General features: G+C 39.7%; 5 protein-coding genes and 2 long non-coding RNA genes across 18 annotated transcripts; 3 read left to right on the top strand and 4 right to left on the bottom strand.

Annotated features, from left to right (window-relative positions):
• Positions 1 to 246: 246 nt before the first annotated feature.
• On the bottom strand, positions 247 to 42,878 carry LOC128151787 (uncharacterized). The gene is made up of 3 exons (XR_008238463.1): positions 41,835 to 42,878; positions 32,333 to 32,453; positions 247 to 1,657 (listed from the first exon to the last, which is right to left on the bottom strand). It is a non-coding gene; the product is annotated as an uncharacterized LOC128151787 (long non-coding RNA).
• Positions 41,023 to 133,825, top strand: ASAP2 (ArfGAP with SH3 domain, ankyrin repeat and PH domain 2). Of its 4 annotated transcripts, none has more exons than XM_052809431.1 (28): positions 41,023 to 41,895; positions 64,915 to 64,987; positions 68,966 to 69,111; positions 78,050 to 78,124; positions 79,717 to 79,766; positions 89,826 to 89,955; positions 92,101 to 92,186; positions 93,559 to 93,634; positions 94,137 to 94,223; positions 100,029 to 100,132; positions 100,256 to 100,325; positions 105,763 to 105,850; positions 107,746 to 107,794; positions 107,904 to 108,070; positions 109,436 to 109,569; positions 110,313 to 110,407; positions 112,097 to 112,286; positions 112,716 to 112,801; positions 112,998 to 113,113; positions 113,599 to 113,666; positions 115,516 to 115,629; positions 118,769 to 119,024; positions 121,482 to 121,643; positions 122,541 to 122,709; positions 124,420 to 124,487; positions 126,161 to 126,270; positions 130,108 to 130,230; positions 131,174 to 133,825. In XM_052809431.1, exons 1-28 carry the CDS (start codon positions 41,770 to 41,772, stop codon positions 131,246 to 131,248), a joined length of 3,093 nt encoding a protein of 1,030 aa, XP_052665391.1. In that variant the 5' UTR covers positions 41,023 to 41,769; the 3' UTR covers positions 131,249 to 133,825. The 4 variants fall into 4 exon arrangements, with proteins under 4 accessions (XP_052665391.1, XP_052665393.1, XP_052665389.1 ...); XM_052809429.1 differs by having other exon boundaries at positions 41,025 to 41,895; positions 126,158 to 126,270; XM_052809432.1 differs by lacking the exon at positions 41,023 to 41,895 and adding an exon at positions 52,861 to 52,950 and having other exon boundaries at positions 126,158 to 126,270.
• A 280-nt stretch (positions 133,826 to 134,105) lies between these two features.
• On the bottom strand, positions 134,106 to 143,020 carry ITGB1BP1 (integrin subunit beta 1 binding protein 1). 7 transcript variants are annotated; one of them, XM_052809439.1, is made up of 7 exons: positions 142,956 to 143,020; positions 141,407 to 141,507; positions 140,453 to 140,531; positions 139,584 to 139,720; positions 138,298 to 138,390; positions 135,228 to 135,377; positions 134,106 to 134,496 (listed from the first exon to the last, which is right to left on the bottom strand). In XM_052809439.1, the coding sequence occupies exons 2-7, from the start codon at positions 141,476 to 141,478 to the stop codon at positions 134,425 to 134,427; spliced, it is 603 nt and encodes a 200-aa protein (XP_052665399.1). In that variant the 5' UTR covers positions 141,479 to 141,507; positions 142,956 to 143,020; the 3' UTR covers positions 134,106 to 134,424. The 7 variants fall into 7 exon arrangements, with proteins under 7 accessions (XP_052665399.1, XP_052665400.1, XP_052665402.1 ...); XM_052809440.1 differs by lacking the exon at positions 142,956 to 143,020 and adding an exon at positions 142,295 to 142,317; XM_052809442.1 differs by lacking the exon at positions 142,956 to 143,020 and adding an exon at positions 140,826 to 140,981.
• An 11-nt stretch (positions 143,021 to 143,031) lies between these two features.
• CPSF3 (cleavage and polyadenylation specific factor 3) lies at positions 143,032 to 166,929 on the top strand. 2 transcript variants are annotated; one of them, XM_052809436.1, is made up of 18 exons: positions 143,032 to 143,175; positions 144,039 to 144,102; positions 144,779 to 144,876; positions 146,409 to 146,537; positions 147,509 to 147,686; positions 150,095 to 150,184; positions 151,263 to 151,413; positions 153,707 to 153,882; positions 154,264 to 154,422; positions 155,194 to 155,340; positions 156,357 to 156,509; positions 157,511 to 157,619; positions 158,378 to 158,476; positions 160,151 to 160,245; positions 160,817 to 160,904; positions 164,151 to 164,220; positions 164,826 to 164,922; positions 166,612 to 166,929. In XM_052809436.1, exons 1-18 carry the CDS (start codon positions 143,105 to 143,107, stop codon positions 166,711 to 166,713), a joined length of 2,076 nt encoding a protein of 691 aa, XP_052665396.1. In that variant the 5' UTR covers positions 143,032 to 143,104; the 3' UTR covers positions 166,714 to 166,929. The 2 variants fall into 2 exon arrangements, with proteins under 2 accessions (XP_052665396.1, XP_052665397.1); XM_052809437.1 differs by lacking the exons at positions 143,032 to 143,175; positions 144,039 to 144,102; positions 144,779 to 144,876 and having other exon boundaries at positions 146,486 to 146,537; positions 147,637 to 147,686.
• Positions 166,289 to 168,032, bottom strand: LOC128151786 (uncharacterized). The gene is made up of 2 exons (XR_008238462.1): positions 167,890 to 168,032; positions 166,289 to 166,726 (listed from the first exon to the last, which is right to left on the bottom strand). It is a non-coding gene; the product is annotated as an uncharacterized LOC128151786 (long non-coding RNA).
• Positions 168,033 to 168,062: 30 nt separating this feature from the next.
• Positions 168,063 to 175,961, top strand: IAH1 (isoamyl acetate hydrolyzing esterase 1 (putative)). Its single transcript, XM_052809438.1, has 6 exons — positions 168,063 to 168,163; positions 169,755 to 169,807; positions 170,269 to 170,417; positions 171,275 to 171,436; positions 174,766 to 174,884; positions 175,619 to 175,961. Exons 1-6 carry the CDS (start codon positions 168,083 to 168,085, stop codon positions 175,784 to 175,786), a joined length of 732 nt encoding a protein of 243 aa, XP_052665398.1. The 5' UTR covers positions 168,063 to 168,082; the 3' UTR covers positions 175,787 to 175,961.
• Positions 175,962 to 177,622: 1,661 nt separating this feature from the next.
• ADAM17 (ADAM metallopeptidase domain 17) lies at positions 177,623 to 214,951 on the bottom strand. Of its 2 annotated transcripts, none has more exons than XM_052809434.1 (19): positions 214,703 to 214,951; positions 202,022 to 202,154; positions 200,440 to 200,573; positions 199,399 to 199,487; positions 197,187 to 197,355; positions 196,225 to 196,355; positions 194,361 to 194,450; positions 193,148 to 193,261; positions 192,467 to 192,611; positions 191,847 to 191,935; positions 189,497 to 189,649; positions 188,450 to 188,649; positions 187,301 to 187,404; positions 186,487 to 186,621; positions 184,738 to 184,868; positions 183,597 to 183,675; positions 182,329 to 182,417; positions 181,602 to 181,658; positions 177,623 to 179,671 (listed from the first exon to the last, which is right to left on the bottom strand). In XM_052809434.1, exons 1-19 carry the CDS (start codon positions 214,797 to 214,799, stop codon positions 179,321 to 179,323), a joined length of 2,490 nt encoding a protein of 829 aa, XP_052665394.1. In that variant the 5' UTR covers positions 214,800 to 214,951; the 3' UTR covers positions 177,623 to 179,320. The 2 variants fall into 2 exon arrangements, with proteins under 2 accessions (XP_052665394.1, XP_052665395.1); XM_052809435.1 differs by lacking the exon at positions 214,703 to 214,951 and adding an exon at positions 212,081 to 212,099.
• Between the last annotated feature and the right edge of the window lie 13,804 nt (positions 214,952 to 228,755).

Below are 228,755 nucleotides of genomic sequence, written 5' to 3'. Positions count from 1 at the left end.
GATTTTTTTCTTCAAATGATTACACTCATGAACTGAAGCAAGAAAAGTAGAATATAGACCAGTACAGAGACAAAAGCAGCAGCTTATTACACAATATGGAAAGCTGCAGATCTGTTTTATGCTTTCTCAGAATATTCAGGAAATATTTTGTTATACTTGGTATTCACACCTTCTTAATTCAAAGAGACTCTAATGTAATCAAATCAATATTGTAGCACTGAAAATCCTTATATCAAGCACGAGAAGTTTTGTGGTAAAACGAGAAACACAAAAAGCTGTCCAGAACATTATATGTCATTTAACTAACTTGTTAGAGCTGATTTATTAATGAGAAGGTCTACCTATACAGGCTGTTATTTGTCCTAATTTTAGTAAGGATCTTAAATACATGTAAAGTCCACCCAAATGCTGAATATTCTCTTTCTGATCCTGAAGCCCCTCTCGCTACCAAACAACAGCTCCAGCTTGTTAAGAGAATCCCCTGTGCTATGACCACAGTGGGCAGAGAGTCTGATGTGACCACCATGGAAGACAGTAAACTTGTGTTTTTTCTAGGTTTGGACACCTCTCCCACAGGTAAACTGAATTATTAGTTTCAATGCTCAGGTTTTGTTTCCTTGAGCTCTTAAAAGCACTTGACCTGCATCATTCTTGTTCTAGTACTAACAATCTCATTAATGATGTACCTACAAAGATTTTTTTATGATGTGACCCTCTTTTGTTCTTTCTTTGCTCATTTCAAACTTAGCCACAATCCCAAACAAAGCCATACAGCCATAAGCAAGCTCGGAACAATATTTAGCAAATGTTGTGATTTGTGTGGATATCCATTTTCATTTCAAATTGTGCCTTGTTTTGCAATCATATGGGTGCACTATTTGTAATTCACCAATGTTCTGTTATTCACCACATTATGCAGTTTATTGCTGAACATTTTACTATTTCTTAGTTTATTTTTAATCAGTTTACTGTTAAACAGTTAAGCAAGGACATACATACGTGGACATTGAGAGAAGACTGACTCTGGGCTGTAAAAAGGAGCCAACATTTTCAACCACATGGTCAGTTTACTACTTCTGCCCTCTAGCAGAAAGGTAGCATCCAGACTCCCAAATAAGATACTAACATTTTATTGCTAATGCTGGGCTGGCTATGGATAATAGATTTATACTGTTATAGTCCTAATGAGTTCACCACAGCAACTTAATTAAGCAATTGAACATGACAGGCATTGTAGGGGGATTATTGCATACCTTTAATAAAACATAAAATAAAAAGGGAGGCATTTCAGCTACCAAGAAACCTCTGAAAACAAATCTCCTGTCCACCTTATTGAAACAAAAGAAACTAATGGAATTTTAAGAAAGCAGAAAAGAAAATACGTCAGTCTTGCATTTAGCAGTCTGAGGATTTTTCCACCACTTGGAAAAATCTGTCCAGAACACTGTATTTATTTCTCATAATACTTTGTATGGTGATTTTTACCCTGGAATCAAAAAACAATTCAAGCAATGGTTTAATGTTAGGATCCTTCTCCGTGTATTCTGACAAAGAGCATGAATCATTCGGGAACTGACCTCAAGGTGTCCTTCTGAGGAGTGAGCAGAGATGCAGACAATCTCCTTTCACGGAGGTTTATTTCCTTTTCTGGAGACAACTGCAGAGGCAGTGGAAAGAAATAGTGTTAACAGCTAGGAGTTGGTGGGATGGAGCCTAGTTTACTTAAGCCAAGCCCTATATTATTGTCAGAACTTTGCCAGACCAAAGTGACAATATGAATTGCAGCAGCCAAATTTGTATTGACTAATGACTTGGGTCTAGATCCGGTTATATAATACAGAAACACCCAAATCACTTATTTCACTAAAATTATGAGGAGAGCTGAAATTCTGCCATGCTAATAAAAAGAATTTTATCTGCGTAAGCCAGGTACTTATCACAAGCACTCTACTGACAGGGGCTACCAGCATAGTTGTACTGTAATGCCTCCCACGGCCTTACCTTCAGTCTTTCTTACCTAAATGTAATATGTCAGAGAGGGAATTAAAAGATTAGGCCAGTCAGAGCCAAACCAGGAGGATATGAATCTACTCTCCTTTTCAGAATTTTTGAGATTAGTATGCTGCAGACTGCATGGAGAAATAATAAAGACTTTGATTAAATCTGTTTCAACTTGGAGCCATGAAACAAACAGTAACATGGAGGGTATTATGTTTAAGCCTGCATTTGCAAAAGGGTTTGGCTTTCTTTTGATCCATGCTTTTCTATTTGAGCTCTACTATGAGGTCTCACTGGGCTATATTCAGTCTTCAGTATCTGAAGGGCACTGATTGTCCCCGTTGGATACCTGATCAGTGTCCTGTGTAGGCAGTAGCTACATATTCATTTAACACAGACTCTCTACTGTATCGATACTGTATTGTATTCTGAAGGCTATTCAAAAACCAAACCATAAACTTCAGCTTTCTCCCCACATAGTCCTTGAACTTACCACTAGTATCAAATATCCCCCTCCGATCTTATATCTGATGTCAGTGATAAACTGTCTTTACAGCAGCATGTGCTGTCCATTGAAGAGCAGCAGATCAAAAGATGAAGTTGTTCAACTTATCCTGGAGTTAGCAAGTAGTCAAAATGAAGAAGATGCCTTTTCTATTTAGTTGACTGACACCTGAACAACCACTGATACATGAGTCCATGCTGGTGAAGGAGAAAGAGCTGTGAAGGTGCCTGATGCACTCCTCATCGCAGTCCTCATCTAAATGCCATGGAGGCATTTCTGCCACTCCAGCACCAGAGCGAGGGCTGACATTCCCTTTGTTTCCCTTTCCTGTTATTTCTCTGCTGTGCTCTCTTCCTTGAGCTGAGGATAATCATATTAGGGACATACTGTGCTTTCTATGTTTAGATCTCTAATTAGTTTACTCAATAGGGTAAGTATAATTATCCTCATTTTGAACCATCATAAGAAGATCAAACTATTTGCTTAGCATCTCACCCCAAATCATTTCTGCATATGCTTTTGTATCTATGAAAATCCTACTAATGTATTTCTTTTAGTAATATCTTGTTGCAGTTAGTTCCACATGCTAACTGTGCCCCACATCTCACTTTCAAGCATTTATTTCCAAGTAAACTCCATACTAGACTTCCGCCCACCAGCCAACCCACTGCAGAGGGTAAGAGGCACAGCTGCACAGCAACAGCAGCGAAGCAGACTGCCCCGCAGGGCCCCTTATCCTCTGCAAGGTAAGTAATGAAAACTTTGAAATTTTCCCCATTTACTCTGATAAACCAGGAAAAAAAAACCCCAGTAGATGTATGTTGACATTCAATTTCTCCCAGCCACTTATTGGTAAGCACACCACTTCTCAGAGCAAATATAAAGTGATGCACGTAGAAGTTAAGTAATTTAAAAAAGAGTCTGTGGTTGATGAATCCCAACCTACTTTTCTGTCCAGTTACCACTCCTTTTTATAATGAAGGACTGAAAAGTTGCACCCGTAAGCCACAGTCATTCAGAAAGTTCATTTTTTTTTTCCCCCAGCTCTATTTTATGTGATTTTTTTAAAGAAGAGACAGTTTAAAAGAACCTTAAAAAAAGTTTTTGGCCATTACCTCCACAGTGGCACATGTATTCTGTTCAGCACAGTCATTACATTGGAGCATACAAAACCCCAGCTTTCATTTGTCGAGACTGACTTTTAAGAAGCTTTTTCACCAGTGCATACAATTTGGTCTGTGTGTCCTCTTTGTAGCCATTATTAACTCACAGTGTGGGCTATAAACCCAGGCTTCCTCAGCTGGTGCCAACTGGCATCTGTCACCACTCTCTCCTTATCTGCTACCTCTGCCAGTTCCCAGTGTTAAATGAGGCCAGACCATGCTATCGTCGGGATTAGACCTAATGCACTGAGTTCTGTCTGCCCTGTTTATTTTTACCAACTTATTTAGATTTCCAGTCTGGGCATCTGAGCTCCAGAAATGCTGATGTTTTAATGAGCAGTAAATCCACACAGATGCAAAGCCTGACTATTTTCTCTCACATTTGGCTGTGTGTTCTTAGACAGCATGGAGGAGATGCAAAATCCTACAGCACAGGAAGCTCTACAAAAGTTACTTCCCTACCACTGCCGTGTGTGTGTCCAGGGGCTGGAAGGACCGGGGGACACAAGGAAGGACAATTGCCTGCCTGTGATGAGAGGCACTTGGAGGAGATTGAGCTAATGCTCTGCAGCTATTGACCAGAGAATTGTACTCCTACTATTTCCTAAACTAGCTGTATCTTTATTAGATACTGGGAGATAAAATGGACGAGCAAATAAATGGATTTACAACTTCCTCCTCTAACATGTAATGATGATTAGATAAAAACATTGTATGATCCATTTATAACCCTGATCTGGAACTGATGGAGCAAAATCCAAACTAGGTCAGATGGCAAAGCACAAAGAGCAGTGACACAAACATGAGATATACAGTTTGGTTCCCACATATGGAAGAACATAAAGGAACTCACTGCAGAGAGGCAATGCATCTAGTAGCTATTTAATGCCAATGCAGAAGTATCCTCACCCACCCTTTCCTAAGGGTTCTGGTCCAGTCGATTTTTAGACACAACCAATCTCTTACTAGATATTTCAGACAGGAATACATTGCACTGTTGGAAAATATTTTCCTTCACAGTCAAAACAGAGTTCTCCTCAGTTTCCTCCCTTCATATCTTTTCTTATTACTGCACAAAATTTTTCAGCATCATGGGTGTTTACACCTTCTCTAATATTTATTTGCTTATTTGCTCTTTACCTTCCTTAAATTCCACACCATAACTTTTTGATTTATCAACTCACTACTCAGAAAGTAATAAAAACATCAGGCTTACAATTAAGAAAATAAGGCTAGTAAGGTTAAGAAATGGAAATTAAGCAAGCCTCCAAAGGAAAAAACTGTGGAACACTTCCAGAGGATGTTATAGATAGTAAAATTTTATACATGTCCAGGAAGCAATTAGATCCATGGAAGAAAAACACTTCAAGTGCTGTGAAACAGAAAGATGTGACCTCTCAGCAAGTCAGTTAGTTGCAGATCACTGAAGGATGGGTGGTGAACTGGGGAAGAGTCACCACATGCTTTCCTTGCTCGTCCACTGCTTCCCAAGCATCTTGTGTCAGCCACTTTCAAGGAAAGACTAATGAACTAGATGGACCTCTGCCCTGATTCAATACCTCAGTTCCTACGGTTTTTTATTATCCATTTGGGATGGGTGGATTGCTTGTTTGATTGATTTATCTACTGTATCACACAGAAACTGTGCCAAGAAAACAAATTGCTATATTCATCATAATGTTGCTGGGACGGAGGTCAACAGTGCAAAGCAGCACTTCTGGACTGATAAAGGTATAGCTTGACAGCCTCGGAAAGCAGTTTCAGAAACAGGTGCTCAAGGTGTGTGCTTGTGCAAGTAAGAGATAAAGAGGGGGCAAATGCACAAAAGCAGAAGTGTCACTCGGATTTTGCTCTTCAAGCATCTCGCGTAAGCAAAACTCTCGTGACAGATGATAAGATATATCTTTGTGTAGCTTCAGCGAGAAGCTGTGTAAAATAGGAAATCAAGTGGCACTGCATTTATGGGGGCCCAAGTGAGGCCTGGTGACAATGAGGCGCTGCCCGCAGGGCTGTGAGGTGGCGCTGGCAAGGAGCTGGAAGCATAATTCAGCTCCATCAGTGCCTGTGCTAGCAGGACGCCCTGCTCACCAAAGCCCAGGACAGTGCTCCTTACGAGCAAAACATCAGCACCCTGCAGTGCAACACTGCTTTAAGATGCAGAGGAGTCATGTTTTCCCTGCGTGAAGTTCGTCAGGATGAGCTCCAGGTCATTGGCTGAGGTTTCACTAACTGAAACTTGCACTTTCAGGCCATTACAATGTCACAATCATATTTTCCTGTGCACAGATTCCCCTTTCCTTACTTTCTTCTTTTTCTGTTTCACTCAACGGTGATGCTTGGCTTGTATCATTCTTGGCACAAGGTAATTGAGGGTTAAGTGCCCTGAGTTTAGTGACTGTACTTGGGTCAGAAGAAGGTGAAAGTTGATGGAGACTCATGGACACAAACCAGAATGGGTTTCAGATCTCTGTTTTCTTATTACTTCACAGAAACTACATTTATTTAGTCCAAGGAAGTGAAATTCAATATTGGAATTAATATTTTTTATTTTCCTCAGAAATTAAAAAAATCAGACTACTGAAGTTTCAAAAAGAAATAACATTTTACAACACTTGATTGTTCCTGTAAGCTTAAATGCAGCTATTTATTTAGAAATATTAAGCCCAAACACTTGATGTATATCACTTGCTACTGGGAGAAATAGTCCAAACCAGTCAACTTTCAGCTTGATTCATTACCACCTGGCAGAATGGACCTCTGTCACAAGCAAGGCATTGCAATTTACAGTCCTTACCAGTCAGATGTAGCCCCTGACTATATTTCTCCATGAGCAGATCTAGAAATTGCAGCCCAAATAATTATTACATTCTTGGAGTTTATTAGTTTTTCTTTTAGATCATTTTTATCTATCTGTCTACCAACATAACAAAAGTAGGATTCATAGATCAATTACTTACTGTTTTCTTGATCATTTAATGTATTCTGTGATTGCCTAACTTGGGCTAAGATGGTGACAAGCATCTGTGTTTTTTCATTCAGTTCAGGCTATTTTTTGTATTTGGGGAAGGGAGAAAAGTATTGCCTCTGTTTCTATCAGTGTCAGTGCTCTGATGCACTTCACTCCTGGTTTTCTGTACTTCACTTCCCTTTCCAAGCTATAAAATACTTGGACCAGGTACTACACTCTAAACTGATTCATACATGCTGGGGACAGTTTTCAAGAGCTCGTGAATAGAAGAACGTATTCAATTGTATTATAATCATCTTAGTACATGTGTCTGCAGTAGTCAGCAACTTACAAACATATGCTTATATGAATAGCTTTATGCTTGAGATACTTACAGTGGGTTTGGAGGTTATTCAAGTATCAACATCCTCGTGTACTTGTATATGCAGGATCAGGGTCACAGCTTTCTGGGAAGTCATTTCTAGGCAGGAACATGATATGCTATGTTTCACACTGTGACAGATCTTGTAGTAATACTCAAATATTCAAGAAAGATTCTCACAAGAGTGTGACTCAAACCGGCCTCGACTGTCAGCATGAGTAAGGGATCAAATGCTCAGAAAAGAAAGAAGTATCAAAGCAAGAAGCCAAAGCAGTGTAACTATTCTCTGGTACAGAAAGCTGCTGACAAGCAAAATGCAGCTGCAACCTGGCTGACATAAACACGGTGGTTGCCAATTAAAAGGAAAAATAAAGATAATTAAGAATGTTAGATGGAAGACTAGTTAAGAGTTTACATAACCTGACTTTGCCTTAAACTCAAATGATCAGAGATAAACTAATAAACCAGAATAACTCATGAAGAACATATCTGATGGGTTCAACCTTTGCAGACATCAGAAAAGCCTCATTTGAGGTTTGGTGTTTCTACTACAAGAGCGTAGCTGTGATTTGTGGGGTAATATCCACATCAAATAATTTTCATGCTAAAAACTGTTGAAAAGTAAGTATTTTCACAAAGCAGGACTTTCTTAAAACATTTTAAAGTTTTTAATCAATACTTTTAATTTTCTGTTTTCAATCCCAACTCTAGAATTATTTACCAAACTCTGCATTCCACTTTTTTTTTTGTTAACGTAGCAGGTTTTCTACATTATTTTGACCTGATGATTGAAAATTCTGTTTCTCTCTGCGGTGTCACGTGCTGCCTTATTTGTTGTTGTATTAGATAAATGAAAAATATTTTTAGTTGAATCAGTGCAGCCATATGAAGTCACAAGCTCCTTATGACTGAGCAATATGTTATCGATGTACTTGCATAGTTACATATATTAAATGTATATTTTTCTACAGAAAACTCAAACAGAAGTTGATCTGAAATTGGACAAAAGTTGGTCTGTGTGTATGCTGTAACCTTGGGGATGTGCTGGTCTTCCTGTTTAAGTGTGTTATGGCTGGCCATCACATGAACTGTGTGCCTGATGTGTTGCTGTGAGGATGTGTGCTTGATGACGTTGTTGTGTACCTACTGTGTCGTCTCAGTGACCACAGCGGATTTATTTCACATGCACTTTATAGCCATGTACCTATGCTCTGTGGATATGCCTAGGATTTCATGTGATATTAATTCTGTCTCTTTCCCACTGAATTTACCTTTTTATCTGTTGTTCACTAGGTCTCTCCTCAGTCTCCTCCCACCAGATGACACAAGTGCAGCTCCCTTAACCCTTCCTTGCAGGCCACATGCTGTAGGCCCCTAACAATCCTGGCATGCTCCCCTCCATCTTCTCAGCATCCATCCTAACTGGACCACCCCCCCCCCCCCAAAGCAGTATTTCAGATGGAGTCTAACCAACACTGAGCAGAGAGAGACAACACAGAGCAACTGGAATTGTGAAACCATGCATATAAACTTGCTAAAGACCTGGATGGTTCCATTTAGGTGTAAAGTGTCTTTAGACAGCTCTAAAAAAAATGCAGCAGGTTAAGATCACCCTTGCCCTGGGCAGGAGCACAGCATCAGGGCATAGCTCCTTGGTGGATGCATAGCAGGGCTTAGTGCTTTCTCCTTCATGTTCATTTTCTTCAGTGTTTTTAGCTGATAAACTTTCACGAGTGCTCATTTAATGACCGGGTATGAACACTGCACCAGCTGAGGACTGCTGCCACAGAGCAGTCAGGGCAGGCAATACTTCTTGGTTCACTTACCAGCTGATTCTGGTGGCAAGGGTTGGAAAGGGACGCTCAGTCAGGTCCAGTAGCTATTCCAGCCCCAAAGGACAAATACAGTGACACACACACCTTACTGGTGGCCATACTGAACAACTACCAGATAGATTAAATTAACTCTTTGTCTACTACATCTACCATTAAGTGCAATTTGATCAGCTCTTACCCATCTCTAAGGGAGTCTGAGGCTCTTTGGTTCTGGTACTGCTCCTTGATATAGAAGTTGTCGGTCATGTTTATTGTCATCCTTGAGAATGTTTGGTCAGGACCATCTTTTCTGATGTTTTCTGCTTGCCATAATTTCTGAGGTGTTATGCAGAACTATGGTTCTGCTCAGTCAGGGGCTTCATCACACCTGCCATGGGAAGCCAACCCTCCTCAGCATCCCCTCCTACTTGTGGTCTTCAAACTGCTGCAATTTATGCCATTGCTAAGCCAGCTTAGTGCAAGTAACATTCTGGAAAAGACACAGTTGTTTACCAGTGCTCACCCCAGGGGAATGGCATCTCAAAAACACTGTTATAACATTTTTTCATTTAAATAGGTATAACCACATTCTGGTGAATTTAACTCCCTGAATCCAAAACACATCCATTTCTGGCTTTGCCAGGGATTTGCTTCTGGTTTGCACCATCTCGTAGCGACCACAGCTGTTCCTCCATGTCTCTGTACACCACTTTGAGCTATGTAAAGAATTGCTAACACTCAGTAAGGCCTACATTGCTCGCCTGATAATTCAATATTGCTTTCTCATGTAATGAACAATGACTGGACCTAATGAAGGGTTTGCCAGATGACTGGGCTTATGAGGTCTGTGAACTCTGGTTACAGCTTTTCCCATGACTGGAGGGATTAGGGTCTTTTTTCCAGTTCAGATTCTCTCTCACCACCGATTACAGGTGAACTCATGCTGCAGCTGCTCCTTCAGCCACGGTATTTACAGCTTCCCTCTCTGCACCCTGGCCATCTAGTTTCATGAAACTTTCAGGAATTCAGGGTGGAATTAAGGAGCTGCATTTAGGCACTCGGGTTTAGATGGGCAGGATCTCCCTCTGGAGGCCTTCAGCAGCAACTGCTTCTCTCCCTTGGTTTCACAGAGACCTGTGGGAGAAGAGCTTTGGTAGAGCCAAAATGCTGCTGCAAATCAGATCTCTCACCCTGGACTGGATGTCCTTGTTTTCTGATTTGCCTTACAAACCCAAACCTTCTGCCAAATGTGGCTGCAATTCGCCAGCAGCTTCAAAAGCTCATGGACAGACACCTCTTCCTCCTCCACCCCAAACAGAAAAGCAGGGAGAAGAGATGAGGCTGTTTCTGTGCACTGGACATCGGGCCAGGTGTTGCCAAGCAAGCAGTGCCCAGCGGCAGTGGGGATTCCTTCCTTGATTTTGCTCAGAAGGACACAACCCCAGCTTATCTGACAAGTAGCACCAATGTTAGCATGGGAATAAAGTAGTCTGACAGAAAATGAGTCTCACAAAGAAGATAAGGAACCAGAGGAAACTCTAAACCAACCCATAATAAAGCTTCTAATGCAAATGTTTGAAAAGCATAAAAGAAAGCCAGAATTAACTACTTAGGTCTTTAGACATGTTCAAGGATTAGTGCCACATGTATTACAGAATTATATACTTACTTCATTATCATAGTCCCCCATCTGACCTGTTGAATCACTTTTTTTTTTTTCCCCCAGGTATACTTGGCATCCAATGAAGTATTTCTAGGCATAGGAAGAAAGATAGATAGGCTACCAGTTTTTCCCAACAAAATATTCTGGATGTTATAAAAGGTTTACAGTTGTGAGTTTAAAAATAATAAACATGCCTTTTTTCTGTCAACTGGCATAATCTGTGTTGAGAACTTAGAATCAACCTTTATTGTAGAGAACATGTTGGATTAAATGAGTTTCACTTAGTACTTCCCACTCTTCTTGTACTCCTTTTTTTTTAACTTTCATGAATCTTTTGAAGTCATGTTGATCAGGTATCCCGCTAACAAGCTGGCCTCCATTACACTTTTAAAGGATGTCATCAGACTTAAACCCAGTAAGTTGCAAAACTTGTTTGAAAATTTATACTGTAATATCAATACCTGTGTATAAATAAAAGGCTTCTGTTGAATTTCAGTCAGTTTAGCTGTTATAAAATTCCTGACTAAAGAATTCAGACCGCAATCTCTTTTGAAATTCCAATGGTTAGCAATTGAACATCTCATAATCAAAAAGCATCTTTAGTACATTTAAGATGAATTTTTTAAAAAATAACAGCTAATAGATTTTTCTCAGATTTTAAAAGTATATCTAAGCTAAAAAAATATGATAAATGTCAACCCATGATCTGAAGGGGAGATTGTAGTGCATGTCCATGCATAACCATAAATGTAAGAAGAACTATGGCTTGAATAGTAAGAATAATTCTCAGATATGAGTTACTGGAAGTTAAAATGTTTGTCTGCTGTGTTAGTGACTTTGGAACCAAGTAAAAGGTAAGGCAAGCAAAAATATTTCTGCTCCTATACCAACTAAACGCAGAATTTACTTCTACCGCTAAGAGGCGCTGCTGCATAAGGTCCATGGGCTACTCTTGCTCACCACACTGTGAGATGTAGCCACGAGTAAAATACCTGCAATACACAGATTTTTTTTTATGCTGGACGGTGTATATATTATCAACATATATATGTCTGAATTAATATTGTTCTTTCAACAAAAAAAATCTTTCAGCTTAAAAAATACATTTTACTGAGTGGCTGCTGTATCTTTCTTCAGAAATGTCCTTTATTTTCATTCAGTTATGGAAGGTTTTGTGCTGGACTTGCAATCTCAGAAATCATTCTGAAAGTTATGATGATATGGACAGCAAATTATTTGTGTCTGAGGCTAAGTCCTCAAGATGGTAATTTCTATTAAAAGGAATTTTAGACCTATAGAGTCAACTCCATTTTCTTGAGAGGGTCTGAGGATAGGCTCACAGTGCTTTTACACTATGACACACAGAGCATGTTAAGCAGTATTTTACTCTGCCATTTGTAAAGATGGAGTTTCAGAAGGGTGCTTAGCTAAGCCAGAAAAACACATAAATATTGTTAAAATTGTTTACACAGTTAAGGTGACTGTACCAGCTGGTACAACTTGTTCTAATTTGGCAAGGAGTTTTCTCAGCAGAGTTCACAGCAAGCTGGATGTGGACTGGGATGGAGCAGGGTAGGAATCTTGGGAAGGATTTGCAGGTGAGGAGGGTGAATGCACCTGTAAAACTCATTATCAGTACAAGACTAACATGACCACAGCTCCAGAGTGCAGCTGACCATGCATCATCTAGAAACTACAGGTTGGACTTAGTACGTTTGATTTGGTTTTGCTCTTTCCGTGCTTGCTGTGGAGAGTCTGGAAATCCGAGAGATAAAAATATTAGATTATAAGATGATAAGTGGTCCTTATGGCTCTTCCAAGATGGTTTTTAAGAAGAGGAAGGGAAACAGAAACAGTACTTCACTCCTTGAAGAACTGCAGAGAAGATTTTATGGCTGCAAGTACTGATTAAGCAAGAAACTATCTATCTCTTCAAAAAAGTGTGACATGTAAAAATATGACAATCCGAATTAAATTGATTTAAAGTTTGTCACAATTGCTCTATATACCATTCTCCTGTTAAAAGCTAACTTAACAGCTGTGTCTTTTGAAACTGTTTTTGTTGAATTATTCAAAAAAAAGCACAAACCATAAGGAAAAAAAGGGAGATAAAATGCATTTGTAAAGGCTCTTGTAGCTATAGGCTCTTCGCATCATTTGCTTCATGAAGAAATAAAGCAGACTAACATAGGAGAAAGCAGTAGTTACAACCACAACAATGTTTACTGCTTCCCACTCCTTGCAGATTATTTAACAATTAGAGGAGGGATGTTCTTTTGTGATCGGTGATGTTGGAACTACAAAGCAAAACACTTTCTAAAGAAGTGACTTTAAGGATATGGTTTTAAACACAGCAAAGCTGTTCCAATGGTAAGCTGCTGCTAAAATGCAGTCCCCCTCACCCTTGGCCTTAGCCCTTGGGCTGATGCTTGCCTGATCCTATCACAGGCCAGAGAAAAAAATCTAAACTAACAGAAAACACGCTACCAATTAAAAAAACAGAAGTCAATACATTTTTTGCTAGTGCAACTCCTTTAGCTCATGCACTAGGTGGTCAGACAAGCGCCAGTGCAAGGCAGGGCATGGAACAGGCAGCTGTAGCATGGAGATGGGATCAAGCAGGGGTGTCTGTTTTGGCAGCAGTTGTTGCCTCAGCTTACGTGGATCATCAAATTGAAATCTATCCCTTTCTGCCTTCTATTTCCCATTTGTGACTGATTTTTGTATAGCCTTTCTCTTGCGGGTGAAGAGTCTTTTAAGTTTTGTCTCTATGATTAAGGTCCTCTTCAGACGTTAACTATTATAACATCTAGCTATACTTAGCTGTCTTCAATTGGAAGATTAGTGTTGTTTCCAATGCAATTTTTGCTAGTTAACTTGAAGAAAAAATCAGTTCCAATCAAAGGACTTTGAGAATTTTCATATATATATCTTCTTCCTGCTTCTTTTGCTACATCAGCATCCCACAAATGATCAAGGGACTGTTGAGACTTCCAAGTTACTCTCTCCATCTGCTCTTCAGACTTGTAAAGCAGATTTCAAAGACGTGCCACCAAGACACCTGTCCTACCTCCTAGTGCCACTGCTGGAGACGGTGCTGCACAGAGAGGGGCCTGCTCCAGCAAGCCATGCCCAGGTCCTCATGAAAGGCTCACTGTCCTCTGGCAAACATTCTGCTTTCCAAAAGGAGCAGAGTTATGAAAGATGCAGAAGGCATCATGACCAGAGGTCAAGAAGACACAAGGTATGACTTTAACATGGTAATGATACAGCAGTGTGTGATAACAAGGGGTTGAAAAGCACTTCAGCATATTGCATGCTCTATAGGTGTTCAGGACATGAAAGTAAAATTCAGGGTGATTTATATCCTCTTAGCATTCACATCCCATGCCCGTGAAAGCTCCAAATATCCCTGTGAGAACAAGGGTTTGTTTTCCTTTTAAAATCCTGCTGGTCTTTTGGCCTCAGGTGGCTGAAAGTTCCTGATGTTATTTAACATTGTACAAAAAAGTCTTTTGTCAGTTTAAGAGTGATAGCTCCATTGTGACAGTTTGTAAGTAGAAGACAGTGGCAGAATCAAGACACAAAATTCAGTAGATATAGAGAACAGCTGAGCAGGAAAATGGCTCAGCCTCCTCAAGTAGAGTAGGATTTATAACTGTCAACATATAGAGTAGGAACATAATAAAAATATTCAGTGGAACGTTACCTTTTTAAAATTTCAACAGCATTTTGGTTACAAAAATACTGAAGGTGTTTGTTGGAAATTCTGCCTAATATCCAGCATATCCTTGTATAACTGTTTGCCACTGTAGCAAATTATCAAGACATCATCAAAACAGACCAAATGTAAGACTTTTCTGTATCTCTGTCTTCAGCAGTTGTAATAAAGCTGCATATTCCTTCAGAAGGGTAAGGGTATACCAACAGGGATGGCTTCAGAATTTGTTTCCATTTATCAGCATTCAGCATTAAGAATTTGGTGGAAAACATTCTGAATAATAATTAATTGATGATATAATGATTGTATTTGTGCGAGTACTTTGCTTTCCCATGAGCTCTGTCTTTAACTGCATCCCAGCATAGCATTAGCAGCATCTGTCTTTTGCTTTATTGTTCAAGTTCAGTCATTCTTTCCATTTCTAGAGCCATCACAGAATTCATAATTGAACAACTCCATGTAAAGGAAAAGTGCCTTCTGCCATTATTAAACACTTTGTGCTACAAACATCATAATAAATCAATCAGCATGCCGAAATTTGTTCAAATTACTATAATTCTTGTATCTCAAACTCTGATAATGGTCCTTTAAATTCAAAGCCCATAAACAATGCTTAAATAAGAAATAATCTAAAGGAATGGTAAAGGGACGAAAAAGATAATTTCTCTGGAAACATAGTGACCTTATTGTATTCCATCCAAAATGTCTAGCAACAGCAAGGCAGTGACTGAATGTTAACCACTGAGCAAACCACATAGCATTTCTCTTTCACCTTCCCCTGGTATAAAATTTGGAATAATAATCTTGCTACATGTTGCAGCTTCTACTTAACTTCCATTGGTGTTTTTAACTGTGTAAGGATCTAAAACACATAAGCTCTTCTGCTAGTGCCCAGCTTTAAAAAAAAATCAAGTGATGAGCAGCAGAAATACTGTAGAAACTCTAGGTTGATCTTCATTGTGTTTAAAATTTAACCTTTAACTAAAATGATATCCAAGATTCCTCCTCTATCACCTCTAGAACTGGGCCTTAAGAAGACAAACAATGGTCCTAAGACTTGTGATAAAAATCAGCAGAATTAGCACAACACAGAAATGTAGCATATTAGGAATATTATGCAGTGAAGATGGAAAACTACAGTGCAAGAGGTAAAAGTAATTCCACACACAGTATGGCAGTCACTTCAAGATTTAACATTTTTTGGGTCACAGGCATTCTTGTGTGTGCTGATCCATCCACACATCACGTTATGTCTGATTCTTTTTTCCCAATTAAATAAAATGCAATCTTATTATCTGATTGTTTTTCTGGCAAGGACACTGTGTTTTCCTCTCATGCTTCTTAAAAAGAGATGCAGATTCTTAAACAGCTGGGCATCCAAGAGAAATTATCTCATTCTTTAAGTCTGTAGCGTCAAAACAAGACAGAAATAACCTTTGAGTGCAATGAATATTTTTGACAAGATTAAGGTCCCACGCAGGAAATGGGACACAGAATTGTTTTTAAAATCTTTAATATGCATCTCTCAGAAGAAAGCTGAATTGACTTTTGGAAAGGAAGGATGAAGTGGACTTAGAATTTTCTCGTGGTTGTACCATAATTAAAGTTACTGTTGCCAGACTAATTCATACTCACTAAAAGCCTCTGCTTTCCCCTTTGACTGCATGAGGAATTTGACTGCAGGATGGAGTAAGTTTTTCCAGTAGCCTGGGTAATCCCCACTCTTCCTACCCATTCTTTACATTAGTGTGGTTTTCAGCTGCACTTCAGATCTGAAAGAAGAATTCTTAACAGTTACTGAAATAAATTCCAAAATATTGTGACTAATGCTACAGACAGAGCTATAAATCATCATGCCAATAAAGGGTAAGGTCTAAAAAAAAATTATCTTTGTATTCCTAAGAAACTAGAATTTTAATATAAACCCTGAAGTATCAGGGTTTTTCAGGGCTCTTTGTGGCTCCATGAGTGCTGGAGTCCTCAGGAAGCAATGGAAGCAGAGACCAGGTATGTGTGCAACTTCCTGAAAAGTCCTCAGCTCCTGCTTCCTGCACACCACCACTTAATACCAAAGCATTAGGTGATTTTTGGAAGTGAGATGAATAACCCGGTTTGCTTCCCTGAGGAGTTTTGGGGGGTTTTTGGTGGTGGTTGGTTTTTTTTTTTTTGCTGGCTCAGGAGTTTGAGTAAATTTTCTGGGTAAGCTGGAACAGACTAAACCTCCAAGAAGGAGAGGAACAGCTGTGAATGGAAGAAACATTCCTGCTCAGAAAGGGCTGTCTTTCTCACATTTACTTGAAAAGTATTTATACTTCTATACATATGCCTGTGTAGTCTAGAATATAATTTATTGTAATAACAGGATACTGTGATCTCTGGGAAGAGCTGCAAGGGGCTTTAGAGCAGTAGTGTGGAAAGAGCTACATCCTTCCTGCAGCAGCCAGCCTAGCGTAAAGTGGAACCTACAGTCAGTGGTTAATCTCCATCTAAGTCCGCCCGGAATCCCTGCAGCAAGGAGTATTTGACAAACTCCTGTGATGGATCTGCCACGAAGGCTACTTATTACCTGACTTTCTGCCTCAAGCTGCCGCTTTTCCCAGCATCCTGGCAGTTACCCAGGCTATCAAACGGCAACTAAGCGCCTTTGCTTTTTTTTGGGGGGGGGGGAGATTTAGGAGGCAGGAATTTCAAGGCCGATAGCTGTGCGAAGAGGACCACTGTCATGTGGGTGGCAGGGAACGATATCCAGCAAATTGTGTTTTCAATATCCCATGATCTCAAGTGTCAGAATACAGTGCTCCAGATGGACAACAAACCAGTCATCCTGCATAAGCGTTTCAGGGCCAGGCTGTCTTGTGTGCTGCTGTCACAGGCTCAAGACAACTTGGAACTGAGCTCTATAAATATATAGCTCTTGTGCCCTCCTCACTCATTTCGCAGTTTCCTCAAAGAGCTGACAAAATTGCTTGAAAATAAAGCAGCTTTGCCCGTATGTAGATGCTGATAATGTCATAAATAATTAGAGCTGGTCAGAAACAAACACAGATACTTTTTTAGTATTTTGCCCTAAATCAGGACAAAAAAGTAGCATTTTTTTCTAAAATATTTTAATTGTAAGTATAAATATAAAAGTTATAAAAAGGCATGGTAACACAGAAGTGAAACATTTCCTTCCTTAACACATTAACCTTTTAAGGAGGTAGAACAAAACAATATTCACTTGAATATATGTTTTTAAACTTTTCCACTGAAAATTTTTTTTTGTTTTTTTAACCTAACGTTACTCCATTTTAGAGACAGGGTATTGAAACAGAGCAATCTGCTTCAAACACCATCACCACGCAGCTACCACACTGGGCTCTTATCAGGCACCTTGTATTGCTGTGGTCTACACCTGCACAAACAGATATGTCCCACCCTGAGCTACCATGACAGAAAATCACACCCTTTTTGTCGATCAAGAATGGGTCATACAGATATGAAATGGGCAGAGCTGTGACCAAGCTGAAAGGACTTTGCTGGATGAGGTTAAACAGCCTCACACTCTCACTCAAAATGCTCTATGAATGGAGATACACCAAACCTTTTGTCACGAGAAAAGCTGTGCATATGATTTGCATATTCCAATTTTTTGTGGTTTTCTATGAACCAATGCCTTGGTTCTTGGATGGAAAATGTATGGTTTTTCACGTAACCTCTTCTGTCAGGAATTCTCTGAAGAATTAAATGTAAACGTGAGAAAACCTCAAGTGCTGTAGGATGCTGCCTCAGTTCCAGTAGATTATTCCACATTTTTTACATATTTTCCGGAATTGTTCTTTCTCAGCATGAGAGCCTGAGCCACTACTTTGTACCATAGCCCACCTGTCCTCGTTAAATGGTGACTGGCTTCATGAGCAGCTTCTCACTGACCCAAAGCTCCCACAGGGACATCTTTGGTGGACTACAAATCCCACTTGGACACAAAACTACCATGAACTCTACAATCAGAAGCAGCTTGCTGCAACACAGAAAAGTGTTTTTGCAAGCCAGCACTTGAACATATTCTTAGATTTTAGAGACAGGAAGGCCTTATGTGTGCTCTTCTGACTACCTATCCATCACAAACTTTTAAACAGAAAAGCAAAGTTAACATAGTTTCTGAGAGTCCCTTCTGCTCAACAGTTCAGAAGTCAAGCCCCTCCTGCAGGACCTTCAGTCTGGTCCCTGCTCCAACCTCCCTTTTTAAATTTCAAGCTGCATCCAAATACATCTGAGCTGATCCCTCCACCGCTGTCCTGGGCTCAGAAGAAGAAGAAGGAAGGAAGGAGAAGTTTCTTGCCCAAGCTATTATGAAAAGGGATGTTTTGGCTGTTGTTCTCTATTGTGTTTCCAAAGTAAATCTTCTCATCCCATGATTGTCTGTTCCTCTGCACCCTGGCAGGTCTACCTGACTGACACCATCTGTTACTCCTGTGCTTGGGGAAAGAAATTAGTCTCTTCTGTCTCTGTAGGGAACCATATAAAAACAAATACTGAAAACCTAGTTGCTGTCTCTAATATACTGCAAAGGCTGAAACCAGTGATATTTATATCTTGAGTTGCATTAAATTTAGGCTGTGGGCAAATGCCCAAATCTTTTTGCAAGTTGTTGCAAACATTTGCTGACAATCAATGTGACATGAGTATCCAGGATGTCTATGAGGAAGAGGTGTTAAAACAACATTTCTGCAGACAACTGTTTATAATATATCCTTGGAAACTTGTAGCTGAAGTGTGTTTGCTACCTTGACATAATCTGTAGATTTATTATATTAAGGCCTGAACTTTATGGAAAAAAAGTCTTTTTGAAAAAAAAGAATGCCTTCAATGTTTAAACAAATAGAATAAGAATTGGTTGCAGGGGGTGGGGGGAAACTACGACTGTGAAAATTCCCCCCTTATAGGAATCCTTCTCTACACTTTGTCTTTTCATCTGGGATGCATCATTGCTTTATTGTGATGCTTTGGGTCAATTAGATTTTTATCTGAACTGATAAAGAAGGGTAAATTCTTAAGGAAAAAAAGAGTATTAGTTAATGATACCAGAATTAACTAGCAGGATTTCATGAGGAAACTTGCTGAGAAGCTTCAAAGGGTATTTAATAAAATGGGTACTGTAGTTCCTGGGAGCTAAAAAAAATTAATGAGTGCTTAAAGCTTGAAATGTTAGTTCTTATTCATAAGAAGTCTGGAGGGTGGTAACCTACAATAGCAGTTACTAATATTCCTACTTCCTTTGCTTTAAGGAGAAAAATCTCCATAGCTGTGAAATCGGCAGCTTAGAAAATTCTTAAATTACATGCTATGTAGCTCTATTGGCTGCTTTATTCAAGCAAGAGTTGGCTGACACTGTCATAGTAGTGTCAGAAGCTGTTTGCTTCATAAAACATCTCTCTGATTAGACTGTGGGCAGATATCTTGGTATTAAAGCTATTAGACTGTGGTGGATTTCACTGAGTTTAGGAATACATTTTTCTTAAGCATTATATTTCTTCTTTCAGACAGTAAAATTAGAATTAAACACATACTCATCTTTCTTTCATCAAAGCATATTGTGAAGGACCTCCCACACAGCTCTTTTTGTTACTGTGATCTTTTTCCTGCTTGCAGGGGACATTAACCCAATGCTTCTCCAGTAGCCATCCCCTTGAAAGAGACCTTGAGCCTTTTTCTGAAAGATCTGTTCCTATTTGGTGCTGTCAGATTAAGTTTCTCTATGTCAAGATAGCAGTCTTCTGTGGGTGACTGGGGCTTTCCTGCCTTTCCTGTTATATTTTTCCTACCACTTCCAAGTAGTGGGACAGGATCAACATCTTTCTGGAAGTTCTCTGGCAGCTTCTGAAAGTGCTAAGTCACAATTAGACATGCAATACCACACACTACAGATTTTCTGCCAGCCATAGGGGAAGATACGGACTTAATGTCTTTCTGCCTGAAGATGTTTTCATCACTGCCCTGAATCAGGTACTAATTTATATCCCAGAAAGTGAGTATCAAATAGTAAATATCAGAGCGGTATCATATTTACCTTGAATTTATAGCAATATGCATTACCTAGCAAGGTGCAGGGCAAAGGGAATTCATGTCCCCTGTACTGTATAGACATAGTAACATTGTGCTAAGTGATGTCCAGATGTAACATCTAAACGTAATGCAATTTTGAAGGTCATTATCATGGTCTGCTACAATGGTGGTAGATGCCACACAGTCTTAAAAAAAAAAACCACAACAAGATACCAACAGACACTACGTTATCGCTAGTAAGCAGTTTGGCTAAGAGATTTGTGTGAAGACTAAAAATGGTAAGTACTCTCTAGTCATAATTAACTCCAGTACTGTGGACAGTAAAGGTCAAAACTGAAATATCTGGCAGACTCAGAGACTGACTGCGTGTTGCCATGACCTAATTCTATCCAACTTACTACAAAGACTTCTTTATCACAACCAGCAAAATTATTCACTTAGAAGAGAAAAAAACCTGGTAATTTCTACAATTTCTCTCTTGTATGAGAAGAGAGAAAATAACATCTCCGAGCTGACTACCATCACCACAGTGAACTTGTATCACCATACAAATGCTATCCAGTGGCAGAAAACATTTCCTCACTCACGTTAAAGTGATTGTGGTAAGCTAACTAAGTATTTTATACTCTGTTAGATGATTGCTTATGTGTAAAGGAGATTTCATGTCTTCAAGGTTGGCAGCATACATGTGCGCACTTCAAACAGTACCTTCTCACTAAGCAAACCCAAAGATGCCTCTAGACATAAACCTACTGCAGCCAGACTGCAAGCATTGGCCTCCAGGCAAAAATGGAGGTGGCAACTGGTTTATGTATGGAATTGAATTGTATTGGTCTTAAGACTTCAGTTAAGCTTTCCTCTGCAAATTGCTGAGGGAAAGATTGAGTGGCCTTTTCCCTTTCTTTAGCTATTATTAATTGACATTATTTCTCTAGTTCCACTGCCATGTACCTTTTTCCTTGTCTTTCAGTTTACCACTGAAAGGAATGGCTAAACAGAGAGTACCCATGAGGCAGGGATTACCTGCCATCTCCTTCACATTAGTGACAATTATGTGCAGCAAGTAGGGAACTGTAAAACAGTGAGAGAAAAGAACAAACCTAGTATTTTAAAGAACAACACTGAAGATGCTATATCATAGCATGTAGATATAAAGGCTTACTTTGGGAGCAGCTTGGTTTGCAGCCCCAACTGCTTATCAATGTGCGCAAGGAGCTATTGTTTTAAACAATGTGTGAGCTTTACTGCCATGGGGACACCACATACATGTTCCACTTCCACCAAGAAAAGCACAAACGGCCTTGCTGGTTACAAAACTACGGAGAACAGTCACCACTAATGAGGCTTTGCTTTTTTTGCTTTTCTGTGAAAAAAGTCAGCAGATCTTTTTCATTCACAGGCATGAAAGAAAGGGTAGGGGAAGATGCTGACTTCTAGACTCTGCAAATGCTAACAGAAAATATACTCCAGTGACAGGCAATTTATTTATTGTCATTCTGTTGTGAAATCACCATATTAATTTCCCACCATTGTGGGGGGATTAGATACTATGTGTTCAAGTGGCCTTAAGTGTAGAAATAAGCTGCCTTCAGAGGTCAATTAAACTGTGCCTGAAAGTGCCCATCATCTTGGTATATGAGAACACATTAATACAGTGAAGGTGGGATGCAGCTGGGAGGGATGAATTTTAGAAGACATTTAGTTGAAACAAATGGAAGGTAGGTACAAAACCTAACTGGATAACAATATGCTAAGCAGACCACTGTTAAAATTGAGGGATCAATCAAGCACCATTTTTCTCTCAAGCTTGGGGCTATAGGAATCTGGCCCAGGTCCAGTTTCATTCAAAGTTTCATTTGCAACCTGGATGATGGACTAGAGAACATTTCTATTAAATTTGCAGACAACATGAAACCGCAGGGGACTGAAAGGCTATTGGCTGACAGGATTAGAATTCAAATGATTTTGACATATAAAACATATTCACATTCTGAAAAATATTCAGAAGATAGGAGAGGGAATTCAGAGGAAGTGATGCAAAGCTGTACGTTTAGGCCATGTTTCCACAATCCTAAGTGTGAGATCTAGGCCATGTTTCCACAGTCATAAGTGGGAGATCTGTGCATTGCTCAATCACCTACCACTACCACGTAGCGCAGTAGCAGATAAAATGTTTAACATCGCCGTTTGTAACCTATTACTGCATGAGCAACACACCACTTTCACCTCTATCTCGAGCAGCAGGCTGGATATCTACCTGGAAGTGGTCAGAGAGCTGTGTGAAGAGGCATGGACCCATTCAAAGTAAATCACACACATCAAGGTGAGTACAGGCAGAAAGGGCCAGTGCAATTGTATGGCAGTCAATGGTACTAAATCTGGGCTGCTGTAGTCCTGCCACCTGCAGGACTTCCCAACTACATTTCCATCCATTTCTTTTTGCTAGCACTGCTTCTAATGCAACCACACACTGAGACAGTTCAAGGGGCTGACAGCTGGCTCCACCAAGAAAGTGATTATTTCTCAGCCAGAGCAGCTTCCAGAGCCAGCTCACCACATAATTATACGAGCTTGTGCAATGCAAGGGATAGGAACAGGCATCTGGGGTTGAGAGGGACAGCAGGACCAGAGCAGCCCAGATGTGATCAGTTTCAGGTACTGTAGCACTGTGCAAAGAGAGAGGACTCAACTAAGACTTCTCTGTGAAGAACTCACTCTAGCCATGAAGATAGAGGGACTTCCCCTCCAAAACCATCTTGTCCCATGAGAAAAGAGATGTCTCATGGCTATGACAAGAGCTCCAAATATGGGGGAATTGGCTGTAGAAAATGTGCTTGATCACCTGAGGGCCACAGGAATAGCCCTTAAAAGGAAGAGAGTCAGATCTCAGACTAACCTTAACAGGATTCCGCTTCTCTGCTGTCTCCTCCATGGTATTTGCAAGAGCAAAGAGGAGCAGATGGCAAAAGGCAGAGAGTGAGAAGCCCAAATGGAGCCACGGTCACCACCTGTGCCTGCCACAGCTCGTTCACTCACCCAGGATAAATGGGAGGGGCAAATTGTGCAAAATGCCCTGACTGACTATTTTATGCAAAATCCCTGACTGCTGCTTGCTGTGCTGTGAAATTATGCATATGCTGGAGTGAAAGCAATAAATAATTGTTTTCTGCAAATCTTGCTCCCGGTCTTTTTTTAATGGTGCTTGCCCTGCTCTGCATCCTAGACCCCCAGCCTACGCCAGACCAGGCTCTTATTTCATTGATTATTCCCAACACTGTCTTAACAGCCCCCAAAATTATTATTGCAACTTTTCTGCTTGGCAAAAGACAAGTGCAAACACAACCCAAATCTGGTAAAGTGTAACAGAATTTGTTAAAACGTAACAAAGGGCTGAGCTACACAAAGACAACGGCAGCTCTGAAAGACAGGGTGTATGGGCAACTGCAATGATTTAAATCCCAGACTTGGCGTGCTGCATCATGTGTCCTGCTGCATCCATCCCATCTAGTGACCTTACAATCTGCTGTTCCTCAGTAGAAGGTATTTTTCAGCACTAGAAGGCATCTTGATCTTCTGGGAAAATACAGCAACTGCCACACTTAGGGCACAAAAGCTGAGGGTCATGTGGTGGAGGAAGCTGCAGATACGCAGAATGTGGCAGACCATGCAGTGGTCTCTTGGCCACCGGCACTAACTCTCCATCATCTGCTCTCACTCCAACAAAACCACAGAAGACATGATCACCTGGACAGAATCCATAAGGGAGCAATAAGAGCAATTGGAGGTCTAGAACCGTAAGGAAAGATTAGAAGAATAAGGGCTATTTATTCGGTGGAGGAAAGACGAAGGAAGGCCTCATAACAGTCTTCAAAACTTTCTAATGGTGAGAAGTACAGCACTGGAATAATCTGTTTGCAGTGATTACACTTACTCTAAGCCTTTAGGAGCTGCTCACACAAGGCCCCGTGAGGAACACGTTGGTACAATCTTGGGACGAATTCGTGTGCTGTGCCACGTCTGCCTAAATTTTTATGATTTTATAGTTAATACACATCATTGCATTTGCATCCTAGAGCAGACAAAGCCATAAAGAGATTCATTAGATATGGAAGAGGATTACAGGGATTTAGTTAAGAATATTGCTGTAATCAGAGTCCCCTCTTATTACACTGAAAGGATTCTTGCTCAGAAATCAGAGGCCCAGACAACTCTGCAAGCCATACTACTGATGCCATTCCTCTTAAGTCTTCAAGTTATTATTCAATTGCTCTTTTAATTACCCTTATTACAATCTGTTTTAATTAATTTTACTCAAAGAAAAAAGAATTGCTCGTATTTATCAAAACCAGAAGTATTTTATAACTTGGATTTGTATAAATAGAATATGTTGCCACCTATTTGGGCAATGGTATTTGCAGGAGCAAATGCAAATACCATTTGGGCACCATTCTGTGGATTTAATACTGCTAAACCACATTAAGTTCTTCATCCAGCTCTTCTTAAGTCCTTCAGTGTATTGCACTAACAAGTAGCTCTGGAAAAATGCTTCTGCAATCACCTCCTGTCTTTTAAGATAGCATCAGAATGGTTCCAGTAATTATTCTATCAAACCCATTTTACTGAACTACCTGCAAGATCTGATTTGACTATGCAAAGTAATGATAAAAATGAAATAGAAGACTAGCACAGGAACTGCTTCAACAGTCCCCAACTCCTCACTTAAATCCCTCTATGGAATGTTCATTTTGCTAAGCTTCTCCTGTTTTTGCTGGTCCTTTTAGCAGATATCTGGCCCTTTTACTGGTGCGCTTGTGTACCTGAATCTCATTGCTTGTTTCATTTCAACTGTCTGGGTGTGCTCACACAGTGCTACAAGGAGGAGGAAGCCCAGAAGCAGGCCAGGTTGCCTCCAAAAGGACAGGCTGACATGTTGTTTAGTGCTTTGCTATTGCTTATACTCCAGTGCTGAATGACAATGTAGAATATGTTATGACCATCCAATTCCAGATTTTGTGGTGGTAAAATGAATCCTGGGAGAACAGACATTCTGGAACACCTATTAATATTTCCCATCTCCTGCTTCAACACACACACTCTTACTGCCTTTTGATCCAAAAGGTTAGCTAGTTTTCTGGGTTCTGGGTGGTCATTCCAGGGAGAAGGGGGAGCTTATGTTGGGGAAATTACTGTGTTTCTTTCCTTTATTTACAAACAGGTTCTCTTTCTCTAAATACATGCAAAATAAAAATAATAGTACATAATCCTACAGCTCCCATCCCCAAATCTCTCCCATCCAAAACCTGATCAAAAATCTCTTTTTCTTTCTCAGCTTTTTCTCAGGTCACAGTACCAGACTTCTGTGGGTGTGCCCTGTTCTGTATTTATTTATCCGAGTGATGTTTTGGCCTTCTTTTGTAAAGACAAGCAAAAAAGAACAAAGCAATACCCAACACATTCCTCTGCTGATATATGCTTTCTTTTGGGTGGAGCCTGCTGTCGTTTCAGCTGCTTTTTTCCATTAAAGTGTTTAGTAACTTCTTGGAGTTATTCTCAAATGAGGAATCCTATAATGCTCTATACATACCAACATATTCACCCTTGCTGATAAATCCTTATTTTTTACTGTAGTATAAGACTTCAGGCCAAGTCGAGAAGAATATCATAAAGCAATCCTTTCATTTTTCATCTGAATTTTGCAGAGGTTTCGAATATACTTAAATTAGCTTTGTAGACTGTACTTCCCTTGGTCTTTGTCTTCTCTTCTGTTTATTTATACTATTTTAGCCCCTCCAGCAAGACTCAATAAATAATAATTTCCTTTCTGTTAACATCTACCATTGTATAATGTTTATTCCAATGCATGTTTACTACTGTTATAGCTGAGAATCACCATCACCACCAGCCTGAGGAAGCTTAATTCAAGAAGTTGTTAGTGCAGGCTAGCAATTAAGAATTTAACTCACAGAAATTAGGAAAATGAAAGCAAAAGCGGCTACAGATCAGCTATGTAGTATACACAATCCTGCATGAAGTGAAAGTCAAAGAATTTATTATTTATATTGCACACTGCATACAGAATCAAAATGCTCTTAATGTAATAGCATTTTTGATAAGTGTATGCCAGAAGGAGCCAACAGAAGTGTATTTCCTATTGATACTGAGTCAGTAAGTCTGATTCAGCTCAAGGCTCATTTCCAGTTTGCAGACTCAATAGACTTCCAGTTCTAGTGGAAGAAAGGCTAACTGCATGTTTTTCCAACAGAAGACTCCTCAGAAAGAAGAGACAGGATCTCAGGATTTTTGCACTGAGAGATCTTATACTAGAATGACTGTGGCATGCAACATTTCTGCAAGAGCAGCTTAGAAGATGAGCTTCCAGCTAGATATTCAGTCTTGCTATAGTCCACCTTTAAAGCGCTACTCATGCAGGCAGGCATCCATCCATCAATGCAGTGTTACTACTGCCTCCCCATAGTCATACCAGTAAGTACATTTTTTTCCTTTGAGACAACACACTTTGCTGTATGTACATGTCTCATTTGAAAAGCTTTAAATCATCCTGGGACCTCCCTAACAAGACAGACCCTAACACGTAGTCTTTCTTTAAACCTTTGTTGGCAAGTTCCTCATGAGACATACAGTAAATTCACTCAAATGAAAAAGCAGGTCATCCCACTGTACCTTGCCACTGAATCATTGCATACCTCCCATTCCTGTGCTTCAGATGCAAGTACTGTGTTTTGCCACTCCATTACATTTTAGCTATTTTCCTTTTATAAAGTGAGTCCAAAGCATCACTAAATCAAAGTTCTCTGCTTGTTCTGATGATAGGTTTTATAACTTCTTGGCATAAATGAAAATTTTGTTATAAAATGAGTTCAATAAAGAACTTCTATATTAGGTCACTGAAGAGCTCATACAGTGCCTGTTACACAATGTCAACTAGTAAAAGTGAGCTACCAGTAACAAACCATGACAATGGCAACAGTAATGATAATGATGCCTAGCTACCTCACAGTTGTTTGGAGTTTTCCACAAAAACAGCACTTTACATGCAAATAGGAAGTCAGAATCTGCTAATAATAACTTAGGAAAATGACATACTGTTTTGCAACTAACAAGCATTATGTTAATGCACAAAGTCTAAACACTCTTTTGGACTAGATAATTATCCCCACTGTACTTCTGGAAAGCCAGAATTGTACAAAGGAAAACTGCACGAGCTCAGACACATGGTCAAATAGTGGCACAACTGAGACCTGAGTGCTTGTGGGTACGTTTTGTTACTGCTGTAAAATGATAATTTGTGGTAACATGAGACAGAACCCTTATTCTGCAAGCTCCTATAACATTGCTTTCATTCTAATTCCCCGAGTTTTCCAGACAGTGATTGTAGTCTATAGCAGAGCTGAGCTAGCATCACACAGCACCAGGGAAAAACAGAGGATTATAACAAATAATGCACATAGACTGTCACAGTGAACTTAGAATGAGGATAGAGAGAGGTTAAGCACCAGCAAGAGGTCATTTTATGTAAACAGAAGTGGAGAGCACTGAATTTAGTCAGATGATTATTTATCTCGTATTAAATTTTGCTTGAACATTTGGCTGTGGGATACAAAAACGCTAATGTGACTCTGTGGATATTCTTGAAAGCATAATAAATTTGAAGAGTAGATGGATAATCTCATAGAAATAAATACTTTGGACCATGCTAAAATGGCACTCATGACAATACCACTTAGACATTAGAGATATTACAATAATTGGTTTCATGTAAAACAGATAGCTAAAGACATTGGATTAGTTCCCAGGAGTGCCCTAGAATACATCATTGAAGATAGGTTCTTTAATTGAATGTATATAAGAATAGATATAACAGCTTAAGCCATACACAGTATGTCACAAACCTTAACAACTATGGTTATATTTCATTTTGCACACCATCCCATCCCCATAAAATAGCTTGTTTCAAATTAAAGGTACAGAATCCAATCTATTTGCTTAAGTGGAGTTTTATATTCTTTGAGGAAGGAAACACATCATCCTGCTTTTTATTGAAAAGAACCTAGTACAGTCCTGGAGCAATATAAATAATAAATCTCTCTCTTACGCATTTATAAAGAATCCATCAGTATGATACATATTTAACATACATGCACTTTAAATTTCATTATATATGTATGTGAAAATTAACTCCACTTTCTGGGTTTCCATAAATTGTCCTGTAAAACTGGTTTATAAATATGGGCTAAGTATTTTTGTCTTAATTTTCCCTTTTTTTAGTACATTTATAGAAGCTGAAAAACTGTCTGCAGCTACATTTACCCTTTTCCTACTTGGGAAAAGTGGTATCTCTCCATTTTTTAAAAGGAGCTGCCAATATCTAGACTGGTTTTTTGATTAAGTGCAGGAAATGAATAATTTTCTTTGGTAGAGTGTAGCTACCCTGCTGATTTTGCAGTTGTACATGTAGAAAAGTAAATAGAGAGCTACTCAAGCCGTGATGACCACAGACCACTCTGATCAAATAATCAGACATCCTGCATTAATGAACTTCCTCTACATATACTTTTTTTTTCCAAAGAGATAGGTATCATAAAGCGAATCATCTCTACCTTCAGCCAAAAACAACTGTGCACTGTAATGGTTCTCTTATGAGAGTTATCATAAGACAATAGCTTTGGAAATAAAGTGCTGTGTTGCCTGTTAGTGTAAAGATAATGAAAATATGTGAATGGAAATCATGTGACTTCCTTGGAATGTTATATTAAATCTCTTGATTGAATCTCATAAATTGCTTTCAAATTACTGCACTAATTCTTTTCCCTTGGTTAGAGATGAAACAATGTAGTATTTACTCAACAAGTTTTCAAACACTTAACAAATGCTTCAGAAAAAGTCTGAGCTGCTTTCAAAATGGCATAAGTGCTTTGAAGCATATAGGGGAATTCATTAGAAGTTTTTGCAGAATCTATTACTCTCTTACAGGACAAAATTAGATTGTAAAGCCATAAATGTCAATTAGGTTGCTTGCAGTTTGCACCAGAGTAGCCTCATTTCAGAGGTGTTCAGAAACCACACGCTCCATTTACAACTGTGGAAACTGTGGTGCCTCTGTTTTTCTGAAAAGAATTTCAGACTGTGTTACATTATTTATAGATACTGTTAACCTAAACCTAAATGAATCATACAGAAATAATGATCAAATCCTGCTTTTTTAATTCATTATGATAATCTAATTCAGATGAATGAGGCTGGTCATGTGGATAACAAAGCAAGAAGGATTTAGATTTGGATCTGTAAGTTTAATAAAAATATTGTTCATATATTTTTAATTTAGGCTAGGAAAAGCTAACAGTCAATTAATAAGCTGAGCTCAGAGAGCCTGAATCTCCTGGGCAGCCCCCCTGTTGGTCCCAGGAGGGAGTGGATCACATCAACTCTCAATCCAGTGAAGATACTTTCCATGACATGCCATTCATGCACATGGCAATTATGGGGCAAATTCTCATGCTCAGCTTACTCTGACCCATATGGACAGTCCAGTTCTGTGGAGCCAGATCTTCTTCATGTACCACTACTTGGGATGTTAATGCAGAGCAATTAAGGGGCTGCTTTAGGCTCCTTACATGCATCACAGTAAGCAACTGCAATGCATATAAGCACTAGTGCATTTGAATTCTTAATGGCAAGTCAGTTGTAATTATTTTTTTATTTTCTTCATACTATACTGTAAATGTTAATGTTAACATAAATGAAGGATTTTTTAAATTATTATTTTTAATCAGATAAACTTACTAGCTACTACACAGCAAGCAACATGCTGGCATGTGATTTGTTTCTCTTCATTGATAATACACTCATAGCTTTTTGTGCCAAGGCATGAAAAGTTCATTACTTACAGCACAGGGTATTACATCTCCTTGGATTCTAAACGTCAGTATTCTTGACGGACTATTTAAACCATTTTTTGACGCAGCAATCTCTCTTTTTGTTACTTTAAGGCACATCATGATTGTGTCCCTTTTTCTTCTTATCTAGACTTTAACAATGGATTGTTTTCTCTTTTTCCTCTGGGTGCTGATGATACATTCTTTTAGCCACTGAGAACTGTGTACTCATTACCACTTGTCACTACCTTTTAGTCATTAGTGACACCAAAACAAAGACTGGCAGATACCTTAAGAGAGTTAGTGCAACTCTGCTCAAACACAAATAAAGCTGATGTAAAGGGACTGAACCTTGTGGCATCCGCAAGTCTGTACATTTCTACTGAGGTTCGTCATTGTCTGCCACTAATCCTACAAAGCTTGGTAGGGATCAGCTGCTGATAACACCAATGAAAGAGGGTCTTTGTTATAACACTCTTGGGTTTTTGTACATATTGAAGACCTTGTATGCCTCATTCAGATTGTCTGTTACTTAGCAAACATTAACAGTGTATATAATTCAGTGCTTCAGACAAATCTGTATTTTTCTCTTTGTTTTTTCCTGGTATTTCCATTAACCACCAATGTTTTTATTTACAATTCATGCTTATGATTTAATTCTCTATCCACAATAAATGCCTCATAAATAAACATTTGATTTTTTTGGCCTTCTCTTCAGTGGCCAAATAATGATTGCATTGACAAAGTTCAAAGCTAGAGTGTTTTGCCTGTAGTGGATTTATTATTACCATTATAAATGTTATCTTCAAAGAGTTAAAGATAGTTACTTATCCCAATCCTCCCTGTTTAATGAAATTATTTTGTTTCCTTAAACTGTGTTTAATAAGTAATAAGCGAAACTGGAAAATTAATATACATCTTGCCATATTGATTTAGTTTTAGTTCATTCTGTTTTCTCTCTGAAGTCTGTAAGCCTTCAGGTCCTATCTAATCTATTAATTTCTGACATGCGCATCTTTCTACCGCCTAAGTGCCTCTGCTCTTCTTGAAACAGCCTCAGAGATTATTTAAATCCTTATGTTTTGCTTTTTCAGCTATTTACCATTTCCCACATAATTTTATTATGTACTTAAAAACATTATAATTGTACTCTAAGAAACTCCATTATCATACCAAGTCTAATTTAACACTGAACAGCATTATCCAACTATAGTCCCTGCATCCACTGTCCTGCAACTGCAGGAACACTGCCAGACCCTCCCATGAATTCTAAAAGTGCCTGGCAGCAATTCCATACTTAGGACTGCATTTTAAAATGGATAGCTACTAGGGTTGGAGGGTAATGACTCAGTAATAGGTTGTGCATAAATAGGTAAGATGCAAGCAAAGTTAAGACTGTAGTGCTATGATAAGTGCAATGAGAGCAGACTGCATTATTATTTAGATGACAGCATAGGAAATACAATGGTGTGCTTAAAACCCACAAAATGCTACATTCAAACCTACAGAGTACAGGGCCACTGTGACTGAAGCAGCTAGATTTAGCGAAGTGAGGTGACAGCTGTAGCATTAGTTAACATATTTAGGATGAGCCCGACAGTTTGGGAGAGATCCACGTTCAAAAACAGGCTCCTAAACATGATGCCAAGAGGGAAAGAATGAAGAACCAATCTCATATATATATATCAGTCTCTCCCCTTTATGGGTATCAGACATAAAGAGATGGGTAAGCATATCAGCAGTTAAACTGAACTACATGAGAAGAGGGATTGTATTAACCAAAGTACTTTTTGTTTCACTTTTCTCAAAGGAAATTAAAAATGTTTTCTTAGATTAATTTTGTTTTTAAATTGGAATCAGAATGTTTCACTTTCAGAACCTAAATACCAAGAAAGCAAGGTTAGACTCATAGAACTAGTGCAGAAGACATGACTGTTTTTAAAGTCCAATGATTACAACATTCTTATAGTCATCCTCAAACTCGTTGTCTGTCTTAAGGGATTTTAAAACACAGGGTACATTTAGTAATGTATATTAGTGTACATTAGTACACTGTCCTATCTCCCAAAGTGTGCTTACACATCTTCTGGAAGACTTCAAGAATTCAAAATTCTTATTATGACAGGGACTGTTCTAGCAACTTAGTAATATGGCTGATTGCACTCCAGGACCCATGCTGCATTTTTGTACTTTTAACTTACCACTGCAGATGTGAAAAGCTGCCCCTCCCAATGGAGATGCACCATGCTCTGTTTTTCAGTGGGGCTGTTCTCAGTCTTGCCTGCTGATTATGTTCAGTTGCATCAATTTCTTAAACATCTTCTGAAAAAGAGGGACAATGTCTCAAGTCTAGAAGGCAGAGAACTCACCTAAGCCATAGATTTGAATTGTTGACTTCTGTATCTCAAGACAAAGTCCCTGATGTAAAAGAAAAAAATCCAAACTCTCTAGATGTTGACTGGCTATTAATGGAAACTTTAGACAGACATATTCACAATTCTAAATACACTGCCCACCAGTCTGGAAACACCTCCTATTTGATAACTCCATAAAATCAGACCCACAATTGAATCAAAGCTTTGTAACTAAAATCCTGATACACAAAGCACAGTCTGAAATGGCAGACAGAATGGCTGCACCAATCCTACCCTGTAAAATCATCCTCAGAGACAGCATCAAGGTCAAATCAACCAACTCTGATTAAGCCAGTGAGAAAATACCCCTACGTTAAATGTCAGACACCTACACCCACACTCATCTCAGCCCAAGGTTGCTAGCCACTCAAAACCTGCCTTCTATACTACGTGCTTTTGAGAAGCCTGTCTGTTGCGATGTGCTGCCTCAATTCCCTTTCCCCAGGCAGAAGCAACTGAGATAGGCAATGATCATACTCTTGAATAATCACTACTTCTGCCTGTGGCCAGCGTGCAAGAACACAAGAGCACACAAATAAAAATATGACATTAATTCAAGATTTAACATTCTCTGTACTGCAAGGGGAATGCACTGCATGGTCTAGAGCCTATTTGCATTCTGAGTCTTCTCCAGTCTGCCACCCTCCAGCACAGAGATGGACTGGCAATATACTGTAGAGATGAGATGAAGTTTTCCTTTGCTCTTCCAAGAGCTGCCAAAGTCTATGGACAGCTCAGCTCTAAGTTTTAAGCAGATGTTGCAAATACAGTTCATCACGTGGTCCTGCACTACCATGACTCATCCTGTACAATGGACAAGACAGGATACACTACTCCTTCATCTTCACTCTCTATCCTTATTACTTCCTCTTCCCCTTCCAAAAGACCACTTCCTTGCTATCACACCATTCAATGCTACTGGCTATTAACCCTCAAACTCTCATACAAGTTCTGTGAGGTCCTTCAGATCACACAAGTCCATTTCCAAGAACGAGCTGAGCAGTCAGGCTGGAACTCCATGTGGGAGCCTGAGGCTTGGGCTGCTGTGTGACCCTTGGGAAATTGGCCAAGGCAGAGGAGGCAGATTTGCCTCAGGTTGATGTCTCACACTCCACAATCTCATGGTATCATGGTATAATAAACCAGCTGTCATCGCCATTCTGACACTGTGGTGCCTGGTAAAGCATCTCCTTGCAGGGATGCCTTAGAAGCACAGACAGTAGGCCATATCTGCAACAGTGCAGACAGCACTAATCCATAAGGACAACCTAATCCTAATTTTTGTCCACTCCCAGCCTTCACTCTCAGTTCCCCTTTCTCCAGCAATTAACTCTTGGGCTGAAATTTGTAGGCCATTAAGACACCTCATACTGACTTATTCCACATTTCAGTATGCCAAGTACTAGAAAATAAAATTAAGAAGAAAAAAAAAAGGATGGAAATTTATTAAAAGTATGAGTAACCTCAAAAGATAGCCAAAAAAGATTTGTGGCAATTAGATTCAGAAGTGAGAATTGGGGCTTTCCATTGACAAAGGTCAGCAGTCAATTCGACTGTGCGTAACAGCAGACATCTGCGTTATGTAGCTTTCCTATGATAACTTGCCTAGATAAGACAGCTATTTCCTTACTGACCATAAAAGGAAGAGCTCTGCTCTGAGACAGGGTTCTTCTTGCACTGGACTCATACCCCACAAAAGTTTTCACCTACAGCTGTCCTAATATTTTTTACAAATTTGTGAAAACTATGTAAGAGTTCCTCCCTAATATTCTGGGCATATCTTAGCGATCTCCACGAAAAATGTAGAGTTTTTTACTATAAACTTTTTTCTCTGTCATTATTCATATCCATTGAGTCTGCTCTTGACAGCAGGCTAAATATGAGTCAGCAGTGTGCCCTGGCAGCCAAGAGGGCAGACCACATCCTGGGGGGCATCAAACACAGCATAACCAGCCGGTCAAAAGAGGCGATTATCCTGCTGTATTCAGGCATGGGTTGGGCCAAGTTGTACAGATTCTGTAGGCTCTTTCCTTACTACTCAAAGCTGCTATAAGCATTTCCCCAGGAGGATGCAGGCCTTTTCTAGGTCTGGAATGCCAAACTAGCCCAGTACAAGTGTTAGAAGCACCTGCAGAGCAGGACCTTGCTCAGGTAGAATTCAAGAGCAGAACCATGACCTCTGAAGGGAGTTCCTTTCTGCACTGCCTAGCGCCTGCCATACCCCCATCACCAAGCAGTTGTCCTGCAGAGTAATCTAACATTTGCTACCACTTTCCATGAATTCCAGATCATCAGCTGCAGACAAGCAACCAATGCAGCAAAGGATGGCCCCTGAAAGGCATCCAAGGCAGCTAGTTCATCACTACCAGATATTCCCATTCAAGACACGTGATCTGGCATTAAGTTTGAATAGGTGAGGTGAGGACTTTACCATACAAGGATAGGAGACTTCAGGTTAGAAGACTTATTTTTGTTTCTAAATGTATTCTCCACTTTAAAGGTCATCATATTTTATTTAACAGACATTCATGAAGTACATTATCACATATGCTTCACTCTTGATTGGAAGCCTGACTCTGGGCGAGAAAATAGTTATGCTCTTTTGTTAAATTCCACTTTGTTTTGAGCCACGCTTCATTACAATGGGGAAACTTTGAATTTCTATGCCTATTTTCCATGTTAAAGCCAGGTGAACGTCAGTCTTACTTCCCTTTTTTGACAGTCTTTCTTTCTCTATCCCGCTCAGGCCCTAGTCAGATGAAACTGCATTTAATTTCTTAGGGTTTCATAGTATTCTAATTTGTCTTTTTGAAGAGAGACCACTTTCTAGTTTCCAAATTCCAGTGGGGCAACGGAGCAGTGTTGTTTTCTGAACTGACTTTCAGGAGTCTGTCCTTGACAGCAAATTTATGAGAGAAATGAAGGTGCTTTGTGTTTGACAACAATACAGGTTGGGGTTTTTTTTCTCTTTCCAAAAATTTTTGAGTCCGAGAACATTCCTCTTGTCTCTTCACTTTGTGCCCATGGGAACTAATGCCTCTTCACTTCTAAACATGATTCAGTTGTCTTCCATGTAAGTCCTGTCACCTGAAACTTTTCTGATTCTGGGACCGAATTGTAATTCTGTAATTTCTCAGAAAAGAAATCACCTTATCCCAAGTTATACATCAGGGAGCTGATGCAACAGAGTGCAGTGTGCTGAATACGGTCTGGTGAGTGTAAAAGTGGCTCACAGACTGCTGATCTTGACTATTTTCACTGGTGATCTGGAGCTGTAGGATCAGAGTAAGATCAAAAAGGCATGTCTATGGAAAGGCAGTCTACCTCCATTGTGTTATCTTCTTTGGGCACAGCTGAACTGCCAACAGGAATGATGTGGTTCCAGGTGACATGAGGTTTCAGAAGTGACCCTTCATGATGTGCTTGTTCTTGTGAATATTTGCGATGGCAGTGGTATTTACAATTGCCTAGAAAGACTAGAAAGACTGAGTTTCCCTCTCTGATGTTACTCTCCTCCCCTTCTGCGAGCAGGCTGGTTTACGAGAGCAGTGCAGAGACTGAAAGGTTGTGGTAGTTAGAGATAATGACAAAGGGTGAGGAAGCAAGCCACCCGGGGGAAAAACAATCTGTACAGCATGAATATTAGAAGAATCTTTCTGGGACTGTAGCAAGGTAACTCTTCAGCAGTCAGTATCCCTGAGGGCTTCCCATCTGATGTGCGCTCTAGAGATGGCCCAGGGGCCTGCAGCTTGATCCACACAACACAATCCAGCCTGAGGCAACATGAGAGGGGCAGCACTTGAGGGCATCCTGAGAGAGCAGTGCGGACTTATCCAGTCTGATCCACTGAAAAGAACACTGGATTCCAAAAACCTGAAACATTCTTATATAACACATGGGAGTACACACATTCACCTAGGACATACCTTACAAATACTGTGACCATAAGATATTATTACCAAATTCAAATTTAAAACTATGGTGCAGTTTTGCCAAACTCTCATTATGCTGAAAGGTGTACAGACTCAGTCCTGTCCAGTTTCACCCTTTAAGTGGCATACGCCCCTGCTACTGGTTAAAATAATATCTTTTGGGAGTTTTGAGGGCAACAGCACAAAATACCAACACTCTTCTCTGTGTTTTCTTTCTTGCCTTTGTCTACATGCTACCACTTCAGTTGCAGGTGTTGTTGTTACTATGAATACTAGGAAAAACACATCTTTGTAAATTCTCCACAGAAGTCTAAGAGCAATGCAAGGGAACACGATTACATAGTAAGAGTACGAAAAGCATACAATCCCATGTGCTTGAAACAGAGGTCCCCAAGTAGGCACTTCCAAATACAAAAAGACCTGAGAAAAATATACTTTCCTGAAATAACTTTTTAAATTTGCAGAATTTGCACTTATTTGTAGAAATATATCTCTAGAAACATACCTATGAGAGCAAGTATATTTTCAGATAGGAAGTATTTTCAACAGAATAACGCCACGAGTTCATTCGTTAAAGAGCAGACACATTTGCTATTCTAAAGCTGCTACATGCTGTAATCGGTATCATGAAAACATGAGTTAGACCTCTAAAATCATAGCAGAAACTTAAAAATAAACAAACATCTGCTCTTTTGGGGATTTGTACCTTTAGAAATCACAAGAAGCCTTTCTCCAAAACTGTTGGAACTAATTTTCAAAAGTGGAATCTGTTTTGAAAGTGTTTAACTGAACACCAGGGATTGATATCTCAAGAAAAAAATGTTAAGACTTGGTATAAAATGACAGTAACAAGGCTTATCACACAGTGTTTTACTTATCTGCTGTGACTCATGTGTACTACACAAATTTCTGAGTTTAACATCTACCTGCCTGAAAATTGTCACCCAGTAATTAGCAGCTGACAGACAACATTTATTTGCATGCTTATTTTTTAAGTTCAAAGATAAGCAATGAGGATAATGAGATTTCCTATGAACCACCTTCTTGTGTTCCCTCAAACCACCTTTAACAGAATTAACAATACACCTCAGAATCCTTGTAAATACTGAGTATGTACAAAGGCCAAGAAAAAATATCTGAAGCTATCAAAGAAAGAAATTCTGTGAAAAAACACTGATATCAAAGAAAGATAGACAGAGCAAATACTGTGAAACAATCTGTTATTGAGCTAGTCAGTGAAGGGCAATAATGACACAACTGCTGTGGAAAAAAAAAAACTCTTACACATTTTGAGTCCTATCCCAGGCAGCTGCTTGAAGGATCATCGCATATGCTAACCAGCTCATCATGTTCCCTCCCTGCTATTCTCACAACTCTTTTAGCATGTCCTCTCATTAAACAGACATTAACTTTTGCCTCTGTTTGATCCATGTTAACATCCAACTCCAAACTGTTAAATTTCAAGGACACAAGGTCTTGTGCACTTTTTCTCACCCTGACCCTCATTCTTGTAGTAATTCCCCCTTAAACATCCCAGTCTATCTCGTAATCCTTCTTGAAAACCCTACTTAAAATGTCTTGAGAAACATTCGTGCAATAGTGTGCAAAGATCACAGACTGTCATACAGACCAATAATGGTCCAGTATTTCCTTATATTCACTCAATTGCCTTTCCATTAGCTAATTTTAGATGCTTAGATCTCCAGAGGCTGCCTTATTGTTCTGTGTTTGTATAGCACCTGGTCCTTGGTTTGGGTTCTTACTGGCAGTGATGCAAATAAATATTTTGACATACAGATAAGATTTCTAAAGGCTCAAAAACCAAAAAGAGAAGAAAATTAGTTATTTTTAAATCTACCTCATGATTTTGAAGGTCTGTCGTTTTAACAACACTGACTGATAAAACCATTAATGCTGGTTTGAAGTCAGGGTAGGAGGAAATGTTTGTACAAAGCAAGTATTCTGATTTTCTTATCTTCTGCAAGGGAAAGAGACCTAAACCGTGATATTTCACACCGCTTTACAGAGTTGTAGTCTATGCATATCCACAAGACTAGAAGCTTTTCAGGAACGTGCAGAGCTTGGATTGTTGGAAAGTGTTTTTGTTATTTATTTCTCTTTAGTAGAAGACCTCTAACTGCATGACTGTGTCAAAGAAGACAGTGACATTTTGTCTAGTAAAGAAAGAAAGAAAGATAGAAAGAAAGAAAGAAAGAAAGAAGTGTCCAAAGCCAGTGTAGAGAAGCAATGGTGAGCAAGCAAGCAGGAAAAACGTAGAGACAAAATAGTAGTACCAGATCCCCCATAAGCAAGCCTCGTTCACAGCTGTCTCATTATCGAGCCATTCCACTGCAACACTTATTCACAGATTGAAAGAATGGGGCTGGATGCTGAAATTAAGTGTCGCTCATAAATACCTAGAGGCCAGAGTGGACATGTAGATGAGCCAATATGATACGGGGACCAGAAAGTCTAATGATACTCTTGAATGTAACAGTGAGGGAGTAGAGAACCAGGATAATAGTTTACTGAGGTGTTAGCACTATAAAAATGATGGAAGGACTGAGAAAATATCCTTTCAGTGAGATGCAGGACTCGCACACACTAGTAAGTGTTACTGCAGAGTAACGAGTTGCCACATGTCAGTTGACCCACAGTCACCATCTGTGTACTCAATCTTGGTTTGTGGCCAATGCAAAGCAATTCAAATTAGCTCAGCCCTCTTTAAAAGAGAGGAGTTGATCAGCTTGGTTTATCAAGAAACAAAACTGAGAAATTATTTCATTACAGTGTACAAGAACACTCACAGGGAGAAAAGTCTGAGTACTGAATAGCTCCTTAACCTACTGAAAAAATTGTAATAACAAGCAATAGCTGGAAGACACAGTAATCATGACCAGTGACTGTCATAAAACAGTAACAGAAGCAGCGGATTCTCCAAGCTGTTGAGTTTTGATATCAAGACTGGACATCTTCTAGAAGGTTCACCCAAGCACAAATCTTTAGGTTCAGAAAAAGGAGAGCTAAGTCAAATGCACAGTCTGTCAAGCAAAAAGGCCTCACAGTTTCATTAGGATGGCAAATTTTTTGATCTATTAAATTAAAGATCAGAAGATATCACTGCAATCATCTCACCTAACCTGCTGTGTAAATACAGTCTATAAAATTTAAAGATTCATTGCATGACGATACTGTCTTAGTTGTATATATTCCAATATCAAACTGAAAATGCAACCACTAGAGACTGCATTGATATGCTGCAGATTCGGACTATACCTGATAAAAGAGCTGTTGTAAAAAGTTAAAATCTAGTATTATTTGCCTTCAGACCCCAAGTTTTTCATCCCCTTCAAAATTTCTAAATAAATATACCACATTGGAAAGTAGGATAGACAGTTTAAGAATGCTAGTGTTTACTAAGTTTGGATAACAGTGTGATAAGTATTGCTCTAAAGGTATCACCATCAGCTGATACAAAAATGGAGATGCAAGATCACACGTATTTTTAGCAAGAATGAATATTTATACTCAACCTAGTCACAAATATACTCATTTATTATGTGACATACAAATACAGACAGGAAGTTTAATGCATTAGCATCAGAACAATTTATACCTGTACATGCCCCATTAACTGTAACATGCAGAAGTCTTAACAAGGAGAGGGGTTTATAATACAAAGTTATATGGAGACAGAAGTTAAAAGCAAAACAACGGTGGCAATTTTTATGAGAGAAAATTAGGAACAATTAGAATGGAGAAACTAGTAAGAGTTAAAAAAGGAAAGAACATGCATATAGTCACTGTTCATTCATCTGCTTTGCTACAACCAGTAAAATAAATATGGTTGACAAGCTTAATCATTTATGTTAAAGGAGAACTTCTCATAACACTAGCAAGGATTACAAAGGGCAGTAACATCTCGGTAGGCCTGCAGTTATTTATTTGGACATTTTACAAACTGCAGCAAAAGAGAACCTGCTTACTCATCTGAATTCCCTGGAGAGTTTTAAATCACAGTAATAAAGAATCACTTATAGAAAGCTAATAACTCTATCACCAGAGGGGAGTGAAAGAGCCACAGGAGAGTTTCTGGGCCAAAATGCAGACTTCCAAAGCTTTCTGCACTAACAGGCTGGAAGTCCTGAAGGCTTTGAGGCCAAGAGAAACCACCAGCGTGGATCCCATCCCCGGATTCCCAATGCAAACAAGCACCATGCCCACTCGGTGACACCTTGCCAATCTCCCTTCTGCCGCGTCAGTCATGAATGCCACTGCTGGGGCTGAGTTTTGCCCATTCTGCCTCAATTAATCCTTGTGGCTTTATATTAAAGAACAAAGCGTCTCCTCCTCTGATAACAATGCTTCCTCTTCCGAGTACAGAAAAAGCTTTCTAAGAATCTCGATATAAACGTTACTTAGCCCAAAAGTATTTTCACACAGACCTCTCAGGAACTACAGCATTTCTCAACTTTAGCTCCCTTGAAACTAGGCAGTGAACTCGTCAAACAGACTAAACTGTCGAAATATAGATTATGAACTGTGAAGGAAGCGACAGTCCCTGCCACCTCCGGGCAGCCACAGAGGGGACAGCGCGGAGACCAGTCCTGTGGGCTTCCACCCGCCCCTCCTCGCATCAGGTAGGCATCGCGCCTCACCTTCCCCTGCCCTTGGGTTTTTGTTGTTGTTAAACACGGCCTTAATTACACGGCTGGATTTGTCCTGCCTATCCCTGGGATTACCCAGCCGGTGCCTGCCGTTAGAGCCGCGCTGTTCCCCCCCCACCTCAGCCCGCTCCCCTCTCCCCGGCGGGGGTCGGGAAGGAGGGCGGGAGCCGCCATCTTCTCAGGGCGGGCGCCGGGGGGCGAGTGCCTGGCGGCAGGTCTCCGCCGGGTGTGTGGAGACTGAAGGGCGGGGGGCGTCATGCGGCCGCGCCTCGGCCTGCCTCCGCCCTTGTGTGTGTGTGAGGGAGAAAGCGAGGGGGAGGGCGGGGTGTGGAGGCAGCTCCCGCCACCGCCTCCCCCCGGCTCGCCGATGGGCGTGTGCCCGGCCCCCGGTGCTGCGTGACCGCGCGGGGAGGAGGAGGAGGGAGTGTGGGTGCGGGGAATTTCCTTGTGTGGCGGCGGAGGAACAACACCGCTCTAGACGGCGGGGCTGCGAGGAGGGCGCTGCCGCCGCCCGTTGCCGAGCGATGTGAGGGGGGAGCCCCCCCTGGGCCCTCCCCTCCCCCCGGAGCCGCCTGCTTTCCCCCCCCCTCCCCTCTCCCCTCCCCTCACTCATCCCCGCCCCGCCATGCCGGACCAGATCTCCGTGTCGGAATTCGTGTCCGAGACCAATGAGGATTACAAGTCACCTACCGCCTCCAACTTCACCACCCGGATGGCCCAGTGCAGGAACACGGTGGCGGCCATCGAGGAGGTGAGCCCCGGGAGGGGAGGCGCGGCGGGGCGGGGAGCGGGCTGCGCAGCCCCCTCCGGCCTGGCTGCCCGCCGCGGCGGCAGCAGCAGCAGCAGAGAACAAGGCGCTACCGGCGCTGGCTCCTGCCGCTCCCTCTCCCCGCCCGGCCCCAAGGAGCGCCCTCGGCTGCCGCTGAGAGGAAATGGGGCTCGCCCGGGTGGAGAGGGGAAAGAAAAGGAGAGGGGGGAAGGGCTGAGGCGCTGCTGCCCCCCGGCCCGCGGGGCTCGCGCTCCGCCCGCCTCCCCGCTCTGAGCTCGCCCCTCAGCGCACGGCGGGGCAGGGGCTCCGGCCGCCCCCCGCCCCCGCGTCTCTCAGCCTGGGGGCAGAGGAGCCCGAGCGCTCGTTTCTCTCTCCTCCTGGCGTCCGAGGAGCCCCGAGACGGTCGCTTCCGCCCGTCTGCCTTCTTACCTGGAGGGAGACTTGAACTCTCCAGCCTCCCCGCTCTGCCCCTTGCTTCACAGCGACACCTGAACCGCCTCGGCCCCGCCGCGCCTCCTTCCCGCCCCGCCAGCTGCCGTGTAGGGGCTTGGGCCCTGGCAGCCCCGGCGGTCCGGGGGGTTGGAGTGTCCTTTCCCCCGTGTGTGTTCGTCTGCCTGCCTGCCTCCTGGCACAGGTGGGATTTAATTTTCTTTCCAGTCCCCGCATATAGAAATTTAAACCTCCCCCTCCTCGGGCATATGCTTTAAGGCAGCCTTCCCTCAGGAACCGCTCCTCCAGGCTCGTGAGGGGATGCCTGCCCTTCCCGGGGAGGCGAGAACACGCCGACCCCAAAGCGGCGCCGGTTCAGCCTCCCCTCGGTGCGCGGGAGCCTGAGCCCCCTCTTTTTTTGCCTCCTCTTGGACAGCCTGGGCTGCGGATACTTCGTGTGAGCCGCTTTTGTCTCGCAGAGACCTGTTTGTTTTTCTTTCTTTAAAGATACTTGAAACGTGCCGTTGAACCTGACGGCAAGAGCCCTCCGTACCGCGGAGGGTGGCTGCCAGCACTGGGGGGGGGGGGGGGGGGTGGTGGTGAGAGAGACTCTTTTCCCTCCTGTTTTAAATCAGAGGGAAATCTGGGACAGGTCTGAACACAGTGAGAGCACATTCCACATCCCAGTCATACACGCACAATGAAATGAGAAGCGTCTGTGTATCTTGATTCCCCTAGCAGCTTCTCTGAAGTAACTTGTGGGAGGGGGAGAATCTTACTTGTGATGCAGATTAATTTGCTCCATCTACCTGTTACATCAGTTCTTACAGTGTGTGTTTAGTTGATTTGTTTTGCAGTAAGCATATATTTTAAAAAGAGCCTCTTCAGCAAAAAGAATCTTGTCAGTAGTTGATGTCCCTTCTTACAAAAGAACTGCCACTAGCAATGGATTATTAACGTGTCTTAAGTGAACAAAACCCAGGTTAGGTGTTTAAACACCCTCTTCAAGATTTTCCTGTTTTGCCAGTTCCCAAAACCACTAAAGCAAGGAGTTGAATTCAAAATAATCTGCACAGAAGGAATTACTGTTTTGTTCCTGAGGTAATTTTCTTCCCTGCAAGCTTGCACTTAAATGCCTGGATTTAATTATACCTTATTAGCCTGATAGACTTAAGATAACAATTCTGTATCAAAGACAACTTTTTCTTAAAGAATATTTATAATAGTGAATGATTTTAGTTGTAAGGTAGAGCTGCTTAATAATTGATTAACACAAAATCAAAGTTAGTGTAAGCGTTTGGGTCAAAAGCAGTTTTGCTAGATTTAGAGATTTTTATTACAGGTTTCACAAAAATTGGTCTTTCTCTAACCCTCAATTTGTAAAGCTGTATGGTTGCAAAAATGTGATATTTCTCAGAAAAAACATGCAAAGAAGCTTTTGTTTTTCATTTTCATGTCTGATGATACAAAATTTATATATGATGCCATGAAATTTGTAACATACGTATCTTAAGGTCTTTTAAAGATTTAACTCAGTAAGTTGCGTCTTGAAAACCTTTTTTTTCACATTAAGAGAATGATATTCATTTAAAAATTTGAATATGGTGGATTCCTAATCTGCTTGGCATTTGTTTTCGTGTCATCTCTGATAAGCTGCTGTTTGATTTTTAAAGAAACTCAATCAGTATGTTACATCTTTGTATCTCTGCATATTTCAGATATTAGACACTGTCTGCTAGCTTAGGTACAAAAATTATCTTTTATGATAATGATGATAAAGAATGTGCCTAGTGTCTTACAGATCTAATTAAAGTTTGCAAGGCAAGAGATGAGAGATTGCACTGGCTATAACTGCTTTTAATAGTATTGATCTATCTAGCACTTCTGGCGAAATATCAGCAGTTGCTGCCTGTTTGTGCTGCTGTCCTAAAGCATGTGTTGAAATGACTACTGAAGTTTTTTCTTTGTGATTTATCGAGAGCAACAAACAAATTTTCATGGTTTCAAAACTGTGAAATCTTTTTTCAGACTTAGACTTCCTTGGTTCGGAAATACTCAGGTCCTTTAGCATGACGTGCCTGGTTTTTCAGGTTAAATGTGATGCTTTGATAAAAAGCTGTCTATAAATTGTGTAATAGAGAAGTCAGTGCTCAGCACCTTTTTTCCAAAAGGCTAGGCAAGAATTAGTTCATCAGCTTGTTATGAACTAAGATTTAATAAAGAATGTGTCTAAAAATGTACAGGTAGTACAAAGAATTGTGTATTTCCAGTGTCACAAGTACTGTGAAGCATCAGTTTCCAGTGCGCGCTGCTCTGTTGCAGTAGACAGTACAGTTCTGAAAACTAGGAAGTCTGGCTGTGTATGATTTAGGGAATGTGTTCTTCAAAACTGTTAATAGGTAAATTGAATCCGTGCTGACTGCTGGCTTTGTGTATGCATTGATTTTAACAAGTGACTGTAAGAGCTAGTTTATTAACAGAAGACAGTTTTCATTTTCCAGGATATTGTATACATGTATTAAATCAACAGATTAACTGGTTAATACTCATACTTTGAGGATGTCTCTTAACTGCTTTTCCCAGCAAATCTGGTTCTGGAATGGACTGTGCAACTGCCTGCATGAAGCCAGCTTGAGTCTCCCAAGCCTTGCACTCCCTTGGGAGCAGAGGCAGAGGGGGAGGCAGTGCAAAAGCACAGGACGTGGGGGCTAGTGTGACTTATTAGCCTGAGCTCAGCTCTGTGCAAACACAGATAGCTGTTTCCACATCCCAATGGGAAGTCTTTTGCACTTATCATTAACACTGCTGGCTACCAGTTTTGTAATTCTGTCTTAGTTAATTAGCAGGTATCTAATCGTGTCTTAAAAGTTTAGTTAGTGAGGCCTTGCTTTCAGTGATGGAGTGGAAAAGGCTTGTTAAGTGAGGAAATCAATAAGATATTGGACAATTATAAGTGTATAATTTACCGATATGTCTCTGTGGGCAATGGTATTGCCTTAAATGAGTGTTTTCTGAACTTGGATTAACTGACCTCTGTCAGTTGCAGAATATGATTGATTTTTAGTATCAGTTGAAAATACTTTGAGTTTTACTGTTTTACATGATTGTATAGACTGATTACAGACCCAGGATCATGGCCTTGAGATCACCAGAAGCACCTGCATTGCAGTTTGGGAACTGGTGCCTATTCAAACACTTGGAGAAAGAGGATCTGATCCTTTGCTCTCAGTTGTGGAAAAGGGATTAGGAAGGGCATCCTCGTGGAACACAACGTGATTTCAAAGGAAAAGGAATCATATAATTTCTGCATTGTTCACAGATTAGGATGTTGCTTAGCAAAATGGTGGGAATCTTTAGCTTCTGCTAAAACAAAATTACAAGTGAGCAGTATACATCACAGGCCGTTACAGGTTACTGTTTAATCTTTGCGTGTATGATAGTGACTAAGATTAAACACGTTTTAATTGATAGAGCACAGGGCATAGTCACATGCGTGGGGGAGGGGTTGCTTGAAATCAGTAATTGAGTCTGACAAATGCAGTCTTTTTAGTTGACTGTTTCTATTAAAGGCCCCAGGATCTAAAAATGTGTGGTGACCATTCTTAAGCTATGAACGCTTAAAAATCTGATTTTAGTACTGCTATTACTTAGAACATACACTTCTCTCTTTTATGTGCTATAAGTTAAATAAAATAGTCCCTAAACTGTAACAGAGCCTGCAAAGTGGTCCTAATAGCTGTGATCATTAAAGATCTTTAGAAATTATTTTATAGAGTGATTTAATGACTAGAATCCAAGTGTCCCACTTTTTTTTGAAGCATGGGTTAAGTTTTACAATAAAGGCTGGAACTGAAGCCCATAAAAATCCTACCCATTTATTCTACCTGTTTATCATGGTCCAGTGCTTGTGGACCAAGAAAGAAGGGTGGGGGGCTGTTGTGCAGGCTGCTATGTAAACAGAGTAGCAGACAGTTCATGTGCTGAAGACATTTCCAAGTCAGAACTTGAGATGCAAAGTTTACCACACCTGCTTAAAACTTCACTGCATGCGCAGATTTCCCTATAGAGAGAGGAGAATGGAAACATTGGGAGAAGTTTAATAGGTTACTGGAACACCCTCCGTGGCATAGTAGCGCTTGCTACTGGGATGAATGTGTTGTAAGAAGTAGACAGGATGAATGTGGTGGAAAGATTTAAAACATACAACCAAAAGAAACAGTATAGTGTTACCAAAGACGGTCTTAATTCTCTGGATAGAAATAGATTTTAATTGTCTGGGGTCCATTTAAAAGCCGCTCTCCAAGAATTTCTGTAAAATCTGTGAAATTAACATTAAAGCCATAACTTGTAATTTCAGTTCTCTACTTGCCTTTGTTCTATAGGTCCTATTCCATGATTATTGCACCTCAATGATTCTGTTATTTACAATTTAAAAGGGGGTTTTTTGTTGGGTTGGTTTTTTTTTTGTAATTTCCACTCCTAGGAATGCAGCATGTCATTTCAGTATCAAATCCTTTTCTTCCTCACTGTCACTTATAATGCAGGTTTTTGTATCAGAAATGGTAACGACTTCTTGCCACCTAAGGCAATCCCACAGTTTTCAGCTGGCTTGGAGAGGCGTAAGGGATCGATGCTTATTGAATTTCATTCTCTTGTACATTAAAATTCTGTAATTCTCTCTGCTCCATTTTGGTTCTGCAGAGCTAACAGGTGAGAGGTGATAACAGCTTGGTAGGATGAGTGAGTGTGAGACTGGATACATGTATACACATGTGTGTTTTTAAAATTTATACTTTCCCCATCATGTATTTTTTGCTTGTTAGGTCTTTAGGACTGGAGTTCTGTCTTCCCATACTATGTGATTGTGACTTGCTTTTGAAAGCTATGTGATGGAGGTGTTTTCGTATACTTTGAGAAGCAGTAGGAAATGTCATATATTGTGGTGCGTTTTGGGAAATTTACTACTATTGTTTGTATATTTCCTTTTAATAAAATATATCTTTGTGCCCACTATAACCTGCTCTTTGGTAGAGCATATTTGCATACTTTTCTTACCTCATTACTAAATACAGTTCCATAAATACGTGTTGTTTAAAACTTTTCTTGTGTTCCACTTCTGCTTCCTTCCCGGAATCGTGATTCTCTGTCATCAGCATCCAAAGAGGTTTCTGGGAGAGTCATTATGACACAAGTGGCATGATGATTTCAAAAGGAGTGTGGGAATTTTTTTCTTTTTGAGAGGAATATAGAGGATGGAAGTTGCAGAAATACAGGAGCTAAACTGTAGGTCTTCAGCTGGAGCTTTGTGCATATTTTACAATACAGAATTTAAATCTTAAAACCTTTAAAGTACAGACACTGTGCAGTTGGTTAAAACAATTTCAAATCATATAAGTAGATTGCTGTGCACCTTACCTTGGTGCATCCGATGATGCATTTGCTTCCTATTACCAAATGTCCATTCCCTGTAGGAGGATCAATGGGAAATATGTAAATTTCTGAAGTATTTTACTAACTGTGGCTTTTGTCTTTTGATTTTTTCCTAGTGCTGCTGCATTTCTCAGAACCATGTTATCTGGATTTAGTGTACTTCATGCTGATGCTAAAAGAGAGTAGATGTGGAAAGTGGCTAATTCTGCTCAGGTTTAACCCACCTTCGCTTCCTTTTCTCATCTTCATGTTGTTCTCTGTGTACCATAATATACAGCAATGCTGGGTAAAGGTGAGGCCTTCGTTCTGAAAGGCAAAGTCACAGGACAAAAGCCTAATCCCTGCTCCAAAGCACTTACAGTCCACATGTCAAATGGACATTGCTGATGAATACATGTGGAGGAATCCAAGAAAACTTGGTGCACCTGACTAGTGTACTGTGTTTGTACCTGAACCACTGTGAAATGGTTTCTTTTTATTCATATGCATTAGAGTAGTGGTTCTCAAACATTTTAGTTCAACTCTTAAATCTTCTATTTTTTTTATAATTTGCACCTTCCGCATGCGTGTATGTAAGTATATGTATTATGTACAACCATTCCCTGTCTAAAATCCTGTTCCCCAGCTTCTGAGCCTCACTCTTAACCCACACTATCTGTCTGCCCCGTTTCCCCAGAAACAACCTTTGCACCTGAAGCTCCAGAAAAGTTGGGCTTAGCCCAATTTAGGTTAGCTCTTCCCTCTATCGTCTTGGGTATCAAGCTTCTCGATACTTTCTCGATGTTTTCAGTCTCCTTATCTCTCTTCATTTCTTGAAACTCCTTTGCTACAGAGGTTATTGGTGCTTTGCCCTACCTCATGGAACTCCCTAGCCTTGCCCCCTCCGCAGCAGCCTTGGCCCAGCCCTGTCCATGGTACTAGAGCCATGGCTGGGGCTCAGATGGGCGTCACGCTAAGCTGGACTGTCTCTGAAGGATGGGCTAGCAGCAAGAGTCTTCACTTGCCCTCCATCCTCACTGGCTCTAAATAAATGTTATATTCTTCATGAAGTTGCTAGAGAGGGAAGAAGAGGTGTTCTCTGAGTGAAATCTTTCTGCAGCTTCTCCAGCTGCGGGGATATCTTCCACTGTTGCTCCCCTTCCCAGTCTATGTTTAATGATCTGTAGAGCTCAGAAGAGTTTGTGGATGTTATAAAATGTAATTATTGGTAAGATAAGTACCAACTAAGCATTGGCAGGAAAACATGAAGGGGTGATTCTAAAAAAACAAATGGGTGTTTGTGGCTGGAGTTAGTCTGATCAGAGGGAGGGGGAGTCATGAGTGAACAGGAGATGATTGGTGTTGCCTACTAATAAGAATTAGAATCAAAGACCACTGTCTTACATTTAATGCAAAGGAGAGTGCTGTTACAAGTATGGAGAGGGATTCATTGTATAGAAGACAAACTGAAAGGTTTAGTATCATGAGTGGATGTGACTGAGGAAGACTGTATTTGTCAAAGCCAGAATGTTGAAATAATCAAATTAAGTTACGAGATCATGGGTAGAAACCTTAGCTTAGAGTGAAAGGCTATATTTTAGAGATACTATGCAGAAGGGGTGTACATGGTTGATGATAAACAGGTTTCAGTTTAAGAGAACCCGTTGGTTATGGTCTGGTAAAGTGGGCTGTCTGCTAACACTGCAAGCATGGAGGAATAGTGCAAGAGGAATAAATAAGAGCTGTATTTCAGACACATTATGGTCAGGCATCTGTGATGACAAGCCAAGATGCTGACTTTTACGGAAGGAAACAGACAGAAGCAGGAGAAGCTAACGTGAGAATCACTGATTTAAAGGCAGGAATTAAGTGGATGTTGTTGATCAGACTGGAAACAAGTGAAGTGTTTGTTGAATAGTTGGGGCTCGATTAATTGTGTACTAAAAGCAAAACAAAGAAATTAAAAGCGAAAACAAGGCAAAACGAGAAAAAATTGTATTTAGAGAAAAAGTCATTAAACTGAGAGCTGGTGAGGTCAGCAGAACTGAAGAGTTTATGTAATAAAGCATGAAGAATGTTCATGAAGTATCCCAAGAAAGGGGAAAATTATGGGAAAAACTACAGACTTGAACCACCCCAAGAAGAATGTCACAAATGAGCAGAGCCTGTCAAAAATGGGAATAAAAAGCCAGGTAGTCAGAAGAAAGTTTTTCATTAAAGAGTATGTGTAAAGGTAAAAGACAAATTTGCAAAAGTCAAGTTTCTTTAGGAATGACAGCAGGCAGTAAAGAAAACAAAAACACTCTTCAAGCACATAGCATTGTGAGGAGAAAAAGAAAGGATAATACACAGTTAGAATGTAGTAGTATTAAAGATAATGTAGGTACTGCCAAAACTAAATGAGTGCTCTGCTGCAGTTTTTGAGCTCAAAGTATGGGAGAAGGTAGAATGGGTAGTAAGAATAGAGATGCAAGTAACCAAAGCAACAAACAAAACCGTGAGCTGAAAGCACTCAGTTTGTTGGGGCTGGTTAACTTATTTTCCAGGATTTGGAAAGAACTAGGATGATGACTAGCAAATACTGCTAACAAATCCTGTAAAGAATAGGATGATACGTGATTAAAGCACAGAGGGTTAAAAAAGCAGGGATGGAGAGAAAAGGAGAAGTATTTACAGCTAGTAAAAATGATTGCAATGGATGCAGAAATGCAGACCATGACTGTTAAATCAAGGAGGAGATATGTTCTACTCAAAGATTGCAAGTATCCCTGGATGAGTGGCAGGCTAGCAAAGTAACCAGTTCCCATTCCTGCTTCCAGAAATGCTTGAAAAATACTGTAAACAAGTATTTACAGCAACTGTCACTGCTATGCAGGAAGATGGTACTTTCCCATTTGCTTTCATTTTTTAAGTTGTAGCATAGTCAGATGTGCAAGAACTTCACATCAGGAGAGTTTATGTGGCTCCTTGTTTACTCTTGCATCAGTGCTGGCAATTTCTTATGGAAAAACAGAATTACTGAGAATCACGCTTGTAAAGCTGTAGAGGGTGATTACACCCGGGTTTCATGTAAAGTTAAAATCTCTGCTTTGGTCCATTTTAATGGAGACAGATTCTGCCCCCCCCCCCCCCCCCCCAACCCAGCTAGAAAATGTATATCAAGTTATGGGACAAACAGAAGTTTGGTGCTCGTAACTATTGATTTTATTGCAAGCTGATGGTAGGATTGTTTCTCTTTTTTTCCTGGCCTTTTCCCCACACAGTCTCATGTTTGTTAGCACAAAGCTCCAGCTCTTCTGTATGCAAAATGCTTACTGTATGCAGTTGTTCTTTTATTTGGACTAAATCCAGACTTCTTTCATGAAGTTTACATCAGTGTAGGGATTAAGTGGAGGAGTAAATTTGGCTAGGAAACAACAAAAAATGGGAACACAAGAAAAAGTAAGACTCGGAAAGTAATAGACAGTTGAAGTGTCTTAAGAGGTAATACGAGGATCAGTCAAAAGTGAAGAGCAAGAAAATGGAATCTGAATTAAAGACAAATTGGGAGTTGCGAGAGTCATCCAGAGGCAGAAGTACTGTGATAGCATATGAGGAGTGGAGGGTCAGGAATTGGCAAGTAGGCAGAAGCATTAAGGAGGGGATAAGGAAATGCATCAAAAGTCTAAGGAAGTTCAGAGGAATCAGAATTGACAGGAACTGCAAAGGAAGGGGGAGTGCGGCAGTGTTTATGCAGGAAGTAGGATGAAAACGCCAGGCGGAGAATGTGCAGGGAGGGCTAATGTGAAAAGGATCAGTACAGTAAGGAGGCAGGCAGGGATATAGGGAAGGGATAGTGATGGAGGAAAGTGGATAATGGTAGTGTCATAGCTACACCCTACCCTTAGGAGAGTGGAAGAAGAGTTCCGCATGTTATGTATCTAGAAAATGGGACATAGTACTAAGTATTATGCAGACTTTATTAGCTGTTATATATATCTCAATTTTATTTGGAAAGAGAGAATAATTTACCTTATGGGGGAGAATTTATTGATGGAGGAGCTGAGATACAGCACTGTAACTGAATAGCTTTTTTCTTGTGAGCAATGCTGCTTTGCAGGAAATACGCTTGGGTAGTGTGATTCAGTACTTCTCATCTAGAGTAGTAGGCTTTGTTTTCAAGTGAGTAGGTGTTGGACAGAATTTGAAAAATTTGCTTCTTTGTATGTGGGAACTCTGTTTCACAGAAATATTTACTATGGAAGTGACATTGTGCAATGAAGTGTGTTTCTTTGGAGTATATTCTTTAAGAGGTGGCTGTAAAAGTTAACATGAAAGAACCTGCAGTATAAATTCTAGCATCTGACTTGTTAAACCAAGAGGAAATAGAGAATTGAGAGGGAAGGCTGAAACTCTGCTCCTCATTGTCTTGGAGCAGTATGCTATATAGAACCATCTGCTGTTTGTGGACCCCTCAGCTATCCCTGATTAAAGATCAGATTATCAATGTAGTTCTAGTCTGAAATCTATAATTCTGTCTAGGCATTATGCTAAGTATGTGTGTAGATACATCAAAACAGCTGAAGTGATTAGAGCCGAACAAATTACTTTTATGTTCCTGAAAGCTTTGTTCTACATTTAGAAGGCATATAGGAAGGGAAAAAAGGAGTGGAGTGATGTGAACATTCATACGGATTATTTTCTCATGGTTTATGGTTTCTGTTCTTTGTTAGTGAAAGATTTCTTTCCTAGGATATGCAATTTCATGGAAACTTAGACTGTATTCTAGAAGTCAACTTAGAAATAAATGCATTTACTAATCATTTTAAGCCCCTTCAATCAAACAGGATTACTGTTTGGCTATAGCAATAGGAGTGGAAATTTCCTTAGCACATGCAAAAACAGAGCCCCTGCTCTGTTGTCACATGCAAAACATGCAGTATAGAGTCTTGCAAGGCACATGTTTTTAATCATTTGTTTGTTTTCCAGACCTGTAGGTGTATGTTACACAACAACAGAAAAAAAACCCAGCAGAGTCCTCCTACACTTTGAGCTCCATGTAGACTAGATGCTAGCGGCGCTGAAGAGAGTAGCATTGAAGAAGCAATGAAGTAGTAAATCTTTTGTAAGCTGCTTTTTGTTTGGTTTCATTCATTCTTTTGCTTAGTTCATTCTCTTCTGTTGCTTAACTGCTCTGGTTGTGGATGACAAGCTTTTCATGTAAGTATCTTCAGTCAGTCTTCTCTGTGCTAGGGTTGGAGTAGTAGGGTTTGCCACTGCCTTCCCCTGTCCCCCAAGCCATATGGATGTGGTGATTGTGCAAGAACATGTGGTGCTTGGTTACATATAGATTCAGGCATTTGTCTCTTCAGTTTCAGTCAGTTGATTCAGTAGCTCTTTCCTATTTCTTTTAAGAACACAACAAAAGTGCTCATAGGCCTGGACCTGCTTCTCTGCTCTAAACTGCTTCAATTTTAAATACAGAAGTTGTTCAGTGTTTTGTCTTAGGTAGCAGCTGTGTACAAATTTACCTTCCTAATGCTCAGTGGTATAGGGAAGTACTGTTTACTCCATTTTGTAGGTATCTTCTATGTGCATGAACTCCCTAATTACTTTGGCAAAGGTCACCCTGGGGGGAAAGCTTTTAGTTTTACATCAAATATGATGTAAATGGGTATTTTATATCTGCTGTTTGGTACACTAATAATTGTGTGACTTAAGATTCACTTACACTTCTAGGAAGCTGACCTTCGTGACAGGAGTGCCTGAACTGTAAATTTCAGTTATACTCTAAGCTGTTGAAATTCCAGCAGAATTTAAGATCATTGTTTTCAAGACTGTAATAGTGTCTTGAGATTTCTCTAGTTGGGCACCTAAAATGAATGACAATATATGACAGTTTGGATGCATTCTTTCATTTAAAAATTCCCAAATGGAAATTAATAGAATATTATGTTTATGCATTTATACAAGAACTCAAGCTCTTTACCAATAGCTACAGCATGACAAAGCATCAACAAAATGAAATTAGTGCGATTTCTTTTTTCCATTTAACCACAAGAGGAGGATACATTATCAAATGTTTGATGGCCATAAGTTGGTTAATCTTATATTTGCATTAGCTGCTGTTAATTATGCTGTCATGCAGTTACTTTAATGGGGAAAAAAGTTTTAATGCTGAGAGACCATGCAGAGATTTTTTTGAACATGGTATTCTGAATTATAGAGAGGTTGGAGTGAAAATCACAGTCTGGAAGCTGCTATAGAATACAAATAATTTTACAGTGTTTCAAGAGAAAATGAGTTTTATCATTTGACAGTGGGCTTTCATGTAAGAACTGGCTAATGAAACAGAACGGTTAACTATACAAAATGTATTAAATTGTAAAAGGAAACAACTCTCCACTGAAGAAAACTAAGCTGTAGTAATGAATATGCCACCAGTGTTACAGATTGATGCCTTTCATAAACTTCTACCCTGATAATAGAGAGGTGATGTCTGATGTATTGCTTTACCTCTGCTTATCCTAATTTTGACAGCTGGTTCAGTGTTTCCCTAGGAATACTTGGTACATTTGAGGTGATTTGTCTTTGTCTCTTCTGGAGTCCCTCTAGTTACCTGCCATTCTTTGTTGTGGGAGTATGGTGTCCTAAAAGTTCCAGGTGTATCATGAACTAGATAAAAGTTTGTGTGCCTTTTATTCCCTTTCAGAATGGCCCCCTCATATATATCTCTGCCAAAGATGTTTGTAATACAGATTTTATTATTTATTTCTGTTAAGAAGTTCTCAGAGGCCTGTTAAGACTGAGGTTTGATTGTGCTACATTGCTGTAGACTCTTTTCTTTTCTTGGTTAATTTCTGGTCCCTAGAATTATTGGATAAATAAAGCAGATAAATGAAGAAAAAGTTAAAGGAGTGCTGGATGGGGAGGGATAGGTCAGTTTATGGCATCCAGTTGATATGTGCACACACCACAAAGCTTTTCATTTTTAGGGTAAAGTAAGTGCATCATATATAGGGAAAACTTACTATTTAGTTTTTCTTCATTTTGTAGGGATTGCAACTGGGATATCTGCCCATTTCAAGTACAGGGTTTCAAGACTACTAAAACCAAATTAGACTATTGATCATCTGGAAAGTGTTTTGCTTGTGGAGTACTCCCATAAATAACAAAATTCTCTAGTTAAAAAGCTTGTCATATGCAGAATAAAAGGGCATTATGTTCTGCAAAGATTAATTCTCGTTGGCTCTGGTGATGTATAAAAGGACTTAATACTAGGGAGAAGAGTACTGAATTGAGAAATCTGCAAAAGGAAAATCCCATCAGGCTAGCTCATCGTAAATGCTGTTGAGTGGTGCAGCGTGAGGATCAGCCTCTTCCAACAGCTGGGCTCCAAACCATGAAGGGCTCTGATGGATGCTGACAGCAGACAGAAGTGCAAAAACGTGAAGCTAGAGAAAAGTCTCTTGCAGGCTGAGGACCAGAGAATTTTGACACGGGTAAAGGGGTGGTAAAGTTTACCTAGCTGTTCAAGACAGTCCTCACTGGAACTTTATCTTGTTATCTATGTTACTTTGTTTTACATAGTGATATATCTTAGCATGTTGAAGCATGTAATACTAAATACATGGATATGGATATCAGGAATTGGCAACTGAAAAATTAAACAACAATTAAATAATAAATAAGGGAGTTTTATTTAAACACCTTTTGTTTAAAAATGAGCCACTGTAAAGAGGAAGTGCATCAAGTCTATTATGTTGCTTATGAGATCTGTATGTGAAGTCCAGTCATCTTGTCTTTGAAAGCAGATAGCTGCAATGTTGGTGGTGAAATTATGAAAAGAGAAGGAAAATATATTTCTCAGTATAAAAGTTGGTTAATGCAGGAGGTGGATGTGTTCTGGAGAAATAGTTAACATAAGTGGCCTCTGTTCTTTTCTCTTAGGCAAGAGGTTTTATTATACAAAAATGCTTGGTGTCTGCCCCCCCCCCCCCCCCCCTTAGGTATCTGTTGCATTTCCAACTTAATGTAGGGAGGGAAGTGTGTGGAAATTGAATGATTAATACACAAATACAGCACCTTTTTTGTTCAGTGTGCAACAGTACCATGTAGTGACATGTATTAATGATGTAAGATTTTGTACGTTCTGAACCTCTTGATTTGGGGTTTCTCTTTGTTGATAGAAGTGGTTTGTTAAAGAATTCTGAGTTTTAGGCATCACTTCTTTGTTTTAATAAAAAATGAAGTCATTGTACAAAGTCGTCATGCTCAATTGTGGTTTTTGTAGACAACATTGAGGAGTGTCAATTTTCCCATCTTTTACCTTTGCAACAGAATTGCCTTTTACTTACAAGTATTAATTTCCCGAAGCAGCTGTATTACCTCTTTCCACTACGCATACCCTTAGCTGTATGCACGATAGTTTAGAGCCAAAATGTTTACTACGTTTTTCTGCCAGATAGACCAGTGCTTGTTCAAACAGATTGCCTTGGCATTGGGCCCACAAGAACAACAAACCCAGATGCTGGAGAAATAATGCTTTTGAGGAAAGGGACTTTGCAGAGACAATTCTGCCATAAACCCTATCCTTTTTATCGCATGTCTGTCTCTGTACCTTCACAGTCTCTTTAAGTAGACAAGTCTTATGCCTAAGAGCTTATTTATACAAATTAACTGTCATAGCTACTATATAATATAATGTTCTGGAACATTTCTTCACATGCACACTCCAAATAAAGTAATTACCCAAAGCTAAAGTTTTAAAAACTATTATTCTTCTAGAATACGTTCAGAGGCTGGAATGCCTTGCCCCAAACTACGCCTGTGAAGGTTTTTTCTACCCTTTGTATCAGTCCCTCCCTGAATGTTCCAGGTGATCAGTGGAAGGAAACTGGAGAGGATTTAGAAAAGAAACTAATACATGGAGGGAGGAAATGACATAACAGTAGGAGTATGGAAAGAGGGTTTTGGAGGGGAATAACATAATGTAGGAAGCTTTTTACCACCTTCTGTAACAGAAAGGTGGATTGAGGCCAGCAGTGTAGACAGTTCATTTCTAATAGAAAAATAACAAACTGAGATAGAATGTCTGTGGATATCTCTGATCTTTTGAGTCACAGAGGATTAATTACAGCATCAGATTGCCTGTAAAGATACACCAGAAAAGCCAAATGATTGTGCTTGCTGGGTAAGACTTCAAAACTTGATACTGCTACTTTTTAAACAAGACCAGTCCAGTAATGCACAAGAGCTGGTTCTTGCTCTGCTGTCTCTACAGTAGTTACTTGATCACTTCTCTTTTCCTTACTAACTGACCAAGGTTCTTTGTGCATCCTTTTATTTTTGGGAAGGACATTCCTATTTGTGTTCAGCATCTGCAGCAGCCTCTGGCATTATTACTTACTCTGAAATACTGGAATGGGTGAAGTACGGAAGGATTTATGGCTGTTGAGTAGCCCGATATGTTAATACAAATTGCTAAAATTGAGAGTGAGATTAGATTTTTGTTTTAAAGATATAATGGTTAAGGTAATTGTTTATATTGGATCTAAAGTCAGTATGTTAATATTTTATTTGTATCTTTGTCAGTTAGATGTGCAGTATGGGGAAGAACACATAGTTTCCTGTCTCCAAGATTATTTTTCAAATTACTTGACAATTTATTTCCCAAAATTTTGTAACTGCTTTAGCAGTACTTCCAAGCATTTTTTGTTGTTGTTGTTGTTGTTGTTCCAGTGGACTCTTTATTTTTTAAAAAAAAAGAAAAAAAAAAAAGGTTACCATACACTTTTCACAAATTCAGATCCAATTCTATGAATACTTTCAGCAAAACCCCCATCTAAATAACCCAAAATGTGAAACAGTTAATTTTAGCGTTTCTAAAATGAAGCTGCTGCAGATAAGAAAGGAATGTATTAGAGACTTTCAACTGTTTTAAATAAAAAATGGAACAAAGATGATGGCTGACTCCTTCCCCTTCCTCCCTCATTACTTCCCACAGTAGTCTGTCACACTCATACGGAGCTGCGAGAAGTCAAGTTTAGGTTTTTTTTCTTTCCCTTGTCTGGAGTTAGAAAACTTGGGCTTCTTGTTTCTCTTGAGAATAGCCTGTTGGGCTATATAGTGTTTCTGGTTGAGAATGTCTCAGCCTTTTCTTTTTAAACTGATTGCTGGAAACTGGGAGATGGATGTGTATGTGCTTTTCTTTGCTTGCTGCCCTAAACATCTGCTGTTGGCCACTACTGATAGAGGATATCAGGTTAAATGGAGTGTTGATCTGACCCAGTATGGCTATTTTTCTGTTCCTCTACAGATAAATAATTATTTTCTGGGCCACAAAGAAATAAGGCACTGGTGTAAGGACACTTACATAAGATAAAGACACAGAATTCTGCTGTAAGTTTGACAGAAAGTATGCTTAATGAACATCTAACCACTAGAGTCTGGGGACTCTATTTATGCTGCTACTGCCCTGTTTTTCCCCATACCCTTTGTTTCTGTAAAAGGTGCCAAAATCATCTTTGGGATGTTCAATTACTCAGTTTCTGCCTTCCTTCTTTTTTTCCCTCCCCCAATTAAATATGATAAAAATAGAACAGTTTGTTTTCCCCCCACTCCACTGAAAAGAGCAAATAACACATTCATTTTTTGTGCCGACCTGAAATGTATTAAATGTATTTATTAATTTGAGCCAATACCCCTTCCAGAAGAAGGAAGCCTATATATTGCACAAATCCATTTAGACTATATAGATTTTTGGATTGATGCTAGTTTTGAGTTGGTTTTTTTTGGGGGGGGAAGCAGCAATGAAATGCTTGAATGTTGTATTTCCCAGTGGGCTTAAATCTTTCTAGGCAATGTGAAACAGACTTGGAACAGCTTTGTTGTTATTATTTTAAAGTGTCAGGGCAGATTGTGGCATATGAAGTAGGATGTAGAATAACATTTCAGGAAGTTTCAGTAACCTCGGACTGATTTCGTCCTGGTAAGATGGGTCTGGTTCTAATTAGTTGGCACATTTTATTGTTCAGAGTAGAAAGCTTTGAAGCAGTTAAAATGGAAATTGGCCTTTGGCAAGTGAAACTGGACATTGTTCCTACATAAGGAAAAAAGCTTTACTACTGATCACTGGTAGTTGACTCCTTCTTTCTCTAGTGTTCATCTTAAAAGCTGTGTTTTCTTCTGTTTATTTTGATATGCTTGTTGCTCTCCCTGTTATACTTATTGCAGGCATGTTTGTTGCTAAATTCTCCTGAGGCATATAGAACTTTAAAATACGTTGTGTAATGATTTGAATTGTTGCTTCTACACTCTATATGGGCCTCAGAAATACATTTACTTCATTATCGGAATTTTGAAATTTTCAGCCTGTGGCACCCCAAATACCTAATGCTTGTATTACTGAATACCCTGTGAAAAATACATTAGCAGTGTGTCCAAAGCGTATCTGTGGTGGTTGACAAAATGTTAGCCTCAGCTTGCTAGGAAAAAACCAACATGAATTACAATTTTTAAAAAATTTGCATATTGCAGGTAATTTTAGGGTTGGGGTTTTTGTGGGGTATATGATCATGTGTGGTAACTGCACAGTGATAAACTAGTTGAAACTACAGCAAGAAAAATGAAAAATTACAGCTTTTTCAAGCGTGGCAAATGAACTTAGACGTCTTTTGTAATTGTTTTCACTGTGTGGCCTTAGGTTGTAAAGTAAAAGTTTTCAAACTGAATCGTGTTTCTATCCCATTTTAAGAGAGATTAGCTATGCATTTTGAAGGAGAGTACTGATGTGAGCACTGAGTTTGATGATAAATTTCCTAATATTCATGTATTTTAATGCAATATTGCCATTTATTTAGAAGCCTTGAAATTCACATCAGGAGAACAAGATCAATACCAGGCCGATCATAACATATTGTTTTAGGCTTGTCAAACAAGTGATCACTATGATCTCTGGATATGCTACAGCAACACCACATAGATTCTGATATAAAAAGTAATTCACCTTAAAAATGGTTTCAGAAGATTAACATTAGAAGTCACATAAAAATAAATGAACAGAAGACATAAATACTGCATTCAGAAAAATATTGCAATGAAAAGGGCACAGTCAGGAAGGTCACTTTTGAGTTTGTTTCAGTTCACGCTGCATAGAACCACTTCTACAATAAAGTAGCTTCTTTTCTAATGTACTGTATAGAATGTGGTGGTTTTTTCCCTAAATCAAAGGTCAATTTACTGTTTTTAACAAGAGGGAAGTTGAGTGCTCATCAGTAGAGTGGGACTATGAAAATTATTTATATGGCCTCTTTGACTACATTGCACTGAAATAAACAGATGCCAAAATAAACAGTCTTGCAATAGAGTTTTCTGAGTCAAAACTAGCAGCATTACATGAGAGGACAAAACGATCCCACTATCTGAATTACATGGTCACTTATTTTCTGGTTCAGAGGTTTACTGGGCATTTTAAGTGGGTAAAAAGAAATGCTAGAATATGCAATGTCAGAAGCCATTTTAAATTTCACTGCTTCTAAAACTATTAAAGTACACAAAGCAGTTGAATTAGGGGAGGGTAGCATTTTGGAGTGTGTGTGCATTGGTGTGGTGTGTGTATATTTATGAAATAAATACAGGATCAAAAATTCAAAGTATAATAAAGCTACAGCTGTATTTAAACTGATTTCTAAGTGCTAAGATTTGGACAAAGAAAAGGATGAGAAAATAGGAAGAATGGTACTAAAGAGCTAACATTTTCAAATTTTATGCTGAAATGACTCCTTTGAAACACTAGTTGTGAATAGGTGCCAATGTCTTTCATTTAAACAAAGGCAAAGTCCCCCTCCCCATTTTTTGGTCTATAAGCAAGACTAAAATACAGTATTAAAGATACAAAGTTTTTCAGTATTTTGTCCATTAATCTGTAGGCATACATAGCCGCTCTTAAATGCAGCATTATCAAAAGATTTTGCAAAGGAATGGAGGACTAGAAGAAACCTCCTACAGGAGCAAGTCTTAATTTCTTACCACAATAGGAAACAACATAATAATCTTTCATAAATTTATTCAGGTCCCTCTTGAAATGGCTAGGCATCTGTTACCCTATATCCTCTGTTTGGAAAGCTTTCCAGAATTGGATTTGTTTTTCCCAATTTCAAGTCACAGTTTGTTCAGGTACAGCTTTTACTCAGCTGTTCTTATACTAACATTAGTTTTTAGCTTAAATATTTCTTTTTCTTCTTTGTTACCACCAGTCAGGAATTTAGGTAGGACCCTTTCCATTCAGGAGAGAGGAGGCTACCTACAGCCTATCTGTCAGGGTAACTGAACAAGCACAAGGTATAGGCAATCAGTGCCATATTATCCAAACAAAATCCTATTGATCATTAGTTCCCTAGATGATAGCCCAAACACCTTGAGTGACTAGGGATCATTTCGGGAAGGCAGCCTGTTCTTCCTACATTTCGTGCTTTTTAATTTTTTAAAATTATTTATTTATTTAAGCATGTTGTGATTTTTTTTTGTTTATTTAATAAGTACATTCCAATTCCCTCTAGCTATCTGCTTGACCTAGCCGATTTTAAGTTTACTACAGCTTATTCCCAGTAATGTAATTATAAAACCAAACCAGTTCAAGAAAGACTTTTTGTTCCATTCTATGCTTCACATACTAGCGGATGAAAGCAACACCTACATTGCCTCCCATTTTGTCTGGGTAATTTCTCCGTAAGTGTTTATCAGAGTCAAAAATCCAGTGGTTGAGAGAGACATGTAAGCTGTCAAGACCAACATTTTGGACCTTTTTTGCATTTCAGAGAGTATGTAGTATTCAGTGAGGTGGGGTTTGGGATTTTGTTTGTTTTGTTTGTTTCCTTGTCTTTGGGGGAAGATGATCTCCTGTATCTTCATGGTTTTGTTTTTCATGGCTATATCACTTTGGCACCCTGCAGTGATACTGCAAACATCTGGTAAGCCAGATCCCTTTATTCTCCTTATTTTTTTCTGACTGATCTCCCAGTTCATATATGTATTTTTACCTTGGATACACAACTTTGCAGACTTTACTGTTGAATTTCTTCCCATTCTCATTTATCACATCAATGAATTGAATCAACAGTAAAACGCTCATATTTTTAAAGAGTGAAACATAGTTTATTTTTGTGACAGTTTGTTCATTTTGCTAATTACAGTATACTTTTAGGTTTTATATGCAAATGAAATTGCATGGAGTACTGACTGTCACAAATTACTTCAATTCCTCACTTTTTTTGGTTGGGTTTTTTTTTGACTGGGAGAGGGAAGAAATAACCAGTTGAGTCTATGTTGCTTTGATACAAAGGTAGGATAGTTTGCTACTGGGATAATTTTTCTCTGTTTGTTATGGCTTTTGGAGTGGATCATCTACCTCAACAGAAGCTGAGCTGAGTCCTCAGCTAGCAAAGTCAGTGTTAGTCAAGGTGGTGTTTAGCCTGCTCCAGTCATATTGGTTCCCTGGATGTTTCAGCATCGTTATACAGACTCGGTGTCTGTTATCCCCATAAAAATGTGGTAGCAGTTCCCAGACAGACACAAAGCCTGTTCTATTGTGGTGAATGAATATGTGGAGAAATGTTGAGACTAATGTAATGCTAAAGGTTAAAAAAGATGTAGCTGGTAAAGATAACAGCATAGTAAAAGTGCTTGCCACACTCATGCAGCTACTGAATTCTTGTTCAGAAATGTCCCTGGAGGATTCTTCAGCAGGAGCACCTGGATATGTTGGTCCTCCTACTCATTCCTGTTTTTCCCGTTGTCTTTTCTGTTGGGTTGTATCAAGGGACTGCCTGTTAGCCAGGTTTGGAAAGTTGACCCAACTGAAAAATAACTTTTTTCTTTTTCCCCTTTGCATCATTTTAAACATGGATCACTTCTCTTCTGCAGTTTATGACAAATCCCTGCAAGCACTTGCACTGGCACAGCTGAAAAGGCAAGCAGGGGAAGAAGGGAGGACCCTAGGAAGCCTGACTTGGCAGTCCTGTACATTTTCACCACACTAGGGCTTTAGGTTTTGCTCATTCTGGTGACCTCAGTACTGTCTGTGGGGCTTTTTTTTCCTGTCATCCTTGTTTTGAATTTTTACGTGGACCGGCTGGCTGATAGAGCTAGATGCTAGAATTGTCATCACTGGTATGTTAGGGACATTAGCTATCATTCCTCTTGGACCCTGGCTATGCTGTGCCTTACAGGTTTGCTCTTCTGCTACCTAATGCCAGTGAAAGCGGGACTTGGTTGAGAGAAGTTGCAAACCAAAATGATGACTTTGGTTGAGGAAGAGGACTTGAAGTTTTTCCCTCACCCAGAGTCTGTGCTTCCTGACTGAGGCAGTCATGGGCCAGAAGATTTTATGAATCCATAGGCCTGTCTGGATCCCTGACCACAGTAGTACAAGTGGTTCATAATTCATGCAATGCATGTATCTTTCCAACACTTCTCTTTTTTAAGAAGTACCGTCTTCTTTTTTTTCTTCTCTCCCTCCCCCAAACTAAGGTGCGGAGGTCAAATAATTTATCAACTGCACATGCAAATCTGACACTTAGCTGGAAACTGAATCTGTAACTTCTCAGTCTCTGGCCATCAGGCTTCTCTTTGGACTGTTACTTGTAATACTTGTAGTTGGAGACATTCTTTTTGCTTTGTCTCCAAGAGGGTAGTTGCCTTTGATGCAGTCATCGATGAAATTATCATTCCTCTGTAGTCAGCTGATCAGATGGTGCTTTTCTGAGATTATTTTTAGAAATCACCAAATACACAATGAGGGAGTTTAGTTCGTGTACTCCCATCCAGACAGGTGACTAATCTAACCTTTGAGATCGCACTGTTTACAGGTTTGTTATAGTGGATGCAATTCAGATTGCTGAAGAGGGTGAATAGATCTGTGTGTGACTTTTATGGGCTTTCTTAGGGCTTTTTTTCCCCTTCCTCTGTTCTTCAGAATTCCAGGTGAAAAGGCCTCTGCATTTCTTCTGCTAATGTTTCAGATGTGAACTGTAAAGATGCTGGAGGTAAAACTTCCAATGGATATATCTGTACCATGACACTATAACGTTAATGTTAGGGCAACATCTAAAACTGTTGGTTTCCATGGAATGCTGCAGAGATTTTGCCCAGCTATTTGTGGTCTGAATGGATTCAGTTTAAGAATACTCCCGTAAATATGAGGGATAATATTTCTTTTTACATTCAGTTTAAAATAATTGGATAGGGTCCTAGGGACTGACTTTTCCACGTCATTTCTCTTACACAAATTATTAACAATAAAACAACAGTAGGTCAGATGTGTAGCTGCTGTGATTCGCTGAAATATTTTGAATGAAAACTGGAATGAATTTGGTGCTTTTTGTTTGTTTTTTAAGCATCCATCATGTTAAACAGCTCTTGGCATAATACAATTTGTAGTGTTTGGTATTGTTCTTCAGTGGGGTCTAAAGACATGACCATCTCTGGAACTCATACTTAAATTTTCTTGCAGTTTCACAAAGGTTGGTGTTTGGTTTTTGGGTTTTTTTTTAGTAACTTGTGTAACCATAATTCTGCATCTCTGTTCCGGAACAATTGTACATTTTTGGGTCTGCCCATATTTCACTTCAGTAAGCAAAATGATTGCCTGCTTCCACTTCTTTCTTTGAAAAAGCTTTGCCTAGTGATAAAATGTGTGAAGGATATTTGAGACATATGCAATTTATTTTTTTCAGCACAGCAGTGAGAAGGTTCATATGGTTGGGAGTGCAATTAATGAACTAAATTATTCAGGAAAACTGAAATTAAATTCCATTTTTAATATTCTGCCTGGGGAAGTGATATTGCTTGTTTCTTCAGTGTCAGAACATACAATAGGTTGAAACTGTTTTAAGCTTCTTTAATAATTTAACATAGGAAGAAGATATTGTGTAAATAGTTTCATTTCAGATGCTGCTGGGTATACGTGATGCTGGTCATCAGCAAAAGAGGGAGGATGTATTTCTGTGGACAAGGGGACAGAATAGGTTCTATGGATGGTGATGGGAGCAACTGGCAAGTAATTTATTAATTACAGAAATAAAATTAACTAACATAATAGTGTTATAATTACAGAAGGTTTCCAGGGCACAGGTTTACCAGGGGACAATCCGATATTTTACATTTAATTTTTCTCTTTTGTTTTAGGCTCTGGATGTTGACCGAACTGTTCTCTATAAAATGAAGAAATCTGTCAAAGCCATAAACATATCTGGTCTGGGTAAGTACATAATAATTCCTGCTAGTTTATATTGGTGAAATTGGAGGATTTAAACAGTCAGTCATCTTACTGAATCAGAAAGAGTTATATGGGTAACTCTGAGAAGAGAAAAATTTACATTTTAAATAGCAGTCTTGAACTAGCTGCTTGATGATGAGCTTAGTAAGCATGAAATTTTTTGAGGTAGCTGAAGCTATCTAGCTGGCATACTGCTACCAAGTGGGGAAGCCATGCTCTCCTCTTTCTATCAGGTCTGGGCTACCTGCTTCTTCTGCCACCCTGGTGCTTGGCAGATCCCTTGATGAGATTTTTAGCTCATAAAGCTGCATAGGCAGTGAAATCAACTGGGATTAGATGAGCACCTGAAATGGTAAGACACATGTATCATCGAGAGCTGAGGGCATGGGAGTGGTGAAATTACTCTGTTTGGCAGCAGTAAGAACCTACATTGGCTCTACTGCTTTGTGAAACCTCACCCTTCTGGTGGCTTCCAGTTATGTATGTTGAGAACTTCATGACAAGAGAGAGCTGATGAGCTGCAAAGTCAGATATTTCTCTTACAACACTGATAAAAATACAAAGAACTATTGCTGCATGCATTTTTATGTGTGCCAATCTCATGGAGTTTTGTGTGTTTATCTTCTTTGAAAAAATAACTGAAGCTTTTGATTTTGTGGATCAGCAGCATTTTGTAAATAAGCAGCAGCATTTGTTTTTGTGGATAAGAAACAGCATTTTGTTGGCTTTGTTCTTGCTTTGCAGTTCATAGCAATTACAGCTAACAAAACCTATATTATATGCAAAATAGATAGGCCTGGCAACCTTGGAGAGCCACCAATATCTGACAGAACTTGTGGGCCTGTTGGTGTTCCGATACAAGGTTATAACAGGAACTGCTGTTACGGTGTAATTCTTATCGGCTAATTGAAAAGGAAGTTCCTTCTTGCCTAATGTAATGAAGCTGTTATCTTTGGATTGTGGAGGGTCCAGTTTAAGATTCATCTGGAGCTGTGTCATCTGTTACATACTTATTTGGCACCCTTTCTTCGGTTTGGTGGGTTTTTTTGTTTGGTTTTTTTTTTAATTTTTAAGTGCTTGACTATGCCTCACAATCAATGTACTTGTTACAGCATTGTAGCAAATCACTACAGTTTTTGCATAAAATCAGTACCTTGCCTAGTTTTTAAATTCATGGTGCCCAATCTTGACAATAAAGGTTTGGAGGTATTTCTCTTCCACCAGTAGAAATATCACTAACCCAGCCACTTGCCAGCCCTTGGGGTTTCTTTAGACAAAACAAAAACTGTGGCCCTGCACTCATAAAAACACAGTTACTGGATTTTAAATATAGGTTCCCTGAATATTAAGTATACATGTTTTGGCTTTTTTTTTTAATGTGTGAATTTAGAAACTTTTATGGAGGATTACGTAGTGACTCCAATTTATACATAATTTAGTTTCTTACTTAAAAAAGCCTCTAAACCCTCAAACAAACCTGGCTCGGATTTCTTTTTTTTGATAGATTCCAAGCCTTTTGTTTGTAGAGAAACTTTTAAAATCCATCAGGAAGAAAACACAGGGCAGGGAGAGTATTTTGGAGGGTTCCATGACAAAATACAATTTTGTGTTCTTCAGAAGCACATGTGGAGTACTAGCTCAGCTGATAGTATTGCTGCAATAACTACCATCGGCATTTTGGGGAATGTCTCAGAATTGCTGTTGAGCTGCTGGTTTGTTGGCTTTCTTTAATCTGACACATAGACCCAGAAGAACAGTCCCTAGGATGCTGGGGAATAGAAAACTCTTGGGGATGCTGTATGGAATACAAAGCTCTTGTTTCCTAAGGTGAAAAGTCAGCATGGTTCAGCTGCTGATTGCACATCTAACTACAACAATTAATGGTAGCAGCCTTTTCACCTTGTTTTAGGGCAGTGGCAGCCTTCTCTTTTTGCTGTATGAGTTGTGCTCTGACCTCTACCCTCACCTGGGTTCAAATACACCAAGCTGGATGCAGGAAGCAGTAAAAATACAGAAAGCAATATGGAAATAATTCACCTTACTGGATAGCTGTGTGAACTAGAGGAGTTGTGACCTGCCACATCCGGTCTTTTGCTGTCTGTACCAGTTCGTTCAAAGCTTGTTCAGGTGTGTGTACATCACACAATAGTATTAGTTGAATATCCTTACTTCATCCTACAGCTCAGGTAGCAAAAGGTTTGGTAGGTGTGCAGCCCCTGCTGTGGATGCTGATGAAAACTAAGTACAGTTCAGTGCTAGGGCTTAGTTTTTAAATTGAATGGCTATATGCAAACTATCTTTTACAGGCTGCAAATTCAAGTGCTTAAGATAGAAACTTGTAGAATTAATGCCGTTTGTGTAACTTCAAATATGCATGCACATTATAACAGTCTTTAATTACGTGATATTATACTACTACTCCACAAGGTTTTAGTTTCATGTATTGGAAATTAAAGAAAATTTGTAACTACTTGAGAAATAAAGTTCTTGAATGGCTGTCCAAATAGGAATATGAACAGACAGGCTTGATTTTAAGTTGGAGCGTGCTAGGTTTATTGAACGGGTTGTATAACTAATTCATAGAAATTTGGAGAAAGGGCATTGCATCAAGAATCCTTTGGATATTAAATGTGTTGACATGTACAAATGGGCTTGAAATGAAACCAGATCATTGCTTGTTTGAACAGATTAATCCTCTCCAAATAATCTTCGGGGTTTATGCTGGTCTCGTGATGACCAAGAAAGGGTCTTTGTTCTTATTAATGCATAACTTGTTTTCTAGGATATGGGTTTCTTTTCCTGACTTCCTCTGAAGTGTTAGAAATTGGCCACAGCTAGAATAAGAACTAGGCAACATTAACTTTCTTAGGTGCCAACTTGGTGTGCTTTGTCCATGTGCTCAAGCTTGACATGGTCACTAAGCTTGGGTTCAAAAACACTTTTTGTTTTATTCCATAGATCAATTTGACAGGGACTTCTTATGTGTGTCTACAGAAGCAAGTAATCTGGTGTCCTAGGAGTAAATCAGTAGGTCAAAGTAGTTAAGTCTGAGGCCCCTCAGATTTCCTTTGTATTTGAGTCAGGGGAACTTGCTTTAGGCCTAGATTTCATCTGATTCCCTGGGCTGAATAACCCCCCAATATGTGCAGCTCAAAGCTTTCTGAAGGGCAGAAGCATTAGCTGTGTGCTAGATGACTTGCATTGGTGCAGCCCATACAGTGATTCAGAACCCGCTGTCTCTGTTAAGCACTGGACCACTTCTGGGGCAGAGCCTCTGGTTTCATTGTCTCAGAAAGGAATCTAGTTGTTGTGAACCAAAACTGCTTTGAGAACTGAACTGGTCTGTGGTAAATGCAGACTGCTAGGATTTGCTTCTGATTCCCACTGCTGCTCTGAATCGGAGAGTTAACATAGATAGGGGTTTTGTCCTCATCTGTAATGTAGTTTGTAGTCCAATTTCCTAAGATGACTTGAGAGTCTTATTTGATCTATTGCCTTCTATTGTAGAGATCCAGAACTCTGCCAACACACTTGATCCCCTCTGTTTCTTTGTTCAGCACACAGTTAAACATAACAGCACGCAGTTAAAATTTGAGACCATTAATAAAAGACTCTAGAAGTTCATTATAGGAGTTGGTAATTGTTATGCGATCTTAGGTATGGTGCAGAAATATTGTGGGTCTTTCTAGAGTGGATTCCTGTCAGATGGTTGCCTTGTCTTGATGACACATTGTCCTTTGTACAGCATGTGGATAGATACACGTAAACCAGAATTAGTGAGAAACGTCATACTTCTGGCATATCAGCGTTAAAATATGAATAATAAATGTTTATTGTATCAAGTCAACATTTTTAGCGAGAAATCTTCTGAAAAGTTATTTTTTTTAAAAAAACCCTCAGTTGTAATTTCAATAACCTTTTATCTACTGATGATATTTTCATGTTTTGCTCTTTTTGAAGCTCACGTGGAAAATGAAGAACAGTATACACAAGCACTGGAGAAATTCGGAGGCAACTGTGTTTGCAGGGATGACCCAGATTTGGGAACAGCGTTTTTAAAATTTTCTGTGTTTACAAAGGAATTAACTGCACTCTTCAAAAATTTGGTAAGAATTACTTAAGAAAAACATGTTGAAATTTTTTTAAGGCCATTACAAAGGCTGTATTTGTGAATTATAACAGCTCTTCATGTTGAAGACAATTTGTGTTTTAGCAACCACTGTTCTTAAAAAATTCTTGGCTTAGGAAGATGTCTCATGGCCTAGCCTTTCGCCTTACAAAATTAAAAACTAAAAAAAAAACCCAAACCAACCAAAAAAACACAAAACACCACAAACCCCCCAAACAAAAACCAAATTACCACAAAAACCAAATAAACCCAACAAAAAATCCTCTTCCAACAATTCTCACGCCTAAAAGCTTCCCACAATAAAGTAGTTATAACATGTATTATAAAATGCATGTATCAATTTGCTTTGAAATTGTGAAACCAGCAAAACCCAACTTGGTTTACTCTGTGTTCATGTTGCTTTTACTTCACTTTTTCATGCTTTCTGCTTGTATTTATAAAGGGAGATTTTAGTGTCCCTGGAAGAGAGAGTCTCTTGCTTCTCAGGAAAACAAAATCAAGCATAATGCTACAACGACAGTAGTGTCCACTGGGGACCAATCTTGCAAATGAAGCCAGTAAGGCTTAAAAGCACTCTTCAGTGAGCCAAACAGGATGGGGCCAAATGGAAGAACTGGAGTTTTAATTATGAATGGAAAATTTTCAGCCTCGATTTCACATTAATCAGAGGGCACAAAAAGAGCAGATTCTGACTACATCCTACTAGCTAGAGGTTTCCCATGTCTAAGTCAGTCCCAAGTTTACTTGAAACCACAGAACTCTTAAAGCAGGGGCTATGAAGGGGAGATGACCCAGATTCCTACAAGTATTTAAAAGTCTGTGCCTGCTGAAATCAGTGGGATGGAGACACATCAAATGTTTTTGTGAGTCTAGACCAAATGTCTGTAGTTTGCAGCCAGCTGGTCATAATCAGTTCTTTGGGGAATGTTTCCAGCTGATGGGATTTAGGGTAGTCCCATTCAGTCCCTGATGCGGTCCTCTCTTTTTACCCAGTTGTGATATTGATGAGAGAGAATCTAGCCCCAAATGTATTTATCAACAGTGAAATGTATTTCATATTCGTCATATTGATTTCAATATTTCTGGATGTACAATATTACCTGAGAATAACGTATCAGAAGAGGTATCCTTATTGAGTGTGAGTCAGTCCATTATCCTGAGTCTCCCATACAGAGGTAGACTGCTCATATGGAAGGGGAAATAGAATGGGTCTTCTAATTGATACCTTCTGTTGACTAAAAACCCCTCTGTATCATAAATTAATTGCAATATGGTGACTTCATTAGGCAAATGGATCTGGGAAATGTGATGCTTAGGTGGTTTTAAAAAGCAATCTACTAAAAGCTGCACCCCCTCCCCAGAAAAACCTTTTAATGTATTGCATTTCAAGATGACTTTTAAAAGCTAAAAAAAGTTGCTGTTTTACCAAATATCTTAGCTATTTGTTCTCTTAAAACCAGTAATTACTAGCTTTGCAAAATGTTTCTGACAAGAATAACTTTTTCCCCCCAAACTGGAAAGGAAAATAAAAACAAAATAAATATCTATAGGAAGTGGGATGCATATTTTTATTGCTTTTCTTATCCATGTAAGCATTTTGTGTGTCTTCTCCAAGGAATATTTCTAAATCTTTTTTGCTGTGTAATGCTTTTTCACTAGCAACTATGTATTTTTGCTTCAGCTTGTATGTATAAGAGGATATGTCATGAGATAGTAGCTAAGTCCTTAGTTTTTCTCAGTTTGTTATTCTGATTTTCTCCATTTTTGAAGCAAATAATAATTTTGCATGTATGTGAATGTAATTTTTTTTTTTTTTTTTTTTTTACATTGCAATATCACAGGCACCTTCTGTCTTCTTTAATACTGTCTGGTGAAGGACAGGTCTCTCTAAGGTTCTGCTCTTTCCTAATATGCTTCATATTGTTGAGGTTTGAAGTTTTTTGTTTTCTCCTGATTAGCAAAGGAAAACTGAAGAAGTAGAGGAACCTAATGGTCCTTGAATTTGGTGTCTCTGTAGGAAAATAGTTTCCTCCAGAAAGAAGTACGTATGAAAAAAAGATGTAAACTTCATTATTGCTTGAAAATACCATATTTATAAACAAGAATTATAGAATTATAAAAGAATTATAAAACGAAACTATAGTTTTATGTAACTTTGCTTATTAGAAGTTAATACCACTAGAATAAATTTTTGGTAACTGGTCACTTTGAAAATCTGTTCATAAGTTGGAGGTCTAGTTTTCTAAGAGGTTACAAGAGTATTGACCAGTGTAAAAAGTCCTATACAGTAGTTGGAAATAATTTGGGGTGCTGTTTTTTTATAGTCGTAGCCATATGTGAAACACGCCCTACGTATTCTGACTGTGGTAAAGTATCCAACTCCGAACGCTTTAAGCATGTTGGCAGTAAAAACTTCCCTCTCCTCTAGTGATTCCTTGTAGCACCTGACATATTTTGGTTGTAAATAGTTTCATCAAACATGTAGCCACGGCCTTACAACCTGCTGCTGTTAAAAAGATATTCCGAAAGGTACTCTTTTTAAATAGACCTATCCCTGGAGTTTCATAGGGCGCTGAACTTCCACAGATTTTAGCTGAAATGAGTGGGAAATGTGCAAGGAAGTGAGAGGACATGTTCAGACTGGAACAGATGCCAAAGCTATTAACACTGGCAAAGCTTTAAGGCTACTGTCAAGTTTTGCTTTGTCATATATTTTGTTTTTCTTTCTAGAAGCTGATGTGTTCTGTCAGCTCTTGGCCTGGGTGGCATTTAGAGCTGTAGCTCTAAAGTGCTTCTGCAGAAAAAATTTCCTTAAACTTGTCTTTAGTAAGGTAAAAGAAAGCCATTATAAAGTTGTTCTACTTTAATAGGGGATTTAGGTTCTTGTTTTATGTAATATTTTTAAAGGTTTCCCAGAATACTTTGATGTTTTCGTGGTCTTATCAGGGCATCAATGTTTTAAAATACTTCATTAACAGCTGAAGGTTTTTTTTCCTGGAATCCAATTATTCAACTGTAACCTATTCAAGTTAAAGTTCAGGTCTTGGGTGTTTTATATGTGTTTTGCTATGCTTCTTTTATGTGTGCACTTTTAAATAGTGCGTAAAACTCAAAAAAAACTTTGAAGAACTTTGGTTCTTCACATTTGAAGTGATTCATAAAACACATCTTTAAGAGAAGAAATAAATTGACATTTACAGTATATCAGGTCCTTGTAACTACTAACTTCAGCCTTTCTAACACATCGTTTGGATCAGTTTATGATATGCTGTGCATTTTTTTTTCTCTTGCCATAGCTCCAATATCAAGCTACAAATTTTTCTTCAACTTCTTTTGGATTAGAAATGTTTTTAAGAAGATTGAGCAATCAGTATGTCTTTTTTGGTAGCAAACTATCAGAAAATACTAGAGGCATTTTCAGAGGTAACATGGTACCTTTTGTGGCATGTGCAGTATTGCTTCTTGATGGTACCCTCGCTGCTAATTCCTGATAGAATGGTAGCACCCACAGTTCCCTGATAGGTTAGGTCTGTATGGCACTTTCTTATAGTGTAAATTGCTCTGTCTTCCTAGTAAATTTAGTGCCAAGTGATAATGGTGTGAGTCTTAATATGAAAAATGTCAGGACAAGGAAAGGCTCATTGCAACATGTTTGCACTTCAAATATTTTTTCCTTTAAATCCTATTCTTAGATTGCTACACCAAGAAGAAATAAAATCTGTAGTTGCCTGTCATCTCTGTCAGCACTCCTTGAAAAGGGATTTGATCTGTGAGGACGAAGTACCTATTTAACAAATTCCATTTTCTCTGTTTGTTGTTCTTCTATATATTCTTGTCCTTTCTTTTTCATTTATTTAAATTTAAAGCTAATGAAACATGCTGGATTGGGAGGATGGGAATCTGATATTTCCACTCTGTGGAAGGTAGCTGGGAGGAAGAGATTCCATGTGAGAAGTTTTTCTATTAATAATCCTTGGATTTTTAGCCAGTAGAAATGGAAGAACAGTGATAATATTTTTCTGACCATATGTTCCCATTTTACTTCATTTTTTAAATGTAAGAAGAAGATTTGCTTAAATGTAAAAGGTAACAAATAACAAAACTGAAGGAAATATCTTTTTTGTATTGTATAATGAACTTAAGAAATTTAAGCCCAGAATTTTCTTTCCAGGGTAATAGTTCAGACTAAGGTTTTAAAAGAGTATTTGGTGCCTGAACCTTCAGAAGCATATTTTATTTAGAAGGACTCATCTTAGTTGAGCATAAAAAACAGCTACAGGTATACATATTTGAGGTTGGAGTATTATATGTGAAGCTTAATGATTTAAGTTGTGGTGTTTCTGTTTTTCACTGGTACACTTGAGGAAATATTGGCTTAATGGTGAGAGGAAAAAAAATAAGAGTACTGTTTGATTTACGCTTGTAAAGACATAAACCAAGATGTAGTAATTCCTCCTTAGTGGCATGGGTTTAGCTACACCTGGAATCTTGTCTTTATTTCTTTGCCAAAAAGATACTGATCCAACTGGAAGAAATTCAGAGGACAGTAACAAAAAATGATCAGGGCTTGAAAAGGTTGATTTATGAGGAAAGCTTAGAAGAATTGGAAACGTATGGTTGCCTCACAGATAACTGTGATTGTGGAAGAGGAAAATAATAAATTGCATATAAATGGGATCTCACTGTGAAAATATTAGATGAGGTGTCCCAGAGAAAGCAATAGATGCTTACCACTTAGGTGTTTTAACCTAGGTTAGAAAATGTGCAATTGGGAATTCTCCACCGGCAAGGAAGATGGGCTGGAATAACGTCAAGTCTCTTTCTTCCTTTGCTTTTAAAATTCTTCACTTTATGCTTTTAAGAATACCTTTAAAAATGTATTTCCGGTCATTTTGCGCTTGCACTTCCTAATGGAGATGTTCCCAGCCTGTAGTTTGTGTATCAGTGATAGTACAGGGGCTGTTCCCCAGTAGTACATGGTGGCAACACTCAGCATCTTGTGCGAAGGCATTTTTCTAGGTAGCTCAGGCAGCTGAGCCAGCAGCTCCATGTGGGCACTTAGTGGTGTTCAGCTCCTGCTTTGCTGGAGTCAGTTTTCTTACAGCATAGATGGGTGGTGGGTGATGTCCCACCTCAGCCACCGGCCTGGTGGGATGCAGTTTGTGCTACGGGACATGCCAGTGCGCTGCAGGTGGGGCAGGGGGTGAGGACAGCAGAAAGGCAGTGTTTTGTCCTTGCGTGCGAGAGGGAGGCATGGTGCAAAGATGAAAGTTTGTGCTACAAGTCTTTGTTACATGATTTTCTGAAGTCTTGGGGTTAGATGCTAAGAGGTTAAAGTTCAGACAAACAAACTGCGTCTCATCTATAGCAGATTTCCACTTGCTCCCTGCTCTGCTGATTGGCCTTGTCCTACTAATGCTCACATCACTGGGAAAACTCTTGGAAAGTATTAAATCCAATAGTACTTGCCATAAAAAAATGAAAATAACTTAAACAATGATTTGTCAGCAGGCAGTACTACTGTCGCTTTCGCACACCCAAGTTCATTGGTGGGTGAGAAGCCCACAGCCATGTACATGGACTGCATCTAGAATTCAGTAATGGCAATAGGAGTCATATCATACACTGTTCAACTGCCTGAATTTTAATTTAAATTGAAAATGTTTTAAGGTCCGCTCTGTTTATCTGCACGGTAAGAAAAGTATTTAACTTCTGAAATAGTGAAAAGGCGCTTTTTTTTTCTTTTTTTTTTTTTATTTAGAAAACAAAACCTGTTGAAGTACTGCAGGCACCAGTATCCAAAGCTGTTCTGGAAAAGGCTCATTAGAGTAATCAGGAGGGCTGGCAAAAGAAGAACTTCAGTGTTTAGCCATAGGCTCTGAATCCACTTGAAAATCTTCTTTCCCCTTTGCAAATGTTGGCTTGGCTGTTGCCTCTACCATCACTTCTGGCAGCTACATGTTTGTTTATTTTTATGTTCTCCCTCCTGCCATTTCTTCTTCTCCTCCTCTGAGCCTTCTCCAACTTGGGAAGTTTTAATTTATTACCCTGTCTCTGTCATCTTACCTTGTTGAAGCTGTCAGGGGAAAACTGTGAGTCTGCCAAAGCAGCAGTGTTAGAAGCGGAAACCAGGTCAACTATTTTTTTTTTCTTTTTCTTTTTTTTTTTTTTAAACATGTGGAACTGGCTAGTGTTCCTCTGACACAGGATGACTTTAATGTCTGTGAAGCTTTCCTGCACCTTTGTGCATGTTTCTTTTTAAAGAATATTTTAAAACATAAAATAGTCAAAATGTGGAGGCAGTTGTATACATTTTAGCTCCCTGTATACACACAGAGTAGGAACTGCAGCATATTAATGCTTCTCTGCATGCCAAAAATGGGTCTATATTTTTAGGTAGTTCAGTTTAAGCTTCTCAAGAAAGAGGGAAAAAACATGTAAGATCTTTCTTCTGTATATTGCTTGGTGATTTATAAATACGAGCAAGTATGATTCATCTAACTGGGTTAATAATGACAAATGCATGCATTATGTATGTTTACATTTGTTGCAAATAAAATAGGAGCATAGGGAATACAATAGACTGATAGCACACAGAAGGAATTAATTTGAATAGGCAAATATTCTCCAAACTTTTAAAAAGAATGTTGGGGTTTTTCTCCTATTCTTTTTTCTAAAGTTGCTTTGGACTTCCAGGCCCCATGACTTGAAATTCTAGGAAACCTCCAGAACTGTTTTGGAGGCTGATTAATGTTTACATGAATATGTCTGGGATAATCCTTCAGGGTCTGACATTTTTTCTTTCCTGACTTAAGGAAAGAACAGTTGTCTTGAGTCTGCTGTTGAGAAATGCTTTCTGCCTGTTTATCTGGATGTGAAGAATAATTAAATGGAGGCTATGAAAGTATTGATCTTTACGTTAGACATTTGACTGCATCATACTAATGAAATAGAATAACAAAGTAGAAAACTGCATAGAATGTTATCTTAGATGAGACCTCTTCTGCTTCTCCACCTGGATAGCCATTCTGGATGTGTGTGTCCATAGGTGTACGTGTTCCATCTGTTGTCTTCTAGAAGTTTTTATTTTTTTACCTAAGTTTTGTGTGATTTAAACCTTTTCACTTATCTCCTATATCTACAACATACAATTTTAGTAAACTTGAGCATGGTTATGTTGCTATGCAGATGTTGTAGTACTGCTGAGAACTTATGAGGTGGATGGTTTCCAGCACTGCCAGCTAAGCATGTGTAGATGTTGCTCATTCAATTTTTATAGAAATTATTTTTTAAAAAAACACAGAGTTGAAACTTGTTGATTCTAAAGGGCTGTGGTTGAGTCCTGCAGCTTTTGGGGGAGGAGGAAAAGTAGGGTGGAGGAGGGGAAATGTGATTTGAGTTAAGAGTTTAAAAGACCAGATTTTCTGTATTTCTTCAACCTTCCCATGCAGAGGCAATCTGTTTAACCTTTAATATTGATGTATGTTCACTTTGTCTTTGATTACTGGCTGAAATTTCAAGCAAACATAGTAAGGTAGTATCTTTCAAGAGGAAGGGTGGGGGCTTGGGGGCTTTGTTTTAATAGCAGCTATTGAGTACCACTGGGGATGGGACCCCTGTGTCTGTTCTAGTGAGGCCACCAAGTAACTATAGGGTGATAGTGTTTTGTGTTTTTCCATTCTGGGGAGGCTGAAGCATCACAATTGGAAATATTTTTTCTTGAAGTTTCTGTTAGTGTCCTTTCTTCTCTGTGTGGGTTATGCTAAAAGGGACTTTGATGTTCCTGACATTGTTCCTGAAGAAACAGAAGGATTTGTTGCTACATGATGCAAAGTTCTTTCTATGCTTTGAACATTTGAAATCCATCTTCATATATGCATTTCAGCGCTTCTTGAAATAAACACATTTTAAAAGAACAGCTAACAATAACATCAAAAAAAGAAACCTATCCAAAGGCAACCTTCACCAAACTGCTGCAAAAGTTACTCTGATTTTTTCAATCATGTGGTTCTAAAATACTCTGTTTTTTACTCTTCAGTGCAATCCATTTAATCGTTACAGTTTAAACTCTGTGCCTAGACATCATGGCCCATACCTTGAACATTTTCCCTGAATCATAAAGGATTGGACATGAAGTCTTTCTTTTCCTGCTGTATGCTACTAACTCTCTTACTGTCTTTCTTCATTCTTCTTCCTTATCAAAATATTATCATACAGATACTTATCTAAAACCATGATTATTTTACTGTTGTCTTCATTTGGAATTATTCTTTTTTATTCTTTAATTACTTGTTTACTCTTGAATTACTTGAATACTCAAGACCTCATAAAATTCTTATTTCAAAGTTTGTATGAGATAAATAAGCAGATGTATTACTTTTTAGAAATATAAGGAAAATATTTTAATAGTGGCTTTTTTACAGGCCAGCATTCTTTGTCTTTATAACTTCTGTCAGAGTAAGATGCCACGTATTGTGGGAATAGCAGATATGTTTTATGGAATAGGTCTGAAGAGACTGGAAAGTAAACAAGATTAAAATATATTTTAAGTTCATCACTATATAAGTGGTGAAAAACTGTATGATTGTTTTCATATAATTTAAACAGTGAAATCAGGCAATGTAAATATTAGTGGTCTTCCTTTGCAGTCACTGTTGGATGAGATATTTATCATCGGCAGTAATTCTGCAGGTTTCCTGCTGGCTTGGGTTGTAGAGTTTCCAGAATAAGTTTAATTAACTCGTGTTGCCTCCATCTTTGATTACTGGCTGTACTGATAAACATCTTCATAAAGCAGGGTTAGAAAAATAATATATAAGATTTCCTTGTGAAACTTTCTGAAATGTGTGAATTGAGACAGTGTATGTTCTGTGTTAAAATATATTAAATGTTTTGATGTAATTTTCTTGTTACAGATTCAGAATATGAACAACATAATCACTTTTCCATTGGACAGTTTGCTGAAGGGAGATCTGAAAGGAGTAAAAGGGGTATGTTTATCTTATATATAAAATTATCGTTGGTACAATAAATACGTTTAGCTAGTGTATTAATCTTATTTGATGGAAGGCATGGGATACTGAAGTAATGTATTAGCTGAATAAACAAGAGATTTGTTTTTTGTTTGGTTTTGGGTTTTTTTGTTTGTTTGTTGGGGTTTTTTTTGTGAATTGAGTCATCCCTTCTGTTTGTGGTTTCACATACAGCATGCTTTTGACTATGTATACAAAACAACATTTGAGAAGCTTTAAAAGCAGCCCTGAGATATAGAAGATAAGCAGAGAAAGAGGTGTAAAATTTTAGATGCTTACTTAGTTGAGGAGGGGGTAGTACTTTATTTAAAAGGATTATTATTAATATATTTATTTAGCATTCTAAACGTACCTGGAACTACAGGGATTATTAAGAAAGACAGATTAGACTGCACGAGCATAGGATTTTTCTTAAAAAAGCTGAAATCTGCTTGTGCCCTGAGGATATTTCCTATTTGAAATAATAACAACTTAGGACTCAAATGATGATATGTTTATAATAAATTTCAAAGCCTATAGCCAACAAACTTCTTTGGCTTACACTCTGTTTACTACTGAGTAAACAGGAAGTGACTGGCAGCTATTATTCTAGGACATCGAAGGATGAAGAAAAATGTACATAGACTAAAAATGGTCTCTGTAAATTACTGGAGGATAAAGAGATTATTTAGTAAGATAGGCTTATTATCTTTGTGTTGCTTGCTTACCACAGTTCGCTTCTCTTGTTCTTCTCTATTTCTATGTCAGAATAAATACATTTATTGCAATACAGTCTTGCCCTGTGTTCCTGACTTGAAAATAATCAAATGCTGCTTTAATTAATTTAATTGTCGAAATAACTAGCTGACATGTAAGAATTAGTTCATAATCTGTAGTTGCAAAGTTTTTCCAGCATCTGACAGTTAACAATATTTTTTTGTAGTTGGCTAATCTCTTGAACTGCAGCAGAATTTCAACTGCTGCATTTCTAGACATCAGCGAAATAGTTTTATGACTTGTTAAGAAGATCATTTTATCTAAATTGGCTTCTTCAGAGGGAAAAAATAAAGGAATTTGGAATATAAGTAATTCAAAATTCTCACAGAATTAGTTACGTCAAGCCATATGGCCTATACTGTTCCCATTAAGTCAGTGGGAAACTGATTTCTTTAACTTTAGTGGGTTGAATCAAGTCCTTAGCCAAGGCTATACCACAGCCTCAGGACAGGCGCTTCTTTCCAGTGGAGCCAGAGATGGAATGATGAGAAAATAGCTGATTTCATTAATTGCATAGTGTGCTCTTGGGATGACATGTGGTTATACCTTTTAAGGAGTAAAATGGAGCTGTAAAAAGTATCCTAGAGATACTTTTAAAAACATGAGCGTATTAATTCTGTGTATAAGATTGTTTTTCCTACATGCAAGACTGCTTTTACACAATCCTTAGCTGAGCTATTCAAGAGAGAGTGGAGTCCCTTATTCTAGTAGGTGCTGGAAATGGCCAAGGTGTGTCTTCATTGTTAGATCCACAGTATGTTTCATGTAAATAACTGTATTTTTTTTCTTGACAGGACCTTAAAAAACCCTTTGATAAAGCTTGGAAGGACTATGAAACAAAAGTGTATGTATCTTTTAAACTTTTATTTAAAAGGGAAGTATAACTGAAATCTATAAAGGTCATTATTGAATGTTAAGGTCCCAGCCAGAAGTCCTAGCTCGGAAGCTGAGCTTTTTTTTTTTCTTAAAACCTGGAGCTGTGTGAAAATACAATTGCATAGACACAATCAATTCAAATTCTGTAGTGTACAACTTACTAAATGAGTAAACTGTCGTGTGTGTGTTGTGCCATGACAGTTAGTGTCTGGGGTAGACCTCTTTGCTTAATGAAGTTCTAAGTAATGAGCATAATCTCCCAGTGCATGTTCTTCCACTGCATATTCTTCCACTTCAACTGAGAAAGTTTTGCTTTAAGTAGGAAAGAAATTTAAAAAATTTTTTATAGTATACATATTACTACCCTGTAATCTACTACATGTGAAAGTGGACTTCCTTTTCTGCCTTCCTCTATTTTTGGAGGACACTACTATGTAAAATGAAAAGTTATCCACCCTGTGTTTTCATCCTTAACTACCAAAAGTGCAGCAACATAATTGTACTTGATGTCCTTTTAAGCATTTGTTGTTCTTGGTTTTTTTCTTCTCCTCATCAGTGACTAATTCACTATAATTAGCAAGTTTCTTTAGTTGAAGAACACAGAAGAAATTATATACTGTATGCCTGAGTGTTTTGAAATGTCTTGACAAAAAATATCAAGAGTATGCAAGATTTAATTCTGGATTTGTTAGCCTAAAACCCTTGTAATGACTCTGTAATGTCTCTGGCTCTAGTACATCTTCTGAGACTCTTCCCAAAGCTGAGGTCTCTAGGAAGACCTTATCTGATGCTGAGCCTTCGGCACTTACTGACGAGGTGGTAAGGCTGGTGGGGGTGTTTGCTGCTACCATTCCAAAACTGCACAATTCCAGATTGATCCACTATCAGGAACCTTAGTAAGCCACATTTAATTAGTGAAGTTTGTTTAAAGATGTGGATGTTTTCTGCATTTAATGCCAAGGTTGGATGCTCTCAGCAGGTGTATTGTGTACTAGAAGTAGATGAACACCTATCTGAGTCTTGTCAACTGTGTCCCATGTTGTGTGTCTAGCCCAACTTACCATAAGCCACTTGTTTGAAGGTACCTGATGCACAATATAAACAGCTATAAAATCAGTTTTAATAACACAATTTCATATCCAGCTAAATGAATCAAATGAGTCACCAAAGCTCAGCACCTAAGATCAAACATAATTAACTTAGGTACCTCATAAATCTTCAAGTGGTTTAGTGCCCTACATCAAGAACAGTTGTTTCCTGGGTTGGCCAAGTCAATTGTATCCACAGCTGATAGTCTCTGAAGTAGAATTTTGTAGTGGGTTTTATTCCTTATTCCAGTATTACCTGGATTGTGACTATCAGCTGAGTTTCACGTCACACATCCAGCATCTTTGATCTTCTGAGATAGTGCTGCAATGTATCAGACCATCAGGTCCAGAAGAATCACATATGACAACATAAATAGCTTGCAGATTCCCAGCCACCTGGATTGGCTGATAATCTAGCACCATTTTAATTTTTTTTTTTAATTGCACAAAGTTACAACGATTCTCTGGTGCCCACTGAGTTGGCCCATCTGAAGTTGTGTGCAAATACTCTTCAGAAATTATTCCTGTAGGTGGTTTACTCACAAAAGCAACAAGTTTAGCAAGGTAGCTAAATGTCATTATTCCTTTTGTGAATAACAATGAGAACAGTCTAATTACTGCTTTCTAGGCTCAGTTTGTGAGGAGGACCTGAGTGGCTTTTGGTTTTTGAAACTGCCTAGCTATGGCTGGATTTTCATAACAAGACATTCTGAAACAGTGAGATCTCTGATGCTTTTGGAATTTCTGGTAGAATATTCACTAGGATGAATGTTGGCAGTGATGTAAAGATTTGTACTTTGATCCTCAGTTTGGTCAGAGCAGGTAGTCTGTTTCAGAGTCAGGTACTCCAGAAATATTTTCATTTTTTTTTAACTTAGTTAAATGCTTGAGAAGTAAAAATACCCATAGAAAATGTATTTGAATCTGTATATTTGGGGATTCTAATTTGAGTTTAAGGACAGTAGATACCTGGAAACATTAGTGTGTATGTCAGTGCATGAAGGACCTGAAAATGTGATGTTGATATTGTGTTTATTTTCTGTCTGTGGAATTGAGTCCAATGCTCCTTGTATGATATCATGAGATGATGTTTTTTCCTTTTAACCCACAGTCCTTTAGAAAGCCTGCTTTATGACTTTGCTTTCAAATAAGACACTTAGGTTTTGATCCGAAACAGGTTTCTTTTTCCATTGTAAGGAGATACCTCTTTCCAAGTTACCTCTGTAGTTTCTGCAAGATTTTTTAACAAATGAAGGACACCTCCTTGACAATGCTTATTTCTAAGCCATTTACATGTCAGGTTATTCAACATGCAAAAACTGAAGGTAGCACATGTTCATCAGGAAATTCTTTCAGATCCATTACCATTTGCAGTGATATTTTCAGGTGGTGGGCTGGTACAATTGCTGCATGCTCTAGATTTTTTAAAGTGGTTGGATGAAAGCTCCACATCAATTCTGGAGTTTAAAGCTCTTAGTCTAGCCTGTTGGACTCCTTCACTTTGATCAAGACCAAAGGATCATCTTCTTGAGGCTTGGGATAGGGAGCCTGGGAATTCTGTGTACAGGAAAATTCTTTAAAACAAGGGGGGTTTGGTTTTGGGTTGGGTTTTTTTTTTTCCTTCCTTTTTTTCTTGTGGTTGTTTTACAACAGCAGACATTCGTTATTGTGGCTTACATTTGGCAGTCAGGGAGTACTGTTTTTCAGTGCCAGCTGCACTTCTACCAAGGAGCAGGCCAGTTTTCCGTAGTTCTGTTGAGTTAAATTCAGACTACAACTTCTCTGAGACCCCTGCCCCTGCAGTAGGACTGCGGGATTTGTCAGGCCCTCTTGTGCGTATGATCAGTTCCCAGATAAGTTGAGATGTTGCCAGCTGTCATTGGGTGTTGGTCTTTACAAATCTAATGATGTGATTTTGAAGCTAGGGTGAGAATATTAATTTGAGCCTGAATCTGTTCAGGTCAGCTTTATCATCTACTAAATTTTGGACATAGGAAAACAGTGAGGTTTTTCTGGGTTGTTATTACACATGCCACTGAGGTTTCTTGAGATAATAACTGTTTTGATTCTGTGGCTGTCCCAAATGGATCTGAACTTCCTTATAGCTGTGCATTTTGGTCATCTGTAGCAGTGGGTGGATGCAGAGTCATCTCAAGAATTCTTAATCACTAATTGGATTTCTTTGTTGTAGTATCTTCAGTCTCTGTCTTAACAAAAAGGGCAAAGAGACTGGGAGAACTAATCTCAGTCTCACCTACAGCTTGTGTTGCTGGAGTGGGATGGTGGATGTAGGTGTTGATAACCAGAGGTTTGCTCAGCCTTCTTCAATCTGTTACCTTAGATGACTCCTTGTTTGGACTGCGCCTAAAACCAGTCCTAGGTTTATGCTTAGTTAGCTATCTTTTCCAGCGATGCTTCTTCAAATATGTGAGTATCTCTTTTTATTCTTTTTTTTTTCTCCTTTCTTTTTCTTTTGCCTTTGTGTTAACAAACCGTTCAAGGTAGCTAGGCTGCTCTTTGTGTATCCCTCTGTATCACATGCTTAAAATCATACCGTTCATCTGCATTTCCTAGTCACAAGTACAGACCTGTGAAGCTAAGTGCCAGATATCAAAGTGGTATTTTTCTAGTCTGTAGAGAAGTAACAGTGTCTTCATCCTGATTTCTGTCTTGATAGGCTGTCTTTATAGAGAAGAATTGGAGCTTATTTGCCTCAATATCTTGTCTCTCTTACTTGCACCTGTGTGATGACATATCAGGTGCTAAAATACCCAGGTGTGACCTATTTCAAAAGAAATTCAGTTAATTAAAAAATGGCATTTGTTTTGCTTTTTCCCTGTAGCAATTTCTGAGCTGCTACTTCAAGCTCTGTATGTAATTAAGTGTGTTTAAAAATTGCCATGTATCTAGTCTTGTGTGGGACAGTGATATTAAGATCCATTCTTACGCTCTTGGATCACCGTCCATCAATGTTGATTATTATGCAACTTCTTCACCCTGTAGCTACCTAACTTCTTGGAGTATTTTCCTGAAGAGCACCTTAGCTGAAGTAACTCAGGGAGGCTGGATCCATTTATTTTTTTTTATACCCTGGGACTGTTATTGAATAAGGGAGTAAAAGGAGCAAGTAACCCATAGCTTTATGCCAGCCTACCTCAATTAAAAATTGGGTACATCCTGAGGTGACATTCATGAATAATTAATCTTTTGTCACCATCAGTCATTAACACACTTCAGTTGAAGCCATAAAGATTTTAAAATACTTTTAAAGCTTTAAAGTAGTTAAAAGCAGTGCATTTCTCTAGGACCTCAGTTACAGTCTTTGTTTCCCATATAAGAGGTGGTCGATGCTGCCTGCCACTACAGCACCGCAGTGGGACTAGTCTGTGTCCTTTGGGTAGAATTGGTGCAGACTGGGCTCTTTCTGTTACGAGGCGGTTTCTTTCCCCCATGTACTTAAACACTAATGGCAGACACGCTGGGGGAGCATATGGGGAAGGAGTACACATGTCATGAAAACTGCTCATTCTCCCAGCAGGCAGACCGTATTCAACAAGGCAGTGAGCCAGGTTTCACCCACATTCTTCAGTTTAATGGGTCCTGTTGTGGTGGATTTTGAGGTAAAGACACTGTATCAATTTTGCACAGGAAATAGAAGCATAAACTTACTGAAGCATATTATTTACTCATTTTTTAGCTGAACATTCTGTATTCCAGACATAAACCTGTCTTTCCTGAAAAGAAAGAGATGTTACTTTTTTAAGTAAAGGTGTCTTATTTTTAGGCCTGTAAATATATATTATCTTCAGAAGTCCTCTGCTAATAAGTGTTGTGCTAATGCCATGAAACATAAATGCTTAATGAAAACTAACAAGCTTTTCCTGGGAAGGCTGGCTACCTCTCCTTCTTTGCCATTCTCCTTTTAAAAGCCGGGCATGAGGTCTGTTATGCACAACTGAGTGAAGAAAACAAGTTGTTTGAATGTGCTTATGGGATTGTAAGATCAAGGCAGTAGGCTGAGGTGCACTATGTTACTGTGCAGAAACGCAAGCACTCTTATCTAGGTAGAACTCTATCATTAATGATTTGTTTCTGAACCATTTGAAGTCAATGGAAGAATGAACAAATTCTTATTACAGTCTTCTATGAAGATGTCTGCCTAGCTATTTGATTAAGTAATGATGTTTCCAGTTTGGTAAACTCATTTTTTAAACAATATCTAAAAAAATTTATCTGAAAATTCTGCAAGCTCTTCTCAAATTACTTCTTCAGAGCTCTAACTTGACTCAGTAGATTATTGATATTTGTAGATCATAGCTATTTCTGCCATGTTTCCTTTTAAAGCATGTACATAAGATAAAGTGGAGGTCACATCTTGAAAACAGTGGCAGAATGAAAGTGCTAAACAAGGTAGCTTCAATGTAGAATCATAGAATAGAATACTGGAAACATTTAGGTTGGAAAAGACCTTTAAGATTGAGTCCAACCGTAAACCTAACACTGACAAGTCCACCACTAAACCATGTCCCTAAGCACCACATCTACACATCTTTTAAATACCTCCAGGGGTGGTGACTCAACCACTTCCCTGGGCAGCCTGTTCCAGTGCTTGACAACCCTTTCGATGAAGAAATTTTTCCTAATATCCAACCTAAACCTCCCCTGGTGCCACTTGAGGCCGTTTCCTCTCATCCTATTGCTTGTTACTTGGGAGAAGAGACCGACCCCCACCTCGCTACAACCTCCTTCCATGTAGTTGTAGAGAGTGATAGGGTCTCCCCTCAGCCTCCTCTTCTCTATGCTAAACAACCCCAGTTCCCTCAGCCACTCCTCATCAGACTTGTGCTCTAGACCCTTCATCAGCTTCGTTGCCCTTCTCTGGACACGCTCCAGCACCTCAATGTCTGTCTTGTAGTGAGGGGCCCAAAACTGAACACAGTACTCGAGGTGCAGCCTCACCAGTGCTGAGTACAGGGGGATGATCACTTCCCTAGTCCTGCTGGCCACACTATTTCTGATACAAGCCAGGATGTCCTTGGCCTTCTTGGCCACCTGGGCACACTGCCGGCTCATATTCAGCTGGCTGTTGACCAATACATCGTCCTTTTCCACCAGGCAGCTTTCCAGCCACTCTTCCCCAAGCCTGTAGCCTTGCATGGGGTTGTTGTGACCCAGGTGCAGGACCCGGCACTTGGCCTTGTTGAACCTCATACAGTTATCCTCAGCCCATCAATCCAGCCTGTCCAGATCCCTCTGTAGAGCCTTCCTACCCCCAAGCAGATCAACACTCCCGCCCAACTTGGTGTTGTCTGCAAACTTACTGAGGGTGCCCTCAATCTCCTTGTCCAAATCATTGATAAAGATATTAAAGAGAACTGGCCCCAGTACTGAGCCCTGGGGAACACTACTTGTGACCAGCCGCCAACTGGATTTAACTCCATTCACCACAACTCTCTGGGCTTGGCCATCCAGCCAGTTTTTTACCCAGCAAAGAGTGCGCCCATCCAAGCCATGAGCAGCCAGCTTCTGCAGGAGAATGCTGTGGGAAACACTGTCAAAGTCTTCACTAAAGTCCAGGAAAACAACACCCACAATATTCTGCTTTGAGCCTGAGATTTCATATTAAGTATTTTTATTTTGAAAGAGATTACCTGCGAATGAAATGGAGAAAGCTCTGAATGAATCTGCAGCTATTATGGATGAAATAATGGAAAGATCTGGACACGTTTTGCTCATTCTGCCCTCTTCCCCATCCTCCAGCCAACCGGTTCACTACTGTTGCATGTATACAGGGTGTTCTAGTTGTTTACCCTTGTCTGCGGGCTGAAAATAAATACCAGTCTTTGGCGTGTTAAACAGTAAAATAGGTCCTATCCTTTTTAAAGTTTAAAAAAATAAAAATCCCTACTTTGATGTTTATTTATACCATGATCTGTATGACAGAATTGATTTTTTTGAAATACAAATTAAAATTTATATTGAAAAACAGTTGTCTTTCAAATTGAAGCTGTAAAAATAGTCATATAGTGGAAGCTGAATGGGCAAGACTATTTATTTTGTATCTGATCAACTTTTCTGTTGTAATTCTTCATCCTGTATTTCAGCTTTACTTGTCTGTTACACAAATCTGAGCTCACTGTGTATTAGTCATGTGTAGCTACATTGTAAATGGACTGAAGTGTGCTCAGATTTTAATCCTAGTCAGCAAAATCTATATATGTGATATGTGCTGCATGCACTTCAAGAACAGCAGCTTTACAAAACATCTGCTTCCTTCTTACTGCTTCTAGAGGATTTTTCTAGTTTGCCCAATTTTCTTATTAATTTTGCTTAATTGATTTGTCTGGAAAACCTGAATATCCTGCAATATTTGGAAATCCCACAGCGGTACATCGTAGAACTGTCTTTGCCAGAAGGATTTGGTTAATGTCATAGTAGAGTGACACTGGAAGCTGAGCTGACCCTTGCACTTGGACAGGAAACAGGCCAACCTTTAGCACTCAGATTTGCATGCAACACTGCTGTACATGGTTGGTTTGTTTCCCTAGAAACAAAGTGCCCTGTAGTATCAGTCAGATAGGAGATAGCATGTTACTGTAGCAAAACAACAGGTTAAATTCTGGATTACAAAGCTGAAAATGTTGTTAGAGACTAAAAGCATAAATAATAAGGAAATGTGAATGTGAAATGCACCATCATGTATCTCTGGTACTTGTCACCAAGAGATGGTTTGGGTTTTTTGTAAAGCATCTCTGAAGTTTTTGAAGCCATGGAGCCTTAAGCTCCAGCAAACGGCTTCAAGGATGTCTTATATCTATGAATTACTTGGTAGAATTACTTGGTAGATGCTGGTATGCTTTAGTCTTGGTTTAACTACTTTTTGCCTGTGGAGTATGATTTATCCTTTAAAGAGTAGAAAGGACTCTCTCACTGAAATCTAGCTCGCTTTTTAAAAGGAATTCAATTTCTCAAAACAATGTATGCTGTAATATTGTGCATAATGTTTGACTCTTTGGCAGTTTTAGTTGTCTTTTGGTTTAACTAGCATTTAGAGACACCTTATGACATGTTAAGCTCTTAAAATTTTGGAGGTGGTTATGTCATCCTATGTTCAAGTATTGTTCTCTGTAAACAATGAAAATACAGTACAATAGCAATTGATAGTTATTAGGCTTGACTCACGTTTCAGTGAATTCTCTGGCCTCATGAATTGTTAGATTAATGTGAAAATTGAGAGAACTAAAAACATCCTGGATCTTTGCTCTGAGGTTCGACTCTTTTAGAACTATCAAGTATGATATAATGTAAACTCTCCCTAGTGTGTGTGCTAGAGAGGAGCTGCGTATTTGTCTTTTCTGTGAATCTTTTTGTAATGGTTTATCTTCCTTGTTCACCACTGATGTCTTGTTAATTCTTGTGTTTGGACTCTGTATTCTGTGGCTACAAAATGGCATAATTGGCAGTAAGTGGGTAAGAGTACAGACTTATTTTGATGAAAACAGAGCATTCTGGATCTGGAGTTTTTATTCAGGCGAGTGAAGGTTTTCAGAATATTTATTTCAAAGGAGAGGAGCTTCCCTCCGAATGTCTGCTTCTGGGGGGATGTGATGGGCTGAGAAGGAGTGTAGTGCTGGCTGGATGTGCTGGCAGCTGGAATACTCCATTGGGCTGGCTCTGCTGTGCCTGCCAGGACGGAGAGCACAGTGGGGCTTTTTGAATTGCTGTTCAAAATGTTTCCCTGTGGGAATGTTACAGGATGGGATTAATGGGATTAATTCTAGTTTTCGCTTGCTGCTTGAGGTGTAAGAGGAGGCAGTTCCTCATTCTTGAGAAGTATAAGTACAGAATATATTGTTGACTGGAAGTCCTTAGACCATCTATGACATTTTCCCATAAGCTGTTATGGTAATGTTAACATCAGGTTAAGAGAGCACTTGAGACATGTCATCTTCTCAGAGAGAGAGCTGAGAGACACTTGACTGCCCAAGAGGAGGTACGACAGTGCATGTGTTATTTGTTCCTTTCATCTGCTTCCCGTATAATGCTTCCTCTTGTTCAAAAGCAGTATAGCATTTCCTCAGGAAACTCTTTCCAGAATTTTCAGCGTCTAAACAGTGCAAGTGGCAAACTAAAAGTATTTCTCTGAAAAGTAAATACCCTCATGTATTTTCTTCTATTAATAATCTTTTTTCATATCAGGCTTGTCTAACTGTGTAGTACAATTATGCTACCGCCTTTCAGAATAATATGTAGAATAGCTGTAACAAATGCACAAGTGTGTTTAGGGGAGTTATACTGTATGGCAGGCATTGGTTATTCATTTACATTCTGCAGGAGAACTTGTTTTATTCAGAGCTCTTGGAAAATGTTCATGGAAACTTTTAGGGAATTAGGACAGCTGGTCTAGCAGACTTTGAAGTCTGCAACACAGCCGGCTGGCCGGCATTCCCAGTGCCAACTGGCTCAGTAGCAAGTAGAGATGGCAAATGTGATTTTGGCTTGGGAAACCCTGTATATATAGAAGATGACTTGATGACAGGCAAGACTCAATAAAACTGGTGACATAATTGAACTCTGTTAACCAGTGTTTGGTCAGTTGGGATTAAACATCCCCTACGTTTTCAATTAAAATTCATTATTCTGTTTCTGGATTTTTTTTCTTCAATGCAAGAACTTAGTATCTTCCTCTTGTTTAGTATCTTCTTTTGGAATATCTGTCAGGACATTATTTTAACAGATGATTGAATTAAATTTCAGCTACTGTATGTCATTGCTGATCTTTAGTCATTGTTAAATTTCAAACGAAATGTCATCTGAAGTAAGTCATATGCAAAGCTACAAGAGTTTGGCTTTGCATCTGTCAGTAGACTTTGTGAATAATCAGATTTCCTGAGAGGCTGTGGATTTCTCACTTCATTGACTGATTCTTTGCCTTATAGTACAAAAATAGAGAAGGAGAAAAAAGAGCATGCTAAGCTGCATGGGATGATCCGTACAGAAATAAGTGGAGCTGAAATTGCGGAAGAAATGGAGAAAGAAAGAAGGTTCTTCCAGTTACAGATGTGTGAGGTAAGACTTAACGTGAAATTCGTATTGTTCTGCTAATATTTTTAGGAAAATTTTGTAAACCAAAATTGTTTAATGGCAACTGTGATGTTAAAGGGAAATGCTAAGTTATTAGTGGACTCCATTTGCTAAAGCACTTTTTTTTTATCCTGATGTGCTAACTCTGCAGGGAATTTAGATCTTTTCTAATTTCACTTAGCAAGTAAATTGTAGAAAAAATAAATAATGCAAAGCTCAATTAAAGACTGAGAGATGATAATAAGTAAGCCTTTACACTCCTACTTCACTGCAAGTTATTTTAAGCCCTAGATCATACTCTGAATTGTTCCCTACGCTGACAGCTGTTGCGTTATTATGAGGAGAGACTCAAGTCTAGCACACTGTTGGGCTGGTGCTGAAAAAAAAAGTGCTAAGGATGGAATCCAGTTGTCTTTCAAGATGTTTCAGAATGTTTCTACTTAGAAATCTTTGTGATTTTGCAGTATATTAAATCTGATGTGAATGTTTTTGGTTCAGTTCGTTTAAGGGCATGTCAGGTTCCGTGGTTTGGAATTCAAGTTGCTGTGTTCGTTCTTTCTATGTGTTGACTCAAAATACACCACGGGTGTTTCTTCTGTTTTTACTATGATGATTAGAGCTAATTTCACTCATATGCCAGCATAGCTCAATAGCAGTTGTCCAGAATACCAATTTTAGTAACTGCATGCACTGATACTTAGTAGGAAAGCTTCACATTCCTATATGGAGTCAGACTAAAGTATTCAAAACTGATGAAGGGATTTGAGTACCCAATAAACATATGGATGTTGCCAGCTAATTGCCCATCTGTATCCTTCCTGAAAAACAACCAGGAACAGATGCTTCTCTCTTCCTGTGTCACAGCATAGGAGGAGTTCACTTTAGTCAGTTGTAGTGATAGTAAAATGCAGGGTGAAATATGTGAAATTGAATCAAGTTACCTTAAATGTGGAATAGCTGAAGTGTATCCTGTATTCTTCTGATTTGGGGGAAAAGAAGTTTAAACTCAGTTACCTCTGAATAGTCTTAAAAGGGGACTTTGTTTTGATTTTGTTAGTAAATCAGAAGCGTGACATATTGAAGTTGTATCATAAGTACAAGCTAGTTCTCTATAAATTGTGAAAGTGAACTGAATACCAGATGCCTAGAGCTACATTTTAAATTAACAGGAGTTAGAGAGGTGATTCTTCTAATTGAATACTATCCAGTGCACATGTCTACATTTAGGCTAATCATCTGTTCACCTGAACCAGTGTAAAAAGCTGCAACATTGAAAACTGGCACTTGGATACTACCTTATTTCAGTGGGTTTAAAACATTCAGGGTGTACTGCAGGTAGGGGAAAACCAGATGCATTAGAGCATTGCTAAGAAGATGTTCATTCCTTTGCTTGGAGGTCACTGTCTAAGCAGGGGTTAAAAATTGTCATTTGATGGACAGTTAAAGGCTCCTGTAAATATTTGGTCAGCCTCTAACTTCTGCTTGCATGTCTGACATCTTTCATGCTATGGCATTCAGGGGAGGAGCTATCACTTAATGTGGACTTTGATTGTGCCTTATGCAAAAGGACACTAATTACACTTTTTTTTTAGCTTGACAGTAAATTTTAAAAATCTCTTGCTAAACTGTAATTTGCTGTAATTACTGTGTATAAGGAATTGATAGAGGTAACGATAAAATCAGAAGGCAGATTTTAAAAATGCTTAAAATAATCCCTCACTTTTTTTGAGTAAACTGCTTTCTTCCTCAATGACATCTATTTAGCAATGAATTTAACCACTAGTGAGACAGATACCTAGATGGGCTGCTAGGTTTAAGAATGGGTTCCTAAATTTACTACACAACCTCTTTTATGCTTCTTTTAACACAGGCTTCCACTAGGAGCCATGAAGGCTGTTTTAACAATTTGAACTAATCATAGTGAAGTATCCCCACAGGGTATCAAAAATCAGTGGTGACAACAATTGCTTTTGCGTGATTAACCCTTGAAGACATTGTTTGATGCGTTGTCTTTTGGGTCTTCTAAAGCTGCAGCTGTTAAAGCTTGTTGAAATATAGCTGAAAATAAAATGTTAAAAAAATACTGTAGCAGTAATAATTAGTTTCTTTTGTGAATTACTGTTTTAACAGTACCTGCTGAAAGTCAATGAAATCAAGATTAAAAAAGGAGTGGACTTGCTTCAGAACTTGATCAAGTATTTTCATGCTCAGTGCAAGTATGTTTTAGTTTTTTTTATATCTACACAATAACTGGAGCAATATTTTGTTTTAAACACTTGACATCATCATAACACTTTTTAAAATTTTTCAAAATAAATGTAAGATTCAGCTGTTCTTGCTGATGTCTTTTGACAAATTGCTTTTGTCATAGATTAGTCATTGCTTTTGTACTGTATTCCAAAACATGTAATGAGGTTGAGCTAGTACCATAGAATATAATTGTCTGTTCCAAAGGAGTGACGCACAATAATTTGGCATATTTCGTAAACTACTCTTGAAACAGAGCTATTAGTTTGGTCTATTAGTTAGTGGTCCATTAGTTTTGATGGGCTTTTTTGAGTGTATCTAGCAATGATCTAAATTAATTCTGTGCTCATGAAAAATAAATTGCATAAGCAGTGGAATAAAACTATATTGAAAGAATCGTTTTTTTCTAATTAATTGGAGGACTCAGTAATAAAACATGAAGCTCTCATTAGAATTATGTACTTTTTTTTATGGTAGTCTTACGGATCAATAATATAGCAGTAAAGTCATAGCTATAAACTTGAAAAAGCTGCTGTTAACCTGTTAAAACAGTAAGTTTTCATCTTAAAAGACCAGTCTGCATCTATGTAGGTTTTTTCCTTATATAGCTATGTCGCTTTTAAAATCAGATTCACCATCTGCTCTGTCCATTTAATAAAGCTTCAACAACATAAATGCTGTGTTGTCTTGTCACTTTCATGTCTGCTTCCCAGAGTGAAAATATTTCTGTTGCAAATGGTGCAGCAATTTTTAATCAAATGTGTGTGTAGTTGTGGTTTCTTTAAATTTATTTTTCAAATCTCACTTTTTTTTTTTTTTTAAGACCTGGAATACTTGGCATAGATTACATTACTGTGCCAATACAAAAATACATATGATACTGTAATATGTCTCCTATTCAGTTTGCATACAGGCCATAATCAATGCTTGGGAAACAAAAGGGTTTTCCTTTAGTAAGAAGATTGCATCAGACATTAAATTATTGGGCTCCAAGAAGTCACAATTATTTTGTATCTGCTAGAGCTTTTTTGCTGTTCTACAGATGAATCTTGCTTGTTCTGGGCCTTCAAAAAGTGGGGTGAGAACCTGTGTTTAAGGTGAGAATGAGGAATACTTACGTGGCAGTGGATTGTGGCAGTTCTGAATCTAATTGGGGATTTTGCATGTTAGAATAAGCTATGGTGGGAATAAAGAGGTGGATCTGTCAAAGATGCATAAAAAAAATGTTTAATGTTTTGAAATGTATGGCATGGCATAATAATATGCACACCTTCCTTTGGCAATGTTTTAAATAGAAAATACAAAGTAAAATTTAATAACAGTTTGCTTTTTGTTTTTAAGTTTCTTTCAGGATGGGTTAAAAGCAGTTGAAAGTCTCAAGCCTTCAATTGAGACACTCTCCACAGATCTTTATACAGTGAGTAGCAACCTTTCACATTTGTGTTGTAAACAGTTTTTTATAGTAGAACTGTGATCATTTTGGTTCAGGTTGGCTGACTGTTTTAATAGTCAGCATTTTAAGGTTTTGAGTAGATTTTTGAGTAAAATTTTGGTTTAATATCATATCCAGAAGCCTTAGTTTTAGTTCAGGACCCCACTGTGTAAAATGTTAGGAAAACAGCCTTTGCTCTAAAATGTGTACTGACTAAGTGGAAAATAACATGGTTTCAAATTGAACACAAGGAAGTAAGAACAGTGTGAGGCAATATCAAAGTCTTAAGCCAGCAACATCCTAGCCATTATCAAGTTTTCTGAACATATAAAGGAAAATAAACTGATCACGTTATCTTTTCACTTTGTGTTTTCATTCTTGCTGAACATTTCTCAGAAAAATGAACCAATTCAGTAGCAAGTTTGGAAGAACTGTGTTGAAAAGAAACAATAATGTTATTTTTAACCTGTGTTTTTCTTCATTCAAGATTAAACAAGCACAAGATGAGGAAAGACGACAATTAACACAGCTTAGAGATATTTTAAAATCAGCACTTCAGGTTGATCAGAAAGAGGTGAGCATATAAGGTGGTTTAACTTTGGAATACCCATTTTAGTTACTTCTAATGTAATATTAGTAGTTGAAATAGAGTTGTTTTAACTTTGATCAGCCACCTAATTTCTTTCATTTATTCATCTTTGTTTTGATGCTGATACTGTGAATGTTTCTCACAAAGGCTTTTTTTTTTTTTAAATGAATTCCCACTAAAAATATGAGACTTACTGCAAAATAATTGCAATATTGGTAACAAAAAGAAAAATACTTAAGATGGTGCACTGTATGTGAACTAATAGACACTGGTGTCTATGTTGCTCAAACTGAGAATGGAAGAACTTTGTCAGTATCAAGGAGACTCCATTAGTACAGTCTTATCTCAGAATAATATTCCAAACTATATAAAGATTATGTAAAACTGAACTTCAAATCCCAAAACACCTCTTGTCATCCTCTACAAAAATGACAATTAAGCTACTCTGCTGCAAGATGCCAGTTTTCAAACATGTAAGAGCTGGGTCAGTTCAGCAATCTAACAAGTATTTTTTTGAGTTTCGGTTATGATTGCTGTTAGATTCAAAGAATTCTGGAGTAGTTTTATTTGGCAAACTATGATCTGGAAGCAAGCATCTTTTGTATAATCTAATCCTAAATATTGGGTCTACTTTTGTTTCAGATTGCTAGTGCTTCCTCTTCATATAAATAAATGCCAGCTAGCTTCCTTTGTGTGGTTGCAGGGCCATGCGTAAGTGATGAATGAGCCTCTTCCCCCCTTTTCAGATTCTGTTTCTGAGAGGGATCACAGTGAAATAGTTTAGTCTGTAGAGCTCAGACTTCCTTTATCTTTTCCAGTCTTGCTTTCATCTTCCCATAAAGGTTGTGGTGACTCCTAGCTCTTACTGGTGGCCAGATGATGGTTGTTGAGCAACCTAATCTAGTGAAAGATGTCCCTGCCCATGGCTCAGGGATTGGACTAGATGATCTTTAAAGGTCCCTTCCAACCCAGACCATTCTGTTATTCTGTGACTTGCTGATAGGCATTTGAACAGTCTTAAATACTCTTCACTTTGAGGTGCTGTTTGTTACCATGTGAAGTTTGTGATAATGACCATTGTGTACAAAGTCCCATACAGTTTGCAGGCACTTTCTTAGGTTCTGCCTGGCATTTAGGACTCACTGAGGGGTGTATTTGCTAAAAACTTCCGAATTTGAGCTCTGTGGAATGAAAGCCTAGTGATCCTCGTGGAAATGGTGACTACTTGGGATTCACCATTGATCGTCCACTCTCAGTAAGGAGTCTTCGCTGTTTAGGGTGTGTTAGCAGGCTTCCTATTTTATTCGGGTCTTTGTTCAAGAGAGGTAATAGAAGCAGTTGGGTTTCATGGTTGCTGGGAGTGTTGCTTCTCTATGTTTACCTGTTTATCACTGATACTGGTATTAAATGTATATGGAAGATGTGGTGAGCACACATCTTTTCACAGACTGAAAAATGTAATAATACACATAAATTTATTATTTGTACTGGTTTTGTTGCATTTAAAAATACAAGTGTAAAAAGTGCTTTATGCTATATTCATTATTTATTTATTCTGCAAATTTAGATATAGATGCTTACCTACAGAGCATGAGAAGTACTATAATTATTTTTAAAGTTTTTTGAAAACATCAATTAATCAGTGGGATGCCAAACAATCCTGGTATAATTTACTGTACGACCCACTAATATTATTCTTGTTGCACTGTAATTTCTTTTACTATAACTGATTTCTTTTTCCTTCCTGAAACGCATTTACGTTTTGTGACCGAAGTCTAGGAGAGTAAGTGTTACTATGTTTTAATGAAAATAGTTGGCATGATTTCCATTCAGATTTCAAGAAACTGGATTTTTTCCTCTGAGCTTTTTTCTGTTGGTATGAAAAGACTGGTTCTTTTTTTCTCCTCTTCTGTTTTTTGTATTACCAAAAAAAAAAGAGTTTTTCTTGGGAAAGAAAATTGTTGTAAGACAAATTGGTGATTTCCTTTTCACTCTCTTTTGGGAACTAAATCCAGTTGCTTGATTTGCAAGATTTTGGAGATATATGTATTTTTAATTAAAATGGACTTCATGTATGAAATAATAGAATGTTGACAAATACTGTTTCTGTTGTATTTAAAAAAAAAAAAAAAAAAAGGACAGAAACACACATGGTGAACCTTTTTTGTTGTGCCTGTGTACGTAGTTTCCTCCTGCACAGAACTTCCTCAAACCTGGTTTGTATTGAAACTTCTTTTTGAAACGTCATTGTGTGTACACCTCCATAATTTTTAATTTTTAAACTTCTATTTTTCAAACTGTAGAGCTCCTACAAGTTTCGGGGTCAACCTTAGAGTCGTATTGCCTTCATTTCTCTCTTTCCTGTGTCCTCTCTGAAGGTAGCCTTACTGTTGTGTTGAGATTTGGTTCTGCTGCTTCTACATGTTTGGGAGAACCTGTAATCTATTTAGGCCACTGGAAAATAGGATAAATTTTGTGTTTCTTGGCAAAAATTATGGTGGCTGTGCTATAGGAGAGGCTGCCTGCAGGGGGTTCTGGCAGATATATCTGTTGGAGGCTTTGTGGGGCTGTAATAGATAAGGGATGGACCTCTGAAACATCCTTTGGGCAATGATCCTGCAAATGCAAGAGAAGCTCAGGCTCTTGGAGAGCTGTAAGGGCTTTTTGGCAGCTTTACGCGCAGGTGTGATCCAGACAGTCTAAAATCCTGCTCCATGGGAGCTGTGGAATGGCTAGCTAAAATTTGCTGTGTATAAGTTAAGGCATCTTGTATGGAAAGTTCTGTTGTGTTCAAATAGTGGGGCTGATAAATAGGTTTTTAGAATCTCTCTTATCAGTAGTCACAGACCATCTTTACAGAATACTGTTTTCACATTTCTTTCACTTTTAGCTATGCTATTCAGCTTGATTTAGAAGTCAGTCGGTCTTTATAAGGCTTTGGAAGAGATCATTTCAAGCCTCTTTACAGTCAGCGAGGTGATTCACTATAAACATGCTGCAATGAAATGACTCGCTTTTTTTTTTTTGTATGCCTATCTGCATTTCAAAGCTGATAAAGTGGACAAAGTTCAGTTTCTTAGGCTTGTGTACTTCAGTCTTGTCTGATCTTGTTACTTTCAAGAGATATTTAAAATGACAATACTCTGTGCTAGGTATGTCCTATATCCTGCAGTGATCTGTTTCCTCTCATAGGTAATGTACATTGTTCCTGCTCCTCTGATGAGGCCACTGGGTCTGACCCTGTTATCTGTGATTTGTACTCCTGTTATGTGCAATATGCAAACCAGAAATAAGGGAAGATCCTTTGGGGAGCCTGCATATGGAAAAGGCATGCTGAAATTGCCTGGAAGGATGTTAATTGTAATAGTGATTTGCGGTCTGGCATCCCGTCTGTTAGGAGCTAGATCAAAATCATGAATTTGTTTGTCAAAGAGTTGTGGAAATCCATCATCTGGCAATTATGTTGGACACTATTGATTTTGACGTGGCCTGAATCAAGGATTTAAAATTGAAAATCTCCTTGTCTTATCCTTAAGTTCTTTTCATGAAATAGTATTACATTTTTTAAAGATACTGCTCATAGTAGTGAATGTGTGGAAATACACGTCAGCTACAGCAGCTCCCTCTCTGGTTGAAATACGGCAGGAAGCTTGTATTATTGGCTTGCCAGTTTGGCCAAACACAGCAGCTGAGCGTAAAAAACAGCTGAAGGGAGGTAGCTGAAATGCAGCAGAAAATAATGCACAAAAAGTAGCAGCACAGTCTTAAGTAATGGGAATGGTCTTATGGGCAGGTGTTGCAGGTCATCTGAAATCTTTACGTAATTGAGGATGTGGAGAACTGAAATTAATTTCCTGTAAGGCCTCTAATCTTCTTGGGAATGGAGTTACTTTACTGACTAATGGGAGGCAGAGATCAAGGCATTAGTAAGACACAACAAGCAATGTCAGATCAGATTTTCTTCAGAAGTCAGTAAATGTATGCATGCAGCGGTTCTTAATGAGTGTCGAGAATTTTTTTAAATGTTGTTCTGTTCTTATGTTGGGCAGCCACAGTGCAAAACCAAATAATTCTGTGTAAACAGGCTGCAGAGGAACAGTAAACAGACTGGTTTAAATCTAAAGGGATGCTTTGTCAGGCACTGACATTTAAGTGGTGGTTATGTAGTGCCTTTAAAAACCTCAGATGAATGTTGTAGCTACCTGATACAGGTTTCTAGATCACTAGCTGAGAGGCAGGGAAGTGGGCACAGGTTGCTTCTGCTGAAAAGGAGCACCAAGCAGTGCTGCAGCCTGCCTAGAGCTCAGCTCATGGTTCTTGGGACCACTGAGCTCCAGTGCTGTATTCAGGATGAGCCTGAAATCCTGCAGCTTGGAGGTGTGGAGTCCCAAGTGCACTGAAGAGGGGTGTAGGTGGTAGCTCTGTCCCTACCATCATATTTCGGGCATGTTGTGTTGTCACTACTGTTGAGGAGGATCCTGAACACCTTTGGCTGCATTAGTAGCTTTGGTAGCAGAATCTACTGCTGGAGCTTGTAAAGGAGCAACATTCCATCTGAGCTGGCATTCTCTGGGGAAAAGGACAGTCCAAGTGTGTTCTTGGTTTTAGCTGGTCTCTTCCCCTTGCTTTTATTCAGAGATGTCTTATACTTAGGCTAATAAAGTGTATGAAGCTAACTGTAGTTAGAGAGAAACTATCTTCTTAATTCATACTTTTTAGATCACTGTATATTCTATTTTATCATGTGTACGCTCTGAAAACCCCAAATGATGTATCCTGTGATTGTACTCCCAGTATATCTGAGACACACTATCTCTTTAGCAAAAGAGATTTTTTTTTTATCAAATTAGTAAGTTTATTTCTTAATAGGTCTTAGGTTTTTGCTTAGAATAGCTCAGATAGTCTTTTAAGTGAGCTGCTTGCTTTGTGTCTTTTTTCCTTGCTATGCTTGTATTATCTGCCATATATAACAGAGGTGTATTATGTCCATAGAGCAAAGATAGTAGAAAAGAAAACAATAAATATTATAAGTACCAGTCATTGTTATTGTAGGCATTGCAAAGTCCATCCCATCATGTTACTTCTGCTAATATAGCATGATACATCAGATTCCTCATTATCAGGTTCTTATTTTTTAAGAAGTTGGACTCTGGCAACAGTGGGTCCTGCCTCTGGGTAGTTCTGAGAGCAGTGAGAAGGTTAGTTAATCCTTGTCACTTCTTGTCCCAGAATTCTACTTTGTTCAAGATATTTTGGTTTAAATTATTCTTCTTATGAAAATAACTTCTCGATTTTCCTGTATGCCTCCTGAACTATGTTTCCAGGAGGTCTCTTCTGCTTTTCGGACAATAACTTGACTCAGTTTCCACAAGAAAGACCACTTCTTCAAATCTATGTATGTAGTCTTTTTACAATGGAAGGGTGCACTAGGAATTGCATGTGGTAATAATCTTTAGTGTTTGTACACTGCAGTGTTTGCATGAGTTGGAAAGCCCGCTGCTCAATTGAATTTTGGGTTAAAAACACCATATATTAAGGCCAATAGCAAAGCTAAAATAAAAGCAAGTAAGAGGATTTTGGCACGTGCTGATAATGGCTACTTCTCAAATGTTTTTTGTGCCCTCTGAAAAAAGAAGTGGATCTTGTTCTCTCTCACTGAGGAGGAAAAATGTGCTTTGTTTGGCCTGTAGGATTAGATCAGGAAGGAGAGGCTCTGAAACTCATTAATAGGGGGAATATTTTGGTTGAAATGGTGGAATGCATTGCAAATTGCTGTTCTGTATATTTCAGGATTCTCAGATTCGTCAGAGTACAGCTTACAGTTTACATCAGCCTCAGGGAAACAAGGAACATGGCACTGAACGAAATGGTAGTCTGTACAAGAAAAGTGATGGGTAAGTACTGCTGGATTCTACTGAAAAAAAAAAAAAATTAGGTCCTAAGAGCTGAAGTAATGTAATACTAAATGTATTAAAAACTGAGTCACTTTTTTTTTTTCTCCCCCCCCTTTAAACCAGAATCAGAAAAGTGTGGCAGAAAAGGAAGTGCTCAGTTAAAAATGGTTTTCTTACAATTTCCCATGGTACAGTAAGTATTTGTTTACAGTATTTTATGTGCATGGTTGCTAATACAAAAAGGCAAGCTATGCTGCTCTATATTTATAATTTGGAATTAGCTAGATTCCTGATGCAGTGTTTTGAATGTGATGGATACATTTTTTTTAAGGCAGTCTTTCAGAAATATGTCAAGACATACACAGTATCTAAAAATACAACTGTTTTAATGCTCATGGCTGTTAATGGGAAAAAAATGGCTTTTTTAATGACTCAGTTCATGTAAAGTGTTCATATTGTACTAGGCTATCAAAAAATACAAATTCTAACTGGTTTTTTGGAAAGATATGGTTGGGCATTAAGCCATCTTTTAGATATGGGTTAAACAACTTTTCATATTTACAAGACAAACTGAGAGAATGCTGAATCTCTTCTCTCCCCCAGCTTTGCTGCTATATGGGTAATCTGTTACGAAGGTAGCTTTCCTGGGGAATAGCTGTAGGGGAAAATCAACTCTGAAGGCAACTTCTACCAGAATGACAAGAGGTAGAGAGTTAGAAGTCCCTCTTTCTTGGCTACCAATATTTGAAATGCATTAAAAAACTTCTTATATTTATACTTCAAGTTTTAAAACTGTATACTTTCATATTTTGGACCTACTACACTTGGCTTTGAACTCAGCTGGTTTTGCTTTCCCATAACTTTTCTCTTTTTATATTGCTTTCTCAAAACTTTTAAAAAGTTTCTTAAGGCAAAATCAACTCAGTGACAGTATTTCCCATTCTTGGTCTAATAAACAGTCCTGTTTCTTGATCCTGTTATGAACCGTTCTGTTCTTCATCCTGTTATGCCTGTTGCTATGACTACAAGTTGACCCTGGCAGCAAAAATTAATCAATCTCTCATTTGTGCATCTAACCACAAGCTGTTGCCTTCTGAGTTGACAACCAGGAGTTAAGGAGGAGTGCAAAACCAGGCCTGCAAAGTAGAGTTATTACTATGGCTTTGGGATTGTCCACCAGTTTATCCCTGTTCTCATTTGAGTGCATATGAGGGTGTCTTTCTTAGAGAAAAGTCTGTTAGTCTGTTCTATACTGGTGTCTCCATGTGCTGTAAATGCATTTGGCATTGGACAAGCAGTAGTGGTACCAGTAGGAGCGTAGCTAGGGCAGCTCAGAGCTGGCAGAGGCTACAAAATCCACTTGTAGAGCAGAATTTTAGAACTTTCATATGCAAGTACAGTTACTGAGTCTATCAAGATACTGTTGTTGTTCTTTTTTTATAAGCTGTCTACCAGATGGTCTAACATTTTTAGAAGCAGTAAGTTCCCACTGAAATCAGTGGAGCTGTAGCTGGAAATCAGTTGCTAAGGTAGATACTTAAATGTGGGTTTAGTTATGTGGGTTTCACAGGTTTGGTCTTGATCTTTTTATATTACAAAATAAACAATTACCTTCTTGTTTAAAATACATTCCTAAAAAGTATTTTTACTTATTTGCTCACTTTCCCCTTATGTATTGATAGCAGTTTTGTGTAAAAAATTGATGCTTGTTTTATATACATGGGAATGGGTAGAAGTAATTTCTGTTTGTTGAGAATTTTCTGGGCTGCTCTGAACTGAAGCAACGTTGATTTCCAAGATTTCTCAGGGTTGGTATCTCCTGGTCTCTCAAATATGACGTGTCATTCTCTCTTCCCAGCCGTTCATCAAAATGAACCATCTCTCAAATTCAGTTGTCAGTTTTGCTTGCTTTGTCAAATTCAAACTTTTTCCTCTAAAGGCAAAGTATTCTTCATGGCTTTCTGGTTTTTGTTTGAGTAGCCTCTATTTATGAGGGACTGTTTTTTTAGTTAGTTTTCAGAACAGCTATCTTCAGGCAGTTGCACATGCTGTATTCTGACTTAAACTCGCCTGCCAAGTGCTCTCCTGATACGGATGGAGAGACTATGGTTGGTTCTTTGTCAGTCATCCAGCTGTAATGCTGAATACACGTGTCTGCTTTGGCGTATGTACAGAAGTTATACTTCTAGACAACTAAAAGCTTCAAAGAATTTAGCATTCATAGAGCAACGTGCAAGGCAATGGTTGATGGAAAACCAGACGCTGCTCCTTTGTGTAATTATTAGCAGTTTGAAATTTTCTGACATCTACCTGACTGCAATTTAACGCATGTGAATGAAAAAAACAATGATAGAAGCAGGTTGAACCATGTAAATAGGAATTCCTAAGTGGTTTCCAGGTCAAGAAGTCACAAGGGAAAAAACTTACATTTGAGGAACCTCAAATTCCTCAAAATTGATTTGTGTTTAAAGAGCTTCAATGGAATTTGCTGGTTGTCTGCAAAAAAAGGAATATAATCAAGGAATATCAAGGAATCTTTTTGTTGTTGTTGTCTTTCTTTACTGCTGGAAACTTTAATCTACCATTATGATTAACAGGACAATCTGAAGGCAAAAGAATCAGATTTAATCTTTTGATTCTTAAGTAAATCACTGTGATACCCAGAAAAAATGCACGATGAAATCAGCCAACCAGTCTGCTAAGTAAGTGGACACATTTGCTTGTGCCTTTTGTAAAAATCAGCTCTGTATCATGGCACTCCTCGGTATTGTCTTAGAGGCCTAACCTTTTGATTCCTACATTTACTGATTGTTGCCAGAACAGATTATAAGTCAGTTTTGCAGGATAGAGGGTTACCGTTTCTGCAGGAAGGAACATGAGTTGATGCTGATGTCTGTGTGTATGGCATGAAAGGTGGCAGCACATCTTTTCAGAGTGTTGATGTGTTAACATGGGTGTCCAAAAATTCAGCAGTAGTGTGAAATTTAATTGTCTAATCAGGGACTCGAGCAAGAAAAAAGCTCAGAGGTTTCAAACAAATACTGTAGTAGCAGTTACACATTTGTTACCATTTTCTACTTCTAGTGTCTCCTAATCCTGCCAAATGTCCAGATCCAGCCTAGTGTGGCTAAGGAATTTATACAGCCTTATCTCACTTTGTCTTGTGGTGCTAACTTCTCCCCAGGCATCATCTGCCATGTGGTGGAAGTGTGTTGTCCACCAAGTGACGGGCAGATGCCAGGGAGGGGGGGGGGGGGGGGGGGGGGCTGTTATTTGGCTCTAGGATAGAAGCATGAATGAAGTGGTATCAGCCACATGTGAAGATGTCAGGGTTTTTTAATACCCTTGTTAATTTTGACTTGAGGTTAGGAGGTCCTCAGTTAAAAGCTTTGGAATATGTTTGGATTCCAAGATCAGCACATTGGCCCAGGATGTGTTTTAAGTTGTTGCAGCCATTTCTTTGGGTTCTCAGATCCTGATATGGAGTTCTTACGCTGCATTCTCCTACTGAGAGAGATGAGTTCTATGTATAATGGTTCTTCAGAGCTCTCTCAAGCATTTTAGTGGATCCGTTTACAGCTTCATTTTTTTGTAAGTTATAGAAAACTAGTTAGGTCCTGAATGCGCTTCAGGTCCAAAGTCCTGCAGCAAGTGGATTCTTGCTTAACCTGAATTTACTTGCATTTTTACATTCTCATAGAGCCTGTGAGAAAGGTATATATGAGTTGCCCAGTGGCTTGTTTACCAAATACTTATATTTTGATTTTTGTTTGCTTTATTTTGTATTTTCATTATATGCAGCTTCTGGATACTTCTTGGACAGTTACATTAAGAATGTAAACACTGGAAACTTCAGTGCTGTAGATAATAAGTATATTTAAATATAACCGAGAAAATGGGCCCAAGCTAGCATTTTCAAGATGTTTTCTTGTGTGCTTCTAGTTAAAAAGAACTCTTGTTGATAGGCTAAAATAATGAAAACTGTATGCAGTTTTACTACTAAAAGAAATGTCTGGAATTTGAAAAGCTGTTTACTAGGCAGAGTATACAACGAGGTTGTCAATTAATTGTCATCTTGCTGCCTCCAGAACCTCTCTTGGGTACAATTTCTTTTACATTGCCCAGCAAGTGACCTGCAGGTTTGTTGTTTCAAAGCATGCATGACTTTGTTATGTCTACTGCTTACATCGGGCAAAACATGAGTGTGCTGTTTCAAGGACACCATGTTTATTCCCCCCCCCCCCCCTTTTTTTTTAAACAGGAAAAAAAAAGTAATTGTTTCCCTCCTTATGTTTCTCCATGGTTTTTGTTTTTTTACTGGTCTTCAGATATGATGATGTTGTTCTTTTTTGGTCAGCTACATCGTTTTATGAGATTGTTTCAAGGAGATCTGTACTCTTCAGACTTGTTCTCCCTTCTTTTTTGAATGAAATATTTTCATCAATAAATTTAGAAGAGATTGCGAAGGTCTACATATCTTATGATTCATTGCAAGTTAATTACATTATTTGGTAGTTCAGCTTCATTTGATAGTTCTTGTTTAGATGATTAAATCTTGTTTTAGCAACTTGGTAGATTAAAATTGTTAGAATGCAACAGTAAGTGTGGTTATGTGTTTATGTATATTGCTATCTTTGTAATAGTACTTTCCTAATGATTTAAATTACTGTTTTTCAGATGCTATTGTCTAGAGCAGAGTCTCTCTAGTTAAATCTGCTTTAATTATTCTAAAACAAGAGTGAAACTAGTTATCCATTGTAGCAAGTGCAAGCCATTCCTCAAATCAAGTTTGCAAACACAATGTCCTTCTAGGTCCTACCTCAGGTCTGCAGGACAGGCAGGTTAAGGGAAAGAAGAGATTACTGCAGAGATGCTATTTGAAAAGTTTTTGTAGCCTTTATGAGACTTTTTCAAAATGAAGTTTGCTTGTGCATTTTGCTTTTAGTAAAACATTGGCACTTTCTACTCAATAAAGAACTGAAATAGCTGAGAGGAATTTGACTAGAAAATGTATATCATTGTAGACTATATTTTGTTTCACTACATTTTTTAGTAATGAACTATCTCCAATTTAGTTTTGCATATGTTTGTTGCAAGACTTCTCTGTGCAAACTTCTTATTTTCCTTTAATGTGTCCCTTCACTGGTTTAAAAATTGAGCATTTTTTCTAAACTGGTTATCTAGGCTTTCTTTAAAAACATTAGCAGGAGTAAAATTATTTGATTATTGAAAACCTAGACAACTAATTTTTTTAAACTAAATGTCTAAATATTGGAGGATTAAACTTGGGTAAAATCAGTCTGTCTCCTTGTCATACCTGATTCCTTCAGATAAGTGTTACTGGTAAGGTGATCGGAGTAGTGATAATTAAAGTGATTTTACCCCTTTCCCCTTTCAAAATTCTGGTGTCTATCCAGTTATCAGTGAACAAAACAGCCTGATATAAGATAATGAAGTTTACAAACCATGATGCAGAAGAAAACATAAATCAAAATCTGAGTACCTTGAAAATTAAAGTAACAGCCATTTGTCAAGGCTTTTTGGCCAGTGGGATGTTATCCTGTGTTTCTGGACTGCAGGGCTCAGTCAGTATCAATATACTAAAATGTGTATGTTTTATCTTCATATAGGCTAACCGACCTCCAGCAAAGCTCAATCTGTTAACCTGCCAAGTGAAAACAAACCCAGAGGAGAAAAAATGTTTTGATCTCATATCACGTAGGTTTGTTGTTTAGGTCTTTTTACTTGCAGCTAATATCAAAAGAGTTTTGCATTATTTCTGTAGATGTGTCAATAACCCACTTAAACATTTTTGCAATTGTAGAATGCTTCCCTTTATAAAATGCCCTTCCTATGACAATTTACCATTTCACTTATTTTAGCATAATGCAACTAATTGTACCTGTATCTTTGGAAAACCACTTGTTTTTAAAGCTGTCTTTACTCCTTCTTTCTGTATCATTTTGTGCTACCTTACAATAGAGTAACAATGTTTTTTCTGTGACATCATTCTTTATATTGAAAATGTCATAGCTTATTGTCTTGAAAAGTTATGACTTTTGTACAAAATCAAAAGAAGCTTTTAAACCATGACAAAACTTCTTAAAATCTAAGCATAGTGGTCTCTATGCAACTGTGAAGAAAATACTGAAAACTTTTTTAGTTTTGTAATCTCATAACATACAAAGGTGAGATAAAGAGTCTACATATTAAAAACACCAAAACTGAATAATTTTGGGAACCGAATGGGATGATACAACATTGTATAGTAGCAGGTTTCCTTTGTTTTCTCACTGGGACATATTAGTATTATATTTATGGACTCAATAAAAATATATTACTAAAATATATATCTGAAATTATTTGGTGAGAAGAATGTAAATCTATTCATCATTTGTTCCTTTATCGGAGCATAAAGTTCTTTTGTATTTGTAAATGTAAGATATGCTATTTATGTTAATAGACTAGTACTCATGTATGCAATGTACAGCTTTTCCATCTCTGCACAAGCAAGTGGTCTTCCCTGTTTACTTTTACACTTTCTTTCTTTGTTGATGACCACATCACATTTTGCCCAATATCAGCTTATCACAGCATTATCATTTGACCCATCATACATATGACAAGGCATAACCGGCCTCTTAGCCTTCTCCAGATCACTTTTTCATTTTGTTTTACTAGAGTTGAAAAACATTCCTTGTTTTTTAAAAACTGCAAATTGCTGTATCATGGCAAGATAAAATCTCTTATTCTTTATCTAGCACTTCCCTTTCTGTCCTTTCTTATATCCTCAGTCTCTTACTATTTCCCATGTTCGAAACTATCTTTTAATACCTTTTTGCCTGAATATTTTTCAAACTTTAGGAATTTTCAGCCTAGAATTATCTTTTTGCCAGTAGCTTTAGCTCTGTTCTTCTTATCAACTATTCTAATTTTAACTCCAACTCAATCATTAAACTATATCTTATCTCATTTGTTTCATAGACTTAAAATGTATTATGCTTTTTTCTTTAATAGTACACTATGATAACAATGCTTAGAATTACAAAAGTAGTAGTAAATTGAAACTTTTGAGCCTGATTTAATTGAAACAGCTTGGGGCTTATTCTGATAGTAGTTCGGACTTTGTCTGGCAAATTTGTTTTGCCATTTTTGATTACTGTGGTTTTAAGAGCTCATTTGGAAACTTTATATCTTTCTTACATACGCAGATAAACTCAAATATGGACTCTATATTTTACTCACCACTCCCCCCCCCCCCCCCCCCCCCCGCAGAACTTTAGACTTGTGATTACTGAGGTTAAATCTAGAACACGGATAAATTACTATGCTCTTCTGCTGCTTATGCAACAGAAGCACAGCATTGAAGAAAACAGTTTCTGTTTAAAGAGCAACAAGCCACCTTGTATAAACATAGGTATAAACATAGATGAACTGTAGGTAGTAAGAGTGAAACTTGCTAAATAGACTTTTTGCCTGTCAGCGCTCCAGTGATGAGATTGGAGACCTCAGGAGTCATACATCAATTAATTTTAGATTTTTCTGAGAGATTTCTGCAAAATCAGTTTTTCAATCATTTTTTTTAATCAGTATGTGAATTATTTATTGTGCAGACGACAGAACGTACCACTTTCAAGCAGAGGACGAACAGGAATGTCAAATGTGAGTTACTTTGCTAATTTTATTTTTGATACTGGTGTTCTACTGAGACGTTACCTTGAACGTTAGAAGTGCCGAAACATTTAATAGCAAAATATTACTGCCATTTTAGATGGACATCTGTGCTACAAAACAGCAAAGAGGAAGCTTTAAATAACGCATTCAAAGGAGATGATAACACAGGAGAAAATAATATTGTCCAGGAACTGACAAAAGAAATTATATCTGAAGTCCAGAGGATGACTGGAAATGATGTGTGTTGTGACTGTGGAGCACAAGGTGACTCAATTAAGCATATTTCTAATTGGTAAAAATTCTATGTCTCATGAGAGTATTTAAGCTGATGTTTTATGCTTTCACGTTTACTCCTTATCTCACAAAGATTATACACATAGTAGAAGGTGCTAACAATTTAATTGCACTACTTTACTAAGATTGATTTGCTATATGCATATTGTCAGTGGGGAGAAAAGTTAGTAAAAAGTGCTTACTTTTCTCCCATGTATTTTGCTAATTGAAACTGTTGCTTATATAAATCAATTGAACTTATTTTATTAGCCCATATTTTACATAAGATTTAGGTAAAACTGGACAGCAGTAAGATATTTGAAGCATTTTCCTAATAAACCTCAATTTTTCTTTTATGTTTTACTTAATATGTTTAAGGCTGTGCTTATTTGGAAAAGAAGGCACCTGCTGACTATGGTTCATAGTGTTTGCAGTGTTGGTTTTTTTGATCGATGAATTTCTACTTTAATCCTCTTCAAATTATTTTTTAAATAGTGCTGTTTCCTGTGTTCTTTTATGTTACAGAGGCACTGCAGGACTTAAGATTTTTTTGATCTGAAACTGTAGCTGAAAAAATCAGTTCTGAAGCTGTATGCACTTTATAAATCAATAGTAACTTCCAGCAATAGATACTGTATAAAACTATGGGAAGAGTCAATCCTGTTGTCTTTAAAGGAGAAGATTGTAAACAGCTACTACCAAACCTTTATCAAATAAATGAATTTCTAAGCTGTCTAAATCTTCAGAAATTAATTATTTGTCTGGAAGATGAGGGAATGTTACAGCAAGAATGCAAAATACCAGGAGAAAAGACAAGCAAGAGTAACAAAAGGAGAGGGATGAGCCTTAGTATCTTTGAAATAGTTGAGTGAGAGTCCATTGTAGTGCAGTGCTGTATGTATACTTCAGAATCACTGCTGCTTTACTTAGTCTAAAGCCTATACTTGAAATACAAAAAAACCCCAACCCTGTAGGCATTGTTATTTCAGTCTGAACTGCACCTATACCCCCAGCTGAGAATGTGACACCATTGCATTGGTGGTAGAAAAATGCAGTTCCTGAAAGCCGTGTGGAGAATGACAAACTGGACTGTTTGAGCAGCTCACTTGGACAGCAATGTCCTTTAAAAAAAATTTAAAAATTATAAAAAAATTTTGCATCTTCACTTCTTTCACCATTAAAAAAACCATTGATTTGTGTTTCTCAATACAGAAAATGTAAAGATATAAATTAAAAAAACTGATAATTCACATACAGGAATCTTACTTTACAGAATTTCATTTCTGTATACTACATTTTCTAGAATAAAATAATTACCTGAACAAATTTTAATTCTGTGGGTACTTTCTGTTTCAGATCCTACGTGGCTTTCAACAAATTTGGGAATTCTAACTTGCATTGAATGCTCAGGAATCCATAGAGAACTTGGTGTTCACTATTCCAGAATGCAATCACTTACATTAGATGTGCTGGGAACATCTGAACTTCTGGTAATGAAACTGCTTTTATTAACTTAAAAATAGCACTACAAAAGACTTCCAACACAAGTATATTTTTGTCACTTTAACGATAATGTTGTTCCAATCTTGAAAGTTGCCTCTGGATAAACATAATTTAAGAAAGCTTAATTCTTCAAGTTACAGGGAAGCTCCTGGAACATAGTGTCTTACTGTAAACTTTGCCTGATCTTAGAATTCAAATTAGTAGAGGCTTCATATTTTTTGTATTTCCAAACCTTTTTACCGTTGGTTGCTTTTTAAAGGAGCACAGCTGTTTGACATATAAATGTGCCTCTCGGATTAAAAATTGAAGGACTTCACAAGTACTTATTCCATTAATTATTTAGCATTATTTTAGAGGAGAACTTTAATCCTCAAAGGAAAAAAAATGTATTCAGCTTTGCTACACAGAGAAGTTACCATATATCAGCTGCTCTGTGACACTTCATATGTGTGTTCTTACCCAGCACGAAGTATTTTGCATTTATTGTATGAGCTGGTGTCTTAATGGACTATTCTGCAGTTACTTGTTTGTGTATTAAATCCTAGCTGAAAACTGACATCCAAAAAGGTACCTACTTTGTTCCCAATCACTGACATAGTAGCAGAACTAAGAATCAGAACTAAAAAGTCCCAAGCCCCATTTTCCCTTGTCCTCCCACTAGTATGTGCATGGCCAATAACCGAACATGTTTCTTAAGTGAGCTGTGGATTTTTTTTTTTTTTTTTAACAGCTTGCAAAGAATATTGGGAATGCTGGGTTTAATGAGATTATGGAATTCTGTCTGCCAGTTGATGAGATGGTCAAACCTAATCCAAGCAGCGATATGTAAGTAAAGAGCCACTACTTCTGAAAAAGGCAGGCATTTAATTTAATATTGCTAATGGGTTGTGCCATTATGGTTTGCACCAGCAGGCCATGGAAGATATATGTCTTTATATATAGCCTTATAGCCAAGGAGTAAACCTTTTTTCTGATGCTTTGCGTGTGTTTTATTGAACTTTATCTGATCATACCTTCCCTAATAAGGATTATTTTACCAACTCTCTGAATCATGATTTGGGGGACAGAAACAAATTAAACATGACTTGTTGGGAATTTTAAAGACACACAAGGGTAGGGATTAAAAAAAAAGCTATTATTTTTGCGCTATTTAAACACAAAATAGAAACTGAAGTAAGGTGTACATTTTGCCTGAAGGATACTGAACACCTAGTGTTTAGAAACTACACCTAGGACTTAAGTCTGTAACTATATGGAATAAAGACAGAACATATAGTTGAATTCCTCAAAACCACTGAACAGTGATGGCAGAGACATAGCAAGGACAGCTGCCTACTTGGCTGGATACTACTCCATCGTAAAAGACCTAGTAAATGATGCAGAAACAAACCCAGAAGAATTGGCTTTGGATGAAGCTGATTTTACATTATCTGGACTTTCACCATTCTGACAGAACCAATGTTAAACCGTGCAGTTTAAATAATTTTTGACTACCACTATCAGTAATAATATAGAATATTAATATTAATTTTACTGAATGCTAAATCAATAGTATAAGAAGACTTCTAAAAATTGATATTTTAAAAAAATCATTTAGTTTGATACATCTACATATTGAATTTGGGGCTTTTTTAATGAAATGAGAACCTGAAGACAGACACTTTTGTAAAACTATGAAGGAATACTGTCATATGCTTTAGGAACAAGAGCTATCCATTGATTCAGTTTATTATTATTTGGATTTTTTTCTTTTTGCTCATTATATAGTATCTAGATGATGAAGTATGGCTTTGTTAAATGTCTTCTGTGCAATGTTGTGTACATCCCAAGAGCTGTTAAGGAGTTATGCCTTTGGGAGGTATGCAACTTCCTGTCTTGCTGTGATGGGAAGAGGAGTAGCCATTTGTTAGCTGGGTATCAACAGCAAAAGTGATAACTCATGTGCTGATTCAAGTGTACTACGTTTTCGCCTCAGTTTAGAGGCGAAACTAAAAAATCCATTACATCCTCCCTGTTACAGTTGTGGTGAAGAGTTGCTTTACAAAACATACTAACTGCTGTGAATACAGATCCAAGGCCTGGATAGTCTGTGCAGAGGTATAAGACAGATTTTTGTATCCCATGCCTTCCATCCCTTTCCAGCATATGTAGGAGTACAAGTCAGGTAAACACAAACCTGCAAGGCTGCTGTTAGCAAACCAGCATTATGAAGCTTTGATGTATCTTTCGTACATAGAGCTCGGTAATCTTGATCTCAACTTCACGCCAGAGTTCAGAAGGGAAAATTCACAGTCTGTCTTTGTACTGGATATTTGATTCATCTTCTGTAGCTACATTTCATACTGGAAATACGAGACTGCATGGCTTATGTGCGTATTTAAAAACAAAAATTATCATAATGAATGAGAAATAGTCTTTCTCAGATTTTATTTCAAATTACTTGCATGTATTTATGGAAATCCTAACGTGTATCTTCTGCTAAAAGTTATAGAAATAACTTATATTCAATTTCAGGAATGCAAGAAAAGATTATATTACTGCCAAGTATATTGAGAGAAAATATGCAAGGAAGAAGCATGCTGACAATGCAGCTAAATTGCACGCTCTTTGTGAAGCAGTCAAATCAAGAGACATTCTTGGATTAGTCCAAGTATATGCTGACGGTGTGGATCTCACAGAAAAAATTCCACTGGCCAATGGCCATGTAAGTGTTGTAAATTTTATTAGACAAATTGTTATAAGTGCAATATGTTTTCATGAATTAAAAAGGACTATTTTTTTCTTATTTGAAAATAAGATTTGAAACAGTTTTGAACACTTGTCCTTTTAATGATGTAATTTAACAATAACAAAATATATTAAATAGTTTAATCTAAATTTTTTCCAAATACTATCATATTTTAAATGTATTAAAACATTAAACCATCCAATAATCTATTAGTTTTCAACCCATTTGTTTACTTTAAAGGAAAGAAAGGGAAGCAGTAAAAGTCTTCACAAGAAATATTTTCATGGTAGCAAGTCTAAATATTTTGAAATTAAATGTTTTATTTGATCTAATGTATGTCTCACTAAAACTTCTGCTTCTCTGTAGATCAGAAGAAACAAATGTGTTCTTTTGTTTTATTCTTAGGAGCAAGACGAAACAGCACTTCACCTTGCTGTTAGGTCAGTTGATCGAACATCCCTTCATATAGTTGACTTTTTAGTGCAGAACAGGTAAGTGTATGGAAAACTATTAAAATATTATTGATGCTGCTTTTATTTCAAGTAATACTAATACTAAATGAATACAAGTACTAAAACTAATTCTAGTATTGCAAATGTAATTTTATTCTTTGAAAATCTTGTAATAAGGTTTATTAATACAGGGTAGGAAACTAAATCAGTTTTCTTCTTTCTTATACTCCAATAGTGGCAATCTAGATAAGCAAACATGTAAAGGTAGCACAGCCCTGCATTACTGCTGTCTAACGGACAACGTTGAGTGCCTCAAACTGCTGCTGAGAGGAAAGGCTTCTATTGAAATAGGTAAAAGGGTAATGTGTACTTCAATTTCATATTTGTCACTGCTTCAGATAAGAAACAGTGAAGGTGGAATAAGTGCGTTTTCTCTTCAACTGTTTATCATAATTCTGTGAATATAAACTTCATCATTAAAAACCCCCAATATTCACAGTTTATTTCAAGTTTAAAATTGACTTATACATTACACTTGTTTTTTACACAAATTTAGATAAGTAAGTACAAAGATTTTTAACTGATACCTTGTTGCCTAGTTATATACTGCCATTTCATGCCTACGATTCCATATATATGGCATGTTGAGTTGCTACTGCTTGTCATGTTCAGAGGATTGGTATGAGTTGGACCTACATACGAAGGAAAGAGATTAATTTTAGAGTGTGTTGGTCTAGTACTTCACTATGTAGCTACAGATTTGTCTTTAACTTTAGTAATGGACATGCTAATAGTGACACCTATCATCATAACTTTCTTTTCTTGCTGTAATACAGCTAATGAATCAGGAGAGACGCCACTTGATATAGCTAAACGTTTAAAACATACTCACTGTGAAGAGTTGGTAAGTGTTGCATCTTTCTGTGTCTTTGTGCATTTACAAGCAGAATCATGTCTGAATATTTAACAGTTTACAGTTGAATATATCAATGAATATATTCCAGATGGAATAGTTGTACACTTAGAAATAGTTATATGCTTATATCAACTTATATGCTTTTAAGAAGAAAATTATATTTCTTTTTAGATGCTTTGGAAATGCTAAACTTCTTGGGGCCAGGGTATGATTCTGTTTGAACTAATAGTCCCAGATCCACAAGTAAGATCCCCACAGTAAGTTTGCAGACAACACCAAGTTGGGCGGGAGTGTTGATCTGCTTGGGGGTAGGAAGGCTCTACAGAGGGATCTGGACAGGCTGGATCGATGGGCTGAGGATAACTGTATGAGGTTCAACAAGGACATGTGCCAGGTCCTGCACCTGGGTCACAACAACCCCATGCAAGGCTACAGGCTTGGGGAAGAGTGGCTGGAAAGCTGCCTGGTGGAAAAGGACGATGTATTGGTCAACAGCCAGCTGAATATGAGCCGGCAGTGTGCCCAGGTGGCCAAGAAGGCCAAGGACATCCTGGCTTGTATCAGAAATAGTGTGGCCAGCAGGACTAGGGAAGTGATCATCCCCCTGTACTCAGCACTGGTGAGGCTGCACCTCGAGTACTGTGTTCAGTTTTGGGCCCCTCACTACAAGACAGACATTGAGGTGCTGGAGCGTGTCCAGAGAAGGGCAACGAAGCTGATGAAGGGTCTAGAGCACAAGTCTGATGAGGAGCGGCTGAGGGAACTGGGGTTGTTTAGCATAGAGAAGAGGAGGCTGAGGGGAGACCCTATCACTCTCTACAACTACATGGAAGGAGGTTGTAGCGAGGTGGGGGTCGGTCTCTTCTCCCAAGTAACAAGCAATAGGATGAGAGGAAACGGCCTCAAGTGGCACCAGGGGAGGTTTAGGTTGGATATTAGGAAAAATTTCTTCACCGAAAGGGTTGTCAAGCACTGGAACAGGCTGCCCAGGGAAGTGGTTGAGTCACCACCCCTGGAGGTATTTAAAAGATGTGTAGATGTGGTGCTTAGGGACATGGTTTAGTGGTGGACTTGTCAGTGTTAGGTTTACGGTTGGACTCGATGATCTTAAAGGTCCTTTCCAACCTAAGTGATTCTGTGATTCTGAGTATCTGACATCTCATTGAAATCTAATCACTGAAGTACTTATTATGGGTGAAGGCCATGGATGACAGCCATTTTCTTGTTGCCCAGAGAAGTTGTGGATGCCCCATCATTGGAAGTGTCCAATGTCAGGTTGGATGGGACTTTGAGCAACCTGATCTAGTGGAAGATGTCCATGCCTATGGCAGGGGAGGAGGGGGTGGGGGTGGTGGACTAGATGGTCTTTAAAGGTCCATTCCAACCCAAACCATTCTGTGATTCTATGAGAAGTTGGCTACCATCACTACTTTTAGTAAGCAAGAGAAATGGATTAGTGGGGTCAAGGCTTCTTGCTAAGTGAGTCTGAAAAAAATATGCCATTGCAGTTAATTTCTTTGACTTGCAATTTCTAGATCAAAGCAAATAGGATGTGGTGGTTGTCAGAAAATGGAGAATGGACCTACTGTGGTTAATGAAAAGCCTAGTTGCTTTTGATTTATTTGTGTTGTATTTGGTCACAGAGATGAATTCTTTAAACTTACCCCAGTGCAGTAACTTTCCAGATTACTGACATCTGTTTTTAAAATAAAAGTAATATTTGTACTTAGAAACCAAGGTTCCTTCTGTATGTTGTTTTGTTGAGTTTTTAAATACGTTGTTTTAAAGTAAGTACTGCACATAGCATAGGTGTCAACAGTCATCTTTTTTTCTTTAGCTTACTCAAGCACTGTCCGGAAGATTTAATTCTCATGTTCATGTAGAATATGAATGGCGGTTACTCCATGAAGATCTAGACGAAAGTGATGATGATGTGGATGAAAAGCTGCAGGTTTGTATCAATACATTTATTATTTTTCTGTACACATATATGTGTAAGCATGGTGTTCATAATGATTTCAGTAACGCTACTTTTTACTATAGGTATGAAGGCACTGTGAAATTAAGTTCTGTAGCAAAATGTAGCAGCTTAAATTTTATTTCCTTAAATTATAGTTTGTCTTCTTTTTCCTCTTTAATATAAGGTATGAAACGTATGACTGTGGTGCTGATCAAACTGTGATTAGCCAGATGTATCTCTTTTTTAATGGAGTCAGTAGTTTGTTTCAGTACATCAGGAATATTTAGATCTGCTGACCGTGAAGCAGAACTAACATGAGCTAGGAAAATTGCCTTTATAAAGAGAGGCACCTTATAGTATCTCCTCATGTTTGTGAAAGAGCTCCAGTCGATGGCTTTAATTTTGAAACAGTTTATGCATTGGCTTGTCTTTAGTGAAACTAAACTAGTGCATTAAATAAGTTATGTCCATTAATAGCAGGGTAGGGTCTTGATTCTGAATCTTCATGTAAAAATATTTTTGGTCTTCTCCCTTTTCATACCTGAAATTTCTGGTGGTGTTGTGGTGCTATTGCATCCAGAATCACAGAATGGTTGGGATTGGGAGGGACCTCTGAAGGTCATCTGGTCCAACCCGCTGCTAAAGCAGGGTCACCTAGAGCCAGTTGCTCAGGACCATGTCCAGATGGCTTTTGAATATCTCCACGGATTGTCATATTACAAGTATTACAAAGTATTCCAGTAGCATAGGAACTTAATTGCATTTTCAAAATTTAATTTCCCAATTTAGGGACCAACTTCAAAAAGTATTTAAGCACCTAAACATACAGGCAGGGAACAAACTACCATGTTTTGATACCTGAACAACACTTAAAATTGGCTTGTATTTCTAGGGGCCAAGTAATTTGAAATGACATATAGGCTCCTAAAGACTAATGACATTCTGAAACTTTCATAATTTGAAGTATTCCAGAGAAGTATTGAACACATTTTCCTTGTTGCGTGTGCAGTGTTATAATTGCTTATGTCTTTTCTGCTTCCTTTACAAAGTGCAAGGAATACACAATAGGCTTTATATTAGTTAACCTTCAGATTTTAGCACAACCTTTTTTTTCCTCTTGAAAGTAGCTAACAAAAACCCCTTTCTCTTCTGGATGATGAAATTTGACTTTTTTGTTTCTACAAGTTTTAGCATTTTAATACTTCTCTTGCAAATCCTCCATCTCAGCTAGAGCATGAATTACTAATACTCTAATTAATAACATAAAACCAGATCTTGTGTGTTGGGTTTTTCTTTGTTTTCAGAAATATTAAACCCTGACAGCCATAGGTTCATTTTCTTTGCCTTCACAGAATATCTTTAAAAATGCTAGGTCATCAGACCATTGAATTGGCTTAATCTTTTGGAGACTAATTTTGACATCAGTAAGTTTCCTCTGTTGCAGAATACCGTTTTTGCAAGATTTTGTCTGCATAGGATTCTTCTCCCCATGTCCTGTCTCTTTAGTCCAAGGTAGCTATTACGTCTGGTGCTTGACTTGGACTAGTTAGCAACAACGAACAAAAAACATGTCACGAGCCATCACTTTCAAAGCACAATTGCTACCTTCTGAGACTTTTCTTAAGATTTTTCTTGAGAATTTTGGTATCTGTGCAAGAATCTGGAATCCGTGAGCTGCTAAACTCAGTTCTTCTGGGTGAGCTTTCATATTATATCCCGGTATTTATGTATTCCTGTATATTGTATCACCATTCAGATAATAACAGCGGTAATGACTTTTGATAAAGCAGCTTGAAACTTTCTGTTATGTTTTAGCTGGAAAAAATGAAATCTCTGTAAAACGTTTTGGGTAATTTACAGCTAGATACCTAGCAAGTCCCTTTCTGGGACACTTTAAATTTGTGTTTTTGATCTGTTTTTTCCTTCACTTCTTTCTTTGTTGCCAGTTGCCTTCTTCAGTTGAGTGTTCTGTTTTTGTCTAGTCCCTGAGCTCCATCTCATATAGGCAGTTATCTGCTACTTAGCAATGAGGCTAAAGTAATGAAACTGCTACTTCACTGCCCGCTCTTAATAGGCTTATACTACAGGGACTTTAGAAAGGAGATTAAGGACTATTAATCACAGACTAGTGTCTATGACTACATTGAATGCACTGGTGAATACTGCTGTTGCTTAGGATCACATCAGAGTTCTGTTTATAGATGTCAAGCTATTGGGCTTGTCTCTCTTTCTCATAAAGCAATTGAATAGATTTTGTAATCTTCATCAGAGAAAGTCATGTCTGAAATTGAAGTTCTTTTAGTCCAGAAGTTTTCATATAAAAAAAGAGTCTAACCTAAAAGAAGGCTAAGACAGTCCAACTGGTTTATGCTGCTGTTCTACACTCTGGCTGCCTGGTTCTACCTCATTTTTTGCCTCCATTCTGGCAGACATTTGTCCCTGTATTGAGCTCTTCCAGTTTGGTAAACCAGTGAAATGCTAAATCAACAAAATAAAAAAGAACTTTCTGCTGGTTTAGAAAGCAGAAGCAAGTGTGGGCTGAAACAAATACCAGAACCAGGACAGTGGAGAGGTCAGGGAATGGAGAGTGTCAGCCAGTGAGGAGTGAGGCTGCTGAGGCAAAGTAAAGGTAGGGATTAATGCGTTTGGCTGTCACGTACATCATTCTCATAAATCTTTGAACTATAATGCTGTGCTGTAACATGTCTAAAAGCCCTACATGATCAATCCAGAGTAAGCATTGAATATATTCAGAGGAAAATCAATTGCTTATTTGTGATACTGTTAGAATAAATCTTTATTCTGCCTAAATGCTATTACTATAAATGCGTATTTTAATTTCATACAGACAGTACGTCAGTGACATGTTTATCTAACACTATTTCTAAAGGCACATTTATGCTCTCTGCGCTGTGGATTGTTACAACCCATTCCTATACTAACCACATGAATTTATAACTCCAGCTATTTTAATTATCATTTGACAACAATAATTACGTATTAAAAGCAACAAAAATGCATTTTAGAAGCCATTTTTTCTTTCTAGAAACTAATAACTGTCTATGAACTAATCAACAAAATGAGTACAACTAATGTGGTATGAGTGAGTACTTCTGTTACTGTGTTTAAGCAACCCAGTCCCAATCGGAGAGAGGACAGGCCTGTCAGCTTCTATCAACTTGGATCAAACCAACTTCAGCCTAATGTAGCATCCTTGGCAAGAGATGCAGCGAACATTGCTAAGGATAAGCAAAGAGGATTTATGCCGAGTATATTACAGAACGAAACATATGGAGCAATACTCAGTGGCAGTCCACCTCCCATTCAGCCTGCAGTACCTGTTACAAGTAGTGCACCTCCTCTACCTCCAAGGAATATTGGCAAAGGTACTAACACCGGAAAATATCATTGTACGTTAGAAGAATGGGATCATAATGTATTTTTTTATTATTGGTACATTTTTAGGTTTTCTTTTACAGTTACTTTGCACAGGTAAGTATTGGAACAGTTTATTGATGACTTCATTTTATATACTTGAAGTGAATCTGCACAACCTGTTCTGATTTTGATTTTCAGTATACCTGCAAGAAAGTACACAGTAGTGTTTGGGAAGACAATGCCCAGGTAACCTCAATAGATCTAAACAATTTATTAAAAGGAGGGCTGCAGTCAATTTAGTTCAGCAATTTTTTTGTTGTTGTTGTTATATTCCATCTTCTCATACTTCTGTTTCTTGAAGATGTCATTGTCAGAGTTCAATTTAAATGTACCATTTCAATAGCATTTGGCTGCTGTGGAAAATTGTTTTAAGACCTGGGCAAATGGAGAGTGTATGCAGAACTTGAGAGGTTTTAATCTTGCAAAGTCTTCTCTTAATAAATATATGCTTCAAGGTTGTTTAAATAAAAGTGTAAGTGTCATGATGGGTCATTTTAGAGAACTGGTAGCTGACTGAAATTGTAACTGCCAATTACTGGTTATACCCTGATCAGCAGTGTAAAATGTACATGTATCATCCTGGTTCAGAAGGGTTGTGTGCTTGCAAAATCTACCATTAAAGCTGATGCTGTGAACTTCATTCTTACCTTCACATATAATCTCTTTGGATCATATTAAAGAAGTGTAGAGAAATCTGTATAGGTCCTCTTTGTACCGTACATGTTCGGTGTGTTTCATTGTTCTAATACCTTTGTTAATCCAGCAGCTTTCATTGATGCTAAATTTATGTAAAGTTCAATTCAAGAAAAATGACTATGTAAACGTGTGGTCTTCTATGGTGCTGTCATTCAGACTCCGTAAGAGGAGATATGAGTGGGGAATGTTCTAGGCATACGTGAGTGGCTTCTGCCTTTGGGAGCACTGTGCAGAGGTCAGAATGCAAGATGCCGTACACCAGTGATTGTGTCCAAGATGGCAAATTGAACATCCGTGTAATATGAAAAGTCAGTTATTGCTCTCACAGGAATGGCTACAGCATAAAAGTCGGATTAAAATGTTCTTTTGGGGGTGGAAAAACTGAGAACAGTAGCATGGGACTGGGGGCAGTTTAGCAGCATATAAAACTTAACCAAGGTGGGATTCCTTTCGTCTAACATTTTTGCATGAAGTCGAAGCTTAATATCTAGACACTTTTGTTACTTGATGGAAAAGAATGTTTCCCTCACCAAACAGGAAAAATCACCAAGGAGCTTGCATAGTCTGTTCAGCTGTTAGATTCTATCTCTAAATTAGTAATACAATTGGATAGTTAAAAAGACTGTTTTACCCTTTGATATTATTTTAATCATGGCCAACCGTACTATTTTACCCACTCTTTGCCCTTCATTAAATGACACTTTTCAAAGAGTGTCATTTTAATTTCATTCCCAACCCCAGACTTCTTGGCACCAGTACAGTGCAACTCATGCCAAGAAAGCATGCTGCCTGGCTTAGATTATTAGCTCATATTCTTTACTCTAGCAATGTATTAGCCTATTATTTTATATTCTTAGTTAAAAGCTATAATAGTATCATCAATCTTAGCTTCTTGTTGATTGCTGATGTTGTTGATGTTATGCTTATGGTGTATTGTTACTCTTTTATCCTCTTAGCTTTAGGCTGTTCTCCAAGTCTTCTGAGCCTTTTATGCTTTTCCCTGCAACCTAGTATTTATTCATACCTTACTCTGTTTCATCTTTTCTTAATATGATGCTCATGTGCTGAGTAGAGAGAAGCGGCATGATATGTGCTAAATATTGGCATTATGAAGAAAATCTGTAGTGTGTTTTTATGAAATGGGCAGGCAGCTCATCAGCGTAAGAATGGAGTCATTTAGGAGGCCCCGAAGAAGTCATACTTTGTAACTGTTTCATGAGTAGTTATTATAGCTTTTTACTTGGGTGAAATTCAGAATTACAGTTTTATGTCAATTCCAAGTCAAACCTGATGTTTCACTTTGAGTCAGCAATGTCTGCTAATGGTCACTCAAGAGTGAGGTCCTTTTCATGCAGTACCTGAGAAGATTACAGCTATCAGTCAGGGATTAAAGAAGGTAGCAAGACGTGCCTTCTGTCATCTTGTTGAGAAATTTCTGCTTTTTCAAGCATTGACATATTTTAAAGTAATGACTGGAGACAAATTTTACTTAGGTAAAGTGTTAGTAAGACTTCACCCAGAAACTTCTGTGTAATTTTTTTACACCAGACTCTTGATTTCTGCTCTGGCATTCCAGCAGGATGGCAGTGGTTCCTATTGCTGAATATAGTGGTCTAGCTGCACCATTTTTAAAAGCACGGGTGTGAATATTAACACTTTGTGCTTAGGGTAAGCAATAATAATAATACAGTATTTTCCTCTCTTTTTAGTTCAGCCTTCAGTTCTTGGCAGTGGTATTCAGACAATTTCTTCATCTAATGCAATGTGGAAGACAAATTCTTTAGGAGTGGAAAGTATAAGCAGGCAGAGGTCTTCATCAGATCCACCAGCTATTCATCCCCCTGTGCCGCCATTGCGTGTAACATCTACAAGTATGTTTCCACTTTCCCCTGTTTTCCCTTCTGCTGTATCTAATCATAGTTGGCTTATTTTTCCATTTCCACAACTCATACTTCCTCTTTTGGTGACTGTAGCTTTGGCCTATCGTTCCCATCCAGTAACTTTGTACGAGCTGTCTTCTCTGATGTTCCAGTGAGGACTCTATAGTGTAGTGCAGGGCCAACAGGAAATACTAGCTATTACTAGAGCTAAAGAGCTCTTCACTTTGTATATATAGTTTCAATGCTGCATTTCTCACTAGTTGTAAAGATGAGTGTTACACGTAGGTCTGGGGCTATGTCTCCGCATTGTGCTTGATTCTTGTGAACCGCAGGAATGCGAAAAGATGTTTTAATGCATTGCCAGCTGCTGTTGTGGTGGTTTCAAGAATTCAGTAGAAATTTTAATTAATTGCTAAACCTAATGTGAAGTTAGATGTTAATCGTAACAGGATTTTAAGAAAAGATGTTCCTCTAAATAAAATTTCTCAGATATTATTCACTCAGTTACTTTTCCGTAAAACACAGACTGAAGGCCTTGATTGAGCAAACAATATTAGCACTTTATTACATACATTCTGAGCTACTATTTTCAAGAATATGACTGACTTTGGTAAGAATTTTCTTTGCTTGTACTTTAATGCTTGAATGAATTGAAGTACCTGTGAGCTCTCTGACCTTGACTAGGTGAAACAAAAGGTAGACCTCTTTCCAAAGAGGTCTCCTTCCGATGGGAGGATTGCTTTCTGTTCAAGTTATTGAGTACATTAGTAAAGCATTTTTCTTGGATGGGGGTAAATCCTGTAATGGGAAAACCTGTGGATGAGAACCCAAGAAACAAAATGGTAAATAGAAATTTAATTAATTTCACTGTCTAACTTTCTTCCATAGATGTGCTTTCTCTAGCACCACCGCCTCCAGTGGCAAAGACAGCCAGCATTATTGAAGCTTTGAACCAGCAATCTAAACAGCAACCACCTCCTCCACAAACTAAGCCAACCCCACCACCACTGCCCCCACAACCTCCTAGTAGAATCTCTCAAAGAAAGCCTATTCCTGGGTAATTGTGATGTCATTTTAGTATTTTATATATTTCATATTTATTAGTAACTTTTCAATTTTATGGTATATAACATGCAAGTCATCTATAAAGCATGCATATTTTTGCCAATTATGTGTTCTAGAGTATGGGAATGAACACAAGGCAGACACTAAGGGAGCAGATTGCAAGGATTCACACAGTAAAAACAAGACAGCCCAGTGATTTAAGATTGTATGACTTGCGGAATATCTACAGAATGCTTAGCCGTGATGGAAATAAGAAGCCACAAAGAATAATCCATTTCTAATTCTCATCTAATAATGAAGAAGAGAAAATGGGATCTTATGTCTGATTGTGCCATTTATTGTTCACATGCTTTCTGTGGGTTCAGTTCCATTCAATATTTTCATTCATGGCAGGAGTAGAGAGATGTGGAACACAAAATACCGGTTTTAAATTTGCAGGAAACAAAGTTAGGAGGGACAAGTGTACTGGAAGACAGGATTATATCCAAAGCAGCCTTGAGAAACTGGAGTAGTGGTCAAGGGAGAAGAGGGGTGTTATTCAGTAAGCAACACTTACTACTTAAGAACAATCAACTACAAAAACGAAGCATGGAGAACAGCAGAGTATGGTTAAGCACAAGTCCTTAAGAGAAGGATCTACAAGGACATAGTGAATCATAAATAAAAGTAAGTCAGACGACTCATGCCGTTGTGGAAGAGTCAAAGAGAAATAGTATTGTTTGATTATAGCCCGCAAACCATGTAAATTAATCCTTCCAATTGACTCCACATCAGTAATGGCTCAGCTGGACTACTGTGTTCAGTTTGGGGCATTGCAGTAAAATAAAGGTACAAAATAGTGAGGCAGAAACCAGGGGAGATCAGTAAGGTAATGAGAAGTGTAGAAAAGATGACCTGTGAGAAAAGTTTGGAAGAAATAAGATTCTCTTACATTTTCTGAAAAAGAAATTGTAGCATAGATACACGTCTTCAAATATGTACAAAGTGTTGGATTATGCCATTCCTTTTTACATCTCATGACGGCTCTAAAAAAGAAGACTTTTGTTTAAGTTTTGGCAAGAATAATTTAGTTAGACACTAGGGAAAGCTTTCCAAAAGTAAGCATAGGGAAATATCATAGTAACTTGTCTGAGAAGTTTTTGGATTCTCTGACACTGAAAATTTGACAGAGTACACCCTATACAAACTTAGATAGTTATAAGATACAGGGACATGTATGTGTATATGTGAGAAATAATATATATGGTTGATCCTTTGTGAATTAAAGAGGTAAACAACCTTTAACCTTTGAGCTCCCTTTCTTGTCCTTTGATTGAGTATACCATACTAAGTAAAAGGGAGAAGCAACTTGCTGAAGCTTGCTGTAACATACAGACTAATACGGATACATAATTTTAACAAAGAATTTTAAAATAGCAGGGAAAGGAATTTCAGAACTTAAGAAAAGAAAATCTGCGCTACACAAATTGCAGTAATTGAACCTATGTTATTCTTCTGCCTTACCTTTTTAAATTAAATGCAACTTACGATTGATGTAGTCAAAAATACGGAAGCAAAGTAGTATTTTTAAAAAGCCAAATAGCTGTTACCAGAATATACTGAAGACATGACAAGAATTTTATAATTTGAAAAATACTCTGTATTGTTGCCTTTCAAGTTCTTGTTTGTTCTTAAATGGGTGAATTTCTAACTTTCTGTACAGGACTGAAAAGTTGTCTGGCTTAACTAACAAAGGGCAGTCCAGAGGACTTGGGTCTCTACAACAAACCGGTAATGGTGATTTAAAGATGTATTTTATTGTAATTAAGCTATCATTATAGCAGCCTAAGGAAGGGGGGGGCGGTATTTACCTTACACATCTAAATACAGTCAGTACCAGCATTATTCTTGTTTCTCTTCTTGACTGTGCAGGCCCTGATGCCTCAAGCTCTTCTGCATGAACAGAGTTATGGGCCAATTAATGTAAATAATGGGGCCATGCAATAAGAAACAGAATCACAGAATGGTTGACGTTGAGAGGGACCTCTGGAAGTTATCTGGCCCAACCCCTCTGCTCAAGCAGGGCCACCAAAAGCCAGGTGCCCAAGACCATGTTCAGATGGCTTTTGAGTATCCTGAAGGATGGAGACTCCACAGCCTCCCTGGGCAACCTGTGCCAGTGCTGGATCACCCTCACAGTAACAAAGTGTTTCCTGATGTTCAGGCAGCACCTCCTGTTTTTTGGTTTGTGGCCATTGCCTCTGGTCCTGCTTTCCAGCTGGGTGGCCACCAGCATATGTTGGTGCATGGGCTTGTTTGTCCCCAGGTGCAGGATTTTGCACTTCCTTGCTCCAGATTTTCCCCAGGTCTCTGGCACCCAGGATTCCTGAAGACCTGTCTTGCTAGTAAAGGCTGAGGCAAAGAAGGCATTCAGTACCTCAGCCTGTTCCATGTCCTGTGTAACCAGAGCATCTCATTGAGCAATGGGCCCACGTTTTCCCTGATTTTCCTTTTGATGTCTGTGTATTTATAGAAGCCCTTCTTCTTGTCTTTGACATCCCTTGCAAGATTTAATTCCAGTTGGGCTTTAGCTTTCCTAACCTCACCTAAACCCCACTCAAACAAAGGATGCATTATGAAAACTTCAGTTAGTTTACTCTCTTGTTTGCATGTGTCATAAACAAGGTAATAGACACACATTTTAGAATAGAAAAATGTGTTTCTAGTTCGAAAATCTAAAGCTCATATAGTATCACATTTAATTAAATTGCAAATTGATATTGCTTTTTTCATTATAACGAACAGACTTCATTATTCAGAGTTTATTATTCATTCTGCACTTTTCGTTGTTCAAAGTAACTACTACTTTGCGATATTACAATAATGTCATCTCAATAAAATGTCTGAAGTAAAGTTTGTGTGGATTCTGTGGTGGTTGTAGTGGAATTTCTCCTGCCCAATTTCCCCTTCTGTTGTATATATTATGTTCATAGGTTCTTACTGTGATTCTTTTTTATTGCCCCTTGGTATACCCAAGGGGAATTTACTAATGACTATTTGTCATCTGTGTCAGGAGCCTCCTGTGAAGGATACAGCATCTTGATAATGATGGTCTTTACTAGAAAAGCAGGGTTCTAAAAGCACAGAGTCTGTAGTGAGCGAATGGGGAAATGGGATATTTGGTTCTGCTCTCATCTGTTTTATAGGCTTTTTTCTCTTTTAGCATATCCACAGTATTGAAGGTCTTAGGTAGTTGTCTTTGGAAAAAGAAACCTTTTTTGGTAAGGAAAAGGATAGAAAAATTCTGTTTAGTTATTTAGAAAGAACCATTAAAAAATGAAATACTCATGGGATGTAAGATAATTTGTATCCTTTAAAGAAAAATTAATTTGGTTTCAATTTGTATCATCACTGTTATTTTTTAAAGCATGCCTGAAATTTACTTGTTTTACTTACCTTAGCAGCAGGAGAGTCGTCTTCTGTATGCGAAATTCCAGTAACACAGACTGGTTCTACAACAAATACTTTGGCACAAATCCAGCCACCAGCACCAATGCCAAGGAAATCACAAATAGTAAGTAGACAGTCTGGGGTTTGATTTTATTAAATCTTCCATATTCTATCAAACACACTGTTGACATAGTAGTGTATCCTGTTACGGAGAAAGTGTGAGAATCATGAAAAATACAAAGCCTGTATCCTGTGTTAAACATGTGCATGACATGTACTAAGTATTTATGAAAACTTTGCTTTTCTTGCATTTCCTGTATGATAGTATGTGATTTTAAATTAAAAAAAAAAAAAGCTAACAAAAACCAAAGAGAAACCAAAGAAAAAAGTATGGATTCTTTGCTTGTGTCCAAATGTGACCAACACAATCCACAGAATGTATGGCGTGACTTACTGAAGGTAGGTAAGCTTCATAAGTTAGTTGAGCTTGGTGAGCAGTCACTTGTAGATCATATGTAACTTCATTCTTAAACTTGAGTGAAGTAATAAGGGAGCTTTTGTGCTTACTTTATAATGGGAGTAGATACAGTTGTTCACATACGTAGATCAAATGGCTTCAGACAAGACTAGTAGGAGTCAAGCTCAAAACAAAAGAAATTGGTTCTTTGTGCAGTTGGTTCTCTTTGCATCTCTTCATCATGCATTCACTGGGTGACAGGAGGGAAATCTCTTGGTAAGTACACAGAAACCACATCTGACTTGAGACATCCCTGACCAGAAGGTGGTTGAAAGGTGAAGGGGAAGGCTGGAAGTATTGTATATTCTTCTTCTCCTCCCTTCCCCAGCCTTACAGTGGCTGTTAGAAAAGAGATACTGGATTTAAATGGACTCTTGATCCAATTGTGTGGCCTTTTTATACTCTTACTTATTATTTATAATCTAGGACTCTGAATGGTAACACATATTAGTGTCAATACCTGTATTCTTATACTGGTGTAGGTAAAGGGATCTATTTCCAGATGTCAGCTGAGCTGTACATTGTGTAGTTCAGCTAGGTCTTTGGTCCTTGCTCCAATTTTATGTTGCTCTCTTGTGTGATAGACATAAAACATCCATGTGCTTGATCATGACAGTATTTCTCTGCAGTAAGAAAATCATAATATAGAGAGTCCATACTTTGAGATGCTGTATGTGACTAGGTCTGGGCTGCTTCATGCTTTACATTCTGTGTAGGAGTGTGGTTCAGTAGGTAAATAATAAACTGAGAGGTAGGAGACATGCTGTTCCTGGCTCTGTGATTGTCTTATTAATGGGCTGTAACAAAAAGGCCTGCCTTTTTCAGTCCTCTGTCTCTCTCCCTTCATCCCTTTTTCCTTAACCATGTCTACTGAAATAGTAACTCTCCAGGACAGACCTCAGGGTGTTTGTGTGCGTAGCCTTGCACATTTGTCTTGAGCCCTTAGAACTCCTATTAGCTGTTTCTCATCTGATAATGCTGAAAAGCCACAGAGACATCTGGAGTTCATCTTGCATTAGTTGGGAGTATGAAATCTTCTGGTTTTTTGCCTCCCCCACTCTTGTTCAACCAAGTTACTGTCTGTCTTGCATCAAAATAACTTTCATGGTTTAGGCCACAATAAAATTAAATGGTCTAAGTAGTATAAAATGGAATCTATCCCTTTTGCTTACATGATCCGAGGGAACTGCAGTATTTACTTTGTGAAGCTGTTGGACCCTGATCACAATTTCTGTTGTGTGTTCTGGGATTCAGGTGTGAGCACTGGCTACATCCTTTCAACACATCCATTGGTTCTGAAACAGCTCCTTACCTGGCTTTCTGTATAAATTAAAGTTGTAGTAGTTTCTCTATCTTGTCTCCTTTTTTGTTTTATAGGACAAATTGCTTTAGTTATGAGTGAATGGGCTATCCTGGGTAGTTTCTAGGAACAGTCAGTCTCTCCACTGTTTAATATTAATTGCACATAATAGGAAGAACAAATCTGACTCTCCAGAAGTCTCGAGGGCTTCAGTAGGGTGAATTTTGTGAGACTGAGAAAATTAGCTGGATGACTTTCTTCTGTCATAGGACAGAGAAGTAAGGGAAACCTGGCTCAGGGAGTGTGTGCTATTTAAGGTGCTTTAGCTAAATCAATCTAGCTAAAGCATCTTAGCTGAGGTTTAGTCAGGGACCCCTCAGCTAAAGAGCTTTAGCTAGATCAGTCTAGCTAAAGTACTTTGGCTAAATTGCTCCATTTAGTCTTATACTCCAGCCTTTTTTGCTAAATCTTTACCCTGCCAGAGAATCCAGAGGCCAGCCCAGATTTAGGAAATGATTGCAGAAGTGCTCCTTGAGTAAAGAAAAAAGAGGTCTGGTTGTACATGCCCATGTAGCCAGTGGCTTGTCTCCTATATAGTGCATTTGCCCAATAGCCTGTTTTTCAGACAGAAATTCCTGATGCATCTTTTTTTTTTTTTTTTTTTTTCCTTTCAATGTATATTTTAGATTTTTGAAACCATATTGTAGATACATGGGAAACTTTCCTGGAAGATTTTAGTCTTCTGGGAATGGTATCTATTTTCATTTCCTTGCCTTCTAAAGAACAAGAAATACCTGTAATTACTGCACTTTGAAGTTAGTGATTATATCACTGTTGTACTGACATGAAGCTTTTCCCTCTTGACCTAAAAGGTGTTTGTGGTTCAAACTGTAACTTGACTGAGATATATGCCTGGTCTGGGCAGGTCAGGTTTTCTATACTAAAATGCAAATGGATGCTTACAGAGGAGCATAGTGATCATGCTACCTCCTTCCTTCCCCATCCACATCCCCCTTTTTCTGCATGGCGCTCAGCTCTAACAAAATGGCACATTAAGAGGCTGTTGGGCAGTACTGTCCACAGCAGAGCATTTTGCTGGTGGAGAGAAGTAGACTTGTGAATGGAGTCTCTTCTCCTCTTACAAGCTTCCTGCTCCATGGCTGACCTAACTAGAGACTGGGACCAGTCCCTGGGGGACTCTAAGATGGTGATTCTTTTCCTTATACCACCTGGAGCCTCTGTCCCAAACACCCACTGCATTAACAGACATCTCTTAACCTAAATGGCATTTACAGCTCTGCTCTGGCATCTTAGGGTAGAAAGGAGAGATTTTTGCTGGCGATGGCTGGGCAAACTGGGGAGAAGGGTGGACTCCTGGTAGAAAGCTTATGCTCTGCCTCCAGGTCCTGTGCCTCTCCACTCCTTGCATGGAAGCACTATGTAGGTAGCATTATTGTTGGTCTGCAACAGAGAACGAGGAGCAGCAGGCCAGGTTGCACTGGGAGAGGTGTGAGATTAGGATGGTGGATACTGTGATACCAGAGCAAAACAATTTTGGCATCACTTCAAATAGAACACAACTAGGATTGGAGTCCCACTGCAATATTGGAATATTGCAACTCCTTACTAAACTTTCTTATTGGAAGAATTGCCAAACCGCTCTGTCACTTGCAGTCCTCATAGCACTACGGAGAGGCAGAGGATGTTTTGGAGGGTCTGTACACTCCTGAAATGGTTTTAGCAAATTAAGAAGGGGTGTATTGGCAGGTGGCTCAGGCCTCTTTTTGATAATGCTGCTGCTGTTACACTTGCTGCATAGCACTTGATCTTGATCACCCCGTCTTCTGAATAAAATCGTACTTACTGCAGTGATATAGAGCTCTGAAGACGGGTTTGGATAAGCCAAAGTGGAAGCTTGCTAAGGGAAACCTGGCCCATGTTGGTGGCGCAGTGGTTCCAAAAGGCTTTGGATGCTGCCAAATCCAACCTGAAGCATGAGCACCCAGCATAAAAAATGCAGCTGAACTCTAACCTATGGAAAATAACGGTTGGAAGCAGTTCTGAAGCTTTCTTTAGATCAGCTCCAAGTCTATTTTGTCTCTTCCGTGCTGTATTATTTACATTTACTTGTTTTTATATTTCAGTCAAAAACTAAACCGAAGAGAGTAAAAGCAATTTACAACTGTGTAGCAGATAACCCAGATGAGTTAACTTTTTCGGAGGGAGATATTATTGTAGTCGATGGTGAAGAAGATCAGGAGTGGTGGGTGAGTATTTTGCATTTTCTATCAATACACTTTGAAAGAAATAAATGAGATCTAGAGGTTGACACTGACTTCAGAAGATCCCTGGCTGGGTTTCTAGGTAACAAGAAAAGTTTCATCTCACGGAAACCTGATTCCAGAAATTTCTTTTGTTCAAAAAAATTAAACTTCAAACTTTTTTTTTTTTTTTCTAAATGAGAAAAGCTAAATCTGATTAGTAGGGTTCACAATATACAGGGAACATGGTCTGTGTGATTCAATAAATTCTTGAGGGGTGTCAACAATTTAAGAATCTGCTACTATCTCAGATGCTGTGTGGTGTGCCTCAGAGGACAGCTTTGTATTGTCCTAATTCTTCAGCTGACTGAGATTGAGAAATGGTCTATTTGAGCTGGGAAACCATCTCAACTGTTTACATTCCAGAGTCTCATCAGCTAAAGCAAAGTCTTGGGAAATTGTTGTGCATGAAAACACTTGCATTTGTTAGCTAGCGAAGAATAGAACTTCCAATTGCATCTAAATTGACAATAATGCTGTATAAACACAAATAGATTTATGTAAAAGCCAAAACTGTTGAAGCTTGATCCATCCTTTTACCTTTCAGTGATTGTTAAGAGGGGGAAGCAGAAGCAACTTAACAGAGGCAGAATATGGGCTGCCAGGCATTACAGAATGCACTGAAATGGTGCAGCAGTGATATGCATTAAGAGGTGTTACTTTCAAAGAACTGGATAAAACATTGGAATTTGAAAAAAGAAAAGTCTATAGCTGAAAAACAAATGCACCCTGTAGGACTGAATTCCTGTTCACAAAATTAAAACACCACTACCGCAGAAAAGATGTAAGGAGAGGCTTGTACTACAGGCAGGAAGGTCACTGGTATTCATTTTGGTGATACTGAAATGCCATTTTGAGATTAATTTGAAAAATATCTGGACTCTTTCAGATTGGTCATATTGATGGAGATCCCAGTCGGAAAGGAGCTTTCCCTGTATCATTTGTGCACTTTATTGTTGACTAAATTGCTACTGATAAGTGAAGACATTGCTCATTTCCAGCAGTCACAGAAATAAGTTTTACTCTATTGCATTTCATCTACCTATCTGCAGACACCTTGCCAGAGCACTGCCCAAGTCCTAGGTACTGTAGCTTACTTTTTTATTGCCATCGTTCTGATTTTGGGACTTCTAAAACTTTTTTTCTATGTGAAAACTTCTCATGAGCAGTTTACACTTTAAAAAAACAACTCTTCCTGTATTTTTCAAGGTGAACTGAAAAGCTTTAACAATCAAAATCCATATGCGTATGAACATCACAACATTATGAATGTTCTTTTCCATCAATTCACTGTAATTTTATTCTCCCTTTTGTAACATGACAATACCACAGTTCAGTGTTGCTTCCCCAATCAAAGAAATTGTGTGCGTCTAACAGGGCAGTGAATTTATCCAATTCTCGATACCATTTGAAGTGTTGGAACCAAAACATGCAAGCTGCTGCGTAGTCTAAATTGGACTGTTTAGCATCTTGCCATACTGGCTGTCATCCAGGATGTCAACAATTACAGAAGAAACGATTTTAATCGGGTGTCTTTGGCCAGGTAAAAGTTAAAAAGTATTTCAGTTTACCACAGGAGAAACTTCTTTCTTTCAGAATGGATGTAGATATTTGCTTAAAGTTATCTGAAATCTGTGTTAGTTGTTGAACTTTCTAGTTCTAATTTTGTGAGCTTGAGACTGTTTCATTTTTCTATGCTGCACGTGTGTAGAACCTGTTTTTTCAATGTTCTTTATGTATGTTACATCCATTTTGGTCATTTAATGTGACTACTGCTGGTTAACTAAACTATGGCAATATTAATGAGTTACTACATTAACTCAAGGATATGAAAACTGCACTTCCTGAAATGTACTTAACTATGATGATGGATTGCAGAGCATTTCTTACTCGTCTCATTATATAGTGTTTAGACTTTGTTTTTAAATTCTTGAATTTTCTTAAATCATCCAGCAATGTGTTCACAGAGAGAACATATTGGTGGAACATTTAGATAATTATCCTTGGTCAATAAGGTATCTGACACCTCACAAGTACACTACGTTATGTTCTGTTCTATAAAATTTGTGTGCCACTACATTGCAAACAATGGTAGTTTGCTCACTCACTCTGTATTTATATAATATACCCACATATATGGTAGCTACACTGTTGTTAAATTTGTTTTACTAATTTGTGAACAAAGGCTAGGCCATGGGTAGTTCCCAGTTGGTTGATGGAATACAAAATACCAACACAAATCTGACGTCATTTTGATGTTTGTATATTGTGAAATTGTACCAGGTTTTGCTTATGCTACAGGAAACAACTGATGGCATAGGATAAGAAAAATCAATGACTAGGTCACATTGGCTTTGATCACGTTTCGTGAATATTTTATCTCTAGATTTATCAAGAGAACTTTGAATTTCTGACAAATGGTGTTTAAATTGGCCATTTCATATTGAACGGAATGGAAAATAGGCCACCACCATATATGCTTATTTGGAGAAATATCACATTGTGTTAGTGCTGGAAGAGCAACACTGATTTTACCATGTATCGCCTTTCCTAAATGGTACAGTTGGTTGATAGCCTCTCAAATGTGTGGATACAGCCAAGTATATGCATAACTTTCATTTCCTAGATGCTGTTGCTGCAGTATAAATGGGGAACAAACTGGAATGTTTCAAGATATTTTTGTTGCAAGTTGAAGCAAATTAGTCTGTATTTTCAAAGTTCCCAGTAAAATGATAGAGTAATAGTTTAGCACTACAGTTTATTCACTTACTGATATGTTCAGTTTGCAACACTATTTTGTATGTTTCTATCCCTGATAGAGTCTAGAGAGTAAATGGGCATATTATTTTGCACAGATCTCCTAATGTACAGTATTTTTAACACAGAATCTTATAGTGTATGTAACAACTCATAAAGTTAAACAATGATGCAAATTTTCCTTGAGTTCTACTAGAAGAGGAATAAACTTTAAAATGTCACAGCCTTGTTCACCGGTCACTTAGAAACTAGGAAACTTGTAGAATACAACTTAATAGCACTAGCAGTGCAGACAGACAAAATCTTGAGGACCAATAAAGAGCAGCTAAGCAAAATTTATCCCTAGATTTTCCATGTTTCTCAAAGTCTGCTCCTCTGGCAGAGGAAAAAGAAATTCTAGAGCCTGTAGATAATCTATTTATAATATAAAATTAAGAATTTTAAGTCCAAAATTTTGGCATATTTCATACAACTTTTCAAATCTGATTAAATAATGATTCAGAAAACCTGTTAATAGACAGACTATTAGGTTGCTGTGTTAACTGTTTAAAAAGGAGCAAGTGACACTTAAAATGCAGCTTAGAATGCTATGAGATGTATAATATTCAATTCAGTTGTTTTTATTTTGTTTAGTTGCAGAGCAACTGTATATATTGTATAACCTAAAATCAACTCTTATTTTCAATGTCCTGGATGCAGTGATTTATAATTAGAGCATGATTAATAAATTTTACTCTTGTTAACCAGTCAAATGTCTGGAAAAATAAAACTACTTTTAAAATCACTTTGGCTACTTCTCTTCTGTTACTTGGCATTGCTTAGGCAATATTCTTTTTTTCAAGGTGTAAAATGAGAAATACCAACAAGTAGCACTTGAGCAAAAAAAAGGTGCATCTTGTGGATTTTTAGTTGAACACAGAAACCGTGTAGATGTCAGCTAAGATTAAATTAGAGGTATAAAGCACCAAATGACTACCTGTTATCACTTTGCTCATTTTGCTCTAATACCTAGGCTAAGCAATACTGAAGTCTATATTAACAAATTGTTTTTCAGACAAAGAGACAGAAGTAAGTGTCAGTTTTATTTTACATTTCTACAATATTGACATTAATATACAAAACATGATTTAGGAAAAAAATTCATGTTAAATATAAAATTCTGTGTTGTCTTGGAAACTGAAGATGGAATAATTTCTTCAAGTCATGATGGCTGGGGAATGACAAAGTACCATGTGCAAGGTTGTATGGCTCTTCTTTGCACAGCAAGTCTTTTTTTCTAGGTTTGGATGTAGCTACTGCCAGTCTGTGGTATCACAAAGGAGCCCCATTCCCTCCTCACACAAAGGCCTCTTGTACTACACAGTCACGTGGTGCTGAAGAAAATCAGGACTTCTCCGACATTAGAACTGAATCAAAGGCTGTAGATAATACTTTGCAAATAGCTTGTGCTTGTTCCTAAAAAAATCCAAACATTCACATTAACACTTTCTGAAGAACTTCTAAGCGTCTCAAAACTCATTTAAAGGAGAATGTGACCTTTATCATTCTTTTGGCAGAGACATGCAAAATGGAGTAGCACAAGTGAGATTTAATTTGATTTCTGTGGTCTGCAGTGACATGTGGGAAGCTGTTTTAAATGAGCTCTTTTGAAACAAGTCAGAGTTGTTAGCGTTCATCATAGCATGACACTAGCATTCAGAAAGTCAGTTCGTGTGTTCCCCCAGTGCTGCTAAGGGTGTGTGTCACATCATAGCACCTTGACAATGAATTCTCCTACTCGTAAGAAGGGGTCACTTCCCTTGCTTATGAATATGCACGCATGCTCTACTACCAGAATTGTTACTCAATCCCTCCCTGCTCTGTCCGATCTTAAGAGGTTTTTGTCTTTGAAAATACAAACGGAGGATTGTCCTTAGCAGCTACAATAGCACTCTTTAGATTGCAAAGAGCTTTCTCAGGCATGTACTTTCATTGGCAATTTTAGGGAATGTAAGTATTTTTCCTCAAAGCTGATCAAATGCAGTCAGCAGGGCTTTTCTCCCCTCCTCAGCCAGGGCACATTTATACTCTTTCTTTTTAATTGAGCAATCCCCCTTCTGCCAAAAAGCCTTCACAAGGGCCTAGAATCTCCCTTTACAATCAAAATACTGATACCTAAATTAAATACTATAAACATAAACTCTTACCAAACTATTGCACTGATATACCCAGAGGCTGCATTCTTCAGAGGCTGCATCTGTTGTCTTCAAAGCCAGTAAACTTTTTCCTGCTCCCAGACCATCATCATAGCAGACCATCCGTACAATTAAATAGAGAGCATGCCTATGTAACACATCCTGAAACCATGTGGCAAATAAAAGTTACTCTGGAACAGTGCAACAGCTATTTCAGTTTTCTACCTGTTTTGATTCTCTCACAAAAGAATACTTCAGATTTATTTACAAAAGAAAAGTATTCCTTGGTAAACTTATAATTTTTTAATTGAGAGTTTAGTCAAGATTTAAAAAAATAAGAAGTGGTGGTTTAACACAATTTTAGCTTTAATTTTTGCTTCTGTATTAGAATTGCATTCATATGTGGACTATCTGGCCATCCTAAAAAAACACACATTCGTTTCCCACCTATCCTCACTTGCCCTCTGTGAGTAGGACAGGCAGTACACTGTATGTCTGGCACAGAGGTAACTTAAAACCTTAAAACAACTATTACTTTTCCAGTATTTTTCCAGACAGTCCCCTGTCTCAGTTCCGGGAAGGGTACAGGCAAGAAACTGTTCCCAGAAGAGGGTATGGACAAGGTTAGTTGCTTTGGGGCAGGGGGGTTGTGGGGGTGTGGTAGCCATGTGGCCTGAGCCACAGCATGGGTCCTGACTCTTGCAGATATCTAGCCTGGGAAACTTGCTACTCTGCACCGCAGTTGCAGGGTTTCACCATAGTCCCAACAGTTCTGATCTTGGCTGTTCCACAAAGGGATTGGCTGATGCCCCGTACAAGGTCTCTGCAGACCTACGCTACACAAAGCCTTTCTTCTCAAGCCATCCCACCCAACCGATAATATTCATCTGGTTTATTCCAGTCATACCACCTCTAGGGTCTTACGACTTCAAGACAGCTTTTTCTATGTTCATGGCATTGAACACCTTGTCCCTACCGATAGCTGAAGGGTCTAAAGAAATGTCCACTTTGATAGAGAAGCTGTAAAAACAGACAGTGAGCTTGATGCCTGCTATGAAACCCTCAAGGGAGAGCCCTCTACCAGAGCTCCTGAGATCACCTTGCTGAAAAACATCTCCTGACATTCACTCAGCAATCGCTCACAATTATTCATACCATCACTAACTACCATACCACACAGAAGGCAGCTGGAGCTGATGTGGGACTTACTGGATCAAGCCTCCATTCTCTGTATGAAAGATGCCAAGATTTCCCTCCAAATTACTTGTAACTTCTTAGAGTTACTTGCTTGGAACTTGCTACAGTGCTAATGTGCATGTGGATTATCACTAAAAGAAGGATAGCATTCTTTAAAGTACACAGTCCCCCTTAAATTAATTTCCTCCCTTTCTTCCAGTATTTGGCTATGAGGGGATTCTGCAGCTGAGAGAGAAATGAGATGGCAGATGGACAAACTGTGCCATAGGTGTATGTACATATATATAATGCACAAATACATACAATCAGAATGTGAAGAAGGCCAAAGCCTCAGTGTGACTTCTATAAATGCTTTGCCTTTGGTTTCTAGTGGTTGCATCCACAAACACTGGAAGTGTATGAGTGAATTACATATCTGTACATATTTCAGTCACTAATGAAATAAATAATTTCTCAAATGTTGGCTGAAATCCATGAGGAAAAATTTTGTATCCTGCAATCGTTCTCTTTTTTGGCATCTGAAATAAATAGGTGCCTATTCACCTGCAAAGGTATCTACAAATCACAGAACTCTCACCTTTCCCCCAAAGTCATAAAAGACTGAATTCTTTGTACAAATGCAGAGAAAACCTTTTCATCTTGGAACTCTATGAAAAGAGTTAGGTGGACTAACACAAGGACAAATTAAATGTCAACAGTGACACAGATGCAAAAAGCCAGAATTTGGGAAACAGAATGCAATGCAATAAAATGCCAGTGCAAGCTAGCTTAATCACAGGCAGCTTTATCAGCTTGTGCATGCTTTCAGCTTGAAGACAGAAGAATGATGGATAAAAGTCTTAAAATTACCTATTTGATCTTTATCAAAGTACAAAGGAATTTAAATAATAGTGTAACCTATATTCTTAATGAGAATTAAGAATTTAGGAGCACAGTAAGAACAGAACCTAAAAGAATTCAAAGTTTGAGTAACAACTACGACAATTCCTCCCAGGCATTAGAAACAAGTGTTTTATTTTCTGAAGGGACCAAAGGAAACTTTTTGGCTCCCTTCAGAGTATTCAGCTATTGAGCAATGCTATTCACTGTCCTCATACTTGAGGCTTTTATGAAGAGGCATTGCTCGGTTGTTGATGGGTCATGACTTCACAAGGCCAAGTATTTATGGTATCTGGGGCTCTGAGGGCAACCAGAAGGAAACCACATGGCTGCAATACAAAGGTACACAAAGGCAACTGGAGGGCCCTGGGGAAGAGACCGGATTTTTATTTTTAGCAAAAAAGCTACTCGAAGTGTGCTAAAGGAAAATAAACTACACGTAGGAAATGATGCAAACAAAAAATACACTTGATCAATAAAGTGGAATCATGAGGCTTTAGTGCTGGAGTGAACTCCCACTCTTGAATTAGGAGTGCAAGGCTGGAACTTTAGAGGAAGACAACTCAGGTATTCTTGAAAAAAAACATCCTTTGTTTTTTCCTCTTGACAATAACATCAGCAGGAATTGCATTACTAACTCAGGCTGAGGAACCCGTGGTCTTGGCCACCACAGTCATGCTACTTCTCCATGTGAGAGAATGGCAGAACAGCCACAGAGGAAGGAAGATGTGCCCAAAGAGCATAAAGGCTTGCTTGCCTTTTGTCTGGTGCTCTATCTCAAAAGGAATAGATTTTTGTCATAAATCAAACCAATCCAACCAGGAAAATACAGACAGCCCTGAGGAAATACGACACGAAGCTGTGCTGCTGTCAGAGCTTTTTTGTTCATTTAACTTTTGCTTGAAGCCAGAAGTGACATTTTGGTCACACAGATCATCTATCAGAGAAATAAGTAAAAGCACTTTTCAACTCTCACCAAAAAGACAGTTTGCTGCAAATCACTTACATACTGATCAGATGTTGAAACTTTAATGCCGTATTTGGAAACTCCCATAATAAACTCCTCTTCACCTGGAACAAAAGGTAACTTTCCATCTTGCTTTGGAGGGAAACAAACAAAAGCCTTTAGTGCAGACAGAAGAACATGAACAACAGATACATAATAGGAAATGGGTTTATGTGTACTTTAGTCCACTGGATCAGCAACATGACTAACCCTGCTTGTATCTTGCTGTGTGGAGTCTGCCTGCCACTCTTGCACTCGTCCAATCTCTTAACGTTATGTGAAATACATTCGGGGAGGCTTGGAGGCTTAGACTGGACATTAGGAAGCATTTCTTTACCAAGAGGGTGGTCAAACACTGGAACAGGCTTCCTAGAGAGGTGGTCGATGCCCCAAGCCTGTCAGCATTCAAGAGGCATCTGGACAATGCCCTTAACATGCTTTAACTTTTGGTCAGCCCTGAAGTGGTCAAGCAGTTGGACTAGATGACCGTTGTAGGTCCCCTCCAACTGGAATAGTCTAGTCTATTCTATTCTAAATATTACATGATTTCAGAAATAAATTTAACATCTCAGGGGGGATTTTGGTACTGTGGTCAAATCAGATGGGCTGAAAAATAATGCATGCCCTGTCATGATGCGCTGACCCTGGGTGATCCATGTTCCACACTGGCAGCAATTTTGTTATTGGGCTGTAAAAATAGTTTTTGCATATATTCAGATACTTGAAACTTCAAGTTGCTGTAAGATAAACAGACATTCTGTGCTTTTAAAGATACAAATGATCAGCTACCTAATCAGAACAACCAGTTACAGCTTTCAGCACAAAAATAAGCAACCACAGTTTGGCAAGGGTGACCCAAATATTATTCAGGTTCTTTGGTCAGAGGTTCATAAGTGATTGTAAGCAGAAACTTGACATTTTCCTCTATGGGAAAACTTCTACAGTACTGAGGAAATCTGGAGGAGATATTCTTTCCTGGTTACTAATCCTAGCAGTGCTGAAGACAATATAACAACTTTCAGTTGGGATACTTGTTCAGTAGTGACTCATCAACAGGGCCTTTGCTCTGAGCCTGCTTCTTCAGAACAGCTTTTTGGGTGCATCTTCTCCAGTGCTCAACAGGATGGAATTGAGCGTGACAGGTTTTGAGATTCATAGCTTAATGGTTTTCAAAGTAAGCTATTTTATTCTACTAAGTCTAAAATTTACAAAGAAATATGTTAGATCTCGTGATAGTATGAAAGAAATACACCTAAGCTTAAGATGTTCTTTTGTAACCCACTTACCTGTGCAACATCTATGTAATTTATCAAGTCCAATGGCCCTTCCAGACTTTTGCTCTCATTATAGTTCAATTTTTCAATGGCACCAACATATTTAACTCTGAATTCTGCACATGTATCAGAATTACTATTGCTTTGTCCTGCAACAAAATAAAACAAAGCAATTATGAAGAATTCCAGAACGGTAATGCTATTCTAATTGGTGTTAATGGGGCTAACTTACTAAATTCCATAATTTTTGCAGACTTTCATCAAACACTTAACCTTACCACAGTATATTAACTCCTCTCTTTAATGAACTGTCCTGGGTTGATTCAGAACAGCCCTTGGTAAAGGCAACAGTTTCGTATGAATCCATAATACAACACTGTTTATACTAATTCAAATTTGGAGTTAACAACCTTGAATCAGAAAACATAGAAAAGCTGGTTCTACTTTTATATATATATATATTTGTTTTAAATGAACTGTTTGGTCCAACAGTGATGCGCTGTCATCTGTTGAGCAAGAAGTAGTAAAATTGAATCTTACTTCCATTATTTCAGTGCAAATGTAAACTCACAAAAGCAGGAAACATAGCTTCCAGAAGATTATACCAGTTTAGGCTGTGTAACAGACTGGTAATGCAACCAAGTTTTTCTTACTCAGACACTTTACTTCGAAAACAGTGACTTAATCCTAAATGAACCATTAATAATACTTTAGAAACCTAGAGCTATGCATGAATTAGTCAACAGGCTAACAGGCTATCTAACAGATTCACTCACAATTATTGAAAATACATACTTTAACCTTTTCCATTTTCTGCTCTTTTATACAAACACACATAAAGTTAATACTGTTCCTTATCTGCTCAAACTCTGATTACATACCTGAACTTTTTGTGGAGTCTGTATCTAGACTAGCCACAGTACTAGACCTGGAAAGTCCCCCAAGACTGGAATCTACAGACTAAGAAAAAAATTCATATCATCAGAAAGTTACTGAGAACATAGTAACAATTCACTTTTATATGCCCTGCCTCAACTCTTTTTTTTTTTTTTTTTACATAAACTAGCGTTTATGTTCTAATTACTTAAGCAGCACTGCAAAATGGGGAGAAAAAAACACCACCACCTATTTCATTCCTGAAGTTATCTTTCTGCCTCATTGTAGATTAGACTGATACAAATTCAGCAGGAACCCCTGAGAAGTCCACAAATATTTTGAAAGGAGGAGGAAATAAAAGAAAAAGAGAAAATGAACCTTAAGGTTATGTCCAGACTTTTCTGGTACTGCATCTTAACTTGAAGAAATTGACAACTATATGCTTGTCACCAATGCTTGAAATAACATAGCAGTGCAAGGGAAGTGAAACGGCACCTTGGAAAATCCAGAATATTCAACTGATCATTCCAAAACCTATCAGACAAAATGGACACATTATTCAAAATGAAGAATACTTTTTAGAGATACTGAGTAACCAACTAGTACTGAAGAATAAACTCATTCCTGGTACCTAGCACCAGGCACCTTCTTAAAGACAATATTAGTACAGAACAAACATACTACATTTTCCTCCAAACCTTACTATGTGCTGCCAGAAACTCTTGTGTTTGTGGGCTTCACTATGGAAGCAATCAAGCATTCATCTCAGAATACAAGGGCTTTATAATGAATAGGTTTTTTTAACTCTCATAAAACAACCCGAGGAATAGTAGAAGTAGGAAGTTCTCCTAGTGCAACATGGCATTTTATGGAAATCACATTCTACCATCAGTGCAAGCAAACCACTGAACTGTCAACTTGTGCTTCCATAAACAGAGTATATACCAAATTCAACTTACCTTGCTTTTAGTACTGATTTCACTGCTTTGTGAGCTGCTGCTGCTGTGTCGTTTTTTTCCTTTTCTAAACATTTTTTCATAATTGGATCAAGGAAGATCTTCTAGGTAGGAAAAATAAAAATTAAAGCTGTCATATCATCAAGGGAAGGAGTTCCCGGCAAACAGCAGAGTGACTGTGTCCAAAGTGGACAAAAACTGGAAACTTGTAAAGGACTCTGAGAACGGAAGTAGGAATGTTCCTCTGGTGCTCTTCATGTGTGACTGGGAAAGGTCCCTCAAGCTCTCTGCTAAAACTTCTCCATCCTTCTCATTCATCAAAAAAATACTGCCACCCAGTTTACAGACTATTGCAAAGGTCAGTTTCTAATGCGTATAAAAATACAGATTTAGAAACAAGACAAAATATAAAATGTATATTCCCACTTAAAAGCATTAGATTATTTTTATTTGTAACTACAACCTAAGCGCCCTACAAAGTGCATCCAATGCAATCCCTGCTTCAGAGATTATGCTCCCATTTAGAAAAACCCAAACCCCCAAAACCCTTTCTTCTGAAGAACTACTAATTGTAATACTTCTAGGAGAAACCATTACTACTTAACATGTTCCTGAAACTTAAAGCAAGAAGCATGTTACATGTACTGCCTTAGAACTGAGTTACTGGGAGTTCTGAGAGTATTCCAGAAGCATTTTTTCCTGTATCCACCCTACTACTTCACTTGCTGCACTTAACATTTGGCCGGCCAGTGTCAAGAAGCAGGATGCTGGCTCCCAGTCAGGAAGTGCTGAAACCCTATTTCCCAACTTCAGAGAAGAATATTTTAATTACAAAGCTTCAGAAATTTTGAGCAGATGGAATAGAGAGCACAAAGGAGGAAGACAGCTCACACTGCAGAAAATAATGGAAGACGCATAAGGGGAAGCTTGGACCTGCGATGCAATGCTGGACTACAGTCCCCAGACCGCTGCTGTGTTGGCCATGAAGTAAACACTTGGTCCCTGGCAGACCAAAAGCCACCCTCAGCGACAAGGGGTGCAGCAAGGCACCGCGGTACCCTGCACACCCACGTCCCTCGGGGCTCCTTCCAGCCACCAGCACGGAGGAGCTGCTACTAGAACGCAGGCAAATCCGCTGGTTCTGCCGGTCGTCTCTGAGGAAGGCACAACTCAACACTCGCTACTTCGCAAGCTTTTTTAATACGAGGCGCGAAGAAGCCAGGCCGGCTAGCACCGCATCCCGCGTTTTGCTCTATCTCCTTCCCGTTCGATATCTCTATCCCCAAACGATAACCTGATCAACGATAAACCGGTAAACCCGCTTCCCACAGAAGGGCGAGAGGCCGAACCCCCGGGGGCCGGCGGGAGCGAGGCCCCCGTCGCAGCAGGCGGCAGCAAGCGGCCGTTTGCCCGCCCCCCTCCCCCGCCTCCGGGGGACGCTTGGCGTCAGCCCCTTCCTCCCAGCGCCGCCGCCGGGACCTCAAGGACCGCAACAGCCGGGCGAAGGCCTCCCTCAGCAGCGCCCGGGCCCCGCTGGCCGCCGGCCCCTCACCTCCGCCCGCCGCCCGCACGCACACTTCCACGTCCGGGTCGCTCCGTCCCCCCGCAGGCGCAGGCGCGGCGGAAGCGGAAGCGGGAGGCGGGCGGGGGGACGGGTGCCGGCGGGGCCCAGCGCCGGGCGCCGCCGGGGCTCACGCCACCATGTCGGCGAAGCGGAAAGCCGAGGCCCTGATCCCGGCGGAGGAGAGCGATCAGCTGCTCATCCGGCCCCTGTGAGCCTTCGGGGCGGGCGCCACGGCCGGAGCCGCGCGTCGGGCCTGGGGCGGGGGTCGCCGGGCGGGCGGAGGCGCGGGCGGAAGCCCCGTCCCGCGGGGGTGGGGGGTGCCCCCGGCCGCGGGCCGGCGCCTCCCCCGGGCGCCGGTTGTGCCGCCGCGGCAGGTGAGGCGGGAGCGCGCCCGGAGGGAAGCCCTGTTCGAGGCCGCGAAACCCCGGGCTGCTGGGGGGGGGTTCTCCCCTCCCGGGTTGTCGTCGCTTGCTCTTGCAACGAGCAGGCAGCCCGCAGCCTGCGGGATAGCGGTCACACCCGGTTAGAAGGGTTGCGTCCTTTCCCTTACGCGCAGTTGGAAGAGTTGTCTGAGCAAAAAACCACTTTTTTTGCCTTTTGCACTTTGACAGCGTTGTGTAGTGTTCCAGGTTGAATTTTTCTTTCTCTGGTAAAGATGCCGGTGCAATTTGAAGGTGTTTCTGGTAGGATCACAAGAGTTGTCTTCTGGACAACCTGAAGATGCTACTTCAAGCTTATTCAGCCCAAGGTGATCTGTTACTTAAGTAAACTTTCCGTTCATTATACATCTCAATACTTTGAGAGTCGAGTGCACAGGCATGCAATAAAAACAAGAAGAGACTAAAATAATTTCCCCAAACAGATTCTTTTTATTTCTGCTGCATTAAATAGGGTCTCATTTCCACTGAGATAAATATAACTGTTCAGTTACTTTAAACACCTGAGCTTAAAAGGACTGTGCAGTCATTATTTCCACACAGAAATGCAATCCCACTAAAGGCATCCAGTATATAGTTGCATGTATATGTTGTGCGTTGTTTTAATTTTGATGACTTTGACATCCTTTTGCAGAGGTGCTGGCCAAGAAGTAGGAAGGTCATGCATTATTCTGGAGTTTAAAGGAAGAAAAATAATGGTAATTATTGCATTAATGTATTTGTATGCCCTGTCATTACAGTACTTAAGATCACAAAAAGATGTTACGGATTAAATTCAGCCTCTGCACTGCAGTCAGCCACTGTGGTAGAAGAGGCACATTTTGTAGCTTTTTGGAACAATATAGCATACATGATAGTAGGCATTACAGAGGCTGTCATGTAAAATAAATCCATATCCCCAAACAGAATGTATGTGTCTGAAGTGTGGATTCTAAAATTTACACGTATTAGGTTTCAGTGGAACCTAAGGCTAATGTTTCCCAACAGTTATGCGTAAACAGTCACATATAAACACATACATGTTCTCTTTCCCTTTTCCAGCTGTCTTCTGAGATGGTGGCTGAAATAACTTGCATACGCTGGTTCTGTGTATTCAGGTGTTGTTGAAGTGTGAATGAGGGCTTGTATAGGTACAAAATTATAAACAAAGACTGGGATCTTTTGAAAGATGATCAGTTTCCCAGTGGAGATAAGTCATTTAGACAGAAGCCCAAGATGTGAAATCTAATGCTAAAAGCAGTGCTTAAGATAAAAATAGGGGTTTTTGCATGATGCTAAAAGTTACCAGCCATGAGTAACTATATTTTAGACCAAAATGGAAGAGGGTTTTTTTATATGTTCTGTTAGAAGCTTTAACTTTGTTTTATTTTTCAGCTTGATTGTGGAATCCATCCTGGACTAGAAGGAATGGATGCTCTTCCTTACATTGATTTAATAGATCCTGCTGAGATTGATCTCCTCCTAATTAGTCAGTAAGTTGCACCTAAAACAACAAATATACTGAGGTCATGGTCTGAGCTGTGTTCACTTGTAGGTTATTAAGAGAGGCTGAAAATAGGTGTTATATAGTTGGTGGTGGCATGGCAAAATTTAAGTTTCCAACTTTTTTTAAATTAAGGATGTTCAGTCACTTTTGACATTACAACTCCCCTCTGAGCTCGCTGTGATGTCTGACTTTTTTATAATCGGACCTGCTTTAACACCATTGTGACAGCTTCTAGAATGAGTTTTCCACATAAAGACTGCTGAAAAGTATTGGTTGTGGGTTTTTGCTGTATTGGCTTTGAACAAAAAAGGTTCTCAGAGACTGTCCTGGTTTCAGCTGGGATAGAGTTAACTGTCTTCCCAGGAGCTGGTACAGTGTTGAGCTGGTACAGAATGTTTTGAGTTCAGTATGCGAAGAATGTTGATAACACTGATGTTTTCAGTTGTTGCTCAGTAGTGTTTAGACTAATGTCAAGGATTTTTCAGCTTCTCATGCCCAGCCAGCGAGAAGCTGGAGGGGCACAAGAAGTTGGCACAGGACACAGCCAGGGCACCTGACCCAAAGTGGCCAACGGGGTATTCCATACCATGGGACGTCCCATCCAGTATAGGAACGGGGAAGTGGGGGCGGGGAATCGCCGCTCGGGGACTGGCTGGGTGTCGGTCGGCGGGTGGTGAGCAATTGCACTGCGCATCATTTGTACATTCCAATCCTTTCATTATTGCTGTTGTCATTTTATTAGTGTTATCATTATCATTATTAGTTTCTTCTTTTCTGTTCTATTAAACCGTTCTTGTCTCAGCCCCCTGATTTTGCTTCTTTTCCCGTTTTTCTCCCCCATCCTACTGGGTGGGGGGGAGTGAGTGAGCGGCTGCATGGTGTTTAGTTGCTGGTTGGGGTTAAACCACGACAGAGACTTACACAAGCTTTGAATGTCATTTAAGTATTGTCTAGGGGCTGAGAGATGAGGAGAGCCATTTCTAAATGATTTAACCAGTAATAACTGGTTCTCTATAAAATCTTGAGTTTTCGTGGTGTATGCTTGTTCTACCTGTATTTCAAAAGTACTTCCTTAAGATAGGTCAAGCTAGAAGTGTGGCCAGATAATTTTATTATAGTAGTTCATGTTTTAATCTATGGTGTCCAACATGCAAACTGAGGATCACGTTTGTTAGCTTTCTTGTATCTTTGACATTTATTGTGTTCCTGGTTCCTGTTATGTTTCTCCCTCAAAATTTATATGTAAATTACAGAAAAGTTAATTCCGAAATTATATGGATAAAACCTTTGCAATTAATGGAGAACTTCCTGTATTACTCTTACCTTTTCTTCGTTACGTTTCTAGTCACTAGCGTACAGAATATAGACCAGCATAGTTAACAACAAGGTTGAAAATTCTCTTTCTGGATTTTGGATTTTTGTGATGCTATGTTAATCCAGTGAAGTAGTGAATTATATGATATGTATTTGTGTTGTGTCATGTTAATGTATTAACTGGATTTGTGTGTCTATTTTAAGTTTCCATTTAGATCACTGTGGGGCTTTACCATGGTTTTTGCAGAAAACAAGTTTTAAAGGAAGGACGTTTATGACTCATGCCACAAAAGCTATTTACAGATGGCTTCTTTCAGACTATGTCAAAGTCAGGTAAGCTGACCTGGTAAGATGGGGTTGTCTCTTCAACTCCTGAATTATTTCACCTATGTATCCCAGAGGAAACTTAAGATGAACCCACCAAAGGTGGCTGGATGAACCTGGATGTTGCCACAAGTAGCAACATTATAACCAGTTTAGAAGTAATGAATCATTTTACTGCCTCATGGATAATGTGTGTCTCAAATAATTTCCTATCAATAAAAAAAAAAAAAATCTTCCCTTCTTTCCTCTCATTCTTTTCATTTGCCTTATTTGGACCTTTAATAGTATCCCGTTTTTTCCCCATCTGTCTTTCTTAAGACACTCTTTTGTTCTCATGCTTTTTAATGTCTGTTTTTTCTTAAGCTTCACAGAAGTAGTGAATTTTAAGCCCCTAAAGATACAAATCACTCTTCAGGACAAGGTCAGATTAAATATTAAATATACAAAGAGTGCTCTGTTACTTACATGTTGTTGGGGGTTTCTCTTTTTTTCTTTTTTTTTTCTTTCTTCTGTTACATGGCTTGACATATCTTTTCTGTGTGAATGCAACGCTCCTGAGCATATCTCAACTCAGCAGATTCTAGCTTGGGTCAGAAACCTGATAAACAGTCCTCTTTTAACTTGTTTGCTCTGGGCTGATGGGAAAAGTGTGGTTTAGTTTGGTTTTTGAGGACTGTTACGAGCGGAGTGGCAGATTTCTGTCCAGGCTGGGAATCTGTTGGTACTTTTAGACAAATACAGAGCAGATCCTGAACTGAAAAGACTGGTCTAGCATGGCCTTTCAAAAGAAAGGTGCTTTAACTCTGCTTAGGTGAGCTACCTTAGAGTACCTGGACTTGATTTCTAATGTAGGAGACGTAGCGTTACTGAATGGAAGTCTTACTGTCAGTGGGGGAAAATCCAGGAAAAGTTTTTTCCAACTGTTACATATTCTAAGCTGGTAAGATGAGCTGATATTTAGCCATTTCACTTATATCCAGTAATATATCAGCGGATGACATGCTATATACAGAAACAGACCTTGAAGAAAGCATGGACAAGATTGAGACCATCAACTTCCATGAAGTGAAAGAGGTGGCAGGAATCAAATTCTGGTGTTACCACGCAGGCCATGTTCTGGGAGCAGCCATGTTTATGATTGAAATAGCTGGTGTGAAGGTATTTTCTTTTTATTATAAAGTTGAAATCATGCCTGAATTCTAATGTAGTCATTAATTATTTATTATTGTCTGTTAAGCCTCACCACTGTGGTTGGAGCTGTCAGATAGACTTGGACTCAAGTCAAGATGGGAGGCCTTGACTTAGACCATGTATTTGCTCATTGATTAGAACTAGCAAGTGACACGTGTATTGAACCAGGTAGGATGTTTGGATTTTATGGCAGTGAGTTACGAGTCAGACTTGGAACCAGTAAAAATGTAGTTTTCCTGCTGGTCTGCTCAGAGGTAGCTGATAGCTGAGGCAGTCTTATGGAAGCTGCATTTTAGTAAAATCTACGAACAGATGTTTGTTTTTGTAATTCCGATTTACCATGTCTGCCTGTCTTGAGTGCTTAAATGGCATTTGTCTAAGTATGCAAGTTATATTTTTCTCATAACACTCTTATGCTAAAGTACCTAAAGAAATAGGATTATTATTAATTTTAGGCACAGAGAGATTAAATAAGTCATATAATCACAGGCAGCACTGTGTCAAAATCAGATACATGAAACTAATCTCATGAATTGGAGTGCAGTAGGATAATCACTGCCCAAGAAAAGTTTAATGCAGCCTTGAAGAGGGAAGAGAGATGGTGGTCCTGAGGCTTGCTGTCTAGTAGGACTTTGTTCATGGTTTATAATGATTGAGGATTTTAAAAGTTTAAAGTTTAAAAAAAGTATAGAAATAGAACTGGATTTACAATGATTACAAAAAAATTTAGATGTCTTACTGCCTTTTTTGGTTGTTTTTTTTTCTGATTAAGACATGATGGAGAAAGAGATTTCCCTCTTGCTATGCATGACTCAAATGGATTGAGTTTTAATATCCATTATTTTCTTTAATACCCTGTGAAGCAAATGAGAAATGTGATGATAGGTTACGTGTAGACCAGTTATCTGCTGTTGCTGACTATGTTTTATTATTATTCACATTTTCATCCATAGAATGATTGTTAAGTAAAAAATACTCAGTTTTCAAACCATCATTTTGGCCACAGAGAGCTGCATTCCACCCTGCAGTTAAGAATCCATTAAAAATTGCTAACAGTTACAAATTACTTCTTCGTGTAATGGGGAACGTGATCATTCTGTTTGGAAAATCTGCTAGATTACAGCCTGCACTTTGGTCACGGCAACCCCACGCAGCGCTACAGGCTTGGGGAAGAGTGGCTGGAAAGCTGCCCAGCAGAGAAAGACCTGGGGGTGCTGGTTGACAGCCGGCTGAATATGAGCCAGCAGTGTGCCCAGGTGGCCAAGAAGGCCAACGGCATCCTGGCCTGTATCAGGAACAGTGTGGCCAGCAGGAGCAGGGAGGTGATCGTCCCCCTGTACTGGGCACTGGTGAGGCCGCACCTCGAGTGCTGTGTTCAGTTTTGGGCCCCTCACTACAGGAAAGACATTGAGGTGCTGGAGTGTGTCCAGAGAAGGGCAACCAAGCTGGTGAGGGGCCTGGAGCACAAGTCTGATGAGGAGCGGCTGAGGGAGCTGGGGCTGTTCAGTCTAGAGAAGAGGAGGCTGAGGGGAGACCTTATCGCTCTCTACAACTACCTGAAGGGGGGTTGTAGTGAGGTGGGTGTTGGTCTCTTCTGTCAGGTGGCTGGAGATAGGACAAGAAGAAATGGCCTCAAGTTGAGGCGAGGGAGATTTAGGTTAGATATTAGGAAAAATTTTTTTACTGAGAGGGTTGTCAAACATTGGAATGGGCTGCCCAGGGAAGTGGTTGAGTCACCATCCCTGGAGGTATTCAAAAAGCAAGTGGACAGGGTACTCCAAGGCATGGTTTAGGGGGCATGGTTAATGGTTGGACTCAATGATCTTGAAGGTCTTTTCCAACCGAAATGATTCTATGATTCTATGATTCTTTTCTTTTACTATCAGAAAATCTTAGAAGAATTTTTAATAAGTAATTTTATTGGATTATTCGTTATATTTGCATTCTGATATGTAAATGCAGTTTTACCTACTTTTTACTTCCACTTAGGACCTGCTGTATTTTCTGTTATGTCAGTTTTTACTTCTTAATGGTCAGTGCATGTATGGAAAAGGCTGAAAATGGCACCTTTATATCCCAAACAAAAAATAAAATCTTAATAATTGTTTACCTAGTTCTGTTGGGATTATGGTACTGCTTGAAATACCTTTACTTATTGTGGGTAAAATATTTGTATTGTAGTACTATTGACCTAATCTTGTAAGCACTGTCCACATGAGAGGGGTCTTCAGTTAAAGTACAAGTGATCTTTTTATCATAAATTCCTTAAAACCATCTTTACTTAAGAAATATCATTCCTATACAACAGCTTTTTAAAGACGGCTGACCTGGTAGAACCTGTAATCAGAATAACTGCTTCTCTTTGTCTCCAATAGCTTTTATATACAGGTGATTTCTCAAGACAGGAAGATAGACATCTGATGGCAGCTGAGATTCCCAACATTAAACCCGATATTCTTATAATTGTAAGTTTTACAAAATTATATCATTATATTAGGAATTAAATACGTATAGGGGTATTACTTAATTAAAGCTAAAATGGAATGAGAAAGACAGTGGAGATTTAATGGTAGTACGTGATTTGTGTTAAATATCTGACTGCTTGTGTGTTCAGAACACTCCAACATTTCTTTTCACTCTATTAAAAAGTCTAGTTTTCATTTTATAATTCTTCTGATTAAGTTCCTTAAGCCTCTAGACAAACCTTTTCGAGATGGGAGATTTATTAGGTTTCGATCGGTGTTTGCTAGACGTGTTGTACAAAGCCCAATTTAGCCAGATATTTCTTTAGTAGATCCTAACCTACTTCCAACTATGTTTAGAATTTGTCCTGGGTAGAAGTAGCCTGTGTGTTATACCGTATTTTTTGTTTTATATTGTTTTGGTTTCTGAGCAATATGGGTTTATTCTGAATCCATGTTTGGAAAATCAGAAGCTGAGGGGAAACTTTAGAAGTAACAGTTTTATCTGGAAACGAACAGTGGGATCTTTGAGAGTAACACTTAAAATTATTTCATTTATTGTGTCCCTTCGAACTGCTTTCTGTAACTGATAATGTTATTTTAATTCACATCAAAATCTTGTATTTTGTGTAATTCCTATATTGTAGGCTAGGTGTTTCTAAACTGTGGCACATGTACCACTAGTGAGCCATGTTAATGTGGTAACACCTTCATCAAAGCAGTGGCAGCACTTCCACTTAGGAAAATAAGTATGTTAAATTTGAAAGCTCTTAAAAGGAGCATCAAAATTAGTAGTTCTTTTTTTTTTTTTTTAACTCCCCCCACCCCCAACCCCCAACAGGATCTGTCTTTCCAAATTGCTGGGAGGGGTTTGGGAGAGGGGAAGTTTTGGTTATTTATCTTAGCGGAGGTGGTTACGGGAATTTGGAGGTGGCTTTGATTTTTCTCTTCACCTCTCCCTCCCCTCCCCACCGTGTTAACACCAGTATGTTTTCCTGCATTTTCTTGTTGGATTCAGAGCAGAAGAGCAAGAATTAGCCTCTGTGCCAGTACTTTTAATATTCGGTTTCTCTATATGTAGGAATCCACGTATGGTACTCATATTCATGAAAAAAGGGAAGAACGAGAGGCAAGATTCTGTAATACTGTTCATGACATTGTAAATAGAGGAGGTAGAGGTCTTATTCCTGTGTTTGCCCTGGGACGAGCTCAAGAACTACTTTTAATTTTAGGTATGTACCTTCCCAGCTCCGCTTTATAAAAGGCATATAAAGTTAAATGAGAATGTTTTCATGTGCAGTGTTTCAGATATAACAATTTTTTAAGCAACGCTTCAACCATTTTCCAGCATGTTAATTACCTGAGAATATATAATGCATGTTTGTTCAAATGCAAAAAGTCCAATAAACCAATCAAGGCAGTTCTGCTTTGTGAGGTAGGACAGAGACATAGAAAGGAAAGGGTAATGGCATGGTAATATGTGTTTGACTTTTGAATCTTGTTGAACCAGGACTTCAGCAAATAGGGACTATTATTACAGCTTGAAAAGTAAGCAATCACAACTGTTCTATTTAAACTGTACTGCTAAGAAAAGGTATATTTTGTTGCAAAGTTTCACTATCTTTGCCCTTTAGTTCACAAACCTATATGAAGAAGTCGTTATAGGAAAAACTGAAAAGACCATAACAGACACTTCCAGCATTTCTAAAGTCCTAATGATAATGGGAAAGCAAATTAGGCTTTGTTAAGAAGAGCAAAAATGGGGGGCGGGAGTGGGGGGGTGCGGAGTTATACATGATCATAACAAGCCACTTCACATAAAATATGTAGGTAGTTGTTACAAGGTACTTCGGATAAAACAGTTTTTAAATACATTATTTCCAGGCTTCTTTGCTTCCTTTTAGCACATTTAATTTGTACTATGTTACGTGATTTTTCACTAGTCTTTTTGTTCATGCAAAGGCTGGCAAGATCAAAAGGTAACTGTCTCCAAATTACAATACTTATTTTTAGGAATATTGAATCTAAAGTGTTACCTAAAATACTTGAAATTCTTCTCACTTTCCTTTTCAGTTTAGTTCAACATTAGAAACTAGTTTGTTTTCAAAATGTGTTACTGGTCTATTACAATGTTAATAAATTTGGATCTAGGCATGGGGTAATATTCGATGTTGTAGGATTATTTACTACTAATCATTGATTGAAGGGTTTTTATTTTATAGAGGAGATAAAAACTGAACATTTTAAATCTTGTGTAGCCATTAGTTTGTAATTTGTTGGCCTCTCCTTGCTGTGTGTAGATATTAAAATGAGTTTCTAAAGATAAGCTTGTAAATACATCTAGTAAAGCTAGACATGCAGATGGATGCTTAATTAGATAGAAAATGCAATTGCATCTCACATGCCTACACAATTGATCCCGCAGACTTCTGTGTTTGTTTTTCTTCTTTCCATAAGTGTATGACAAAAAATAAAATACTGTGTTATGGTATAGAAAATTGTGACAATGAGTACAGTCTTTTACTGTCACTCTTAAGTCCTGCTGTTGGTTATCTTTTATTGGCCATTTCCACCTTACACTTGGGCTTATTAAGATAGTCATGGCAGTGAGCCTCTCTGACATGTTCTGAATAGCTTTGTCTGCAGATGAGAAATGTTAGGTTAAAGCTGTATCATTTTAAATGTACAAATACAGCCAAAAGAGTGTACCTCTATTTTTGGATGATTGTTGCTCACTTACGCAATATAAATATGTTTTAGACTAGCAGAACTGTATCCAAGTGGGAAAACAAATAAGTTATGTTTGTGTAGCTGCATTCAGATCTCTTCTTTGTGTTTAGTAAAGGTTATGGCTACTGTCATCAGTGTTAAAATAAGTTGTGGTTAATGAAGGCTTTCTTCCTGGTTTTGTTTCAGTTAAGCTTGTAAAATATAACTGTTGGTGATATACAGGAAACCAGGCTTGATAACTGGGTGATACCTACATGCCTTGAACTCCACGCATTTGTTTTACAGAACTTTGATACAGTGAATTCTCACCAACATATCTATGTGCAGATGTCGCTAGCTGTTAGATGTATAATTAATATTTGACAGAGACATTTTAGCTTTATTGCAGTGGTGTGGTAAAACTTGCATTGTTGTAAATGTAGATTTATTGCTGTGTAATACTGTGTACGCTTTATACCTTGTAGCTGAAGTCAGTGGTTGATTGGAATTTGACCTGCCAAAAATATCAGAAGTTCGTCTTTTTCTTGTTTGTTTGCCTGTTTGTTTGTACTAGTTGTATACATTTTTAGTTGGTGATTGCTTTTTCTTCTTTAGTAGAGCAGGTGAAAAAAAATAAGTCTGTGATTTTCTGTAATAAAAATAAAAAACCCCACTGCTAAATCTGTTTTACAAGAAGTATTAACTTTTCTGAGAAGCATGCATTTTGGAGATGATGCTTTGGACGGGGTTGTGTGGTTTTTTGGTTGGTGGTTACAGGGTTTGGGGGGGGGGGTTTCATTGTTTTTGTTTTTTTAGATGAATACTGGCAGAATCATCCTGAACTCCATGATATCCCTATATACTATGCCTCCTCTTTGGCAAAGAAATGTATGGCAGTTTATCAGACGTATGTCAATGCCATGAATGACAAAATCCGCAAGCAAATTAACATCAACAATCCATTTGTTTTCAAGCATATTAGTAATCTGAAGGTAAGCTTGAGATAAGGTTGTCTTACAAAAGAGGAAGGGTGACAGAAGAGTTCGTATTTGCTGAATAGTTTGCATGTTTACTATCCAATAGATTCATTAGGTACAGGTTTATATGTGAGTTATCTGCTATCCCAGTGTTTAGAGGGATGGTTGAGGGGAGCTTATGCCCCAACTTTTCTTCCTCTATAGATCCCTGTGCTTATAGTTTGCTCCTTATGGGCATCAGTAGGAGGAACTTTCCTGCAAAGGGCACTTTTTATGAGGATGGGATATAATTGGTGAACATAGGGCTCTACTTGTATGTTGTTTAAGGGTGCAGCTAGGCTGTCCTTCATTTAAGTGAGTTATGGTAACTGATATTCTTGCTGTTTGTCCATTTAGAGTATGGATCATTTTGATGATATTGGCCCAAGTGTTGTGATGGCTTCCCCAGGTATGATGCAGAGTGGCTTATCCAGAGAGTTGTTTGAGAGCTGGTGCACAGATAAGAGAAACGGAGTAATTATAGCAGGGTACTGTGTTGAAGGAACGCTTGCTAAGGTGAGTTGCTAATGCACCACAACTTCTTCATATGAAGTAGTATTCCATGTTATGTTTAAAAAGAATTGGCCAATAGCAACTTTATATGGATTTACTGACAACCTGCATTGTCAGGTATGCATAATTATGTAGTCAAAATTTACTGCTTTTGGCTAATACTAATGAAAAGTACAGAAAATTTGCATATGGCCATTTCCAGTGATCTTACACAGAATAATCTTTTCTAGGAGCAGTTATCTTGTCATGAGAAAGAATGATTGATACTTTTCTCCATCTTTAGACCCCTCTACCGTTTAACTTTTTGAGAGGGGTGCCCTAACCCTAATTATAGAGGAGTAGTTAAATCTAACACTGCTTAGGTGTCAGAGATCAGACTGCCTTGCACATGTTGTGCCACTGTCTGGTTGTAGAGAATGAAATCCTTCCTTCCAAATTCCAGCAGCTAAGGGCAACCAGAGCATCTGGTTTTGCCTTTAGAGATAGAAGTCACACGCTTGTTATAATTTCAATGCAAATTTGAGAGATGTATCTGGAAGAAGAATGAACTCCCAGATCTGCTGAGGATGCAAAAGATGAAATGGTGTGTGTTGTGCATGTTTTTTTCATTTGTGAGTATGTGTGTTGTGAAATTTGAGAGATTATTTTCAGTTCTTCATATTCAACCTGGCTGCCAATATTATTTCATTGATTTTTGAAATGTAAAGTATTAGTTATATGGTGTCTGTAGGAAGCTTTCAATTTTTTATTTAAAGTGCTCTTTTATTTTTCTAGCACATCATGTCTGAACCTGAAGAGATCACAACTATGTCAGGGCAAAAACTCCCACTGAAGATGTCTGTGGATTACATTTCTTTCTCTGCTCACACAGATTATCAACAAACTAGTGAATTTATCCGGGCCCTGAAACCTCCACATGTGGTTAGTATACATGCTGCCATTTCTCCAGAGTGGGATTCATCAAACCGGTTCACAGCCTTGAAGCATCAAGGCAGGTACTGGTGTCTATCAGTAGCCAGTATCCCTATGCCTTGAATAATAAAAGGTGGAGATTTTAACCATTTTTCATCATGTTACCTTAGCAAAGTAGAGGAACTTGCTCTCGACTGTCTGCATGTGGGATATCTGGGGATGACTTTCAGGAAAGTGGTGTGGTCCATAAACTCTTTCAGCAGTGTTTTGCACAAGTAAGATACGGTATAGGACGACATTAAGTTGGGGACACTGGTGTTGGAATAGTTCACTGGAATTTGCCCCAAAATAAACAAGAAAACATTGATTTCAAGGTATGTAGCAGGCAGCAAAAGACAAGGGCAGCACTTGCGGGTAAAAGAGTGAGTAAATCACAGGGAGCAGGAGGTGTGAAGGACCAGAATATGAAAATGGGGACTAGGATCTGAAACTTACTGAGGCTGGAAGAGAATCAGTGTGCAAGCACAGGTAAGAAAGAAGACAAATCATAGCAGAATAAGAGAGGATTTAACTTGGCAAAGAAAATTGTGAATTGCGAACTGCGAAGCATCCTCTCTGAATTGCATGTTTATTATGTTTATATTTATCTACATGCAGACACAAAAATGTAAAGCTAACTAGATTTTATTGTTGAATTTAAGTTAATACTTCCCTTTCATAATACAATGTGTTTGTGTTTGAAAAGTTAAATGGAGTTTCTGTAATGCGTTCTGCTTATTTGCATGTATTTTTCTACTAATACTCAGGATCATGAAATCTAGGCCTTTGAATGATGCATAGAATTCAAAGACAAACTTAGAACTACGTAATATAATTGAGCTAATGTTTCATATATTGTGACGTCATGAAATTACATTTTTATAAAGATGAGGTACATGACAGCAGTTTTCTTGGATAATTTGTTTACCAAACATGTCTGGTTGGACAAATAACTTCTGCTAAAAGAAAAACTGTCTTTCCTGTAGATTTTAGTTCATGGTGAGCAGAATGAAATGGCCAGATTGAAAGCAGCATTGATACGGGAATATGAGGATAATGATGAAGTTCATATAGAAGTTCATAATCCTAGGAATACTGAAGCTGTGACATTAAACTTCAGAGGAGAAAAACTTGCCAAGGTATAAAATCAGTGTTTTCTTATCTGTACAACAGTATTTTCATCTGGGATAAAAACTACACATTTTCTTCCAAGCCTCTATTTTTAATTGGTTTTGGATTGTGTATGTTTCCTAGGGACTCAACCTATGTGAATGTTTTGCGTTTAGTGTTGTATTTGGGGTTTAGTTTTGGGGGATTTTTTGGTGGGGTTTTTTTGTTTGTTTGGCTCTTCACTCTTCCAACCTTTTCTTGTGTTACATCTCAGAATGTTTGTTGGTTACTCTGACCTTTTATTTTGAGAGTTAATATTATACTATGTTTGATTTTTCTGAGAAAACTACATTTCATCTTCTGCTGGTTTTGGCTAGGGTAGAGTTAATGTTCTTTATAGTAGCTGGTATGGGGCTATGTTTTGGATTTGTGCTGGAAAGAGTGTTGATAATGCCAAGATGTTTTAGTTATTGCTGAGCAGTGCTTACACAGAGTCAAGGCCTTTTCTGCTTCTCAACCCACCCCACCAGCGAGCAGGCTGGGGGGGCACAAGGAGTTGGGAGGGGACACAGCCGGGACAGCTGACCCCGACTGACCACAGGGATATCCCACACCATATGACGTCATGCTCAGCGTTATAAAGCTGGGGGAAGAAGAAGGAAGGGGGGACGTTCGGAGTGATGGCGTTTGTCTTCCGAAGTAACCGTTACGTGTGGTGGAGCCCCGCTTTCCTGGAGATGGCTGAACACCTGCCTGCTGATGGGAAGCAGTGAATTAATTCCTTGTTTTGCTTTGCTTGCATGTGTAGCTTTTGCTTTACCTATTAAACTGTCTTTATTTCAACACACGAGTTTTCTCGATTTTACTCTTTCCTATTCTCTCTCCCATCCCACTGTGGGGGGAGTAAGTGAGCGGCTGTGTGGTGCTTAGTTGCCGGCTGGGGTTAAACCACAACACATGTCCATAGTTACCTTTAAGCTATGAATACTTCAGATTGCCTTGTTGCACTATGTGTGTTTCTTCTTTCCAGGTGATGGGTTCTTTAGCAGATAAGAAACCAGAGCAAGGACAGAGAATTTCTGGAATCCTAGTTAAAAGAAATTTTAACTATCACATCCTTTCTCCGTGTGACCTCTCCAGTAAGTAAAGACAGTGATGTGCTCAGTAGGTAATTGAAACTTACTGTATCCTTCTTTTTTCATTAAAACATATACAATACTGGGGGTTTTTTCTGTAATTTTGTGTTTGGTAAGCAGTTAGTGAACATCTTGGTTTTATTTTGGTTTAGGTTTGCCTAAAGTTCTGAACTGTTGTAGTGAGAAGAAAAGCATTCAATTCATTGTCCACTGAAGTTTAAAATCTTCTCTATTCTTTCTGTAAAAGAAAAGCAGCAAAATTCCATTTCCCTTCTAGTTACTTAAAACTTGTTCCTCTGCATGAAATGGCATAAAACACGCCAGTGAGAACAGAAAAGCACCTTGATCAATTGTCCTGCCAGTTTCTAAAATGTCTTTAGTTTTTAGTGTAAAAAGCTACAGTACACTGAAAATATTTGTGTATTGCTCCTATGCTATTTATTACTAAAGAAATTGATCTGTTTTCAAAATAGAAGAATAATTATATGTAAGGTCAGAAGAGCTTGAGGGAAAGAAATTCTGCTGTCCTAGTTCATTGTTTGCCTCTAATGGGTATGAAAAAATAACAAGCTTTTGCTGGTTTCTTAACCACAAATATATTATTTATCGTACAATAGACGCTTGACCCCCGTCTTTACAAATTGTTCTTTTCAATCCTCTGTCTTAAATGTATCAATGCCATTATTTATCTATAGTGGCAATTTTATTTTTTAAGAAGTAAAAGGATAATTTTTAATACGTACTTTTTAAAATTCTTTCAGATTATACAGACTTGGCGATGAGCACTGTAACGCAGACACAAGCCATTCCATATACAGGCCCTTTTAATCTGCTTTATTATCAGTTACAAAAACTTACTGGTGCGTATTTGGAAAGACATGGTCATGATTTCTAGCGCTCAACTTGTTTTAAAACAACTTCCAGTCTTCAGAGGTCTTCTGAGTGGAAATTTCTTTGCCAGTAACTGAAATGCCACAATTTCATGTTTTACAACTTTCATTATGCAGCTTCTGCCAGATCCAGTTCATGAGTATGACACATTGTTTTGGGGGAATTCTACTGTAGTTGTATTACAGAATCATGAGCATATACCAATATAGAGCCTAGGCCAATTTTTGTCTCCTGTCAGCTCCCAAAGTGAGTGCTATAGCCACTCTGATGTAAAATTTATTAATTGATCTTTTATCTCCAGCCCCAAAATAGCATGGGTAATGCCATCCAATTAATAAAAACAAAAGCTCTGTCCTCCTTTGTGACAGACAACCTCTTATGTCCTTCCCCAAGAGGCAAGAATCTAACCTTGTTGGCTTTTTCTGAGTCAGAAGCCATTTAAATCTGCCACTAGTGTGATCCCCAGTGCCCCTGTCTAGCTTTCTTAAAGGTTAGAGGCAACTCCTGTCCTAGTTCATTAAAGGCAGGATCCTTCCCAGATTTAAAGCTCAGGAATTTTTTTCTTCCCTAGTGTCAGAATCTAATTCTATATCACTAGTGAAGAGAAAACCTGTATTTATCTGATGTTCAAGTCTCAACCTGACTGCTACCTGGCACACATGCTTTGGTTTAAGCTCTATGCTTATGTCAGCAATGGGTTATCCTTTAAGAGTGTCCTGGTTTCAGCTGGGATAGAGTTAACTGTCTTCCTAGTAGCTGGTACAGTGCTATGTTTTGAGTTCAGAGCGAAGAATGTTGATAACACTGATGTTTTCAGTTGTTGCTCAGTAGTGTTTAGACTAATGTCAAGGATTTTTCAGCTTCTCATGCCCAGCCAGTGAGAAAGCTGGAGGGGCACAAGAAGTTGGCACAGGACACAGCCAGGGCACCTGACCCAAACTGGCCAACGGTGTATTCCATACCATGTGACGTCCCATCCAGTACAGAAACGGGGAGGAGGGGGGGCAGGGATTCGCCGCTCGGGGGACTGGCTGGGTGTCGGTCGGCGGGTGGTGAGCAATTGCACTGCGTATCATTTGTACATTCCAATCCTTTCATTATTGCTGTTGTCATTTTATTAGTGTTATCATTATCATTATTAGTTTCTTCTTTTCTGTTCTATTAAACCGTTCTTATCTCAACCCACGGGTTTTGCTTCTTCTCCCGATTTTCTCCCCCATCCCACTGGGTGGGGGGGGGAGTGAGTGAGCGGCTGCGTGGTGTTTAGTTGCTGGCTGGGGTTAAACCACGACAAAGAGTATAAGAGGAGCTGGTTAATTCTGCAAATGGAGTACTGAATTTCTCATTTGTTTTCTTTTTCATTGGTGTACTCACATCAGAGTACTAAGCCAGTCAAATATGAGAATTCAAAACAAGTAAAATGGCCAATATTACATACTAAAAAACCCCAAACAATCCAGAACAAAGAAAATAACATTGTCAAGTAAGGGGAAAGAGTATGCGCTTCCATTTTGTGAGCTGCTCTGAGCAGTTGTGATAACAACAGACATATTCTTAAAATGACCCATTTTCTTATGCAGATAAAGATATTCTTGCTTTCAGTATAATTTTATTCTTGCTAACCATTTATTGTCACTTCTTAGGTGATGTAGAAGAAATAGAGATCCAACAAAAACCGGCCCTGAAGGTTTTCAAAAATATTACTGTGATCCAGGAACCAGGCATGGTAGTCCTTGAGGTGGGCATTGGTGAGGGAGAAAGAAGTACTTTGTTCTCCAGTTTCTGGAATAGTATCATATAGATGCCATGCAGAGTTAAATGTTTTAAGTGATTTTCTGTTGGATGACAAGTAGAATGAAAGCTAGAATGAAGTTCTCCTTGAGCTATGGTCCTGTGTTGATGCATGTTGTTTTATTTAGCCACTGCTAGTTTCTTTTTTGCTGTGACTCAAGAGTATGATGGCAGATTCGGTGCCCTTTTTTTATTTGGCAAATAGTAATTGGAAATAATGTCAAATGGTGTTCCCTCCTTCCCCTTTCCCCACCCCCAAAATAGTTGTGGTAATTGATAACTATTCCATAAATGTGTTCAGAAACATTCAACAGCTTGAATTTTTCATGGGAAGTTACTGGAATATACAAGTTAGAAGTAGTTAATAATTTGGTGTAAAATGTATGACAGTCATTTGAAGCTAGAATTCAGAGAAAAGCAAATAGAACACAATGAATGTTACATTGTTTTTCTGTTGCATTATTCACTTAGCCCAAATAATGAGGTCAAATTATGAATATTTTTTTTTTATCTTCCAGTGGGTGGCAAATCCTGCTAATGATATGTATGCAGACACCGTGACAACAGTGATACTGGAAGTTCAATCAAATCCCAAAATACAGAAAGGTAGTAAGTTTAGTGTAAGCTTATTTAACTGAGGCATTTCTTCTTAATTTTTTTATGTCAAGCTTAGAGGGATATTGCCTTGCAATAGATTGCAATCCCCCTATTGTACTTCCTCTCCTTATGATTTAGGGAGTAAAATTTGCTACTGAAAAACAGAATTACAACTTGGTCTTCGTTATTTATAACACGTTCATTTGTTGAAACTTTCTTTTATAGGGCAACTGGTAGCTGATGGAATATGTGACCTTATTTAAAATAAGTTAAATGTTACTCTACTTTTTTGTATATAAACAATTTATGATATCCCATTTAAATATTTCAGTTTCTTATTTGAAAGTTGTGATTACCGTTCATGAGTGGTATTCCTATGAGTGTATACCAGAAAGAGTTAGGTAGACAATGCTGAAAAAAAGCCAGACTAACTTCACAATCACACTTACGCAGACCCTGTAACCAAGTAACATTATTGGGTAGTGATAGCATCATCAGATGCTGGGTTTGACATTGCTGCTCAAGAATCACAGCAATTTTGTTGGGATTACTAGTGATGATAGTTTATAGTTTTTGTTCCACTGTTTTGCTTTTGAACAAGTATGTCAGTGTGCTAAGAATCTGGAGCAAGTATTGAATATTGGGTTGGCCACTGAGGATAAATGTTGGCAGCTTGGCAACACAGTAACACAGATAATTTAATGATAATCCATTTATCAAAATAAAATAAGGCATTTTTTTTTTATTTTCTAGGGCCTTAAATCACTTTTTTGCCACTACCTGCATTATTTTACTTACAAAGATCTTATTAAATTCTGCCTTTGTGTACCCTTGCTCACCTAGTGAAATAAGTGACATTTGGGTATTCATCTTAGAGCATTATTCATCTGCAGCTTGGATGTGGTTAGGCAAGCAGAACCCAAAATTCTGTTCCTTGGCTGTTACATAAAAGTAGTACCATTTGGTGATTGGTTTTGTTGGGCTTTTTTAGCAAAAGGGCAATATGAGTAGACATCTTAAATTAATCCCAAGGTCAAACTCAAGGGGTATGTCTGTAATGCCCAGCAGGTGTGTTCTGTGACCATAAAATAGGGGACCAGTGGCAGTGACCGTAGTGCCCATTTTTCCTTTGTGTGGTAACTAGAGTACTGAGGTGGAGGTAAGGAGGTCCTTCTGACATGAACCCAGGACACCCAGGACACATCTGAGGTGTGTGCTTGAACCCAGAAGCCTTCAAAGCAGTCTCAGTGCCATATCCTGTTCTTATCACCCCTTGGGCCTCCGACTTCCCTGTCAACTCATTCCATGATTATCCTCCTTTTAACCAGTTCCAATGTTAAAAATTCTGTACACATCTTCTCATCTTACCTCAGGGTTTTTCATGTCATTCTGTATCAGATCCTATAGTGAAGGCTGATGGTCAAGGTCTACAATGTATCCTTAAAATAACTGATAATTTTAAATTACCAGAGACTGATAGTGAGGGGTCTGGATTGATCTGTCTCTGTGAACCCCATGTGATGTTTTATTCATAACACTTCTAGTAGATTTTTCTTTCCCAACCAGCATGGAAAGCACTAGAGCTATATGGACAAATGGGTGTCTATTTTCCCTGGGTTACTCCACTTGTCTTTTTATTATATATTTTAATGATTTTATATAAAATAGTATCAGTGTTCTTTAGGTGCCTAGTCCCATACCTGACTCAACAAATTTTTTAAAAAATCCTTTTTCATAGGTTTATAAATTCACATAACAGTTCTTACTTTATTTGGGGATAAAGGTTTACCAGTCACCTTGATCTAAGCAAATTCAGATTGTAATTTTCTTATCTTGGTTGTGATCATTTTCAGTTTATATCAGCCCTTGTAGCCACACCCTTATGTTCTGCTCTACTGAAACTAACCAAAAATAGAAATTTTATTTTTGGGTGGTACTTTGACCTCCTTTTCTGGGGGTGTTTTGGGGTTTTTTTTCCCTATCCTTTATATGGCTGAAAAAAACCGCTGTTTTGCTAATTTTTAAAACTTCTTATTGTAATATCTGACTTGGCCTGACTTTTGGTAGTCCCCACTTTCTCTGTATGATTTGTTAGTGACAGTGTCTAGCCTCCCCCCCCCCCGTTAATTCCTCTTCGTATTTTTATGTGCCTTTTAGCATTATTTCTCATGATGTTTCATGCTGGTGATTCTGTCAGCTAGTCTCAGGTGTGGTTTCTTGCAGGATTTTTTTTTTCCCTTATTTGGGGTAAAAACACATTCCAAGTAGTTCTCGCACTTGTATATTTTAGAGTATGTTCACAGGATCACAAGCGATTGAATTAAAATCTCTTAAATTACTGTTGCTCAGCTGACCGTGTGCCTGCTCTTACCTCATTTCCAGTATAAAGTTATTTTGCTTAGTACATTCAGTTACTGCATCTTATCTAAGGGATGGTAAATTTTTAAGAACGCTTGCTTGGTCTCTTGCAATTATGAAGTTCTTCAAAGAATTTCTAACAACCATTGTGTTCAGTTTTCTGAATTCTTCAGCTGATACAGAAATATTGAAAACTGGCTTTTCAAAAGCCTTACCTGTTTTTGTTTATCCACCAGTGGAAAAGGTAGTGATTTTCACAATTAGCTCTTCCTATAGACTTCTGAATCCTTTAACAATCAAATACTTAAATAATTATGTTCAATAGAAAATTACTTGTTTTAAACTACCTCTTAATTTTGAAACCAAGTCTAAAAACAGTATCATTATTTCAACCTCTCTGTGCTGAAACATATTCCAGGAATGTCTGGGCCTATTACTACTATTCACGTTTGCTGTCTGGTTTTACTTTATGTATTCTCTGCATGCTCCTAGCCTCCATGGTGTGGTATTTTCCTATAATAAGAGAAAATGGAGGGATTATAAACAAATGATGGAAGTAGATTATTTTCACTTTTAAGTAAAGGAAATGTGAGAAGTAATGAGCATTAACAGTAAAAAGGAGCATTAAAAAGTGAGAATTAGATTTGCAAAGTTTTCTATTTTAAAATGTGGTAAGTACAGGGAACATATATTTGACATGTATGTACTTCCTTGACTCTTTCATCTTTTTTTCCATCTTTTTTTAATACATTTTCTTTATAAATTGTTTAACATAGGTATCTTATGTAGCTTTTGGATTGTTTTTCATTAAAGTCAGTTGGGAGCCAAGATGTATCAGTTAGCCAATTTTCCCTCCCAGCAAATGTCTGTGAAAGTGAAATGACTTTTTCTTTTCAGCTGCAGTACATAAAATTTCCAAAAAAGTAGATATGGAGGTGTACAGGAAGAGAATGGAGATCATGCTTCAGTAAGTTGGCATATATTTTTCTAAAGGAAAATGATCACTGTTAGTCATGTAAATACAATAATTTTAGTATAATACAGTTTAAAGGTACAGTTATTTAAAAATACTTTATGCAAATTTACTTCACTTTAATTTCTGTGAAGGCCAGGAATTAAGTAATGAAAGAGGCACAGTAAAAAGTTCTCAGCATCATTAAAATTTTGAATACAAGGCGCAGTTATTTCTTCCAGGAGCAGATTTTTAAGTTGTCCCTTAAAATTATGCTATGAATGGTTGTGAAAATACGTTTTTGGATCACATCTCTTTTAAAATGTACTCTAATGTATATTCTGTTATTTATGTAGAAATCTTGCCTCTTTTGAAATCAAAGGAATCCTTCCTTTCATTTATGATAAGATTTATTTTGGTAAAATATGTACTGTTATGTGACGTCCACACTCATAATAGTTTAGATTGGTATTTGTTAATTATATCTGAGTGGGTTAAATAATAGTTGCTGAAAGGAGATACTCTGCTGACAAAATGCCTTTGGAACCCTGAGGTTAATAGAAAGAAAAGCGTAAGTTTGCTGTTTGGCCACGTCTTACACACATAGGTCTTTGTTTTAGGGATATGTTTGGAGAAGACTGTGTGAGTTCAAAAGATGGCTCTGTCCTATGCATCACAGTTGATGGAAAGACTGCAAACATTTCACTGGACACTCGGGTATGTAAAGCAAAGCACTTGCTTTTGTGTGCACTATGTTTAGCAGAGGTGAGTCACCTGTCTAGTGTACAGTGCTGCCTAGAATATCATGTACCCATTTGCTAAGGAAATGTTTTTGTATTTGGTATCAAAACAGCTTAAGGCTATTCACTTTCCATTAATTTCATTGACATTCTCATCAGTCGATCAGTACCCAGCCTTTCTGAGAGAAATACTGATCCAGCCTGCAAGCTGAGTTTACTGAGTTTGTTACAGAAGCATTTCCTAGAGAGTTTTCTTCATTAAAAAAATGCTAGCAATGTTTATGTAACAAACACAGTAAATTTGGAAGAACACCCAGTATTTTTCAGCAGCTCTCTACTTGTATAAAAATGAATAAAGAAAGATTGTAGAGGAGAAACTGATTTAACCCACAAATTTTTTCAGTTTTTTAATAAACTTATGCTACATTTCCATGTGTATATAGTACAGAAAAATATGGGATGGATGAAGAGAGCTCTTGCAGTAGAGAAAAAAGTAACCAGACTGAAAAAAATTGCATACTGCTTAATTAAGAAGTTAGGTTTCATTTTCATATAATACAATACTAAGGTATGTCATTATTGTTAAAAGACTTGTGTACTGACAAAAACCCTAATGGCAGCTCAACTGCAACAGCGTGTATCTTTCTAATATTCATTTTACATACTGTGTTGGCAATGGCAAGCTTATGCAATTGTGAACCAAGTCTTACAAGAAAGATCTGTCCTTCTTTATGTGCATATGTATCTTCTTATAAAACTTTAATAGCTTTAAAATAAAAAGCTGTTTAGTATAGATCTAACTATATGGTGGGACATGTGGTTTTATTTTTTCCATGTTAACTCTTACCACAGTGCTTTTACAGTTAACATGCTTTTAACAGTATTGTTAGATAACATTAAATGCATGTTTGCTGTTTCAAATGCCTTCCCCCCCCCTCCCAAAAACACCTTTACTGTTGAAAAGAGTTACTTGTTCAGAAGAGTAACAAGTTAATGCTGAATTGGAGAAGGTACAGTCCTAGTACTTTCTCTAGGATCAAGAATAGTATTACTATGCAAATGCTGCCCTTTGTTTTTGAGATAGAGCAGTCAGGGGATTGGGTTGAATGTTGATCAACTTGCATGTCTGGGGTGGGCATCTTTCTCTAGTAAGACTTGTTTTAGTGATGAATTAATCTCTTTGGGGTTTTATTTTGATGTAAATGTTACCTTATGAGTGTGGGAACATCAGTGTGGAGACTCCCTGAGTACAGGTGCCTGTACCTCTGTGATGAATGCACGTCTTTTACAGTATGTAAATGCAATGCGGGTGAATTCACAGATAAAATGAAATTTCCAAGGACTGAACCTTGTGTGGTTTTATTTGATTTTGAATTAAATGCAATCTACAGAACTTAATGCATTTTACATAGTAGTTTTGAAACAATTTATTAATCAAATGTAAAACTCAATTAAGCTTCTTGTTCATCAGCAGGACTTGCATAAGTCTTCTCTGAACTCTTCTATATGTTGGCAGACCATTTAAAAACATACAGTGCTGCTCTTGATAACTTTCTTTTCAATTTGCATTGACTACTTTTTCCTTTCCCCTTATGAGCATCCTTCACATGCTGAAAAGGAATATGAAGTGCTAGTTGTTCTAACATACTTCTTTTTTTGTTCCCAGACAGTTGACTGTGAGCCAGGAAGTGAAGATGACGAATCCCTTCGTGAAATGGTGGAGCTGGCTGCGCAGAGGCTTTATGATGCCCTCAGCCCAGTATACTGACCTCTGTAGATACCTAGGACACATGAAAAAAAAATCTTTTAAATGTTCAATTTATTTGGACTATTTTTTAAGAGTAAATAAAATTTTTTTCTTCAGTAAGTCAAAAGTATCAATTCTGTGACTGTTAAACTGCTGAGTTATTTCAAATCATGGATGAGCAACCTTATAGCAACTATATTTGTGCATATAGATCATAATAAAATCAGGTAAAGTGTGCATATGTTCTTTTTTCTTATGTGCACATACAAGAAATAAGAAAAAATTCTTAACCTATCTAAAAGTAGAATTACAAAAATTAAATTGAGAGAGGCTTATATTTTTGAAGATCAACGACCAGTTGGAGGATAAATTGGATGGTTTGGGTTTGCATATGCTCAGAATCAAGCTTGTATATCATTTCGTTCCTGTCAAGGAAGTGACTACCTGCATGCTTGTATCTGCTTGAAGTCAGAGGGGGCTCGAACACATTTAAAATGGAATCTGTGTTTGTATACTGGGGTTAACTGGAGCTTTAAAACTATCTACACAGGCATTGCCATTAACTGGGCTAGATGAACAGAACCAGCTTCAGGCGAAGCCAGTGCTTACGACCTGTAACAGCCTCAAGTGCAAATGGCTCCTGTCGCTATTTCTGTGACAGTCAGCACACATCTGCTCCCGGTGACGGCCCTGTTGCTTGGTGCTGCTGAGATGGTCTTCCTGGGCAAAGTGAAATGGAGTATCAGAAACTGCAGCGTGTAGAGAAGAATTTCAAACAGGAACGGGATACTCCGAGTTAGCTGGGGTTGCTACCAAACAGTAAAGCATGCTGAAAAATGTCCACAGAAAGTGAGTTTTCTACAGAACTTGCTCTTGTTTTTCCCCCTTTTCTCAGCTGATTGAATTGGCACCTGATGATCTTTATAGCAGTGTTAGTGTATTACTATTAGCAGAATTAGCGCATTATTACTGTTAGCAAAATTAACGACAGCTTCCCTCCCCAGATTGTATGTCGTTAGCTAACAGTATGAAGTCTTTCATACTGACGTATCGCCTATGAAGGCGATAATTGCACGTTCTTAAAAGGAAGTGTCTGGAACAGATAAAAATCTTATTTTTTTTAAATGATGCATGTTTTCTGAAATGTGCTTTCAGCCAACGTGTGTTAAATGTGTGGGCGGGTTAGGCCCCCAACACCGTCTTCTCCGTGCTGCTGCTCCCGGCGGGCCGGTTTTTAACGCGGATGTCGGCCGCTGCCTGCCCGTTTCCCGCCGCAGAGGAAGCGGCGAGGCCTCCTCCTCCTCCTCCTCCTCTTCCTCTTCCTCCTCCACCTCCTCCTCCCTTCTCCTCCTTCTCCTCCTCCTCGCCCGGCGGACGTCCGGCGGCGGCCATGGCGCTGGCGGAGGCGGGCGCCCGCGGGCGGCTGCTGCTCTGGCCCCGCGTCGTCCTCTTCGGAGACTCCATCACTGAGGTAGCGGCCCTGCGGCAGCCCCGAGGGGGCCGCGCCGCCGCCCCTGGCCGCGGGGCCGCCGGGGTCTCCGCGCCGCCCTGAGTGGGACCGGCGGGCTCCGCCGTTCCCGCCTGCAGCGGCGGAGCCCCATAAACGTCCCCGTTCCTCCTGCCGGGGGCGGACTGCGCCCCGGTGGCCCTTGGAGGCCGCGCCAGCAGCAGCCCGGCGCTGGGCCGAGCGCCTGGGCCAAGTACAGGGCCTTACTCGACGCTAATTTTTAAGGGAAAAGGAGCAGCCGGCGGCTGGAGCGGGAGAGGATGCGTGTGTCCTAGTGTGGGGCAGCGCGGCCCGCAGCCTCGCCTCGCCTCGCCTCGCCTCACCTCGCCGGCCGGTCCCCACCTCGGCTGGCACAGGAGAAGCCTGTCCAGCGGGATCACGGTGACGGAGCCCCTGAGCCGCTCTCCTCAGGGGCTGCCAGAGCAGGCCGGCTGCCGTGGCAGCCTACGGTCAGGCAGCCGGGGGAACTGCTCTCAAAACCCGCTTTGACAGAGGCCGGCCGGCATGGCGGGTGGCGGCGATCGGCCTGGCACCATGGGGCGGGAAGGAGACCGGTGGAACGGGAGTGCAGCCCGGCATAGTTACGTGCCTGCTGGATCTCCCACGAGAGCGTTCCAGGAGCTTTCACGCCTGATGGCCTGTTACGAGATTTAGAGCCTTTTTTGCAGAAATTCATAAAGTTCCTGTGTTAGAAGTGTGATCTGGTAGAAGTGTAGGTTCTGGTATTTTGGTGGCAGCGGCATTTTCCAGACAGGGAGGACAGCCTGTTGTCTGTACTGACCCCCACACTCTCCCCGTCCCCGCTCCTGGTGCATCCCTTCTGCGCAGCTCCCTGCGTCGAGCTCGCTCACCTGCCCCGGAGGCACGTTCTGCATTGACATGAGCAGGCCGCAGCTTGGTAAACGTCTCCTTTGAGGCAGCAGCAGCTTTTTAGTTTTCATTTTGTGTCCCTGCTTTCTGTTGCATGGGTTGCATGGTGGAGTGGGTCACAGAGCTGCTCTGATGAAAAAAGATTTGGCTGAAGAGAAAGGTGATCTTTAATGGGAGATCGGTTGTCTAAGCCGACTCACTGCGCAGCATTGTAACAGGGAGGATGGTGCAGCAGTGGGAATAAGGAGAAGGGATTCATTTTTCCACTACTAGAAGAGGTAGGTATTGAACTGCACTCCAAAGCAGCACGTGCTGTCCAGAATGAAGGCACAGTGAAAGGATCTTAGAAATAAGTTAGAAAATTACAAGAAAAAAAAAAGCTTCACTGGCCAAAATGGAACTACAGCCTGACAGCAGTCAGTTTTGATTACAAGGGGACCACAGGGTCTGTCCCTTTGTAGGTACGGTTCCATGTTGCCTCTGATGCCAGCCGTGCATCTAGGTAAGACTGGGGGTGTTTGACCTCTGCAGGGACAGGGCAGGCTGGGAGGGAGGAAGCGCTGCTGCAGCAGTGCCAGAGGCCCTGCATTAAAAGCTCTTGAAGAGGGAAGGTGCCGGGGGTGGGACTGACCTGCTGGGGAGGGAGTTCTTCCAGTGAGGGTCTAACTGTTTTCCTTGCTTTCAGTTCTCCTTCCAGGAAAACGGCTGGGGGTCATCCCTTGCTGAGAGACTGGTCAGGTAAGAGCTTAAATTTCAAAACTGATTTCTAGCATGCAAGAAGTCGTGCAGCTTTTCTAAAAGTAAACCAACAAAGTTAATATTTAATGTATATTTATTTATTAACATTTGTTTATTTATTGAAGTGGAACTGCCTTAGTGGTAACCTGCTCAGTACTGGTAGAAATACTCATTGACTGTTTCTTTCTGCTCAAAGCTTGAGTGGAAAGAAAAAAACCTTAGTGGTTGTCAAGATTGTTGTTCTGGTTTCATAGTCTAAGTGACAGGTAAATGCTACGCATGCAATCTATGCATGCACTTTCAAAACATAAAGTTATAATCCCACTGAAAACTCCTGTGACATCTCATTGTTTCTGAGAGGGATGGAGGCAGGTATCCTGACAGAATGGTTCAAAACCTTCCAAGTTTTGTTCTGGTGGGCAGAGGAGAGATGTTCTTTTTGATATGTGTCTCTGTTTCAGAAAATGTGATGTTGTGAACCGTGGGGTCTCGGGGTACAACACCAGATGGGCTAAATTGATCCTTCCAAGACTGATCACTAGAAGTACTAGTGCTGAGAGTACTGTTGCGGTTACTATTTTCTTTGGAGCTAATGACAGTGCTTTGAAAGGTATGATAGCTTGCTTTTTGTTTTTTCTTTTCCCCATGATCTGTTCTCTTAAGACAGTTTTACAGTTTAGCAGAAAAGGCAGAACATTACACAGACTTTTCCTGCTGCTTCTCTGTGAACTGGTTGCCCTCTTTTCATTTTTACAGTCGATTGTTTTCAGCCATTTTATTTGTATTTAAACTGTGCAGTGCCTTCTATTTCTTTCCCTCTCACCAAGTTTTAATATTAAAAGTCAATTTCAAGGTGCTCAAGAATTAGTCATATATCCATCACCTAAAATTGGAGTTGGGGATCTAGCTGATTTTTCTGCCTTTAAAGCAGTCTGATGAGTTCTTGGAAGATAGGTTGAGGAAATGAGGGAAGGTAGCATTTGGATTCTCTTTAAGATAAGCATAGCAGCATGCAGAGCTAGTCTAATCAAAATGGTAACATCAGTGCACGAAGGACTGACTGTATGTCCATGGGAATTTCCAGAATTTTCTCTGCATCCAAGAGAGTTAAAAATCTTAGGTTTTGTTTCAGGTGAGGTTTGAGGTGATTATGTGATCTAATACTAAGATACGGAGTTGTAAGAAAAAGCATCTTAAAAAAAAAAAAAAAAAAAGGTGATTTCCGTCCCCCCACCCCGTGCCTTATTTGCGCTAGTTGGAAGTGCTGTGTTTAAACTCTTGGTTTGTTTGCTTTGGATATTGAGGAACGGCATTTTCCTACCACACCTCCTGAACCAATGGTTGAGATGAACTGCATACTGAAAATGAGTGCCCACATTCATACGCTGTGTAAAAAGCACGTTATGTTGTGTAATAAATCTGTAAGCAGTTTAACATTGCTAATGCATGTGCTCCATCCCCTAACAGATCTGAACCCTAAGCAACACGTTCCTTTGGAGGAATATTCTGCGAATTTGAAGAGCATGATACAGTATCTGAAGTCAGTAGACATTACTGAAGACAGGATTATTTTGATAACGCCACCACCTCTTCAGGAATCGGCTTGGGAAAAGGAGTGTCTTGCCAAAGGTAAAAGAATGATACAGAGGGGCAGAATTTCTGCATTTTACCGGCAAAGTGTAAGTTACTGATCCCAGGCTGACAGATGATTAGCTTCATGCTTGTACCAGATTGCAGTCATGTTCTTTGAGTGGAAGAGGACTGCTAGCTGTTTTGCTAAAGAGCTTTTGGATAAGCTTGTGGAGTAACTACTAACTACATAGTAACATCCTTTCACAAGTGTTGATTGATCTGTTAGTGCATAAAACTGACACAAGTGGCTGCTCTTTGAGAACATAGGCTTTGCGGAGATGTCCTAGGCAGACTACTACGTCATGTCCTAGCACCTTCCAAAATAACATGAACAATGGAAGAAATTTTGGCATTGTGTGCCTTAGAATATTTGACAATAGTCACATATTTCACATCTATTTAGATAAGCAGTAATATCCTAGCCAGGTTTATTTTAAATTTTAAAAAAACCCAGAGAATATAATATTCTAAGGATGCTAATAAAAGTACCTGAAAAAGAAGCAGAAGGTGATTAAATGATTTCTCATTATGTTGTTCAAGCTAACTCTAAAAATAGAGACATAACAGCACCGCTTACTTCGTGTTACTCAGCTGGTGGAAATTGCCATAATCCCACTGACTCCAGCAGCGACTGTTTATACCTCCTGAGAGCATGTCCTCTTTTCCATTGGGACAGCTTGTCCAGTTCTTGCGCATTTATAAAAGACTTGTGAGTTAGATTCAGGTAAATACACAGCTGTCACCTTAGTATTTGCAGGGTTTTCTCTAATTTAGGTGGTCTTGCACATCGTGAGTTGTGTACTCGGTTAAAGCGGTAACATTTTGAAGATGACCTCATGTTCAAACTGCATTAAATTAGACTATGTTATGGCATGACTTTGCATTAGGAGGCTTTGGTGTGTGGCAGTGATCACTGTGCAAAACAGCTTTTGGACTATATGGACTTTCAGTCTCATCCAGCAGGGCAGTTTTTATATTTAATTTGGAAAAGGAGAGAAAGTCCTAGGGTAATACTCACAAATTGTGTAAGACAGTAGCAGCTGTAGCAGGTCAGATCAAACATCAGACACGGCCAGTACTGTATACGTGACAGTGGTAGATCCTTGGATAGGGCAAAAGGGATCGGTCGGGGGCAGAGCAGCCCTTCCTGGCCTGTGTGCCCAGCTCCCACTTAAGCTGCTACAGGCATAGTTTGCAAAACATGCACCCGTATTGTCCTTCTGAAGGTCTGTCAGGTGAGCACACTGTAAATGCTGCTTATCTGGCTCCTAGCTATCAAGTAATGCTTTTAAAATATTGCTTATTCATTTTCATCTTAAAGCTATCCTTTTTATGGGGTAGGTAGGGAGGAAACTTGCATTTACAGTGTTGAATCTGCCAGCATCTGTCTAAAAGAGATTGCTGTGTAGGGATGGAACAAAAGACACAGTGATCTCAGACCGTAGACCACAAATAAAGTATTGTAGGCACAGTAAACAGCAATATCGGATCATCTGCCCTCAACCAGTATCCAGGAGAAATGTTCTGCTTATTTCTAGTTTTGTCAGATAGATATCGGAGCAAAGGAGAGATGTGAAACAAGGGGATGATGGTGTTCACAGGAACATTCATCCAGGTGTGAACAGAGACGCGAAAAGAAACTCAGCTTCCAAATGAGTGCTGTGGGAGACAGTCAAAGGCCTTACTAAAGTCAGAGCTGTTCTTCATCATCTGCGTAGCCATCGTTTCATCACAGAAGGCAGCTGGGTTGGTCAAGCACTATCTGGCTTTGCTAAATTCGTGTTGATAGTTCCTTCTTGTCCTTCGTGTGTTTGGAAATGAATCCCAAGAGGACATAACCCCACTGTCTTTCCCAGCACTGAGGTGAAGCTGAGTGATCAACAGTTCCCTGGGTCCTTTTTCTTGCCTTTCTTAAAAATGGGTATAACATTAACCTTCTTCCAGTCACCATGGGTCTCCCGTTAGCCATGAATTTTTGTAGGTGGTAGGCATTGACCTCACCAATTCAACAGGCAGCTCCTTCAGATCAGTCCCACGCACCCAGATGCATCTGGCATCTCTGAGTATCCTGTAACCCATTGCTCCCCACTGTTGGCTGTCCTCTATTCCGAGCTGGGTGGGCACATGCAGGTTGGGATAGATCACTAGGTTGCCTCCTTGGTCCCTCAGGAGACCCTCATATTCCCTGAGCTTCCTTTGGCTGCTGCTCTTAGCTTATAGACTGAGCACGTGCTCCTGCAGAGCTGCACGCTGAGAGCAGGCATGTGCTTCCAGCAATGGAAGAAAGAGGAGATGAAACAATTGAGAAGTAACCCTAATGGTGAAAGAAAAGGCAAAGGGAGAATAAGAAATTATCAATCAGCTCTGCTAGATGAGAAGTCATAGAAAGGGAAAGGGACAGGACTGCAGGACCTCACCTGGGGAGGTGAGGTTGTGATCAATACAGGGAACTTGGCAACAGAGGGAGCTCTGTGTGGTGGAGGCTGAGTGAGCTGAAGGGCCAGTCAGTCTATGGGAGAGTTGAACCAGGAAGAAAGTTGAAGAAAGCAAGAATTAGGAAAGGTACTGTGGTGGGGAGGGACCGGTGAGGCTGCCAAGGGTATTTTTATGATGACAAGAAATGATGGCATGAAAGAGGTGGCAGTGTGAAGAAGTGGGAATCATCAGATGCAAGGAGGGAGTAGTGTAGGAGTTGAATTGCATTATAGGTCCCATTAAAAGAAAAACAACATAACTTAATAATACCCTGCCCCAAAGTTTCACCATGGTCCGTGCAAAACTGCTGGCTTACAGTAGCTGGCACCAAGCACGTACCGAATGTCCAGTGCCCAGTATAACTGCATGCACAAATGTAGCAGTCATGAGTGTTAGTAAAGCTTTGGACCTAAACGTACCCCAGTTTTACCAGCACATTAACAATGAGGAGACTGCTGCAAGGAGATGTTAAATGTCAGATGTCATCCAGGAGGTGGAAGGCAAGCTTGTAAATAGATTTACATTTACTTAACTCTATTCTACATGCTAGTAGCAGGTGTAGGAGGAGTTTTATATCTATGCACTGATTTCACCTGAACCTTGCCAGAAGGTGAAAGCTGTGTACTTGTTGCTGTTGCCTCTGTCTAACAAGAAACATATTTCAAATGCCTCAAAAACAAAAGGTGCCCTGAAAGAGGCTAAATGAGCTATAGCTTCCAGCCACTTAAATTGAGCTGCTTCGGATTTAGTTTGTAATTGGTTATATCTGCACATCATGTGTACCACAGAAGACTGAAATCAAGCTGTATCAATTGCAATTGCGAAATGTTTTCTTTGTTTCTGATTGATAGGTGACAAATTAAATCGCCGTAATGCCACCACTGGGGAATATGCCCAGGCCTGTGTTCAGGTAGCAAGGGACTGTGGAACGGATGTACTTGACCTCTGGACACTCATGCAAAAAGATGAGGTATGATGACATGAGAAAGACTTTGAAACTGTCATGAATTGTGAAATGCATCATTTAGCATAGAGGAACCAGTAGTGCTGCATTATCACTGAAATGATACAAAATATATCCAAATTACACTTTGGTGAAGGAAAAAAATAATCCAGAATGCTTCATAGTGGGCTACAAGAAATAAAGCTTAGTACAACCTGGCCCTTATATTTGGTTAGCAAATATCCCCTGAATGATTACATGTAAATAACCTTTTCCTTGGACTTTGAATCATGGAATAGTTTTGTTTGGAAGGGGCCTCTGGAGGCACCTAGTCCAACCCACTGCACAGCGCTGGGTTGACTTCAAAGTTAGATCAGGTTGCACGGGTACCTTGCTGGTGCTTCTGACCAAATATCCAAACTCATCCATGTGACAGAGATTGCAAACTTTTCCTGTAAGCAGATAACTCCAGTTTGGGCACTGAATCTTTTCTCTCTCCTGCGCTCCCTGGTATGGTAGGCTGTTCAATAGAGCAGCAGACTCAATATTTTGATTGCATCACTTAATCCTGTGATCTTTTCCTAATGAATAGCAGTGACTTTGGCAATCAGAACATTCTCTTAATATTTTAATACAGACGGTGAAAAATAAAACCAGTATATATACCAGCTGGCTTTGAAGAACTTAACTTAAAAATTACTGAAGACCTTCTGTTTGCAACTAGCAAACACATTAATACATGGTTTTAACCTCCCCTGTAGGATTTCTCTTCCTATTTGTCTGATGGTCTTCATTTATCGACAAAAGGCAACAGCTTTCTAGCAGCACAACTTTGGTCACACCTGGAAAAAAAACTGTCTGCTCTTCCTTCACTGCTTCCTTATTGGCGTGACGTGGACCACACAAACCCCGAGGCCAGTCTTCTGTGAGATCCCCTGCAGTAAGGACAAAAGCCTGACAAAGCTATTCTGTTTACAAACAGCCAGTATCCAGCAACGCAGTACTTGCGGAACAGGGTAGTGGGGAGTCCCCTGTCAGTACTCTTCTGTGTCCCCTTCTCTTGGTCTGTGGGAGAATAAAGGTGAGACCACTCAGGGTCCCTAATGGGGTGGTTTGTCTGCATGCTGCTTGTGCTGGTAGTTTGAACATTGGTGGGGTTGAGCAGCTCTTTGCTTGGAAGGCTTGGAGGAAAGCAAGTCTCAGCTGCCCTGTGACCAGGGGACAGAGGCTGCCCTGAGGAGTTCCTGGCCCAGCTGAGCATTGGGGACTACACTTTGATTATACCATCTACTAGCTTTAAACACCTAGGATCTGATAAGAGGCAGTAGCATAGAGTTTGTCATGAGCCATTCATGTCAGTCCAGATTAATTTATTTGGATGTAATACAGCAGTAAAAGCTGTTATCTGAGCTTTCACAAGGCTTTTGGTAGCAATATAGTTCAGAGCAGGGGTTTTTAAGTTAAACTTACTTTGGCACCAGCTTCTCTATACCTGGCTCTTGTATATAGACACAGATTTCAAAGAAGCAGTGCATGTTCTTGGGTAGTACAAAACTGGTGATGCACATGCTCATTTTGAGAAGCTTGGAGCAACTACTAGAAAGGGTCTGCACCTCTGCTGACAAAGCTGCACCATATATCATTTGCTATCAAGTTAAGGAGACCTTTCAAGCGTGCTTTGGTACTCATCTGTAACTTAACAACTGATGTAACAGATGAGAATGGCATACTATGTATAGTGACAAAACTACCTTTACAAACTGCAAAAGATTACCTGAAACCTAGGTGGATTTCAACAAGCATGGAGAAAAAGCGGTTTGGGAAATAATTGGCTGGCCAGCCAGATAGCAGCAGAAATGAGGGTACTACTGGGCCATGGATTAAAAACAAGTAAATAGTATATCACAGCAAATAAAACTCCTACATAATTCTGGACTGTATTAACAGTTACATTGGCACAAAACAAAGATGAGGCCAACAGTGATGTATTTATTGCACATTGGGCAAGATGGAGACTGATGAGAGAGCATCAAGCTCTTCTGTGTCGTTAGCACCATGAGTCTGCCTTTGCTTTGTTTAAGACAAGCTGACCAAAACCTGTCATCTACTATGTAATAGTGTTATAAACTGGAGCATAAGTAGTGATTTTTCATGTGCCTGGAGCTAGACCAGACACTAGTTTGATTTATAAATATTAAATATTAAATATTTGATTTATAAATATTAAACTGGACTGTCCTTTCTGTAATAAATGCTTACAGTAAAGACTGGCTGAACAGCAGAAGGGGCTCCCTGTGGAAGCTGTAGCTACTGTAGTTTGTAGTTACAAACAAACTGTGCAAGAACTGTTTTGACAGTTTCTGGAATACGGCTCAGATTGGTGGATGGGTTCTGTGACATCCAAGGACTGCTCCAAACCTCTATTTTCATGCTCCCAAGCACCTGCCACTGCCTCGTTTTCACCTGGGAAGTAAAGACCTTAGTGCTGAGAACACATACTTACAGATATGCTACCTGGAAAGGCATTTGAGCATGCAGCCATACCTTAGATATGAATTTCACTGTCAGAACTGACTGTAATCAACAGGACAGATGGCAAGACCAACTCCATCCCCTGTGGGAAGCAGTGCAGGCTCACAGGCGCAGATCCATACCCTCATGCTCAGGGTCCAGCCTCCACAGCAGCCACATTTCAGAGGGGAGCAGTTAGAAATAAGTGGCTCAAGTCTGGCTGCATCCCAGACTTGTAACTGCACAGAAACAGCTCTTGTTTAACTAATTTTTTTTTTTAATATAAAAAGCTTTTATTGTATGGGGAATTAAATTAACTCCTCACACATATACTTTGCACTGAATCAAAAAAAGAAAACCCAAACAAAACAAAACAAACCCCAAAGTTCAAAACCAGTACATAAAACACAATAGCTAGTCAGATACAAATACCATAAGGCACACGTTCAAGTATTAGTGTAACAAGTATCCTTGGGGGGGGGGGGGGGGGCGTACTCCCGCAATCCTTTCAGCACAGGTTTGGTTCCTTTCCCCTCACATTTAAAAACACAAAGGCTTTTTTTTCCACAGCTGCAGTTCCCCTGTAGCTGAGAGCAGGCTTCTAACAGTTAAAATGGTTCTACTGTTGGTCACATTTTATGTCAGTTTTATCAACAGATCATGGGAGAAAACCAATGCAGACTTAAGATGCTGCTTTACTATCACAAGTGTTGCTCTGTGACTCCGCTGTGTCAGTCCATCTGCTACTAAGCTAAAACAACACTCAAGTGCCATTCCCAGCTTGCCTTGCAGATCTCCAGGTGAATCAAAGTAGAGGACACCATTAGATTACCAACTTTTAACATCACATTGTACTGTGTGGGTATTTGAAGTCATGAAGTCTCCTCCCAATACTTGCCCTGTAAGTTTAACAAAAGTTTCCTTCTTTTTTCATTAAATTCACAATTGTTTTTAAACAAATGCCCCCCCTGCAGTGGAGTGAATTTCCCCCCCCACCATTTATTTATGCAGTAGGAGCTTCCAAAGGCCGCACAGACCCTGAAAACTGAGGCTCAGCTCTTTGAACATCTCAACAATAGTGTTACCCATTTCAAAATAACATTCAGAAAAACATTTCTGCACCAAAACAACTGCTGTAAACAGTTTGTTAAAGCAGTCCTCATCCGCATAAATGATTTCTCCCCTTAAACTTCCTTCTACCAGACACCTGCAACATGCAAGCCTCTTCGTGCAGAGTGGGGAACTCCCAAGGAAAGCCTTTCTCTGCCACGAAGACAAAGACAACCTCAGTACTAGAGGCAAAAGAGTTTCATGCTAGAGGAGCATTTCATTTTTAACAGCCTCTCTATGATCCTTTTACTTATTTAGAAGCTGTATATCTTAAGCTGCTTGATTCCAATTGCACATCTTCATTCAATGCTGTGCAACTATTTTTATCTGTTTCATTACTCTCACGTTGTTCTGAAGTCACCTGTTTAGGCTTTCCTTACATGTACCTTAAATTGCTAAATGATCTACTCTATATGGAACATACTGCAGTGTTTTCATTTTGTTTTTAAAAGCCCCTTAATTTTGTTTATCAGTGCTGTCAGACTACAAAATATTAAATTATAAAAAAGGCTGATATACACAATCCAATATCCAGCAGGATATTTGGTTTTGCACCACAGGTTGAAGGAAATGTTGAAGGTCAAGGGAATAGAAAAACAAATCCAATAAGCTTCAAAAACAAGCCAGTTTTAGTTTGGATTTTCCTTTTTAAAAGATATAATGCTCTAATAAATGTAATTTAAGGAAGGTCATACACATGACCAGCATCTGCAGTAGGTCACTTCCTTATTTCTCCCACTCCCTCACAAAAATATATATACATATATTTATATTTATATAAATGAAATGGTTTTAGATCCTTGTTTTGCAGACACAAGTCATGTTTAGAAGGCAGCAAGACACTAGCATTCTGTTTCTTTGCTGTCCACCCGGTTCTGGCGCTGTAGTTTAAAGGACGAAGCTTTCTCACTCCTAATGACAGGATGGTCTGTCAAGTCCTCGAAAGATTTGGCAGCTGAGCTGCTATTTGGGAAAGGGTCCTTCTCAAACCCGTCCTCGTCAATGTGAGAGTCGGTGCTCGGGTCCTCCTGAATAGTGTCCATTCTTTGGTGGTCCTGTTTGGGTGCCGCAGCGACAGCAGGCACAGCTGTGATGGGCTGCAGAGGCTGGTGCCGGCTTGTCGACTGCGCCGTGGGGAAGGGCTTGATGATTCGAACGGAGGCAGAGTCCAGGCTGCTGAGCATCTCCACGTTCTGCAAGACACAAGCAGCCACGTCACTGGGAAAAGCAACCAGTATCTAGTCCAGGGTTCAGTTTTTGCACCCTTTTCAAAGGGAACAGGCAACGGGCACCATCTGAGGAGCACCTGTACTCCTGTTAGAACCATTTAAAGGCTGCCGTGTCCTCCCCTCCACTCCCAGCAGAGATGTGCTGACTGCCCTTGTGCCACCGCAGGTTACTCTGTGCTAGCCAGGCTGAACCCACTGCACTGTGAAATTCAAAATCCAACTCCTTTTTCTCCACAGTAGATTTATACTTACACAGGAGCAAGGGAGCATCCAACAAAAGTAATTTGTTCTACTGTTTTTCCCTCATGAAATCAGCTACACTAAGCACTAAAGGCTGAAGGGCCCTTTTCTCTCTGCTTGTTCCTTCTCCATATAAAGCACCACGGGTGGCAGCCTCACTGAGACAGAGCTGACAACTCAGCCCCACCTCCCTGGGGCCCAACACTGCTTTGACAAAACCTAGCACTGGAAACGCAGGGTCATGCCAGATGACGCCAAGAGCTCAGTGCAGGGAATCAGTCCAAGGTACACCTTACTCCTCTCTTCCAACCTGAGGAGTTCCCTGTTTCACATGCAAGAACCTGCACTGAACACAGGGTCAAAGACTGGAGGGACCACTGTGATCACACCCAAATTCTACAACCCAGATTAAGTTAAAGCCCATTGATTTCTGCTTCTATTTGAGCATGGTTTGGAAAATACCCAGAGATTTCTGGGCAAAAAAAATCCCCATGCACCTTAGTAAATGCTAACATTGGGCAGGATGAGATGTTTACCTGCTACCAGTACTGCATTTCCCAACCACTCAATCCTCAGCAGATCCAAAAGACCTAAGATTTGTTTGTTAAACTGTTGCTGGTGCAAGGAGCCCATTAACTATACCTGTGCTCCGTTGCTACACCTCCTTCTAGGATGTTCTTGATTGAATTCAGGTATAAAGCTCTAAGGTGACTTTTCTTATGGCATTCAAGACCAGCTATGGGTGACTCGAACTAAAATCGCTTTCAGTTACATCAGAGCAGATGACAGAGGCAATCTGCCTCAGCAGTCTTTGACTTCAGTATGCTTCCCCCAGTGGCTGTACAAGAAGGAGCTCTGCAAGGCTTTTTTTTCCCCCTCCTGTTACAAAACGACACTTCCTTAATTGAATGGTTCAGTTATTAATAAGAATTGGGTTGTCAAAGCACTGGACAGGACACCCAAAAAAAAAAAAAATCTATGTCAGAAGGTGCCCTGTGCTGGACTGTAATAAAATTTGTCTAGGCACTTTTTTGCTCTTCCCCTCTCCCAACTCAGTATCTACGAGGTGAGAAACATTACTGACGGGTCCCAGCACTCCCATAGGCAACTGGAAGGCTTTAGCACATCTCACCAATAGGAGCTGACTCCTGCAAATGACCATTCTGCAGCAAAGACACCACATTTTGCAGAGATTTTTCTGCAGCGTCGCCCCACTAAGCCTCGTGCTTCGCTGACACCACTTGGCTGGGAACAAGCGGTCTGTGGTTGAAGCTGCTGAATGGCCCATGCCGAGGGGAGCCCATGCACAGGCACCCACTGTGTGAAGCAGTGCTCCGCAGAGCGGAGCAGCTTCCTGCCCCGGGAGCTGCGGCTGCTGCAAGAGAGCTGCTTTGTCAACAAGGTCAAGGGACTGCTCTTACAGGAAGGAAGAATCAGACCCCACCAAGCTGCAGTGCTTGATATATCGAATACAGGCTTGTTCAACAAAACAGTTTCCCCTCAAATTGATTCATCCATCTGCAGCGTGAGGCACAGGGCTCCAGGTCTCCCTATTATCGCTTCTTTGATAAAGACTCCGCACACAACTTAGGTTCAGATTATCTAATACACATTGGATAGCTTTCTGCCAATTCATATTCAGACAGCCACTTACACTGGGGCAAAACAAGGACTTTGTGTTCTCCTCGTACTGCTTGTCCAGTTTCTTGTCCTATTTGAAAACAAACAAAAGCAAACCAAAACACAGACACACACACACACACAAAATAAGAAAGTTAGTTTCCCAATTGCAAGGTCCCTGTCCCCGTTTCCCTGCAGGGACACAGCAGTGCCTGGGGCTCTTTTCCCTTCCCCTACCTCCCATGCCTTCCCATCCATGCCAGCAGTGCTTGCAGGCGCAGCATCCCTCTGCTCTAACCCCACACTGCTGTCAGCATCACGCCACATGCCCATGCTCCCAGTTGCCATGAGCGCTCTCTTTACCCATCCACCCAAGCTCAACCAAGACCACTTCCTGCTCTGCGTCTCCCCACAAGATGTGGATGTCTTGTTTCTTAGCAGGGCTTTAGAAAACTTTGAAGTTACCAAAATTATACTTGGAGAATTCGGGAGGCAGAGGAAGAAAATCTGCCTAGGAAAGAATGAGAAGACCTCCAGGGAATAGTCATAGGAGCACTGGGTCTGCCAGAGCCCAGCAGAGTTTAGCAGGAGTTCTGCCTACTGAAAGGAGCAGTAGGTCTTACATATGCTGGATTCCCCCCCAGGGTTTGCTAAAAGCTTCCCATCACCTTCTCCCACAGACATGTGCCATTTTGTACAGGAAGGGTGTTCTCTTACAGCTCAATCCAACAGAGCACTCATCTCAAAGACAGCTTACTCACCACACAGTGCACAAGGATGCTGAGAGGAATCCAAAAAAGCAAGGAGAAGACAAGCACAGAGCCCACTATATTATCCGCTAGGAACTTCCCTGTGAAATCAGTTCAAATCTGTTAGTCACCTACCAAATACTGTTTCATGAACATACACATGTATATCCCCATTCTGCAACCACTGCTTATGCAAGGCAAGCCACAGAATTGCTCAGAGAAGCACAGGCTGCAGGACTAGGCAGTGAGAAAAGAAATTATACAATTTTAGAAAACTGTATACAATATGTTAACAATAACAGTTTTTCTCCTCCGTTCTCTGATGAGACATACTGACAGGCTGTAACATTTAATGAGTTGATTGGGAACAGTTAAACAAGCTGCCCTCTGGATTATAGAAGACATACTGTGAGTCTGTTACCAAATTCTGATTTTACAGTCATGTGATAACTACCTGCCTCCACAAACAAAATATTTGTACATCAAAGACATACAAACTGCCTCTAACTGAGCAGGCTAAATAGCTTTAACAATTACCTAAGAAACAATTTTTGGACCCTAGAACTCAAGATTGAAAGCCCCAAACCCAGATAATGACACTGTGTAGGCACAGCATTACTGTGAGCGTATGCAGTTACCCAGTCATTACACAGCACCGGCTTATTAACAGGTTTTGTATGGTTCCAGTAACACAGAGTGAGACACTGGGGAGTTACACTGGGGGGCTACCTGCATGGATGGCATGGTGGGGATCAAGACCAAGGAGGCCCACTCACAATAGCTGGACAGTGACTCAGTACAGGCACTCAGCTTGAGATGCGTGGCCTCAGTGGTTTTCTTAACTAAGAAAGAAATGAAGTTTTCCTCTCCCAGTCTGTTGACATTTAAATCCCACTGAGAGGCCCACTTTATACTATGCTGAATCTAGCTGACCTCAGAGGTCTAGCAGACCTCTGACTGTCTGTTATTTCCTTTTCTCTAATTGACCTACTTCTTAGTATTCAGACAAGAAGCTATCATCTCCTTTCCAAGCTTGGAAGATGCCTAGAAAATAATGGAGTGGAAAAATGCAAAATGATCCCCTGTCCTTTCAGCTTTAAAAGGCAAGATCAGTATCAAACTTTAGGCAAAAATGTATTTTTATATATCAGAAACACAGCTACTAGCTACTCTTGCATATAGGTGAATAAAACCAGCCAGCTAACTCCCTCTGAGAGTTTAGAGGTTCGTGTCATGAAGTAAAAAGAAAAAAACCCAAAGGATTTGGTTATGTATCTTACCAAAAGTATTGATGCTGAGTTGGTCTATGAAATCCCAAAATCGTTCAATCACATCCTGTACTTGCTTCTCACATTTGCCCTGTGAAAGTAAACACTTACTTACAAAATAATCTTACACTATCTAAGCATTAACTACTGCCTTCTTGAAGAGGGAAGAAGATACAAAGACAGTAATGAAGTGAAAAAAACAGACACAGCAGCACTTTACTCACCTTCTGAATACAGATTTACACTCACGCCCAGTAGGAGCAGTCCATTTTTATTGACTTTATTTTTGGCAGAACAGTTTCAATTCTATTGCTGTCTGAAACAGCTGAAGTTTTAACATTTTGAGAGGTGCAGAAACCACCCTGCCCTCACCCCATGTTAGGGAACATAAAACTGAAGTTTCTGGAGAGGTTTAAGCACCGGAAGCCACAGTTCCCATTACCCACCGAGAAGGCTGCAGCTCTCAGGAGCCCAAGGTTACAGACAGACAGACTCCCAGATCTGGCTGTGCTGGTTTAACACAGTAGATCATCACACTTCCAGCTCTGCCAGCAGAAGGGCTGGGCCACACCCTCCCAAACTCCCTCCTGCCAACACCCAGTTTAGCTTCAACTGTTGGGGTCTGCAGGTGACACGACTATCCATGCAGGCGTACCACAGAAACGGTCACTGACTGCCAGCAACCCACCAATCTTCCTGCCAGGGGCTCACTACCCCTTTCAGATACTGACAGCTAGATTTTCCTGTGACTGCACCCTGACCTGAACTATTTTAGTCAAAATTAATTGAGCTAACGTGAACAACTGAAATAGCAAGCGCTGCAAACCTAACCAAGCTTACGGCAGTGCTCATTCACCTCCTTCACACAAACTGCCAGCTGGCTGAGCTGTGAAGAGCAGCAGAAGGGGGCAATAAGCAACAGTAGAAGGTAACAGCTTCACCTTGCACAGGTCTCTGCAGAACTAACTTCCATCTGCAGCCTCAGACAACCTTTAATATTTACCCCATGGAGAGGTACTTACACAGTATCACCCTGCTCAGCAGCATGTCAAGCTTTGGTTTCTCTTTACTAGCACAGTCCTCATCACAGAGGACTAAAACACCCAGGCACAGAAGCAGAGCATGCAGTGCATAGACATCTGAGAAAACTTACATTTGTATCGCAGAAGCCCACAGTGCAAGGCTTCCCCTTGCGCAGGAACAAGAACTGGTCGTTAGCATCAACATACGGTATGCACCTATCCTGCTCGTCCCGGCAGCACACCTTGCAGGAATTATCCGTTTCTGTAATAAAACAACAAACTCATTCCTCAGAAGCACCAAGAATCACCTGCAACCCATAACCAGCAAACGCATTACCCCACACGTCCCCTGGCTCACTGTGTTCCTGCCCAGCTTCTCCGGGGAAGGCAGGACTGTGCGAGTCACCCAATTTCAGTTACTCCAACAACCAAGCCTGAAACTCAACCAGATGCGTGTGCAACATATTAAGCGACACAGTGGGACCAAGCTCTCCAAGCTGATACCTCAACACTGCAGCAATCAACAGGCAGGTGAAGAGGTTCCAAACACATCCAAGATACAGATTTAAATATTTCTTGGACCTTGGGTCCTCTAGGCACCTTTCTCCTTAGCTATGCCCTCCATCTCAAACGGTGGGGCCCACACTACTTCCTTGCACTGGCCCTGTGAAGCTTTCCTCCTGCTCCCAGCTGCTTTACCGGATTTAAGAGCCCAGATGGGGAGCAAGTGAACAGTGAAGCTTATTGACAGCAGTATATGACAGGCAGGTTTGCAGCAGCAGAGGACTGGACTCACGAATCCTGTGTTCTCAAGGCACTTTAACCTCTTTGAAATCTTTCTTAAACCACTTGTTGGAGGCTACCACTCCTCTGCCAGATGCCTGGTCCAGAGGTTGGTTGGGATCTCCTTACATTCAGAGAACAGTCAGACTTTCCCTCCCCTCCTCCTGTAGCAGAGGAGGTAGAGGGTGGGGGAGTGCCCTCTCCTTTAACTGGGGTGCCAGACCATAAATGCCTGGGCACCAGCAGTGTGCCCAGGTGGCCAAGAAGGCCAACAGCTTCCTGGCCTGTATCAAAAAATAGCGTGGCCACAGCAGGAACAGGGAGGTGATCGTCCCCCTGTACTCGGCACTGGTGAGGCCGCACCTCGAATACTGTGTTCAGTTTTAGGCCCCTCACTACAAGACAGACATTGAGGTGCTGGACTGCGTCCAGAGAAGGGCAAGAAAGCTGGTGAAGGGTCTAGAGCACAAGTCTTATGAGGAGCGGCTGAGGGAACTGGGGTGGTTTAGCCTGGAGAAAAGGAGGCTGAGGGGAGACCTTATCGCTCTTTACAACTACCTGAAAAGGGGGCTGTAGCGAGGTGGGAGTCGGTCTCTTTTCCCAAATAACAAGCGATAGGATGAGAGGAAACGGCCTCAAGTGGCACCAGGGGAGGTTTAGGTTGGATAGTAGGAAAAATTTCTTCAACGAAAGGGTTGTCAAGCATTGGAACAGGCTGCCCAGGGAAGTGGTGGGGCCACCACTCCTGGAGGTATTTAAAAGACATGTAGACACGGTGCTTAGGGATATGGTTTAGTGGTGGACTTGGCAGTCCGAGGCTTATGGTTGGAATCGATGATCTTAAGGGTCTTTTCCAACATAAATGATTCTATGATTCTAAGTCTCATCTACATGTCTTCAAACCCAGACCATCAGAGGACAAGAGGACATTTACATTCTTTTTCCAAAGAGAAAACACTAGCCCTGAAAAAACAACATTTAAACTTTTTCAGAAACCAGAAACTGTGCCCTCCAACAGACAACCTCCAGGGTGAGGCCAGCACTCTCCGAGGAGCAGAGCTGAAGCACACACTTCAGTTCAGTCCTGTGTCACCCACCATTGCACGCACATGACCGTAGGTTCTTCTCCCTCTCGCAGAAAGGGACACACTCCCCATCCTTGCACTTTCCCATGTCCACGCAGACTGTGTCATCTGGAGCATTCCCTGGAGGGGGGCACTCACTGCTGTTCCCTACAGATGGGGGTCAACAGAGTGGGAGGACTGTGTTAGAGCAAAGGGCAGAGCACCTAAGCGTGCAGGAAAAGAAAAAAGGAAAATAAAGGAAATCCAGACTCATCCCAGGAAGGAACCCCAATAGCTTGTTCTCGGCCTTCATCTGCAGGCTGCCTGCCAGCTCCTCCGAGAGGCAGCAGAAGCTCTGAAAGCTTTCAGCAACTCAGGCATTGTGGCACGCTGGCAGCCAAGCAGTAGGTAGCAGACCCTGGAGGCACCATCAGCAAAGCAGCAGCTCTGACTTGACTCCTTGCCTCCAGGACAGATTATGAGGAGGAAGTAAACAAGTGGGGAAGTGAAGCAGAGTTGCAGTAATTCCACCCTTTCTATGGCAAGATTCAGCTCATCCTTGTCCCCTCCCAGTGACACACTGTTTTGTTTTTTCTTCTTTTAAGGGAAAGAAACAAAGAAGAAGAAGAAAAAAAATCAACATTTTTCATGTTCTGGGCAGTAAATCACCAAGTGACTCCTGAACTACAATGAAACTCATTATAGGGCAATTTCGTGATGCTTAAATGGTCTCTAAAATTACATGTACCGGATGAATAAAGGGCACTAGTTTGAAAGCAGATTGAACAGGACACTGAGCCTGAAGCGCTTGGCTAGCTGACGTGAAGGGTACAGAACCACGTCCTACCAGTGCAAAAAGACTCTCCTTTACAAGTGGCATTTATGGCTTCTTGGCATTTCTTCTGTGCACTTTCAAACTGACAGCCTTTACAGCAGGGACTGTTCCGATCACTGTGGAAAGATCAAAATGAAAGAAGGAAATATTAAGCCATCTTTTAAAAAGAAGTAAAAGCATGACAAAGCCAGGGAAAAAGGATGTTGGGGGGGGGGGGGGAAGAGCTACTTCTTCGAGATTGACTCACTGATTCAAAATCCTCACCCTCTCTGCCCCCTCCCACGACCACCTTTCTACACACCCACTCACTCTTCTTTTACCAAAGGTAAAAGCATGTAGAAAGTACAACGTACTGAGAGACAACACAGAGACCCTTATATTTATTCAAGGCACTTGGATCCTCTTCTTGTCACTTGCTGTGCAACTTTGGACAAGATCTTCTACTCTTTTCTTCCCCATGCATTTCCCCCCCTTCTGTTTTTCCTAAAGGTTTACTACTCTTCATTCTGCGCTGTCTTTATTCTTGTTGTTCTGCACCTAACGCAAGAAGGCCCTTAGTACAAAACACTCATTAAAACTGAGGGATTTCTTGCTAAACAAGAGGAGTTGCACAAGCTCTCTACTGTTACGTGGCGCAGAGCTGAACTCTGAAAAAACAGACTGGACACTGCATTGCAACAGGGCCACGAACACCCCAAAGAGCAACAAGAACAGAAAGAGGACTCATTTAGTGCAGTCGCTGTGTTGTCTGCTCAAACACATTTTGCAGCAGTCTTGAAAATACCAGTATGTGATCCCAGTTCAAAGCCACCTTGCCATACAAGCAAAAATTGAATTTGCCCAGGAAATTTTTAATATTAATTTTTGACTGCCTAAATTTCTGTAATAATAATAGTAACAACAACAACAATAATAATAATCTTCAAGCCTGTAGCTATTGCCACTTCTACGAGAAAGTAAAAGAACGCTACAAAACTTAATGTATGCAAACAGTGCATGCACACAGCAGCCTTTCCTGAAGTCCTTTATTGTCTTCAGCTCACACATTTAACCTTAAAGCCAGGAAACGGGTCTGCGACACTGCAGGTTGCTTTAGGAGCTTTCAACCCAGCCCGTTGTTTTCTCCTATGTTTAGAGAAGTTGCAGCTTATTTCCCCTTACCTGCATTTGGCACCATCTTTCAGTTTACAGTCTGCAGAGCAGCAGGGATCAGCCTGTTGGTACAAGAGGCCAGGATCGCATTCTTCCCCTTCATCCACTCTGGAGTTCCCACACACTTTGTTGTTGCGCTCTTTGAAGCACTCCTGGGCCTTGATCTCTATGGTCCTATGGATGGATTTTTTGCTGCAGCTTGAGAACATCTAGAGAGTCACGAGGGGAAAGAGCAGCACTGAGGAGCGTACCTTTCTGTCAACAAGTGGCATCTAAGAGCCTCAGCCTCCTTACACCTCCAAATTCTGGTGTTATTCCCTCTTTACAAGTTTGATACCTTGGAACAATTTTAAGATGGGAAAGTAATGGTTGGGTCCATAAAGGACATTGCTGTGTTACAATGCAGGGACACCTGCACGCAGTCTGGCTCAGGGTCACAGAACCAGCTCCAGCTCTCCCATGGCTTCAGGAGCACTAGCAACCATCCCCAGGAAGGGCTGCGAAGTTGTAGCATCAGGGAGAGACTGCACTGCCTCTCGGCAGCAGGGCTAGGGGTGAACAACAGCAAGTCAGACCAGACTGCAGACTAATCACTCCCTTGATAATCTTGGCTTCTCATCTGCAGAACAGGCACAATGCCAAGTCTGCACTGCCAGTGCAAGCTTCTGAGACTGGCGAGCACAATGGCTGTGGCATCTGGCAGTCTCTCTCCAACAATAGCTATGAACCACCCAAACATGATTTGGTACTGAAGGTCCTGTATTTGGCTCTTGCTGATGACCTGCTTTTAGGAGCATGTGGCCACAGCTAATTATAGACAACTAATTAAAAAAAGCACCTGGGCATGCTATGAACTCTGGTGAAACTCAGAATCCAAAGATGAGCTTATGTGGCAGAGAACCCAACAGCATGCAAGTATGTTTTCTTCTTATGGCTAAGCCATTACATCCTGACAGTTTCAAGCTACAGGAATCATTAACTAAATAGACTTGCCATGCAAATGGTCATTGACCATAGCAGAAACTTGTACCTGGAAACAAAACTATGCAACTATACCTTGTTGTTTTCATGATCTCCACTGACAGCAATTGGATACATAACATATTTCCCTCCCTGGTCTTCAGTGGGGGCACATTCTGGCAGACTATCAGGATCATGCTCTGCTCCAAAATTATGTCCGAGTTCATGAGTTGTAACCAGGTCAGCCTCCTTTTTTGAACATGAAAAATGCAATATTGAAAAAAATTATTCCGAGCAGGACAGGACAGAAGATTCCAACTACTTCCAGGCCACCAGCAATTCTAAGATACACTGAGATGGAAAGGGATTTTCCTATGAACATTTTTTGGGGGGGTTGAGGGGTTAGGGTTTTTTGTTGGTTGTTTTTTGGGTTTGGTTTTATTTTTGGTTTGGTTTTTTGTTTGTTGGTGGGTTTTGGGTTTTGTTTTTTTTTTTTATTGAAGTGGAGAACTGAAGGCAAGTAAAATTATGGTCCATTTCCAAAGACAAGTTCCAGGACTAGGTTTGAATACTAAACCACCGTTAAAGGCAAAATGCTGTCCTAGAATACCAATTCAATCTTGTTTTCGATGCAATGCAGATACTTAAAATATGAAAATTTGCTTTTAAATAGCTGGAAGGCATAAAAAGTTGAAACAAAAACCAATCCAAACAAACACCAGCTACTATGATTAGCCAATCTCCTGTTTAACATAGCTTGCCATTAGAATTATTTTTTCTAAATGGATGATGACATTAGGAGTGCTGAATAAGCTCTTCTATTGCACGATTACTAGGAAAGACATCTAAAAACGTGGCCCAACAGGGATGGATTTCCAACACCACTTATGCAAGACACAACCTCCTCTGCTGAGGATCCCAAACCGGCTCTGCCTTGCTGTGTGCCTCCCTGCAGTGCCTTGACCAGCAGATGGTGTCAAGCTCACAAGGTGATAACCACAAATAAAACTAGCACAGAAATAAAAGTTAACCACAAGGAGACCAAGCAGTTCACGAGAGAGAGAGGCAAGTTTGACGAGCTAACCGTCGTTTCAGCTGCTGTGCAGGCACAGGAAGGACCAAGCACTGCAATGAGCAGCACCGGTACCCAGTGTTGGCATAGCTAACAGGAGAGCTGCCCAGAGATCAGTCCTGTGCTTCATTGTGTTTAATTTGGGGAAGGGTTTTAAGCAGATATTTTTTGTCTTTCAAAACCCAAGTGGACACCGTGCAACACTCTCCCTGTGAAACCAATCCATAATGCTCCCACTGCCTCATCCCAAGCTTTGTGCCTGCCACTAGAAAGACAGCAAACTCAATTTCCTTTGTAATCCAAGGCTGTAACCTCCAGCTTGAAGATGGAACAACACACACAAATAGCATGGCAACAGCTAGAGCTCTTTGTCGACATCCCTCTCACACAAAGCTTCACTGTCTGTTTTTTTTTTCCTAGCTTCTTGACAACTTCTGTGCCAAGTTTTAGCCCACACATCAATTATGAATTCCCTTTATAATCAGGCTACAGAAAAGCACAGCTGAGAAGTCAGCAGAATTCAGCAAGAGAGAAATATGCCCAACTGCAGAGATTTCGTAGATGCAAACACAAGCACTGCTCTGGTATCTTTACAAGTGAGACAAAGCTCATATTCAGGCCTTTACGTATTTACTGTCTCATCAAGTATAAAAAAAAAAATCCAGAGATCATCAATTTACATTAGGCTTAGTACTAGCACTAATAAGCCCTGTCCATTACACTGTTCTCTGCTCTACTTATTCGGGACGCACACAAAAATCAGATAGACGAATTTCATTAAAAGGCCCAAACTAAACCACCTACTTTGCCTGCACTACTTTCACTGCTTTACCTTGCAAATGGAATAGACCAAGCGTACACAATCGTCCATCTGCATGTTGTAGGTATACATAATAGCAAACATGTAAGTTTTTTCTTATTTGAGTCAGCAGACTAATTTTATTCTTACTGTAAGGCTACTTCTTGTATAACACTGCTTGTTCTGTTTGAGGGTTTTGTTTTGGTTTGTTTGTTGGGTTTTTGTTGTTTTTTTTTTTTTTTTAAAGCAAAATACATTTAAGTTCATCCTTTGAAAATCCTGTTTATATGTGGACAACTACATCTCCTATTAGACACTAGCTATGTTTCCTCATTCCTGCTCCACAGTGAATTCAATCTTCCAATTCCATTCAGTCCTGACTCTCCTTGTCAGCAAGAACAAAAACGATGATTTTGGTTTTGTGACCTACATCCTTGTCCTCAAGGATCTGACTCAATTGGAAAGCCAGCAGCTCGTTTCTGAGAGCATGGAAGCTTGTCACAATCCCATGGCACACAACACGCACGTACATACACGGGAACGTTCACGCTCTGCAGAGGAGGATACTCTCCTACCTTTGTGAGGATGGTCTTCCCATAGTTCTTGGTGCTGGTTAAGCCACTGTTCAGATAGATGTCCTTCTTTGCAGTTTGACTATAGTAAGCTACAGAAGTAAGAAATAAACAAATAAAAATTGACAAACATTTTCCTTGGGTTTCAGGGTTTTTTTGGGGGAGAGAGGGATACTTGTTTGGGGAAATGAACAGCTTTATTGTTCTCACAGGCTCACCAGTGAGACCCTGTCCCTTGCCAGTTTTTGGAGTGGGGAATGTTTCAAGCACAGCACAAACAGCTCATGTACTGCAGCAAAGGGGAAAATATAAGAAATTTCCAAGACAATAGCATCTGCCATTCCAGAACTGCTGCAAGATGCGCCCACACAAAGCAGCCCTTGGTCTAGGGTTTGTTCTAGCCAGCTTGTTCACACCAGATAGCTTAGTGACTTTTATCCTTCCCTCCCTTCTTTTTCCAGCTCCAGCCAAGAAAATGGCCATCTATTCTATCCAAAAACCAACAACTAGAGTCCAGGCAAATAACACATCATGCTCCATGGAAGTCGGAGAAGAGGATTAAACACAAGTAACAAAAACTAGCTTTCAACCCAGAACTGGGACAGAAGAAAAAGAAGCCTTGCCTTTAGGACAAATGCCACCATGGCTGTTAGGTCTGGGAGAGCCAACATAAGCCAATCCAAGTGTTCCCATGTCAAAATCTTGATACGTGAAGAGATGAGCAAGGCACACGTGAGCTGCTTTCTCAGCAATATCAAAGCTAAATTGCTTTAAGGAAAAAAAAAAAAACAAACCAAATCTTTGTAAGACACTTTATGGTGCACATTAGAAGCCTATAAATAAGAACATTTATCTAATGAGCCAGACAGGCACCTTCTAGATCCGGTTAAGTCAGAAAAAAGCAGCTGTTTAGCTGTCCTACAGAGCTGTAGAAAATTAAATTAATACCCAAGTACATTGTATGCATTCATTTATATAACTTGTCTATTCATTTCCCCTTTTCACAGAGAGGCAAAAACCAAGTACAATAATTTTATGAAGGTGACAAGACAGCCAGTCTCAGGGCCAGACACATCAGGACTGCCTTTCTTACTCAGGCCACATACTAATACTACTAATTGATGTGTGCTCTATAATTATGCAATGGAGCCCTTTACCATGGGCTACAGGGCACATCAGCTAGTTTGTGTAACATCTACACGTCATGCGAAAGAAGTAGAGGAGTTTCATCTGTTACCACAGAGCAGCTGTATGAATGAGTAATTCTCTGTGAGGGGCACAGTTTTTTAAGGGTTACAACCTACCTCTAGCAGCATTTTCACATCCCAGGCATCTTTCTTATCATCTGGGTAACTTTTTGCCATATTGTAATGCTTTTCTCCAGGTTTTACAATATTTGGCTCATTGTGGATGATAATCTACATTTCAAAAAGGGCAACAACAATGTAGAGGAATTTTGGTCAATTTAGTAGCTACAGAAAAGCTTTCAATGTAATCTTAAATGTCTCAATAGATCTGCAAGGAGAAAAATTCAGACTCAGCATGCTTCTAATGTTAACTTTTCAGCCTCTGCTAGTTAAGATACACCAAATACATCATAAGTAACTACACCAGCCCTTTTACAGGGCAACATCAACAGTTTTCACTGTAACATTCTGCTTTGAGATGCATGTTACTCTATCAAAAAAACCAAATACAACCAGGATTTACATCTAGTATAAATAACCCCTAATCATTTCAGAGTTCTAGCTAACCAAAACATATTTTAAAGGATTGCTACTTTCCCCATAGCCTAGACTTAGTGCATCATGTTCTTTTCCCCTCCCTGCCCAATTTACTCTCCTTCCTTGTTCCTGCAGACCTTTTCCCAGTAAAGGGGCAGCTAGCTTGTACCATTAGTCTCCGTGCTCCACATCACAGCTCTTGCAGTACTCTGAGCTGATGGATTGCTCTTCTTTTTAATGCCCTTTTCCAGATTTCTGTGCACTAACTTTCAGAAGCCATCATATAAATTGAAGTCACTACATCCCCTGTGTCCACCCTAGAGCAGCTTCTACACTATCACATCATGATACCATGATGTCTAAGAGAGTCATTAAAGCTCTTCAGGCAGGATTTGTGTTTTTTCATCTGTGTTTGAGGCCCACTCAGGCTTTGTAAGCTAAGCACTAGTCATAGACACAAACATTAAATGTATGCATAAGAGTATGTCTGACAGAAACAAGAATTCCTCATATTCAGGGAAAAAAAGCACCTTTGAATTGAGATTAAACATGGAAAGATTCCCCCTGAGAAGTCCCATCTCAAACGCTGCAAGGAACTGAAAATGGGCATGCTGTGTCAGATCATTAACGCCACCACTAGCAAGATGCTATTTCAGAGTGGTCCTGACTGGAGTTAATAATACAGGATTTGATTATTTTAGCTCTAATCCAGATAAAATAATCAGAAACCCTGATATCTAAACCATGTTCTTATCCTTTAAATTGGAAACCTTTTGTACAGTTCAGTGAATACCTGCTCTATCTGTATGCCGTACCCATTGAAGGCTCCATTGTCCCAGGAAGTATTTCGGTAGATGTCATCTACTCTGTCTATCAATTCAATCTATGTAGAAAAGAAAAACAAGTTATTTAAGTTCCGAGCTTTCATGTAATAAAGTTCAAGACACTCAGAGAAGCTGCAACATACTTATCTAGAAACACTCACTTCAAATTAAAGTTGAACCTCATGTAACAGACATACTATACTCACTGATCCAAACCCAACAGTACTTGGATCCAGAGAGTATTATCAAATATCCTTGAAAATTTTCCATCATAAAAAAACCAGTACAAACTTTCCCCTTTATCACTTCTGTTTGTGTAGTGGAAGAGTGATAATATTAAGAACAAGACATCTTGGGAAACACTTTGTTCATATACTAGTTTTCCAGGTTTCTTTGAGGGGAAGGGCAGAGGCAGGAATTGTTTTTACTGCTTTGTTTTAGCACAATGCTTAACTAGTTTAACTGACCCCTGAGGCTTGCTTCCCTCTCCCAGCCAAAACCCTATTATTTTCCTTATTATGGTTCAAGCACAAGGTTCCAGAAAGTCTCTCATCAGTGCTCACTATCAATACCTCCCTTTTCAAGCTGTTCTCATCTTCCTAAAAAACGCCTTCTACTAAATATAAACCATCAAACCTGCTCAGAATGAAAAGTGACATTCAGAGCCACTTGATAATAGTTTATGCTTTAGTTTTCCAATCACTGTGTTGTTAACAGTACACATCTACCCAGGAAACACAACAGTTGGTTAGCCTCAGCATATGTCAGATGCTGAGATAATAGCATCTCTGCAAACACACAAACTGAGGCTCCGTTACCTGAGGAATGTAAACATTTCGGGGGACAGAAAGGTCAAAAAGCCAGCAAAGGTAGAACAGAGTGATTAGCACTTCAAAGATTCAGGCTCAGAAAGAGACTCTTGACAAACAACAGACCTCCAAAAGTAGTTTCATTTGTTTTTGTCTCCCATCCCCAAACCCATACTCTCCACTTCTGCTGAAAGGCTGTGGGCAGGCATTCTATTTCACAAAAACTTGTCAGGTAGACAACCCCATTGTACTGGTTTTGGCTGGGTTACTTGGTAACCAGTAGACATGAGAGCCCTCCTTTCCTGAGGATGGCTAAACACCTGCCTGCTGATGGGAAGCAGTAAATTAATTTCTTATTTTGCTTTGCTTGCGTATGCAGCTTTTGCTTTACCTATTAAACTGTTTTTCTCTCAACCCACAAATTGTCTCACCTTTACCCTTCTGATTCTCTCCCCAACCCATCGGGGAGGAGTGAGCAAGCGGCTGGGTGGGGCTGAGCTGCCTGCTGGGGTTAACCCACAACACCCATGTACAACCAAAGGAATTGTTTACCGCGCCTGCTTCTAATTTTGTTGTTCTGGACAGAGGATCCTGGAAGAATTTTGGAAAAAAAAAAAAAATCTATACAAGTTGCTTTTGCCTCTCATATGAGCTTTATACATGCTTGAACTTCAAAGATGCTTGGATCGTTTGCAGTGGATTTCAAAATCCAGGAGATTCTAAAGCTCCAACTGGAAAAAAAAAAGTTTCTTAGGCAGAAAATAGCATAGCCACAAGGAGTATGTGAAGGGAAGGGATTTGTTCATAAGTGAAACTTGAAGACTATTTAACTATAGTATCACCATTATAAAACATCTTAAAAGCATGATTTAGCACTTTCCCAGGTAAAAAGCACACGCAGCCATGAGACATAAATACATTATGTTGTGCAAAAGTAGTATAAGCTGTACGTTCTTTTAACTACTGACTCAGTATTTTTTCCTGCATTTATTCCAGCAAATTGTAACAGAATATATTTACTTACCAAATAGTTTATAGTGGTACTCTCTTCCCCACGGCCCATATACTTGAAAAAACGATGATCGGCCACTACCAACATCTTGCACGTGTTTTTGGAGCTCTCTGGAACAGCTCTTTTCTTCCGATGGATGCTTGCTAATGTGAACATTTTAAATACAATTAAATAAACACTCAGTAAAACTGCCACTGCTGTGTCTATTACCCTTATATAAGAAATGACTGCAAGTTCGGGTGGGTTTTTTTGGGGAAAATGGGGATATTTAGTTTTAGATTTTTTTTTTTTTTTTTTTTTAATAACTGTACTTAAATTTTGTCTTCTTAACAGTCCTCAAACTTGCTGTAAGGAAAGGAACGTATAATAGTGAAATTGAGTTATTCAACAGATTTACCTATAGAGCTTTTATGGTCATCACCTCGGCCTTAACACATCTCCTCCTCCTATTCCTAGTCATTACCCCAACCTCTGCTGACACAGCAAAGGACAGAGGAAAGAGGGACCAAGAACTCTCAAAAACCCATCATAGCTCAAGATGGATTCTTTGAGTGACCACCAAGGCCAAACAGGTCCTGCTGCACAGTGCACAGAAATGCAAAGTTGTTTTAATGTTCGCCTCAGAAAGCGTATCTACATTGCTGCCAGCTATCACAACAAAAACTACTTAGACCTGATGAAATAGCTTCCTTTCCTTGGCCTGCACGTAGGGCCAAACCCTTTCAACAAGCCAGAAAGAAACATGCCCTGAGTGACAGTTTCTTCCTCTCATCAGTTGTTGGGGCTTTTTTGGGTGGCAAATGGGCACGAGGAAAAGTGCTGGTTTTTTCCCCCACCAATGAATTTAAAGAGCTAATAATTAAACTAGAAGCAGCAACAGAGATTATTGCCCAGGTTCTTATCTTACTTGCTGACACAGACAGAATCAAGCATTTGTTTCAAAGATGCTGCTCTCCCAAGGTACAGACACTCACCTTCGTTTTGCTTCCTGTCTTCCAGTCCTTTTGGCAACAGTTCTTCTTCATTTAGCTTTAAATAACCACACACTTTGGGGGACTGCAATCTTGAGAAATCTTTAATATCTTCAGATCTGTAGACCAGCAGTCTTTCATCTTGCACATTATCTACAAATCTCCACAGTGGCTGACAGCACAAGAATAACAGAAATGCAATTAGGAACACAGTGAATGCCAAGACTAAGTCTATATAAGTAAAAAATTATACGTATGTACCATCAAATCTCCACAGCTTTATGTGTACACACACAAATGCATTGGACTACAATAATTTCACCCACAGCAATAGATCTACTGATAAAACGATGTCCCCAAGAAAGCCAACAGAATTCAACTCTTTTATGCTACACAGGCATCCAAAAATCTAAGATCCTCTCAACAGAGCAGTGGCAGCCACCTGGATAAAGCTGTAGAACAGACAGAATTTTTCTTCCCCTCCAGAACATGAGCAAGCTGAGGGGGCATCTCAGGCTCCTCCGCTCCCTCCATAACAGTATGGATACTGGCACAGCCGGGGAGGAGGTGCTTAAACTATGCTAACAAACACACTGACCAGATGTACAGGAGCTGGCAGATAACAGAGAATATCTAAGTGCACAGCAGAATGCCGTCTTCACAGCAGAAGGCAGGCTCTTCAATGTTCAATAGCTACCCAAGTCACTTACAAGCGTGAAAATTTCTCCAAAACCAAAGAAAACAAGAAAACCATGAAATGCCAATGTAAGACACTAATTCCCATAACTGATGCATACTAACCATCTTTTTTCTTTAGTGACATGTCCCTATTATTATCTGTACATAACAGCTACATCAACACCAACAAATATAACATGGACAGGGCCTGTTCTTTAGGCAAGGCCAAGTAGCATAGACTGTCCATATCCACAATGCAGAGCACCTGGGTCTGGGTCTCCTCTGGCCCTTAGGCAGTGCTCTTTCAACTTCAGACAACTATAACTTAGTATACTGTGCTTTCGGATCACAGCAAAAAGGCCCTGAAACGTGAAGGCTGTGCCAGCCCAGCAGCCACATGCCTGTAGCGCAAAACTGAAGGCACATGTTTCACACCCTAGGGCAAGGTGTGAGGGCACCAGGGTTTTATACAAAGGTCCGCAGCCTTTCTGAACGGTACAGGAGGACCATGAAGCAAAGGCAGGCAACGGTGGAGCGGCTTTGTCCGCATTGCCTTTTGGCAACGGTCTCTGGCACACACCACCTCTGACTGCACACAGGCATCATCTCACCCACGGCTGGTTAGGGGCTGAAGCTGACCCACAGATGCTAACAGCTAGGCAGCATGGGCAAGCCAGAGCTTCCACGCCATTACCTGCCTTTATTTAGCTGTACAGACACAGCCAGTGAGAAGCAAGGGGGTTGGCTGCGCTGAGGACTAAGACATGCTTACCTTACTCTGGACCACAAACACAAAAATGCTTTAAATCACAATCAAACAGCTACTATATGCTCTTAATGTAAAACACAAGTACAGTGGTTTGGGTATTCTAATCACATTTTCATACTTTAACGTGATTAGATTTCCCAGGTTTACCCATAATTCTGCATATCCTTGGGTTTGGAGACAATTACAATATCCATATAACACTCAGCCATAATTACTGTTATTCAGCCATTCTAATACAGCTTGTGTCTGGGAATATACTGCACTGAACAACTCATTAAGATAGTCTCTAATTATATATTTGTTGAATATGTTTTTTAAACCAATAGTTTAAAATAACACAAGCAATGAAAATGGTGAAAAACAGAAACAAGGGAGCAAAAAATACCAGATTTTCAAATAAAGCTCTAAGAATGGGAAAAATTCCAAGACGTAACAAAGCCAAAATTTTAGAAAGCTCAACAGACCTTGACTCTGCTCAGAAGGCTGAACAGTTTGTTATTCTAGAGGACACAATCACCACTAATTACTAACGTTATCCATATCTGTTTCTAAAACCCTTTCCTGTTTAAAACATATCTTCTCCCTGATGTATCTAAAACATGCGAATGTCAGAGAATGTCACTCACTAATAAAACTCAACACTTGCAAAAGTCAAATAGGTTTCACATTTCTCTCCCTCCTCCCTACCCACCCCAAAACAAACACTACCACCAAGTCTATTTTGAGCTACAGAGGTGTCACTGTGACTAACTAGAAACACCCACATACCTCAACATTGTATTCTTCTCCATCAGTATTGATTCTCACTGTAAAATCCTCATCCCCAATATGTGCCACAACCTTGGAATTATGCTCTCCTTTAACACAAGCAAGGAAAAAATAAATTAATTCAGCTCTATTTGCATGCACTCCTGCACAGACACTGTTTGTTGGGTTTTTTTAATTGTTTCTAAACTTCATGCCAAATTACCTTCCTCAGTCTCTGAAGAACACTATACTGTCCAGTTTAAAGGAAAAAAAGAAATGAACCAGCACTGCCCCCCAGTCTTAACTTCCTAGTGGTCAGTCATCAAGACTCAGATTTAATTGACAGTTTTGCAGAAAGTGTTGAGATGGCTCTGGGGATTAGTAATGGGACACAGAATATTTCTGCCAACAAAAGCAGCTTGCATCTTACTACTATCAGACAGCAGTTTCATGGCGTCAGCCTGGATTCCAGTGGAAAAGACTTTCACCACATCACACAGGCAACATAAAAATCAAAACAACTTAGCGGAACCATTAGTGCTGGACTGAAGTGGAGCAAGATGCCCTTTCTTCACAGAAAAGTAATCTGCAAAGAATCATCTTAAAGTCTTTTAATATAACAATCTGGGCAACACTGCATCACCACTACCTGGGCTTTATGTTCTGGGACAATGAACATTCAAGGCTTACATTCCACTTGGAATTAAAGCTACCATCATCATTTTAAAACAAAACAAAACAAAAAACCACAAGCTGCTGCTCGAGTAAATTATACCTTTGTGTCCTGCCAAACTAAACAGAAGAGTCCTATCTTAGAGCCTTGGTGCAATAGCTAAAAAAAAAAAAACAAACCAACAAAAAACCCACCACCCACCAAACCTAAAAAACCCCCCAAACCCACCACAAAAACAAAACCAGAAAACCCAAGGGACATAAAAATTAAGTTTACTTGTTTATCCTAACCATATTTGATGAAAACGAGGGCAATACACCATTTACTTTGGCCAAGAGACTCAAAGCTGTGCTTTCTCAGCACTGACACACAGTCTAGTCCATACTAACCAACGACATGTCCGGTAAAAAAGTCTTGCCACTGAACACGATACTTCTTTTCCTTGCCTTCACCATCCACAATTAATGCTTGAAATTTTTCTGAAAAGTGTTCAGCAGTTGCTGTTAAGTATAATTTAAAGTGCCTGTAAAAGAATTTACTTCCATTTATTTTTAAGCAAAGTATACACATAACAGATACATCCAAATCTCCATTTTACTGAGGGTCCAAAAGAAGTTAGAAAGCATTAATTCTGATAAGCAGGCTACAAAAACATATACTGTGTAATTCATAACTGTAAATATTTTTAAAGAGTCAAAGATGTTTAATTAAAAAAATAAAAAATAAACCCCAAAATCCAAAACAGGCACAGTTTGTTCATGACGGACATTCTCCATTTGCTGTCAAACAAAACCAGTTACTGGTAACTATTTAAAGAAAATCAGACCAAGGAATTTGTTCATCTATTTTAAATTAAATTACCTTGAAGTTCTTATTTTATGAAATAATACAGTCAGAAGACCATAAACAGAAATCTGAACTCTGTAGATTTCTATGATATATTGTCACAAAAACTAAAGGCTATCCCAAGCAGTAACTAGAGAACCTTCTCTGGAAGGAGCCTCATCGGCTCTTGGTTTATGTGGGCTTTGGGTCAAAGATTTTTGGTATGCCCCTCTGCAATTATTCTGTAATTATCATTGGCCGTATTGCAACCTCACCATAAAGTCAGGGTGCACAAGGCAGTGCAAAACAGGGACAGCCAGACATTTGATCCCATTAACCTTTTATACTTGGTACTTAAAAATTACCCCCTCCACACATTTAGAGATTAAAAAAATATGCACAACAACTTGCATGACAGTTGTAGTTGTAGATGACAGACAGGGGAAGGCACATGAGAACACAGTAGACAAAGATGTCAGATGAACAAAAATTGATCTACACTTGTTAATACAAAGCATTCTTCTCACCCTGCTCCCCCATTTGAGAGTCACAATTTCAGCACTCAAATACCTGTAAGATGCTTTTCTGACACTCAGTAAAATCCATACAACCTTCATGCCTGCTCTCTTCTACCTCTGCTTCCCCTTTCACCTGTGCTTCTATTTCCCATCTTATGAAAAAAATGATTAAAAGAAGCGTTTTACTGAATGGGAAATTTACACTTAGTAGGGAGAGGATTAAACCTCCATGAAAAAAACACAATAAATCTCTTGGGCAACACACCACACACGCTCCCCAAACTGAAGGCAGAGATTTTCAAGAACCAGAGGACAGTCAAGAAGTATGACAATGTTGCCAGATGAGGTGTAAGTGGGATCCAACCCAATCAGTGGAAGTAATCTACATAAAACTAAAGCCAAGAACAAAGCAAAAGAAATCTTAAATCACTGCCACTTCAGCAGAGTAATACAATGCAACTTATTTTTCTGTTTCCTCTGAGCCTCTCTGAAGTCATATAACCACTAACTTAGAACTGGCCGGTCATGACAGAAAACAAGATAACTATTTCTGGGTTTGGAACTGTGCATTATTCATTACAAACTGAAGGAAAATATTATGCTATTTCATTGCTGATGATTTAATTACCTTTGCAGGGCTGAAAAACTTAAGAGCCTCTCTACATGTGTCTCAGGCTGGAGGTCCCTCTTCTTCAGTGAGTGTTGCTGGATGCTAGACTGAGAAAGGATGTCGTAGTCTGAAAGCATGGACTCAACTGTGTCTGGAAGAGCAACAAGGAAAGTTTTGGTTTCAAGAGACACTCTCTTTCACAAATGCACACATAAACCAGCAAAACAGAGCCTCCAATTTCAACAGCAAGACCACAGTTTGCTCTAATTTTAGGATAACTATTGTACATTTCTGTAAAGGTACATTTTGTGTAGGTAAGTAGAAATCATAGTGTGAGGCAAGACACAACTCTGAGAGAGGCAAAGTATTTAGTTCACTTCTTATAGCAATTTTTGAGCTACCAACCTATCATTTTTACTGCCACAGCTGTGCAGAGCTAATGCCCTCCCTGGCTACCCTCTGGAAACTAAATGGGGGAGAACATCCCCATTTCTCTGGAGTGAATCACTCTCCTCACCTGCTGGTCCTCATCCGAGTCTAAGGAAGAAAATAATTTAACCTAGGAAACTTCTACCAAATTCACTACAGATCAGGACTGCATTTATTGCCTTTCTGTCCAACAGTAGCCAGAAAACAGGTGTCTGTGTAGCATAATCAATCAGAAATAACTAACAAGGCACCTCATATGAGGCACCTCCAGGTACCCTGGTTTCCCAGTACCTTACCACCACACAAAACTCCTTTGATTTCCCTACTCAGAACATAAGAACTTATTCAGAGGAGGGAGACCAAGGGCCCGAACCCCTGTGGGGAACAGCACACAAATTACAAATTCAGGTCAATATTCTGCATATGCTTCCACCATTAACAAGCGCATAATGCTGGCTGCCAACGGTATCTGACTCTTGCTGATAAAGCCTCCTGCTGCTTGGTAAGCCATCCCTTCGCCGGGAGCACCCACCCACGCTCCTCCTCTCTGGAGCACCCACCAGCTGGCGAGGCACCTGACAACCACCTTCACTTCCACCAGCGCCAATCGATTCATTTGCTCTTTACAGCCTTAAACAGAGGCCCTTATTCCCACATCACTGTCTTCCTTCTCTGCCAGAGGTGTTCACTCTTTTCACTGAACCAAATGAGGAGTCAGCCATGTTTTACAAGAAGCAGAAGTGCTCATCCAGTCATTCTTCACTAAAAAAAATTCCCATTTTTTCCCCTCCATTTCCAGCTGTGCTTCTAAACCAGACATGATAGCTACCAAAGTGGGTTTTTATTAACGAAGATGGCCTTTCCACTTCTTCAGAGCCCCCGATCACCAGCTTACACCACTCGGCCAAGTAACCTCACACGTTTTATTGGACTTTTAAGTAAGCAGCACCACGAGGAAGCCGCATTTTACTGGTTCTTGTGTAACAAGCCAAGATGGCCAACTTGAAATCCAGATTGATATAGCTCCTGAAATTTATTTTTTTTTAAACTTGACACTCAGTACCATCATTTATCCCCAAATACATGCCTCTAAAACCCAAGAAAACCTTTAAGAATGGGCATGTAATCTGGGCCAAGGCAAGCACCTCACTTTTTCTTTTGCGAGGGGGCGGGTGGGAAGAATTAACCACCAGTGTATGTGCACACATATGCTTGTGTACACTGGAAGCGAGGGAGCTGCAGAAACAAAGATGACCCTCACAGCCCTCTTGGCCCTGCACCAGACCTACTATCAAAGTGACACAGCTGCCTTCTCGTGCAGCAGAAGCCACCGAGGAGCAGCGGCTCCCAGGCTTCTCCCTCCCCTGCTGTTGAGCAACACAGGAAGGGCAGTGCAGTTGCAATTTCCTGATTTCTGTTTACAACCCACAGGTTGAGAGCACCTGCAATCGATTACCATGCATTTCGGGTTATATGCAAAGGCAAGTTTCCAACACCTTCATGTTGTGTTTTTTTTCCCCTTATGGGCGCAGTTGCAGCATGCCAGGCAGTGCCTTCATCGTTAGCTTGCCACAGGCTGCAGAGCTGGTTCACTAGAGCCACGCAGTGAGCAAATACCTAAAAAAATCCCCTCCCCAATCCCTTTTCTTTAAAAAGTCTATTATCATTCATTGCTTATGGTCTGGCACCTGCCTTCACCCAGAACCACCTGGGAGGAGGATAGGGACAGGCAGGGAAAATCAATTCTGAAAAAAAGCCTCATTAAACTGTCTAGTCCTAAATTCTTTTAATTAAACCTGAGATTCTTTCAACACACTCGGCCAGAGCAGACCCCTCAATTACAGTGAATGTTGACATAAAGGATACCAAACATCGGTTTGTGATACAGAGCAAGTGTGTGGTATGTGGGCCACGAAGCAAGAGAGGTGTGGTACCAGAGCTGTGCTGCTGGGGACTGACACAGTGACTTGCCAAGCACAAGGTCTGCCTGAGAGGCACAACCCCAGCTGCAAAATACTACTCTTTCTGCCCTTTTCCACCTCTGCCTGCAAAGTACAGCCCAGAACCAGGGGAAGGTCATGCCAAAGAGCAAGATGCAGCTGCCACTATGGCCAGACAAAATGTCTCAGTTTCATGGCAAGAGAACTGAGAAGTCTGCTAAAGAAATTAGGTTTTTTTATTTGGTAGGCAAGGAGAACTTCAGAAGTCCTGCTCCACCTCAGCACACACAAATACCCTTCTGGAAATGTCTCACAGAGACAGGGGAAGGGTAGTAAGAACAAGACCTACAGAGTTGATGAAGATGAGTAAGATGATTGTTAAAGTAACAAATGAAACCCAGGACACTCCTAGTTCCTGTTACCCTGAAACAAGAATGCACTTGTTCGTATTTCCTCTTACCCTTCCTAAATTTGTTTGCTTCTAATTTTACTTGCGACACGAGTAGACTTAAGACATGCTGCTGCTAGACATAAATCCATGAACTAATTCAGGTGTCAGACAGATGTGGAAAAAATATATTGGTAACACACTCAAACCAAAATTTTTCTGTAAAATTTTCATACTGTGAAAAGAATCCATGGTCATGGCTTATTGAAAATGAAAGATGAAGTGTCGTTATTTTAAACAAAATACAGAGCTGTACAGAGTCCAACTGTACAGCAGTCTGTGGATGGAAGCCACAGCAAGCATATACTTGACTACTTTTTATTCAAGTTTAATAATCTTTCTGGCATTCCTTCCTCATTATCTTCACTATGGTCCAAGAGTCATTTCCCACGGGCTTCAACGGCACCGAGCTGACTCAGGTTTTCCCAAACCACTTTCCTGCGGTTCCTTCCCTTCCACCCCCTCTTAGATTTCTGCATTCCTCTCTTTTTGGAGATGGACACCTTAATTTCATCCTGATATCCCACATATTTATTTATTTATGATTGCCAGCCTTCACCTCATTCCACCTTCTCTCCTGGGATGGGGGGGGGGGGGGGGGGGGGGGGCAGACACGGGATGACCTTCCCAGAACATACACATCTCAGGTATATAAAAGAAACAGGGAAGGAACATCAGTGACAAAGACAATACTCCAAAGTTCTCACGAAGAAATCCACAACAGTGACTTCTCCTCTGCCCCCAACTTTGAACTCACTAATTGTTTCCTCTTTTTCTTTCACCTCGTTTCAAGCCTAAAAGCCTACTGCCACTAGACTTTGCAACTTAACACAGGAAAGTATCTTTTAAATAAATTATGGGCCAGTATGCATTGCAGCAGGCTACTCCAGCAGCAAAGAGATCAAGAATGTGCTGAACAACAGCTTAGCTCACTGAGTTGGAGGCCACTGCATATATTTCAAAAGAAGAGGTTTCTCTTCAAGTGCTCAGCTACCAATTCAAATACCAATGGCATCCTTCTCCAACCAGCTCAGCTTTCATAAGCAGAACAGTAAATTCCCATGATCTCATGCCCAACCTATTGCCCAGAAAGCAACAAGTAAATGTGGCAAGTCAGCCATTTCATAAGCATTCTTTTGCACTGCATTATTTACAGAAAGGTTAATCTTATCTAGAAGCATGAAGTTTTAACCCAGAAGATATAATTAATATTTTAAAAAACTCTCTTCACAATTATCCCATGATAATGTCTCTACTTAAAACACAAGATCCAACAATATTTAAAAAAACATTACTTTCAGGATTTAAAAACGACCACAAGAGCATCAGAGGGGTTTGCAGGAATGATTGCAGTTATTTCTCCAACCACCCCAAGGGGAATAAAAGCAGAAATAAATCTCCTGTCAAAAGGCACTGGAATGGGATGACAAGCCTACAGAGAGTAGTCCTGGAACAAGCACAGCAAACACACTTGGAGAGGATTTTGCAGTGTGACTGTTAAATCACTGGCATATCCAAGACTGAAAAAAGGGCTCCAGCCTGTATTTTGCATGACACTCGTCAACTACCACCCAGGTACTGATCTCGAGCTGATTTCCAATGGGTATCAAACACCTATCAAAAGCTTGTGAGCAGCTAACTAATAACAATTTTTCTGATTCAGCTGGGGAGTGACTGAATGGTTGAAGGGCTCCATATTCTTTATTGTTACTATTTATTTTTTATTCTCCAAATTATGCTCTTCTTCCTACATTAAAATATTTTAAAGTAACCAAATAAAGTAACTTCAAATATAATTCACAGCCTCAGTCAGAATTTGTACCAGGAAACACAGACTGGAGTCTTTCCAGCCTTAACCATATGAGCTAAAGCAGGTCTCCACCACCCTACATAGAACAGCTGCCCTCGTGCTTGTGGTAACAGCCGGTTACTGGCTGCAATATAGTGGGATCGTTTGACTGGAGCACCATGCCAGGGAGTGCTAATGGAGAAGGCCAATATATTCATATCTCAACCAGGCACACAAACGGTCTTCACCAGGCAGGAGGTGATGCAGTCATGCCTAAATGTTTATGGGTACCTTCCCTTAACAGTTTACACTGCTTTTAGGAGACTGTTGATGAAGAGGATGTGTTGAGAAGATCCATCTGTGGGAAAGCTGCTCCGTAACAGCTCATTACACATGCTGCTACAACTCTCTCCAGTGCATCTGGTACGGAGCCATTGCCAAAGACAGAAAACAAAGCGAACTGAAACACTTATCCCATGTGAAACAGCCCATGCTTTTAACAGTTTAGATAAATCATGTTTACTTGTTTCCACTGCATAAAGAGGGGCTGCTGTTTTGCTCATCGAGTATACATGAACAGAAGAACTTGTGTGAGAAACGGGTTCAAAGCAAGAACCAAATGTACGTCAGCCTGCTTATAAACCATAACAGGATAGAGGTTTACACTCTGTTTAAACACATTTCTAGACAAACCTGTCATTAAGAATGGCCAGCCATGTCAGCATTGCTGAATGTTTTAAAAGGCATGTTTTTGACTCGATCCCAACTGCATGAAACTTGCTAAACCACGTGATGAAAACAAGGTGCCTGAATTCAGTTAGTCACCAGCACAGCACAGACAAAGCCTCAGGGTATGGTTACACAGACCTCGCACTGGGAGGTAAGGTAGGCTGCTGATTTACCGTCTACCAGCTACTCCACAGGATACTTTTCCTGCAGTTACACCGGTTAAACTACTCTCTACTTACCACAAATTCAGAAGTGTCCAGTGATGGATACCATGGAAAAGCTAACAACTTACAAAACACCCTTTAGTTCATCTCAGGAAAAAATTTGTTCATATAGCTGCACCCTTATACTACTCCAAAGTTTTTTCCCTACGGTAAAATAGACATCTGTTTCTAGACAGTGCGAATATTTCCTTAAGGGTGCAAATTCTGTTTAGCAGAAGCCATACAGATAATTAAACTGCTATTTCTGGTGGGTTTGAATACAGCTGAATACCCCCAATGGCTCTTACATGTTACCTCACACGCTTCTGACCTTGCAAATTTTCTCCTTCACTAAACACATCTTAAATAGGGACCAGCGAGGAACAAAATTTATTCTGTTGGATCTACTTGATTAATAACTCAGTCTGTCCTACTAGTGAAAGCAGAAGGCACTTTTTGGAGAAAAAAAAAAAAAAGAATGCAATATCCTGCTCAAATACTGACGTTATAAAAAATAAGGAAGCCCACTGAATTATCATCCTCATATTCAAAGTGAAACAAGGGCAATACAGCTGTCTCATCTTAAAATTAGAACAGCATCATATGACTCGATGCTCAAAAAAACCCCAAAACTCAAAAATCACATGCTTTCACATATCCTGCAGACAAGAACAGCCAAGTCACAGGATGTAGCGTTCTCTGGAAACATCATTTGTCTGGCTCTCCAAAAACTGTCAGCCTCACTACTGTGCTTAGATACCACATCACAAAATCCTGCTGTGTCACAAAGTAAGTTTGAGTGGAGCTGATTCTAGGTAAAGACTAATTACTGTCTGGACTACGCTTGTGAGATCAACCTCTTCTCCCCATCTGACTGCATCTCTTCTTGCAGATACGACTTTGGACTCACTCAGACACAACCTTCCAAAATTCAAGGCACACCACAGGTACTGAGGGGCAGAACTTCATGATTTCTGTAACAATCTGAAAAGGTGAGAAAGGAAACCAAGGAATGCAAGGGATACCATGTTCTTGTTCAACACCTCAGTAATTACAGATCAACATCAAGTGGGTGGCAGCTGTAGGTGCCTCCCTGCATAACAGAGCCCCCTTCCCTTCCCACCCCTCAGTCCATGTACCTAAGTAGGTTAAAAATGCAGGTATCAAGGAGGGAAAAAAAGTACAAACAATGCATATTAAGAGCAGTACAGGAAGACAAGGATGGATACTGTGAAGAGATGCAGGGCACAAGCGACATAAATATGAGCAGTATGGTCGCATACATCTGCAAGAATAAGACACCAGGAAGACCATCAGAACCATTGAGGGGGTTGCAGGATATCCCCAAAACAAGCAAGTTTGAGTGTGGCATATGAAATCCGTAGAACAGGACAGCAGGATGTACTGCTCTTTGTTAAAGAAACCTGGCTCTTGGTTAACCTTTTATTACACACAGCAAAGGACTTCCCTTGATCAGTCTGGGAAACAGGCAAACTCGGACTCCTGCAGTTTATAAAAAAGCTGGGGGAAAAAAAAGTCAGCCTGTTTATAACAGAAGTTAAATATAAACTTCTATCTCAAAAATAAATCTCTACTGACTACTAAACACATAATTAAATCCTGGTGTAATGTTAGAGTGCAATCAGGAGAACTCTGCACTGAAGAGCTGGCTGGCTGTGCTTCCTTGCTCAGCCCTTCCAGCTGCACAGCAGAAAGCCATGCTGGGGCTTCTGCACACACACAAAAAAATTCCAGGGTAGCAGAAGCATGAAAATGGGATGAGTCACTGCTGCTATCAGCAATGAACAGTAGCAGGGAAGTTATCAGTTTTTACAGTGGGGGGGAAAGAAAAATAAAACTACCCCAAATCTTAAATGCAAACAAGAATTTTACTTCTTGGCTGCCTAGAAGTCAAACCAAATCAGCACTACTGAAAACCAAACTCACACTGAGCACTTGATTATGTTCCTATTACAAAAATCTTGCAATATTAAGGGTAATTCTTAATAATTAGAATTTAATCTAGTGTTGACATTCTTCACTTTGTTGACTTTGAGTACTTCTCTCAGGAATTATACTTTTATCACTTTTTTTTTTCCAGTTGGAAATGGAAACGTTGACTGATTCACAGGAACAAAAGAAAACAAACCCAATAAAAGTACTTTAAAACCTTAATATTAAGTACCTCCACAGAACAGATTGCCAATCCACAACACAGAAATCACACTGATAATTTGCATTCAATAAGGCCATGTCTACATGAAGCATTTGCTGTTCATATGGAGACAAAGTGTACAGAAAACTGTATCTTTATCACTTAGCCTGTAACACCACCTATGGAAACACTGCATCGACAAATTCCTGCAGTGATCTTGAAATAATCCCGCAGCATCCCAGGCAGCTATCACACACTGCAAGATACTGCTATTAGGCTGCATGTTCTTGGATTCTCCTCCACATGGTGCATGGTAAGATACACACCCAACCTTCAGCTTGTGGAGTGAAACTGCAAAACTGGCTCAATCCAAAATAGTCATTTTGCTTCAAAGGATGTTAAAATGGGACAAGAAACAGTAACAAAAATGGCAGACTATGGTAGGGAAATTAGTTACTTGGGCCTTACCGAGGTCTTGCCTTAGTCTCCAACAGATGCTTCAGCCCAGAAGGACGAATTTTAATCTTGCGTAAGGATTTTGTCACTAATTATCTCACTGCATGCTCTCGACACTGAGCTAAACTTCCACCCCCTTAACTCTTTGTCAGTTGGTTACACTTCTGGCCTTACGGACTTCCTGCGTTTTGTCACACTAAGTGTGAAGTAGAATTCAAAACTGACTGCGGATGATTTTACGCTGCCCTCTGCATCACTCAGCTCCCCCAGTTTATTCAACACCACTACCATTTGGTTTTTTCACTCAAATTGTAAATTCTAGTCTTTTAATGTGTATTACATAGGTTCGTACCAAACCATTTATAATGGGTCATTTCTTCTGCTCATGCAGTTCGTTTTGAGTTCTACGTGGCATTTGAGCAGTGTGGAGAAAAAACAATTCAAGCCCAGCTTACCTGCCTCAGATTTTATTAGTGCAATATAGCAGGTAGAAAAAGACTAGCAGTGAGAGATTCAAAGAATATCATCTGCCCAGGATAGGAACAGCTATCTTATTTAATTCCCTGCTTAGCTTATGATAAAAAAGATCTCATTCAAAACAGGTAACAGTAGAGTAAGACACATTTTACATACAGACTCTATTCTCGGCAATCCCAGATACATGCTCCTTCATAGCAGGACACTACTAATATCACTGTGTTGTAAAACAGATTCAAGCAGTTCTTTAGATATATTCAACAGCACTGAAGCTGGGTATTTGCATTGTTCTTCTTTTCAGGTATATTAAGCCCCATTATCATTCAGATATGTCTGAGCTCCATGACAAACAGCATTAATATTTAATAGTTATAAAAGGTTATCTTCAGAGATAAATGACAATGGAGAGAAAAATGTTAAAAGAGTTGACCTTAATTTTTCAGAGGTAAAACTATAATGAGCTTAATTTTTCAGAGGCAAAACCATAACAGTTATTGTATTGACTAGTAGAGTCACACTTCTCCCAGAAATTAATCCCTGCTGTCAACGTTATTAAAAAGAGCACTGCTTCCAGATTATCTAAAGGCAACAAACTGAGGCGGATACCATCCTACCTTCATCCCTCATCTTGAGCACAACCACTACCACCCCACAACACACAGGGCAGGTACTTGGACAGTCATGCCGTGAGCTAGTCCAGGGAGCGAACTCCACAAACGGAAAACACCCGAACACAGACACCCTACCCCTTACCGATAAAACCAAAACGATTAGCTTCCAGGCAGCTTAGCTCCATGAATGTGCTCACAGGAATGGGGAAGGGATCAGAAAGCTGAGGCCAGGATTGTGGCAGTCCCAATCTAGATCAGTTTAGACTGCTGGAACACCACACCCTAAGATTACTTCAGCTCAAAAATGCTGGGAAAGGACCCGTGTCTTTTTATCTACTTATTCCATTCTTTGTCAAATTCTGTTTTTCACTGTATAATCATTTTTTTCCTCTCTGAAAACCTGAAATTTTAGAGAAACAAGCAAGAAAGTTCTTAATAGAAACCACAAAATGATAATCCTTGAAACTTCCTTAAAGATACTGCTCTCCAGAAATCTGATTTCGGTTCACAAAACTCAAGCTCTGTGGTTAAACAGAGCTCTCAAAATAGCAAAGCTGAAGTTATTAGAAGGAAAAGATGGTATTTCAGAAAACCAAGCTGTGTGTAAGATGAGGACAACAGAACTCCAGCAAAAGATCATAAACCCACAGTAAAGTAGGCAAAGATATTCTGAAGAGTAGCTTGTAAAAAGCATAAAGCTAATACTTGAAATAGCTTTTATTATATCAAAAGAAACAACCCAGCCAAATAATCAAAGGGACTTGTAAAACAAGTAAGCTGCAAAGATGACTCCATGAACAGATGCTAAAGGTAGTACCAAAAAGTAAGAGACTAACTGACCTTAGCATTCACTGCAGAGGTGAGTAAGGTCCCCAAAAGCTTGTCTTGATAGGATAATCTAAAGACCTGCCTCCAGTTAAACTCAAGAAAAGGGTCTTTAGAACAAACCAACAAAATAAGCATTAAGTCAACAGGACATGAATGTATTGACCCAAGAGTTATAAAGCACAGAAAAAATGAAACTGGTCAACTACTAATCCTGGTATGCAAGTACAGTGCCACTGGTCTTGCTGCAGGTGGCCTGAAAGGTGGTAAGTGCAGGACCAATTTCCACCCGAGGTATTATCTAGGGGCCTAATCAACAAATGCACTCAACTTCCTCACCTGACAAACAGGTAATAATAACAAACTGTGAATTACTAGACCTGTGGCTAACCAAGACACTAGGGAAGTAGTGCCTCATATATATATTAGCATTCTGAAAGGATAAAATGTGCCGATAAATGTAACACAGTGGAGCACACCTGGATTTTTCAAGCTCCCTCACAAAATGCTTTTATGTATTTAGTTTACTGAATGACAGAACAACAAAATGCTTGATGACATTCAATGTGTGTGAAATAACACACAAGAAAAAAAATCCTCACTATATCTGAGCAGCAAAGTATTTCAGCATAGTTATTACCACTCAAAAATTTTAAAAGGAAAAAAAAAAAGAGATCTTGGAATAACTATTAGACAACAAAAAAAAAGGCCAAAAAACTACTCAGAAAGAAAACAAAACCAAAAGCATTCATCACTATAAAACCACGGTACCTTTGTATCACAAATACTGCCTGCAGTCCTGCTCATACACCGCAAATAAATAAAAATTAAAATCTAATACAAAAAAAACCTGTATAGACAAAAGTAACAAAGACCAATAAAGTCATTTTTTCCCCATACTAAGAATTATTATACAGACTAAGATTTTCCCACTCAAAAAAAAAAAAGAGAGAAATTACAAAGGAGAAAAATTACATAGGTCTGTAAGTCCTAAGGGTCTGAAGAAAATGAGTAATTCTTCCATATTGACCATTTCTGACAACAAAAATGGCCAATGTTTAGAAACAGAAGAAAAGTTTTTCCTCCATGCAGTATCTGATAAAATTGAAGAGCTCATAGTCCAGGCACGGTGGTACGGAGGCCAAGAATACAAAAGCTATCAGATAAAGATTATACAAATCATAGCAGATAGGTCCTCTAGAAGGCTTAAAAAATCTGACAGCCCAAGATGCAACCTCTGTTTGAGGAGCTCCCTGACCTCCCTGATGTTGAAAGGACATGCTGTGTTTGTTCTGCTTCTGTTACACTTCCTGGAGCATCCACCACTGACCAAACCCTATCCTTCCCAGCTTCCTGCAGTCACCAACTGCTGAGGTCTGCACAGAACCACAAGTCCACCTCAGGTGCAGGAGAGGAGGACAGAGGCGCAGCCCAGATGCCTGTTGGGAAATCTGCCGAGAGATCTAAGCAAAGAAGGGGGACTTGAAGCAGTCACCACAGGCCACATCAACTGGAGACAGGACATCTATCTGACTGGGCAAGACACGACCACCACCTCTTACAAGAGCTCATCTGCCATTTCACTGATAAGCTTTTGCTCATCGAACAGAAGTTTGCAACTTCTTCACTCCAAAGTAAAAGTTTAGATGCAAAATTAAGTTTACGGAAGTTAAATAAAGCAGCGGTTCTCCTCCGTGTTAAGCTTTCTAGAAGTCACATTAAGCTCCAATAGCTTCAGGCTCTCTCTGCAACGGTGACTCTCCAACCAGAACTATGAAGGGAAGCCATTTATATCATTATCCTGCCTTAACATAACGCAAACTCCTGTGAGGAAAACCCTTTAGCAGACCTCAAGTGTAAGACAGAGCGGTCTCGTCACCCCGCTGCAGAGAGCGATGACCCCCAAACGCTGCCCATCAGTGATGCCTTCAGCTGAAGGGGGCCACCGCCACCCCGGGAGGGGACGGGGCCTGCACCGTCTCCAGGGTCCCCAGCGCACACCCACCCGCCCGCCGGCGGGCAGGGGAGCAGGCCGCGGCCTCGCCCACCGCCTCGGGCCGGCCTTCAGGCGGGCCATCCGCCAGGCCGGAGGGTCCCCAGCTCCATCCCGGGCCCCAGGCTCCTCTCCCCATTCCCCCCCACCGCCACCCCTTCGCAGAGGTGCGTGTGCCCCCCCCCCCGCCTCATGGAGGTGGTCTCTCCCCCACCCCACACATTACCCCATCGCTACCCCGAGGAGAGGTGGGTGTGCCCCTCTCCCCCTGCCCCGCAGCAGCGGTCTCTCCCCAGTTCCCCCCCCACATCCCCCTCGGTGGTCTCGACCTCACCCCACTGCTACCTCTCGGTAGCTGGAAGCCCCTCTCCTATGCCCGCTCCTCGGGAGTTGTCTCTCCCCACCACCCCCCCCCCCCCGCCCCTAGAAGGTGGTCTCTCCCCACCACCGCCCCCCCGCCCCTAGAAGGTGGTCTCTCCCCACCACCGCCCCCCCCGCCCCTAGAAGGTGGTCTCTCCCCACCCCACGCACCCCACAGCTACCCCTCGGCAGAGGCGAGCGTGCCCCTCTCCCCCCGCCCCGCAGCAGTGGTCTCTCCCGCACACCCCCTCCCGCGGCTGCCGTGGTCCCGCCCTGCCCCTTACCGTAGCGCAGCCGGTGCGGCGGGCGCCCCAGCGCCTCCAGCCCGCCCGGCCCCCACAGCAGCACCAGGGCAGGGACCAGCCACAGTCGGAGCCTCATGGTCCGGGCGCGGCTCCCTCCTGCTCCGTCCGTCCGCTCGTTCACATCCGGTCGGGGAAACTTCGTCCTCCGCCCGCCCCGCGGCCCCTCACGCCGCGCCGGGCCCGCCGCCCTCCTGGGCCCGCACCCGGAAGCGCGGCGGCTGCCCGCGGAGCATTATGGGTGCGGGCGGGGCCGCCATTTTAGGCGGCGGGGGCGGGCGCTGAGGGGAGGCGAGGCCGGCCGGGGGCCTGGCTGCTCCGCGACGGCCGGGGAGGCGGCCCGCCCTCGGGGCGGTGCGAGGGGTGTCTCCGCGGCTGCTCGCTTCAGCGGCGGCGGCGCTGTGAGGGCTTGAGGCGCTGGGTGCAGCATTCCTCCCCCCCCGGGGCACTCGCTCGCTCAGAGCATCCTCAGCACGGTGCCCTTACCGGTCTCCTGGAGGGGGAACAGGCCTCCCGTCTGCCCCCCCCCCGGAAAGGGAGGGGGGGCCGTGTTTCTGCAGCCCCTCTTTGGGGTGACCGCCACCGCCGCCTTTGGTGCAGGCCCGCCCTGGGCAGGACTCCAGCGCTCTCGCGTCTTCTCACGTGCACAGCGATGTCCCCCATACAGTGGTGTGTGCAACTCACAGAAGGTAGTTTCTTCTCAGTCCATGCGAGTGACTTTACTGGCTGACTTTACTAGGTCTTGTGTAGTTTTCTTAGCACGACTGAGGATTGTGGCACTTGGTACAAATCATGAGTGATGGGTCTGTGAGTCAGCTGTTGCCAAACAGCACACCTTATTGCGATTAAACCCAGGAAGACATACTTGAGTTACAGCTGTGCTGTAGTGTGCTAGTTAATGTTTTCTGGAATTAGCTTGATCTCTTATCTATTTGCAGATGCCTCTAGCAGCAATGATTGCAAGTGATGTACTCAGCAAAAATGGAGAAAAAACATCACCATTGCACGTACTGCTTTTTGCCACACTGATCGTTAGTTAATTTGAAATACTTAAATAGCTATAGCGTGAATAAAATTCAATTTTTCATAAGAACAAAGGACAGACATAGTGCTTAAACTAAGAGTGTATATCTCCCAGTTTCTTGTCTCTGAAGATGGGAAGATTATAAGAGGCCAAACTGCTGGTGAAGCTTCCGGTGGGTCCACTTTGAATTTCCAACAATTTGCATCTACTGACTCCCTAAGTCAGAGGTCATGTCTTCTTCCTTAGCAGCTCTCAATGCATGTCCTCCAGACATTTGTCCGGTTGACCCTCTACTGCTTGTAAACCTGTAGCATCCATAACATCCTGCTGGTAGGGAGTTCCACAGTGTAATTGTATGTATGAAGAACCACTTTCTTTGCTCTCAACTTGACATTTCATGATGCCGTTTGATGACCCCTGCTTCTTGCTTTGGAAAGAGCAGTAAACAATTTTGCTTCCTCTATGCCAGTCATCACTTTATAGCTTCTATGAGATCCCCTTTCAGTTTGGCAAGGCTTCTCTTGCAGACTGACAAGTCCAAGTGAAATATAGTTGTTCTTTCAACGAAAGGTGTTTGTTGCTACTCTGTGAGCTTTACCAGTTCTACTGTTCCTGTTTGTGGTGGTAGGACTGGAACTGCATACAGTGGATTTATAAAGTGGCACAATATTCCCTGTCTTGTTCTCAATATTGTTCCTAAATATCCCTAACATTCAATGTGCTGTTGATCTCCACTGAGCTGACGTTGAGCTGACGTTGTCCTACAAGTAACATTCAGTTTCTGAGATCTCACTCCTGAAATGTAATGGTCAGTTCAGACACCGTTATTCTACATGTAATGTAGAACTGTGTTTTCCCCACATGCATTACTTTGCATCTATCTGTATTCACAATCATCTATCATTTTACTGCCAGTCACCAAAGACTCAATTCAGTTGCCCATATGAAGGAGTCTAGTGTTATTTCAGATGACACAAGGGTGTCTTACTGAGGCTTCAGAAGAGCATGGGTCTCCGTTAGGTCCTGTGCCAGAACCATTAAGATGTCTCCCATATCGTAGAGCATGAGTGTGGGTAATTGAGCCCCGAGTATTGAAAGGTCTTTCTGCAATTCTTCTCAGCCACATATTTTCTTTCCTTCCATGAATAACACAGTATCATCAGCAAGCTTTGTCTCGTCATTCCTCACCTCCTTATTCAAATTATTTATCAATAAGCACAGAGATGTGAAGGTTCATTAGTGACTTCCACTGTGAAAACTGACCATTTACTCTTAGTCTTTTAACCACATTTTAATCCAAGCAGGGATCTTCTCTCTTATCCCATGGGTGCTTAGTCTCCTTAAGAGCCTTTGGCCAAAAAGTCTTGAAAGTCTTTCAGAAATCTCAGCAAACTGGATCTCTCCAATCCCTCTTATCCAAGTGCTTGCTGACACATTCAGAAAATTTCTTACCGAGTTTATAAGGCAAGACTTCTCTTTGCAAAAACAGTGTTGACAAAACCCATGTTGACCTTTCCCTAGTAAATCATACATGTCCATGTATGCACTAATTCTAGTTGCTACTGGTCTGTGCAGAACAGGTGTCAGTTTTCGTGGTCGGTAGTTCTCCAGCTTTCCCCTAGAAACATTTTTATAAATAATGCAACATTTGATACAATCCACTCCTTAGATGCCAAGAAAGTTTTAAGCAAGAATTTACACCACAGTTAGGATTTCAGTTATTGCATCCTCGAGTTTTTTGGATGAACAGAGAGAATCTGTTGAGAATCTGTTACTGTTCATTTTGTCTACTCTTAATTCATGAACCTTGTTTTAAGTTAACATCTGAGTTTGAAACAGATCGGAGAGAAGGACGATGGTGAAGTGTTCCAGCAGAGGAACACAAACACAGGAAGTTCTCTTGGGTTTTCCATTATGGCCTTATCATCTCCAAGTGCTGCTTTTATGCCCAGTTCAGTTAGTTGGTTTCAGAACCTAGCAAGCTTTTGGCACTTGAAACAATAAGATTATTGAAATCCTTTCAAATCTTCTTGAAAAGCATTTATTATTAAGTTTTATACATTTTATCACTCTTTCCTCTGATGGCATTCATGAGACCTATTGTAACCCTCTGAGGCTTTTTTTTTTCCCAATTGAAAAGTCTTATTTTGGTTAGTGTTCCCTTGTGCGGAATTATTTCATATTTGTGTTTATTCTAGTTACCTCTTTCTGTATTTTTTTAGATATAGTATACCTGTTCTGAAGCATATAATATATCCTTTTCCTCTGCTCATGTCTTAATTCTAGTGACTTTCCTATTTTTTGACCTCCGCTGAGTACAGAGTTGAGGTGTCAGGTAGTTGATGCTCCACCAGCTTTCCAAGATCTCTTTCCAAAGTAGTAACTACTAAACAAGTGCTCATTATTGTGAGTATTTGGTGAAGGTTATACTTGGCATTTATAAACTTCAATTTTCATTTGCCTTTTTATCAGATGTCATTTAATATTGCAGGATCTTTCCGCAACTCTTAGAATCAACTTTAGATGGAGCTTTTTGGAATAGTTGTGTTTTATCTGCAAACTTTCTGTATTTTCAGATTGTATATTAAACTGTAGAGGTCCCAGTACAGATGCATTTTTTTATCGATGAGTGGACTTTCTTATCTCTCACTATTTTGTAACTTGTAAAGCAAGATACAGAAAGCCAGGTAAAAGGTTTCTTTTTCTGTTATCACTTGAATTTTCCCACTGAATATGTTTTTTCTTCCATTTACTTCTTATCTCACAAGGACACCTTAACAATAAAAGTTGATTGCTTGTAAATATTTTTAGGGTTACAGACTGTTTGTGATCTGCATTTTGACAGAGCCCATCACAGTGGAATTGTTAGATTAAGGTGCTTCGACAATATAATAGCAAAACAGTAAACAGTAATTAGGAAAAGTGTAATTGATTTAGCATTATTGTTTATTAGACATTACTAAAAAGAATTTATTTTGTATCAGTAGGTTAGTTTGATGGCATGTGGTGGTCTGGGAGTGATTTTTTTGTTTTTTATTTGTTTATACAAACATACCTTCTTGTGTCCAGTACAAGAACACCTTGGGAGTGTGTTGATACTCAGTATTGACAGAAATGCATTCTTCCCTTCCTCCATTAAGGAATTTGAGCCATTTTATTAGTGTGATTAGGGCCTAAACAAGGATATGATAAATACATAGGATATGATTAGAAATGAACGGGAAACAGCATGTAGCATGTTTTGGTGAGGAATAGCACAAGTACAGCACATGAATAAAAAAAAGAAACAAAATAATTTAATATATGTAGCCAGTAAAATGTGTTTTCCTGAGTTAATAATATAAGCTAGAGAAGTGCAGAGACAACTAACTGGACAGCTAACCCTGTCCAGAAGAAGAGTTCCTTTAAGAACATGTCTTCGATAAAAGAGCTTAGCCTGCTAACCAGAGTGATTCCTAAAATACACAGTTTAATAATTCACTTAGAAAGGAAAGTAGATTTTGTGGCAGGCCCTGGAGGAGGATGGAGGATTACCTTTGTTTTGTGAATGTTTGAATAGTAAATGATGCCCCAAGGAAAAAGGCCTGATCTTGGTTGTGAGCTAAAGAGATAAGCAGAGCCCCACCCCATCCATATGGGAGATGGTAGGCTGCATAAAGCTGCATATTTTCCCATGGGAATTATTGGAACCCCTATTACTTGTGGCTTTTCAATCTAAATTGGGCAAAGTTCTGGGAAGTGCGGTGTCTTACAAGGAGTGTTCTTTCTTTGGGACGAGGATGGAATGAATGAGTTCGTAAGTCTCTTCCACTTTCATGATCATCTGCAAAAAATTTCCTTAGAAGTTTCTCAAAGTAAAATAACCTCCAAAACATGGGAAAAAAACCAACAGCAAACTGTCATCTGTGTTTTTGTAACACAAGGAAGGCTTTGTCTTTGTTTAATACCATGGAACATGGGACCTAATAGCAAGAACATACCTGCAAGAGTTAACAGACAAGACGACTGGTATACTTAGATCTTGATCGCTGAGGTTAAGTCTTCCTCCTCTTGCTGATTGAGACTGTTCTGATAAATGATCTGGACTCCTGTGGCATACCAGTTCTGTACTGTTCAAGGAAAAACGGTAGAAGTTTCTAGAATTCCTCTCTTCCTCACCTTTTTCTTTTTGTTTTCTCCTCTGTTCTCTTCCATGGCTGTCTTTCACCAACTCATCTGACTTAGTCTCCTCTCTTTTATCTCCATAGATGTTTTTTGTCCCATACAGCCTTTCATTACTCTGAAGGCCTCACCCTTACTTAGTGCTGTTTGGCCCATTGTCACTTTCTAAATATGTATAATAACATTCCACATTAATGATCCAGCAGTTTATTAATAGTCTTTTCCCGCTATTTTCCCTACCTACTCAGCAAAGACAGGAACTTGGCTGCATCTCTTGAAATCTACATATTCCATTATTTTCTGGCTACAGGGAACTTCTATGGTCTTCTGTGGTCTTCCAGGACTACACTAATACACTGCAACTGGACTAACTTACCTGCTGTGCTGGTTTTGAAATCTGCTATTACTACATTATAAAGGAAAACAGAGGCGCCAACATGAGAGAGCTTTTTAAATGCAGAAGCAACCTGAATTTGTTCTTCATAATTGTGAGTATGTGTTCTCCATAATTATAATAACATATAATGCTTTTCTTCCCTGAAGCGTATCAAAGTTAATCTTCCTAGGGAGGGAATATACTCTTGTGAAGTTACTTCCTGTTACAGTCTTTTTAAAATCCACAAAGAAATTACTTGGCCCTGCTCTCTGACACAAAGTGGTCCCTATTTCTTGTGTCTGCCAGGAGATGGTGCTGCCAGGCTTCCATCTATTCCTTTCCAGTTCTTAGGAAAGGTGGCACATGTTTATGTAGAATTACATTATAAATAACGAAGATACTTCTGCCACCTGACTGGTGCACTTTTTTCCTAATAGGGATCTTAAGGGAAACAGAAAACACCTTTCCATATTTAAAGCTTGCTACTGTCTTAGCACTGGACATATATATTCAAGATCCATCAGATGTCAATGGCAAAGCCATTCAGGAGTTTTCCAGAGTTTTCTAGTGTTCCATAACAGGATGATGAATATAAACCACTTATCTTTATGATTTGCTGGGTAGTTTCACACCTGCCTTTCTCACCTTTACAGACATCTCTGGGTGCACTCTGGCAAGGTGGTTCATACTTTCACAGGCATCCCAGCCCTGTTCAGAGAACCAGAGCTTTGACACTGCTTTAAATGGAAGCAGGATGGGGTTTTAAGTCTCATCCTAAATCACTTTAGGCAATTTAGGCAGTTCTCTTTGCATCAATGCTGATGTGAACAGGTCCTGCAGCCCCACCTTCCACTGTGCACACTTCACAAAATTTGGCCTGAAAAGAACTTGCAATATGTAATGGAGGGACACATTCTATTCTGTTTGGTCATTGTGATAGCTTATTCATAATTTTTAATCTACTGTCAGCACTGAGGTGACTTTTATAAATATGTATAAATGTCACAGAACAACATACTTCCTTTTAAGTTCAAAGGATCCATTTTTTATCTTTGTTTGGTACCAGATTTTTTTTTCACCAGTGCAATTGTTTGGTAACACTCATGGCTAAAGTAAAGTAAAAAAAAAAAAAAAGAGGAAAAAAAAAAAAAAGAACTGGACCTGATTTAAAATTGCTAGGTTTTGTTATATTCTGGTTCTCAAATACATCCTGGTGATTTAACATATATCCTGGTGATTTCTCTTACCCACAGAACAGCTGTCACAGACACTGGTAAAAGTTAACATCTCTGGTACCAATCTCCTGCTTTTCAGAGGACATCAGATATTTTTATTGGTTCTCTTTTCTCTCCTAAGAAAAAGCTTCTCTGATTTGAAATATAATAGAAGAGAATCTAAGTATTTGCTAAGATAAAATGTACTTCTTCTGGGCAATATTTCCAATCAGGCTAATATAGCTCCAGGAAGTATTGTTAATGTAAAGGCCGCTAATGTGGAGCTTTTGGGAAGTAATGAAATGTGGGCTAGTCTCAAGCTGTACTATTTTGGTGTATGAGACACAGAGGGAACTGATTGCCAGTATACCTCAGCAACCCAAGCAAAACCTGGCAGCTGGACAATTGAACATCTACTGAACTGCAAAAAAAAATTCGCAGAAATTTTAACTGATTAAATTTGCACACATTTGGATTTGGAAATCTCTGCTGGGAATCTACCTTATGTTGACTGCTTTGGTCATATACCTCTGTGTATGTATATGTATCTCGGTCTACATATACATATAAACAGTCCCTGTATAGGCTTAGAACTGTACGGGAAGCTTTGTAAGAGACAAATGAAACTCTTTGGGGCAAACTCTGAAATCAGTATCCAGTGGCTTCCAAGTGAGGTTTATTCTCATGAGTGAGAGTTGCAAGGTGGAACTCCTGTTGTTTTTTTCCTCACAAGATACATTGGCAATATGGGATTTAAGTGTAAATGGAGACTTAAACTTGCTATGAAAAATTAATGTATTGAATGCTGTGCAATTTGCATTACAAAGAAACAGAAATAGAGTCGGCTAGAAAGAGGCTGTGCTGAAATGGGTTAATGCCTTCTAGTTTTTTTGGCAAGATCTCAAATAGAGAGCAATTCATGGAATACATGGAACGTAGCATTAGACTTTGCTTGGTATTCCTCATTAGAGCTGTAGTAGACCACACTTGCGTATGTGGCATCGCTGAGAGTTGCTTGAAAAGAGACAAATGCCTCAGCCAAGCAAATAAGACCATGCATCTTCCTTGGCTTCCGTGGTGAGAACAGGAAGCCAGAGCCTCTTGCAGAATCAGGTGCTCTTGAAAAAAAATCTGCTCTGATGGGATGTTGCAGTGATTGTCCCCTGTACAATGAGATGTTGCATGTCTGTCTTAATGCTCCTCTGGGTACCATCTTAAAGCCTCGGTGGAGGTAAAAGACCAGGACAAGAGGAAGAAGAAATTCTGATCTCCTGTAGTGACCTGGTAGCTTTGCAGCAGCAGGACAGGGCAGTTTTACCCTAACTTGCACCACTGGCTGAATGAACCCATTCGCCCCAGAACTCGAGGAATGCAGGCAGCTTTTTGCTGGGCTGGTGCAGCCCTCAGTGTCAACAAGCTATCAACCTGTTCAGAGGTTTCATTCTCCTTATTTATTTTTGACCCTGTCAACTCATTGGTATCTGAGCAATGTAAGTGTGAAGCATTACTGCTCCAGACTAGCAAGTACTTCACACTCTGAATAGGTGCGACTGCACTGAGCAGGAAATCTGGATCCAACTCCTCACAGTTCTTTCTCAGACAAAATAGTTCTGCTGACTATGTGAGTGAGACCAAGAGGATTTATTTTTAAGTCATTTCTTTGCAAAGAAAAGAAGTTCACCAAATGCCTTGGGTCTATGAACACTATACCAAAATCTTCATGTGAGCAGAATCTGCACATGCCAGCTATTTCCAAAGAGAAAAGGAAATCTCTGTGAGCAGCCTGCATCAGGGACACCAGTTCACCACTGCAAAATGGGCCTGCATGTGTCTTTGACTTGCAGACAACCTACTGATGTCAGGCTTGGGAGCACCAGTTAGCTCACTTCATCTAACAGCTGGTATTCAGATTACCCACACTGGCCATCCTCATGATGGAGCTTTGATGCAGGAGCCACACTTGAACCACTTAAGACCTACATGCGATTCAAGAGTCACCTGTCCATCAGCTGAGATTTCAGCCATTATTTTTATATGTCTTTGTATTTATGTGCCTTTGATCTCTCATTTTCATGGTGCCTCATTGCTACATCCACTGCAGGCCTCTCAGTTCCATATGCTGAAAATGTGACTCATACAATTGCCACTCCCCAGCCCTACCTGATTACACTCCTCTGTGATTTTTTTCATCAGCTAGATCTGATACAGGGCACACAACAGAAAGACAGAGAAGCATACTTCCAAGGGATACTTCTGCCTCAGGAGAATGCTGCTAGAAGGCATGTTTCCTTGCTACACCTGTGCAGGCTCTCATCCTTCTGGCCTACCTGGAGAGGTTTGGTTGGAAGTATACTCTGCATAGTGGTAGTAAAAAACCTTGAGAGGTCTACCCTCTGGGTCAGCAAATATGCCACTGAACTCTCTTATTCATTGAGCTGTGACTTAGATTGCACTGGTGACGCAGCTGTGACATCGTAAGGCACCTGGGAGCACTCTGGTGATTCTGTGATCACAAATGTCTAGGTCCGTAGTTTCCAAACAGTTTGGACCACCGGAGTGTAGTCAACTCTCAAAACTTACTGTAGCCTGTTATTAAAATTCTTCTTGAAAACATGTTTTTGTATGGTTCTGCAGAGCCCAAACCAGCGGCTCATGGGGCACAGTAAGGAAAACACTGGCCAAAATACTTCTTCAGCTGTAAGTAACTCAAGGTACCTCTACAGAAGTGGGGAGACCTTCGGCTAAGTCTCTTCACCTTTCTGTGTGTGAATTAGTTTTCCAATAGTAGAGTGTGGATATTGATATACATTAAGTATGCAATGTAAGTGCCAAGTATTCATAGTTATTATACACCTGCTGACCTAAAGCACCAATTTAAAAGAACTGGGAAATAACCTGAAAATAAGCACAGTGCTAGACCCATTTTTAAGTCATTATCTTAGAGACAAGGGACAATTTTCTTTATGAAAAGTGAGATTGATACTTAGAGCTCCTGTTTCTCACATGTGACTGTATACTGTTAATGGTGAAGAACTGGTAGGCAGGAAGTTTCTAAGGTCCCTAAAGCAGAAAACACAGGCATGGAGTTTACTGCAAATCTAGGACAGAAACTCATACTTGGTTATCACTCTTTTAAATGTTTTTGATCTCAAAAGAATACTGCTTTATATTTAACCAGGGATGTTAATATGGCTGTTTGTAAATGAAAGTATTTTTGCACATGAGGGAAAAGATAATAAAGGAAGTGTTTGAGTGAATGTCTGTTCTGAGCAAATGCCTGTTCGTTAAGATAATAGGAAAACAGCACTGTAATCAAAGTACTCAAACGCTTTTGAAGTTGATGAGGAAATGTGTGACAAATATCATCAAGAATGCAGTTCAAAGGATACAGTTCGTATCTCTTAAGACACACACAGAAGACCTGATTCTGATCTTATGCTACTTGTATACCTTGCTTCAGCTGAATCAAACTTACTCTGCTGTCAGAAGCCAGCAGTGGGTAACTGTTCCTGCTTTCTCTGGGACGCTGAGAAAAGCTGACCCCATGGGACCAGGGCAAAGAAGGACGCTGAAACAGGCCATAAAGAGGGCCATGAAAGATGAGGTCAACGAGGTGACCAAGAAAAAGTTTAAGAGAAAAAAATCAAACTGTGTAGAGCCATCAGAGCTTTTGCTCTTGCACTTGTGCCCTTGATACCTCCTTCTCCTCTGCCTTGCCTTTTCCCTTTGGGCTTCGCAAAATCTGTTCCAGGATGACCAGTTAAATGGTGCTGAATATGGTTTGTCCTTGTATGTATTTGTAATTAAACTGCCCTGAACTCTTAGGCACATTCATAGTTTATTTCGCTGGCTGGTTGTTTTTTTCACTTATTTGTGTTCTTCACAAATATGGGTAACAAAAAGGAGTGAAAGGTGTAAATAGTCATGCAGAATCAAGGTCTACTCCTGTTCGGATCCCTGGGTTATCTGGAAGACTCCTCAAAGACAGCTGACTGAGAAAAATCAGACACAGACAATAACACTTGTGATGGAATACCATGGGCCTCCACTTACTTTTTACATAGAAGTTGTTCTCAGTACAGCTTCTTGGGCAGCAGTGTCTGCATCATGAGGCCCCTAGACTCTTATAACGACGGTCATCCTGGTTGGGTATCTTCAGCAGGATTACAGACTGATCAGATGTACGTACCAGCATCTTCCAGCTGTACTTACAGAGGCCTTGCTGTAAGAGTCATTTCCCAGTAGGAATTAGTAAGATCAGCAGACTGTCCCCTGCAAATTAAACCATCCTTTTGGTCCAAACCCCAGTTCTTCTATGTCTTTTGGTGAGAAACATTGCTAGAGCCAGTGTAAGCAAGGATGTGTTGCTACTTTTTTTGGTGCAATTATACTGAGATTAAAGAGAACATTACTTTTCAGGACCTTTTACAAACACTAAAGTGATTAGAACAAAATCAAACCAGTTGCATTTTAGTGTGTTGCTGTTGGACATGTTTTCTCATTTATCACAGCTGATACAAATCCAGGTCTTTTTCCCTTAAGAATACAGATTATTGGCTTTTATTAGTATCTGAGTAATAGCAGTCTAAAGTGTAATTCACCAACCCCCAATCTTCAGAATGCAATGATAATTCACCAAGAATAAAACCACCACCAGTGACTATATAAACATATTTGTACTTACCGGCTTTTTGCAATAAGGGGTATAAAATGAAAGTAAGATAGTATAAAAATAAAAGCCATTAAGATCTTGAGAGAAAAACCCCTAAATTGCTGTATATGTAGGAAGAAGTAAGTATAGTAGCTGAGTTTTAACACAGGATAAGTCTAATGTATCTGCTTGACAGTGGACTAGTGAGAACAACTATGTTAATGTTTTTAATGCTATGTAGAGTATTAGGACTATTTAGCATTAAGTGTGTTTCAAAGACAAGGCCTTGAGGAACCTGTAACTTTGAATTCGGACCTGCTCTGAGAGGAGAGTTGAACCAGATGATTTCCAGAGGTCCCTTCCAGCCTTAATGATTTTATGACTCTAAATCATTAACAAAACTAGTCTGCATTTATTAAAATATTTGCCCCATTAGTGGCTGACAACGTTGTCTAATGATAAGAGCAATGCAGGTGTGATGTTAAGCTATAAAAAGTTATAATCAGTAATTATATATTTTATGTAATTTTATATATATATGTATTTTATAAATGCGTGTGCAATTTGTGCAATGTAGAGAAACAGTTTGAGGAGATGTTTTTCTAAGATCTCTAAGTGTATATTACTTGTCTCGCTCTTATTAATGCAAAGATACTGCGTATATGATACTAAGTAAACCTGAGCAGTTTTTTACATTGTATGTGTTCATTAGACTTTCACATTGTTTTTACTGTGCAAGCCTCTAGCATTTCCTATAACTTAAACAATGTTCAAATGAGCTACTCGAAAAGTTAAATTTACTTAAAGAATAGGTATTTAACTGGCTATTCTCATATAAGTCTCCAAGAACATACAGAAAATAAGGTTTTATCTCTATCTTTAAGGATTTATACTTCTATTTGTTTTTCCAGACAACATGACCAGTAATTACTGTGTCAAATATGGTTTCTAAATAGTCTTCAGAGAAGATGCCATAATCAAAGTAATGTATTTGGGGCAAAATTTTAACTTTAATAACATTTTTCTGTCCCCATTTGAGTCCAGAAGTCTGAGTTATGCAAAGGCATGAGTGGTTCAGATGACTGCAAACTTACAGCTGATGATGTGCAGTTACTGGCATGGGTTCAGCCTAGGTCCTTAGTAACGAAAAGTTGTTACCATCTGATTATAACTAATTTCCAAAGTGAAATGAGTCAGTCTTCTGCAAGCAGACATGGTCACATCTCATAAATAAATAAATATATACACAAATACATATAAAAATATATACAATATAATATTTATAAATAAAATACATATTTCAGTATACACACACCAGCACAACTGAAACTAGTTGGCATACTACTTATTGTTTTCCCACCCTTTTACTTCCCACAAATGTGATGCATCTTTTAGGTTATAATTTTAAAGTGGGGATTCCAAATACTCTTGGCTTCCTGATTGAAATTAATAGGAGTCTTGCCCTAGATACTTTCATTTTAATCGGTTAAACTTTTTTAGTGAACTAATTTTCTGTGGAAAATTATCAGATCATCTTGTTTGTTGTATTAATCCCATATTCTCCCATTCCCTTCATTACAGGCATCAGTACCAGGACATTTCATTCTGGAACACTACAGAAACAGCCTCCCACACAATAAAGCACAGGAAGACTGAAAACAGCGTTTGCCTTCTGATACTTAAAATTGTTTTTTACCCCTAAACCCAACTGCAAAGGTAGGAAGAAATTTGGATCATACAGAATACATGAAAATTGTAGTAAGACACATGTTTGCTTACCATGCCTATGTTCTTCCAGGGTATGATTTGGATTGACAGTTCTGCTAAGGATACCAAGGTTCTTTCCTTGGTGAGGATCATGATTTTTGTCTTTTAGATACAACTCTTCTTTTTGTGCAATGTACTTTTGAGTCTTGGGAGCTTTCACTACTGGAAAGTATTACTCCTAAAGAGATTTTTATCATGGAGCCCTGAGTGTGAATCTAGTATCACTTACTTTAAGCCAATAATAAACATTACAAGACCAGACTCAGAATCCAGTGCAAACCAGACAAATAAACCCACCTTGAGTCTGACCAATAGGGGTGTTCCAAAAGTCCTTGTACTCAGGTTTTTGTCACGTAGCCACATCAGTCCAACATAATTTGCATTGCCATGGGGAGGGGTAGTCCTCCTGGTCTCTCCTCCCATGCATTTCTCTTGTTACAGAACCAGGCTGTGTGTGGGTCAGCACATGGTTGGGGAAGTGGTAAGTGAAAGGTGTCTGCCTTCGTATTCGGTTCTGCATTCAGGCTGCCTTATGCCAGCCTAAGGGAGGCACTAGGGACAAGCACCGATGAGACAGCAGAAGTTTTTGAAGGCAGTATGGATTTATGTTGGACTAAATTGACCACATAACTGTGGCCTCAGAGGGATCCTCCAGAGCATGCATCCAGTGCAGAAACTGGCTGTCAGCATAGGAAGCATAGCCCAGGAGGACAGGCTGCCACTGTAGCTTTGTACCGCGGCAATTCGCATTTAATGCAAGAGTCCTCAGACACCACTGGCAGCAAGTATAAATCAGCATAGCCTTTGGGCTGTAATTTGCTGTAATTTATAAGGCTCAGACT

The sequence above is a fragment of the Harpia harpyja genome, chromosome 15, assembly GCF_026419915.1.
Source record: "Harpia harpyja isolate bHarHar1 chromosome 15, bHarHar1 primary haplotype, whole genome shotgun sequence".
Classification (NCBI taxonomy): Eukaryota; Metazoa; Chordata; class Aves; order Accipitriformes; family Accipitridae; genus Harpia; species Harpia harpyja.
This window is presented reverse-complemented; position numbering and strand designations above follow the sequence as displayed.

Excerpts from the sequence above, each read along its gene's own strand:
- ASAP2 (XM_052809429.1), top strand. The coding sequence starts at position 41,770 with ATGCCGGACCAGATCTCCGTGTCGGAATTCGTGTCCGAGACCAATGAG. Across the intron at positions 105,851-107,745 it reads ATGTTTTGATCTCATATCAC|ACGACAGAACGTACCACTTT; the intron begins GTAGGTTTGTTG and ends TTTATTGTGCAG. Across the intron at positions 115,630-118,768 it reads ATGTGGATGAAAAGCTGCAG|CAACCCAGTCCCAATCGGAG; the intron begins GTTTGTATCAAT and ends ACTGTGTTTAAG.
- ITGB1BP1 (XM_052809446.1), bottom strand. The coding sequence starts at position 141,478 with ATGTTTAGAAAAGGAAAAAAACGACACAGCAGCAGCAGCTCACAAAGC. Across the intron at positions 138,415-139,583 it reads ATTACATAGATGTTGCACAG|GCTTTTGTTTGTTTCCCTCC; the intron begins GTAAGTGGGTTA and ends TCTGCACTAAAG. Across the intron at positions 134,497-135,227 it reads TATATCAGTGCAATAGTTTG|GAACAAGCACAAGCTATTTG; the intron begins GTAAGAGTTTAT and ends GGATTTTTTTAG.
- CPSF3 (XM_052809436.1), top strand. The coding sequence starts at position 143,105 with ATGTCGGCGAAGCGGAAAGCCGAGGCCCTGATCCCGGCGGAGGAGAGC. Across the intron at positions 153,883-154,263 it reads AGCATATTAGTAATCTGAAG|AGTATGGATCATTTTGATGA; the intron begins GTAAGCTTGAGA and ends TTGTCCATTTAG. Across the intron at positions 164,221-164,825 it reads AGAATGGAGATCATGCTTCA|GGATATGTTTGGAGAAGACT; the intron begins GTAAGTTGGCAT and ends TCTTTGTTTTAG.
- IAH1 (XM_052809438.1), top strand. The coding sequence starts at position 168,083 with ATGGCGCTGGCGGAGGCGGGCGCCCGCGGGCGGCTGCTGCTCTGGCCC. Across the intron at positions 169,808-170,268 it reads CTTGCTGAGAGACTGGTCAG|AAAATGTGATGTTGTGAACC; the intron begins GTAAGAGCTTAA and ends TCTCTGTTTCAG. Across the intron at positions 171,437-174,765 it reads AAAGGAGTGTCTTGCCAAAG|GTGACAAATTAAATCGCCGT; the intron begins GTAAAAGAATGA and ends TCTGATTGATAG.
- ADAM17 (XM_052809434.1), bottom strand. The coding sequence starts at position 214,799 with ATGAGGCTCCGACTGTGGCTGGTCCCTGCCCTGGTGCTGCTGTGGGGG. Across the intron at positions 197,356-199,398 it reads GAGAAGAATACAATGTTGAG|CCACTGTGGAGATTTGTAGA; the intron begins GTATGTGGGTGT and ends TTGTGCTGTCAG. Across the intron at positions 182,418-183,596 it reads ACTCAGCATCAATACTTTTG|GGAAGTTCCTAGCGGATAAT; the intron begins GTAAGATACATA and ends CTGATTTCACAG.